The 269096-nt window shown below is 51.2% G+C and overlaps 85 protein-coding genes across 85 annotated transcripts in view; 41 read left to right on the top strand and 44 right to left on the bottom strand.

The window, feature by feature from the left end:
* Positions 1-444, bottom strand: part of POX_a01850 (Ubiquitin domain-containing protein DSK2) — a gene marked incomplete at both ends in the record, with an annotated part of 1485 nt that extends 1041 nt beyond the window's left edge. Inside the window, one exon of the mRNA XM_050110774.1 lies at positions 1-444. This exon is cut by the window's left edge and continues 30 nt beyond it. Within this exon, the coding sequence (XP_049974542.1) occupies positions 1-444 (444 nt within the window).
* A 628-nt stretch (positions 445-1072) lies between these two features.
* Positions 1073-5151, top strand: POX_a01849 (Pre-mRNA-splicing factor rse1; the record flags this gene model as incomplete). The annotated part of the gene is made up of 4 exons (XM_050110773.1): positions 1073-1316; positions 1513-3586; positions 3775-5059; positions 5125-5151. The coding sequence occupies 4 exons, from the start codon at positions 1073-1075 to the stop codon at positions 5149-5151; spliced, it is 3630 nt and encodes a 1209-aa protein (XP_049974541.1).
* A 2559-nt stretch (positions 5152-7710) lies between these two features.
* Positions 7711-9279, top strand: POX_a01848 (uncharacterized protein; the record flags this gene model as incomplete). The annotated part of the gene is made up of 1 exon (XM_050110772.1): positions 7711-9279. The coding sequence occupies one exon, from the start codon at positions 7711-7713 to the stop codon at positions 9277-9279; it is 1569 nt and encodes a 522-aa protein (XP_049974540.1).
* An 884-nt stretch (positions 9280-10163) lies between these two features.
* On the bottom strand, positions 10164-10376 carry POX_a01847 (uncharacterized protein; the record flags this gene model as incomplete). Its single annotated transcript, XM_050110771.1, has 1 exon — positions 10164-10376. One exon carries the CDS (start codon positions 10374-10376, stop codon positions 10164-10166), a length of 213 nt encoding a protein of 70 aa, XP_049974539.1.
* A 329-nt stretch (positions 10377-10705) lies between these two features.
* POX_a01846 (uncharacterized protein) lies at positions 10706-10930 on the bottom strand (the record flags this gene model as incomplete). The annotated part of the gene is made up of 1 exon (XM_050110770.1): positions 10706-10930. The coding sequence occupies one exon, from the start codon at positions 10928-10930 to the stop codon at positions 10706-10708; it is 225 nt and encodes a 74-aa protein (XP_049974538.1).
* Positions 10931-13036: 2106 nt separating this feature from the next.
* Positions 13037-14681, top strand: POX_a01845 (Endochitinase B1; the record flags this gene model as incomplete). Its single annotated transcript, XM_050110769.1, has 7 exons — positions 13037-13177; positions 13248-13622; positions 13679-13738; positions 13797-13866; positions 13956-14442; positions 14479-14491; positions 14574-14681. The coding sequence occupies 7 exons, from the start codon at positions 13037-13039 to the stop codon at positions 14679-14681; spliced, it is 1254 nt and encodes a 417-aa protein (XP_049974537.1).
* A 605-nt stretch (positions 14682-15286) lies between these two features.
* POX_a01844 (U3 small nucleolar RNA-associated protein 10) lies at positions 15287-20833 on the bottom strand (the record flags this gene model as incomplete). The annotated part of the gene is made up of 3 exons (XM_050110768.1): positions 15287-15729; positions 15799-20396; positions 20457-20833. The coding sequence occupies 3 exons, from the start codon at positions 20831-20833 to the stop codon at positions 15287-15289; spliced, it is 5418 nt and encodes a 1805-aa protein (XP_049974536.1).
* A 344-nt stretch (positions 20834-21177) lies between these two features.
* Positions 21178-24861, top strand: POX_a01843 (uncharacterized protein; the record flags this gene model as incomplete). Its single annotated transcript, XM_050110767.1, has 3 exons — positions 21178-21198; positions 21254-23779; positions 23848-24861. 3 exons carry the CDS (start codon positions 21178-21180, stop codon positions 24859-24861), a joined length of 3561 nt encoding a protein of 1186 aa, XP_049974535.1.
* Positions 24862-25261: 400 nt separating this feature from the next.
* Positions 25262-27160, bottom strand: POX_a01842 (uncharacterized protein; the record flags this gene model as incomplete). The annotated part of the gene is made up of 6 exons (XM_050110766.1): positions 25262-26151; positions 26217-26362; positions 26521-26631; positions 26704-26805; positions 26912-26959; positions 27030-27160. 6 exons carry the CDS (start codon positions 27158-27160, stop codon positions 25262-25264), a joined length of 1428 nt encoding a protein of 475 aa, XP_049974534.1.
* Positions 27161-30316: 3156 nt separating this feature from the next.
* Positions 30317-30886, top strand: POX_a01841 (uncharacterized protein; the record flags this gene model as incomplete). The annotated part of the gene is made up of 3 exons (XM_050110765.1): positions 30317-30374; positions 30444-30760; positions 30830-30886. The coding sequence occupies 3 exons, from the start codon at positions 30317-30319 to the stop codon at positions 30884-30886; spliced, it is 432 nt and encodes a 143-aa protein (XP_049974533.1).
* Positions 30887-31480: 594 nt separating this feature from the next.
* On the top strand, positions 31481-32290 carry POX_a01840 (uncharacterized protein; the record flags this gene model as incomplete). Its single annotated transcript, XM_050110764.1, has 2 exons — positions 31481-31538; positions 31599-32290. 2 exons carry the CDS (start codon positions 31481-31483, stop codon positions 32288-32290), a joined length of 750 nt encoding a protein of 249 aa, XP_049974532.1.
* Positions 32291-33702: 1412 nt separating this feature from the next.
* POX_a01839 (uncharacterized protein) lies at positions 33703-34479 on the top strand (the record flags this gene model as incomplete). Its single annotated transcript, XM_050110763.1, has 1 exon — positions 33703-34479. The coding sequence occupies one exon, from the start codon at positions 33703-33705 to the stop codon at positions 34477-34479; it is 777 nt and encodes a 258-aa protein (XP_049974531.1).
* Positions 34480-35162: 683 nt separating this feature from the next.
* POX_a01838 (uncharacterized protein) lies at positions 35163-36563 on the top strand (the record flags this gene model as incomplete). Its single annotated transcript, XM_050110762.1, has 2 exons — positions 35163-36201; positions 36250-36563. 2 exons carry the CDS (start codon positions 35163-35165, stop codon positions 36561-36563), a joined length of 1353 nt encoding a protein of 450 aa, XP_049974530.1.
* A 958-nt stretch (positions 36564-37521) lies between these two features.
* On the top strand, positions 37522-38622 carry POX_a01837 (uncharacterized protein; the record flags this gene model as incomplete). The annotated part of the gene is made up of 1 exon (XM_050110761.1): positions 37522-38622. The coding sequence occupies one exon, from the start codon at positions 37522-37524 to the stop codon at positions 38620-38622; it is 1101 nt and encodes a 366-aa protein (XP_049974529.1).
* A 660-nt stretch (positions 38623-39282) lies between these two features.
* Positions 39283-39828, bottom strand: POX_a01836 (uncharacterized protein; the record flags this gene model as incomplete). Its single annotated transcript, XM_050110760.1, has 3 exons — positions 39283-39342; positions 39423-39546; positions 39665-39828. 3 exons carry the CDS (start codon positions 39826-39828, stop codon positions 39283-39285), a joined length of 348 nt encoding a protein of 115 aa, XP_049974528.1.
* A 1300-nt stretch (positions 39829-41128) lies between these two features.
* POX_a01835 (uncharacterized protein) lies at positions 41129-43879 on the bottom strand (the record flags this gene model as incomplete). The annotated part of the gene is made up of 7 exons (XM_050110759.1): positions 41129-42075; positions 42132-42354; positions 42419-42489; positions 42544-42640; positions 42693-42893; positions 42957-43268; positions 43322-43879. 7 exons carry the CDS (start codon positions 43877-43879, stop codon positions 41129-41131), a joined length of 2409 nt encoding a protein of 802 aa, XP_049974527.1.
* An 803-nt stretch (positions 43880-44682) lies between these two features.
* Positions 44683-45660, top strand: POX_a01834 (26S proteasome non-ATPase regulatory subunit 9; the record flags this gene model as incomplete). Its single annotated transcript, XM_050110758.1, has 4 exons — positions 44683-44847; positions 44920-44992; positions 45059-45417; positions 45529-45660. The coding sequence occupies 4 exons, from the start codon at positions 44683-44685 to the stop codon at positions 45658-45660; spliced, it is 729 nt and encodes a 242-aa protein (XP_049974526.1).
* A 924-nt stretch (positions 45661-46584) lies between these two features.
* Positions 46585-47686, top strand: POX_a01833 (GTP-binding nuclear protein GSP1/Ran; the record flags this gene model as incomplete). Its single annotated transcript, XM_050110757.1, has 5 exons — positions 46585-46647; positions 46881-46973; positions 47068-47221; positions 47284-47489; positions 47555-47686. 5 exons carry the CDS (start codon positions 46585-46587, stop codon positions 47684-47686), a joined length of 648 nt encoding a protein of 215 aa, XP_049974525.1.
* An 826-nt stretch (positions 47687-48512) lies between these two features.
* Positions 48513-52145, bottom strand: POX_a01832 (uncharacterized protein; the record flags this gene model as incomplete). The annotated part of the gene is made up of 4 exons (XM_050110756.1): positions 48513-48527; positions 48640-50016; positions 50075-50834; positions 50902-52145. The coding sequence occupies 4 exons, from the start codon at positions 52143-52145 to the stop codon at positions 48513-48515; spliced, it is 3396 nt and encodes a 1131-aa protein (XP_049974524.1).
* Positions 52146-54482: 2337 nt separating this feature from the next.
* On the top strand, positions 54483-55145 carry POX_a01831 (Fatty acid-binding protein; the record flags this gene model as incomplete). Its single annotated transcript, XM_050110755.1, has 3 exons — positions 54483-54498; positions 54639-54848; positions 54982-55145. 3 exons carry the CDS (start codon positions 54483-54485, stop codon positions 55143-55145), a joined length of 390 nt encoding a protein of 129 aa, XP_049974523.1.
* A 354-nt stretch (positions 55146-55499) lies between these two features.
* On the bottom strand, positions 55500-61928 carry POX_a01830 (uncharacterized protein; the record flags this gene model as incomplete). The annotated part of the gene is made up of 4 exons (XM_050110754.1): positions 55500-59615; positions 59681-59989; positions 60818-61389; positions 61595-61928. 4 exons carry the CDS (start codon positions 61926-61928, stop codon positions 55500-55502), a joined length of 5331 nt encoding a protein of 1776 aa, XP_049974522.1.
* Positions 61929-62360: 432 nt separating this feature from the next.
* Positions 62361-65036, bottom strand: POX_a01829 (Glucan 1,3-beta-glucosidase; the record flags this gene model as incomplete). Its single annotated transcript, XM_050110753.1, has 5 exons — positions 62361-62742; positions 62816-62908; positions 62970-64155; positions 64214-64672; positions 64733-65036. The coding sequence occupies 5 exons, from the start codon at positions 65034-65036 to the stop codon at positions 62361-62363; spliced, it is 2424 nt and encodes an 807-aa protein (XP_049974521.1).
* A 236-nt stretch (positions 65037-65272) lies between these two features.
* Positions 65273-65687, bottom strand: POX_a01828 (uncharacterized protein; the record flags this gene model as incomplete). Its single annotated transcript, XM_050110752.1, has 2 exons — positions 65273-65457; positions 65528-65687. 2 exons carry the CDS (start codon positions 65685-65687, stop codon positions 65273-65275), a joined length of 345 nt encoding a protein of 114 aa, XP_049974520.1.
* A 2939-nt stretch (positions 65688-68626) lies between these two features.
* Positions 68627-72891, top strand: POX_a01827 (uncharacterized protein; the record flags this gene model as incomplete). Its single annotated transcript, XM_050110751.1, has 2 exons — positions 68627-68748; positions 68907-72891. 2 exons carry the CDS (start codon positions 68627-68629, stop codon positions 72889-72891), a joined length of 4107 nt encoding a protein of 1368 aa, XP_049974519.1.
* A 566-nt stretch (positions 72892-73457) lies between these two features.
* On the bottom strand, positions 73458-74593 carry POX_a01826 (60S ribosomal protein L31; the record flags this gene model as incomplete). The annotated part of the gene is made up of 3 exons (XM_050110750.1): positions 73458-73664; positions 73752-73826; positions 74507-74593. The coding sequence occupies 3 exons, from the start codon at positions 74591-74593 to the stop codon at positions 73458-73460; spliced, it is 369 nt and encodes a 122-aa protein (XP_049974518.1).
* A 497-nt stretch (positions 74594-75090) lies between these two features.
* POX_a01825 (Hydrolase) lies at positions 75091-76051 on the bottom strand (the record flags this gene model as incomplete). Its single annotated transcript, XM_050110749.1, has 2 exons — positions 75091-75920; positions 75997-76051. 2 exons carry the CDS (start codon positions 76049-76051, stop codon positions 75091-75093), a joined length of 885 nt encoding a protein of 294 aa, XP_049974517.1.
* Positions 76052-77795: 1744 nt separating this feature from the next.
* Positions 77796-78722, top strand: POX_a01824 (uncharacterized protein; the record flags this gene model as incomplete). The annotated part of the gene is made up of 1 exon (XM_050110748.1): positions 77796-78722. The coding sequence occupies one exon, from the start codon at positions 77796-77798 to the stop codon at positions 78720-78722; it is 927 nt and encodes a 308-aa protein (XP_049974516.1).
* A 1654-nt stretch (positions 78723-80376) lies between these two features.
* POX_a01823 (uncharacterized protein) lies at positions 80377-82378 on the bottom strand (the record flags this gene model as incomplete). Its single annotated transcript, XM_050110747.1, has 3 exons — positions 80377-81621; positions 81716-81798; positions 81934-82378. 3 exons carry the CDS (start codon positions 82376-82378, stop codon positions 80377-80379), a joined length of 1773 nt encoding a protein of 590 aa, XP_049974515.1.
* Positions 82379-82987: 609 nt separating this feature from the next.
* On the top strand, positions 82988-83300 carry POX_a01822 (uncharacterized protein; the record flags this gene model as incomplete). The annotated part of the gene is made up of 2 exons (XM_050110746.1): positions 82988-83041; positions 83154-83300. The coding sequence occupies 2 exons, from the start codon at positions 82988-82990 to the stop codon at positions 83298-83300; spliced, it is 201 nt and encodes a 66-aa protein (XP_049974514.1).
* A 3666-nt stretch (positions 83301-86966) lies between these two features.
* POX_a01821 (Autophagy-related protein 2) lies at positions 86967-93688 on the bottom strand (the record flags this gene model as incomplete). The annotated part of the gene is made up of 4 exons (XM_050110745.1): positions 86967-86984; positions 87091-88020; positions 88125-93428; positions 93527-93688. The coding sequence occupies 4 exons, from the start codon at positions 93686-93688 to the stop codon at positions 86967-86969; spliced, it is 6414 nt and encodes a 2137-aa protein (XP_049974513.1).
* A 510-nt stretch (positions 93689-94198) lies between these two features.
* POX_a01820 (uncharacterized protein) lies at positions 94199-96039 on the bottom strand (the record flags this gene model as incomplete). Its single annotated transcript, XM_050110744.1, has 2 exons — positions 94199-95799; positions 95916-96039. The coding sequence occupies 2 exons, from the start codon at positions 96037-96039 to the stop codon at positions 94199-94201; spliced, it is 1725 nt and encodes a 574-aa protein (XP_049974512.1).
* Positions 96040-96547: 508 nt separating this feature from the next.
* Positions 96548-97740, bottom strand: POX_a01819 (uncharacterized protein; the record flags this gene model as incomplete). Its single annotated transcript, XM_050110743.1, has 5 exons — positions 96548-96853; positions 96904-96942; positions 97056-97236; positions 97300-97411; positions 97641-97740. 5 exons carry the CDS (start codon positions 97738-97740, stop codon positions 96548-96550), a joined length of 738 nt encoding a protein of 245 aa, XP_049974511.1.
* A 1248-nt stretch (positions 97741-98988) lies between these two features.
* On the top strand, positions 98989-101084 carry POX_a01818 (uncharacterized protein; the record flags this gene model as incomplete). The annotated part of the gene is made up of 3 exons (XM_050110742.1): positions 98989-99347; positions 99425-100709; positions 100803-101084. 3 exons carry the CDS (start codon positions 98989-98991, stop codon positions 101082-101084), a joined length of 1926 nt encoding a protein of 641 aa, XP_049974510.1.
* Positions 101085-101976: 892 nt separating this feature from the next.
* POX_a01817 (Ubiquitin-conjugating enzyme) lies at positions 101977-102681 on the bottom strand (the record flags this gene model as incomplete). The annotated part of the gene is made up of 3 exons (XM_050110741.1): positions 101977-102079; positions 102158-102490; positions 102575-102681. 3 exons carry the CDS (start codon positions 102679-102681, stop codon positions 101977-101979), a joined length of 543 nt encoding a protein of 180 aa, XP_049974509.1.
* A 1245-nt stretch (positions 102682-103926) lies between these two features.
* Positions 103927-105626, top strand: POX_a01816 (uncharacterized protein; the record flags this gene model as incomplete). The annotated part of the gene is made up of 2 exons (XM_050110740.1): positions 103927-104012; positions 104102-105626. 2 exons carry the CDS (start codon positions 103927-103929, stop codon positions 105624-105626), a joined length of 1611 nt encoding a protein of 536 aa, XP_049974508.1.
* A 602-nt stretch (positions 105627-106228) lies between these two features.
* On the top strand, positions 106229-108368 carry POX_a01815 (uncharacterized protein; the record flags this gene model as incomplete). Its single annotated transcript, XM_050110739.1, has 2 exons — positions 106229-106271; positions 106405-108368. The coding sequence occupies 2 exons, from the start codon at positions 106229-106231 to the stop codon at positions 108366-108368; spliced, it is 2007 nt and encodes a 668-aa protein (XP_049974507.1).
* Positions 108369-110126: 1758 nt separating this feature from the next.
* Positions 110127-111693, top strand: POX_a01814 (uncharacterized protein; the record flags this gene model as incomplete). The annotated part of the gene is made up of 4 exons (XM_050110738.1): positions 110127-110227; positions 110272-111317; positions 111374-111547; positions 111620-111693. 4 exons carry the CDS (start codon positions 110127-110129, stop codon positions 111691-111693), a joined length of 1395 nt encoding a protein of 464 aa, XP_049974506.1.
* Positions 111694-113477: 1784 nt separating this feature from the next.
* On the bottom strand, positions 113478-116485 carry POX_a01813 (uncharacterized protein; the record flags this gene model as incomplete). The annotated part of the gene is made up of 2 exons (XM_050110737.1): positions 113478-113561; positions 113645-116485. 2 exons carry the CDS (start codon positions 116483-116485, stop codon positions 113478-113480), a joined length of 2925 nt encoding a protein of 974 aa, XP_049974505.1.
* A 1482-nt stretch (positions 116486-117967) lies between these two features.
* POX_a01812 (uncharacterized protein) lies at positions 117968-118928 on the top strand (the record flags this gene model as incomplete). The annotated part of the gene is made up of 3 exons (XM_050110736.1): positions 117968-118266; positions 118335-118365; positions 118425-118928. The coding sequence occupies 3 exons, from the start codon at positions 117968-117970 to the stop codon at positions 118926-118928; spliced, it is 834 nt and encodes a 277-aa protein (XP_049974504.1).
* A 1605-nt stretch (positions 118929-120533) lies between these two features.
* POX_a01811 (uncharacterized protein) lies at positions 120534-122741 on the top strand (the record flags this gene model as incomplete). The annotated part of the gene is made up of 1 exon (XM_050110735.1): positions 120534-122741. One exon carries the CDS (start codon positions 120534-120536, stop codon positions 122739-122741), a length of 2208 nt encoding a protein of 735 aa, XP_049974503.1.
* A 3610-nt stretch (positions 122742-126351) lies between these two features.
* Positions 126352-128545, top strand: POX_a01810 (3,4-dihydroxy-2-butanone 4-phosphate synthase; the record flags this gene model as incomplete). Its single annotated transcript, XM_050110734.1, has 6 exons — positions 126352-126364; positions 126436-126563; positions 126644-126918; positions 127274-127674; positions 127783-127900; positions 128035-128545. The coding sequence occupies 6 exons, from the start codon at positions 126352-126354 to the stop codon at positions 128543-128545; spliced, it is 1446 nt and encodes a 481-aa protein (XP_049974502.1).
* A 529-nt stretch (positions 128546-129074) lies between these two features.
* POX_a01809 (uncharacterized protein) lies at positions 129075-129959 on the bottom strand (the record flags this gene model as incomplete). Its single annotated transcript, XM_050110733.1, has 1 exon — positions 129075-129959. One exon carries the CDS (start codon positions 129957-129959, stop codon positions 129075-129077), a length of 885 nt encoding a protein of 294 aa, XP_049974501.1.
* A 648-nt stretch (positions 129960-130607) lies between these two features.
* Positions 130608-136724, top strand: POX_a01808 (uncharacterized protein; the record flags this gene model as incomplete). Its single annotated transcript, XM_050110732.1, has 2 exons — positions 130608-130899; positions 130957-136724. The coding sequence occupies 2 exons, from the start codon at positions 130608-130610 to the stop codon at positions 136722-136724; spliced, it is 6060 nt and encodes a 2019-aa protein (XP_049974500.1).
* A 629-nt stretch (positions 136725-137353) lies between these two features.
* POX_a01807 (uncharacterized protein) lies at positions 137354-138178 on the bottom strand (the record flags this gene model as incomplete). The annotated part of the gene is made up of 1 exon (XM_050110731.1): positions 137354-138178. One exon carries the CDS (start codon positions 138176-138178, stop codon positions 137354-137356), a length of 825 nt encoding a protein of 274 aa, XP_049974499.1.
* Positions 138179-138403: 225 nt separating this feature from the next.
* POX_a01806 (uncharacterized protein) lies at positions 138404-138925 on the bottom strand (the record flags this gene model as incomplete). Its single annotated transcript, XM_050110730.1, has 1 exon — positions 138404-138925. One exon carries the CDS (start codon positions 138923-138925, stop codon positions 138404-138406), a length of 522 nt encoding a protein of 173 aa, XP_049974498.1.
* A 297-nt stretch (positions 138926-139222) lies between these two features.
* On the bottom strand, positions 139223-139973 carry POX_a01805 (putative magnesium-dependent phosphatase; the record flags this gene model as incomplete). Its single annotated transcript, XM_050110729.1, has 2 exons — positions 139223-139673; positions 139774-139973. 2 exons carry the CDS (start codon positions 139971-139973, stop codon positions 139223-139225), a joined length of 651 nt encoding a protein of 216 aa, XP_049974497.1.
* Positions 139974-141379: 1406 nt separating this feature from the next.
* Positions 141380-146506, bottom strand: POX_a01804 (ATP-dependent DNA helicase MER3; the record flags this gene model as incomplete). The annotated part of the gene is made up of 7 exons (XM_050110728.1): positions 141380-142277; positions 142330-142924; positions 142977-143160; positions 143339-143914; positions 143967-144655; positions 144707-144888; positions 144930-146506. The coding sequence occupies 7 exons, from the start codon at positions 146504-146506 to the stop codon at positions 141380-141382; spliced, it is 4701 nt and encodes a 1566-aa protein (XP_049974496.1).
* Positions 146507-146917: 411 nt separating this feature from the next.
* POX_a01803 (uncharacterized protein) lies at positions 146918-148513 on the bottom strand (the record flags this gene model as incomplete). Its single annotated transcript, XM_050110727.1, has 4 exons — positions 146918-147226; positions 147287-148267; positions 148344-148373; positions 148445-148513. The coding sequence occupies 4 exons, from the start codon at positions 148511-148513 to the stop codon at positions 146918-146920; spliced, it is 1389 nt and encodes a 462-aa protein (XP_049974495.1).
* Positions 148514-150530: 2017 nt separating this feature from the next.
* POX_a01802 (uncharacterized protein) lies at positions 150531-152696 on the bottom strand (the record flags this gene model as incomplete). The annotated part of the gene is made up of 1 exon (XM_050110726.1): positions 150531-152696. One exon carries the CDS (start codon positions 152694-152696, stop codon positions 150531-150533), a length of 2166 nt encoding a protein of 721 aa, XP_049974494.1.
* Positions 152697-155113: 2417 nt separating this feature from the next.
* Positions 155114-155509, bottom strand: POX_a01801 (uncharacterized protein; the record flags this gene model as incomplete). Its single annotated transcript, XM_050110725.1, has 2 exons — positions 155114-155231; positions 155331-155509. The coding sequence occupies 2 exons, from the start codon at positions 155507-155509 to the stop codon at positions 155114-155116; spliced, it is 297 nt and encodes a 98-aa protein (XP_049974493.1).
* A 1249-nt stretch (positions 155510-156758) lies between these two features.
* On the bottom strand, positions 156759-158299 carry POX_a01800 (uncharacterized protein; the record flags this gene model as incomplete). Its single annotated transcript, XM_050110724.1, has 5 exons — positions 156759-156879; positions 156942-157107; positions 157170-157461; positions 157512-157716; positions 157914-158299. 5 exons carry the CDS (start codon positions 158297-158299, stop codon positions 156759-156761), a joined length of 1170 nt encoding a protein of 389 aa, XP_049974492.1.
* A 3269-nt stretch (positions 158300-161568) lies between these two features.
* POX_a01799 (uncharacterized protein) lies at positions 161569-164770 on the top strand (the record flags this gene model as incomplete). The annotated part of the gene is made up of 3 exons (XM_050110723.1): positions 161569-161865; positions 161923-164589; positions 164645-164770. 3 exons carry the CDS (start codon positions 161569-161571, stop codon positions 164768-164770), a joined length of 3090 nt encoding a protein of 1029 aa, XP_049974491.1.
* Positions 164771-165677: 907 nt separating this feature from the next.
* Positions 165678-166725, bottom strand: POX_a01798 (putative GTP-binding protein EngB; the record flags this gene model as incomplete). The annotated part of the gene is made up of 2 exons (XM_050110722.1): positions 165678-166083; positions 166172-166725. 2 exons carry the CDS (start codon positions 166723-166725, stop codon positions 165678-165680), a joined length of 960 nt encoding a protein of 319 aa, XP_049974490.1.
* A 254-nt stretch (positions 166726-166979) lies between these two features.
* Positions 166980-167608, top strand: POX_a01797 (AP-3 complex subunit sigma; the record flags this gene model as incomplete). Its single annotated transcript, XM_050110721.1, has 2 exons — positions 166980-167048; positions 167126-167608. The coding sequence occupies 2 exons, from the start codon at positions 166980-166982 to the stop codon at positions 167606-167608; spliced, it is 552 nt and encodes a 183-aa protein (XP_049974489.1).
* Positions 167609-168279: 671 nt separating this feature from the next.
* On the top strand, positions 168280-169507 carry POX_a01796 (60S ribosomal protein L8-B; the record flags this gene model as incomplete). Its single annotated transcript, XM_050110720.1, has 4 exons — positions 168280-168282; positions 168583-168660; positions 168731-169240; positions 169307-169507. The coding sequence occupies 4 exons, from the start codon at positions 168280-168282 to the stop codon at positions 169505-169507; spliced, it is 792 nt and encodes a 263-aa protein (XP_049974488.1).
* Positions 169508-171410: 1903 nt separating this feature from the next.
* On the bottom strand, positions 171411-174343 carry POX_a01795 (uncharacterized protein; the record flags this gene model as incomplete). Its single annotated transcript, XM_050110719.1, has 4 exons — positions 171411-171449; positions 171523-173932; positions 173991-174199; positions 174284-174343. The coding sequence occupies 4 exons, from the start codon at positions 174341-174343 to the stop codon at positions 171411-171413; spliced, it is 2718 nt and encodes a 905-aa protein (XP_049974487.1).
* A 709-nt stretch (positions 174344-175052) lies between these two features.
* On the top strand, positions 175053-176632 carry POX_a01794 (Nuclear distribution protein nudF 1; the record flags this gene model as incomplete). Its single annotated transcript, XM_050110718.1, has 3 exons — positions 175053-175090; positions 175158-175323; positions 175448-176632. The coding sequence occupies 3 exons, from the start codon at positions 175053-175055 to the stop codon at positions 176630-176632; spliced, it is 1389 nt and encodes a 462-aa protein (XP_049974486.1).
* A 695-nt stretch (positions 176633-177327) lies between these two features.
* POX_a01793 (uncharacterized protein) lies at positions 177328-178089 on the bottom strand (the record flags this gene model as incomplete). Its single annotated transcript, XM_050110717.1, has 1 exon — positions 177328-178089. One exon carries the CDS (start codon positions 178087-178089, stop codon positions 177328-177330), a length of 762 nt encoding a protein of 253 aa, XP_049974485.1.
* A 3925-nt stretch (positions 178090-182014) lies between these two features.
* Positions 182015-183385, bottom strand: POX_a01792 (uncharacterized protein; the record flags this gene model as incomplete). Its single annotated transcript, XM_050110716.1, has 4 exons — positions 182015-182465; positions 182540-182657; positions 182764-183142; positions 183242-183385. The coding sequence occupies 4 exons, from the start codon at positions 183383-183385 to the stop codon at positions 182015-182017; spliced, it is 1092 nt and encodes a 363-aa protein (XP_049974484.1).
* A 4844-nt stretch (positions 183386-188229) lies between these two features.
* POX_a01791 (uncharacterized protein) lies at positions 188230-188842 on the bottom strand (the record flags this gene model as incomplete). Its single annotated transcript, XM_050110715.1, has 2 exons — positions 188230-188592; positions 188645-188842. The coding sequence occupies 2 exons, from the start codon at positions 188840-188842 to the stop codon at positions 188230-188232; spliced, it is 561 nt and encodes a 186-aa protein (XP_049974483.1).
* Positions 188843-189239: 397 nt separating this feature from the next.
* On the top strand, positions 189240-191167 carry POX_a01790 (FAD-linked oxidoreductase patO; the record flags this gene model as incomplete). The annotated part of the gene is made up of 3 exons (XM_050110714.1): positions 189240-189619; positions 189668-189868; positions 189928-191167. The coding sequence occupies 3 exons, from the start codon at positions 189240-189242 to the stop codon at positions 191165-191167; spliced, it is 1821 nt and encodes a 606-aa protein (XP_049974482.1).
* A 1511-nt stretch (positions 191168-192678) lies between these two features.
* On the bottom strand, positions 192679-194556 carry POX_a01789 (Alpha,alpha-trehalose-phosphate synthase; the record flags this gene model as incomplete). Its single annotated transcript, XM_050110713.1, has 4 exons — positions 192679-192817; positions 192934-193644; positions 193769-194141; positions 194253-194556. 4 exons carry the CDS (start codon positions 194554-194556, stop codon positions 192679-192681), a joined length of 1527 nt encoding a protein of 508 aa, XP_049974481.1.
* Positions 194557-197488: 2932 nt separating this feature from the next.
* On the bottom strand, positions 197489-198858 carry POX_a01788 (Atrochrysone carboxyl ACP thioesterase; the record flags this gene model as incomplete). Its single annotated transcript, XM_050110712.1, has 3 exons — positions 197489-197913; positions 198105-198444; positions 198775-198858. The coding sequence occupies 3 exons, from the start codon at positions 198856-198858 to the stop codon at positions 197489-197491; spliced, it is 849 nt and encodes a 282-aa protein (XP_049974480.1).
* A 1111-nt stretch (positions 198859-199969) lies between these two features.
* On the bottom strand, positions 199970-202594 carry POX_a01787 (Aconitate hydratase; the record flags this gene model as incomplete). Its single annotated transcript, XM_050110711.1, has 3 exons — positions 199970-202276; positions 202411-202428; positions 202559-202594. The coding sequence occupies 3 exons, from the start codon at positions 202592-202594 to the stop codon at positions 199970-199972; spliced, it is 2361 nt and encodes a 786-aa protein (XP_049974479.1).
* Positions 202595-204063: 1469 nt separating this feature from the next.
* POX_a01786 (Zinc finger protein bud20) lies at positions 204064-204548 on the top strand (the record flags this gene model as incomplete). Its single annotated transcript, XM_050110710.1, has 3 exons — positions 204064-204104; positions 204168-204347; positions 204431-204548. The coding sequence occupies 3 exons, from the start codon at positions 204064-204066 to the stop codon at positions 204546-204548; spliced, it is 339 nt and encodes a 112-aa protein (XP_049974478.1).
* Positions 204549-205106: 558 nt separating this feature from the next.
* On the bottom strand, positions 205107-206262 carry POX_a01785 (uncharacterized protein; the record flags this gene model as incomplete). Its single annotated transcript, XM_050110709.1, has 4 exons — positions 205107-205193; positions 205262-205604; positions 205684-206023; positions 206100-206262. The coding sequence occupies 4 exons, from the start codon at positions 206260-206262 to the stop codon at positions 205107-205109; spliced, it is 933 nt and encodes a 310-aa protein (XP_049974477.1).
* Positions 206263-206577: 315 nt separating this feature from the next.
* Positions 206578-209124, top strand: POX_a01784 (DNA repair protein rhp54; the record flags this gene model as incomplete). The annotated part of the gene is made up of 3 exons (XM_050110708.1): positions 206578-207252; positions 207315-207398; positions 207454-209124. 3 exons carry the CDS (start codon positions 206578-206580, stop codon positions 209122-209124), a joined length of 2430 nt encoding a protein of 809 aa, XP_049974476.1.
* A 937-nt stretch (positions 209125-210061) lies between these two features.
* POX_a01783 (Protein VAC14) lies at positions 210062-214753 on the top strand (the record flags this gene model as incomplete). Its single annotated transcript, XM_050110707.1, has 12 exons — positions 210062-210129; positions 210197-210359; positions 210432-210602; positions 210660-211353; positions 211410-212182; positions 212233-212337; positions 212398-212516; positions 212572-212651; positions 212702-212861; positions 212943-213373; positions 213859-214547; positions 214616-214753. 12 exons carry the CDS (start codon positions 210062-210064, stop codon positions 214751-214753), a joined length of 3591 nt encoding a protein of 1196 aa, XP_049974475.1.
* Positions 214754-215289: 536 nt separating this feature from the next.
* On the bottom strand, positions 215290-216851 carry POX_a01782 (Altered inheritance of mitochondria protein 24; the record flags this gene model as incomplete). The annotated part of the gene is made up of 7 exons (XM_050110706.1): positions 215290-215586; positions 215651-215870; positions 215937-216055; positions 216114-216284; positions 216330-216416; positions 216479-216597; positions 216680-216851. 7 exons carry the CDS (start codon positions 216849-216851, stop codon positions 215290-215292), a joined length of 1185 nt encoding a protein of 394 aa, XP_049974474.1.
* A 498-nt stretch (positions 216852-217349) lies between these two features.
* Positions 217350-220002, top strand: POX_a01781 (Iron-sulfur clusters transporter atm1; the record flags this gene model as incomplete). Its single annotated transcript, XM_050110705.1, has 7 exons — positions 217350-217727; positions 217788-217847; positions 217921-218035; positions 218116-218384; positions 218463-219509; positions 219591-219807; positions 219938-220002. The coding sequence occupies 7 exons, from the start codon at positions 217350-217352 to the stop codon at positions 220000-220002; spliced, it is 2151 nt and encodes a 716-aa protein (XP_049974473.1).
* A 2690-nt stretch (positions 220003-222692) lies between these two features.
* Positions 222693-223027, top strand: POX_a01780 (uncharacterized protein; the record flags this gene model as incomplete). Its single annotated transcript, XM_050110704.1, has 2 exons — positions 222693-222720; positions 222828-223027. The coding sequence occupies 2 exons, from the start codon at positions 222693-222695 to the stop codon at positions 223025-223027; spliced, it is 228 nt and encodes a 75-aa protein (XP_049974472.1).
* A 3625-nt stretch (positions 223028-226652) lies between these two features.
* Positions 226653-228503, top strand: POX_a01779 (MFS transporter asaE; the record flags this gene model as incomplete). Its single annotated transcript, XM_050110703.1, has 4 exons — positions 226653-226986; positions 227108-227214; positions 227345-227928; positions 228074-228503. 4 exons carry the CDS (start codon positions 226653-226655, stop codon positions 228501-228503), a joined length of 1455 nt encoding a protein of 484 aa, XP_049974471.1.
* Positions 228504-230034: 1531 nt separating this feature from the next.
* Positions 230035-232484, bottom strand: POX_a01778 (uncharacterized protein; the record flags this gene model as incomplete). Its single annotated transcript, XM_050110702.1, has 3 exons — positions 230035-231615; positions 231692-232101; positions 232211-232484. 3 exons carry the CDS (start codon positions 232482-232484, stop codon positions 230035-230037), a joined length of 2265 nt encoding a protein of 754 aa, XP_049974470.1.
* A 1284-nt stretch (positions 232485-233768) lies between these two features.
* Positions 233769-236719, top strand: POX_a01777 (Protein transport protein sec24; the record flags this gene model as incomplete). The annotated part of the gene is made up of 3 exons (XM_050110701.1): positions 233769-234305; positions 234379-236025; positions 236141-236719. The coding sequence occupies 3 exons, from the start codon at positions 233769-233771 to the stop codon at positions 236717-236719; spliced, it is 2763 nt and encodes a 920-aa protein (XP_049974469.1).
* Positions 236720-241372: 4653 nt separating this feature from the next.
* POX_a01776 (Mitogen-activated protein kinase) lies at positions 241373-243126 on the top strand (the record flags this gene model as incomplete). The annotated part of the gene is made up of 4 exons (XM_050110700.1): positions 241373-241836; positions 241974-242551; positions 242623-242970; positions 243098-243126. The coding sequence occupies 4 exons, from the start codon at positions 241373-241375 to the stop codon at positions 243124-243126; spliced, it is 1419 nt and encodes a 472-aa protein (XP_049974468.1).
* A 580-nt stretch (positions 243127-243706) lies between these two features.
* POX_a01775 (uncharacterized protein) lies at positions 243707-244932 on the bottom strand (the record flags this gene model as incomplete). The annotated part of the gene is made up of 2 exons (XM_050110699.1): positions 243707-244521; positions 244614-244932. 2 exons carry the CDS (start codon positions 244930-244932, stop codon positions 243707-243709), a joined length of 1134 nt encoding a protein of 377 aa, XP_049974467.1.
* Positions 244933-245356: 424 nt separating this feature from the next.
* POX_a01774 (NADH-ubiquinone oxidoreductase 40 kDa subunit) lies at positions 245357-246993 on the bottom strand (the record flags this gene model as incomplete). The annotated part of the gene is made up of 8 exons (XM_050110698.1): positions 245357-245794; positions 245882-246040; positions 246099-246240; positions 246310-246401; positions 246469-246563; positions 246633-246695; positions 246766-246779; positions 246845-246993. 8 exons carry the CDS (start codon positions 246991-246993, stop codon positions 245357-245359), a joined length of 1152 nt encoding a protein of 383 aa, XP_049974466.1.
* Positions 246994-248163: 1170 nt separating this feature from the next.
* POX_a01773 (Monooxygenase) lies at positions 248164-250169 on the top strand (the record flags this gene model as incomplete). The annotated part of the gene is made up of 5 exons (XM_050110697.1): positions 248164-248195; positions 248262-248342; positions 248409-248881; positions 248932-249511; positions 249581-250169. 5 exons carry the CDS (start codon positions 248164-248166, stop codon positions 250167-250169), a joined length of 1755 nt encoding a protein of 584 aa, XP_049974465.1.
* A 699-nt stretch (positions 250170-250868) lies between these two features.
* Positions 250869-252269, top strand: POX_a01772 (Hit family protein 1; the record flags this gene model as incomplete). Its single annotated transcript, XM_050110696.1, has 6 exons — positions 250869-250914; positions 250998-251062; positions 251117-251206; positions 251385-251453; positions 251783-251875; positions 252162-252269. 6 exons carry the CDS (start codon positions 250869-250871, stop codon positions 252267-252269), a joined length of 471 nt encoding a protein of 156 aa, XP_049974464.1.
* Positions 252270-252808: 539 nt separating this feature from the next.
* POX_a01771 (CRAL-TRIO domain-containing protein) lies at positions 252809-254809 on the bottom strand (the record flags this gene model as incomplete). The annotated part of the gene is made up of 4 exons (XM_050110695.1): positions 252809-253302; positions 253373-253472; positions 253540-253581; positions 253643-254809. The coding sequence occupies 4 exons, from the start codon at positions 254807-254809 to the stop codon at positions 252809-252811; spliced, it is 1803 nt and encodes a 600-aa protein (XP_049974463.1).
* Positions 254810-256387: 1578 nt separating this feature from the next.
* POX_a01770 (uncharacterized protein) lies at positions 256388-257319 on the top strand (the record flags this gene model as incomplete). The annotated part of the gene is made up of 3 exons (XM_050110694.1): positions 256388-256705; positions 256810-256994; positions 257082-257319. The coding sequence occupies 3 exons, from the start codon at positions 256388-256390 to the stop codon at positions 257317-257319; spliced, it is 741 nt and encodes a 246-aa protein (XP_049974462.1).
* Positions 257320-258055: 736 nt separating this feature from the next.
* Positions 258056-258367, bottom strand: POX_a01769 (uncharacterized protein; the record flags this gene model as incomplete). The annotated part of the gene is made up of 1 exon (XM_050110693.1): positions 258056-258367. The coding sequence occupies one exon, from the start codon at positions 258365-258367 to the stop codon at positions 258056-258058; it is 312 nt and encodes a 103-aa protein (XP_049974461.1).
* A 361-nt stretch (positions 258368-258728) lies between these two features.
* On the top strand, positions 258729-260618 carry POX_a01768 (uncharacterized protein; the record flags this gene model as incomplete). The annotated part of the gene is made up of 7 exons (XM_050110692.1): positions 258729-258780; positions 258853-259086; positions 259142-259249; positions 259330-259646; positions 259712-260146; positions 260234-260443; positions 260508-260618. The coding sequence occupies 7 exons, from the start codon at positions 258729-258731 to the stop codon at positions 260616-260618; spliced, it is 1467 nt and encodes a 488-aa protein (XP_049974460.1).
* A 1025-nt stretch (positions 260619-261643) lies between these two features.
* POX_a01767 (40S ribosomal protein S29) lies at positions 261644-262385 on the bottom strand (the record flags this gene model as incomplete). The annotated part of the gene is made up of 4 exons (XM_050110691.1): positions 261644-261868; positions 261980-262022; positions 262227-262250; positions 262348-262385. The coding sequence occupies 4 exons, from the start codon at positions 262383-262385 to the stop codon at positions 261644-261646; spliced, it is 330 nt and encodes a 109-aa protein (XP_049974459.1).
* Positions 262386-267726: 5341 nt separating this feature from the next.
* POX_a01766 (uncharacterized protein) lies at positions 267727-268653 on the top strand (the record flags this gene model as incomplete). Its single annotated transcript, XM_050110690.1, has 4 exons — positions 267727-267951; positions 268337-268452; positions 268496-268556; positions 268594-268653. 4 exons carry the CDS (start codon positions 267727-267729, stop codon positions 268651-268653), a joined length of 462 nt encoding a protein of 153 aa, XP_049974458.1.
* Between the last annotated feature and the right edge of the window lie 443 nt (positions 268654-269096).

Raw genomic sequence — 269096 nt, 5'->3', positions numbered from 1 at the left:
TGGAAGCTGTGCAAAGCCTGCATAACGTGCTCCCGTGAGGCCAGCGAGAGGGTTGTTGCCGGTTCCAGCAGCGAGGTTAGTTGGAACACCGGTAGCTGTAGGCTGGGTTGTGGTCGTGGCGCCTGCCCCAGACGAGGCGGGGCTAGGCGAGGCGGCAGCGGTGGAGCGTTGCTGATTGCTCGCGGCACTTTTCACCAGGTGAATAGTATGACCATCCTTGATCTTGTATGTGCCCAACGTATCACTATCTTTCAGTACCCGGCCAGAGTAAATTAGACGCTGGCGATCAGCGGGGGTGTCGGCATATTCGGGACCTGAGAGCTTCTCCTTGAGCTCCGAGACAGGTGTGGATGCAGGGAGAGACAGCGTGAATTTGGCATCAGTTGAAGATTTGATGGTGAAAGTGATAGGGGCCTCCTCCGTGGTTGCAGCGTCGTCCGCCATGGCCAGTTAATAGGCGTGCAGCCGATGGCTCCGATGTGGGGATGACGAAGGAGATAGAGACGGCAAAGAGATCACTCTGTGGACGGGGAGCGGTATCGGACAGACTAACAGGGTGAGAAAACGAGATGTTTGGGGAAGCGAAGGAGAAATTATCAAAGGTAAGTAGTTGCGGTTGCGAGAGGAGGATGTTCACGTAAAGGAGATGAGAAAGGATGCTTCTAGTACGTCCATGCACTCTGTCGCCGATAGTCTATCTGATGACGGGGTATTTGAGGCCCGCCAATGGGGCACTATTACCTAAGGTTGAAGCAGGCGCGGAAGGCGGTCGAATCCAATAGTGCCGAGCTCCACGTGATCTGTGAGTAGCTACCCTCGCACCTTTGAAATTTCCTCTTCAGCTTCCTTCCCTGTTCGGTGAAGGTTGTGTAGACTTGCTTCTTCACCTCCCCGCCCTAAATTCTGCATGCGCCCAGGAGTCTTCTAGATCTGCGGCTCCCCTTTGCAGCTATGGGACACATGTGATCATCATAAACCCTTGACTGCAATTGCTCGTTCCATAGTTTGGTGATTTTGCTACGCGTCGGGGGTCAGCGAGGATTGCCTTCGTGCTTGTCTTCAATTGCCCATCATGGCGACCACATCGCACATGTTTATGTACTCCCTGACGATTCAGCCTCCCACTGCGATCTCACAGGCAATCTTGGGCCAGTTTGCAGGCACCAAGGAGCAGCAAATCGTCACTGCTTCGGGATCCAAGCTCACCATTCACCGACCTGACCCGACCCAGGGCAAGGTCACACCCCTTTTTTCCCAAGATGTATTTGGTATCATTCGCTCACTAGCAGCCTTTCGCCTGGCTGGGAGCAATAAAGGTATGTCTCCTGTGCTGTCCTTGGTCGCAATATGAGTTCAACTTAGTGATTCTCCAAGCTTCCCGGGTAGCGCGGTCTTGGTTTTGTCATACCTATTCTTGAAAGAGTCTACCACCTGCCCGGGTATGCGATGTTGACGCTTTGTGAAGTTGCTATCCTCGATGATGCCTTTGCTGAGTCATTTCTCATCGTTTAGACTACATCATCATCGGATCTGACTCAGGTCGTATCACGATTATTGAATATGTGCCTTCTCAAAATCGCTTTAATCGGATCCACTTGGAAACATTTGGCAAGTCCGGAGTGCGTCGAGTTGTCCCTGGACAGTACCTAGCCGTTGATCCGAAGGGACGAGCCTGTCTCATCGCCTCGCTGGAGAAGAACAAGCTGGTCTACGTTCTCAACCGCAATTCCCAGGCAGAGCTTACCATCTCTTCGCCCCTTGAGGCTCACAAACCCCAAACGCTGGTATTTGCGATGACGGCTCTTGACGTGGGTTACGAAAACCCGGTTTTCGCTGCTCTGGAAGTGGACTACTCTGAAGCCGATCAGGATCCAACCGGACAAGCGTACGAGGATATTGAAAAAGTTCTCGTTTTCTACGAACTGGATCTTGGTCTGAATCATGTTGTCCGTAAGTGGTCCGATCCTGTCGATCGCACCGCAAACATGCTTTTCCAGGTTCCTGGTGGAGCCGATGGACCGAGTGGTGTCCTCGTATGCGCTGAGGACAACATCACATATCGTCACTCGAATCAGGACGCTTTCCGTGTCCCGATTCCTCGACGTACTGGGGCGACTGAAAATCCGGAGCGTAAACGCACAATTGTGTCCGGTGTGATGCACAAAATGAGAGGTGCTTTTTTCTTCCTTCTTCAAACCGAGGATGGTGACCTGTTCAAGCTCACATTGGACATGGTTGAGGATGAGAACGGCCAGCTCACAGGCGAAGTGAGAAGATTGAAGATCAAATACTTCGACACTGTGCCAGTGGCCTCTAGTCTTCTAATCCTCAAGAGTGGATTCCTCTATGTTGCCAGCGAATCAGGAAACCACAACTTTTACCAGTTCGAGAAACTTGGCGATGATGATGAGGAAACCGAGTTCACGAGCGACAATTTCTCGGCTGATCCATCTGTTCCCTACGACCCCGTCTTCTTCCGGCCGCGATCAGCAGAGAATCTGAACTTGATGGAAAGCCTCAATGCCCTGAACCCAATGACAGACAGCAAGATTGCCAACCTCACGGGTGAAGATGCGCCGCAAATCTACACCGTGGGTGGCACTGGGGCTCGTAGTTCGTTTAGAACACTGAAGCACGGTTTGGAAGTCTCAGAAATTGTTGAGTCGGAGCTCAGGACTGTGCCGTCTGCTGTGTGGACAACCAAGCTTGCTCGTGGTGATGAATACGATGCTTATATTGTTCTTTCTTTTGCGAACGGCACGCTTGTTCTTAGCATCGGCGAGGTGGTGGAGGAAGTTTCTGACACTGGCTTCTTGTCCACTGCACCTACTCTTGCTGTGCAACAACTTGGTGAGGATTCGTTGATTCAGGTGCATCCTCGTGGGATCCGTCACTTGATGGCTGATCGTCGTGTCAATGAATGGCCTGCCCCGCAGCACCGTTCCATCGTCGCTGCTGCTACCAACCAACGCCAGGTCGCTGTGGCGCTCAGCTCAGGAGAGATTGTCTACTTCGAGATGGACGCAGACGGCTCGCTTGCAGAGTATGATGAGCGTCGTCAAATGTCCGGCACCGTGACCTGTCTGAGCTTGGGCGAGGTTCCTGAAGGACGCACTCGCAGTTCCTTCTTGGCGGTGGGCTGTGACGATTCCACAGTTCGCATTCTTAGTCTGGATCCTGACTCCACACTTGAGAACAAGTCTGTTCAAGCCTTGACATCAGCCCCTTCAGCATTGAACATCATCGCCATGGCTGATTCAAGCTCTGGTGGCACCACACTCTATTTGCACATTGGCCTCTATTCCGGAGTCTACCTTCGCACTGTCTTGGATGAAGTTACCGGTGAACTGTCGGATACACGCACGCGGTTCCTCGGCGCGAAGCCTGTCAAATTATCCCAGGTCTCTGTGAAAGGGCAGACTGCCGTGCTTGCCTTGAGTTCGCGCCCGTGGCTCGGTTATTCCGATGTTCAGACCAAGAGTTTCATGCTCACGCCGCTCGACTACCCTGGTCTCGAATGGGGTTGGAACTTTTCAAGTGAGCAGTGTGAGGAAGGTATGATTGGCATCCAGGGGAAAAATCTACGGTATGTATTCAACTCCCGCCTTTGCGCCTTGTCTGCCCTTTTACGATCAAATGATGAAAAATGGATCCGAAATACTATGTGGACAAAATTTTTATCTTATTTTTCCAATTGTTCCTACTGAGATCATCTACCTCTGCCACTACTTTTTGTCTTTGCCATTAGAGGGACATTTGACTGACAGTTCCTAGAATTTTCTCCATTGACAAACTCGACAATAACATGCTTCAGGAGTCAATTCCATTGGCCCACACTCCTCGTCGATTCGTCAAACATCCCGAGCAGCCACTCTTCTACGTCATTGAGTCTGACAACAATGTCCTCTCTTCGGCGACACAACAGAGTCTCATCGAGGATTCGAAATCTCGTAACGGTGAGGCCGAGGTGCTACCGCCGGCAGATTTTGGCTACCCTCGCGGCCAGGGACACTGGGCGTCTTGTATTCAAATCGTCGATCCCGTGTCGTCCAAGCAAGTGATATTTTCGCTGGACTTGGAAGACAATGAGGCTGCCGTGAGCATTGCGGCAGTGCCATTCGCTAGCCAGGATGACGAGACATTCCTGGTTGTCGGAACAGCCAAGGATATGACAACAGACCCACCTTCGTCCGCCGGTGGCTTCATTCACATCTATCGCTTCCAAGAGGAAGGTCGTGAACTCGAATTCATTCACAAAACCAAAGTCGATGATCCTCCTTTGGCTCTTCTTGCATTCCAAGGTCGAGTGCTTGCCGGTGTGGGCTCGCTTCTTCGACTCTATGATTTGGGTATGAAGCAGCTGCTCCGCAAGTGTCAGGCTCACGTTGTCCCTCACACTATTGTCGGACTTCAGACTCAAGGGAGTCGAATCATCGTCAGTGATGTTCGCGATAGCGTGACTTACGTCGTCTACAAGTACCAAGAGAACGTTATGATCCCATTCGTGGATGATACTGTTGCTCGGTGGACAACATCCACGGCCATGGTGGATTATGAAACTACGGCGGGTGGCGATAAGTTTGGCAACATTTGGTTGCTTCGCTGCCCCACAAAATTCTCAGAGGAAGCTGACGAGGATGGCTCTGGAGCCCATCTCCTTCATGAGAGAGGCTACCTTCAAGGCACGCCGAACCGGCTCGATCTCATGGTTCATTACTATGTGCAAGACATTCCCACTGGAATCCACAAAACGCAACTGGTTGCTGGTGGTCGAGACATTCTGGTGTGGACTGGCTTTCAAGGAACCATTGGCATGTTTGTGCCCTTTGTCAGTCGCGAGGATGTCGACTTCTTCCAAAGTCTTGAGATGCAGCTCGCCTCCCAAACCCCTCCTCTCGCTGGCCGGGATCATCTCATCTATAGAGGTTACTATGCGCCCTCGAAAGGTGTCATCGATGGTGACTTATGTGAGATGTACTTCCTTTTGCCCAATGACACGAAGATGATGATTGCGGCGGAACTTGATCGCTCCGTCCGTGAAATCGAACGCAAGATCTCGGTGAGTTCAGCCTTCTGTTTACGTGTCCTCCGTTTGCCCAGATGACATACTAATCCAACGCACAGGACATGCGAACGAGGGTCGCTTATTGATTCATGAAGCTTGGCATTCGGCGTCTTGATAACGGCGTTTTCATTGCTTGGGTTTTAGATACCTCTTTTCTTTGCTCGTCGACTAATTCACCCGTGGTGAAATCCACCCATTTTTACTTTCGCTGCCTTTGTCTTTTCTCGATAGATTGCTTGTCTGCCCAGCCAGACTTCTCCCCGTCTCTTGCCTCGCTCGGTTTGCTGCCTTTGATCAGCTTATCTTGAGCTGGATTCTGCACAGACCCTGCTTTGTCAGCGCGTCTGTCCAGTCTGAGACAAGATCAATCATGGATTTCCATGCTTCGACGTTTTTTGAGTACGATTTGGCCCGATCTGCCCTACGGGTCTTCATCGTAATTTATCTGTCGGAACAGCGTTGTAGACGCCTCTTAGGTAGTGGCTTGATGTATTGGCAACTCTTGAATTCTACTTGATTCTCATTTCCAAACCGGTCCAACCCTCTTCTTCCCACCAACTCCCATAGCCAACACACGGCAGTCGTCCAGATGTCATACGACAACCGCGATGAAGTTGTCTGCCTGGATAGGTGATTCCTGGTTTCAGTGCCATGTCCGGCAGAGGGCAGATCACCTGATGAATCTCGGGATCCGCAGCAACGCCTCAGGGCCCTGCTATCCGGAAACCGTATTCGCCGAGTCAGACAACCGGCTTTCACGGCCGGGCAATGACGCAAGACCGAATATTCCTGAAGCTGTCGTCCCGTTGGCATCCCGACCAACAGCTCCAGAGCCTCTGTGTTCCCGTACGGCAGGTGTGTGGCGGTTATGGTCGGAAAATTCTGGATCCTCCCGAGTCCGTTTGAGGGCGACAGGTCGGCTAAGACCGTCTAGTTTGTCATTTTCCTCGGAAAAGACCTTGAGCAGGCCCCATTGATGGTGTCATTGTAAAGAGACCGGGGACTCAAAAACCAGCATGAGACCATGTGCAATTGCAAGTAGGAGCCCAAGCAACACCTCTTAGGCTAATATCCGTCAGGTCTCTCGTGCTGACAAACCCATCGATTTGTGCTGCGAGGTAGTGGTAGACTTTTAGGTTTGCACATGCTTTTCCCATGCCAGATCGATGACCCAACTACGGTCATTTCAGACTCCAATGGGCGCTACTTCTGACTCAGAGTGAGCCCTGGCACCTGACGATTGGTTTTTGTGTGAAAGCCCACGGCAGTCCACGACCGAGCGTCTTGCGCCAGAGATTGATGCAAGTGGATCACTCCGTTTGTCGCAAGCCGCAAGTGGAGACGGAGGGCGAAAAGGGCGTGCGCCGTGCATACCCTGTTAAGGCGTGCTCCACTCATCACTTCAGCCTACTCGCTGGCCCAGTCGGTACATTCTTGTGCATTGCGCAGGAGTCTCTCATGTCGGGAGCAAGCAAACCACAGGCCGGGACAGTTCATGTCTTTGTTTTTCTTTTCTTTTCTTTTTTTTTTTTCAGAGGAGATTGTTGATCACGCATGCAGAGGCCACAACACTGGCAGCTTGGCATTTCTCTGGGAATCAATGAAGCGAAGCGGGTGGTCCTTTGGGGAAGGTGGAATCCTTTCAAGTTCCATCTGGACAGACACTTAGACATGCCGTTATGCTTGCGAACTGTTGGATCGGTTAGCCAGGCGGTTCAGTCTTCCTGTTTCTCACAGGAACTTCCTTTCGAGGTACGCGGAGACTGAGTATTGGAGGGCGTGAGGACGCCTTTCACAAGGGCGTGACCAGAGGCGGGCAGCCTCCAATCAGGCCCTTTCTGGCCGATGACTCGGTTGGCCCGACCAGTCCATCTGAACCTTTTCTTGCGGCTTCACCTTCTCCACGATCGCGCTGACGGATCCTCCACACACGAAGAGGGATCCCGTTCCCAACTCTGGTCCGCCCTTGTGCCATATCCGAGCGGGCTGGGCTCTTACTGGAGGTGTAAATTTGTTTGATGACTCACTTTCCAGGCTAACAGGCATCTGGTTTGATTTGTAAAGCCATCTTGACCGTAAGAGACGAACCCCTCAAAGTGACTGATCATCGGTGGGTTCCAGCCTTGCAGCACGACGTACAAAGAGGATGAAAATCCCGCCTCGACTGCACATTCCCAAAGACAAACCACTATTATTCACAAATACTCCTGTTCCTGCTTGATAGGAAAATCATTGATCTAGACAGACGGAGTGTCCCGCGAGCCCCAGTGCGCTTCTAGTCGGCAGACCCACTCTTTACTATACGGCTTTGTTCTCTCAGGCCCTCTTTTTTTTTCTCTCTCTTCTATTTGGCCGGTCAAGAAGTTGGACAAAGGATCGAAATTTCTGTCAAGAGATCTTTGAGTCTGCTCTATTTCATCTTGACATTTTATTTCAACCAGCATTCTGTCCATTCTCACAAGGAGCTCTGCGCAGGTGACGTATCCTCGGCCGCCCTTGTTCCAGGCTCCGCATACTTCGGGACTGGGGGCAAAGATCACAATAGAGCCTGCTACAAAAACAACCTGCTCTGCCGCATCCAAGACTCTTTCTTCGACTGTGGATCTATCTCAACAATTGAGAGCCATCGAAAAGATTCAAGCAAAATGGCTGCGAGATCGGTCGTCAGCCACGGCTCAGAGTCCCTGGATTTCTTCATTCGCCGGTGCCCACCAAAAATCGAGATTGAGCTGTTCGGTCAAAAGCCCGGTCTGGTCACCTCATACACCACCGGTGATCGCATTGAAGGAAATGTGAACATCCGGGTAGACACTGATATTCGCTTTGATGAAGTTGAGATTATCTTTCAAGGTATGCTATCAGTGAAGCAATCTGTCACTGTCTTTGGTATTGGAACTGCGGAGTTGACATTCCCCTCAGGCTCGTCGCATACCATTGTGGAGCGTGCAGCATGCCCAGGGCGGACGGGGTCCCAGCAGATGTTTCTCAAGCTTCGCCAGCCAATTGAGGAGTCTGACTATCCCTGCCCCCGTGTGATGGAAGCCGGCCGGACATATTCATATCCCTTCACCTTTGTGGTGCCCGATCGTTTGCTTCCGCAGGCCTGCACCCACCCGCGCTCCAGTATCCACATCCACAATGCACACACCTCACTACCACCGACCTTGGGAGATCCCATGCTGGCTGGCAATGGCAAGACCCTGCTGGATGACATGGCACCCAGCATGAGTCAGATCTCCTACATCATTCGTGCGGCAGTCCTCAAGAGATCTGCCGGTGATCAAGGCGGATTGAAGACCTTGGCGAACAGGGCCAAGAAAGTTCGAATCATCCCCACCGTGGATGAGGAGCCGCCCATCAATGTGGCCGACCACACTTTGTACACCACTCGAAAGGAAAAGAGTGTCAAGCGCGGGTTTTTGCGAGGCAAGCTCGGCCGACTGGTCGCTTCTGCTTCGCAACCTAGTCCCATTCGGTTGCTCCCTCCTGGCTGTGTCACCGATGAGACGATCAGTACCGCGGCCACGATTCATCTTCGATTTGATCCTGTGGGGAATGAACAGCCACCTCAACTGGGCTCCTTGTCAAGCAAAATTCGAGTGAACACTTTCTTCGGTGCAGGCCCCTGGGAGGATATCCCGACCCAAAGGACCTCCACACTCGCCAGTCAAGTGGGCCAGGGACTCTTTGTGGAGTCTGTCCCCATCTCCAACATGTGCGTTGCCTCTGCGCAGTGGAAAAAGCACTCGTCACAAACCGAGCCCGACCGCCGTCCTTCGATGCAGTCGATGATCTCAGACGATTCACTCGAGTCATCTCCTTCCGGTCCTCACACCACCTATTTCACAACCTCCCTGGTGATTCCCATCAGTCTCCCCACGAAGAAGGCATTTGTGCCTACATTCCACTCCTGCCTCATGTCCCGGATCTATGCGCTTGATCTGTCGTTGACTTACCACACTCCGGGCGCCAACGTCCTCACCCCAACCATTTCACTCCGTCTTCCGATCCAGGTCATCACCCGTCCCAAGAATGCTCTCTCCACCAAGACCGAATCCACCGTTATTGTCACGCCAGAGGAAGTGGATGAGTTTTTCCAGCCTCGTTCGATTGTCCCGCCTCCCGCATCGGTCATTGCTATGAACATGGCTCCGCCAGAGTACTCGGAGGCTCGGGTCATCCAGCGTGCACGAAACGCTCCTACGACATCATGACACCCATCCTCTTTAGTCAACATGATCTCCGCCGTGAGGTCTTGAGACTCGACGTTCCTTTCCCGCTCTGTTTGAAAAAAAAAGGATACCCATGGTTCAAAAGCATGTTTTGGTTTTTCCAACCTTTTGTTCTCCTTTGACATGCGAGGCGTTCCCTCTTGACGAACCGGGTCTACAATAACGACCACTTGAACGCACCTAATTTACCTTGACAAAATACCCCTTTTTCCTTTTGACTGCTCCGCAAGATTTTCAACCCATCAAAGGTATTTTTCGTCTTATGAATGTTTGCTTCTTACTACATTATTGCATGAGCCCCAGATATGCATACTCTTCCCTTTTAGATACCAGAATGAAATTCGATCATTGATAATGGTTTCTCTATCTCTCTCCCATCAATCTAAAAATCGTTTCTCACGGTTAAATTTCAAGCAAGCTTATTCCACCCTCTCACTCCCTTCCCAGACAGTGAGCTCTCTACGATGCTCTGGGGGCTGGGCGAGGTGTGTCTCTCGCCGAGGCGAATATTACCAACAGCCAACTGCAAGTACGCCCCCACATTGGATGAAATGCCCTTAGGTAGGAACAGGAACAAGAATTCAAGGGCATACAAGCGATCATCGAGTCGAGTCTTGATGTAATTGCAAGGCTCAATCGAGTCAATGGACGCCATGGGGATCCATCGGTCCACGGGTGCACTCCACGCGGCGTCGGGAACCTTCCACATCAAAAGAGTGGGTCGCATACTAAAAGGCGGACAATCCTGGAAGTGAAAGAGTGGATTGGGAGAAAGGTAAACTGCATTTCATAATCAACTTTAGTGAAAGTCTCATGCACAAAGATCTAGATTCATCCCCCAGAGCTGGACTGGACTCAGAGACTAGTTAGTTCGTATAGGGTTGTGCTTTGAAATATCTATCAAAGGGTTCAGTCGGGGCTTCATTCAAGATCCATGGTCCTCGGCAACCATATAGATCCATTGGAGTTGGCACTTCAAATGCTGACATCTTGCAGTTGAGGATTTGTTCCATGTGGTTGGTGGACGAATCTGGAGCATCACACTTGCCTGGGTGGCCTCGACAAGACAAGGTCTTCATTCTTTTCTCGCCGTTCAACGGAGATGAAAGACAGCTCTACATTAGTCCCTAGGTCGCAACCTAGATTCTTTCGAAACCAAACTCTTTTTCAATCTGCATCATAATCGCGTCTCTTTAGTATCCAGGTACGACCCGACTCGACATATGGCCTTTATTCCTGTCCTTGAACAGTCACGGTCTGGAGGTAGGATACTACTTACTCGAACCCGATAATAGAGTCGTATAACTTAACTTCACCTCCCTTTGTCATTGACATCTTGGTGCAACGTCGCGGGATCCACGTGGGGTTCTTGCATGGTTCGTGAATCGGCATGATAAGGGCAACTTGTCTAGCTGCGACCTATGTCGTCGTTGGGTTTTCGGTGCAATCTTGATCTGCGACAGGACTTGCTTGACAGGGAATGTCGGCTGAATGAAAAGTGTCCATGCCCCAACTCTTGGAAAGTCCTATACACTACATCGTCTTTTCGGTAGGATGAATCAAATGTCACCTTTCCTCCAGATCCATGGAAACGTCGAGAGAGAGAGCAAGGCGGTATTTGAGTTCGAATCATTTGTACGGATCATCTGACCGACCGTCGAGGGCAGGATATGCGCCGATGTTTGAATGAGCAAGAAAAGGTACTCAATGAAAATAATAATGATAAAAAGTGGGGTAGTTCTGTCAAAATTATTTTGAGACGTTTTAAAAAAAAATTCCCCCAATTTTGTATTTTATTTTTGACACCTGGTGGTTGATTTGGCCCCTTTACAATTAGCGTGACTTGTTCTTGATGGATGACGGGAGTTCTTGCAGATGCTCTGCACTTCTGCAGAGCGATTCTTCTCCAAATACTTGCCCGAGTCATCTGATGTTAAAAAAAGCTACTGACGGACTCTAAGCTCACTGGTCACTTTCACAGCGTTTTCGGACATTGGGAGATACGTGATTGATATTGAATCCGATCAAATGTCGAGATCATTTTGCAGGAAGAAAGAAGACAAGAAATCCAGTAGATCAAGCTCTTGTCTCTGAGCGAGATAATATGAATACATCTCAAACTTCCCTCTTCAAAGAGTAGACGAGCTTTAAACAGAGTTAATGCACGGAAATATTAAGCCTTCTGAGTAAAACAATCGCATATAGTCGTCCACGTAGGCAGAGAGAGACGCTCGGCGCGTAGAGGAAAGCACGTGAGAGCCCCGTGAGCTCCGGAGCACCCAAGAGGGGAAGAGCCTCGAGGATGAAACTTAGCACTTGGACTTAACTTGTGGCGGAGAACCAGGCGCCTGGTGGTGCAACGATCTCATGGCCTCTTCCTCCCCCCCGCCATGCCGCCCCGTTCAGGCACATGGTTTCATATCTTTCGATGATTCTTAGCAGAACATTACCCGAGACACCTCAGATCCGATCTAAGACACCGTTCGGGCACACTAAGTCCAGTCTCGGCGGATCAGACTCCACCGAATAGGCCCCAAACCCCCAACTCGACACTCCCTTCCTCTCTCCCAAGCTCGCGATCAAGGTCGCAACAATGGCTCCATCAAGCATATCATGCTGACACTCGCATCTCCAGTTGCGGCCCCCTCGAAAGTCGAGCCGTGAGGATTCGGGAGGTCAAAAGAGGACCCGACACTCCGTCTTGGGTCGCATAGCACATGCCCCGGTCGCATGGTTAATGAGTGTTACATTTGTAGACCGCGCGGGTGATGCGTTCCTGCAGCTCGCACCGACGAGGGTGGCCTCTAAACAATCTCATTCGTCAAGCTTGCAGCCGAGTGAATAATCCTGAACAATCTCGGCTGTAGCGTTATCGACCCTTTTTTTGGTGGTCAACGCCTCCACTCCCCCCACCCCCACTGTGATCAAGTTACATCGAGACAAGAGACTGGCATTCCGTGAAGATGGGCTTGTCCTCGGTGGGCGACGAAGGAAAGATCGGAGAATGCAACATCCGCGACTGAGATGCCAGGTGAACGGCAGACACATTAGAGTTCACTCAACTTTTTCAGAGTTACCCCTGACAAAGATCGAGCGTGATCTGCCACAGGCTGTCGGCCATCGGCCATGCAGAACACCAAGAGTATCTAGCATCAGCAATGAGTGGGACCGTGCGCATCCTTAACGTCCACGGTCTAGGTCGGCGTCACATTTCGCAAGTTTGGAGCGGTCCCTGGTCTTTTCTTCCTTCCAGCGCTTCGAGTGCATTCACCGGTGACCTTCATCTGTTGCATGGGTCATGACCCGATGGCCCCTTTGCAGCCACCAGAAATGTGACCGTTCCTCGTCGACAGCCTCAGCCACTGAAACGGTGGTGATCGCATTGGCCATGAGCAGACAACGAGTGCCCCCGATCTTCGTTTCGGTTACCGAAATTAGAAAGCTTACATGGGAGCGTGAGCAAGTGGAACCCAACTTGGTATCGTCAACTCGTTGAGCTCATTTCGCAAAATGACCTGGTAGAGAGAGGGTGTCTTTTCTTTGGAGGTGAAGCAGACCACGTTGCTGGCTTGGGTCCGGTGAGCACAAGGGCTGCTATAGAGGTGGTGGATAAAGCGCGAGTGCGAAACATACAAATATACTGGTATTTCCCAACCTGGCTTCCTTTCAATTTCTCCAACACCAGAGTCGCCGGATCGACCAGACATTCCCTCGAGATACTTCCAACCACTCCTTTACCATGCGATTCGTACTTCCTTTCATTCTCGGCCTTGCATGGCTGGTGACAGGTGCTGTCATTCCTTCTCATCACACCAATAGTACCGAGCTCGAAGCTCGTGATTCCGCTGGATATCGCTCTGTTGCATACTTTGTCAACTGGGTGAGTGCCATTTCGTCAGCATCTCCTTTGGTATAGAAGTAGCGAATAACTCATAAAATCTCGATTAAAGGCCATCTACGGTCGAAACTTCAACCCCCAGGATCTTCCTGCCGAGAGACTCACCCACGTTCTCTATGCATTTGCTAATGTCCGCCCTGAAACCGGAGAGGTCTACCTTTCTGACACCTGGGCGGATACTGATAAGCACTATTCGGGCGATTCGTGGAGTGACACCGGAAACAATGTCTACGGATGCGTCAAGCAGCTCTTCCTCCTGAAAAAGCGAAACCGAAAGCTCAAAGTCCTTCTTTCTATCGGCGGTTGGACTTATTCGAGCAACTTCGCCGCGCCCTTGAGCACTGCCTCCGGAAGAGCCACATTTGCCTCTTCTGCCACAAATTTGGTCAAAAACCTTGGCTTCGACGGAGTCGATATTGACTGGGAGGTGTGTACTCGGCTTACTCTTTGGGGAATGATGCAACTAGAAACTGACTGGAACAGTATCCTGCCAACAGCGCCCAAGCAGACGACATGGTCTCTACTTTGCAACAACTGCGCTCGGTAAGAGACCTTCATGCCGATAGGAGTGTATCTGTTCTTGAGCTAATTCATCTATCAGTCTCTGGACACTTACAGCGCGGCGAACGCTAACAACTACCACTTCCAAATCACTGTTGCGTGCCCTGCTGGTGAGTTTCTTCTGGGATGGAGGGAGGAGGACGAAAATCGTCTACGTTCGGCGGCACGATCATTGTACTTTTCGCTGACATCAAGTCAGGCCCATCAAACTACCAGCAGCTTCATTTAGCCCAGATGGATAAATATCTAGACTTCTGGAATCTGATGGCTTACGATTACTCTGGAAGCTGGGATACCATCGCAGGCCATGATGCGAACACCTTCGCTTCGACCAGCAGCCCAGCCAGCACACCCTTCAATACTGACCAGGCAATTAGCTATTATACTGCCAATGGCGTTCCGGCAAATAAAATTGTCATGGGAATGCCACTCTACGGCCGCTCCTTCATGAACACCGATGGGCCGGGAACCGCATACAACGGCGTGGGCAGTGGCAGCTGGGAAAATGGTGTTTGGGACTACAAGGCTCTACCCATGACTGGAGCGAGCGTCAATTTCTTGGAACAGCCCATGGCGAGCTACAGCTACGACTCTGCCAAGCGTATGATGGTCAGCTATGACACTCCTCAGGTGGCCCAGCTCAAGGCGAAGTATATCCAGTCCAAGGGTCTGGGTGGAGGCATGTGGTGAGAGAGCAGCAGCGACAAAACTGGCTCTGACAGTCTGATCACAACGGTATGGACACAACCCTCCATGAACAAGAAATCCGCGGTGGTATCACATCTCTGTTCTTGCAACTAACAAACACACTCCTCAGGTTGTCAATCAGTTCGGCGGAGTCGGAGCGCTGGACCAAAGCCCGAATGAGCTGAGCTATCCCATTTCGTCTTACGACAACTTGAAGGCTGGCTTCCCATCAAACTGAGAACGTTTGAAATTTCGTATCGAATTCGAGGAAGTCTCTCTTTGTCGCGAGCTAACTTGCAACACACCGCAAGCGGTTGATATGATGGTTGACAGTCGCTTCCTATTTTACCGTCACCACCTGCTCCACTCTCTTTGCCTGATATCGAGCTGTCACTACCTGTCTGATTGTTACGAGTCGTGTCACTGTCATTACCTGTCTTGCTGGCAATACCTGCCTCACTGTCACTACCTGTTGTTCCACCGCCATTACCTACTTGTCTCGCATCTACCTTTGACGACGCTGGGAGCTACTCTGCTCTTTAGCAGGACAGCTATATCGTCGAGTCGCTCGCTATTGAATATACCAATATTTTCAAGCAAAACAAGAACATTGAAAGTCCAGTCTTCAAATCTATCTAAAAAATGCGAGGGAGATCGCCCTCCTGGAACTCCCAAGCCCTAGAATCTTCGCACGAAACAAAACAAAGAGGGGAAAAAAGTGAAAGAAAAGTTTTATCATAGAATAGAATTTCCAAGATACCAACCAAGGTGATCTGATCTATTCTACAAACGCCAGAAAATGCCCAATTTTTATACAATGGTTCAATCTCCCAAGGAAGACCCCTATGTCAACATATCATCAAGTCGCTCTCCAAGCACACCCTCAATCTGCTTCACCCACTTGCGCACCTCGCGCTCAACACTCTCATCCTCGTCCTCCATGAGTTCACTGATATAAGGCAGCATCTCGGGGAGTAGGGCGAGCCATTCCTCGCCGAGTTGCTCCGTGAGGGCCTGCTCGGCCTTCAAAGCGGCAAGGCGAGTGAAAGCATTATCGCCACCAGACGATCGGGAGGTGGAGGCCGTAGAAGGACGAAGATACTTCATCAGGGCCATGTTGAGCTCTTTGTAGTTGTCCGTTGAGTCGGCGGCAACAGCCAACTCTGTGATAGCGGGAACAACCTCTTCGGCAACGAGAGCTGCAGTCTTGGATGTGGTGGCGTGTGTAAGTTGTGAAATAAGAGGTCCAGAAATACTGGCCAGGTGTGATGGAGATTGCCAGAATTCTGGAAGAATGTTAGAATGCCAATCATTTTCTTGTTTGCTCGAGAAATACCGGAAAAAGAAAGACTTACCATCTTGGTCATGCTCGAAAGAATTGCGCAGTGTCCGCAAAGCAGCCAGCCAAAGGGCCTTGGTGGCCTTGGCAGGCCCGGCCTTGCCCAGGACCTCGACAACGTTCTCCAAAATATAATTGGAGTAGCCAGTGACAATGGACTGTAGAGTGCCAAAGAAGACCTGGAGGAAGCCATAGAACGTAGTGAGTCGAGAGATTTGGCCCTGCTCATCCTTCTTGGACACGCCAGACGTGGCCCACTCAACGAGCTTGATAAACAGTGGACGGAATGTGCTGTCGTTGAGCTTGTAGATCATCTTGATAGTGACGTCGTTGAGGGCCGTCTCGGCCTCATCAAGATCAGAGGCATCGAAATCGGATGCATCACCAAGGCTGACCTGCTCGCGACGCAAGTCGAAAGCGTCAAAGAGGATCTTGGACAGAAGATTCACATTCTTGGCGACTGCCGACTTGGGGTTCTTTTCGATCGCAAGCGAAAGCACTTCAAGAATCTCGTTGACGGCAATGGGGCCAGTCTCAACAGCATGGTGCCAGTTGCGAGAAATTGCCCCGAGACTGGTCGACAGGTCCATCTTGCGTGATGCCAGAAGCCGCAGAGTCTCCATTCGAGTCTCATCGGAGGTGTCCTCAAGATCTGCCTCGGAAGATTTGAAAGCGAGGCGGAGAATCTGGTCGAGATGGGACGGTGAGAGCATGAACGGGATATTGACGAGCAGTGCGGAGAACAGAGAGAATACAGCGTCATGTAGACGGGAGTTCTCGTTGTTGGGAGCCAGACTCGATTCCAGAAGTTCCAGAGAACGCTTCATTGCGTCAGGAAGAGCTGGAATCATAGCCTCACCAAGTACCTCTGCCATGGAAGCAAGGCACAGAACACCCATGATGCGAATGCGCTCATCATCTTGACCGATGCAGGACGAGCTTGCAACAACCTGAGCAGCTGGGATAACCTTCGAGGGGTCTTTCCGACCATATTTCTCAGTAATACGGTCGATACAAGCAACAGCAGCGTGTTTGAGGAGCTTGTCAGGCGAGGACTGGACGATGGTAACCAGCGTGGGCAAAAAGTCAAGCACACGGATTTGAGACTCGTTGTCTCGCTCGGGATTCTGACGAAGACGGGTTTCGAGCAATCGAAGGACCTTGCGTCGAAGGTCATCGTTGGGTCCTTGAAGAAGCACCTCAATGGTGTCAAGGAAGTCCACAAGCGACAATGTACCGAACAGAGATCCCAGGACTTCACCACAGGCGTGGCTGACGGGCTTCATGCTTTGCACCAGTTCCCCGAGTCCAAGAACTTGTTCCAACACCCGAGAGAAACAAGCTCGGACCTGATCGGCCACCTCATTCTCGGTCTCAAATGCAGCTTCCAGCTTTGCCTTTAAGGTAGAATGCTTGAGCAAGTGAGCAAGATCTCGGAGTAGATCAACCGCCACCTTCTGTGGCTCACGGCCATCGTCACTTCCAATGCCGAGAAGAACCTTGGAAATCCCTGGCTTTGGCTTCAAGGAATCAATGACCAAATTGAGATACTTGCTGTAAGTAGTAAGCTCAACGACAGGTGTTGTGTCCGAGGCCACACCGGTCATCAGGGTGAGAACATCCTTATCAAGGGCGTAGCGGTTGGCCAGCATTGCCAACACAGCGAACAAGAAGTCTTGCGTGCCAAGCTTAGTAATCAGAGCATGGAAGAGCCGCAGTCGGCGGTGGGAAGGGATATGTTCGAAGGCAGCTGTGAAGCTGAGCAAAAGCTCAGAGGTACCTGAGACGATATCACGCTTCTGGTTGCGAAGAGACTGAATGAGAGCCGGAACAACCTGATCAATAGTCTGGTCAATGACGGCGACGGAGTAGTCGTCATCTTTGCGCAGAACGCTTGAGCCCATAAATGTGAATATAGGCATCACGCTGTGGAGGACGAGCTCGGGGGCGATGACTGAAAGACCCGCCACAAGCAAGAGAGCGGCGTTCTGAACCTGTGGACTGTCCGTGGTTCGGACGCAGTCAACAACAAGATCGGCACGAATGGTAGAAGTGTCGAACAAAGGCTTTGAGGATGCCTTGGAGTTGTTGACAATAGCCAAGAGACTGCCTAGCGTCAAACTCAAAAGGTAGCTCATGCCGGATTGAATCTGCGATTTGAAATGGTGCAATGCCGCCAACGTTTGAAATAGACCATCCGCCAGTTCAGGATGAGAGCCAGGATTCGAGTTGTCAATCACCTCAAGAATAAAAGTCATCTTATCCATAAGTTTGCTAAGCTCTGCTTCATCCTTAACGGTCATAGCAACCATGTTTGTTTGGCTTGTTCGTCGCCGTTTCGGCGCGGGGCCCATACTTTCGATATCAGTCAACGAGGCAGGAATCTTGCGCACAAAGTTGACCAGAATTGTCCCAGACAACTCCACGGCGCGCAGGATATCACGGCAGTAATCAGCCAGTGTAGACTCGACGGCGGCCGCTCCGAGTGCGATATCTAGGAGTTTTTGTGAGGCTGTCAATTGACTCTGCTCAGTCGTCTTTGACCAGATTTCTTTCATTCGTTCAAACACCGCACTGATGAAAGAGGCTCTGAGAGAGCTCGAACGCGGGGCCACGCAAGAGAGAAGCATGTCAAATGGATTATCATCACGAGGGCCAACAATGGCTACCACTTCTCGCTCGCAGTCAACGGTTGAAAGGCGCTCTTTCTGGCAAAGGTCATCGACCTCCGACTGACTGAAGTTTCGCCACTGTTCAAGTAACGGCGAAAGTTCCTTGGCGTGACTGGTTCCTGGAACCTTCTTGACATTATTGAGGATGCGCAAAAGGGTGAACTTGGGCGCCAGAATCGGCATGTGGGTGACATGCGAACAAAGGAAGGTAAAAAGACTAGTCCGCAGTGATTTCTTGAGTTCCTGAGCTCCGGAGTTCTCCGAAAGAGATACTCCACGAAGGGTGGCATCAATGACCTTCATAATATACATCGAGTCAAGAGTATACTCCTCGAGGAAAGGAAGGATGGCAGACTCGAGCACTTTTTGCACGTCGGATGGAGCAAGCCATTGTACGCCTGCAGATGTCTTTGGACTCCCGTAGATGGAGGACGAACCCCACGGGCGAACCGCATCAAGCTTGTGGTTTGTTTTGTAGAAAGAGCACATGCGAGCCATGACTCCGGCAGTCTCACGACGGATGCGCTCTGAGGGATCTGCCAGACCAACAACCAATGATGGCAGCAGCGCCTGGGGATCGAAATCGTTCGCAGGAGATGAAAGAACGGATGACAAGACATCAAGTGCCGCAACCTTGGTCCCGATAGGGTAAGGGCCGGAAAAGACGCGGACGAAGAAAGAAATGAATTGAGGTTCCTTGGTGGCGTGTTTCTTGCCAAGAATTGGTAAACTGGTGAATTGTTCGGTCTTCACGTCGGAATCGACCGCCAACGCAAAGACTTGAACGAGGTTGTCAAACTCAGGAATAGAGGACTTGCCAAGGAAGGACGATGGATACAATGTCTCGTTTTTCAATGAATCCAACGCGGGGGAGAACTTTTCCAACGTATGTTCCACATCTTCCATGTCCACATCCTCGATGGCAGCTGCTGGGACCGGTGTGTCGACGACTGTTTGCAAGTTGTGCTCAATCGCGTTGACATTCAAGGATGACTCTGCAAGCACCCTCTTGAATTCTGGCTGCAATGAAGTCGATTGGCTGAAATCCTGAACAATTTCTGCAAGCCGGGTTTGTATCTCAAGAGACATTCCGCGCGTGTCGTCAGAGTCGCTGGCTGCTTTCAGCACAATAGCCATGGCCGCTCTCAGATCTTCAGCTTCGAGTATGCTACTCTCGATAATTGAAGACAAGAGAGAAAGTCGTGTGACATCTTTCTGCTTATCGAGATTGCTGACGCATCCTGTGACGAGTCCCAGCAGTAGCTTGGACGTCGGGCACTGAGTAGAAGTCTCAGACAACTGCTTCAGTGGCTGTTCGAGGCGTAATACAGCTTTGAAGACTTTCCTTGGCAAAGTGGCGGACGCCTTTTGCCCTGCAAGTATTGACAGACAGATCATTGCAGAGCTCAATGTTTCCTCAGACCATGAGCTAACAACACTTTCCATCAGACCATCCAAAACAGAATCCGTCAGCGATGCTTTTTGGGCCAGAACAACTGAAATCATGTAGCAGCTGACAATCAGCTCCGAGACTTGCTTGAGCGAGAATGCGCGGCTCAGAAGAGGTAGTACGCGGATCAGAATGTCTTCATGCTTTTGCTTTTCAGCTTCTCGCCGACCTGCACGAGCACTGTCGAGCATACCAGCTACAGCCTCGGTGACGACGCTGGCCCAAAAAGAGAGCAATGCGTGGCTTTGCGCATTCTGCTGACAGGCCTTTAGGACATATTCGTTTAATGCAGCAAAGAATGCCTTGTTCGTAGTAGCACTGTGAACGATCGGATGCCGTGGCGGATTAATGAGGCCTGTCTTATATGGGTAAAGCACTTTGAATGTTGGCGTCAGATCATTCGGGAGGATGGAGAGAAGGTTCAGGAATAGAGGGGTCGTATGGTAAGGAAGGAATGTGAGTAGGATGCACGCCGTGTTGTACTCGTGAACACTAATGAGAACAGTTAGTACAGGAAAGGACCTCTGTCAAAGCAGATACACATCGACGCACCGAAAACGTCGGACAAGCCAGTCCACTGCTTTAACCGCAGGGCTTAGTTGAAGCCGCCCTCCTACCAAAGCCAGGAAAGATTCAATGACAGCATCGAGCTCTTGGTTTTGAGAGCTATTGAGCTCTGTGCGGTCCTCCGCCTTGCTTTGCTCACTGAAAATGGATCGCTCAAACTCTTCGAAACGGCTATCGAGCGAACAAAGTTCCAAGAATCCATCATGGCAAATGTCGTAGATTGTATCAAAGTCTTGTGTAGAAGCGACCTTGCGGTCAAAGATCAGCGACTGCGAATGCGAGATGCGCTGCTTCTTGAGATCGAGCTGGTGTGTCGATTTGGCCGCAATCTGCGACAACTGAGCCGCAAGAGAGGTCGCCATGATTGTGAAGGAAGCTCAGGAAAGATAGGTTTTACTGCAAATCACAATGAGCCATCTCCCTCCTATCCAGAATGGTGACCGCTGCTTTTTCAATGAAGCGCGTGAATTTTTGATCCGATGTTGTACAGTCAACTTTTTTTTCTGTCGGCGGCTGCATCCACCGCCTGCTGTTTTTGAAAAATGTCCGTTCTCCGCCGAGCCCCATACCTGACGTTTACCGCTTTCTGGATTAACCCCATCTTTCTGCCACTTTATGTCACATTCATCTCTTGGCTTTCACCGCCGGATCATCTTTACTCCGTTATCATCGCTCCAGCTCATGCGCAGGGTAGCAACCTTGAATAATGGACTGGTCCGAGTCAAAGGTAAGTATTTCTTCCTCGCCGAATGTTTTCTGAGCTGTCTCTAACCGCGCCTCAGGACAAAAAGTCTGTCCCGAAGTTTGGTAGCTTCAAGCTACCTGTAGATGCCCCTGAGGCTGCTCGAGATAGTGAAACCTCAGGTGTCAGTAGCTCGAAGCACCGCTCTCATCGCCATCGGTCCCGGTCTCCTCATGAGCAGCGAAAAAGCTGGCGTCAGCATGATTCCGTTGAAAGCCCTCGCTCCCAGTCATCCGAACGCCGCCATCGCTTTTCCCATCGGGATGGTAGAGCAACCCGTGATCTCGGTGTGAAACCGAGGCGCGTATTGCCCAGCAAACCCATATTCAATGAAGAACGGACTACATTTGACACCAGCAATCCTCGACCTTTCAGCCCCGATAATTCACCTTCATCACTAAGCGACAATATCATTTATGACTCCAAGGGTGACCGTTCAGTGCTCAAATACGGCACTGCTCATCGCTATGACATTCCCTCCTACACAAGGGTCGGCTCCGGCCAGGTCATGGGTCTGCCCGCATATTTGATTATCGAACGGGACATACAGGACAAAGACATCATTGTGCTTCGTGACAAACGCCACAGGTACGAAGATAAGAAAGCCCCAGGAACTTTTTCACAACACTTGAAGCGTGTCTCAGACATATATCGCTTTCGAGATGAACCCGTGTTCGCCTCAGATGAGAGCTTGAGTCACGATTTCCTGAGCCTTGGTCCTTGGGTAAATACAGATTATGAGAAAGGTGAAGTGTCGAAGAATGACAACAGCGAATCTCTTTCCGACGATGATCGCCAGGCGTATCGGTCTATTCTTGGCAAGGCCAAATATGAGAAGAAAGTACCGGAGGGGATGGAATACGTCAGTACTCAGGACAGCCAGCCCGGAAACCTTCATGTAGCCGTCGATGCGCGGCGTCGATCTCAGCACGCAGAATTGCGGCGCGTTGTCGATTCGCATCCGACAGACATTGCGGCATGGCTCAATCTTGTCAGGCTGCAGACAATTCTCCATGGCCCCGAAGACGAATCGCGCTCATTGACGCCCGCCGAAGAAAAAGCTGTCGCTGATGTGAAACTTGGCTTGCTTGAAGAGGCGCTAAAAAGGTCGGGTCGTGCTGTGGGAAGAGACTTGTTGTTGATGGAACGTTTGAAAGAAGGTGGCAAGCTTTGGGATCGCAAGAAACTCTTGCAAGAATGGAAAGATACTGTACGAAAGCTTCCCAACTCTACTGATCTCTTACTGGGCTACCTCAACTTTCGCCAACGTGATTCCAGCGAGTTTTCATTGGACGAACACAAGTTTTTGGTCATCAGCTTCATGAAGCAGGCGGCTTCAGAGTTAGACTCGTTCCATCAGAACCAAGTCCAATGCTATCTTCTCTTGCGCCTGTCTCTTTTACTTATTGAAGCTGGCTATTCAGAGCTTGCCTCTGGACTGTGGCAGGCAGCCCTTGAGTTCGTCTTTTTTGCACCCCCGACACTCGACAAGGCGGCACAAGGCACAGCGCTGGATGCCTTTTGTCACTTCTGGGATTCGGAAGTTGCGCGTCTGGGTGAAGGCAAAGAATCTTGTTGGGAGACGGGAAAGCAAATTCGTCTCGATCCAGTCTGCGTGGAATTTGACACAGGCACGGAAAGCTCCTCTCTTTTCGAATCTTGGGTCAAAACCGAGCGCAAAGTCGCCCACGCTTTAAATATGCCTGCTCGAAGTGTGGATGACTTCGGGGTCACAGTCGACACCACATTTTCCGTTGTCTTATCTTCTGACATACGTGAAGTTTTGCCCTTCGTATCCCGTGTTGATGATCCGACCTTGCTCATCAATGCCTTCTTGTGTTTTTGTCGCCTGCCTCACCTTACAGTCACCGGTAACTACCGTACAACCCGATCATGGTGTGGTGACAGTTTCCTATCAAATACGCTGGAAGATTTTGTTGAGGCCGACTTCCTCAACTGGGCGATGGACTTGGCCAACGGGGCGGCTCATCATCGTTCGCCGCTGTTGTTCCCAATCATCGACTTTATCCACACGCCCGACACCCTTTTCGCTCCGCCAAATTGGTTCTACTCCATGCGACCTTGGATCAACGCCAGGGATGACACATTTCGCTTGAGGCAGGGCTGGGTGCGCCAAACTTTGCGCAAGTTAGTGGAGAAGTTTGATCAAAACTGCGACTTAGCCGAATATGCGCTTGCACTTGAGTTTGTTTGCGACAAGGAAACAGCTAATAAGTATGCAAAGCGTCTGTTACGAAGTCGCCCTTCGAGTCTTCGTCTCTACAATGCGTTTGCTCTGATGCAATGGCGATCGGGCTCACAGGACCGCGCCCTTGTCACATGGTCGTCGGCTATCAAGGAACGCAAGTCTTTTGCGGATGTGGAGCAGTTCGATTGCGTGCTTCTGTGGAATGCATGGATATGGGAGCTACTTGACCAAGGCGATCTGGCAAGGCCGTCCTATTTGCTCAATGCCATGGCTCAAGATGAAATTGATATGGCAGTGTACAGCGCAACCACCGACTTCGTTGAGTACAAGGCGTTGGAAAAGCTGAAACAAGAAAGGGTAAGTTTGCCTATCACGGGCGATCTTCCGCTGTTTTCTTGCTTCTCCGTACTAAAAGAATCCGTTAGTTCTGTCATCAATTTTGTCAAGACGCCTTGGCGCAACGGCACACAAGAGCATTCGTAGCCTCTGCCGACTGTCTGGCCCTGAGTCGATACCTATCGGAGAAGTCTTTGGAGCCGGCACTTGCAGTCTACAAGTGGGCTATGTTGCAGGCTAGCAATAACGCTCGATTAGGCGAGTCAGATTTCAAGGCGTTCACTCTCGAACTGTTGCACCAGTCCCGGGCCAAACTCGTGTTCTTCCATACGAATCGGAAAGGGTGTCACATGAACGTGCATCAATTGCAATCGATATTGAAGGAGAGCGTGGTCGCCTTTCCGCATAACACCATCTTCCTGTCATTATTTGTGTGGAACGAATCTCGTCTCCCGATCACCCATCGAGTCCCCGACCCGATAGGATTTGTGAAAGCTGGCTCTGAGGAGCGCCACCTTCGCGAAGCTCTCTCCGATTCGCCACCCGCCATCCTGCAGAGGACAAATGTGACTCTTCACTTGCTATCGGTTTACTCAGCACTGTGGCGCTTCAAATCTCTGAATGGCTCCGTCCACGCTGTCCGGGCAGCGTTTGAAAAAGCTTTATGGGATCACACGAGCCCGATACACTACCGTCAAGGCCATCGAGATTTATCCGGCTTGGCTGATGAAAACGATGGACGTGCAAATATCACCTTATGGAAGCTTTACCTCTTATTCGAGCTTGAGGGTCCAAAGGACACCAAGGCCGCCAAGGACGTGCTCTACCGGGCCATTCGCGCTTGTCCCTGGTCCAAAGAACTGGTACTGCTTGGTATGGAGCGCCTCGGGAATACTTCTGTATCCAACGCGGACAGTCTGCACTTCAATGATATGCGCGAGCTGTATAACCTTTTGGTTGAAAAGCAGCTGCGCATCAGGAATGATATTTCTGCGGATTTGGCCGAATGGGATGATCAGAGTGCAAGGGCCAAGCGTGAGGCCAACGCATGGTTCGATGCGGTGGTGGAAGAGTTGGGTGGTATTGAAGCTGGGGCGAAATAGACAACCGACAAAGATGAGATTTCAAAATTTGACTCGATGCGGTTCATGGCCAATGACAGGGCCTGGTGGTAATCCAATCCGTATAACAATACAATTGAATTATCTTAATGTGTGCAAAAATTCTTCCTCAAAACAAGAGATAGTACCATGTTCATCAGTTATATTACAGACCCCATCTGATCATCCGAAATAGCCGCAGATTCGGAAAAAACACGAGAGGGAATCGAGGCCCTCCCATATTGAATCGGGCCAAGGCAGGAGAACGCAGATGGCAAAAGACAGAAATTCGTCACTCATAAAGTCATTCACGATGTGGGAGAACAACATCGTAGGAGAAAACAAAAGCGAGATGAAAAAAGAAGAAGGAGAAATCAAATCACCAACAGCAAGCGAAATGAATTCAAAAGTGCTCTTTCCAGAACTTGAACCGTACTTCCTTGCTCGATGCGTTCTTGGCCGCCTCGTTGATCTGGCGAGCTGCCGCATTCGGTCCACAGAAGTACACACCAACCTCTGTCGCTGACGCTGTCTGCAGGCCTTGAATATAGGTCTGATTGAGTAGACCAACACGCATGGCTGTGAAGAGCCGCTTGAAGTCCGGTCGGCCAAAGTTGGTTTGTGACTTCAATTCGGTGAGAGGATCGAGGGCTTGACCCACCGAATTGAGGTAAATGTTGGCCGCCGTGTCCTCGTCGAGGCGCTGGGTGAGATAAGTATGGATGCGCAAGAACTCCACGCTGCCTTCATAGGCGGCTGCGTTGGCGGATTGGGATTCCAAAGACGATAAGAGAGCCTGAAACCATTCAAAGGACGAGGTGTCCTTGCAGATCCAGATGAATTCGACACGCCGCAGGCGGCGAGGGGGGTTGGGGCTGGAGCGGAGATGCCATATATTCTTCAGGATTGAAGCCCAGGGGGTGACACCGATACCCGTACCTATCAGGACGGCGATTTCGTTTTCGAATACATCTTCTGCCGGTGCACCATAGGGTCCATCGATCCGGATTTTGGGCATCATCTGTCCGTTCTGCAGTGCCACCTCGTACATGCCCAGGGGATCGAGGCCTTCGAGATCCTTCGCCTGTGCAGGACCACATCCGAGTGCGTCTCCAAGAGCGCGAGTGAAGTCACCGACCTGACGCACGTGTACGCTGATGTACGGATCGAAGGGACAGGAGGTGATTGTGAACGGGTGCCATTGATGATTGGAGACATCCGGCACTTGAAGAAAAAGCCACTGGCCAGGCTTATACTTCATACTTGGCTTGCGGAATTGAATCTCCATAGCATCTGCAGATGACGAATTAGTTGCCAAGGTCTTCTTTGTTTCTGTGTCGGCGTCAGCGTAGACATACCATAGGGATGACGTATCACCTTGGTGATCTCGGTCTCTCGCCTCGATCGTACCTCGCGGTAAAGGCGCTCGAAAAGATACAGTGTGGCTGCCACAAGCTCCCATCGCCATCCTTCATAGCCAAAACAATGCCCCAGAATGGATTCCCTGCAAATGGTGATATCGGATGAGGCGAATTTCGGACAAAGCATCCCGTTGCACATGGGTGTAGAGAGCCAACAAAAAGGGAACGAATAGATGGTGTGTGTACCAAAAGGTTTCGAACGAAAGCTTGTTGGCGAATACGGTGATGTGTTGTCTTGTACATCAGCATCATGCATAAAAGCATGACATGGCCGGTGATACCAGCTGCCTCAGTGTAGTGAATTTGTACGCCCAAAACGGGACGGATATGCTGCTTTTCAATATTGTAAAAGCTATCGAGATCTGTTAGTCGGGACGACCTCAACCGTCGGTTTGAAAGAGAGCGTTAGAAGAATATCACATACTTCACGTAGTGAGCGCCTGTGTGCAATAGCACAAATACTAGAATGGCGTATGCTACCTGTCGATGAAACCAGGCCGACTCATCGAGCGGTAGCCAATCTGATCTGAGGGCGAAGCCATCGGAGGACATTCCGACACCATAGGAAGCACGATCAAAGTTGCATCGATTGTCAAAATGAGAGCTGCCCTCGCGAGATATAGACGGAATACTCGAGCACATTCAAGGCGGCCAGTTGAACGTTGACAACCTGCCAGTACCTGCAAGAGTCTTTTAGCATTGTATTACTGTTGCAGCAGGTGGGGGGGGGACTCGTTGCTTGTCACCTACCATCCACCAGCAAATACGGCCAGGTGGCCTCCCCAAAAGATGAAATAGAAAAGCAGCTTCCCAGCAGACAATTCCGCTCTTTCAAGCCAGGATTTTTTCACTGCCGCTGCTGCTGCTGCCGCCGCCGCCATCGCTATACCGCACACCCCTCGGCTGAGCAATGTCGGCCCGCGATAAGCCTTCCGGCGACACTGGAATAGGTAAAGTGATCAGTTGAAAGATCGCAGCCCGTGCCGTGGTCAAGCTTTTCGGTTCAGAGTTTCTGGCTGGCGAGTGAAGCGATGCTTCGCCTTTGAAAGACAGATGATTCAGATAGGTCGTTCAGTGCGCAAGAAGTCAACGAGTCGTTTATCTTTTCCCTCCATGAAAGAAGAGTTCCTCACTCAATCTCTCTCTTCGCTGGCTAGAGCGTTGATAACGGAGTGGTAGCAGTCGGTTGGCAGCGTGGTGATCCAAATCGATACTGGGACTGTATTTGCAGGAGATGACTGCGATTGTGTAGAGTTCAGAACGATCCTCTATCCACCTTTTTCGACGTCGGGACGCACAATCGGTCCTTCAGTTGTCTTTCCCTCTTCGCGCGATGACGTTGCTGATTTGCCGTCCCTTTTCGACACCTTCCCCTTGTTCAAAGCCGATGCAGCAAGTGAAAGATTGTTGTGCGAACTGCAAAGTGTCCCTCTACGATGACATGGATCGCCAAAGATAGATTGCTCAATCCAGACCTGGAGGTCCACTGCACGGAATTTTTTTTCCCTTCTGCGGCGAGGTGGCAGGACTAGGTGTTAGCTGCAGGGGTGTCAGCATGAGGGGAAGGGGCGAACGGGGATCAAGGCTTGATCTATAATTAATTCGTCCATCGCGGGCATCGAGCGACCACTCGGTGCCCGTAGCCGAGTGCCCTCCGAAGATGGGATGGGATGCGCCCACTCAAATCAAGTCTGAGCTGGGTCGGTCATTTCCAAACATCTCTCCGGCCCAGCGATGTCTGTGCTCGTTCAAAATGCCTTGAAAGAGCGCCACGAGCGCCATGACCTTGGATGAAATGTGATAGGTGCTTGGTCCCTTCAGGTCATTAGTGCATTGGGGGCACGTGAAAGGTCGCCGGCTGCTCGGAACTCTCCATCTTTTTGCACACCGTACATTCCACTGGACTTTTGGAGGTCCTTTGGGAGAAGAATACGATACAATTTTCCACTCGGTGGTCCTTCACGATGCCCAAGTCGAGCATCTGAGCTGCCGCATTGATCTTGGCAGGAACGGTCTGTTCTCCTGGATATTTCGTCTGTGGATGTCGTGGGGGATGTATCTGTACCTCGCCATCCGAACCGGGCAAAAGACTACTCGCTGTTACAATGAGATACTGCATGATTTTTTTTGCATATTGCTTGGCCCATGATCGATTGGCTGGGGAGGCAAAAAAAAATTTCATCGGCATGAGTCGATTATTTGAGTCAACATGGGCAAGTCATGGTGTCTGTCTCTTGCGTCCAGGAACGGCCCTAAAAATTCCACATGGCTCGCTAGTGATGCACAGTGGAAAGCGTCGCCTTGCCGATAGGTGCACGAACGACTCTGTCCTGGACACATTCTAGATGAGAACATGCCCCCAATGCCGAGAAGAGAGGGAAAGAGGGGGAAGGCATCGAATTGAGAATTTCTCCAGTAATCCAGAGGGGTTCGACGGTCAGCGGCAAATGAAGCCCAAGTCGACTGTCACTGGTCCGATGAGCCTATGAAATGCATTCTGCAAGCGCTCGTCCTTGTCACACAGGATGGAACCACGAATCTGATCGGGCGGACGACGATTTCGAGACTCACTGGTCAGACTACCTGTGGGCGAACTGGACTGTCAATCAGACAACTGGACCAAGTAGAGGCGTGATGTTCCATTCCGACTGGGCTATAGGGTTTCCATGATTGATCCATAGCGGCTCTTTTTTCCTATTTGAGAACCTCCTCAAGTATCATGGCTTCTTGCACCGGCGAGATCGAGCCAAGCGAGCTGGTCACCCCCGGGCGGAGAAGCGATGTGACCATCCCAAGTCTGCGGCACGACAGTCTCCAGCCACGAGTTATAAAAGAAAAACTCCCAAATGGCTGGTTTGCTTTCGGGAAGGCTTGGGTCCACAATTTGAAGCTGGACAAGGGTTGTCCTCCGGGTTCATTGGATGTTTGCCTCGTCAAGCATCAATGGGTACTTGCACGGGGATGTCTAGGGTACAGTCTTTGCCTCATCCTAATCCATCGGCAACGCAATGCAATAATAAAGGCATTGGTGCGATCTCAGAGTCCGCTGCACAGCGCATTCAGTGCCGTGCCTGACTGCCTGTCCCTCTTCGCTGATGCTCCAGTCAGATTGCCAAGCTATTCCGAATTCCATGGCTGGTGGTCAGACGGTGATGGCTGGGGAGATCTCATAATCTCTTGACAAATCGGGCCAGAACCCTCATCCCCACCCACTGACAGTAGAATTCTTCAAATTGTGTGCCATATGATAATCCTGCAATGCTTCAATGCTGCAATGAAGCGAGGGGGGTGATTCCATCGTAGCAATCCAGGATTTAGGCAGGTCCACGAAATCCGGTCCGCGCGTGCCACGAGCGGCATCACTGCATCTCGTCACGCCGAGGCAGGCCTGGAGCGCCCGCTGATTCGCTCGTCCCACGCAAAGTGATCCGCTCCGTCACATGCGTCGTCCGCCCAATCACACGGGGAACGAGCACTCTTCAGTAGCTGGAGGGGGGAGGCCATCGATGACTAGCGAGTCACATCGACTCAATCCAGGAAGCAAAAAGAGCTGCCCGCGAGCAAGAAGAGTGAGTGGTTGGGGCCCGTTCATGAATCTCTTGTCGCGAGGGATTGAGGATGCAGGTCAGCTTGCGCGAGTGGAGTGGGTCTAAGTATAGATCTCTTATACACCTCGAACCCCGCCTGCAGAAAACAATAAGCATCGGGAGGAATCTTCGACTGAGACTTACTCTGAGTATACATCCGTCATGCTCTGGCGATGAGACAGTCGCGAAGTTTAGTGTCTGTGGATTTGTAGAATTGCAATTGAATTGCTGCGGCATCACCAGGAGAGTCCCAGGAGCTCCGTTATCTCGACAGCTTCGAGGTGCCTTCATATTCGAGCACAAAAGCTCATCACCGGATTTCTGGACCGATTATCCTTACTTTGATCGCCGGAAAATTTGTTCGGGTACTTCAGGCTTCGTTTCTGGTCAAGAAGTCATTGAAGGAAGAGCGCGACAAAGGCCACCTGAAGAACCGCATCACTAGTCAGGATGGGCAGGCTCATCAAAAATCACTGGGCGCGACTCATTATCCTCACGGCGGCAGCCTGTAAGTGACATCCATCACCCTTTCTACTCAAATATTCGACCACGGCGAGTGGAGACTGATACATCATAGACCAGATCATCAGTGCCATACAAGGCTTTATCTGGCCCAAAGTCTTCTGGGACTTCATCTCCAAGAATCTCGATGCTGCCGTCGCTCCGGTCCCCGTTCTCCAAACGCTAAACTTGCTCATGGGTCTCATCGGTATCGCCTGGGAATGGCCCTTGCGACCTTTGGCAGGATCCTTGCCGCATCGTAGTATCGAAATTCGATTGATCGTGTATCCGCTCAGCGCTCTTTTCGCGGCCCTGCTTTATCAAGGGACGGACCCGGCCCTCTACTATCTGATTGGCATTGGTGTGTACTTTTGGGCTTATAGCGAAGGCGAGGTACGTTGGCTACATGAATCACGTGGAAGGCTTGGACAAAGATGCTGATGCGAAAAACTCGTCTGATAGATCGTTTGCCCTGAGCCCTGGACGTTACCGAAACGATCGAAAATCCTGAAAGCATAACGCTTCGGGAGCCCGCCCGGTGTATCATGGAGGGCGTCATGATTATGATCAATGAATAATGAGACTTGATATCACTTTAATTTCAATGATTCATTCAACTTTCAGCATCCAGCAAAGCTCACAAGCATGCGAATTTCATTCGAAAGGGGGGTTGTACTTGTAGATAAGAGCAGTTCAAAACCAAAGTGCAATGACTGATAACTCCACAGATGACTCTTTGGTTCCGGAAACGTAACTCAGAGTGCTTATAAAGTGAGAGCGCTCATGAGTACAGAGAAGATACTAAGCCTCGATCATTAGGATAAGCTTCAAATTTCAAAGTTGAGGAGTTCCAATAGACGTGCATAACCTGCTGACCCATAGAGCACTATTGCAGATAGGTACCTAGGCAGTTACCGGCCCGAGAGTGTGATGGAAGGGGATGCTGTTCCATCCATCTGCGCGTGTCGTCCAAAGCTTACATCTCCCATCGCCGACGGGTAGTAGCCACGGTCCAATATTTGTTCCAAGCAAAGTCTCTGACGTGGACGCACCCCTCTTCTTTGCTTCCACCTTGAAAATCAGCCCAAAAAGCTTTACTTACAAGAAAACAAGATGCCTGCACCTCCATCAGCAGAGATCATCGATGGTTGCAAGACATTCATTCCTCTCGGTATTTTTTGTACCTTCCGCACACGAGAGTTGCCACAAAGCTGATGGTAACGCGACACAGAAAACAACCCCGAGGTTCTCCGTCATCTGTGCCAGAACCTCGGCGTCACAAGAGAACTTCAATTCAAAGACATTATCTCCCTATCTTCCAACCATCTTCGCGAATCTTCTCTAGGACCTTGCCATGCTTTGATTGTACTAGCGGAAACGGCCATCTTCAGCTATGCCCGTCCCACCGATGGGCTAGCGATCCCCGAGTACCAGGGTTCGGGCCCCGATGAACCAATTCTGTGGATGAGACAGACGATCAATCATGCGTGTGGGTTGATGGCCCTTCTCCATGTGGTATTTAATCTCCGTGGCGGTCGATATGTTCAACCCGGCACGCCGCTCGATGGCCTTCGCCGGCAAGCTATCGGTCTGGCGCCCGCAGAGCGAGCACGGTTACTCTATGAGTCGAAATTTCTTGAAGAAGCTCATATGGATGCAGCTTCACGTGGATCTTCTCGGGCTCCCTCGCCGCGTGAGGATAACCAGCACCATTTCATGGCATTCGTACAGAAAGATGGCCAAGTCTGGGAATTGAATGGGGGGTTGGCCGGGCCTTACATGCGAGGTGCAATCAATGTGGGAGAAGATCTTTTGAGTGAGAAAGGGCTTGACCTCACCGTGAAGGATTTTGTGACTGCTGCTCAACAAACTGGACATTACGAGATGAGTATCGTTGCGGTGATGGGGGACCCTACTCAGTAGAGGCCAGTTGGGTAAGCCTTGGTTGGTCACGCTTAATCACGCAGTACAACCCTCTACATCTTATGTGCTACCGAAAGCCAGGTAACCTGGAAAACTTCTAATCTCACTTTTCTTCCTGGTCTGACAGATTTGATTTGTGCCCTTCACCTCCATGAAATGGTCAATTCCTTTGCTCAGCTTTGTAGATTCTCAAGTTTGACGCAACTTGTAATCGCCTCTGTTCCGGGTTGTAGTGAGCTTCTTTCAATTTGCCACGACAGGCAGAGTCGTCTGTTTTCGCGAATTCAAGTGGCTCATCATCGAGGTCCCAGAGAAATCCCAAGGTGTCCTTGATTCCGACAATGACAGCACTTGACCAGCTGTAAAACCGGGTATTCGACATCCACTTCTTTGTTGACGGGTACAACGTGTCCCGATATCTGCGGACACGGCGGCTTGCAAAAATGATCAATCTATAGCTGAATCTCTATCCATTCTTTCAGATCGGATATCTACCACAATGCTGGTGCAGGGGCCTGGAAGAGTTATTGGCAAGATTGAAGAATTGTCCTTGGTGAGTGCGCATGATTCGGTCCCAAAATAAGACTCTGTCACTGAGCAGAATAAGCCAACTCGAAGAGAACGCCCATTGAAAAAGTCTGGAATAAGGTCTGGGCTCCATGTTTTCGCCCCGCACTTAACCTAGTTGGTCAGGCATAGATGGTAGTTATACTATTTTACATCAAAGGGAAAGTAACGCTTGGAGAATAAACGTTTTAGATGGATCGGTATTAGCACGTATATAGTAGATATCTACCTGTCAATTGGTGGTTAGTGATGAGTCTTTGTTAGGGGCTTTGGCATACAAGTTAGGAAATTAGCGACTCTCCCCTTCGACAAGCCTCATATACTCATCTCAAAGGTCGCCCTCGGTATTTCGCTTTCGAGATAGAATATGACTTTGTTATTTTTCACGAGCTTCCCAGATCCAAACCAGTGACTCCTTAATGCATTTCAACAAGTCAGGGACGTGTTTCAGAGGTGCAACACTGGGAGAGGAGTTTTCATCTAGTATCAACAGGCCGGCAGAAGTTGAAACTTAGGGAACAGAAGTCTGAGGTGATTGCGAAGATCGCAAATCGTACGGGTCGCTGAAGGGTTTAGTTTGAAATCAGGAGAGCCAGTAAGCTGGAAAAGCATTCATAGTTAACCTCACTACTACCCACCAATGGCTTATCTTAAACGGAACTTCCTCCATAGTGTAACTGAGTAGTGACTGTGAGATGACCCAACATCTAGTTTTGGGGAACATGACGTGCAGCTTCTACCAAGAAGATTCAAGACCGCCGGAAGTCTACCGAATCTCCTAATGCTACCAAATCCACAAAGCCCATCTGTTATCATACCTTCCTATAACAAATCATCACATCAATATGGAAATTATACAAAATAATGAGGCCTTCAAAAGAATTGATGGCCAAATGAGGTTTTCTTATGTTCAGATTTTTGCCCGACGGGATGGTATCTTATATTCTGGGAAATGGCCAAATCGACATGAATCTCCGAATACGCTCGAAAAACTTCAAGAACTGAAGCGTATCCCGATTGAGGATAGGGGCCCAGAGATTAAAACAACTTGGTCTGCGGTGTTTTTGAAAACGCCAAGTCTCCCCGCATATATCGATGGGAATCTCGAAAAGCGAATCTCTCGTGAAGTTGAAACCTGTGAAATCCTCCGGAAGAACCCCCATCCGAATATTGCGGCTTATTACGGCTACAATGAAAGCCACGGTCGAGTCTCTGGCTTATGCTTCAAACGATATCAGACTACGTTGCTTGAAGCAGTCAATCCTCAACGCCTTAATAAGGCCGCCTTTCTTTCGAGTCGCCGCGAACTAGTGACAGAGAGTATGAAAATCGGCCTTCAAGGACTCCTAAATGCCATTAAACATCTTCACTCGCTTGGGCTTGTCCATAACGATATCAATCCTGCCAATATTATGCTCGATGAAGAAGGCACGTTTGTTCTCATCGACTTCGATAGCTGCCGATATATTGGGGAGTCCCTATGCAGCACGGAAACAAAAAGAACTCAACACTGGCACGACCCTACAGGGGCAATTTCCATCGAAAAGAATGATTTTGACGCTTTTAGAGATCTACAAACCTGGATGACTAGATCATCGGCTGGAGACTTCATTTTTCTATGAAATGCCTCTATGTAAAAATGCTAGCACCATGAGAGTCATCCGCTGAGCTAGAATAATTTTTTCGCCGTATTATTATTTACCTTCATTTTCTTCATCAGTCAACCACCGTCCCTACAACTCCCCACCTCCACGGACCCGCCGTATCCATTCGCTTGGCGATCACATCACCCCTGTAACTTCCGGTTGTTGCAAAGCTGCCCGGCCATGAGATGATTGGCGCATCATATTGGAGGGAGAACCTCCGTTCCTGTGATTGCTCCCGGTGTGACTCTACCAAGACGGTGCGTACATGGACTATAGACCAATGCTCCTGAGTACCTTCGAGGCAAGCTCAAGTTGGGGAAATCTTAATGTGTCAATAGCTCTGTGCCCACCACCGTTCAAACTTTCTCAAGTCTCATTGGTGAATATAGGATTAGTAATTTGTTTTTTTGAGTCCATGTCACAGCTCCGTCCCAACGGAGCTGCATTCTTGTTCTCTCATCTTGTGCCTGACTCCTCTGAGGAAATTCTCCACTTGTCTTGATTAAGCTCAAATTTGCACTATCCTGCGAATCTTTCGACACAAACATGCAACCGCGAATGTGCCCTGATGACGTGGCATGGGAGCAAGCAGAGGAAACATCTGAAAATTGGCTAGCTCAATTTCTGAAACATGACATCTTGAGACCGATCGATATTTCATGCTTGAGCAGAATGGAGGTATTGGGACCGATTTTGCTATACTCAGCAAAGGCTCCTATAATATCTCTTTACAATTGAAGGATGAAAATGAAGCCTCTGTTATCCGGTTGTCGCAACCCGGCGCAGTCTTCTTCCCTGAGGAAAAGGTTGTGAATGAGGTTGCCATAATGCGATTTCTTATAGACAAGACGTCAATACCTATTCCCTTTATCTACCAGTCGGGAACCAAGAAGGAGAGCCCCCTTGAACTGAGCCCATTCATTATAATGGACTACATCGAACATGAAACCAAAATGTACGAAGCTCTCAATACTCCAGGATGTCCGATAGACGAGCGCGGGATCCTAAATCCGGCTATCGACCAAGAGAGGCTTGAAACGCTATATAGACAGCTAGCAGGTATCTTGCTCCAGCTTTCTGTCCCCTCTTTGCCCCGGATAGGATCTTTACGCCAAATCGACGACTTCACCTGGGAAGTAGCCCGCCGGCCCTTGTCTATGAATATGAATGAACTTGTCCGGCTAGGAACCCTACCACAGTCGAAACTTCCTGGTCTACATACTACATTCACTACTTCCTCGTCTTACTTTGAAGCTCTCGCGGACCTGAACATTGAGCATCTTGTCCACCAACGAAATGATTCTGTGGAATCTGCAGACGACTGTCGGCGAAAATTCGTGGCAAGGGGGCTATTCCGTAAGCTTGCCAGGGACAAGCGACTCACCGATCCCTTACTCGAGGAAGGACCCTTCAAGATATGGTGTGATGATTTACGTCCGGCCGATGTGCTCCTTCATAGCGATTTGAAAATTGCCGGCGTGGTGGACTGGGAATTCACATACGCAGCCCCCGCTGAATTTTCTTATGCGCCACCCTGGTGGTTGCTTATCGAGAAGCCCGAGTACTGGCCCAAAGGCCTGGAGATCTGGACGAGAACATTTGATCATCGCCTCAAGACATTTATCAAGGTCCTGAAAGATTGTGAAGAGAGCATGATCCAACAGGGTCGGTTGGACGATCACCAACGGCTCTCTGGCCGTATGCAGCAGAGTTGAGAAAGTGGAGATTTCTGGATTTCTTATGCAGTATTGCATAGTTTTGCCTTTGATACAATCTACTGGGAGAAGATCGATCCACGCTTTTTCAGGCCTACTCAAAGCCCCAAGGAAGCATGGAAAGAGAGACTCGAGCTGCTGGATGATCAGGAAAGGGATGAGATGGAACAATTGGTGGCTCGAAAGCTGGAAGAGATGAAAACGAGGCCTCTTGCATGGGATCCGGATGAATGGACATTGGCTTTTCACCAAAAATTGAAAGAACGGAAAGAGAGTGCAGTTGGAGAGAAGACGCAAATGACTGAACCAGATGAAATCCATAAGGTCGATAATGGACCGGAATAATGCACTGAAAGGCCTGGCTGAGTTCATTCACAATCGAGCGTGCAGCACTAATCTGTCATCGGGGCCTCACTGGCCAAAATTTTAGGTGAATATTCAAGGTTTTATTGAAAGCAGAGAGATGCCCTGCGCGAGGGCTCGAGAAAGAAGTCTCTTGGTCTGTGTGTCGACGACCAGGGAAGAAGTTATTAAAAGACAAAAACATTAAGTACCTAGTGGATTGCGACTTATTTGAACATACCCCTTTTCTTGAGTTTGGAGTATCTCACGTAGGTTGTCAGTGCATTGTGAGAGGCCCAGCGTCCCAAGGACGTGGGAGGACATTCTGCTCTTACAGCTGAGTTTTTCAGCATCCCGTTAGAGAGGAACGAGAATAGCCCCCCAAGCTACACACATTCCTTAGATCCCAGTAAGTGCACCAAATGCAGAATTTGGTAGCCTTTTCCTTTGCTTCCTGGAGCTAGGTAAACTGTATTCTTTCTTCGTCTCAAACGACTTTTCCGGTCATTATTCAGCCGTCATAATCTAGTCATTTATCTCATTAGAATCTCTAGTCCCACAAACATCTTGAAAGAATTGTAACAGCCTATTAGAATGAGTGCGAAATACTTTATACTATATAGGACTGTTCACCATAGTACGTATGTATGTGATGATATACCTAACGGATATACAGAGGGGCTCTAATATGGAGATCATCATTTCTGACTGACCCACTCAACCCCACGTGACTGATCGACAGAGACAAGGCCCCGGGGAAAGAATCACGACGTAATGCTGGTGCAATTTGTGGATTGACAAGTGACAGCTGCCAGGGCTGCTCGGCAACCGCTACATTTCAGATGATGTGAGGCCACTTTTCCCAAGTCTGATATTCTATCAGCCCCAACATCAGCCGTCTGATCTCAAACCTACCGTCCAATCCTGGGCCTCACACACCCAACAAACAGGGCAAAAGACCATGTCCCTGCCAGACATCAAGATGAATGCGCAACCAAACCCACGAGGACAGAGCCCTGAATCTCCCATTTTGGAAGATACCTCGGTAGACCGAATCACCAGCTTCCATGGCAAGCTGAACCGATTCCTCCTTGGCGGCAATGCAGCCGGCGCAACGACAGAGCTGAGCACAAGTCCATCAAACACTGGCGCGGACGCTGTCGAGTCACAAGTCAAAAGAGAAGTCTCGCCAAGTAACATGGAAGGATTGCAAGTGAACAAGAAACGAAGCCGCACCGCGACTGCCGATCCCATTAGACTCAAAATCGAGAGATCCAGCAGCGCGGCATCGGCATCATCTTCGAACGCCATTATCAACCGGACGAGTCGCGTGACTCGCTCACGCTCATCATCCTCTGCAATTAACCCCAAATCATCATCCTCGTCCAGAGCTTCCCCGAAAAAGACTGCCCGGCCCCGAAAGGCCCTTCCCACGTACACGCCAACAGCCGCAGACTCCCTTCTTCAAGATACCATCCCGCCGAACCTGACTCTCCTCCTCGTAGGTGTGAACCCGGGCATTCTCACCGGGACCACCGGATTTGCCTATGCACACCCATCAAATCTATACTGGAAACTCCTCCACTCCTCCGGTATCACCTCGATCCGCCACCCGCCCTCCGACACATACAAACTACCCGCCTTGTACAACGTCGGCAACACCAACATCGTTGAACGACCATCGCGCGACGCCAGCATGCTCACCAAGGCTGAGATGGACGCCGGAATCCCCGTCCTCGAAGCCAAGGTGGCTGCTCAGCGACCCGAGGCGGTCTGTCTCGTCGGCAAGGGCATCTGGGAAGCTGTATGGCGCGTGCGTCGCGGACGGGCAATTCGAAAAGAAGAGTTTCGGTACGGCTGGCAGGATCCGGCGGAGAATATGGGCTGCACTGCGGACGGTGACTGGGAGGGAGCTCCTGTCTTTGTTGCCACAACCACGAGTGGACTTGCCGCGGGGATGAGTATCCCGGAGAAGGAGGCTATCTGGGCGGAGTTGGGGGCTTGGGTGGTCAAGCGGCGGGCTGAGACGGGGTTTGTGCCTATCACGCCGAAAATCGAGTGATTGGATGATGTTCAAGTGCCAGTTCTCGGTGTGTGGCACGCCCTTTTCGAGGCAATCAATTTTCTCTATACCCCCACTAGACGCTCTGAGTAATTGTCAAATAGACTAAGTCAAATTCTATGAATGGTTTTTTTTTCTTCATGTCATCCATTCAAGCTCGAACTTGCAAACGCTATGAGTTCCCATCTAGATCCGCCGACCTTATGCTCAACTAGCACAGTTGCTCTGACTCGCAGCTACTACGGGATGAAAAAAGACGAATTGTGGAACATTGTGAGACGAGTTCATTATGGATGAAATTTTCTCGTAACTTCATGATAGTCAGGTATGAGAAGCCTGTCACTGCTAACTAATGCAATCGAATCCAAATGGGAAGCCAAGGGTTCTCTCGAGAACAATGAAGCGTCTGTCTTCTTCGCCGCGGTGAGAACACGACGACCGATCCAGCCACTGCGTCCAGACAACAATGGTGGTCCCGTGCTCCGGTTCCGAAATTTCGCTTGGCCGAGTCAGATTGAAATGAGATTATCGAATCAAATCATAAAAGGTGGTAATCACGGTCGAGAGAAGGCAAACAGTCAAGATATCGACCCAGTAGAAGCAGAAAGAACCATCACCGAGGCGCGGAATCAGTCGTGGAAATGATCACACGATGAGCATTTACCGGCCATTGGCGACAGCACCCTTGGAGTCGTTCTTGGAGCCATCACGCTCGCGTGTCTAAAATATCAAATGTCAGTCTGTCTAACCGAGTACAGTGGACCATTCAGACGATATCTCCTAGAAAATCCGGGACATACCGTGGTGGTCTGGTAGGAGCCGTTCTCCAGAATCTTAACCATGCACTCTTCCTCCTTGGAGGTACCAAACTCGCTCTCGAGAGCAGCCTTGCTGGCAGTGTCGAGGACACCCTGGGCACCGTGGCTGCATGAAGAGAAAGGTTAATGTCAGCTGCTGAGCGAAAACTTGAAAAAGTCTCGACCAGGTGCGCAAGGCACCTCGAAGCTATATGACAAGACAACACGCAAAGGCAAAGACTTACCCGTGAGTGACAAAGATCTTCCAGCCGTTCAGGACATCAGTCAAGGGGACACTGCGGTCCTCCTTCCACTTCTTCAGGATCTCCAAGTCATCAACGAAGACGATGAAGTCCTCGGACTGACCCTTGAAGAAGATCTTGTGAGTGTTGTCGTTGGCGCGAGGCATCTTGATGGATGAGGATGTGAAAAGAAAGGATGATTGGGGTTATTGTGGTCAATTGAGAGATTTGGAAAGAGCTGTAATGTGAGAGTCGAATGTCAATGATGAGAAAGGCGGGGTGGGAAGCTTTAAAGTACTCGTGATGATGGATGACGTCACCTGCCTGCCTCGTCCGCCGGTTGGGAAGTGGATCACACGTCGCGACGGACGGGCATGTCACGCGAGAAAAGTCCATCGCCCGAGAGGGAAACGACCGGCAGAACTGATGCCCCTCCAAAACAATCCTCACGATCATCGACAGGGCCCATCGTGGGTCCCCTCCAGCCTCCACAGCCGCGCCTCCAGAATGATTCCACCGGCGAAACCGCACACGACGTCATTCCCACAAGCGGCAATCAGCTCCCTGGCAAACGTCGCCCTGTTCAGTGTTACTAGAGCCGTTTTTCACGGTCGAGCTTGAAGAATTTGGAAACAACCGGGCGCCAAAGGTTGTCCTACTGGAGGTCTATGTAGAGAGCACCGTTGCTTCCTTACAAACACATAGATATCTATGAGTTGCACCCACACGGAGAGAATTATACATCGACTCTTGTAGTATTCAAGGTCGGAGGCAACTGGTGGACAAGCACAGTTCTATGGAGGTACTCCAGATCTTATATTATCTTCATGACCATCTGAGCGAGAACATGGACATCCAGGTGCTATCGCAGTCTGGAGGATTCAGGTACCACTTGCGCGCGGGCCCGACCTTATGAGATGGTGGCCCCACGTATTCGGGTGGAGGCCTGGGAGCTCACAACATTGACGCAGCTATCTGAAGTCTGTACAGTGAAGAGAGCGCAGGATCGAAAGAATAGGAAAGTGAGAGAAGCCCTTCACGTCTGTCGTTGCGTCGTGGACCTCCCTCACTTTTGCCTGGGTGGGAATCGAGCTCCACATGAAAGGGGATCTCCCACTGCTGGTGGACTTGTGTATCCCCCACAATGGCGTCAGAGCCGGCTCTAATTATCGGAGGCCTGTTGACGTGTCTCCAGGCCGACGGTAGCCTAGTCGGTATCCAAGACACGAACGATGAGACGGACCACTGACTACCTACAGGTGGACTACCTACGTGGATGATGCATACACATACATTCGCTTCCGGGCCCGCGATATGGGCTAAAAATATTGACATCGCCTCTCGTACGCTAAAAGAATACCTAGGCGCACTACGTTTCGGATGGCCCCGTTGAACATGACATATTCAACACCAATCTGCTCAGCTACCCGCACGCCCTCAAGTGTTGACCAAAGTTCTGCGGGCCGTTCAATCCTCGAAATTCAAGCTGGGCCGTGATCGCATCAATCTCCGCGGGGAGAGTGAATCGAACCATTTCTTGCGAGAGGGAGACCCAGGGGTAGAGGCCTCTGGATGATTCCCATGTTCACTTGGTTCCCAGCAGATCGAATTGAACATTTCTCCGGTTGAAACCTGCGACCGAATGGCCCGTTGTTCTCCAGCAGAAGTGGGCGTTTGGGGCGATTCACAGGCGGCATCCGCCGAGCAGCGGGGGTCGTCGGCCCCGTCGACTGTTGCGGCGAGGAGGATCTTTTCTTCTCCGCTGGAATACTCGACAGGTCGTGCATCACCGAAAAGGTACTCCTCCTGACTTGAAACGTCTTTGGAAGTGCCCCGTCGCCCAAATGCAGTGGAGAGAGTGAGATGCCGCATGATGGAGCGCCGGCGAAACTGATCGCTGCGGGTGACAATCATCCCGGGAGAGGGTAGGACATCGGTAGTGCAAAACTCCGAGATCAATCTCTCAAGTCGAACACGGTCCCCTCGCTTTGCAGTCACAATGACCGCTCCTCGCGGGACCGTGGTCTTGGGCCGTTCAATTTCACCCTCCGGGGATGCCTCCACAGTATCCTCTGTCAAATTGGGAAAATGTGTCTTTTTGATGACCACAGACTGAACTCTTGCCTTGCGAGCGATAGCCACAGAGTCCATCGACGAGCGTCGCGACAGGGAGCTTACTTGGTATTGGATATAGTGCAGAGATACCAGCGGCAGATTGAGCGAAGAGTACTGTCGAAAATTCCACGCAGCCCGCAGAGGCCTCATCTCAGTAAGAGCTGCAGAGCATTTCAGAGTTTCTGTCTGCCAGACTTTCTCCTCAGCAGCTGACGACGCGCTGAGGACAAACTCGTAGTGTTCTCCGTCCATGAGAAATTGGAATTTCCACGAAAACAGACATCCGTAGCAAGCAAGGCCTGTTGAACACTTTCAGTAAATCATAATTCGTTACCCCTGAACCGTTGCAACTGACCCTGCCCATTCTGTACGGCCTCTTCCTTCAAGTCCAACAGGTATACACAGGCCAAAACTTCCAATCGCTTGCCCTCAATTTGTTTGGCAACGAGGAAATGACAGGGGAAGAGGACGCAGACCATGAAACTCCCGGTGATTTGCCCGGGTGTCTGATAAGTGACAAACAACACACCGCACAGATGCATTGGCCCTAGATCTTTGAACACGTCCTGCAAGGTTGACTTGATATCTCAAATTAGCTAGAAATCAAGGTGATTTTTTCCCTTTACAGGTTTGATCACATACCGATTCAGGACACTCGAGTTTCTCTTGGAGAAGAATTGTCTTTCGGATTCGATCCCTCGTGACGGGATTGCCTGTTTCCGAGTTAACTTGGGCCACTGAGCAACGGAATCGATTTATTATTTGACCGATTTCATAGTGAGAAAATCGGCAGTCGCCGATGGTAATCTCCTTTAAAAGGTCTTGGAGAAGCAGCGGATATCTACAAATTCGCTGAATAGGCTTCTTGATTGTCAGTGTACATACACAGTCAAAGGGAGTGCTTGAAGAGTGGTACCTTGATCATCAAGTCGCTAAAGGTCATGCTTTTTTTATCCTCTTGCTTCCGACGATTGATGGAAGCGACCGACTTGGATAGTGCTTCGATGCCATTGTCGACACTGGGCCAGTCAGGCAGTGATCGTTGCAGTATTTCCAAATCCTGAGTGAAAACGTCGTAATTCCTGCAAAAGTTTTGATACACAACGAACGAACGCGACTGTACCAAAAGGATGTACGGTAAGCGAGGCTGTCGAGCCCAAGCACTTCAAAAAAGACTCACCATATTATCAAGAGCGCGTGCGACTTCGAGAGCCTCCGATGGCTCAGCTTTCGCCGCTCGGACACGTTGCGTCACGATTGCCTTGAAGTTCATGGCTCTGAGAGAACGACTTCGCATCCTTTTCAAAGACGAGAGGTTGATACTGCTGAAGCGTTTGGCAAGCCCTCGGGACGCCAGACTGGACGAGACGTCCGGTTCAGGTGAAGACATTGGCGTGATTGCTTGCAGCTGGCGCAGAAATCTCTCATGGACGAGACAAATCTCCTCAATGCATTGAGATAATTGGGGTCTGAACTCGAAGAAAGAGACGACCTGAAGACTCTAAGCCGAAAGCTACCATAGAGAATACAGAGGGTAAAGTTCACCTGTATCAGAGCTTTCAAGCCGATCACATAGTCCACCTCCGTTGTAAGTAATTCCCGTAGAATTCGGCGTCTGTCCGTCGCTCGGGTTTCGGCCGCATTTTCGTCGACACCAGGATTCGACGTTGGTCGAGAGCTTTCAGCCGAGTTTCGAGTGCTCGACACCATGCTTAGGCCCGCATTACTCTGAGCTCTCCCTCGTGAAGCTCCACAGCTGACACTCGTAACGGCGAGTGACCATGTTCTGACTGTTCCCAGTTGAGAGGAGCGGTCCGATGCCGTTGAGTTGCGGCGTGCTTCCAGTAGCTGGTCGTTCTGGGCGAGAGAAACCAAGTCCAGCCTATCATTCTCGTACCAGCCGATCACCTCTCTTTCTCGAACGGTTTGCGGGACCCGTCGATTTGCTCGAAAGCTTTCCATCCATTTTTGAAATGGATGCTGCGCACATGATTCAGTGGAAGTTGCAATGTCTGGTTCTTCATTCGCGAGGAAATCTGTCTTGCCTTCCACTGAACTGTCATCTGACAAAATTTCAATCGCATCATTCTTCATCTCCTCCATAATGCATGAGATCGGCAGACAGTGACCGAGGAGTTTGTGCTCTGGTACGAGATCCACAAAGATCGGGGGAAGGCTCAGAGTACTCGACATCAGAGCGAACAAATCTACAGGGTACATCCAAAGGAGAATCACTCATTGTTTGGCAATCGCGACGGAGCCGGCGACTCCGAGGGAAAGTGCGCTTCCCCTAGAGAGCACTTGAGACCTGCTCTGGATTCGCGTGGCAAGAGATGCTGGCGCTGCCATGCCAATTTTTTTTGTTGCGTTCCAAGGGCAGAGTACCCATCATCTACTTGCCTCGTGATAGAAGAATGGAAGCGTCACTACGGTCGCGCCGATTCCAGGCAGCTGCGGAGGCCGCTGAGCAACCTCAAATTTGAATTTGATCTGTTGTATCGTGGAAAGTAGTACCCATGTAGTTGCAATTCTGATTCTGCCTGGAAGTCCGATGAGTGCAAGCCGCAAGGACCCCGACATGTCGATGAATGTACAAGTATGGATCGCATCCCAAACATTTGGGGATGAGATCATAATAGATATTGCAGATCCAAAGCTTCCATATTTGAAGCTTCTTTCCAAGCGAGCAATCTGAATGTCCCGGATGAAAGGCACAAGATGGTCAACAGAATTGCATTCGCACTCTTCAGAGTCGCGTGTTTGACGTGAAAAGCGCTTAGAAGGCGCTTAATGGCCAGCGCTCTTTCCTGAGAATCCCCAAACCGGTCGACTGGCAGCCCCACCGCCCGGACAGCCCGCAGCCGCGACAAAACGATAGATGCTTGGATCTTCCCCACCTTCGGTTTATGGGCATTCTCATGGACGACAATATTCATGCTCCTACGGTGGCCTCCGGACCGACGTCCGGAGCCGCGCCACGCGATTTCTCTAAGCTCACTATGCCCGAGTTGATGCAAGAGAAGGAACGGATCGAGGCGGAGCTCATGGCGCTCAGCAGTGTTCTCAGCTCGGTGAGTGGATCGCAACGCCCATCTTGATATTGGTCAAGTCCATCCGGAGAGGAAATTCTGACTGCTTTCCAGCACGGAGTGAACATGACTTCCTCTCTCACAACCTTTGATGGGTTTCCCCGCGATGATATTGACATTGCTCAAGGTGCGCAAGAATGTAGAATTCGGCCTATGATCTGCCACGCCCAGACTTATTGAGAGAGATCCTCAGTCCGAACAACGCGTGTACGAATCATTCATCTGCGAAATGACCACAAAGATGTAATGAATCACCTTGAAAAGGGTCTTCACGCCCACTTTGCTCAGCTACAGAATGCCCAGGCCGGCGGCTCAGCTCCTAATGGCACAGCGCCGTCTTCGGCCTCACAACCCTCCGCCACAGAGAGCTCTATCGCGGACGCCGGTTCTCTTGGAACTCCCTTTGCTCGAGTGAATACAGTGGAACCCGGGAGTCCAGCCGCGGAAGCAGGGTTAAAGACTGGTGACCTGATCCGCGCCTTCGGAGGGGTGCATTGGCTGAACCATGAGCGCCTGTCAAAGGTCGCCGAAGCAGTGCAGCAAAACGAAGGAGTATGTTACGCTTTCCTCTTAGTCCCGAATGACCCCGGCTCTACCAAAGAAAAAAGAAAAACACAAAAAAAACATTAAAAAGGGGGGGAAAAGTACTGACAACGTCTTCAGCGCCCACTCACTGTCAGGGTAAGCAGACGAAATAATGATTCCGCAGACACCGTCGAGGTTGGTCTGCAGTTGACTCCGCGTCGGAATTGGGGAGGTCGCGGTCTTCTTGGCTGCCACCTCGTGCCTTTGTAGACCACAGGCCTGCGATCAGTCTCGAGGCAGTTGCCGTGGCTACCCAGGGATGGCGTCAAGACTAACGGTCTTCCTATTTTTGTAAAACAACAATACAACCCGTTGATGAATTATTTGAAGTGAATCTTTTATCCTACAGCTTGACTACCTCTGATCTCAATCACGATTCTGCTTGCAATTTCTTGGGACAAAGAAGATTGATGGCCATGCCAAAACATCAGCAAGGCTTGTCGTATGTAAGTGGCTGAAGCTCGGCTTGCCCTGAGCGCCAAGGACTTTGGATGGTCATCCTCACGAGCACGGCCACGATCAAAGACTTCCCATACGCCCGCAATCTTTGAATATAAAAACTTAGGTAAAGCACATCCATTTTGCCCAAAACGACCGGACTGCTCTACCCGGTAGCTTCCATGACTATGAATGATAGAGGCGTACTGAAAAGATTCACAATTGATTGGATTGGTGATGTCGACATGGAGGATAAAGCGCCCAAACAATCTTCATCGGAAATGGAGAGAACCACAATGAAGAGCTTTTGCTGGGCGATTTGGCAGCTCACTTGAAGTACTGCATCCAGGCAGATACGTGGTGAGATACTGGAATGGAAGCATCGAGTTTATTTATAAGCAAAGTGCAGGCGAAGATCCAATTTGCAGTAAGCTTCAAATGCGGTGCCAAAGTGATGCAAACAAGGCGCCCTATGTGTGTTGACACTACGTCAGGCTGGCAGGCACACACACGTCACGTGACAAACCAGTGATCGGGGCAAAATTTCCATCGCGCATTATTCAAGCCTTCCCCTTCTTTCTCCCCATCTCCTTCCAAAACAATCCGACCCTTTCGTGATTGAATCTTCGTCCGCTGAGACATCCAGCGAACTTTATTATCTTCGACCTATTTTCGCGAAAATAAAAAAATTCCATCATGGCTGACCAAGCCCCACCCACTTTCAAGCTCGTCCTGGTCGGTGACGGTGGTACTGGCAAGGTAAGCAGATTTTTGATCTACTCCTGGGCACCAGTTTTGCTTCAGGAACAATACTTTGATGAATCCATCTATGATTGGTCTTTTTTCGTGCGCGAATTCATGACTGGGCTCTTGACATCGATCCCCCTCTCTTCTCCCTTGCCCCGCGATCCTCACCAATGATGAAATTATCGGCCCAACGTCCGCCTCACTCACGTCGATAGCGAGCTTTACTAACATGACCGATTCAATAGACCACTTTCGTCAAGCGCCACTTGACTGGAGAGTTCGAGAAGAAGTACATTGCCACTCTTGGTGTTGAGGTTCACCCTCTGACCTTCACCACCGTACGTTCTGCCCCGCCGAGCCCCGCTCCGAATCCCTTTCGCCTTGACCGGTTTTTTTCTCCCCTACGCGAGTTACTAACGCGAAAGCGAACAGAACTTGGGACCCATTCAGTTCGATGTCTGGGACACTGCTGGTCAGGAGAAGTTCGGTGGTCTCCGTGATGGTTACTACATCAACGGCCAGGCCGGTATCATCATGTTCGATGTCACTTCCCGTATCACCTACAAGAACGTTCCCAACTGGCACCGTACGTACTTCTATCATGACCTGGTTTTCATTTTTGCGCTCATTTACTCATCTCTTCCTCAGGTGATCTCGTCCGTGTCTGCGAGAACATTCCCATTGTTCTGTGCGGCAACAAGGTTGACGTGAAGGAGCGCAAGGTCAAGGCCAAGACCATCACTTTCCACCGCAAGAAGAACCTCCAGTACTACGACATCTCTGCCAAGTCCAACTACAACTTCGAGAAGCCCTTCCTGTGGCTCGCCCGGAAGCTCGTTGGCAATGCCCAGCTGGTGCGTATCCTTGTAACCAAAATTTTCATGGTCGCCAAGAGCCGCTTTGCTAACCTATTCGACAGGAATTCGTTGCTGCTCCCGCTCTCGCTCCCCCCGAGGTCACTGTCGACCACGAGCAGTTGGAGAAGTACCGCCAGGAGATGGCCGATGCTGCTGCCCAGCCCCTCCCCGACGAGGACGACGCCGATCTGTAAAGCGCTCCATCTTATTCACAGGCTTCCAAATGTTCAATCATGCCTTGAACTTGGGAAGCCCTCATAGCCGGCTCCCGCTTTGTCTCCATTCTTGAAATCGACAAAAAAAAAAGTACGAGGGGCGGCATCTCCCACGGGTTGATAATCACCAGACCCTGGATTCACGATACAATGAAAGCGGTTGGGACAGTGGCGGTTTGAAGAAAGGGAGAGCACGATCATGCATTTCTTTTTTGGTTTATCCCCCCAACCATACTTAGTAGCTTAGACTCTTTATTTACCATCTCAATGTCCCATTTTTTTCTCCATCCAGCTGAAAAATGAGCATTTTGCACGAAACAAGTTCCTTCTTCAACAAGGCTTGTGCAACTGATTGGGGGGTTGAAATTCCTCGCAGATAAAAATCATCTCAAACCAACCTTGAACGAATTCCATTTACCCGGAAAAATGAAATCAAAAGCAAACTACCTCCCGTCAGCGGATTGTTTTCCCAAGATGAAAATCACTACGTGCTTCGAGGATCCTTTTAATGATGAAATTCAACGTAATCGCACGTTCAATGGAATGGATGAAAGATCCGATCTGCTTGGAACATCATCATTGGAAGAAGCTGGAGGGGGTATAAAAATAAAATCTGCCCTTAATAAAGGTCAACCGCCTCTGCTGAGATGCGGTCACCAAGTAAAAAAGAAAAACGACCCATAACCACGGGAGTTGAAACGATCAGTCTAGATCACTTCCATGGTAAAGAACCACCCGTCCACTACTAGCTACAAGTACGGGCACACACGCGATGAAACCTTGCTGCGAAAGATCGCCTGTCTACCTAGTTACGAACGCCCTGTGTGAAATGAACATCGAATAATTAGTATGTTGGGAGTCCAGTCACAGTCAGAAGGGTGCCGAGAACGGGGTATGTCAGTGCAAAAGTCTGAAGATTCAGCGCAACTTACAAAGAGATAAGCAAGCTCCCTGACATCCAACCGTGAGACATTCATCGAGCCTCCTTCATCGAGAGCTCCACTGATGAGCTCCCGCTTCTTTTCCTGGAGATCGATGATCCGATCCTCGACTGTGTTTTCAATCAAAAGGCGATGGACAAAGACTTCTTTGACCTGACCAATGCGGTGAGCGCGATCAATAGCTTGATCTTCGACGTAGGGGTTCCAGAACGGGTCGAACAAGATCACGTGGGAAGCGGCGACGAGGTTCAACCCGGCGTTACCAGCCTTGAGAGACACCAGCATAATTCGTGTGTCGGGATCGTCGGTGAATGTTGCCACGGATTCGTTTCGCTCAGTAATGTTCATGCTGCCGTCGAAGCGGCAATATTTCCAGCCCTTTCGGTTGATGGGGACTTCCAGGAGGTCGAGGAGGGACGTGAATTGGCTGAAGATAATCGTCTTCTCGCCCTTGCCACGAGTTTCATTCTGCTCCAAAATTTCGAGAGCCTTGGTGATTTTGGCACTTGGCTCCCAAGACTTTTCGAGGCGACGGAGATAACGGCGCTTGGCGCGCTTATTTTTCTGCCCTTCTTTGCGTAGCTCGGCGAGAGACTTCTTCTTGGGTTTCCCTGAGGAGGCGTCGCTGGCAGTGTCCGAATCCGATTCATCGGACTCGAGCTCGTCGGATTGATCTTCATTCTCTTCAATGGCTTCCGTCTCGGCCGCTTCTGTAGGAGCATACACCTTTTTGAACGACTGTCCATCGGTGATCTTCAGTGGATCAAAAGGCCCGCGACAATTCTGGCACTTGATCATGCCCGTATCATCATTGCGAGCCAGCATCTGTGGGTCAGAGATACGAGCAAAGCATTCGTTGCACACAGAGTGACCACAGGGAATGTAGATCACTGCATTCTCAACGATATCCATACAGATCGGACAAGTGCCGTCGTCCTCTCCGCCTTCATTGCTTTTGATGCGTTCGACAACCGTAGGACTCAACATCTTGGCGTTGGCAATCATGTCTCTGCCTTCTGCGGCCGGAACCTCGGTGGCGTGCTCCTGCAATAATTGCATGTGGCAGCAAGCTTGCCGCAGGCGCAGCAGGAGCACGAGAACGGTACTGTACTTCTTACCCAAAATACCGGCGCTCAACAGGCGCTCTACGTGTCTTTGCGTTTTCGAATTTAAAGCATCGTAGAATTCCCGCTCCTTTTCGTCAAACAGCACGTGAACCTTTTCGATGACCTTGGAAGGTAATTGTAGGATGGGTTGGCCGTCAATCTTTGAGGTCTTCGTTCGGCGGAAGCAAACAGACTTGACTAGAATGCGCAGCTGCTGCATTACATGCTCTGGGACAAAGCCGCTCTTGACGACCCGGAAATCCTGTGGTTCACGTCAGCCAGAGGTATTCCCTTGACTTTCTCGGTTCAATGTCACTAACGCGTTTGAATTTTTCCTTGTTGTTGTACGGCCGGATTCGGAGGAAGGACAAAAGAGATTGAAAATCTTCGAGTCTGTTCATCATCGGCGTTCCGGTAAGGCACCATCTATATGTGGCATTCAGTCGACAGCAGGCCTTGGCCGATTTCGCGGCCGGGTTCTTGATGTTTTGTGCCTCATCCACGATCACCCGATGGAACTTCGTAAGAGGCGTGAAGAATGTTGACGCATTGCGAACATCTCTGATAATGCTACTATCTTTGCCTTCCTCTTCCAGCTTCTCCGCCTTGAGAAGCGACTTGTAACTGGCGGTCAGAGTGCCAAAGGTAGTGATTACCACATCAAAGGACTTGAGTTTTCTCCATTCAGCGCGATTGGTGCCATGATAGATAAACACAGACAGTTGATGCTTTCCTGGTAGAACGTGCCTCTGAATTTCTCGGCGCCATTGATCCATCAAAGCCTTGGGAGCAACAATCAAACACGGTTGATGCTCTGAATCTGGCGGAGGCCTTGCGACCATCAAAGCAATGGCCTGAATGGTCTTCCCAAGGCCCATGTCGTCAGCAAGAATTCCCCCCTTGTGGTTACTTTCCTCCTTGGCCTTCATCCAAGCCACGCCGATTTTTTGATGCTTCATCAAGGTCACTTTGAGGCCCGCTGGAGTCTCATCCTTCTCCGCTTTGGTGGCCTCACGGATGTCCTTGATTCCCGTGATTAGGTTTTTAATGTCTTCCGGAAAGTTCTGCTCCTCGTATTGCCTGTCAACTCATCAGTTAGTTCGTCAATGTCACTTTGGAAAGTAGGCGCGGGGAGGTGATGTCTGACTCTAAATCATCCTCATCTTCCAGCCCCAGAGGGTTATCTTGCAAGAGATCTACTGCCTCCATCACAGGTGTCTGTGCTGGAAGTTCCGGCTGCATCCAAGGTAAAACTCGGCCACCTAATGGGTTAAACATGGAATTGTACTGCGGGGGGCCAAAATTTGGCACTGTTGAGGCAGAGCTGAATCCATTCGGATACCTGCCTGGTGGCCTCATTCCAGATGAGCCAGCCCCTGGCGGATTGAAGCGGGAAGAGCCAAAGCCTGGAGAATTGTAGCCCAGTGAGCCCGGATGGCGGGAGTCGAAGTATTCCCTCGGTATTTCCTGCAGATCATCATCTCCATAGGGATATGTGCCTGGGGGCTCGGGATTGTAATCAAATTGCGTTGGCACGGGGTAGGGGCCGGTGTGCCGCGAGGAAAAAAGAGACGGACTTTCTGGACGAGCCCTTTGTGGATGGTTCAGCGTGCGATCAGGGAGATTGAATTGCGAGGACATTGGACTGGAGCGACGCTCCTCCTCGCTCTCACTGGCCACTTCCTCTGCATGAATGATCCGTGCGACTTGCTCATCCATCGCCGTACGGTACTGAGCGCGAATGGCCTCCTCTTCCTCCTCCCGCTCCTTTTCAATCTTCTCCAAAACCTGATCGACTGAGATTCCTTCCACCATTGCTCGTGTTTGAACAGCATCGGCCTCCTTTGCCTCATCGTGTTCCTCACGTGTCCGCTTCAGTTCACGCTCCATATCCGCCTCCAGCTCCTCGTATCGGGACTTGTGACGGTCGATGGCAACCCTCTTGGACGACTGCCGCAGAACTGGCGAGCCGGAAGAATTTTGGCGCTGTCGCTTGCGAGACTCGTCGGGTCTTGTGTGGAGTAGTGATGTTGACAAAGAAGCCGTGCGGCTTGCGAAAGGCGAAGGGGCGGTAGACGGGTGGTATGGCGCAGAGGTAGGATCGACGTACGAAGGTAACATCGGGCTCCTCTGGGTGGAAAAAGGTGGCCCATCAGACGATTGCGAGGGGGCGCCTTGTTGAAAGTTGTTTGAGGGGATAGGGGAGGACTCATTTGAAACTGTGCCGAGAAGCCCTGCGATTTCGGCTTCGATTCTTTTTACCGTAGCCTCTAGTTCAGCAATGCCTGAAGTGTCTTGCGGGTTGGTCTCGCGAAGATCGTCCAGCAGAAATTGGAACGTCTCCTGGTCCTCCACCAGGGAGTTGACGCGATCGTCTTTCGATGGGGGCATGGTTGCAATAGAAATAGATGGGGAGTCCGGCCCATCCGTGATCTCGAAGATTAGCAAAACCAACCACCGCGGTGTGATCCACGAGGATTCTATCAAGATAGATGTCCCACGCTGCAGGTTGCAAATGAAAGTGAAAGCAGTGTCGCTAGTCAGGTCAGGTGATAGACAAGTGAGGAATGAAGCACGTCACAATCAGATTGGTGCCGTGGGTTGGTCGGGAGGTCATCAACACGACGTCCCAGGCCAGGATCTGAAGCCGTCGAGAATATATTGTCCCCGCCAAAGTCGGCAATCTGTGGTAATCAACGTTGATCGGTGATTGATGAGGGGTAATTTCGTTGATTGACGAGAGGCTGAACAATGAGAGGACCGTAGGACGAGGACGAGCAAACTTGTGGGATTATCTTCTCAGAGGCGCCGGCGCAGTCGGAGAAAGAAATTTGAAGAAAAGGAATCTGCCACGTTAAGTTTAGTCTCTTGGAGTTTGGAGATATTGGGGTGCAAACGGAGCAGAAGCACCGGCGCGAAACAGACAAGGCAATCGGGGCAAAAAGCAAGCACACACCACGAGGTGCATCGTTCTCTTTAGGCCCCCGCCGATACGCACGGGATCCAGAAAATCAAGTGCTCCAAATTCAGTCTATGGATCGGAGAAGGCACGTACCTCAGAGGAGAAACCGAAACGGCTCAGACGAGGGATGAGGAAGGTCCGTCGCTTTTACCGCGGAGTCGCGCAGTCGTGGGGGAGTGGAGATCGCGCGGACGACGATGATGAACTAGTAGCAGCAAAAAGATTTCGAAGCAGTCGCAACGTCAAACATCTTCAAGCGACCATGCAAAGTGCGCCCATTGAATTGACTCATCAGGTGACTGTGATCATCATTATTGTGTCCGAGGCCTGCGGGAAACCTACACTGACTGAGCTCATCAATGGAGAAGCTTGGGGGTTGACGATGTCATCTTGATCACTCTTCGTCCGCCAAGCATTGATGCCGTCGTACCTGAGAAGTCGGGCATCACGTAACCACGTGGGTGTCGACAATTCCTCCAAGTGTCGCGACTACAGAAGTCATTTATTGAGCTCTAAATTGAGTCGCCAGGATGCGGCCAAGTCGTCCCTTAATCTTCACTCTTATTCTGTTTACCTTTTACACGCGCCCGCTCTCGTATTCTCATCCATCGCGTCTCAATTCACAGTGTCTATCATCACGTGCTGATAACCCACGTTGACGCGTGTTGGGTGTAGCCCTGGAGGCTTCAAATGGAAGCAATCAACCATCCAATCCTGCGCTGTCTCCTTGGTGAGTGGTTTACAAGGCTTGTCAGACCTGGCCTGATTTCTGAGTATTCTGGGTATGGCATTGAAATCTCGCGAGGCACTTGGTGTCTAATGGTTGATCTGGCTTCAATGGCGCATCGATTCCATCAGTAAATAGTGAGTTCCGAGGGGAACGAAGCGTCTGATCCAGGTAGGGGGGATATTAGTAGTCGTTCAGTAGGCACGTGCAGCTCGCCCGATAATGCGTTCCAGGCAAGCCTGATACGGAATATCCTAGGGACATTCGCTTCAGGTCGGACTTTTATCAATCGCTGCTAGGTGAATGCCTCGTAGCGCCGAATTGAGTGGCGGTTCTAGCGGGTGAAAGATTTGTACACAACCTTAGTCTCGACATTGAAGCAGGGACCTATGCATGCTCAATGCAAGATAACAATCTTCTCAGGCAGACCTTGACCCGTCATATTGCCCAGATGATTTGACATGATTTAAGGCATGACGGTCGCGATGATTGTCTGGAGATACTCCTAGGTAATAGCCTACAAATATAGAGACCATGTGGGGAAGTGTCCATCGTTGGCAGCTTCAATTGCTGTGGAGCAGAGGGCTGCAGGAATCGAAGACTCTGGAAACCCTGGAGTGGGAGAGGATCATTAGGACTCAGGTACCTGGTAGTTCACTAGAGTGACCACTACTCTCAGCACTAGGTGGTTAGTACGCACCTCAACAGGAGTAAGAGCAGTCAGGAAAGTAGCACTCGAAGGGCTACTTTTTACTTCGCGTTTCCCTGCGTGACCTTATTGGTGCACGAGGCTCGAGGGGGCCTCGGTCCGGCACGGGCTGACTCCATTTCAGTTGTGGAGGGTTCACGTTCACATGTTTGGCAGCGGCACAGCGAGTGACGATCGCCGGGGTTCCTGAGAGCTTTCGTCATATAAATCACACCCCCAGATCCTGGGGTTCCAGTCCGCCATTCATACCGAAACTCTTCTCTCTTTCCCACTGTCTCTCATCTCGATCTCTTCCTCCCCCAAATTCCATCATTCCTTCATCCGCCCATCATGTCTCTGAAGAAAGGTGCGTGACCATCATCAACTGCCAACCTGCCCCCACCTCCCTTTCCCCTGGGCCAGCCATCTTCCCCCCGTCCACGGTCGCAAAAGCATTCATGACTAGGAAGCTTCACGGAAACTAACGAGCATGTGGCCTCAATCTAGACTCCTTCCCAGCCTCCGCTGCCTTTGACGTGATCAACCAGGCCCTGCAGTCCGATGATGCCGAGCGCAAGGACGCCATCAACAAGGCCAAGGCGATCGTCAGCTTCAACCTGAAGAATGAAAAGGGCGAAGAGGCCAGTTGGTATCTCGACCTGAAGAACAAGGGCGAGGTGGGCCAGGGCGCCGCCCCCGCTGGCGGCAAGGCTGACGGTAAGCGGGCTGATGTTTCTTGATTGTTACCCTACGCGTGCGGTCATAGGACTTGTTCAAGAAAGAGAAGAAAAAAACAAGAGTATTTGTTGGTGGGTTACTGACTGACTTTTTTTTTCTTCTGTTCATTTAGTCACTCTTACTTTGTCGGACGCGGACTTCGAGTCCCTGGTGAATGGCAAGGCCAATGCTCAGCGCCTGTTCATGGGCGGCAAGCTCAAGATCAAGGGTAACATTATGAAGGCCACCAAGATGGAGCCCATTCTGAAGAAGGCCCAGGGCAAGGCCAAGTTGTAAATATCTAGATACTCTGCTTTTATGTTCAAAGACACCATTTATATATAGATTGAATTCATGTACCACGACAACCGTCCATGCGACATCTCCATGGATCTCGACTCTCCGGTTCAGTGGCACGTGCTCTATCCGTCGTATTACCTTGAGGCGTCTCCAAGTGACATGTGTAAGACCATCAGGCGACAGGTGTTCTCTCAAGCAGTTCAAGAGTCCAGTGTGATCTCACACTCATCAGCGATCATGCCTGGTACGCATGATATTTATCAATCTACTGTAGCTCCACAGCCTGCAGTCGGGCTGCAAAAAACAGTCCCGCGGATCCTCATCGGTTCGGTCATGCTCCGCTCCCGTCTATCACATGTCAGCCACACTGCCGTGTCTCGAGACTGTCCCTCGATCGAGCTCCACGAAATGATCTGCATTCTTCACAGCTTCGACACGGTGCGCAATTGTGATCACCGTCGATAACTGCAGCTCCTCTCGAACGATTTGCTGAATGTCCATCGACGTCTCCTGGTCAATAGAGGCGGTGGCCTCGTCGAAGATGACAAGTGGACTGCGTCGCAGGACAGCGCGAGTGAGGGCGATCAATTGACGTTGGCCCTGGCTCAGATTTTTCCCACCAGCTTCAATATGTGTGTCGAGTGTCCATCCATGTCGACCGCAGAGTCGTCCAAGGACTTCGGCACATTCTTGATCGGAAAATTCCTCGGTAGGGTCCAGGTTGAGTCGGACGCTTCCCGGGAACAGAACAGGATCCTGCGCGACAAAGGTCACGCGCGTCCGAAGGGCTTGCGTATTCACATGAGCGATGTCCAGACCATCTATTATGATGCGACCAGATTCCGGTCGAACCACGCTGAGTAGAGAAATAGCGAGTGTGGATTTACCGCTCCCTGTTCGGCCGATGACAGCAGTGGTTGATCCACCGGAAATTCGCAGAGAGACGTCCTTGAGCGCGGGATCCAAGTGTGGGGCATATCGCAAGGTCACATCTTCAAATAGGACGTCGCTGCCGTACCTTGGCCACGCTGCCGGGGGGTCAATAGTGCCCCTGGGCTCTTCTTCGATATGGAGGAGCTCATCAATGCGTTCAACCGAGACAAAGTCCATTTGCAGCTGACCATACTGCTTGCAGAGTCCATGCGTCGAATCCACAAAGTTATTGGCAGCAATGAGCACGAAGGCTACCAATCCAGGTGTGGTATTTGTGTAAAGCGCCAGGACGGTCAGACAAAACGTCGAAAGGGCGGAGAGACTCTCGAAGCGGTACATCAGCCAAGCCTGAAGAGACCAATAGAAATGATCCATTCCCTGAAACTTGTCGACCACGGAGATGACTCGATTTTGAAAGCGCTCCTCGGCTCGGAACGCGCGCACAGTTGTGAGACCGTGCAGCAACTCCCCAAAGTTAGACAGTAGGGGCGTCAATGAGACCATCTCCAGTCGACGGAGACTTTGTGAGGTGGGAAGAAATCGCATGAAGATGACGACAAAGGCCACAGCAAGAACCAGGGAGAACAGAAGAAATGCGGGGGTCGCTATAACAATGACCATTATCGAGAAAATCCATGTAATTGCATAGAAAGCAATGGTCTGGAACTGCACGCTGATGTTGCCATCCACTGCACTGATGTCCGATGTGAGCCGGTTCATCAAACGGCCAACAGGGGTCACATCGAAGAATCGGAAGGAAGCATGACTGACGCGGTCCATGACCTGGTGGAATAGTGATTTACCTGCACAGTAGACGATAATAAGCATTAGTAGCTGAGAGGCTAAAAGTGCGAAAGTTTGGAGGCACACGATGCCAAGAAAGGCCCATAACCATGGGTGGACGTCCTCAGTAGGGGACGGAAGCTGGTCGATAGGGTTTGAAGGTGCAAGATGGGTGCCTTCCATGGAAGCCAACCGAAATGATTGATCCACAAGAGCAACCTGCCAAGTATGAGGATTGAAGGCCCCGTGCGACGTTGGCATATCTCTATACGCTTCACCCCATTCCTTCAAAAACCATGATTGTCCCACAGCCATGGGCCTGTGAATTGCGAGGACCAACACGAGGAGAGCCCACCAGCGGTACTTGCCAGCCCTGACATAATTCCAGTAGACGCGGGCTTTGACGCCCCATTCAGCACGATGCTCTTCTTCAAAGTATTTCTCTGGAATCGCTGCAGCCTCTTCTTCGGAGTTGGCTTCTTGGGGCTCAGGGCTCTCATCGTCACGCTTGGTCACCCGGCTCATTTGACCATCAGTAACTCCCGACTCTCTCAGTGCGGTTTTGTCGTAGACTTTGGCGCAACACTCGTTGATATCAATAATTTGGTCAGCAATATCGTAGACCAGTCCAGTACGATGTGTCACCAAAACGATGGCGCGATTTTGCATCAGCGGCCCCAGCAAACATTTGCGCACGATAAACTCGGCAGTGTGATGATCCAGTGCGGACAAGGGGTCATCAAGCAGGAGCACTCGAGAAGTACTATACACAGCTCGCGCAAGGGCCACTCTCGCTTTTTGCCCTCCCGAAAGACCGACGCCATTTTCACCGATAAAGGTTAAATCGCCATGCTTGAACTGCGATATGTCTGGCAGTAGTGCGCATGCTTCAATTGTCCTCTTGTAGCGCTGCTCTTCATATGGTGCAGAGAAGAGGATGTTGTCGCGAATGCTCATGCTCTGCAACCACGGTGTCTGTGCACAGTAGCCTACTGTCTCATTGGGCAGATGACAGACGCCGTCAAGGAGATCAAGCTCCCCCAGTAAGGCTTGTAGGAATGCCGTTTTTCCCGCGCCAACTTTCCCACTAATGACCGTAAGACCCTTTGAGATCGTTACATTGACCTGTTTGAGAACAGGCAATGTCTTTCCAGGCCATGAGAATGAGCACGAGTCAAGTGAGATGACAATTTCATCTGGGAGGCGGTCTGAAGAAGCCTCTGCTTTGTCCGGCTCTGCCATGAAGTCTTCTATCCGCCCAAGAGCGATCGAGGCGTTCAGTAATGACGTGATGAGACTTGGGATTTCCCGCAACCGCGTCTCCAGCATTGTAAACAGTTGCAAAGCAGGGAAAATGATATCAATCCGAAGCTCATGACCGGCTAATTTTGTGTAGGCGTATAAAGCGACAACAGGGAAAATACCACTGGCGAAAGCATTGATAACGTTGATTGATGTTGAGCAAAGTCTGGTGACGATGCGCCTGTTCAGTTCGCGCTGACGAGCGTCCATCACTTTGCGAAGCCAATGGTTCTGCCAGCCATACCATCGAAGATGTCGAATAGCTTCCACAAACTGCGACGTGATTTGCAATCTGGCATCAGTCGAAGCTCGAGTCAGACGTTCTCTCCGGAGAAGGAACTTGGTAATGACGGCGTTCACAGATTGAGCGATCAAAACAGTCAGGACACCCAGGAAACAGGACGGTCCGAATAATTTCCACACCAGAACAACGGCAATGATCAGCCCCAGCGGTTTGTCGATGAGCACATCAATCTCCCAAAATCGCTGAGCCACATCGTAGACATCTCCTCGAAGCAAATTGAAGATCTTTCCAAGAGTTGCAGCCTCCTTAGGTTTCTTTGGCTGCACTTTGCGACGAATAGAGAAAAGATTTGTCCACGAGCCTTTTTGCCCTGTAGACAAATCTTCTTGTTCGCTTGTTTCAGGGTCGCCATTGGTCAAGGATGTACCGCCGGAGTTCGACTTCTCCTTCTCCTCATGCGTGCCAAGAATGTTCTTTCTCGATAGGGCCTTCTCATAAACCATCATGACCATTTCACCTCTCGAGCGCTCATAGCATCGCCTGCCATACCACAAGTTGAGTACCTGCGACTGAGCAGCTACCAGACGAATAGCAAGGGCGAGGGCCGCATAGGTCAGAGGCACTCGCCTGGGTGCAGTCGAGTCCTGCATCCCCTGCAAAATTTGCTGGAGAAGAATCGGAGTGGAGAAAGTGCATAACATTTGCAGTATCGCAATGCAGGAGAGGATGAGAACATCAAGCCCATTGGCCCGTAGAACCCGGGACAGGACAGAACCGCGCAGTCGACGGAACTTCTCATGAAGCCGACTGTGTTGAAATTCAAACCCAAGAGACCAGACGTCTGGCTCGTTGAGCTGTCTCTTGCGTCCAAGCGAGATCAATGGCATCATCCAAGAGACGGTGAGAAATTGCCACAGACGCAAGTTATCTTCTGGACTGCGAAAATCACTGCTCGGGGTCTGACCAACACCACTGATTTCAATTGCTGACAGTGAGGACCTCCGAAATGGCATCCACAGGATGGTGAAACAGGCCATCAAGGCAGCAAGACCAGCAACTACATGAGCGATCGCCGATATTTTGCCTTGAGTACGAGAATCAGTGCCGAGGATGGTCTCCACAAGAAGACAAAGAACGAAGAAGATCAGCATCGGGATTGAGCATGATCGCGGTCTCTTTAGTGTGAGGACCAGTCCGGCCAAGGCCTAGAATCAGAGGTCAGTTAAGTGGATATTTCCTTTGGGTGCGGCGTGAGGGCCTTCACACTCACCCATGATACAATGAGAATTGAAGCAGATATGCTCCAATGAGGTGGGTATAGATGTACAAGCTCAGCGACAAGCCCGATAGCGGTGAAGACTAGGAGCGCAATTGTCCACCCCAACGGGCGTTTCACATGCTCTAAGCCGATATCAGTCTCTTCCTCTTGCTCGGATAAAAATGGGCGAGTCCATTTTGGCTGCCATCGTCTCCATATGGGCTCAAGAAAGTACCCAAGCATAATGAGGCATATAGTACTTGCAGGCGCCATCACCAGGTACGGCAGTACACATGGTGAAAGCGAGGCGTTCTTATGGTCCTGGTCGGGCCTGTCAGTGCGGGAACAACTTCAAACTATTGTAGAGCGGAGAACGGCTTCACATACCCAAAATTGACAACTGGGCCTGCCTGCAAGCTCAATGCTCGGCATAAAGGGGGTTTGATTCGTCATTCTTTCCTCGTGTCAGAGCCCATTTGAGTCCTGCGGGCTCACACAACAAGAAAGTCCCATTGACATTGGTAGCATGCTTATGAGCTCGTTGGAGAACCTGGTGGACAATGAGCGTGGACGCTACTTGGCGGACTATCATTCCCCCGAGGACAATACTCGGCGCTCTTCCCAGGCTGGAGATTTTTCCTCGTTCGTGATGTTTGCCTCGCCGTTTGATAGGCGATTCAAGTAGAGCGTGCCATTTATCGGAGCCTTTGACTCGCTTTTTCAAAGGCCGAAGATATGTAATTCGACTGTATCAAGAATGAAGTGGTTCCGCAATTGCCGCTTCCGATGTTGGAGACGCAGTCGTTCCGCTCGCGTCGTATCTGGTTATGTACTATCGACAACCGCTAAATGAGCTCCTAAGACTCACCTCGATCGCTACTGCTTATCTGTACACGAATCCAATTAAGAAGTCCAAGGAATCAAACTCTTTTTACATGACAGACAGAACTTCAGTGAGGACTAAAAAGGACAAATCCTAGAAAATGGCAAACGCATTTGGTGGGCTAGCCACCCCCCCAACAACCTGTTGCACGAAATCAAATGTAGCCATGTTAGTACGCGTCTAGATTCATGGTTGGAGATCTCCAATTCTCACCAGCCGTCATGGAACACAATCCGAGCCGTGCCTTAGAATGGGAGACGACTTACCTTTAACGGCATACTCGACAAGAAAAAGCTATACCTGCCCGTCTCCTTACAATGCTGCGACAACTGCTCCAGATCAAACATCTCCCCGATCGGCGTCCCCCAACCCGCCAACAGCCACTCGTGCAAATTGAACTCTGGATCTGCATGATTGCCCCGAATCGGAGCACGCTCAAAGCTGGGGGCATCACCTGCCACAGCCGCGAATTGAAAATCCCAGAGCCATCGCACCATACCCTCTGTTGCCTCTACCCCGATGAAATCCGGCGTCGGTCTTTGAGAGAGCTCGCGTTGCTGTTCATCGTTGAGCCGGTTGTATGCTGCCGTAAACCCGCTTCGGATGAAGAGGATGTCCCCCTTTCGAAAGCTGAGTTTGTAATCGTGAATCACTCCTTTAATGTGATCCAGAGTGATCGGCTGGGATTCAAGGGCGGAGATGGACATGGAGCGCGACTCAGCCCAGTCGGCGAAGTCGAGCAGGACGCCTCGACCGGTTATGCCGCCATGCTCAGCAACGACTGTGTATGGCTTGAGGGTCAGCGTCGAGTGTGTCTTCCTGGCTTCCAGCGGTATCGCTGTTCAGCAACTCACCGTGAAGTCCAATGACATCTGATCTCTCAATGTCTTCGACAGTATGTCCATTGTAGAATTGTCGCGTTTTTTGACTAGCTACGGAAAAAAAAGATCAAATATCTCGAATCAGCCTACTTTCTAACAACGCCCTCCTGCGCGGCCGGGTTCAAATCAGTGGGAGAGGAGGAATTAAAGCAAAATCCTCACCATAATGTCTGAATCCATCCCATTGTGTCGAGCCCTGAGTGTTAAAGGTGAGAATGTCGTCGTAGATGCACCGAGGCGTTCGCAGGACCAGCTCCTGGCGGAATGGGAGCCGGTCAAAGCTGGGATAACGCGGCATACTCAGTGGCCAGTCCAGTGAGATGCGAATACCAGTTTGTATTTCCTTGGCCGCTTCAACAATCACCTCTGGAGTGAGCAGGTTCAATGTACCGAGCTCGTCATTTGAGCCAAATCGCCCCCATGCATTGCCTCGGGGGCCTCGGGGGTCGAGTGGAAGGGCTTCAAAGGGAATCAGGTCGCTGGGATGTGAAGGCATAGTATCAAGTGCACAAAGGTCCAGCGACTTGTCAGAAAATAGTAACTGCACATCTAGGGATTCACGAAACGTCTCAAGCTCAAGAACTATGCTGAACAGAAATGCATTTATAAAATCGAGATTCGTAGAATCACGATGTGTGGAACCTTCGGGGTATCTTTGCCCCATTCCACGAGTCCACCTCAGCTACTGAAGTAGTCCCGACCCCTCACCGGGCCCTCCGCATCCCCGGATGAAAATCACCGTTTGGCCTGCTACAGGACTATTGCCAGTAAAGAACTCTTGAAAAATTGACAAAGAAGGAGAACATTAATCCACGCGTAATATGTTCACGTCTCACGCGGGTTAAAGCCCCAGAGAATAAAAAGTGGGGGAAGAACAGACTCCGCAAAACGTATTTCCAATTAGTAAGTGGAAAAGAAACCAGCTCCCCTAGAAAGTAAAGTACGCAATGGTAGCGGCGAAAGTGGCCAGGTTATCCGAGACCACAGCGAGAACATTGTTGTCTCGGACAATCATATTGGTCGTGCCAACAGTGTTGAGAGAATAAACGACCAGGTTCTTGGTCGTTCCCTCAATGCTGAAGATCTCGCTCTGGCAATTCTCCGGGACAGGGAAGGTGGAGCAGGCAGTACTGTAGTGATTGAAGAAACTGTACAGTCCGGCGCCGTAGATGTTCACAGACTGGCTGTTGAGCACGCGCAGCCCCAGGGCATTGCAGTTTCCACCAAGACAGTTGGTGAAGGTGGGATCATGCAAGGCAGAGTTGGTGGGATAGGGGCTGTGGGCTGCGTCTGGAATAGGTTGATAGTAACTGCAAGGGTGACCATGAGTTTTAATGTGTGGGAAGGGAGAAATATCATTGGAGGGGGTTGCCATTGACTTACGGGGTTTCGGTCTGGATGAATCCTGCCATGATTGAGTTGGCACCCGAGAACTGATACTGGTACAAGGAATGATGCTCTACGCCAGTTCCGATGCTAGAGTCGGTGTGAGTAAGAAAGAATTGTGGCTGATGGGGGTGTAAGTAAAACAACTTACAGCCAAATGTTCTTGCCCTCGACCAAAAGACCGCGACCAGTGTACACGGAGATCTGCGTGTTGGCGCCATCATCGAGATCATGGTCGGCGGTCCACAGCCACACATTCTCCAGGTATGCGCCACTGGCACCGCTGGTGATATGCATGGACATGTACGCAACCTCACAGCTCGCGCTCACTGCCGCGGAGGTGGGGCACTGAACAGCCTGCTGCTGGGAGCCAGTGAAGCCTCCAACTCTGGTGTGGACGTCCCACATACCAGACCCAGTTGCCGCAGCCAGGTTCCACTGAATGAGGACAGCACCCGGTGCTGAGCCTTGGGTACTGACAATCATATCAGACCATTCGATTGATCCTGACTCACCAGGCTTTCCGATTTGCATGACCGGCACGGGCGTGGTAATGCTCGAGAACTTGCCTCCAGTGGCCATGATCACCGGGTAAGCCTCACCAACCATGCGCGAGCCGGCCGGCACGTAGATAGTTCCTGTAACTTTGTAGGTGCCTTGATCAAAGTACAGCACTTTACCAGAGGAAGCTGCCTGGCGGATGGCGGACTGGATGGCAGCAGTATCATCAGTGGCACCGTTGCCCGTTGCCCCGAAACTGCGGACGCTCAAAAAAGAAGATACTGGCAGACTCTCGTATTGAGGCTTGCTCTTGGTATAGTAACGAGATGAGCCACTGGCGAGAAGCGCACTAGGACGGGCCGCGGGAGTAATGGCACCCTGGAAGTTCACAGGGCCATTGGGGGTATACTTGTGGCCCTGACCCCAGGCACCAATGGTCGTCGCGCCATTTGATCCTGCCAGAACCGTGCCGCTAACACCCTTCACGGCGACGGGGACATTTCTCAGTGCGATGTTCTCGAGGATGAGGCTACCGGTTGAGTAAGTCGAGCTTTGCCAAGCAGTGTCAACAAAGGTCCGACAGTCCTCGATCGTGCTGTCAATGACATTGACGGAGCCAACCAGTTGGTTTCCTGCGCCGCCATTGCTCATAGAAAGGGCGGTAGTACAATTGGTGACGGTCAGACCCTGATAGGTCCAGCCCCAGTCCCAGATTTGAGAGATTGCAGTCACCGCGTCAGAAATGACCATGTTGCGCATGGTGAATTGCTGATTACCCACGTTGGCGCCGTATAAGCCACCAGTAATCGTGATGTCATTCATGAATCCTCCGGAACCTGCACATTGATGTCAGTGAACTTGAGCGCTTTATACCTGTTCGAGGGGGAAGCATACCGTTTTCAATAAAGATTCCTTGGTGTTGGGTGCCGGCCGCAGAGCTCATCGCAATCACGACATTCTGGATACTGGTCGCCTGTGCAGTAGGCCAATGAATACCAGTGGCGGCGGAGCTTGCAGGGATGGAGGTCAGGTCCAGCTTCAGATTGCGGATCTGTCGGAAGAACACGTTGGTCGACCCCCAGCCCTGTGCCCCATCGCTCTGGTACTGGTCCCCATCGATCAGACCGAGGCCCACAAATCCAGGGGTGGCCTTGAGAACTGGAAGGGAGTTCGGGTTGCCGATCAGCTGGGTGAAGTAGTAGTCAATGATTGAGGTTGAGATGAGATACGTTCCAGCGGGGAAGTAGACCACAGCCGGGGTGGTCGTGCTCGTGACGCGACTCCCGGGACCGAAGCGACCACCATCACTGATAGCCCGATTGATGGCTGCCGTATCATCGGTCACGCCGTCACCTGTCGAGATAGTCGCATGTCAGTGGTATCTCCTGAGGAAGAGAACAGAACCAGACTTACCGACAGCACCGTAGTCCTTCACGTTGCGAAAGACCTTGTAGCCCGAAGGATTTGAGTTGAAGGCGGCTCGGCCTTGGTGAGCGATGTTGGCTAACCAGTATGACGCATCTGCTGACTGCTTCATAGCCTGAAGACTCCCATGCTGATGGGCCTTGGACTCGTTCTTAGGACCATGATAATGTTTATAGTGCGCGAAAGGCTTCAGCGCCTCCTCGACCAAGGCATCCACTTGTGGAAGGTCCAAGATCTGGGCCTGGACTCCAATCGCCACCGAGAGGCACGACAGCAACTGTGCGAAGCGCATGTTGACCTCGGAACGTGCAAGAATTGGAGGTGTGATATCGCTCTCTCGTCCGCAGGACATGCGACCTGTCTTATACCGACGTGATCCCCCAGGGGAGTCACGACGATGGGTCTGCCGACATGCCCGAGGGACACATTTGGCTTCTTCATGGCATGTGCATAGCATCCCACTAGCAACCTTCAGGTGGGGGAGAGAGCCAACCGCACGGCCTTCCTTTCTGTTTTTGGGGCCAAGTCTCACGGAAATTGATGCCTCGCAATGTTGGAAAAAGCTTCCTCACGCGCGCAGGTGCATCCCTTAGGCCGCGCCCGCATTTCCTCCACGCGGGAAATGACCTTCAGAATCCGGGGTTGCATCCCCAAAGTGGCAGCTGGGGTCGAGGTCTCCGGCCCAGCATCCCAGATTCCCAGTAGTGTTCGGCCTGTGAGGTTGTCACACTGGCTGTTTTGCCCTCATGATCGGGTGGACTGCAGAGATCAGAAATCAGGAACGGGCAATGTGCATGCCGATCGGGCCCCACAGGAGAACACTTTGGAAGGGGGGCTCCGAGTCCGACGATGAGACGACCACTCCATCAAATCCTCGAGGTTCCCCCTGGATGAAACGTCCTTGCAGAACAGCCCTCGAGGCAACCTCATTGGCTTGGCTCATCTTCAACGGGGGGACGATGGCTGACAGACCTGTCGATGACTGGTTCCGCAGAGGGCTGCAGAAGCCATAGAAACACGGACCTACCTTAGGGCCTTTGGAATGTGAGTGTCCTGCAATGCACAATACCTCCTGACTACAGGACACTAGCACCGTCCAGTGCACATGGCCGTCGATCGTGAAACTATAGAGCAGTATGAAGGTACACCTACTGTATTGATACATGGAGTCTAGTCGGTAAGTACACGCGAAGAGGAGGAGGGCGGGCTGAACTCGGAGATGTGCAAGGTTTCTGCTATCTTTTGCCCAAATGGTTCTCCGGAGAATATTGAGTTTAATTCTTTTGGAAAACTCTACAACGGGAGTCAGTCTTTCGATTTCCACTTATGAGACTGATGGGGAAACGCTACCTGTAATGAGTGCTTGCCTAACTTTGTGGAGTCGTGATAGATGCGAGGACTAGAAGGTAGTAGGGCGCGTTGTCCGGATGACTCCGTGCATGGCATGAGCTCATCAAGTTGCGGGAAATATGTCGTCTGCCATCGTTGATTGCCTCAGCTTATTTTCATCAAGTGAAATGGATGTGATATGCATGTCAGATCATCATACAGTGCCAACCAAAGGTACGGTCAAATACAGTAGTACACGCACTCCACGTCTCCCGAGTCCATGTGGGTACGTGACTGCATGCAAGAGGCCTGTACTTTCCACTTTCCATCCAGGTACGCCTCTCGTCGGCACGCATCTGGTCAAATTTCCTCACTCTAAATGTGCTCAAGTTTTTCCCGGTCGAGTGTAAAGTAAACTCTACTGGACGGACATCGGCATCAACGTCTCGGCTCCGAATCTGAAATCGATCACGATAGTCCCCCGCAAGTCGGCACGGAAACTCCATCGCGAGGGCGTGGGTCACAACCTTGGAACCCAACTGATGGTCCGCGGAGTGAGTCCGTGCAGCCTGTGAGCCACTCGCGCACGGCCGTGCAGAGCGCACCGGGTCTGGTTTATCGACCCCTGAAGAACCTCTGAACACGCGCGGTTCTTCATCAAAGATGGTCTGCCAAGTCTTGGACTCTCCAACACTCTTCCCGATTTGTTAGCCTTTTGTGGCCATTGGCTCATGTTCTTATTCGTTGCACCTGGTATCTCGGCTCGGCGACTTCGACAGGATGTCTTAGGAACGGTCGGCATCTTCAACTTTCTTCATCCAGACACAGTGAACTGGTCGAGTCATGTTGTCTCCGTTGAGGCGTATTTGAACAGCCCAAGGGATTTGTCATTGTGCCATTTTGAACTCCCAGATTTGCTCACACCCCCCTCGTCAAGGATTCAGGCCAGACTGCTGTGGTGAGCCGCGGCGGGTCTGTGACACCTGACCTCGGCCTTCAATTGCACCTCGCATGCCGAGTATTGACTCGTGATGCATGGTCGATCGATCACGCTCCCAACGATTCCTTTTTCCCCTCACTTCCCTTTTGCTTCTAGAATGATCAGTCGGGCACGGTTGAGGGGGGGGGGGGGGGGTTGTAATTCTGATCTCCCGGATGACCGTCTGGCAATGTCTCGTTTCTCCTTTCTCCTCGTCAAGACGCCTGTCCCGGAAATGAAGACCAACCTTCCCAGTCCCAAGTTCCAAAACTTGAAGAATGCAAGACTAAAACCTATCTCCAACTAACCTAGGTTTATTCATTTTTGTTGTCGTCTAGCCCTCCTCGGCTGTGTTTCCTCTATGTCAACGCTAGTGTTGAGTATTGGACCTCTCATATGGTAAATCAATAGAATCCCTGTACCTTACTTGAGACAAATATTCTTTCCGGTGGGCACATAATCGTTTCCACTGGATAACCATCTCACGCGTGTATGGCCACGAGAACAGTAGTGAAGCCGATCGAAGGGAGGAAATGGCGACCCGATGCATAATGTGGTGGCATCACAGGTACCATAGACCACTGTGTCATTATGCGGCTACGGTATGTTGTTGATATGCTGCCGTGCGGCTTTAACACGGACTTTGCTTCCTTGACTGCGACGTCATTTTGCGACTGACAAGCCGCCTCGCAGACTTCACGATTGGAAGTCGAGTCCCGACAAGGTCAAATCTTGTAAGGAATAGTCCGCACAGGAATCAATCGTACCACATCCACCACATGTGTCTTAGATCAGACCGGAATTTTACCGGCAATCACGCATGGATTCCGACAATATTGAAATTCCATACCGACCCTCGTGGACCCCAGTCGGCGAGGGTAAGGGATTTTGCCGCATCCACGCGTGTAGCAACGCCAAGGTATCACGTGACTTTTATTTTTCTGCGCTGATGGCCCTCTCTCCGCCGCGGCCTCCGCGAACGAGCAGGTGAAACGAAGCTGTCGCCATCCATATCGCTCACTCTTCCATCAAATTCGAGCGTGACGGAATCTTCTCCGGTGAAAGGAACGTTCTCCATACTAATCTCATATCCGTCTTCCATCGGTCGTGCTCTCAACTTCGACCCGGTCGCGCAATACCGGCACCTTGAAAAAAAACGAGAGGCCTTATTCCGAAACGAAGCTCCCACGTTGACCTTCTAGCTCACGGACGATATACATCACTCAGCCTTGCTACAGTGAGGAAGATTTGAAGGAAACTTCCGTGCATTACGTCGAAATTCCACCTTTCTAGACGTGGTTTCGAGAGTGCCGCCACGGATTAGAATCCTCTTCTCACACGCGCCTTGAGAACCGGCTGCACCGGTCGATCAACCGCGAACTCTCCACTTGGCGATATATTCCTTTCTTCTGCTCACCCTTGTCGATCTTCTTGAACCGGCCCTGCATATGAGAGTGCGCCTGGCGTGAAGGTCACAGTCCATCTGAGGGATAGGTGCTCTGGCAGACTCAGCGCCTGCGGACGTCTGCGCCTCAAGCCAAGCGCAAGCACAGATCGTGTCGAGTTTCCGTAGCATGTCTAAACGCACAGCGCAAGGTCCTCAAGGGTCCAAGGAAACAGAACTTGACTTCGGAATGCAAGGCACGCCAGATGACAAGCCCCAGCGGGCCACCGCCGCCCAGCTTGCCAGTCGAAAGTAAGTTGATTTCTCTTTTTATCGGCATTATCTTCACAGGAGGAAAGATTTGGTCGTATGGGGCAGACGGACTTGTTGAGGCGGTCATAGAACGCGTTCAAAATTCAGGTGTTGGAAAAGGCAGCGCAAACTTTGCCGGTTCAATTTGGTCTGACGAGCAAACAACCGTTCCTGGACGCTTTCCGTGCTGTTCAGTCGCGCCTGCCTATTCTGAAGCTGCCTATTCGGAGTTCTCGATGTGTTTCCACATCAGCTCTTCCGCATCGTGACCTTCGCGTATTGAGATCCTCTGCTGTTCCCCTTTCGCCTCACATCTTGGCTGTTTTGTCCAATGCGCGGCTTCTGGCTCTCTTCGGTCTCCCATCGCACAAAACTACGCTCTATCTCATCCCCTGCAGAATCTCTCTGTTCGACATGGCCCAACGCAATGCGGAAAGCATGCTGACTTCTGAACCCTCTGGTGTTGACAGGATAAAAGAAATTCGAAAGCGCCCTCGTGGGACGACTCCTACTGGTGGTGCTGGCGAAGCACCTGCTGCTTTCGGACAGCTACCATCTGCTCCGGCTTTCCAGCCTCCTTCCTCTTTTTCAGCCCCACCAAGCCAGCCAAGTGGCTTCAGCTTCGGCCAGAGCCAAAGCCAAAGCTTCCCAGGAGCCACTGCGGCTCCCGCCCAGCCGAGTCAGGACTCGCCATTTTCTTTTGGGGCAAGCAACTCGACACCGTTCAACTTCTCCGGAGGGTTTGGAGCGGCGCCCAGTAACCCATTTGCCGGCTCCGCCTTTGGGGCCGGCAATGCTGCTCCCGCTCAACCAAGCACCAGTGCCACTTCGGTGAGCTTCGGCGGGTTTGGAAACCAATCCACTACGCAGCCGGCCTTCTCATTCGGTGCCACCCAGACTGCAAGCTCAACCGCCAGCGGCTCAGGGAATGGCGGCTTGTTTGGTCAGACGTCTGGCACAAACGCGTCCAGCAACGCTGCAGGAGATTCGATGCAGATGTCTCCAGAGGCAAAACCGAAAAGCATCTTCGCTGCATCATCAGATCCTCAGGGCAAGGATATCTTTGGAGGCTCTGGATCCTTTGGCAAGCCGGCCGTGTCTGCAAACAATTCCGACTTTAACCTTGACGGCGCTCATGTTGCGTACAACGTGAATAAGCAACCCGCTGTGGAGGGTAATCCTTTTGCGCCCAAATCAACAGCTTCCAGCCAGCCGAATGCGTCTTCCCAGAGCAAACCGTTTGGCAGTCTCTTCGGGGCAACACCTGTATCTTCTAATCCGCCCGAATCTAAAGCAACAGCCGATAGCAATGTGTTTGCTCAAAAGCCAGCTGCACCCAGCAATCCCTTCTCGTTCCAATCTGCGTCTTCGGACACTGCCAAAGCCCCATCTACACAAGCTCAATCCGGTGGTCTCTTCTCAACAAAACCGGCTTCTACACAGTCTGCTCCAAGTGGCCTCTTTGCCCAAGCAGCCCCGTCCCCGAATCTCTTCGCACCCAAAGCTCCGTCGAGTGATACAGCTTCGGCTGCACCTTCGACACAGACGACAAACAATATCTTCGGTACTTCAACCACGACCCAACCGAGTATCTTCGGGGATAAATCGTCATCAAAGAGTTTGTTTGCTCCCCAATCTAATCAAGTGGAAGCACCGGAAAAACCGGCACAGTCGAACCCGTTTGGGAGCTTGTTTGGAGCGTCATCGAATGCCCCTGAAACTCCACCATCCAGCAAGCCTGCTGAGACAAAGCCTTTTGCTGGTCTATTTGGAGGGCTTCCTGCCACCACAAAACCAGCCGAGGCTTCGTCCACTTTGAAGCTGTTTGGAGCCCCAGTGCCCGCAGCAGCACCGCCAGTTGAGGCTAAGCCTTCCGAATCAGGGTCGCAATCTACATCTCTCTTCGGGGCTGCTGCGCCCACATTCAACGCTCCGCCGACGACTGGCGCCACTCAAAGCCTCTTCGCCGCCAAACCAACCACTGAGCAACCCTCGACGAGCCCCGCGAAGCCGTTCGCCAACCTTCCTAGCAGCGAAACTGGGGCTGCCTCTTCCAAGCCTGCGTCAACGACCGACCTTGACAACAGTAAGCAAAAGGAGATTCCCGCGACCTACCAAAGGCTCAAGATTCCGCCCGGGACAAGCAAGGAAGTCGCCGAGGGTGCAGAGCTATTGTGGAAGATCCGAGCGCTAGATACTCAGTTCCAGAAGCAAGTTCTCAAGTATCAGCCTGGTATTGATTGCTTTGATGATTTGATTCTTTTCTACATGAGGATCCGGAATGCGATGGGGGCTCCGGTCAAGGCTTCCACTGAAACTAAGCAGAAGTCCGCGCACGTTGATGTTGTGAACGGCTCTGCCACGTCTAGCGTTTTTGCCAAGTCCTTCTCTGCGCCTAATTCGGGCAAAGAAGCTCCTGCCTCCTCTGTGTCTGCCCAAGGTACTGCCAAGAGCCTCTTCGCCAATGCTAGTGCTAACGGGAGTGTGACATCTCCAGCACCCGCTGCCCCTGCCGCTTCTCCGGTAAAACCGGCAAGCAATATGTTTGCACAGGCGGCATCTCCGGCGCCAAGCGCTTCCGCTTCTCCAGCAAAGCCAACCGGAAACATGTTCGCGCAAGCGGCGTCTCCAGCGCCAAACTCTTCGGCTTCCTCTAAGCTCTCTGGTAATATGTTTGCTCAGCCAGTCTCGCAAGCGTCTCAAAATGGTACAGCCACGCCGACTCCACCCAAATTTGGGGCCAGTGTTGGCACCGTTGATTTCATGGCACAGTTCAAGCAAAAGGCTGAAAAGACCATGAAGGAAGAAAAAGCCAAGCGCAAGGCCGAAGACTTTGATTCAGAGGAGGATGACGAAGAGGAATGGGAACGTCGGGACGCTGAAAAGCAGCGTGAAAAGCGTGCCAAGCTCGAAGCTGAAGGTGTGAAGAAGAAGAAATCCGTCTTCAGGAACGGAAAATTCGAGTGGGTGGATGTTGATGAGCCAACTTCAGCTGACTCAAGTGGCACTACGTCTCTGTCTACCGACGGGCCTGCGGACAAGGCCGTCGAGAAACCATCCGAGAAGCCTGCTGCCAGCAATCTCTTCGCGCCGTCTGATAGCGCCTCTATCACTGCCCCGTCTGCGGGCTCTTCCACTGGGTCTATTTTCGAGTCTTCAGGTCGACCCCTCCCTGCATCTGAGAATATCTTCGGAAGTCTCACCCCAAGCCAGAACGACTCTGGCAAAGACAGTGACGAATCGGACGTCGAAGAAAAGGTCGAATCCAAGCAGGCAAAACCCGCAGAGCCGGCGGGTGCGGCCAAATCCAGTATCAATGCACCACTTCCAGCACCGACTGCGGAAGCTGGTCGTAGTCTGTTTGACCGAGTCTCGTCACCAACACCAACCCCTCAAAAAGATGCTGCTTCTTCCACGTCGAGTCTCTTCTCTGCCAGTTTTGGTCAAAACAACTCCTTTGGCAAGTCAACGTCTTTTGGTCAAAACAGCACTACATCCAGCGGAGATAAGAACAGCTCATTTGGTCCATCTATGTCTTTCGGTCAGAACAGCACAACGCCCGCGGCCGGCAAGACCAATAATCCTTTTGGTCAGTCCATCTCATTTGGCCAGAGCACTACCGCACCAGCAGCCGATAAAACCTGGAAGCCCAGCTCTCCCATCAAGTTTTCTACCGAGTCCGCTGCGGCTGCCACCTCAGCGCCTGCTTCAACTCTCCCATCGACCCAAGCTTCAAGCGAGGCCAATTCTGGGGCCGCCACCCCTGAGGATGAAATTAGCTCTGGTGAGGTCTTTGATATGTCCAAGGCAAATGCAGGCGAGGAGGAAGAATCGGTTGTTTTTGAGTGCAAGGCTCGCGCCTTCAAGCTGGCTACCGGCTGGCAACTACAGGGTACCGGTGTTTTGCGTCTGCTCCAGCATCCCGGCACGAACCGAGCCCGGATTGTGCTCCGCACCGACCCCGGCGGTAATGTCATTTTGAACACGTTCCTGAAGAAGGATTTGGATTATTCCCGACAGGGGAACAGTGTTCAGTTCATGGTCCCTCAAGCAGACAAGGCCCAGCCGGAACACTGGACTGTTCGTGTGAACGCGCAGTCTATCGAAAAGCTCCACCCAAAGATGCAGGAGATCAAGAACTGAGGATTCCGCGTTCAGGCCAAAGAATTGTGATGGTCCCGTTCTCTCAGGAATGGGAGCTGCCGTCATGGTTTCCGGTCATGGTTATTGTTTTTGTTTATTTTACACTTTAAAATTTTTCTTCTCATATGTTGGATGTAAGATATCAACCGGAGTCTTTTCCTGCCGATTTTTTGCTTTTTCTGCTACAAACATGTATCGAGGCACCGTTTCGCCTTGAAGGCAACTTGCATCTACAGCGACCTCTTATTGTTGAATGAAGAAAGCGTCAATTCCATTCTGGACGTCTGACAACCTTGTTCCATCTTCCGTATGTCATTATCGGTTCCGTCGTGTCTGTCGATCTACTCTCTTCCAGAGGGATGGATGGGCTCCGGTGCCACATCAATAAAGAACAAGGTGGCCGCCGGCCCTATATCGACTTAGGACTACGACTACACCAATTGAGAGAAGAGAAGAAATTTTGTGGCAAGAAGGTATTTTAATTTTGAAAGGCCCCGACCAAACCCCAATGGCGACATGGAATCATAGAAGCGACAGCATCAATTGCATTCAAAAAGGAACTCCATTTACGCGTCATCGACGGTAGCGGTGTGGAGACCCTTGGCGCTCTTGACGTTGACGGCCTGAACGTGGGAGTAGAGACGCTCCTTGGCACCCTCCTCGTCGTTACGCTTGCGGGAGATGCGGATACGGAGACGGAAGGGAACACCCTTGATACCAGCCTCCCAGACCTTCTTGTTCAGGGCGGGGTCAACACGGACATCCTTGGTGCCCTATTCCGCGAGAAAGAGATAACCAGTCAGCTGACAGGAGTCGCGAGGGTGTACACCGGAGTTTTGGAGAGAGTGGTTCGAACTTACCATGGCCTGCTCGGCGAAAGCACGGATCTCCTTGATAGCACGGGGAGCACGCTTCTTGAAGCTGACACCGTGGCACTATAACCGACGAAGAAGGTTGCAATTAGTCTTCCGTCCGAATGCCATCTGGGAGAGATCGAGAGGATCTCTGCGAGAATTTTTTTTTGGTTTCGTTCTGTTTCGGCCATAGAGGTGGACTTCATAAAACTAATTTCTTCTTCTTCTCCTTTGCGACCATGCCACGACCGGACGGATAGCCCTATTCCTGACTTGATTCACTCTCTCGATATTTGCTTGAACATGGCATTCGAAATGGAATATCCATTTTGTGAACAAAGTCCATCGAGAGGGAGAATCGCGCAGGACAAGAAAAGACTTTCCCGTCCGATCGTTACAGAGGGTCGGCAAAAAAGGGGTTTCTGTCTTCGCGTCTGGATTTTCGCGAGATGAGGGAGATTGCGGTGGTGTGGTTTTTAAGGGTGGTTGAAGAAAGGAAGGGACAACAATCAAGTTGTTTTTGATTTCCCTTTTTTTTCCCGCACCCAAGTGCGCACACACACTGTTTTTCCTCGAAGAAGAAACTCCATATTTCAGGAGAGTGTGTTCTCTGTCCAATTTTTTTGCCTCCACGGTTGTTTCCGATTTGTTCACAGAATCGATTCTCGTTCACAGAGAGGGGGAAGTTGTGGGAGGGAGGATCAAGTTGAAAAGAATTCATAGAAAACTTTTCGACTGTTTCCTTCTTGGATTCAACATACCCGCTTGTGGAGGTTGATGGTGTACTCGCGCGACACCACGTCGGAGATAGCCGAGCGGGTCTTCTTGCCGGTGTTTGCGGAGGACATTTCTGGTGGTGGATGTTAAAACCTGAAGGCTCTGGAGATGCGCAACGAGTCAGAAATATGAGGGTGGGAGACTGACTGAATGTTAGGGGGTGGTCGGCGACTGTGGGCGGAAGTTGTCGATGAGGAAATTCAATTTTCAGCGTCGGGCGGGTGTAGTTCGTGTGGGCCGCTGCGTGCGTTTGCAGAGTGGGCTCGCTTATGCGAATCTGCGTGTGCTCATTGGTGGTCACTGCGGCACATCATGTGACCATCCAGACCCAGTGATTTGTGCCTCAGGCCTTCAACTCATCTTGTGGTCCCTCCCGCCAAGGGGGTCTGGTGCGCCACCCGCGTGCTGGTCAGCCTACGGGACTACGCAGACTATGGAGGTCATTTCGTAGTCTTACGAGCTCCGATTGAATCTAAAATGACATCAACCGCATAATTAAAGTCTAAGCAGAATGATAGATGCTAGTCTTTATGCATATCGCCTCCTCCAATCACACTCCCCAATGCATCTATTTTGTGCTTTCGCCGCTCACATCGGGGTATACATCAAATCGTCGCTGGGTGTAAATGGGAATGCTCTTTCGGGTGTTCACAATGGTATCGTTGTCCAAATCGGCATAGATGATCGTCTCCTTCTCGTCGGCTTCAGCCAAGACGCCTGCACTAGGGTCGGCAATCAAACTGTGTCCATACGCATGGTAGCTTGCGTCGAGATCCCGGGAAGGGCTGCACAGGGCCACATATGTCTGGTTATCCACGGCCCGAGCTCGGCCCAACAGAGACCAATGTAGCGGTCCCGTGGTGGTGTTGAAGGCGCCAGGATAAACCAGCAGAAAAGCGCCTTTGCGCGCGGCGATCATGGCAGACTCCGGGAACCGAATATCGTAACAGATGGCCAACCCGATCTTGCCGTACTCGGGCAAGTCGATGATTGTCAATGAGTTCCCAGGCGACAGGACCTCACTCTCTTTGAACCTGATCTTTCCCGGGATATCGATGTCGAAGAGATGCGTCTTGCGATGAGTGCCGATAAGAGATCCCGACGGGGAGAAGACCAAAGACGTGTTGTAGTACTTCTTGGACTCTGGCTCCAATTCGGGGATACTACCACCGATCACATAGGCATTTGCCTCGGCGGCGATAGCTGACAAGGCATGGAAGGAGGGAGATTGCTCTTTGGATGGTGGGGAGGGATGGAGAGTCTCTGCGTATTTGGGAAAGTATTGCGTGCCGTAGGGTGAGTTGAAGCATTCGGGGAGAACGATCAAACGTGCGCCCGCTTGAGCGGCCTCGAGAACCTTGCTTCGTGCATGGGACAAATTGATGGACTTGTCCGCACCTAAATCGAATGTCTTGTGGTGAGCACTAGGGATAGGCAAGAGTGGGCATGAATAGCTAAGCGCCGGGTCAATTACCTGATGCCAGCTGGACCAGCGCTAACTTGAGAGGCTTTTTGAGGAAAGTTGCCATGATGAATATGTGTATATCTGCTCTCAAGATTTGCTAGAGAAGAGTTGCAAAGGGCGTCAATCGAGACAGTTCTTCCTATGACGATCGACTGAGAGGGGGGGGGGGGGGGTGCAAACCAGTTGGAGGCGCTTTAATACGAAACTGGAGGTGCGGGGGAGTTTTGGATATCAGTGAACCATCGCATCGATTGCGGCATCGGGGTCACTTCCCGGGCGGTCTCCGACGTCAACCGTTCGGGGGAAGTGGCAGGAGTTGGAGTTCCTGACTTACTCCAAGGGTTACCCCAACTGAATATACATACAGTAGCATCGTCTAGACTGGAGATTCCAACAACAATTTCTTTTCTTTTCCTTTTTTTCTCGGAATCAGGGCTCAGTGGCCATTAATTCTGGCCGCTGGATTGAGTCTTTGAACAGCAAACTTATTTTGTAATTGATCAGTCATCTCGATTTGTGAAAGAATCAATATGTCATAATTGACACATGAGTGGCTTTCATGTGGTGCATGTATTGTATTTCATGCGGGCGCCCGCTGCCCGTCAGTTAGTATGGATAGAGCCTGTTGCCCGGTCCAAAATGTTGTCCTCATTTAAATGGTATATTTCCTCATGATGCACGGCATCTAGTAAATATACTGAGGGGATCTCAATCCGGAACCTGTCCAGTGTTGCTTTTCTTCTTCTCGCTGCTCTGGAACATTTACGTATCTGTACTCGTTTGCGCATGGTCGGGCCGATCGGTATACATATTAAATGACCCAGTGCCTGGTGCTGACCTGGGCAAATATAAACAATCACCCTCCAGGGAACCGTGCTGTACGACAGTGTCTGCTCTGCATGGATATCTTCGGGCAAAGGTACCTATCATCATCTACGAGGGGGCGGATGCTGGAAAAAATCTCATCAACATAGGTAGATCATGTTCAATTCAACATTGACAGAACGTGGGCTGAGAAATCCTGCCATTACACAAACGATTGATGATCCAGAACGGCCAGCCTCTCGAGGAGAGAGACCTACGATCCGGATTTCAAGGCCTGGACTCGGTGTAAAGTGCCTGATATGGACAGCCCTGTGGAACCTTGTCCGAGGCACGGGTGATCTTCACGCGGTAGTCGCACACTTCCAGTCTTGCCACCCGCATTCGTCCAGGCTGGAAAGTGGAAGTGTGAAAGAGTGCGGAAATGAGACGAGACTCGGCGGAACTTTACCATTTTCCTTTTTTTTCCTATTTTTTTGGGGGGTGGCCTTTTTGACTCCCGTTCTCGGTGACATCACGTGGTCTGCCCCCCCCTCCTCTTCCAGCCCTCGCTGTCCACTGGCTCAACCGTTCGATCGTCCATGCAAGAAATTTTAGGGTTCCAGGCTAGGAACACCAGAGGGAGGCGAATTCTTCCCAGCACGTTGACACGTCGGATGGCTCCCCTCCGTGGACATACATGATCTCTTGTCTGCTTGATATCCTCTGCATGTCCTCAGTGCTTGCGCCAGAGAGCCTCCCACGTTCTGTCTGACTGCGGAGTTGGGGCGTCCTGCAATTTGACCAGCGCCCATCTGTCGCGCAATAGACCTGCACGGAGCCGCATACGAACCGCCTTCTTTCCATCCGCCTATCCTTCTCTCTCTCTCTCTTTTCTCCCCTTTCCCTGTGACAAGGGTTGGCCCATTGTGCCTGATTCTTGCAGTCGGAATCAAGATCCATTGCATTCTTCTATCTGTACCCTTTCCACCACGCGGCATCCCGTCATGTTCGAGGATTTCTCCTTCTCCACACCCTCGTCACGGCCGGGCCGTTTGACGGTAGATGTCGATGACCGGCTGATGGTCGACTGCGACAGTAGTCTGGTCTCGCCATTGTCGTCACGATGTCCTTCGCCCCAGTCGCACCGATTCCGCAATCTTTCGCGGTCTCGATCATCCTACTATCGATCGCAGCAGCAACAACAACACCAACCGCCTCCGACCTCCGTGCCGTTTGCCTATGAATCCAAACGGCTCTCCATATCCACCTTGACGCGAAAGCTGCATGAACATACCCTTCAAACACCCGGCGACGAGTACGCAGAACAGGGCCGGCTAGCCCTCGACGGGCCGAGACTGCCGGGCCGATATGCCGGCTACGTTCTGACGCCGCCGGACACGGATCACGACAGCGATGGACGCGCAGAATCTTCTCCGTCCCTGTGTTCCAACCCCAGTCCCACCTCGATTCCCCCCGAATTTCTCGCCCTCGACCGGGCAGACACCCCAAATCCTATCCCAGATATCCCTGATCACCTGGACGTTCGCATTCAGCGGCAACAAATCTCTCAGTTACAATGCAACGAGGGCGACATTGATGCCGTTCGTCGCACCGTTGTCGCAGAATCCACCTTCCATCCTGACCTGCCCTCAGACGACTGTCACCCGAGTTCACTCCCGCCCCGATCCTCGCCGCGCCGCAGGGCCCTGACATTACAGCGCAGCCGGTTTGGACCCGCGGATGCTCCCACGACCGAGGGCCGAGGCGGACGACTAAGGAGTAACTCGTGCGCAATGCAGTCTCATCGAATCGAGAAGAGTCATCATACGAGTCACTCGTGGCGAGACATGTCTAAACGAGGCGATCACCATGGTCTCCGCAGGAAGAGCATGGTAAGCGCCGCTTTGGCTTCCGTGGTCGAGCGGTCGTGATCAGCTGCACCCGGATCCTCTTGACTCTAAACATCATTTTGCTCCTTGTGACTCTCTTCCCCCTTTTCTCTCATCTTTACCCTTTTTCAATTTTCATGTAAATAGTTGAAACTGATACCCGATATTTCTCTTTTTTTTTTTTTTCTTTTTTTCTTCATTTTTCCTTCATTTTTAGCCTTTCTTCTTTCCTTTCAATATGAGTCTTTTCATGACGAAGTGGTTCTCGACGTCTTTGCGAACTTGTGTTTTCACATCTTATCTTGGATCATTGAATCCACAATGAGCGCCTGGATACGGCTGCAAAACACTACCCCTTCCTCGATCTAGGTCAGATGTGAGATGAATTACAGCCTCCTCAACCTGGACCCGCAGTTCTCATCAGCCGTGCCATTCACAATCTTCCAACTCCACCAGTCCTCATCCATGCAAGTGTTCGAACCAGACATGCCCAACTTGGAGCCCCGGCCTGTGTCCCTTGAACTCCATCGGGGATTGTCCAGTACTACCTAAATGGAAAGCAAAAAAAAGAAAAGAAAACAAAAGAAAACAAAAATGTCTTTCTTACCTTCTTTCCTTGTCTGTCTCTTTTCTACACCCTGCCAAGTTATTATATACCCATCCATCTAGATTCCCATCTTAACTTCCATTGCAAACCTTGGAAAGTATCTTGATGCCCAAGTCCTTCCTTTCCACCTATTTCTGCAAGATCCCTCCTTCTCAATCACCTGTGATGGGAGGTAAACACCAGACTACTTTCGAGAATCCTCTTCCGGACTCTACCTTTTCTTTCTGGATATGCATAGGTAACGTCCATTTTGAACCCACGCTGTTGCCCTGTACCTACTACCCGGACAAGAGGACAGGTGGGCTCTCGATGCCAAGATGGTTCCAAGGTTGATCCTGATCCCAGGACTGCCAGTTAATACCTAGGTATGTGAAGAGGTGCATGGACGAAAGAGATAGGTACCTGTTCATGGAAATGAGCTGGTAATTTACAAGTCGCGGCCACCTACTAACTATTTCTGAAAGAAAAAGCCAAGCTTCTCTCTTGAGCGGCTACGGCAAGTGAAAAACCAAGATGAAAGAGGGAGAGCGAAAGGTGGCTCGAAAAGGGGAATGGTATATGATATGCATGATCCATTAACCTAAAGTGAGTATCTCTTTGTACATTCCAGTGATGATGATATAGGCACCGAGTCTCAGACTGGGGCAAGTGGAGTCGGAAATAAAAAAAAGTGTAAGGATGAAAAATAAATTGTGATGTGGTAAGGGTTAAGATGAATAAGAATAAGATGAAAAAGGGTAAGAGGAAAAAGGGTAAGAGGAAAAAGGGTAAGAGGAAAAAGGGTAAGAGGAAAAAGGGTAAGAGGAAAAAGGGTAAGAGGAAAAAGGGTAAGAGGAGGGCCAAAAGTCAAAGGGAAGGGAAGAAAGAGGAGAAGAATGGAATGGCAGACACCCCCATCCGAGGTAGAGGCCAAGAAATCATATCCATAGAGAAGAGGAATGAGGAATTCCCAGTAGAAGAAGGCACGACAGAAATGGGACACACCCGTGGAGCTCAACTCTGCAATGTCAATTCCATCGTGGAGTCGTTTCCTCGGCAAAACATAAAATATCAATGATACTGCACGCGTGGGAGAGTTCTTCTTATTGCTCAATTTCCAGACCGCCAGCTGAAAAGTTTCTTCAACTTCTTGCGCTGTGAAAAGGAGCCTTTGCGATGCTCCTTGTGCGAGTATCCATCTCCAGACGCGGACTCAGGACCTCCAAGAGAGACAGAACTACCGAATCTGCGCTGCAGATCGTCCAGAGCTCGTGCCGAATTCCCTCGTAGCCCCATGTTTTCCGCATTGGCAGCCGCCAAGACAGACTGAACGTGGGGATCAAAAAAGATCGGGTCGTACGGGTCGTAGTGAGGGCCCGAGGTGGGCGTGGAGGGGAGAAAAGAGGGAGACATGGTATTGGCATAATAAATGTCGTATGGTGAGGGAGGCTCCGAATATCCACCACCACGGCCAGCACGGCCAGCGCCACCATTAAAGGCCGGAGGTGGTGGTAGATCCATCAAGACTCCGCGATCACGTTCATCAACCTGGGACCACTCCCCATTGGCATAAACGGGCGAGCCCGGCTCGCCGATATCGCTCTCGCCACAATGGAATCCAGACGGCGATGCAGGGGATGCCGAGAATGAGGGATCTGAGAGTTGAAGATCCGGCGCTTCCTCGCGTCCAGGCGTGGAAAACTGCTGTATCTGGGTGAGGGAGGTGTCGATCAGACCGAATTCAAGCGCTCTCTTTGGAGACGCGGGGGCCGACTCAAACCCGTGTGGATGCTCAAAGGACGACCAATGATTGGATTTGTGGATAGAGTACTCGGACAGCGAATGAAGGTGATCATGCACGCCAGGTGACGATGAGGGCACATCCATCATGGATTGTTTTGGGGTCGCGCATCCCATGGACGGAGAAGTCGTGTACAGGGACGGCGAGGAATACTGAGATGGGAACGAGGCGTCGGTGAACTGGGAGAGAGAGACATTGTCGTAGCCCTTGGCCGCTGTCGTATATGGTTCGGAGAATGGGGTGGACTCGGTGTGAGAGTCAAAAGAAAGGACGGAACAGCCGTCGACGTCCTCAATAAAGGAAACGATCCGCGTCACATCAAGCGACTTGCGGGGATTCAAAATCTCAAACAGCGCTCCCCCGTGCGAGACAGTAGCAACGGCCTGCGACGACGCCAACATTGGAGATTTTGATTCGGTTTCGGTGCAGGATTCCCACGGCTGTAAGAAAGAGTGACCTTGGGTCGGAGTCTGGGAACGTGTCTGCCGTTGAGTTTGGGGCTCAGATCGGACTGGGATCTGACCGTTCCTCTGAAGCTTCTCACGAAATGTATTCTAAAAAAAAAACGAATCAGAAGATGAAATGGAACCACAAGTTCTATCAATGGGGGAATCGGATGGCTTATTTAGGGTTTCAGGGTCGACTCACCAATCGTTTTCGATTTGGCCGTGGGCGTGTCAACCTCGCCTCGACGAAATTGACCCGTGCGCTCTGCGAGGGTGGGATGAAAACTGTCAAGGGGGAGGGGGAGATGAGGGTCAATTGTCTGTCTCGCTTTCATTTCCCCTGAATGTGTGCTTCGTTGTCATCGAAACAAGAAAAAGCACACCACATGGAAGGAGGGGAGAGAAGGGGGATGCACGTACTGGCAGAAGCTTCGGAAAGTTCACAATCGAACTCACTTTGATAGGAGAGGATGCTGTGCGAATAAGACGGCGATAACGGAGGAGGACTGGATGCCCGCGAAGAAGTCGAGACCGCACCCAGGGACAATGAGCGACGATGGTAAGATGGATGAAAATGCAGATTGGACTTTGCAACCTTGCGCTTGAGGGTCTTGTCCGAAGGATGATCAACGGAATCGTTCACGCACTCGGCGGATCGCGACAAGGACTTGCGGTAGTCGTGGAGCGATAGGACGCCCGAGATGCCCGATTTGATCGACCGAGGGGGAAATGACACGGCATCTGCAGGAGTCGCTTCGAGAGGCGTGCAGAGTGCATGAACACCATGAAACTCCCGACATTTGGAACAGAACAAGCTGTCCAGCAGCTCGGCGCTGTACCAATTGGCGAACGGGTCGTGAACCATATTTGGCGATCAAGATTGGATCGGTTACTTTAGATGGCCGTTTTGCGGTACGTCTTTTCTGCGTTCGCTTTTGCCCTTTTTTTCTCTTTCTCTTCAACGTCCGTTATTGTTGTCTGCCTTTCCTATGTTCTCTTCTCACTTCAATCGTCGTCGTCTTTTTTTTCTTTTCTTTCTTGTTCAAATCAACCGATCTCAACACCAATTGCTCTTAGAATGTTGACATGTCACTTTGCATCAAGTGGATCGAGTCGATCAGTCCAAAGCGGGCGCTAGCGCTAGTCCTGTCTATTACAGTTTAGAAGGACTGTTCCGGTGCACAACTGCACACTGCAGGCTCTCTCAGCAGAAGGAAGGGAACAGTGCTGCAAGGGAGAATGGGAACTGTGCAGACTTACCCAGTGTGTTAATTTCCAATGTAAGGCACACCCACTCACGAACAATCCCAATCACGTCCACAACAAAGAGGACAAAGGAGGGGGGAAACAAATGGAATCTGACAAAAAGACTACAGACGGTGGAAGTAGTGTTTCAAGATATAGGTCCTGCACAGACAATCAAACAGGCACAAGAGGCGGCTCCACACACTTTAGTCCCTTAGGATGTCGAAAGATGGAAAGCGGACCCAAGTTGGAAGAGTGGGAGAACAACCAACGACCAACGACGGTGCCTGGCCTGGACCTTTCTTTTTTCTTTTCTCTGTCTTTGAGTCTGGTTGACTTTCGGGGTTTCCAGCTCTTGACTGCTGTGCCTCTCACTTGACTTACTCTCCTTCTAGTTTGGTTTCCTGGGTGCGCACATCATTGTCCACATGGAGCAGGATGACCTTGGTCTGGGTCCCGATCAGAAGCCAGAAAGGCTGGATCGTGATGGCGGCAACCCGGTCGTTCGGCCAGTCGTGCTGACGACCAAACCTCGAGACTGACTGGGTCGCATGCCTGATATAAACGGCGGGTTTCCTGGAGAATCGACGACGTCACTCTTCCGCCTATCTTGACCGAGGAAGGGCTCATGTTGGGTAGAAACCTGGGAATCGATCTGACTGGGTCATCGTTGATTGTGCGAGATGTGCAAACTCTGTTCCTCTTTTTTTTTTTTTTTCTCTCTCCCTCTTTTTCCGCTCTCTACATTTTCATTGGCTTTCTCCCCTGATGGATGACTCTCCTACAAAGTTGATCTTTGGAGTGCCGAAGAATACGTGTGCAGGTGGACAGGAACCGGGGAAGGGAAGGTGTGGGTATGGATTGCGTGCATCGAGGCAGATCTCCAATCAGCGGAGTCACCCGTCCTCGTCGGCTGAGCGCCTGAAATGTCATCCGTGGTAAAGTGGGTTGCATTGCAACTGCAGACTGCAGAAAAATGACCTGCAGATGGCAAGCATGGCTGTGATGGCTCCAGATCACCCGTCCACCCACTGCGATGGTTGGAATAGAGTGGAATGGATGATACCAGGATGAGGAGAAAGATGTCCTTCACCAGCCTCGTTGCGACGGTCCAATCACGTGGCCAAGATGCCCTCTCGAGTTGTTCGGCGTGGATGGCGACTCCACCGACGTTGACCAGTCGGCGTGCAGAAGACGACTTTTACAGCCAAAAAAAAGGTGGCTGACCCTGGGGCTGAATGGATCAGATCCTCATTTCTCTATGCCCAACTGCGATCGGATGGTCCAGAGGGGTTCACCACAACATGGTGGGTGTCGAATGGAGAAAAGTCCAGAAACCCTACCTCTGTTGGGCCGAAAAGAAGGGGAACCGCCCAGGCCCCCAGAATCGCCCGGGCTGCCATCCACCTTCCATCGACCATTCTCCGATCAGACATCAGACACCAGACCGTCGGCCGACGGTCGGTTGGTTCTGGTGTGATCCGGGCAAGGCCGACACGGTGGCAACATCCACCGCTTCTTCTTCGGACCCAAAGATGCGAATTTTCGGGAGGGACATCGATGTGGAACGATTTCGAACTAGAGAGGTGGTAGGCTACAGGTAGTAGGAAGTGAGGAACAGGCAATCTTAAGAGGGAATGGGAAAGCCGATGGTTGCCCGCGTCAAGAGGCCTGTAGATACCACCAATATCATTCTCTGATATATTTATCGTGGTATTTTTTGTGAGACAAACATGGGAGCTCGTATGTCACACTGTACACCTAGGCATTGTGGGCGGCCAGCCGAACAGCACATAACTACATGATTTTTTCTGAATTCGAATACCAAACATCAAAGTCATCAAACAAGCCACTGGAGCCTTCGTAGATGACTGTCAAGAGTGGAAGAGTGACCTAAGAACCGCTGAAGCTGAAGAAATTTTTTCCATTAGGAGGAAGTTCATATCACAGAGGGTCGAACACATTATCACAACAGGAGACAGTTCGAGTCCGTTGCGTCACCAGCAATGGTCATCAATCAGCATCCAGTAGATAGATCGTGAGCCCCAGCCAGAACCTGAGCCCAAGATGAGCGATGATAAATCGAACGATGGTGAAAAAGCCCGCCCCGCCCCCCTACTATCCAGTGGCCGCCTTCGTCTCTCGTCGCTATCTTCATTCAGGAATAAGGTCCGATCGACAGATATTCGGCCACAAGTTTATCTCTTTACAGTGATTCTCAAGTTCACGGGTGGAACTCATTTTGTACTCGATTCTTGGAGAATGGATTTGAGTGATGGTTTGTATATATACCAGTAGGGCTACCATTCGTTATAGGGACCGCAGGCTGTCCAGGATATGCAATGAATACACTGGCATAAATGCCGTCTACTTGTTTAATCGCACGAGCTGGGACTTACCAAGAAACCGAGAGAAAGAAACTAGCCTATTGACCATGCTATTGAGAAGATACTAAATTACTCGTATCAAGGAGGACCTTTCAACCGGGTTACACACGCAGCTACTCGCTTCACTTGCATCTGGAGCCATGGACTTGTAGAAATTCAGTCTCACGATACATTCATGCACTGCGGATATTGTTGAAAATGCTCACATTGACAGGCAAATGAGACAATACCAAGGGAACATCACAAAGTCCACCGAGTTTCCACACGGGTCAGCCTGCGCTCCTCAACGACTACATACTACGTACGCTTGTCTTGCACGACTTGACCCGATTTGCAAAGGCAACTTTCGCGAGTCGCAAAGATCTACTCCAGGAAATACGGAGCATTTCCAACATTTCCGATATTTTGGGGGAAAAAAAAGAGAAAAAAAAATCTTCAAACTCTTTTTCTTCTCTATTCCAACACTTTGCCCCCCTCCACGCCTCGAATGTTCTTGAGTTCGAGCGATCCACGGTTCCGATCGGTCATCCCGAATAAGTGATGATTGTACCTGGGCCAGATGCTGGGGCCTAGTTACCCTTCTTTGCTAGATCGAGCAAGAATAAGGAGATCGTAGATCCTGAATATGACGAGATTCAGCGAGAAAGAATCATTTCCTACTTTTGTCACGTTTGACATGTACTATGTTTTCTCGGTACCGGCCGAATGGATGTGGAGGAACGGCTAGATCGATCTGAGTTGGCTACCTACGCATCATTGGGACTCGTGCACACACAGCAATGATGTATGTACGCACTTTGTCTCTGGGCTGTAGTCTATACTGACAGATCCGTCTTCTTTGGAAGGTAGGGGGAGAGAGAGATACTTTCATTTCTCTTCAACTGCGATACCCCGGAGAAGACGATTGAAGGAATGGATTATCAATACTGAATCTGCATCCGCGGGCATCAAATCGGCTATTCGATCTACCGCCACATGCCTGCCCAGATAGGAAAAAGTGTTGCTTTTGCCATTACCACCTAAGTTCGGTGATCATACCGCATCAGTGACCTGCGTAAGGTAGGTAATCGAATTGCTCGCTGGCTCCAGCATCTCGTTTAGTATTTCATTCATCATCGAGTCAAACATTCAATTGAACGTCTATCTTGGCATCTAGTATAGCGATTAGCGACCGGATGGTCTCGTAGACCACTGTACAGGACCTCCTATTGACCGGTTAGGTAGAGCCCTCAACAACAGGGCCTGGAAGCGAATCACGCCTCGGCTTGGGCTAACCAAGTAGGTTCAAGTCTACCATTGAAGACTGGTAAAGATATATACGCGTACTGGTACATCCTGGTGGAAATCCTTCCATTACTATTACTGTCAGGCGAAATCCATGCGAAACCTATCGTAAGCATGAAAGAGTGGACGTGGCAGAGAAAGCCAGCTGTCTGTCTGTCCGGTAGGTCGAGAGTAGATAACAGCTATCAAATCAAGAAGACGGCGGCAGCATAGATATCCTTGCACCTGCATGCGTCATCCGTCGTGGTATCATTGGCAAGTAGCTCGAGGAGCCACAGAAAGGAAAAACATCGAGACGCACCAAGACAAGAACAGTAGTCAGTCTAGTATAGAGCAACCTTTTCGGAAACTGACAAGAACCCAAACAATGCAAGACAAAACAAATCAAAAACGCGAAAGAAAATTAAAAGCCAAATACGAGAATCACAATCTCAATTCCCCCGGCAATACATGTAGGTGAAATGAGCCATGCAAGGGTCCCCCCCCCTCCCCCCTTCGAGGCAACAGCCCCTCTCCAAAGCCAAGGCAGGACCTTTGCTAATGACGTTTATATTTCTGCAGCTTGATTAGTATAAATCCCAAGACAAGGTGGGAAGCGATGGGGACAAAAAGAATACAAGCAAGAAAAAGAAAGGGGGGAAAGGAGACGATAGAGACTTACATCTTCCATCTTACGCCTATTACTGGGATCCAGACTATTTCCAGCACCCAGCAGGGTTTGACCAACCGCCTTGGAGACTCCAATGGCGGGTCGGAGAATGAGTGTAGGTGCCCGTCTGAGAACGGCCTTTGCTGCGTCTTTGGCGTTACCACTTTCCACCACTTCGCCAGGTACCGCGACCACAGCGTCCCGCGCCAGAAGAAGATCGCGTTCCAGCCCCCGGAAAGCACCTCGTAGCCCTTGAACCACCCCAAGTGGCTGTTCGGCGTAGGGAGAGATCTTGTTGCTTTCTCCGTCATCATCATGATCCTCTTCCAACATGGCAGCCGCGTCCTGGGGAGAGGCGAGCAAATCTTCCGCACCCTGCAGGACAGTTTGTGTGCCAATGGCCAGTTTGGCTCCCAGTTTTACCAATTCACTCGACGTGGTCTTGGCAAACGCCACTGCCCCCTTTTGAATACTGCGCACGATTCGGCCATCTTTCTGGTATTCACGCATCGGCACGACAAACAGCTGGCGAACGCCGCCACCGACATTGACCAGAGACCGGATAGGCGCAAGACCGGCAAGAACACCCGGCAGCTGATTGGCCTTCACATCCGGAGTCCAAATGTCGTTGAGAGTAATTCCAAGGCGATCGAATCCAGAGACTCCGTAGATAATGACATGTCGTAGCACCAAGTCAGATCCATCTAGCACAAAGAAATTCATAAACTCAGTCGTGCGACCTGATCGGAGCCCGGCATAGTCAACGCGCTTGGGCTTAAAATCAAGCTTGACCTGTATCGCATTGACCTCAACGCGCTGCAAAAATGGTGCATCTGCAGGAGTGGGCGAGGCTTCCACTGATGCATCCCGGAATTCGAAGAATCGACTCATGAAATCAAGAGCATCTTGATCGACATGCAACCGGAGTGGTAGTACGGTGGCCTGAACGGTGTCAATAGAAGCCAGAGAGATTGATGCGTGATTTGGAAATAAGAGGGGGGGAAAATAAGGAAGAAAGATATCGTCCCTGGAGGAGGTGATCTTACCTTTAAGACGATCTCCGATGCTGCGAGCTCCGGAATCGGCTTCACTGTCAAGATTTCCAGATGAATCATACTTGTCCCACTCTCGCGCTCACCAGCCTCATGAAGGTAGGTGGCGAACTTCTTCCATGTCGAAGTAGGAACATGGTCAAAGACTTCCAAGTCCTTGATGCGTACATCCAGGGAGCTTTGAGTCTCTTCTGAACCAGGCGGGAAGACGACGAGATCCGCACATATACCCGACAACTCGAATGTCATTTTATGATGCTTGCTACGATGCAAGCGAAGCTTCTTCTTCTCTCTCACATGCGTAGAACGGCCTTGTCGAGGCGTAACACCAGTGACGGTCGTGGACGTAGCATAGCTTCCAGTTTCGCTGGAGAGGTCGTTGATGTCGCGATTTATTTCTCGATGCAACTCCCGGGGATCTTTGTTGGCGGGTATGCCAATGTAAATCGAATTGAAGAGGAAATCGCCAATGACAGATTCTTCTTCCTCTTCAGCTGCTGGGAACATGCGGGATGTTCGAGCCCGTCGCTCCGTAGCCTTCATCTCAACTTCCTCGACGGCTTTAGATATGGTATCTCTTGTTCGTTGCCAGTCAAAGCCATCGAAGAGATTCCAAATCACATGCACATCTCGCACTCTGACGCGCAGAGGACTCTTGTGAAGCTTTTGATCATTGGAGAGACCGTACGTGTTCTCCGCGGTATCCCAGCGATGTGCAGTTCCTCCAACAGCAGAACTTTTGGCGAAATGGTCCTCTTGAAAGTCAAGCTCGGTGAGACTCGATGAGACGTGGAAATTGGACTGAAAGCTATCAGCCAGTTCACCACTGGCGCTGACCTCGGGCGGCTCCGAGGCAGTGGCATCCGGAGGCTCGTAGCCTTTAGGGTAGAATTCGCTGACGTACTCGAGTTCATCACTATTAACCTCAGATACTTCTGCGGTACCTTCAGGCGAGCGCGCTGGTTGGACTTCTGCATCAAAGTCGTTGCCCGAGAAAGAGGCGAGCATATCCTGGAGTGGCGTGACCTCGGTACGATATTTGACCGCAACACTGGGAGGGGTAGGCGGTTGAAGACCATTCAAGATGTTGATGAGAGTCTGGGTTGAGTCCGCACAAGTTTCCAGAATCAAGAGACGGTTTTTCAGCTCGACGTCGAGAGACTTGGACCCGTCTTCAGCAAGTCGCATAATCTTGACTGCCGCAGTCGCGGTGGACAAAGATGAGACGGGAACATAGCCAAGTGAGATATATTCTTGCACCTGATCGCTCTGAGTGACTGCTGAGGTGCGCTGTCGCAGATTGTCAACGCTTCCCTCATTTTTGGTGTCGTCAATTATGAGGATCGACGCTTTTCTGATGTCAAGATTGGCTTCCGACGATTCATCCCCGTGCACCGCACCACCGAACTTGGAATTCGTTAGAACCACAAGAGCCTTTGCAGGCGAATTACGCGGGTTGAGACCAAGTACACAATCCTGAAAGACCACCGCAATCTTGATGGGCTTCTCAGACGAAGAAGGCGCCCTGATCTCAGATGTAGGGGAACCAGACGACCCAACGAATTGACCAGAGCGGTCAGCGAGATTGGTGATTGAGTTTGCCATCTCACTTGCCAGTTCTCCCCCAGTTACACTTTCACTGAGCCCCATGAATGCCAAAACCGAGGAGATTGTGTATTCGACGCGCAGGTTTTGCAGTTTAATCTTGAACGTGGGATCCATCTCATCTGGAATGAACCGAGCCATGAAGATAGGCGGATGCGACATAGCAGGACCCTGCTCTTTGATCGACATTAAAGCTTCACCAATCAGTTCCTCTCCACGATTTCGAGTGATGGCTATGGTCTCAATCTGGGTTGCAACCAAGGAAGGCATGCTAATCCACGCGACCTCGGCGTTGGTGAGACGACAATTAATGTCCCCAACTTCCGTTCCCAAATGAACTTGTGTCTCAAGATCCCTGACCAATGTCAAGGTTAAAATGCCTGGGCGATCATCCTCAGGTAAATATTTCGTTACGGTAGATAGCCGAGCTAACTCCGAGCCAAGCACTTTGAGTGGCGCCAGGGAAGACACGTTCGAAATCACCGTCTTCATGCCTGAAATCGTTACCCGGAGAACTGACCCCTGTCTTCGTTGCCGAAGCAGGGTGTCAACCATAATGTCATCGTCATCATCATATCTGTCTTTAGATGGCGTAATGATGGTTAAGAGACGATCCAGGTCGATCTCTTTCGGCGAAAATAAGAATTCGACGCGGATGTTGGACAAAGTCAACTTCGCAGGTGGGTCAGATGAGTTGTCGACCAAGTGCGGTCCGGTCAGTCTGGCTTTGTCAATCTGGACGCCAACACCTTCGAATCGACTGACGACCTTTATGGCGGTAGTGCTGAGATTGATGTAATGTGATTCACCAATGACATCAACCACGACACCTCCCAATCGCGCATTCACTTTCCAAGGAACAGAGACTCGTTTCTCCTCAAGAGAAGCAAAAGCTGGTGTCTCAAAGTGAACAGCACGTGGACGCTTTTTACTCACTTCGGGTGCACCCTTCATGGTTGACGTGGACGAAATCGAGCTCCCAAGTTCAAGGATGGAGCTGAGACCACCCATCCATCCGAGAACCTCCTCTAAATGATGTATATTGAGATTGATGTGTAAAGGAAGAGTCGAAACGTCGACCTTGACAGCGTCTGCGGATTTCGTCAGAGAGATGTGAATATCATTTTGGGACGAAACCGCAAAGTCCCGCGTCGAGGTACGCATCTTCAAGCCTTCATTGAAGGAGATGATTTGTTCTGAGGATGTTCCAAAGGTGAGAGTGGAGATATCAAGTCTCTGGACTGTGCGCCTCTCGCTCGTGGACATATGAAATGCCAATAATGAGGCCTTGACTTGCAAGATCAGGCCTTCTTGATCTGGAGAGAAAGGTGGTGTCACAAACGTATGTGGGAACACGTATGATTCTTCGACCACGTGCTCAACGAAGTTGACTGATATGCTGTGCGTATCAACCCTCAGGCTTGCTTGCAAAGTAGGTTGTTCCGACGAGCCGGACTGCTTCCGCTGACCATCATCACGGCCGCCAAACGCCGAGCTGAGATACTGACCTGCCTTGATCAAAAGCCAGCCAATAGCGATGTCGAATTGAATAGAAATTGTAAAAATCTCTACTGCGATTGATTTGTTGCCTGAAATGCCATCGTTACTATCTCCAAGTGACAGGTAGGGCTCGTTCAAGTTGTTCGGCGACCCAATAGCTGCATAAGCCCTCGAAGCCAACATGCTATCCTCGTATGTAGGCTCACGCGATGATACATTTCTGGGATCACTGTCTGTCTGTTCCGCAGGCATTTTCGGAGCGGCCATGTCTGAATCTACCTCGCTGAGATTTGACGGTAACCATATGAGGACTTTATCAACGCTCAAGATAGGTTTCCTCTGTTCACCCGATGTGCTGCTGACCGGCAATGAGGGCGTTGGTGTAGGGCTCCTATCTGTAGGTACAGATCGAGACGAGAAATGGTTCTGATCAACACGTTCCTCAAAGTAAGAACGCGTTGATTCTTCATTTACCCTTGGCGTTGATACATTGGATGGATCCTGTCCGGCCGTGGGAACACCTTCGTCCTCGGTAGTCTGCGCACAGCTTCCTGTGCTTGACTGGGGATGGGTTGACTCCCATGCACCCGGCATTCTCGGCGCAAAGGAACCACCTTGACTCAAAGCGCTCATATACAAACTTTGAGCCTCGTCATGGGAGAAGTACTGGGATTCCATGAGATCTGTACCAGATGTGTCTTGCTCAGAAGACACACTTCCGCCATCGGACTGAGAGCCTTGTTTCAAGTGAATCGACGAAACCAAGCCCGTTTGAGATAGAGACCCATCTACGTCCCCGCAAGACATCATCTCATCATGAGAACCGGGTAAGCCGACGGGCTCGGAATGGATTTGATATTGATCGCGTGAACCCGATTCCCCGAAAATTGACTTCTCTGCAACTTCTTCAAGATCGAACGATTCAGGAGCTCCCGCTTCGTCTCGATGATTTTGATGACACTGATTTTCAGGAAGCAGATTTTCGGGATTGGATAAGCTTTCTGTAATTTGCCGCCTTCGAGGCCGAAGCGGAGCGGGCGGTTCTTCATCGAAGTCATCGAATTGGGTATCGATCACAGATTCCAAGTAATCAGGATTGTCCAAGAATGGAATTTCGCTTAAAGATTCCCGAGAATCGTCAAGGGAGGTGTGGTGCGTGAATTCATCTTCAGAAGCCGCGTCTGAGAAACGGCCATCATGGGAAGGCGTCCCGTTTGAGGAGATAGGTGAAGTCGGCTGTCCAATTGCATGTTCTCTAGCGGCGCTCCAATCAACAGCGATGTGACCATGTGAGGTATTGTCGCTATTATCTTGTTCACTATCTTCGCCGTCATTGGGACCGTAAGAAGGTTCAAAGATTGTCGACCTTGTCATAGCCAAGTCCAAATCTGAGTCTGAAGATTGAAATGGTGGAGGAGAAAAAGTCCTTTCAGGACTTTGACTGTCTTTTGATCGCATTGTTGTGGCTGGAGACGCTGGCACAGTAAATCGGGCATAATTCCTAAAAACACCCGAGTCGGAAATGAGACCGAAATCAATTCCTGAACACGCAACCAGCCGTTTGCCGGCACGTACTGGCAGCGGCTCGTCTCGACCAGCAGTAAACTCTGATGTGCCGTGTACGTCGACTTCGCCGACGGTCAGCAAGCCTGAGACAAGATCCGGCTTATTCTCAGGATATCTCTTCGAGGGGCCATCCTGCTTCAGTTCCATGTCCAGCCTCACGGCCACATTTTTGATCTTCAACTGAAAACGGTCCGCCACGCCTCTCAGAAATCCTGCAACGAAGCTCGGAAGTGATAATGTTTCGTTCCCCAGCCCAAGCTCCTCATCCTCATCATCTGTGGAAGAGTTACTCCTGTGCAGTATATGTGACTGGGATGACAAGGCGGCCTGCAGCTCTTTCTTTTCCTCCGTTGGCTCGGTCTCCAGAAATGAGTGAGCCAAATTTGTCGCGTCGGGCAGAATTCGCTCATCTTCAGGAGGATTCGAAGAAGATGACTGCGGACTTGAGGTAGCATTCTTCTCTGCAGCTGCTTCATCTGGGAGAACTCGAATATGTACGTTTATGCCGCAGGCTTCGCAGGCTATACCGCTGCTGTAGATGTCGGCCGGAACGGTGATCCGAAGCAGATGGACGCGGGCACTAAGTAGTTCGAAGTTGGGAGGGATGTTGAGAAGAGTTGTTAATTTCTAGATGGCATCACTCAGTAACCTTCTCCCAAGTCCCAAGACTTCTTATTGAATATGATCGATCGCCTTGATGTTGCGGAGAACCTGCTCATACTGACCTCTAGCTTCAAACCGATATCCCTCAGTTCCACCGTACTACGCTGTCCCCAGCGTATCCCAAGGTTATCGGGATCCAATGCATCGGTATCGACAATACCCAGGCGCGATAGGGCATATTTCAGCAAGCGCTTCTGGATGAACGAAGGTAGGAAGTACGACATGTTTACAATGCCGCTGCAGGACCTTGAACAGCAGACTCAAGGATTCATCGAAGTTTGGCCATCTTTAAGCCTTGAGTAGCCAGTTCACTTCGTATCCGGTCGAGGGGCGAAAGGCAACGAGGCTGTACGACAAATGGCGAGTGATGGAGGGGGTTGACAATGACGTGCGGAGTAGGTATCTTGATGGGCACCTGATAAAGCCGATAAGTGATCTTAGGCAGTCAGGTGGACCCTCTTCCCCTTGGGACCAGATCCGAAAGCGAAAGATTCCCCACTCCCGGGGTAGCACCACGCCAACTGGGTGATGGGCCTGGTCAACCAACCTGCTCTGATCATGTAGTTTCAGCAGCGCTCAAGAATACGAGGCCTTGGATGATATATAGTAGTTTCATTGCATAACTTTAATGATGTACCTCGCAGCTATGTTTTTTTTTTTGAATATGTTCAGGGGTGTTCAGATCTGTGGTTCAGCGCTGTCCGTGCCCCATATCCTTGGCACGCCGATCGCATCTACTCCTCGTCGTCAAACTCCGCAAATTCCAACACGATCCACTCGCAAAACTTCTCGAAATCAGCATGCCACTCCTGCAGACGTGCGGCTTTCAATCCGCTCCCCAAGATGCCTTCATCGACGTCTTGTTTCCATCCAGCGGTGCCTTGGTCCTCATAACAGCTCCACCGGATCGAATTCTGAACCATCATGGCCAAACCGGCCAAATCAACATTCTGCAGACCCTGAAGTGCTTGCCAGAAGTCATGAGTCAACCCGTTCCGTCCATGACCGAGAATTGCGGGATCATCGTTGCACAAGGAGACGGCGACGCCACGAGATAGCAGTGCCGGCAGCGGATGAGCCTTGATAGAGCTGGCCAGGCGGAGAATTTCATTCGAAATCGGACAGCACTCAATCATGATCTTCTTCTCCTTGACAAGATCAATCAGTAGTGGATGTTTGAAGAGGGAGAAGCCGTGACCAATTCGACGAGTGCCCAAAAGGATCGCATCGAACAGGTTGTTGTCTGTTTCGTCACCGTCGCCAAGGCACTCGCCGGCATGGAAAAAGAAAGGAATATCGAGGCCTTCCTCTGCGCAGCGCTTGCGGAACCAGAAAAGGACAGGTACCAAATCCTTGAGGGTTCTGCCCAGGTCTTCTTGCCCGACCAAGTCAAACCCAGAGATGAGCTCGGGGAATGCGTGCTTGATCTCGATACACTGTTTCATGGAGTCGACGATTTCCTTATTGCCAAAGCGACGAAGCGTGGTCCAGATGATTCGTGCGCCGTAGAATGACTTCCCTTGCTCAGTCTGCTTGAAGGCTTCGATCTCCTCTTCGACGACTTGGCACCAATCTTCATAACCATCCTCGGTTTGGTCTTTGCCCTGCTTTCTCCACTGAAAGACAAATGCAATGCGGAACTCCACGTATCGAATCCCATCAGCGGCCAACTGGCTGAGCATGCGACGGAAACATGCTCGGAAAATCGGCTCGTACATCAGAATTGAGTTGATGACGGGGAAGGTCGTGGTGAAGATCGCCCAAATGGCATCGACGCCATGATGGTGGAAGAACGAATGCTCGGGCATGATCATACAGCGACTGCGAAGCCAGTCCCGAAATCCCGTCTCTCCGCCGTCGGGATATGAAGCCGCTGCTGTTTGAATTGGAATCAAGGATGATGGCTCATAGTCACTCGTCCACAGACTCGTTTTCTGTTCACCGTCGGAGGCCGTTTGAGACGAATATTGGAGAAAGACAGGCCCGTGCTCCCTATCCTTCTCCGACACCAAGGCCTGGGGAGACATGATGTGCATTCCCGGTGTAGAAAAGGCTTTGTCAATGAGGAAGTCAATGTCGAACATGGCATCCATATGTGCGTGGAGAAGGGATCCCTTGGGCATTTTTTCAACAATCTTCCAGAGATTGGTCTTTTCCATGCGGCCCTTGGCATAGTGGAACATGACGCCCGGGTACAAAATCTCGTCAGATTGATGTGCCGTTGTCTCGTCTAGGCCGTTGGTCCACACCTCATTATGCTCGCGAGCCCGAATCTGCGAGACGATTTTGCAGGCTCGAGCAGCGATTGGGGACATGGATTTGCGAAAGATTGCATCTGACCGAAAGGTTAGAATGCAAATATGAGAGCGACGACATCATCACTTGAAGACAGTAAATTCACTAGACATGGCTCCGTGCAGTAGGCTTTTAACTCCATCGACATCTCCTTACCGTGACGTCTTTTGTGCTCCTCCGCGATCAGCGCGTCGCGACCTTTCAGATATTGCTGGATAAAGGGATCCTCGAATTGAGGGATGCCTTCTTCATGCTCCCAGGCACTGTTTTCGTTTTCCATCTTCCACTTTGTGAAATGCCTGTCACAATGGTTGACTCGTGGGCGAGCCGTAAACTTCGAGCGACTTTATTCCAAGGAACCTGCCAGCATCGACCCTCGGAGTGGGAAACCCCCGCATGGCATGCTGTAGCCTGAAGCTTCAGGCCCAAATATACCGTCTATGGTGATCGAAGTCAGATTTCAGCGGGAGACCACAGTTGACCCGCGCGCAATCCTTGACTGGTCAGCGGGAGGCTAGCGCTTAGATGTATAGTCGATAATTTCATTCATCGAATCTTTGATTAATTTTGAGATTCATTTCGCCAGGGATCAAATGCTCTCTACATGCCCATGGTAGAGAAGATTTCTGATGTAATGTACCTTATACTAGCGATCTATCGGGGTCCCTGCATAGTGACATGGCTCCAAGTCTCCCGTCATCTAGGACTGAAGCCCACCAGGGATATCAGCCTGAGACCTATTTCGTAGTAACATTTTCAGGTTCCAAGCGCGGAATGGTAGGACGCGATTAGGTCAGAAGCCCTGGGTGAATCAACGCGACGTCGTCGCTCCACCCTCCACACTCTTCACGTGCCGAAGGAACCTGAAAGGGAATGATGAGAAGCTCCACCCCGTGTGCCTGATAAGCTTCGTGTCTCGTGACCTTGAACTCGGGAAGAGGTCTGACCGCCACAGGATGGCCCCAATGAAAGGCCGCAGACTGGCGGACAGCCGTAGAGCCAATGGCATGTTTTGTCTGCCTTTCACGTAACGCCAAGATCTGCCGGGCCGGGGTGGCGGCGATTGTCCAATTCGGTTGGTGGACACTCACTCCCTATCGGGCCAGGGTAGCAGTCAGTCCCGAGGCCAAGACCCGAGTCTCACGACAAGGATCGAGCGAAGAATCTTGGCTCGGACGCCTATCTGCGGTAATAAAGCAACGCGAGGTACCCGAGATAATCCTCACTCAAAATGAGTCTGGGTGTGTGATGATGATAGCCTTTCCTTGCATGTGACGCGTGATTCAAAGGGCAGACCTCGAGATGGAGTGGTCTAGCGTTGCCCGTTTGTGATTGCTGCAGGGAAGCTTGACCATACCACGGGTGGAGTCGGTTACCGACGCGCATGACAACCGAGAGGGTGGGACGAGAACCATCACGATTCCACAAGGGGCGAACGGTGACCGAAGTCTTGTCGAGTTCAACGAGGCCTTTTCTCCTGGTCCTCCGTTTTGGATTCAAGCTCGTACGTAGACTGAAGTGGGCGAGGAAGGGATCGTACCTAAGTGGCTGGATCCAGAGGATGGACTGCGTATGAACTTTGTATCTCGACAGCCAGCTCCTGCGGGGGAGACCTTGTCGAGCGTTGGAAGTCGAATCGGCTGCCTCCAGAACTATGGAGCAGCGTGGTATCGTAGGAGAGCATCCTGCATGTCCCACTAGACTTTATTTCCCCAGACTTCCGTCGGCGCAATTTGCTCAATCAAGAGCTTGCCCCATTGGTTTGTTCGACGAAGAAGCCGAAGCCATTGCATATTCTATCATATCTCATCAAGCGTCGTGGCCCCTTGCCCTTCAAATATCACATTGTGAAAAACAACGCCCGTCTCTCGGCTCTGTTACGCGCTTCCAGAGTCGGGAACAGCAGCACGCGACCTTGGAACTCCGCCTCTGCCGACCCATGATGAACCACATGGATAATGCTCTGCACAACGGCCTCCATTTTTCTGTCTCCACCCTTGGACAAGGTTCAGTTTTTTCTTGGCTGCCAGTCAACGCTGAGCATGAGGAGTACAGCACATCCAACAATACATCCTGGCCCTCGCGTCGTCAGCCAATAGCAGAACCCCGCACAGTGGCGAGATAGGAGTTCCAGCGGCTTACAGAAGGACTCGGCCGCCTCGATCGCCGCTGAGATTCGTTGGGCTATTATGATAGTAGTAATGAGAAATGCAAGGCGTCGGTACTGAAAAACCTTGCCCCCTTGGCTTACTTCCAGTGTCAGGGATGTATCAGCAACTAAAACTGGGCTAAAACGTGCGAGCCACCGCGTAGCCCGGAACCTTAGTACCCGCGTTCAACGGGTCGTCCGACGGCGAGTCCGTTTCGACTTACGATAGGACATGACCATACAGGCACAGACAGCTTCTTTGTGCCGCCGCAGATGGAAAAACAAAAGACAAAGCAAAAAAGAAAAGGTGCCAGCACAAGCGATTGACGCTTAGGTAGGGGCTACGCCTAAAGGATAGGGACCCGTAATTCGCCTTTCTTGGATAATGGCCCGAAGCAGCTCCAGGTCGATTGGCCTATGCCGTCTCCAGAATTTTCCTTCGATATCCACCGTCCCAGCACCCGCTCCTTCACTTATCGCGCCTCTGAGGGTATTGCGCGACTCACGGTAAGATGGTTGTTTCCCCGCACAAAGTAAAAAAAGGCAAAAAGAAAAAAGAAAAAGAAAAAAATTTGCGTATCGTCTCAGCCACTGATAAACCAAGGCCTCGCCTCCCGGTCCCTATCTCACATGGTCACCATGAAAAAGAACTAGACCATCCCCTTCGAGCCTTTCCCCCCGGCCCTCTGATAACACAAAGGAATCTGTCCGGAGAACCCTGTGCACGTGTGCCTCAAAAGGTCGAAGTAACGTTTCAGCTATTGGCTGGCACGGATCTCAGGCACTTTGCTTTAATACCTCCGCAGCTCCCCTAGTCTATTTTCTGGGGTGTTTCAATTTTTTCAACAGCTTTGGGGGATTTTTTTCTTACTCGTTTCCCTTTTGCCTCTCTGCTCGTGCGTCCTGGAACGTCGCTGCTTGGACCCTACCCACCTCGCGATACACACCACAAGGAGGATAGACCGTTTCGTCTCACGTGCTTGGTGCAGGTCCTCCTGAAGGCGAACTTTGACCCGAGTCCACGGTTGTCACGAGACATCGCGCTGAGGCACAGATTGTCTGTCCTTGAGCCTGGACACTATGACTGATAAGATGACCGAGGCCAACCAAGTCGCGGTCAATGCGACGGAACAACACGATATTGTTCACCTTGACCCGGCGCTGCAGCCAGAGCACCAACATCGCCATGCGCATCACCACCACACTGCGTTCGCCGAGGCGGGTCGGGATGATGATATCGTCTACTCCAAGGATGCCAACTTCGAAAAGTCCATCGTGCCCGAGCCATCCCCTCTCGACCATGGCAGTCGCAGCCATAGTTCGGCGGAGAAGGATGCCGAGGCTGGCGAGACCAGCCCGGCCCCTCGTCCGTTCTACAAACGGGTGTTGAAGCAGTGGAGACATGCGATGCATGCTGCAATCTGGATCCTCTTCACCGGGTGAGTGAGCATAATGAAACCTTTGCGCCTGATCGACTTTCCGAGTGGACAAGTCACAGCGCATTCTTCTCTCTCAGAACTGATGCTCTCCGTCTCAGCTGGTGGATTACTGGTCTGGTCAAGCATCGTGACCTGGGTTGGCTGATCCCATTCCTGTTGTACCTGGCCATTACCCTGCGTCTGATCTTCTTCTATGTTCCCGTCAGCTTGTTGACGCGGCCCGTATATTGGCTCTGGAACAAGTCGGCGACCCCGGTTGTGAATGCCATCCCGGAGAAGTTCCGTTCCTTCGCCGGAGCCATTGTGACTTTGGCCGTCATGCTGGTCGGTTCCTTTGCCTCGCCCGAATCCGAGGGCAACACGCGCGCCAACCGTGCCGTCAGCTTGTTCGGTCTGCTGGTGTTCCTGTTCGTCTTGTTCTTGACCTCGCGCAACCGCAAGAAGATCAACTGGCACACCGTTATTGTGGGTATGTTGGTGCAGTTCATTATTGCGCTCTTCGTGCTCCGCACCCAGGCTGGTTACGACATCTTCAACTTCATCTCTTTGCTCGCCCGTGAGCTCCTTGGTTTCGCTGAGGATGGTGTCAAGTTCCTCACTGCGGATAATTTCTACAACTTGGAACAGCCCATCAAGCCGTCTGTGTGGTTCCTGATCAGTGTCATCCCGGCAATCATCTTCTTCGTGTCAATCGTCCAACTGCTGTACTACTCAAATGTCCTGCAGTGGTTCGTTTCCAAGTTTGCCGTCTTCTTCTTCTGGTGCATGCGCGTCTCCGGTGCCGAGGCGGTTGTCGCCGCAGCCTCGCCCTTCATTGGACAGGGCGAGTCGGCCATGCTTATTCGACCATTCATTGCCCATCTCACCATGGCCGAGCTGCACCAGGTCATGTGCTCCGGTTTTGCAACCATCGCCGGTAGTGTGCTGATCGCGTATATCACCATGGGTGTCAACCCCCAGGCTCTTGTTTCCTCGTGTGTGATGAGTATCCCCGCATCGCTTGCATGCTCCAAGCTCCGTTGGCCCGAGGAGGAGGAGAGTCTTACCGCTGGTCGTGTGGTCGTGCCTGACAATGACGAGCACCGGGCCAGTAATGCTCTGCACGCCTTCGCCAACGGTGCCTGGCTCGGTCTGAAGATCGCCGCCATGATCGGCTCGACCCTGCTTTGCATTATTTCCTTCATCGCTCTGATCAACGGTCTGCTCACTTGGTGGGGTCACTTCCTTGGAATCAATGATCCCGAGTTGACCCTCGAGCTCATTCTGGGCTACCTCTGCTACCCTGTCGCGTTCTTGCTGGGTGTTTCCCGTGACGGTGACCTCCTCAAGGTTGGCCAATTGATCGGTCTCAAGCTGGTTTCGGTATGTCGTTCTTGCTACTTTCCCCGTCTCTGCACAACGACACGCATCCCGCCACTCATATCCTCGTATCATGCTAACTCTGTTCGTCCTTAGAACGAATTCGTCGCCTACAACGCTCTGCAAACCAAGCCCGAGTATGCCGATCTCTCGGATCGTTCCCGTTTGATTGTCACCTATGCCCTTTGCGGTTTCGCCAACATCGGCTCTCTGGGTAACCAGATTGGTGTCTTGTCCCAAATCTCTCCGGGCCGCAGTGGTGATGTCTCTCGCGTCGCTGTCAGTGCCATGCTCACTGGTGCCATCAGTACTTTCACGAGTGCCACCATTGCGGGTCTGCTTATCACGGACGAGAAGCAGTACTTCACCACCGCGTAAAATGAGCCCGAGTATCCTCCTCTTGCTCGCTCCATGAGATATATTGTATAGTTAAAACCCTTGATGTGCTCGAGATCGCCTGAATTTTAATTTATTCCATTTCACTCCGCTCGGTCGGATAAGAATCAATGAGTTGTTTCTCTTCTGCTTAGGATGTAAGTAATGGTAGCGATTCCATAGACCACTCTCTTCCAGCAGAGATCCATTCTGTGCATCCTGGGCAAAAGCCATGATGAGGGCTGCCTACCATGACCTAGCTTCCTCCGCCTGTCAGACGGGAGCTGTCGGGTTGATGAGGTACAGGGCTACTAGTAGGCCATTCATGGGCTCAGTTGTGCCATCAATATCTCCAGTCGTCCTGAAGAGATAGTGATCTGAGAAGTCCACGCAAAAAAGGCTTGTGCTAATAGGCTTTTTGCCGCTTCATGGAAGAGATCGCAATTTACTATTTTCAATGCGAACATGGCAACCGCAAGCTGTATCAGAAACTTCTTTGGTTCTATTCAGCTGCACGTTACGAGCCCGATCAGACTGATCTATGTGCCTGAGGCATATGACAATGGATACCATAACCTGTCCGGAGCATCATCAACTCCCAGCACCTACGAGTACCCGCGCATTATAAGAATAGAAAACTGGCCGTGATATTGAAACATGGTCTACTTGTGAACGAAGACCAAACCAAAGAAAAACACCGAGCCTGCTCAAAGAACAAAGGCTATTATGCACGTGCAACACCGGCCCCGTGCCTAAAATCCATACCCATGAAAAGAAGAAAAGCAAACCAGGTCGATACCAGGCCGCCCAGCCGGGGAACCTCCTGACCCTATTTCCTCGACCGCCATTAATGCAGCAAGAACGTGGGGAACAACAAAAGCGACTACCCGTGCCTTTACTCGTCATCCAGGTCACGGTGGCGATTCAAGACTTGCTTCTTGAACTCGGCTTGGTCAGAATCCCAAAGCTCTGCGGCTTGTGCGTTGAGTGGGCTCGCACTAGCATTCCATGTCAGTTGTGGACTCCTTTGCGAACCGGCGGGGACTCTGAACGACGATCCAGGACTGAAGACTTACTTGTTGGGTTCGCCCAAGAGGCTTTGCAAGCTTAGAAGCACAGTCTGCACGTTATACACAGCACTCCATTTATCCTTGAGGATGTCCAGACAGATGCGACCGGAAAAGTCGACGTTGGGGTGATAGATTGGTGTCTTGAAGAGGACGGTTGGTGGAGAATAGGGGTAGTTATTGGGGAAGTCGAAGGTGAGCTTGAGAGTCAAGCCCTCGTAGGGAGTCTCGGTTGGACCGGTGATAGTGGCTGTCCAGGAGAGCAGGTTGCCGTCGGCGTTGGGGAATGCAGAGATACCAGGCGAGGGCGACATCATCAGCTGCATGAGCTCAGCTTGTAAGCTTCACATGGAGAAGATGCATGATTAGTCTATGATACCGTTTTTCGACGCTGGAATCCAATCAAGGATGTAGGAAGCTACTTACCGCTTGGTCACGCTCTGTGTCTCGTTGCGCTGTCCGGCACCGTTCAGCTTGGTAGCCTCGAGGGTCTCGGGCACAGCATTTTGGGTGTCCTCCATCGTGTAGTCCATGATGTCGAAAGGAAGGGTTCGGAAAAACTTGAGCTACTCTGGCAGAAGCTACCGATGTGGAGATCGAGATTGAGAATGTCCAACTGGGGCCCTGGATGGAAGAGGACAAGGGCTGGTGCGTCCTGGAATGGAAATGGATCTGAACACTCTGAGACCCCACTATAGGTCAAAGCTGATGGTTGAGGAGAGAGCTGTTCCGAAGAGATCACAGGAAGGAGATTGAGAAAGGATTGAAAATAGAGTCTGAGAGGCTCAACCATCCGAGGTGAGGGGATGAGCGAAGGGAGAAGCCAAAAAAATGAACAGAGCAGGAGAGAGACAAGAGCTAAATGCTGAGGCCGTTTCTTTTTTTGGGGCAAAGTGGGCGCCGGATCAGTTTGGTTGGGTTTGTTTATTCCACTGTCCCCGGCAACGAGAGGTCCCCGCTTGTGTATTAAATTGACTAAGAGACTGTCCCTGCTGGTACTACCTATCGTGCTGAAGTCGATGGACTATAGTTTTAATTCTGAAAAGATTCAAGAGAGAAAAGACACCTGATGACTGGTCTACTCACTTTTCAGAAGACACCAAGCTGATAGTGGAGCTTATCCCTGCCTCACTGTTCCTCATAGATTACCCGACTCATCAACGACGTTAGAGCTACGAGTATATTATCAATAAAAGGCAGAAAAAAATACTATACAGCTCAGCACATATACTCTTATGACAATTGAGCACTAGGGTACAAATCGTAAAACAATGCAGGCTGCGGGGATAAATGACCACAGCTTTATACAATCGGTGTACGCCCAGCCTGGTTGGTGAGGGGATTTGTACCCTCCCCACTGATCAGTCTGCTCAAAAATTGGAATCTACAATGAATGATGCTCATATGTAAAGCTTATATAATGCAAAATTTGGCTCAATTACTCTGAGCTGGTTTCAGATCTCGTGGTGCAGCTGCCTCGATCACCGAGCTACAGGCCACAGAGAACTCTGTCCGATCAACAGATTGCCCAAAACGGATAAAGTGGCTCCGCGTCTGGTTCCGCGTCCGGGCGCACGACAAGTCGCGTGTGGCCCGCCCAGCCCTTGCGCCGACGATGCATCGTTCACCCTCCCACCTCACATCACACATTCCATGTCGTTGCTATTGCCCATCGCTCATTTGGCATCACATAATGGAAGATATTCATTCATTAAGCCTCTCAAGATAATCTGAATCTGTGTGATTTTCATTCCTTACAAAATCTCACCCTCCCAGAAATGCAGCACTCCCAGTTGGCCCCGCTGCCCATTAATGTGCCTTTTCGCATCGTCTCTGAAACAATCGGCCAAGGCGCATATGCTTGGTGGGTCTTCCATGTCCAAAAAAAATTGGACCAAACGTAACCAGAGAGTCTGTCTCCTGACCCGGTCTCTAAATCTCTGCTTGTCCCAGTATCAAGAAGGCCGCTCCCCTCGACGCCGACAATCCCGTCTTTGCCGTCAAATACATCCACAAAGACTACGCCGCCCGTCATGGCAAGATCAGTGCCCGGCAACTAGCCCTCGAAGTCACCGTTCATCGGCACGTCACGGGGCACAACAATATTATTAGTTTTTATCAGACCGGTGAGGATGATACATGGCGATGGATTGCAATGGAATTGGCCGAAGGCGGCGACCTGTTTGACAAGATCGAGGCAGACGAAGGCGTTGGGGAAGACATTGCCCATGTGTACTTCTCGCAGCTCATCAGTGCAGTCAGCTTCATGCACTCCAAAGGCGTCGGCCACCGAGATATCAAGCCAGAGAACATACTCCTGACCAGCGAGGGGAATCTTAAGATTGCAGACTTTGGCTTGGCCACGCTGTTTGAATACAAAGGGACCAAGAAGCTGTCAACAACATTCTGTGGTAGTCCTCCCTATATTGCGCCCGAGGTCATTGCGTGCAGTACTCGGGGTCAGATGAAAGGGTCGGGATATCATCCGGACCTGGTCGACATCTGGTCATGTGGCATTGTCCTCTTTGTCCTTTTGGCGGGTAATACGCCCTGGGACAGCCCCACGGACGACAGTTACGAATTCCACGAGTACATCACAACGAATGCACGCCCATCTGATGAGCTGTGGGAGAAACTGCCGGCCGCCACATTATCCCTCCTGCGAGGCATGTTGACGGTCGACCCGAGGTGCCGCTTCTCACTGGAAGACGTGAGACGGCATCCCTGGTACACTAGATCCAACAGATACCTGTCACCGGATGGCACGAAGCTGAAGGATCCCGTCAATCTGGCCACGTCTATGTTTGAATCACTGCACATCGACTTCAGCCAGGATCCCTTCTCTCAGAAAAGACCCGGTGCCAGTCGAAGTGACCCCATGGATCTGGAATTGAATGCACATGCTCCTGGCTCTTTTGGCGCCATGTCATCGACGCAGCCAGAAATGGCTGGAAACGCCATGGTGATGGATTGGCATCTACCCCATCTGGCGGGTGGGCATGGTTCTACTCAGCCAGTCCTCAAGCCCTTCTCATCTCAAGATATGGAACTGTCGGCTCATCTGGAAGACGAGCCTTCAATGTCTCAATTCTCTCAAAAGCCGACCGTACCCTTGAGTCGCACCCAAAACGCGAAGAGGTTCCAAGATATCATTCCACCTCGCTCGCTCACTCGCTTCTATTCCGCGTGGGAATTGAAGTTACTGGTTCCGTTGATCTGTGAGGCATTCCATCGACTCGGAGTTCCCGTTCCCTCGGTGCCCGCGGTCAGGTCTGTTGACCTTTCCGCAACCATTCGCGTTGTCACCAAGGATGGTCGAGGATGTCCTCTTCACGGCAAGGTTGTCATCGAGTGCGTTTCCGAGGGGCTCTTCGAACTTGAATTTTTGAAGATCAAGGGGGATCCCTTGGAGTGGCGTCGCTTTTTTAAAAAGGTGACCATTCTCTGCAAGGACGCGGTCTTTAAACCGGATGAATGATATGGCCGCTCCAGCTTTGGAGACATTGTCTGCCGATAATAAAACTCTATTTTTGTGAACTCCAGCCTACTGTGAATGGGCGAGGTGGATGATGTCAATCATCAATAGTTTACGTGCTTTGGCCGCAGTATATGCATGTCTTTCTGCTATAATGAATCGGGCAAGTGTGCGCTGGGTGATGTCGACCAAGGCACTAGCGTGCAGCGGACAAATGTCCGAGTTGCTGTAGACGAGTCGATCTCAAAAGAAAGGGTAAATTTCACCATGTGCAACTGTCAAATGATATTTGCCAGATCGATAGATCCTTTCGTATTAGCTCCCTGGTCAGTCCTGCACATTCATCATTCGATAGAGAGCCTCGCATGCTCGCTAGAAGAGGGCGAGAACGACGGCATTTGCTTGTAGGATAACATCTCACTTTGGGTCAAGCCATCGACGGCCTCTTTGCTCGCGACCACGTGACGATAGCAGGCGCAGGTCGCAAGCTCAGCGAAGCCTCTGAAAATTCAACGAAGCTACAATGGAGCTGCTCCATACACAAGTCACCTTCGAAAGATAGTTAATGACCAGCCCTCAATGCAGTGGCCCCCTGAATTCTCCTCATGGACTCGTTGCCGGTAGAGATCTTGACCAAAATCGTCGACCGTAAGAGCCCGCCGCAATCTTTCCCTCTCGCGTGTTCCCCGCACCCTCGAAGCATCTTCCTCTTTTTCTCTCTGCGATTGTGTCACAGGCTTGCCCTCCCTGAAAATAAGCACCAGCTGACCATGGAGGATAGTTTTGACAATACACGAGAAGGTGAAGTTGCAACTTGTTTGTAAGAAGCTGTTCCGATTGGCCCGGGACAACAATTCATGGAGACTGCATTGCTATGAGCAGTCGTGGGCTGCACGGCAGGCTGCCCGTTCTCCCCATGACCGAAACCCGGAGAGTCTTTTACTCAACCCCACTGCGACTTTAAGTACACTCGGTCACAGCTCATTGCGAGATTTAATACAGCCTCCTGGACCATCGCCCGAAAATGCAGTATCAAATGAGGCCCGGAGAACGTCACCGGGTGACTTGGCCAGGGCTGCTGCCGACTGGGATTCTTCTCTGGGTGGGGAACAGGTGGATTGGTACTCCGAGTACATTGCCCGCCACGGGCCCATGTCATTCTCATGGATCCAACAGCCTACAAAGCCTGGCAGACAAAGCCGGGGGAAGGATGTGCACGAGATCAAGGGAATGGGGCTATTCAAGGACTGGAGCGCTGCGAAGGACGACAAGATAGTAGCGCCTCTGGATGATGGTACTGTCTGTATCTGGAATCTCAGTCGCTCTCGCCAATCGGACTCCCAGTCCGTACGAGGTGGGATTCTGGGCAAAAGTGAGCCGGGCATCCTCACAACGAGCCTTCGTCCCGGCAGAGAATTTTCGGCTGGTCAGCCAGGACTGCATTTCCTCGATCTGGGAGAAGGCGTCTCAATAGATTCCTTCCAACGCAGGGCGTACCTGGCTGTGGGGAACGTTCTGAACGAGGTCGATCTGGAGACCTTGAAGGTCGTATCGCAACAACGATACCCTTGGTCGATCTTTGCGCTCTCCCAGGAGACAGACTATTCTGTTCCACTCACTCTCGCAACAACGCTCAGCTTGCAGATTTACGACGCCCGGTTGTCCGCCCACGAGGAAGCCGAGGCAATCAGTCTACGCTGTGAGAAGCGCTCCTCGATTTGCGTGACGGAACCGAATCTATTTGCTCGGCCAGGGTCGCGCTTACTTCAGCTCCAAGTCAACGGACAATCACTGCCTGCCCGCATTCGCAGCCCCGATTCAACCACCGGAGAGGATTACGCGCCTCTATTTCAACCTGGGCCCCTCTCGGTTCTTCACCCTCCGGCGCCTCATGTCAACTCAATTATTCTGGCGGGCAGATTTCCCAGCATTCTCTGCTACGATCGTCGCTTCTTTCCTCGCTTGCAGGGCACTGTCCACTCTGGAGGCCGCTTATGCAGCTTGGCTTCGGTTCCAGGACCCAGAACCTCCGACCTGCCTGACAAAACATATCCCGGATCTCACAATGTGGTCGCATGCGGTGAGTATAATGGCCGAGGCTCACTAGAAACATACACATTGAAGGCTATGTCACAGGAGATCGGCACCGATGTCGAGTCAAAACTCAGCCTACAGCACAAAAATCGACAAAGTGCGGGCCGCTCCAAACTGCTCTCGGTTGCGTCGCATGGGAATCGTCTTGTCTATTCGGACTCTGAAGGCAATATCAAATGGGTAGAGCGCAATGGTCGCTCAGAAGTCCGGTCGTGGAACATCAGCACTTCGCACCCTCAAATTCCATTTTCAAAATCTGACATCTGCACCGCCCTCCGATCATCGGAACAGGACGAACAGGAAGATGAAGGCGGACTCTGGCGGCACTCGTCGCAAGATCACAGCGGCGAAGTGGCCCGTAAAATCCTTCCCACCGGCGAGGCCTTGAGCGGAGATGAGCTGCTTGTGTGGACGGGTGAACGCATTGGTCGTTTGAAATTCTCGATACCGGTCAGGACTGATTGTGTTCAAGAGGAAGATGAGAATGATAGCGTCATAGAACTTGAATTGGACGAGGACGCTCGAGCCGCTGCACGACAAAAGCTCCACGATGAGATGGAGAAGGAACAGCACTATGAGGATATGATGCGGCGGGCATTGGCACGGCAAGCCGATGAAGTTCGGTGGATGGGAACGGATGCTTTCGGCTGATATCCCCACGACATCGTACTGCAGCTTTGGAGCGTTTGATCTCGAAGGGCATTAATTTGATCTTATCATCTTATCGAATTCTCATTGGATCTCAAACATCCCTCTTCATGTGGTCAAACATAATGCGATACGATTCAATCTTCAAGGACTCGCAGCGTCATTCAATCTGGTTGATTGGGCAGACAACATCGATTTTGTGACTTACCCATGCCATCTTCGTGGCTGATGCAGCTGCGCAGCTGTGCAGATGCACATCGCGCATACTGCATGTAAAACCCTCTCGTTCTTTTGTTTACACGCGACAGGAAATTAGCAAGTGGCCGGTACAATGCATGTTTTGTACGCCCACTCCGCAAGAAACTGTTTTGGGAGTGACAACCTAAATGAGACAAAAAAGTTGCTTCTTGTGTTGAAGGGTTCATGATGTTACGTCCTCGTAAGCGTGCGGAAGGACAAACATCGAGAGCGACCTGGAAAACCACACTAGAGTGATGCTCTAATGATCTACTGCTGACGACTGTTTCCCAGGACAGAAAGTGATTTGCTCATCAAAAGAGAGACGCATGCACGGTGAGGTCAGTTGAGTTTGGGCTTACAGATCAAAAGATCAACATCAAGATCCGATTTGAGGATCCAGTCATGTGGTTGGTGCACAAGTGGAAGAGAGAAAATCGGGTTCATGCACGCGTTGAAATCAACTGCAACATGAACAATGGATTTCCAGCAACGGCATACGCCATCACATCCCTCTCTCGAGGCCGATGCTTTCTATGAACGTGCTGAATGATCGGAGTTATTGCTACGTTGAACAAACTAATACGATCACGACTGACCAAGAAACCTTGGCGGATGGTAGTTGTACGACACTGGACCTATCGCTATGAGCCCACCCACGTTGATTAACGGTGTGTACCGCTCGACGGGCTTCGCTGTTCTGAAATGGGCCATTACAGAAGGGTAGGTTAGGGCCAACAGGAATATGAGGCAAATCGATCCCTCCTGCCTGTCCGACAGTCTGACGCCTGATTGTTGTGCCCGGTCGATAGCACTCTTGCATGGGTACGGGGCTGGCCCAATTTGAAATGAAATCTGCGCCACATTCCTTCCTACGAACCATGATCTGCGTAATCAACTCCGAGACCAATCCCATGGCTTAATATTTACATACTGATGGGTATGGCTAATCTGGCCATACGCTTGACAAAGATCTCCCCGCAGGTTTGTGAGGGGCTGGGATCCAACCAGGGAACAACCGGCCCTCTGAAAGACGAAGTTGATCTTCAAAGTCTGTTTTCTGAACACATTCAGCTGGATACTCGATCTTTTCGTGCTTTATTGGTTCTGGACATCAGACAGCTCACTTCCTTGCCTCCACCAGGCTGAGTGCAGCCTTGCATCAGGCCAATCAAGCCGAGATTTGAGCTGCCGATGTTCCCACGCCGATGTCATCGTATTTTTACTTTTTCCATTCCACTCCCTGGATTACCCAAGTCGGCGATCTCGCACTCGATGGTAGGGTTCGGAGGGCCCACTCGGCACCACCTAACCGATTGTCCTTGCATTAGGGCCTCATTTGCCAGGTCTTTTTATGTTTTATTATCTTCGTCAGGGGGGAGGGGAACATCACAGCCAGTCTGATAGGCGTCGATGTGCAAAGCACTGTTGCTTATCAAGATCTATTTATTGTCTTTGTATGTTCTGGTCTGAGGTCTGTCGCGCAACCTTTCTCGGCTTAGAGAGAGAGAGCCACCGACCGGCATGGGGAAGTTCGTATCCAACATTCGAGGCTTTGGCCTCAGCTGGCGCTCGTCGAAATGGTTCATTCTTGTGACCATCGGACTGGCTTTGTTCGCAGGCTCGTACCCTTCCTCGCGCAGCTGACCGACTTGATGGCTGACTGAAGTATAGAGACCTTCCTGTACGGCTTTCTCGTCCCGATGCTGCCGTACATGCTAGGATCGCGACTCAGCGTACCCCACGAGAAGCTGCAAAAACTCATGTCCAATGTCCTTGCTGTCCACGGAATAGTCTCGGTGATCGCGGGCCCCGTCATCGGCCACTTTGCGGATAAAATCTCGAGTCGCAAAATTCCCCTTCAGCTTTCGCTGCTCGCGTGTATCGTGGGCACCGGCATGGTGGCTGCTGCCACTTCGATCCCTGTGTTGTTTGCCGGTCGTGTAATGCAGGGTCTCGCTGGAGCATCGGTCTGGATTGTTGGCTGTGCGACCGTGGCGGACAATACGGATCGGAGCCACATGGGAAAGATTCAAGGCATCATGATGTCTTTCATCTCGGCTGGTCTGATCGGGGGGCCACTGGTTTCGGGTCTAGTTCTGGAATACTTTGGCTACTGGACTGCATGGGCTTTACCTGTTGCGCTTCTCGGACTGGACCTCCTGGCACGTTTCATTATGGTCGAGAATGGTCCTCAAATAGGCAAGCGCGACAAAGAACACATGCCGAGGTCAGAAATGTGCGACGATGTCACGGCGCCTCTCTTGGGCTCGACTGAGGATACCAAATCCGGCCCCGTAGCTCAAAACTTTTGGCGGGTGATTTTGACCGACGAGCGCGCTCTCGCTGCGCTGTTTATCGGCATCGCGACCAAAACGATAGCCACCAGTTTCCATGCTACGCTACCACTGTTTATTGAAGAAGAGTTCGGCTGGGGATCTCGGGAGAGTGGTGGCTTATTTGCCTGTCTGATCCTGCCAACCCTTGTGTTCAGTCCCATCGCGGGATGGTTACGAGACCGACATGGGGTTAAAACACCTGCAGCCGTGTCTTCTTTTTTCCAAGTCATCGTCTTTGGACTATTGGGCCTTGTCGGAACTAAAGCCTTCTCATGGACGAGTCCGACAAGCGGGGGTGACATTTTGTACACCGGCTGCGTGCTTGCGATTGGTGTTGCCCAGCCGTTCATGAATGTGGGCAGTGTTGAATTGTCTAGTAGGTGGCTGGACTAGTATTTACTCGCGTGGTTTTGAGACTAACCTGTGATATAGTCGTTGTCAAATTATATCAAGAAGAGTCGCCTGGGATTTTTGGGTCGGATGGAGGCATGTCTCGTGTTGTCTCTCTGATCGAGGTCGCTGCCTCGCTTGGGACCGTTCTCGGTCCTGTTATCGGAGGTTTCATCAAAGAAACCTTTGGATACAATTCCATGTGTTGGAGTTGGAGTGAGTCGATACCCTTCTTTTTCTTTTTTTTCTTCCTAAGTCGACCCGAGACGTCTGGCTAACATCTCACAGGTGTTCTCAACGGAGTACTTGCCATTGTCTCGATCTGTTTCTTGTCGAGGAAACGAGATCGACAGCAGACATGAAGCCTATCTGGCTCTGAATGGTCACACCATTGACCAACCATCCCGGCACTCGCCCGCAAAAAGTACATAGCAGTCAAAATAATGAAGATAATAATACATAATGCAATATTGAATCCATCACATATCCAGCTTGGGCGAGTCACAGTGGCTGCATCTGAAGTTCAGCTGAGAACGGGAAGCTCCGATCTGCTGGGACGCGATCCATTCTGTAAAAGTGACGAGTCCACTCTGGAGCGATCATTGCCACTCATGACAGGGTATGTAGGTTCACTAGTCTGACACTAAAGTCTCCACACAGGCTCGAGGCTAAAAGATCACTAGCCATTAGTGTTCTCCAGTCGCTTGCAAGACCTACATTCAAAAATGGATGTCGAGGATTCTTCTGACCATTGGTTTCGGCCTTCTGATCACTTCGGTTTATTATGGATCGGGCCTGTATCGCTTATGCAGAATCGGAGATTTCCGCCAAGATCGCTAGCCGCAAGCTACTGTAGGGACGGGAATCTCCGAGAAACAAAAGGTTGATGATGCTTTATGGAGAGCTGAAAGGAATTTCATTAGGCTGGGAGTCTGGAATGGCAAGCTCCAGTAGGTAGGGGCTGCATCAAATAATATCCACATCCATGAATCTAACATACTGGAGTTGTGTCGACTCGGCAGACTTTTGGTGGAGGGTACGAGGGCAAAGAATAGTAGCTAGCGATGGAAGCAAAAGCAAGCTTTACAAGGATGAACGGGCTGTTAGCCAGTTGGATTCCACTATATCAATATGAATACTACGTACATGGTAGAGTGGGTGATGGTGTACTCTGTTGACAGGCAGAGGAAAGTCCTCGGGCGGAGTGCTCAGATGTATATAAGCCTCCATATGCGATGCCCGCTCAATTTAAGCCAGTGCAGCTATTGAGTGACCATATCCAATGGAATCTAATTGCCGTTCTTCCAAAGGGTATTGCGGGAGCAATGAAAGCACCATGTCATTCAAGTTGACAAACTGCGATTGAGACTGTAGAGCTGCCGTCCCGTTCAGTCCAGAATGAGGTTTCGCAGACTGATGTCCTGTGATGGGTAAAAAAAAGAGAGCAAACTGCGTGAACTAATTGGAACGGAACCAGATCTTGTGGCGCATGCTTGAACTTTTCACAAATGTTCAACTTGTAGTTGAACCAGCCCTTCAGCTCGGACACGTTGTTGAACTGGATGGGTACTTAACTGGTGTAGAAGGGTTAACCGAGGCGCTTGGGCGGCCTAAAATGAGATAATATTTGACTGCACTCGTGACTAACTCAAGTGCAATTCTTTCGCCGCGCGGCTCCTGGCTTGAAGGTCAAACACACCTACGAGTTGCAGGTTCGGCGTGAACGCCACAATCACGAAGTCGGCAGATTTCAGATGACGGAAAAGATAGGTGGGTCTGCTAGACCACCATCGACTTATTGTGAACGTAGGATAAGGTCAATTGCTCAGTTCCGAGCGTCTCCACGAGGCCTAAATATTGACTATAACATTGGAATAAAGCCTCATTTTCTAAGTGAGTCTATAAAAATTCTATAGCGGACGTAGGTGAGACAAGATACTCAGGTGACTTGAATGGATATTGTGTTCCTTTTAAAATTTGGATATAGTACCGGTTGCGAGTATCTTGATTGAGCGTTGACGATATCACATTCAGAGACAAGAGGCTCCACGGAAATTTAGGGTACACAAGACCTGACAGACCACCAGAGGGCTGCACATACTGGTGGCTTGATTGCATCGGCCATTGCCCACGAAGACTCGTCGTTTTATCCACAATGAATGCATTTGGGCTTTGCTTCCTGTACCCATCTCTGAATCGCCTTCTCCATGAGATCCTTTGTAAACACAACCTGCGTAATGATCGGTAAGTCAAAATGAAACCCACGGAACGAAGGTCAAATTTCATATGGGGATGATGCTCTCTGGGACTTACAAGCTCCTCGGACTCAATCAGAGTGTCATGGTCTGCATCTTCAACCACCCCCCATTCAACATTTTCAGGACCCACCATCTCGTCCCAGCCTCCAGCATCAAATGACTCTCGTGGATCAGAGAGCCAGTCGGTGCTAATTGCCAGCTGCTTTCCCGGTCCTTCTTTTTCCAGGAGCTCGGTTGCTTCTCGAACCGAGGCTGCCATCCGATCATGGTCACCGTGTCCGGCCCATATGACGAATATCCGCGGTCGGCCTTCTTTGCTCAAAGTATCAAAAGCACGAGGTTTGTATTTCATCTTCGCATAGTACGCCGCTACACGATGCTTTTTGCGAAACATCGGAATCTCCACGTCGGGTTTACCAGCGCGACGAATAGGAGGAAACACTCCCATCATTTGAAACAGCTCCACAGATGCCTCGGGAATCGTTTCAAGTGGTCGAGGTAGGGCAAGATCTAGCATAATGATCCCCAGCACCCTTTTGCCTCGTTCATGGAGTTGGTATGCAGTCTCATAGGCTGTGGCCGTTCCCATTGACCAGCCGCACAGAATGTAAGGGCCCTCCGGATCGAGGCCTTCGATAGTGTTGGCATAAATTGTCGCAGTTTCTTCTATGGTCCAAGACGACTCCAACTTTGTCATCAGGAATGGGGATCCGAAGCTGTAGACGGCACGGTCATCGGCGAATTTGGGAATTGTCCGATACACGTAGGCATTGCCCGAACCGGGGGGCGTGAGAAAGAGAGAGGGGACACCTGCTTTGGGAGTGCCCTGTAATAGCACAGAGAAACAACGATCACTGGGAGCATCCTCCATGATCGGCGTGAAGTTTGCAAAGTCGGCGAGATCGGTCGAACTGATCTGCTGGCAGATCGCACCAAGCGTCGCTTGTGTGAAAAACACTGAGGACGGCAAGGATACCCCGGTGGAGTTCTGGACCCGTTTCAGAATTGCAATCGATCGAATGGAGTCGACACCCATCTCAATCATTCGACTTGATAAGTCGACTTGAATACCTTTCTCCTTCTCAATGGCCATGCAGAGCGCTTGGGAGACCTGTGGCCCCGAAACGCTACCGTTCACCCTCAGATCCTCTTGCGCATTTTGCTTCTCACAGTACTCTTTGATCAAGACTTCAATCTTCGATTTCTGCACTTTTCCAGCTGCTGTTTTTGGATACTCGTCGTGACCAAGTTGTTGTATGGAAATCACATCCGCTGGAACGTAGAGATCGCCCATCGATGTCAAAATCGCTTCTTTCACGCTCTCGACGGTCTCCGCGTTGACTTGCTGATTCACCACAACAACGGGGATCTCGCCAGCGATGCGGTCTGGTGCGCGAACCACCTGTGGTTGAAGATGTTTGATATCAGGTAGTGCGCCGAGTACGGCTTCAATCGCAGAGGGTTCAATGTTTTCACCCCCACGAATAATCGTGTCCTTGTATCTCCCAATGAGATACAGACGATTGTCATTGCCGAGAAAGACTTTGTCGCCACTGCGAAACCAAGGTCGGCCATCTTCATCTTTGTAGAAGTCACTGTTGAGATTCTTGGATGAGCTTCCACTTTCCTCTCCACCGACGTATCCATCGATTAGACTGGGGCCCGAGAAATGCAGCTCCCCGGCCTCTCCAATCTGGACGGGTGCAGTGGAGTCTTTGGCGAAGAGACGGACCACCATCCCAGGGAGCGGCGTGCCAACAGCAACGTCTCGACCGTGAATCAGCTCTTCGGCAGACTGCACCACGTCAGAAGACACTAGAAGGCCCTCGGTCATGCCGTAGAGGTTTTCAACTCCGGTGGCGCCAAGGGTTTCCAGGCAGATCTTGATGACTTCCTCAGTGGGAGTTGACCCACCCATTACGATGCGCTTCAAGCAGCTCAGCTTCCGAGACTCGAGTGGCACATTACTGAGGGCATACAGCATGGTTGGGACTAAACCAGCATGGCTGACTTGCTCTTCCCAAATGGTCTTAACCACAGTTTCTGGAACGAATTTGGGTCCTGGAAGTACCACCGTGGCAGCATTGAGGAATGCCGACATGATACAGACCCAGCCAAATCCGTGATTATTGGGAAGAGTGAATAGTACTCGGTCCCCCGGCAACATGGAAGCATGACTTTGACGCCACCGTAGAGCGGCCGAAAAGCCGTACGCCGAGGGCATCACACATCCCTTAGGGAGAGAGGTAGTTCCACTGGTGAAAAAAAGTGTTTTATCCGAGACTTGTTCGTGATGTTCTCTGCAGAGGCTCTTCACGCCATTGGCAGATCTCATGACGAGGTTTTTGAATGGGATCCATCCATCCCTTTCCCCTTCGACCAGTATCCTCTTGCATTCGAGATCAGAAGTAAACTCTTCGATTCGCGCACACAAGTCAGATGATCCGGCAATCACGCCAATATTATCAGAAGGGCACTCCTTTCTCACGAGGTGAAGGATGTGTCTAATTTCTCCAGCGTTCGACAAGGTTCTAGGATTGATGGGTACGTAGGCGCAACCGATTCGATACGCGGCCCATGTGGCTATCACGTACTCGGCGGTATTGGGCATGAAGCAGATCAAGGGATCTCCTCTATCAAGCCCTTGGTCTCGCAGACCGGCCACGAAACGATTAATGGCGACATCAAGGTCTTGATATGTCCATCGCAAACAGCCAGATTCCGAAGCTGCATCAGTGGCGGGCGAATCGGAAATTCCGTACAGCGAGGAAGGCTGCTGGGTGCTCACAAGAGCTAGAACGTCTGGATGTGTCCTGATATTGTGAGCCAGGACATCATTGAGGGACGCCTCTGGATTGGGAAGCGGAATTCCTCGGAGTTCACTGAAAGACGACATGGGACCGACGGTAGACACAACCAAAGAGAGCCAGAATCAAGACACCGCGTTTGGGACGACAGAATAGATATTTGGCAGAAAGCAGAAAAAAGTGAGCTGCGCAAAGGTTGATAGTGTTCTCCCAATGAAGAAACCTGCCCACATGCACGCTTACAGACCTCTAACTCCACTGGGGATCAACCGAATGACCGGGACCCTGTTGTGCGGGCAAAGGGCATCGTGGCATCGCAAATCGCAAATCCCAGCGATTGAGCAACGTAGCCGATTCAGAGCCACTGAAGTGTCGCAATTCAGAATCGGCAATTGGGCGGTCCTCACGTCCGATCTCGATATGCTGCCGAGAGAGCTGAACCTTTTCCGAACTGACAATCAGCACCGCTTGATTGAGGTTATCGCCACCACTTGGGCTACCCAATCTCGAGGCCAGATGTATTCCTCCGAGAGGACCAGACAGAGTTTCTGACACATTCCATTCCGCAGGGGAATCAGCACTCGTTTGAGATCTGCTGCAGACGATCCTTCGGAGGTCGTGCATATTTCTGCGGAGTTGTCGAAATCAGCAGTGGGTGGAGCCAGACCAGTCACAGAAGTCTAGACGTGAGGTACCTTTTGCTGGGTGGGGCGGTATTACGATGCGTCAGAACCCCCGAGATCACGGGGAAGAAGCCGCTGGTGGGTCGGGCCATGCGATCATCCGGAGAACCCGCGTTTACCCGCCCACCGAGAAGAAAGTCACTTTCGAGGTCGCCCAACACGTGTCAAGACTAAAGGGGATCGACTGGCCTCACCGCCAGGGCATGGTCATCCACATCTCCGGGCTGAGATGCAGGTTACATTCATCCTGCAGAGTGCAGGCAATAGTCCCAATCTCCGGTGCATATGTAAGAAATAAACCAGCCTTCGGCTTCTCTGCTGTACGCAGGCCAGCCTGCCGTGGCAATCGATGACCAAATCCTATTCGGTAACAGCAAAGAAAAGGTCAGTGCAGCGGAAGGGCCAGGAGAGGTGTATGTACTTTGTGTGCAGCCACGCAGGGATTGATCAAGGCGCATGTCTGTGGTCAGACATCGACCTCTGTCGCCAACTTCTTTGCTTCGGATCTGCAGTGATCTCCGAAATCGGCAAGAATCCAGGTCTTGACATGGGCCTACTCGGCCGAACACTGCTACATCGTGGAAAAGTGTAGGATTGAAATGCGAATTTTTGGTCAACATCACGATCTCTTGACCTGAATAGGCAATTTCCATGTACATACCTACGGGCGGATGGATCATCCATCAGGGTGTCTCGTCCCGGCTTTGTCATCGAGGAAGTGAATGGTCCGACCTATCACATAGGAACCCATTCGTATCAAATTCCACGAGGAAACGCTGAGCCTTGGTACGCTCAGTGAACCTATTTAACACAGCACGCACGAGATTAAACAACAAAGTCAATCTTCCCTTAGACCGATCATTCGCGTGCGAGAATACTCAACCCAGCATGTCTCAAACCGTTACCTCTGTGGCCTCGAACCCAACGATGATGGTTGGGGACCAATCCCTGAATTTGGCCGATCTCGATGTGATCCGATATGGGGAACTCGTGAAAAATGATCCCTCCGAAATGGCGAAACTCTTGAAAGCTGCAGAGACGAAGGGATTTTTCTATCTCGATTTTCCGGACGAGATTTCTCCAACTCTTACCGGCTATCTCCAAACTGCGTATCGGAATTGCCATGAGTTCTTTAATAAATCCAAAGACGAGAAGATGCTCGCTTTTAGGGAGGGCATAGACAGGGGGTAAGAGCAATCGGCCATGGTCCCGTTTCAGAGCTCCGCTCAGCTAATCCGATATGGTATTGCTCTAGATACAAGTCGGGTGGTGTGGAATCTTTCGAGGTATGTGAAAACTCCTCCCTCAGTCTACATACCTCCTTCATTTTCTTACTTTTCTCTAGATTGCGCGAGATGAGCAAAGCGACATCGTTCTCCCAATGCCATTCGCAAATCATCGTGAGGCGACGTTAGAACTTGCCAATTTGTGCAACGAGATTGTTCGGACATGTCTCCGCAATCTCGTCAATGGTCTCGGCTCGTCAGAATTCTCGATCTTGGAGGACGATCATCACCCAGACATACAAAGCGACTCGGGGATCAAGTTTGTGTCTGCTCCAACAAAGCCACTTGCGGCCGATATGCCAGACACCACCCATACCGACACCGGCTCGATCACCCTACTGTGGTGTGAGAAGTGGGCAAGTCAAATGCAGTCCAGAGAAAGCAAAGAATGGCTGTGGATCGAACCCAAAGCTGACTGCGTTCTGGTCAACATTGCGGACCATGTTCAAACCCGAACTAATGGCCGTCTGCACTCGCCGGTGCACCGTATCAGCCAGCCAGGCGATGGTGAAGAGGAGCGCTTGTTTGTGTCGTATTATTTGAGACCTAGTAAGGTGAACTGAAGCAGACAATCCATAAATACCTGATGGCAAGGAACGTCTATGCCCAATGAACGTCGTGAAGTATTTTGCATGCTCAAGTGGCTCGAATTGTCGATTCGCATACGACAGTATACCGCTGAATATTAATGATTAAAAATGGTTCTCAACAAGCCTTGTATTTTGGGGAAGTTTCTTGGCCATCTCAAATTCTCTTTCCACCACCATGCTGGAGGGGTGAGATTCTCAGGCAACAGCAATTGTTTTACTTCCACGGTCACCGTGGCAAATTCCTTTGTCCGATGGCTCCATATTGCTCAGTCATCTCTGACTGAACTTTTTTCTTTTACAAGGGGTGTGCAGAATTTCGATGACTTTGACACGGAGCAATGCGATGAACAATCTATAATTGGCGAGCACCTTTCTTCCAAGCAAAGATTGGTTGAAATCGCTGATTGCATCATTCACAATATTTAGGCAGTAGCCAATCACTTGCAACTGACCTCGCATGCTGCGAGAATTCTGCAATGACTAGGTAGACAGCTGCTAAGGTCCGTGTAAAAAAGTCCGTTGAGTAGCCGGTAGGGCGTAGAAGCTTGCATTCTCGATGTCCTCTAAATGCGCTGACGGGTGATCTATTTTGGTGGCCAATCAAGGCTGCTCGATTCCTGAGATCCCTGGACATGAAACAAGGATCAAGGCTTACTGCGTTGGATGAGCTCTCCAACGTTGAGGATCCCAGACTGTACGTCCGCCCTTACTCAGCTGTGTAGGAATCCCATGGTCTCTGGCATGAAGCCCGCTGCGTATTCGGTCTAAGGTTACGCTAAAGCGTGACTCCAATCGGACAAACTTGACAGAACGTATGCGACCTCGGATCCAATAATATGTCATGGCCCAATAGTGACCCATTATCATTTATGATTAATCTAGCCATGAGCCCGATACCCACTCGCGCCTCACTTCCGACGGATTTACAAGCTCTATTGCGCGATCATCGCATGTTGCTTGAAAGCACGCGTTGCCATCGGACCATGCATTTATGTCCTGTCAGCCAGCCACCGCTCTTGGCAGATAGGTCTCTTGCATAAACTTTTCGTATAAGTCAATATACCGCGTCAGGGAACCATGTTTGACCGAGTTAGCCAATACTCGTCATTGCTTTGGGGCTAGAGGTGGATCTTGGCCGAACACTTTCCTGATTTGTCCGAGGTGACATTGTTCCATCTTAGTTTTCCTTGTAATACTATTAAGCTTTCCCGTGTTTATATTTTTTTTTCTTTTATATTTCAAATACGAATTCTGTCCATTTCGATTTTACCATTTATGTTAGGAGTCAATCCTCAGATACTGCAGGGGACTTACGGTTTGAATCGTGCAGCCACACGCGTAGGTTGACCGAGATCACCCGTCTGTACCGTAGGAATGAGAATAGAACTAGAGAGCTCTCCAACCCCATCCCTTGGGAGATTCAGTCGCCACTACGCATAACGAGGCCTCGACTCTTGTTGGATTTCTCCGCCGATCCGAAATCTACTTTCGCTTCCCCTATAAGGCTTCAAAGGTCAACCGAGAGCATAATTTGACGCGATTAACCCGATTGGACCTCGATGCAAGTTTGACTCAGCGATGATTCACGGAACCTTTCAGATTCCTTTGGGTCACCGGATTGTTCTCTATGGACTTTTCCCATTTCTCTACTTCTGGTTCGCGGCATTTCAATATTCGAAGAGCCCGAAATGCGATGAGTCGATCCCGCCGCATTCCAATGATAAATCCCGCGCTGAGATCAAAGCCTTGAAACCAAATGGCGCAGACACTGAGAGTCAAACCGCCAAAGAAAATGAGCTGGAATTCTACAAGGAATTTTACTTCAAGCTCCAGAATTTGGAGGATTTCCCCGAAACAAAGAGACGCGCTCAAGAGCTGTTCACTGCCCTTTTATCGCAAGCATTGAGAGACTTTGCCAGCGCCGAGGACAAGAGCATATTGTCATTGGGCCACTTTGACAAAGACGATCTTGCCAAATTCATGCAATGTCATCAAGAAAGAATCTCCACTCGATATGAAGAATACATTCGGCGCCGGCAGACCGGAGGCCCGCGCGAGCTCTTCCAGAACCGACAAGATGCCGGAGAATGGTTGAGAGAGATTGCACCCTTGAAGCTCGTTGATGGTGCATGGCTCGGTCACTTGAACACCATCACTATGCCATTTGCACTGCGATCCATCATCAAGCAGACATGGCAAGTTTTTATTGAGGAGCTGGGCAATGGCAGCGCGGATCAGCACCACGTCAAGATCTTTGAGGATCTGTTGCGCAATTTCGAACCTGACCTTCCCTCACCGACGTCGAGGGCTGTGCTGCATCCACGCTTCCAGTTGGGAAGTGTGAAATACTGGAGAGCAGCTGTAGCACAGCTGTTGGTGTCGTTGTCTCCTCACGAGTACTTCCCGGAGATTCTCGGGTTCAATATGCACTTTGAGTGTCTACAGCTCGATACGTTGCAAGCCGCGAAGGAGTTGCCAGAAGTTGGCCTGAGCGCCGACTATTTTCTACTTCATGTCTCAATTGATAACAATCACTCCGGACATGCCGCTATGGCGATGGAAAGCGTCATAGATTACATTGAGCACGTGGCACAGACAGAGGGCCGCATTGCTGCCGATGTGGCTTGGAAAAGAGTCCAGGCTGGATATGTTCTGAGTGAATGGCAATCCAGAGAAGCATCCCTTGACCTCAGAAAAATAAAGAGCTTTGGAGCTGGCTCTTTGACAAGGCTCGAGTCCAATGTGCTGGCCATCTTCGACTCCAAGATTCATGCGGCTCATCGACTGCACTGTGCAAGTGCGGCCCGAATTGGCGGGCGCACACTCTCCGAATGGCTCGATCCTGATGCCTTTTCCAGGGAGGAATGGCAGCATGAATTCATTCGATCTCTTAGAAAGAGCAAGCCGTGGGTGTATCCCGGTGATAGCCAAAAAAGCAGACTCGCGAAAGAGCTCCGATGGGGTGGCAAGATGTATGGGGCTTTCACGAAGGCCGAACTCGACACCCTGGATCTATGGATCGAAATCTTAGGCCAGAAAGAGCCTTTCTACATTACATTTATCAAGCCCACGGATCTTTCTCTGTGTCAAAACTCCGTGAACGCAGTCTTGAGTGAGAAACCTCCCTCTGCGACATCCCATGAAAGCAGTGTTCTCCGGACGACATATCAATCAAATGAGGTGCATGGATCAAACTCCCTGGTCGGAGTTAATCTCTCCCTTTTGCTTCCTCTCTGGTTCACCCAGTGCTGTCTTTTGGAATCATATCTATACGCACCCGGACGATCAACGGACGTCATCGGCTGCGCCATCGTAAGATTTTTGCGGGCGCAATTTGGATATGAAGCCGAGGACGCAATTGTGACGGGGACCCACGAGCCTCGCTCAGCCGAAAACGGTGGACTCGTAGAGATTGGCTTTGAAATTATTCAACGCGCGTCTCTGTCTCTTCCCAAAGATCTTGGGGATGTTCTCGCTTGCTGGCCTTGCAGCTTTGCCACTGAAATGCTTGAGCTGGCCTCCAAGCCCGTTCAGAACTTGGGTCTTTTGCTGGGAATGTCTGCTGCCTTCGTGGAAATGCAGGAAAGAGTCTCTGAATTTCCTAATTCAACTCTTCTTGGTCCACAACAAGCTGTGCGCCTTGCTTGGTTAGCACGGCGACAGTACCAATGCTTGCGACTTTGTTTCGATGAGATTACCACGAACCATTCACACCTCAGGGATTACCAGCGAGGCTACAACAGGGCAAGGGGTGAACTACAAAAATGCTTCGAAGCAGAATCGTGAGCATCAGAGACAAGCGGACTCGCTTGCATTCTCAGGCCTGCGGATAGGTTTACTCCATTGAAAAGATTTTGTACGAAGTATGAGTAGGGGCTGCTACTGAACGATTTCGTTGTGCTTTTTTTTCTCAAATCTAGTCAGCCTCAATGTTCTGTATCTACCTCGACAATTTCTTATCAAGTATAGAAAAGTATCGCACTACATAGAAACGTGGTTTCAAATCTTGAGAATGTTGTATTTGAAATATACTATTCAGAAACATGTCGCATACGCATGAATATACCAAATCACTACTACCGATGGCACTGGCTAGCAGGAAGGCTTTGATAAGCAAGACTGCTGGAAAGTTCAAACCTTTCATGACAACCCTTTCTACTTTCTTCAACAACATCGTACACCTGAGCCCAGATTCGGCCGTCGAGCTCAACTGTACTTCTGTAAAAGGGATCAGCTAGTGATCTCTCCCTAAATCATTCTTACCTTGGCCGTCGCGTCAATTTCGACCAACTATGCGCACTGCGCAGTGCATATCGCGATCTATCAGCAATTTCAGGTATCTTGCGATCTGCCTTGGACCGTCTAGTAACGTCATCTCGCCTGCATTCCCAGAACTAATGCTTCGTATATGCTCTACGTGTCTGTCTAAAACGACTCCGCTCCGTCATGGCTTTCGCAAGATCTTGCTTCGAGCCAAGAAATCCCAGAAATCCCGCCAGGCTCGCTGCATGTTCCATTGCCATGCCCGCTCCCTGTGCAGCATGCGGGAGCAAAGCATGAGCTGCATCTCCAATGAGCACCAGTCGACTGGACGGGCTTGCATAGGAAGCCATAGAACCAACCTCGCCCAGGGACCTGGTAGTGTACTCCCCATCTTGAACGGGGGCGGTCAAAGTGTGCACCTCTTCACACTAATCCGAAAAATAGTCTCGTGTTCTCTCAACGCTAGTAGGGTGGTTCCAGGATCCGACAGGGGATATCAATGACCAGATTGTACAGTTCCTTGGAAGCGATCGGGTACGCTAGCACGAAGACAATGGGCCCCACACATCTTGGACTTCGAGGATTCCATCAAAGGCGCCGTAAAAGGATCTGCAAGCATTCGCGATCTTGGGTTCACAGCACGATAGTGATGCGTCACGTCCGCTTCAATGTGTTCGCCACCCTCGGTCAAGACCGTCCCTATCTGGTGATCGACAGATGTGACAGGTACGCCAAATTGAACCGAGACATTGGGAAGGTCGTTCACGCATTGGAAGAGGATCTGCTGTAGATCTGGCCGGTGGATCTGCAACTGTGGCCAGCCAAAGAGCCGATGCCAGTCCCTGCCCATGCAAGAGTCTGCTACTGTTGGGAAAAAGCTGCAAACACGGGCCAAACTTACTGAGAGATGTATTTGATTCAAGCACTGCAATTTGATGATCTACATATATTCCTCTCTGGGAACGTGATTGCAGCAGAAAGACCCACCATGCCAGCACCGATGATGGTCGCTTTGAGTGGGACTCTGGGTTCAGTTGAGGTCATCTTTTGTATGTGATTAAGTGGAATAAATGTAGGAATCTTGGTTTGTACAAGCTTTTGCTCACACCCTTGAAAATCCACCTATTGTAAGCCAACAAGGAAAAGCTTGGATCAAGACTGAATTTTTCATGGAGATATGGCTTCATGACGCTGGGCGTCATCTAGCCAGACTAATATGGGCTCAATTTCTGCTTTCTAAATCAACCAGCCATATTCGTGGAATGAACTGAACAAAAATCTATGCAAACCACAATACATTGGAAAGCTATATCCTTTGCAGTTGATTGTCTAGTTTTTCAAAATATAGATCAGAGATTCATGACCTGATAATAATGAGCCATCTGGTGCCGTCAACTTTATGTCCTAATTCGTCTCTTCTAAAGAGCCGGGATTGAGCTAGCGTCAATGAACCAACATATCATAGCTGGCGAATTTTCTATGAGGCTTCATTGATTGGGTCATCGAGACCTTTTTTTGTCTTGTTTTCTGCATACTTAGCAGGCCACATATATCACAATATCACGGCAGAGTGAAATCTGTCATGCAGCTGTGAGGTCTTCTCGCTGTCACCCCGATCACGATTACATTTAAGATCATATCCAAGCCGCCTTTGTTCCAGCCGATCAACGATTGCTTATCATCTATGGATCGATGGTTTGGATGTTTATGGCCATGTCTACTGTTCAAGGCTTCATAGCGGGAATTCCCGTTCTCGCCGGGGAATGTACTTTTCTATCATTTCCAGAATGATCATAGATCAGCAATGATATTTCCCCCTGGCCGGAGAATCATACTTTGTCCGGTTTATGTTATCGCGCCACCTGGATAGCCTTGTCCATGATCTTTCGGAGTTGTGCATACGGACGAGAGGCATTAACTACAAAGCCGAAAGCTCGCGTAATGAACTTTGTGCTTGAAACTTTTATTGATTTTCAGGTGGTACAAGGATGGGGACCTCCTGCACGATGGTGGGGACAAAGGCAAAGGATTCCATGACGGGAAAATGCGGGAAAAATTAATTTTACTAATTTATCTGCTCTGTGTCATGAATCAGATCGGCCCCCTGTATCTGAGGCCTACTGACAGATGACTGCATCAATGTGCTTGGTAATCTAAGTGGTCCTCGAACTCCACCCTCTCGCAGGAAAAGATTTGCAGGTTTCACCGACCTTCATTCGTCCTTCGGACCTGCACCACCATGACTTCAATCCCGCAGAAAGGCTGAGAAGCTGAGCATTGATCTAGCAGAACACACATCCAATAAGTATGATCAGCCAAGGTCGGCCACGAGTCATTTTCAGAAGCTGAAGCTCGCATCGCCTGTGTGCCGGGCTCGGACGAAAGTGGGCAACATGCATCATCATGCAAGAACCCAAAGAGTCGTTCTTTTGCATCAGCGCTACTCTTCACGTCTAGGCTGTTTCGAATCGAACTCACTATTGCCCCCACCTGAATTCTTTACCCTGTCATTTTGGAGACAAGATCCAGAGAGAAAAAACCCTGTCTTGTGTGCCCACTTATTTGATACGTTCTGATTGTTGCTGCATAAACTCGAAACTCTTTCAACAAACTTGATCTTGCCAGGAAGAAAGCCTCAATACCAAATACAATACATCATTATCTACGAGTGGTAGTCATCTGCACCCCTGGTAGAAAATTGAACCTCGCATATTCTCCCTGTTGGGCTTTGTCTAGTACAAGCTGTACCGGACTCAAAACCTCTGTCCAAGAACGTGAGGTCAAGGTTTAAAAAGTCCTCAATGGCCGTGCAAAGGTACATGGACTAAAATTTTGAATTTGCACAGATGCACCGAAGATCTACGAGCCAGTCAGTGGAAGAAGAACGACAGACCATGGATGTCTTTGAGCGCTAGAAGAGCATCTACTAAGCACCGCATGCGTGGCACTACTCTGACACCTTATGATGGCCCGCCTCCAAACGATTGATAATTGGAGGATGCGGGGTCTGTGAATGTGGTATCGATCTATAAATATGGACCGTGTCAAATACGAGAGCTTACTTAGCGCTCAGGGAAATTTTCCTTTCAAATTGCCAACTACCCAGCTATATTCACTATTAGTCTGAATTATCATGCTCTCCAGCGGTATGTCCCTCGGAATTCATGCCTTTAGTAGGAGCATCATCCTTTTCGATCGTCACATTAACAAGTGAAAGCCCTTTTGGTACAAATCGACAAGGGTGAGCATGGCTCATACAGGATCAATCAGGTGGAGAATACGCAAATCTGTGACCCAAAGAACAAGAACTGGCTCGCTTTCGATTTAACCGTGGGGATATTTACTGTAAGTAATATTTCATCAATGGAGCAGCCGACGACTCGGTTGACCCTTGATTTTCTTGCGGCGGACTGATGAGATGACAGGTCTCGGGCTATGTACACACCGTCAGTCTTGAAGCAGAAGTCACTCTGGAAGTGTACAATATGACCATGGGCACTTTCCGTGGAAATCCTCATCATGGATTCAAAATCAACCTGGACCTGAGTATGGTGAAGGGAAGTGTGGAGCTACAACTGAACGATTTCGACGAGCTATGGCTTGATGTCGACTCCAAAGTATTCCAGGTCTCGGAGAATGGGCCTGGCCAATTTGTACCCTACAGAAAAACAAACTTCATCCGGGAGTTGCCAGGTTTCCGGTGCGAATCCTGGGTTTCAAACGAGGCTAATCATGGCTGAACTCATGAAGCGACTATATTGCCACTGGCTGTCTGATCGGGCAAGAGACGCATACTTACAACATTGAATTGTCACAACTTTGAGGTCTCAGCCAGTGGGGACTTCCAAGTATCCGGTACAAGTCAGGCGGGCCTAGTACCTGAGCGATCGTGAAAGTGCCGAAAAAAAGTTTGCGACGCAAATGCATTCATGAAAATTAAGTACACTGCATTCCATGTGTATATGTACGTCCATTGAATGTCAAAGTAGACATGAGCTTGTACTTGTCCTTCCTCAGGCAACCGTACTCAACCCCATTCTCGACAGATGAAGCAGATCGAAAAGAGAGTATCGGATCGGAGGGTTGGCGGCTCTGTCCTGTGCCGATTCACCGCCCGGCTCCCCCGCGCCGCCCGGCATCACGGGCATTTCTAATGCCCTGTCAGCAATTACGGAACAGGAGCACAAACGAGGATTTTCTAGACAACAGAGCTCATATTCGGCATTTCAGATTTCGCGATCCAGCATTTACCAGTTGGAGCTAACTTATTTGAAGTCCATTGCCCTTGAAATCCTCTACTATAGCTCAGCATTGCCGCCATCCTTCACCGAGGGGCAACCGAATTCACCCACCACTTCCTCCCGACATCCCCTCCACAACGCTTGCATCATGCCTTCCACCACAACAGAGATTGCGCAGCAATTTGATTCGATCGAGGATACGATCGCCGCATTCAGTAAGTTACCAAGATTCAATGCGCAAGTGTCAGCCCTGGCACCACCCTTATCTGGGCTGCAAATATCGCGACCTTCTTCAAGTACTAATCTGCAATGACTCACGACAGAGAATGGCGAATTCATTATTGTCCTTGATTCACAAGACCGAGAGAATGAAGGCGACCTGATCATTGCGGCCGAGTCTATCAGCGCCGCGCAAATGGCCTTCCTCGTGCGCCACACAAGGTGAGCACTTCAGCCCCTCGATGGATGTTCATGCGAGCGGCTGGTGTCTACTGGAGACCGCTGAGCAAAGCCGACTTGTCCCCAAAATGGTACCCTCGATTAGCTTCACTCGCTCACACAGTCCCTTCAAATAGTGGTCTGATATGCGCGCCCATTCCTCCGAGCCTCGCCGACCGTCTCGCCCTGCCGCAAATGGTTGCCGAAAACGCCGACCCTAAGGGTACCGCGTACACTGTCACTATCGATGCGAGCGACGACTCTGTGACGACGGGTATCTCTGCCGAGGATCGCGCGCTGACCTGCCGCACTCTCGCATCCCCTGATGCTCAGATTGACTCCTTCCGCCGGCCCGGTCACATCATCCCATTGCAAGCACGTGCAGGCGGCGTGCGCGAGCGCAAAGGTCATACCGAGGCTGCTGTTGAATTCTGCCGACTGGCGGGCAAGGCGCCCGTGGGTGTGATTGCAGAGCTTGTCGAGACTGGCGAGGTGGTCGAAGGTGTTCCTGAAATTTGCGGGAACAATGGTATGATGAGGCGCGATGCGTGTCTCCAGTTCGGCAAGAAATGGGGAATCAAGACGTGCACCATCGAGGACCTGGTCGAATACTTGGATCGGACCGAGGGCGTGAAAAACGGTCTCTAGTCGCGGTGCAGTAGCCATGTGAGCTTTTGATTGACTGGACAGGACGGTTGTCATGATTCGACGTGTTCTTGATTTCTGTGTTATTATTCTCCCATCATTTCTTCTGTGCCACTGTACATTACCGCGGCGGCGATTGGATAGCTCTAGATCAATGGATAAGATACCCTAAACTTCAACACGCATATCACGATTAAAGACCCGCAGCAAGATTCATGTTTCGTCAAAGCTTTGGCAACAGGATGAACCTTCTTCCGGTTATGCATACTTGGTAGTGAGGGCTTCAGCCTTTTTACAGTGAGGTTGTTTATGCTAAGAGGTATTATTACCGTTGGGTATCTAATTTTTTTGTAAAGTACAGTCATGAGATTCAATCAACTCTGACGATCTTGAGTTGGTTATCTCAGGGGAACAACTGCGAAAATGGCCCGGAAGAATGGGCAAATCACCAGAGACGCCAGCGCGATGCAATGAAACGAGGATCAACTTTTAAGCAGTAAGGGGACCCAGAAGCGCGATGCGAACGAAGTCCTTAACGTTTGAGATGAGAGTAGTCCCTTAGGATACCCTGCATGTGAGTGTTGGTGGTCTTGCCACTGCGTCGAGGTTTCTTGGTCTTTTTCTGTTCCACCTTCATGCGAGGCTTCATCACCTTGTTTTTATTTGTTGGTAGAATGCCCGCTTTATCCAGAGCCTCCTTCACAGCTTGAGGGTCAGGAATCTTGATCTTCTCCCAGATCTGTTTGAACTCGGGATCAAAGTGCTCGATTAAGGATGGATCGTTGGCCCAGACCATTTTCGCGTGATCGTCCTTTTTATTTCGAGTGACAAGCAATTTCCCCTCTCGCTCCAGTTGATTGATAGTTTCTTCAACATTGAGCCAGCCTTCCCGAAGCTCACGAACGCTCATACCGGCAGCTGTCTTCTGAGACTGGAGCTTTTGCAGCAATTGTTCGGCATTGCGGACATTATGCGGAGGTCGGAAGCTAAATGTACCCTCACCACCAGCGCCGGCAGGATCAAAGTCGACCTTCTCGTGGCGCTGGAGAATACTGCGGAGCGCTTGCACATATGCCGGATCATTCGCACGATGCTGCAGTGACAGGTACGACACAATGTCGGCGAATTTCAAGGGAACGGCCTTCGTCTTCATGTGCTCGATCGCAAAGAGAACTTGGGTCATGATATCCTTTCCTGTGCCTGTATTGGCTGGTTGCGAATACACGATGTCGGCATCGTGGCGTTTCTTCTTTAAATCGCCAACTGGAGAAGGAGTCGGTGCAGATGACGGCCCTAGAGAACTGCTAGCGGAAGCTGACGGGTTATTACCCGCCATTCGCCGCTGCGGTGGCAGGCGGTTTGCCGATTCCACCACGCTGGCATTGAAGCTCTTGAGCTGCTGTTGAAGGTATGACATGGCTTCGCTTGGGCCAGAGTCCCGATATGTGTGAGGTAGATTGATGCGCTTGACGGAGATGAGGTCTGCTCAGAAACTATGACCGGGTCGTGCGCTGAAGAGCAACTGAGCGCAAGTCAGCTCGGGTCTTCGCGCGCCAGAACCATATGAGCACCGGAGGTCCGCGGGAATCAAGAGGATTGACTGGAGTGGCAGAGCGATAAGTGAGTTGAAGAGAACGGCTATCCCGCTTGAAGGCCCGCTGAGTAGTCAATAAGAATAAGTTTCGAGATGGGCGATCCTGGAGGATGGGATCACGTGAAACTCCACCATAAGCCGCCTTTGACGCTAGCAACCCGGAGCGCGCGACAGCTCCGTCCAGCGTCCTCCAGCCAGCCTCGCTTCCCTTTTCGATCTCCATTACCCTTCTCTGCCATTCATTACCAGCCGTGTCCAAGTGTCGCCGCCTCCAACGTCTACATCGTTTTTGGAAGCGCGATGCCATAGGTTCGTCTCAGGAGCGTCGCGTGTACCTGAGCCTGAGCTGTGCATGCTGCGCAGTGGGACATCAATTGGCTTCAACCAAGCTTCTACATCGCGTCATAAGTTTTACATCGGACCAAGAACAGCGCCACGCTTGACACCGTCATCGGTGGAGTTCAATTAACCATGGCGGATGCAGCGGTCGCGCTACCGTATCTGTCAACGCAATATGGGATTCCAGAAGCAACGCTATCTACGTTGACCCAAGCACCAACTGTGGATCTAGTCAACCAGCTCCTCCAGTCTATCACGAAGAAAGCTCATGACTTTGACGAACTCAAATCTGATAAACTTCGCTTGGAGGTCGAGCTCGAAAATGCTATCCGCAGCAATGACTCGAGAGTGAAGGTTTTGAAGTCGACCGTCGAAAAGAGCCATGCAGATGTTGAGGAATTGAGAAAGAAATTACATGAATCAGGTAATTGTGGTTGGCCGATATGTATTTCCTCAAGAGCGCCAATCTAACATGTCCCAGAAACTCAGTGCTCGGCCCTGGAGTCCGAGATATCCTCTCTGAAATCGTCAACCACATCGAACGAGACGGAATTCGCATCCCTCAAGTCGCGCATCTCTACACTTGAGTCTGAAAAACGGGAGAGTCTGGTATTGCTCGAGTCGAAGTCGACAGCCCATGATAAGCTTGCCGAAGAGCTTTCAAATCAACACAAGAAAGTCATCGAACTTCGACGGGAACTCTCCGCAAGCGAGCAAAATCTACAAAATGCCAATTCAGCTGTGGCCAGTTCACGATTCCGCGAGCAAAACCTCCAGCAAGAACTTGAACTAGTCAAGAAGAACAGCGAATGGTTCGAGACGGAGCTCAAGACAAAGGCATCTGAGCACTCTAAATTCCGCAAAGAAAAGAGTGCCCGTATCGCTGAGCTCCAGCGCGTGAATGAAGAAGCAGCTAACACGATCGACGCCCTGCGACGGAGCGAGAATTCTCTCAAAGCCCGACTCGATGAGACCGAGCAGCGATATGAGGAAAGTCTTGCAACTATCGGACAGCTAAAGGAAACAGCAATTCAAGCCGAGGAAACCTTCCGGATCGAGTTAGAGACTGCGACGCGTCTCGCCAAACTTCAGGAGTCCTCGGCCAGCTCCGCGAAACAACGCGCCCAGGAGTGTCAGATCGCTCTCGAAAATGCCAAGAATGAAGCTGCCGAAGAAATTGCACGCCTGCGTGTTGAAATGGAGACTGAACACGCCGACAAGGAAGCGGCGGAAACGAGGGTCTCAGAGCTTGAGGCAACGGTTGCGCAGCTCGAGGCGCAAGGTTCAATCAACCGGTCCGCGAGCCCTGCCCGCTCCCTTAACGGAGCAATGCCATCCACTCCTGGACGTCCAGGAACCCCTGGGAGCACCTTCTCGCCCAGAATGTCTCGGTCCAAGGGCAACCTGACCTTCACTCAGATGTATACCGAATACGACAAGATGCGCACACAACTTTCAATGGAGCAGAGAACGAACCAAGAGCTCAGATCTACACTCGACGAAATGTTACAAGAGCTCGAATCAACTAAGCCAGAGATCGACGACCTCCGAAGTGATCATAAGCGTCTTGAAGATGCTGTGATGGATTTGTCGGGGCTTCTGGAGACTTCCGCCAAGGAGAGAGACGACGCTATTAAGGAGGCCAGGAAGTGGCAGGGCAAGGTTGAGGGTCTCACGCGCGAAGGCGATATTCTCCGTCAACAGCTTCGTGATCTTAGTGCTGAGGTCAAGGTTCTGGTGATGGAAGTGGCCATTGTGAAGCATGGCGAGGACTATGACCGAGAAGAACTCGAAAAGATTGCTCGCAATGAGATTGAAGAATCTGCGGCCGAGCTGAACCCGACTGGGCTTTTCATTAGCCGCAATCTGGTGACGTTCAAAGATCTCCATGAGCTTCAGGAGCAAAATTTGACCTTGCGACGAATGTTACGTGAACTTGGCGACAAAATGGAAGGCGAAGAAGCCCGCGCCAGGGATGCCATCCACCAACAGGAAGTGGAAGAATTAAAAGAACTGCGCATCCGAGTGCAGACTTACCGCGACGAAATCGCCAACCTTGTCGCGCAATCAAAGAGCTATGTCAAGGAGCGAGATACATTCCGAAGCTTACTTACGCATCGCCGTCAAACAGTGGGTGGCGAGGGCGTTTTCTCACAATCAGTCCCCCCTGGTGCCGCGCCTCTGGTTGCCCTTGACAGCCAGATAAAGGATGGCACTGACTATGGCGAGCTTTTGCGTAAACTGCAAGCCCATTACGATACGTTCCGTGAGGAGACTCTTGCGGATCACTCCTCATTACGACAGCAGGTTAATGAGCTTTCGCGCAAGAATAGTGAGCTGATGAGCGAGATCAGTAGATCCAACAGCCAGCTTGCCGCAGCCTCACAGCGCGCTGAGCTTCTTCAAAATAACTTTGACATGCTCAAGAGTGAGAACAGCGGGCTTCAAGGTCGCTACTCAACCCTCCTCGAAAATTCCAGCAAGCATGAACTCAGAGTACAACAAGCCGCTGAGGATCTTGTTGAGGCGAAGGGCTTGGTGGAAAGTCTCCAACGTGAAAATTCGAACCTGAAGGCCGAGAAAGATCTTTGGAAGAATATTGAGAAACGTCTGATCGATGATATTGAAAGCCTTCGCAATGAGCGTGGCCGTTTGGACTCCTTGAATGCGAACCTTCAAACCATTCTGAACGAACGGGAGCACACCGAGTCTGAGACCCGTCGCAGACTTCAAACCAGCTTGGAAAATCTAGAATCGGAGTTGCAGTCCACAAAACGAAAACTCAACGACGAAACCGAGAGCGCTAAACAAGCTGCTCTTCGCCGGGATTATGAACAGGAGCAAAGTCAGAAGAGAATCAATGATCTGGTCAGCAGTCTCAGCAGTGTTCGAGAGGAGCTGGTGGCGACGAAGACCACTCGAGATCACCTGCAAGCTCGCGTCGATGAGCTTTCTGTTGAGCTCAAGAGTGCTGAGGAACGCCTTCAGGTTGTTCAATCCCGACCGAGTGTTTCAACCGCACCAGCTGACGAGGCACCTGTGAATGAGGACGAAAATGGCACAGGCCTCACCCGTGAACAAGAGCTGCTCATGCAGATCTCCGAGCTCAAACGGGACCTTGATCTGGCTAAGGGCGAGCTGGCACATGCCAAGGAGCAAGTCGAAGAGTACCGGGCTATCAGCCAGTCGACCGAGGAACGGATGGAGGCTGAGGCCGACACACATGCTCAGTATCGGGAGGAAACTGACGTGTTGATTCAAGAGAAGGACAAGAAGATTCGGGATCTAGAGACGAGAATAGAAGAGATCTCTGCCGAACTGTCTTCCACAAGCACGGATCTTTCTAAGCTCCGTGATGAGCAAGGCGAGACGACACGCCATTTGGAGGAGCAAAAGTCTCAATTGGAATCTCAGATCATCCGGCTCAAAGAGGACAATGATAGGTATATCGCTGCTGCGCAATGTCATCAGGATGATCTTAAAGCCCAGGCCGAGATTTCACAAAACATGCAGAAGAGCTACGAAACTGAGCTTATCAAGCATGCCGAGGCCGCCAAGACTGTTCAGGCTGTGCGAGCTGAAGCAAATCAACTGAAGCTTGACATGGCCAAGTTACGGATCCAGGCTGAGACCCACAAGAAGGATCTTGTCCAGAAAGAGGAGAGCTGGGCAGAGCAAAAGGCCAGATACGAAGGTGAACTTGCTGAGCTGCAGAAACGCCGGGAGGAGGTCAATCATCAAAATTCCGTTCTTCATAGCCAGCTCGAGAGCATCTCTGGACAAATTGCGGCCCTTCAGCGAGACCGCGCAGGCGGATCTGGGAGCGAGGAGCAGGAAGGTGATCAGGCGGCTCCTGATTTGGAGGGTCTTCAAGAGGTCATCAAATACCTTCGACGCGAGAAAGAGATTGTCGAGGTGCAGTACCACCTGTCTACGCAGGAGGGCAAACGCCTGCGCCAACAACTCGATTACACGCAAAGTCAACTTGATGAAACTCGTCTCAAGCTCGAACAGCAACGTCGCGCTGCTGCTGACAGTGATCACAACGCTCTGAATCACAACAAGCTTATGGAAACTCTTAACGAATTGAACTTGTTCCGCGAAAGCAGTGTCACGCTGCGTAACCAGGTCAAGGAAACCGAAGCAGCACTGGCTGAAAAGTCGGCGCGCGTTGATGAGTTGACACAACAAATTCAGCCCCTGGAAATCAAGATCCGCGAGCTGGAGGGTAACATCGAGGCCAAGGACGGCGAATTGCAGTTACTACAAGCTGACCGGGACCACTATCAAAAGCGGGTACAAAATATTCTGCAGAAGTATGATCGTGTGGATCCTCAGGAAATGGAAGCTTTGAATGAGAAGTTGGCCACATTGGAGAAAGAGCGCGACGAAGCCATCACGTCGCGCGATGCACTCAAGGCCGAGATGGAAGAAAAGCTCCAGGCCGCGGCGCAAGCAGCAGAAACTCGCACAACTGAACTTCGTACTAAGCTCACTGACCAGTTCAAAGCCCGCTCTCGAGATTTGTCCAACAAAATTTTGGGTCACAAGCAAGAGAAGGAGACATTGCAGGCTGAACTCGCAGCGACGAAAGCAGAGCTAGAGGTGGTCAAGGCCAAGGTCTCTGCACTCGAAGCAAATGCCGTGCCTGCCGGCGAACCAGCCCAGTCAGCGCCAGAGGAAGGGGTCCCTGTCAACTCGACTCCGGCATCCCAATTCCCCACGGCGACCGCAACTGTTGTGTCCGCAGGAGACGAGCAAAAGATTAAGGAACTCGAGACCAAGATCCAGAGCTTGGAGGCAGCACTTGCTGAGAAGGATGCACTCATCGCCACTAAGGATGCAGAGCTTGAATCGAAGATTAAGGAGCGCGCCGACAAGCTCAAAGAGTCTTTCAACAGCAAGCTGGTCGAAATTAAGGCCAACCACCGCCAGGAAATTGAGAAACTCTCATCGATGGAGGCTGCCGTCCCTACCACTCCTTCGGTGGATGCAACGCAGGCGCCGGCGACGCCGGCGAAGAGTCTTTCTGATCTTGTTGAACTTACCGATCAACAAGTTCGCGAGTTACTGCAAAAGAATGAAACTCTTCGGACCATTGTCATGAACAACATTCGCACCAAGGTGGCTCAGGCAGAGAGCAGACTGAAGGAGGAGGCTGAAAAGGCCACTAAACTTCATGAAGAGGCCGTTGCTGCGTTGAAAAAGGCGCAGGAAGAAGAAACCGCTGAGAAGGTCAAGGCTGCTGTTCAGCTTTCCGACAAGAAAACGGCCGCCCGGATCAGCATGCTCGAAACTCGCATGAAGACATCCTTGGCCAAGGTCGAGGTCGTTTCCAAAGCTGCAGAGCAAACTCCCCAAAAGCCTGTTGTCGAAGTCTGGGAGGTAGCAAAGACAGCTCGGCCGCTGGCCCCTGCCCCTAAGCCTCCAGCAAGCGCGCCTGCACCTGCACCTGCTGCTGCTACTACTACTGGAACTTCTACTGCGGCCGCTCCTGCTACCGCTGGTGCCGATGCGAACCCTACAGTGTCTAAACCCACTGCGTCTGGCCCGACTGCATCCAATCAACAACAGCCAGCTGCCCCGGTTACTGAGGCTGTTACAACTCAAGCCCCGACCCCCGTGCCAACAGCACAGCAGGCTCAGACTCAGGCCCATGGCGGTGCCCAAGCTTCGGCCACCCCGAACCCCTTCGGCCAGGCGCAGCCTGGTTCACAACAACCCCAGCAGCCACAACCATCTTCCCTGCCATCTAAACCTCCTTCTGGTACCGCTCCAGGCATGCTGCGAGCCTTGCAGTCGGGTCTCCCCGTTGCGCGGGGAGGTCGTGGAGGCCGTGGCGGTGGTCAACAGAATCCATTTGGTCATGCACAAGCGCAGCAGGGTGAGCAGCAGCAGCAACAACAACAACAACAACAGCCCCAGCAGCAGCAGCAATCATCCCAGCCACAGGCCCAGGGTCAACGCGGGTCAGGTGTCATACGTGGCCGCGGTGGACGTGGAGGTCAAGGCCGTGGGGGAGCCCACAATGCCGGTGGTGCACCAAACAGCCAGGGAGCAAACCAGGGACCCTCAAGTCCCGCTGGCAATCGTGGCAATCTGAATGTGCAGGCGCGTCAATTTATCCCGCAGGGTAACAAGAGGACTCGCGAGGATGGAACGGACGCTACCCAGGAGGGTGCCAACGCAGGGAAGCGCATGAGAGGAGGAGGTGGTGGAGGACAAGCCCGTGGTGGTGGATCATCATAAGGTGTATTTGTTTCTTGTTTTCGATCCATGTATTTCTTCTACTTTGCGTAGACGCATACCAGGCGCTACGCACGTTTCGCTTTTCCTCGATTCTATGTATTCTCATAACTATACTTGTTATGGTCACGCCTCCAGTTCCACCTCAAGAATTTAGTTGTATCTTGTCTGTCTTCTTCATTTATTTGTATTTAAAGACAAATCTGTGGAGGGGCGTTACGGGCATACATATATGCCCATCTCCTTCGGCTGGCAACACAACCTTTTATTTACGCTTTTCTGGAGCCGACAACCTATGGAACCACCTGCAGTCACTGCCACGGATAAACTTGGGAAACGCTGAGACGATAGACCAACATCGGCTCAATGAAGCTCAGGCGCGAAAATCCGCTGGTCTCTACCTAAGTGGACGAGAGAACTGACACCAGAGCCCTACTCCAGCTAGGTTTATTTTTATCAGAGAAGAAAAACTTAGAAAAGGAAAGAATTCATAGAAGATCATAGCGTATTGAAAATAATAGAATGAACAGGTCAAAGGGGTATCATGTGTACAAATGCATCAACGCTATAGATCAAGGCGAAAAATTCGCTATCATCATGGAAGAGAATCTTCCACAGTACCTCGCCTCTCTTCACTTCCTCTTCGAAGCCCCAACAGGCACAATCAATCTCCCCAATACCTCTCTCTCCTTCTGAAGCACCATCAATCTTGCATCTTCAATGATCTTCCCTTCCGGCGCCGGTGCCGGCACGGGAGTTTGCGCAACTTGGGCCGCGACGACTACTGCGGGCACCGGATCCCTCGCCGTACGCGCGCGTTTCCGCCGCTGTCCCACACCGGTTCCCCAAACGACCGTCCATTCGGGGATGGATCCATGCATGGGGACCTGGCAGCCGGAGCAGATTTTGGAATGGGCGCCAATGTCGGCATGACGGTTGATTGTCACGAGGGACTCGATGGTCGCTGCGGAGTGGATGTTTGCGCCAGGCAGGACGTTGGAGTGCGGACCGATGGTGACAAAGTATGAGATTCGGGTCCAGGAGGTATTGGCATCGTGGGGTTTTGCTTGTGGGGGTTGTAATTGTGATGGCGAGATTGGAGAAGGGGATGTGAGGTCCAGGGACGAGGAAGAAGGGGACGGTCTTGTTGACGAGAGCGGCGAAGGTTTAGAAGAGGAGGGTGATGATAGAGAACCCGGCGCAGCGCCGATGACTGCTTTTTCACTGATGATGCATCCGTCGCCGATGGAGATGGGACCTTCGAAGGAGTAGAATTTGGCACGAGGGTGCACGATGGTGCCTGCGCCGATTGTGACAGGGTGTGTTCCCTGAAAGACTGCGGTGTCTGCGATCGTGGCCGAAGGATCAACTTTGAGGGGAGCTTTGGGAGGACTGGTCGAGGCGTGTGAGGATGAAGAGGACCGGTGTTGGGCCGACGGAGGTTTGAGAGTCGCCATACTGAGATATGGTCGGTTCTGGGGGAAGAATTGTGTGGAATGTATAGGAGGCGTATGTCAAAGACAAGAATGGAAGGAAGGTCGTTAGCTGAGACCCACGTGTCTGAAGACACACGACGTGGATTGTGTCTAGGCGTTGGTGGGTCGACGATGCTGGAACGAAGGAGTAAAGAAAAGGAGCTAAAAAAAAGCTTCGACCGAGCCGAGGCAGTTGTGTTTGGACGGTCACTGAGGGCGGTATGAGGGACGCCACCACATCAAAGGGTAAATGACAGCCATCGTGCTCCCAGTTGTGCTCCCAGATTTATTTTGAAGGGTGTTTTCATTGTTTACGAGGGTTCGAGCGTCTCTCAAACGGCCGTAGGGCAAGGCAAGCCCACAAGGTTCAAAAAACACCAGGCACTTGGTGAAGCTACATCTGCCGATATTCAAGGAATGCAGCACGGAAGGTGATTCGAATTTGAATCCATTTTCGATTGCGGTGGACAGCTTGTAAGCCAACGTGATCGAGAAGGCAGTTAATCTAGTGGCCAGGTTCCATGGAGCGTCTGTCCGAAGTGGCGAACGTGAGCCATCCATGGTCAACAGACTCAGCGATCGCAATACCGGGCTCGCTAGAAGCGAGCAGAATTCTACATCCATGAAATTGGAGGCAGCAATCCTCGTGGGGGTGACCTCTGATGATTCGAACGGAGACTGATCAACAATTGCAGAATTGTACGTGTTCTCAGTCAATGCCAAGTGCATAAGGTTGGGTCGAGGCCAGGCCGATCCTGCGCACGCTTCAGTTCATCGGGCCCTGGGAACCTTGTTGCAAAGTGTGGTCTCGCCATCAAGGGCAGGAAAAGCGTAATTCCAGGTTCCAAATTGCAATTGACATGGCCTTCTTCTTGTTCTCATCCACACCCTCAATGATTTAGACCCCCATGCGCCCCAACTTTCGTCATATTCCATCCTTCGTCGTTGGTGCAAGACACAATGCGGAAGCCTTTTATACCGGAGACCACAATCGGTGAAGCCCAACAGCATCCACTTGAGAGCTGTTCAGGCATCATCCCCGGTCTTTTGCTTTTTACCATTGCGCTTTCTCCAGGCCAAGACTCCCTTGTCAATCTCATCCCGCGTCATCCCATCGCGCACCAAAAAGAAGGTCGCCCCCAATTCCGTCTCGACATTGCGATTCCGCGCCTCGTCGTCGAAGAAGAGCATATCCTCGTACGCAATCCCGCTTGCATGGTGGATTTTGGCAAAGTGTTGCGTCTTGTTGGCCGGGAAGATTTGAATGTAGTCAAAATACTCGAGCGCACGAACAGATTTGGCGCTGTTGGCCGCTGGATCGTCGGAAAAGGTGGGAATGATGTGGAGTGCTTTGAGCATGTCGCGGGCCAGATCAGGGGTATGGGTTCGTGAGGCCAAGGCCAAAGGGATGGAGCGATTCTTGCAGGCGTGGATGATGGATGAAACGGCAGGATAGAAGGCAAATGACTCACCCCATCTGTCAAAGTGAACCGGATTGTTGTCAGCATCAATATCGATCTCGACCGTGACGATTCGCGCCTCCCTCTCCCTTCTCTAAAGGTCCTGTCTGAACGTACCGGTCAACCACACGGGAGTTGTTGTCGCGCGCCTTGACGGGCGCACTGACGTGAGTATCCACCCAAAAGGGCCAGAGAGTGTAATCCAAGTCAAAGACGATCAGCTTGGGCAGTGGAAGCCCGTCGGAAAATGTCGCAGGAGCTACCTGTACCGAGGCCATCTCCGTGGGCTGAACAGTTTGACGCTTGGAGCGGACCATGATGCGCAGACAGTGCAATTGGTCACTGATAGGGATGATTTGCTGATCAAAGTCTCGAGAGATGATAATATTTGCACGCCAGTTTTTCGTGCTGTAAGCAGATTTTGAAATATGGATTTGGAGTCAATCTTCACAAGCATTTAGTGGTTCTGATGGCGGACTGAACGAATCAATAATCCAAAAACCCCAGCGACGTCATTTTGTTCCCACGGGAGCGGGCCCGGGCACGTGGATCGATGAACGATTCGATTGTGGATTGATTGGTTCCTGCCGTAGAAAGAGTTCAAGATCCATCGCAATCCCAATGCCTTTCAGTCACAACACGATCATGTTGTTTCTACTTGGAACAGAGAACCCTCTGATGTAAGTCAAATTGAAGTGCCAGATTGCGTCAATAAGATGCAGTAAGTTAAATAAAAAGAAAGATCTGTTTACTGACGACAGGTACGTATAGGTAGTATCTGGACCCAGCCAGTGGTGAATGGCTTCAGAATGGAATTTTGATCTTAGGAGTGCAGAATATATATTCGTTGAAATCAGGACGGGAGCGAAAGGGCGCGAAGTACCTATTGTTCAAGAAAGAGGCGGGAAGTCCACCATCTATATACCAGGTGCCTTCAGGTTGCTGCGCAGCTTGAATAGCCTGTTCTGAATAGTAGCCAGCTCATCGCCGGGTATGATGGATTTTGAGTATACGGCCGAGAAAGCACGGGCTTGCATTCATGTACACCACCTAATAGTTGGAAAGCCAAAATGTTTTTGTCATCAGGGACGAGGTACTTAGTAGCCAGCAGACCAGGACGTTTTGCATGTACTAATTGTAGGCCACTAGGTGAATACTTGGATAATGAATGCTATACAATAGTTTGAATAATATCCATGGGCATCTTCCGTAGTCTGAAAAGCCCTCTATTTACCCACATGCTGTCCGTGTATGTAACTCGACCGCTGACACGTTTAAGAACGTGGGTTCACGCGGATAGGCACTTTTGTCATCACTGGGAAACGTCTGATGCATGACCAACTTTCAAATTGGAAACTCCATCCACCATTCTGCTTAGGGCTCCTATTTGGATAGTTGCATGTCCAATAAAGGTTCTGAGAATAGTTAGTGGATTCTATTGGTTTTATCTCAGATAACATAAACCTAAGTGATTCATAGTTGACATGGTATCAAACCTGACAAGCTCAAAATTCCAAACAAGCCGCTTCCAAGCAAGACAATCAACCCAGAAAAGTGACTCTGAACAGTTCAAGAGGTGGGTAACGATAGAAGATGAGAATAAAAGTGATAATGAGATGATGGCTTGGATCAATGGCAAAAGGCGGACCTGTTCTCCCTCGGCGCGACAGCGTAAGAATATGAATTGTTTGTCGTTCCGAGCAAGGGCCTTCACCACACCCCTTCACTGGCGAGGAGTGTCCCTCTTCAACTCCTCCAACAGTAATCGAGCCATATCAACCCATTCAGGAGAGCTGTTGGCAAGGGATTGTCTAGTTGGTGAAGGCACTGGAGGCTCGAGGGTGCCCAACGGGTGAAGGTATGTGAGACTTGGCTCTCTTCCCAGGGGTGGCAGCAAGTATTGTGAGTTCGTGCCCTCTTGCCATGCCCCAGCATTGTCTGCCGCGCTGACCTCGTATGTGCTACTCATCTCACTGTTCTCGAGATGGGTGTTGTCGCCTGAGGCCGACATGGCTGTCTCAGTCGGCGGGCTCCTCACAGCAGGAGGTAGGGAGACAAAGCTATTCTCCGCCTCAGGAGTGAACTCGTTCAACAGCAAAGACATTTCTCGCCGAGATGAGAAGAGGGGAGACCGCTCCAGGTCGTCTGACTTTGCTACCGAATGACTTGCTGGGTAAGGCTTCCAGTTGTTTTGACAATCTTCGACCATGTCGTTCGACACGGTAGCTTGACCGTGAGGTCCAGAGGTCATCATTACATCTGTCAGAGATGGCAAGTCATCCAGGTCATCATCATCAAACTCGCTGTTCTGCGTCCGGCGTCGTTTTTCATTCTCGACGGCCTCTCTTTTCGAACAGAGCCCGCTTTGCTTGGCACTTTGATTACCCTGGCCAGGCTTTGGTCCACGTTTTTTCAGAATGCCTTTTGCCTTTGCAGACGAGCTAGGCTGCACCTTCACTCTTGTCTCCTTGTCCTTGCCAGTGACCACGGAGATTGTCTCATTAACAAACGAAATCCTCAGCCTGGACTGACTGGGTTTGCCGGCTTGATGGTTGGGCTTGTCTCGCTTTCTTGGCTTTTGCGGCTTGGTAAGCCCTACCTGGCAACACGGATGCTTGCAACTACGGGCTAGATTAGCGAAGACCTTGGCCTGGATATTGCGAGCTTTCTCACTTTGATTTATCCCTGCAATTGTGATTGCAGGCCCAGTTTCCATTTGCGAGGCGGACTGGCACCGGTCCAGCTTCTTCGCCATCACTGTTTTCAACACCTGCGCCGTTGTTATTTGAAAATTTCCGCGCAGTTGGGGAAGTTGGCGAGGTTGCAGTTTTCTCCGTGTGTTTCCGTCCTGACATGAATGCCATCTGCTCCGTGATGAGCGGCGGCGTAGTTGCAAAGTCCTGTGGAGCTGCTGATTGCCGCAGGATATCTGTCTGCTGGGCGTCCGGTGTTCTTTCTCGTGGGCTTGAATGTTGATCAATCGGAACCCATTTGACATTGTCAAGCGCATCAAAGGTGGCCTTTGAAGTACGTCTGGCAATCTCAACTATGGGTGGGTAATCAACCTCTCGCTCACCATCATCATCAGTCACAGTCCAGGTGGATTCACACATGGAAGGGACTCGAGCCATCGCATGACTATGACCAGGTGCATCATCATCATGCGAATCCCGAACCTCTGAGACATCAGAGGGATGGTGAGCCTGGGACTGCGAAACAAAATTTGATGGGAGATCAACTTTGATCTCAGCTTGCCGGGAGGTTCCAGCTATTCGGTGTCAGTGTGCCAAACAGCAAGAGTGCAAAGGGACTCAACTGACCGATATCGTCGCACATGATGTTGCAAAAGATGCTCTGATCTGAAGATGTGATTTCTGCCATGAGGTTGACGCTGATACCGTCTTGGAGCTTACTAGCACTGAAAGTCTGCTGTGAGCGCGATATTTGCGAAAGGTTGTCGAAGGCACACTGACCTGACGCGTCGAAAATCGACCAAGCGACCATCTGAAGTCCCTGTCAGGCAGCAAACAAACACTGGCTTTTGCTGATAGTATAAAGCTATCTTATCATTCATAAAAGCAACGTCAATCTCGAACCTCACTTGCATAACGCCTTTTTTCATGTTCTGCAGAACTTTTTGATTAGCACAATGATATGCAGCAGTGGTTCCAAGTTCCCTCACCTTTGATAAGACTCTCATTGTGACTCTTAGCTTTGGAAATTCTTTCAACCTCGACAAGAGTTTGAACCCGAAAGGAGGATTCTTGCTGAGAATCATGTCAATTCGAGACGCCTCGGTGGCCTCAAGTTCCTCAATGTCCTTGATCCCAGCGGCCGCCAGTTTTCGAACTGCTACAATGCCAATCTGTTCGATCTGCTTCATTTGAAGCGGAGAATGGTCCCAGACCTTTGCACCGAAGCTTCTACCCAGCTCAAGAGCATTACGTACGGCTATGGAGTCATTTTTAGCGATTAGGCAGTCGATGACACAACGAATAAGCCGGTTGACGTGGCCGAATACGAGGTTTTTTTCTTGTTGAAAAGTGAACTTTTTTTTTTGCAGGTAATCACTCGTTGGAAACTCGATTGCACCGAGCTCTGATTGCAAGAGGAGTTTGATTTTGTGCCATGCCAATGTGACGTCGGCTTTGATTGGAAATCTTATGCCGGGATCCTTGTTTATTTCCCGGTAGAGTGCCTTCTCAGTGACTTTGAGTCGGCATTCATGGAATTCTTCAGCTTGGCAAATGATATCCATCTGCTGATGTTAGCTTACATGCACAAAAGCATGCAGCTCGATCAATACTCACTATTTCAGAAACCCCCACTTTCGGCCCCAAAGATAACATCTTCTTCATCGTCTGGAACCGAATGTAGTACCGAGCCATCGCGTCCCCGAAGGGCGTTGTTTGCACCCTATCAATCTCGATGAGTTCACACTCTCGCAGGAGCCGAAAGTCTTTTTCACAAATTTGTCTGAGAAGGCTATCTTCGTCATCTTGGCTAGCTCCCTCTTGAAGCTTATAGTGACCGGGGTTCCTCCGGAGCCGTACGAAAAGGAAGGTGCTTGCGAGCCATTTGATTGCAGATGGGACATCCGACACACATCCCAGGCCAATCTCTGCATTCAAATGCTCGATAAGGTTGAGATGAAGACAGCTCTCAAGACTTTCAGTGCCGGAGATCAAGCGCTCATAGTGGACAACTCGATCTTTACGCGTGAGAATGACGGCAGTCGCCGTATCGTCAAATTGTGGTCGTCCCGCACGGCCAAGCATTTGCATCATCTCAAGATCGGAATACTCTTTGCATCCGCCATCTTGCCAACCTACTGTATTCTTGATAATCACCAATTGGCAAGGTAGGTTGACTCCTACGGCGAGAGTTGAGGTGCAGCAAATGACATTGATCTGTCCTTCGAGGAAGCCCTTCTCAACCGCACGTCTGTCAGCAGCGCCTAAGCCGGCATGGTGAAACGCCACTCCTGCAGAAATGGTGGCTGGCTTTTGTTAGTTACCACCACTAGCACACGATTGCAGACCGCACTTACTTTTGAGATCGTCATTAATGACTTCGATGTGCTTGCCGGGGCCTTTCCACAGGCGGGCTGGGGGGTTGGTCGAGGTCCATAGCTTCGCGAGCTCTTTGGCTGTCCCTGCAGATGAGTTTCTTGTGCAACAGAAAATCATGATGGGCTTTTGGCATGAATGTTTTCCGATCACCTCAGGGAGTCTGCTCAAATAAGATCAGTCATGATCCTCAAAACATCATACATCACAGTGCGAACAAACTTGGTCCCGCAGATTTTGTCAAGCACAAAGTCGTTGCCTGTTGAATGATATCCGTAAACGAATTTTTGCAACTTCACTGGTCGAAAGTCCTCTCCAAAATGCTCTCTGTGCGCAGGCACATGTTGGTTGGTTGCGTCTTTGCCTAGCCAAGTCGCAATGTCTTCCGAATTGGGGACAGTTGCGCTCAACGCCACAAATCGTACGTTCGAACCGATGTTTTTCATGCGGGAGACAACAGCTTCAAGCGTAGCTCCTCGGGTCTCCTTGAGAATGTGAACCTCATCAATAAGGAACAATTTGACGAGCTGCATCAACCGCATATGATCTTTCCACTTGCGAGTCATACTATCCCATTTCTCGGGTGTTGTGATTATGATCTGACTGCTTTGCACGCTGCGCAATTGTGAGTGATCAGTATCACCGGTCAATTCAGCACATTTCAGGTTCAGCCTTGCAAACTTGTTTTGCCAGTCTCGGAACCTCTCGGAGCACAGGGATTTGGTCGGTGCTTGATAAACGACCTTGAACCTCTCATCTTTGAGAACACCCAAGAGCCTACAGATTGCAAGCTCCATGACTACCGTCTTGCCGCTCCCTGTAGGAGCAGCAAGTACAATATTGTCATTGGTGTTGTATACCTGATGAAAGCACTTTGATTGAATAGCGTTGAAGAGTGGAAAAGAGAATAATGTGCGATATCTCTCGGGTAGGTCGGCCACCGGCACGAGAACAATCCCTCGAACAGACAAGGGAATGTGTGCAAAAGGTGCATTCTCGGATCTCGCATAACCTGGGGCATGCGTGACAGGGTTTGAGCGGCCCACTAGCTGGGGATTTGACAAGTCCACGGCAGAACAACTGTTGTCGGCCACATTGTGCGACCCAAAATGTCTCTTGCTTTGCCAAGGGTAGATGTTCTCTTGCGGACGGTTAGCCGTCAACGGGCTCGGGGAGCCTGGCACAGAGAACAAAGCTGCATGCTCGCTTTGATGATTTTTCAAAGCAATTGTGCGAGAGAAATTCACACTGGCCTCGTCTCGATAGCGGACTGAACTCTGAGGAATTTCCTCTGCCATTAGCACTCTACTCTGGCATGGAGGATCGAAAAAGCATGATCTTTGAGCAGGCAGATCCTGTCGTGTCGAGAGAACGGGTGTTGCGCTATCTCTAGATGCATCAGGGTAATTTGTTGAGCTTGGAAATCGATATAATCTGCTATCCTTGTGCTGTGCTAATAACTCGAGGTCTCCGGGCAAGTCAGCGAGTTGGCGGGGACCATGAGTGGTTGAAAACGTACCGAATGAATCTAGCACCGTGTCAGTCTGCTCATAGTCACTGACATCCACGCGGGCCTGTGCGAGGATTGGAATAGATGAGGCAAGTGGTCTCGTGTTGTTCGAGGTCACTCGTCCGGGCAAATGTGAGCCCTCGATCAGTTTCTCGTCGATGAAGCCTGGCCTGATTCCAGGCTGCTTGGGGGCAGCACATGGATCATGGACTCGACGTCGTTTAGGTGAAGAGCGAAAGTCATCGAAACGGCCTAGATGATGGCGCTTCATCACGACAGAGGAAATTAGACGTCGGGGATCTTTCAGTAAATTGAGACGGGATACTGAGCGATCAGATGAGGTGGAATATGATGATAGGGTTCTAGGGTGGCACGTGGATGACAACTCCCGCATCAGTAACGTGACAATTTCGTGAGATGCCATTGCATGTGTCCTGAGATTTCATTGCTTCGTTCCTATTTATACAAGATCGAGAGTCTCGATAACTTTCCCTTCGCTATAGAAAACACACCCTCATAAATCAAGATCCCATAAAGCCCCGGGAGCAATCAGTCGGGCAACAAACGTAGGAGACAGTCTCGCATCTATCAAGTCATTTGAAATCATGTCTCCATAAGCGCTCCACAGAGGATACCATTTCGCACATCATCCCACAATATGTGAAGAGGAATGTAATCAGCCCTACTTCTTGTCAAAGTAGCTGGCGCCACTTGTGTTGCGACTAGCGCCCACTCGTACGTGGCCCGGCCCAGGCGATGTCGGGCGAGATGACGTGAACCCATCGGACAAGAAAGGGCTGGTTGGCAACTTGATGGAAATTTCGTCCGGAGGCCCATCAACAGAGTCATTCGCATTGCCAGCGTCCTTTTCGTAGCTGTCAACTCGAATAGGCGGTGGACGCATTCCACCGACCTTCGTCGAGGCCGAGTTGTAAATCGGGTTGCCGTAATAATGTGTGGCCACCAAGACGGCTGCTGCGCCCACGAAGAACTAGAAAATCACAAAATCAGCACCTTGAAAAATCCTAGTCAAAGCTCAAAGTGGACATACGCTGGCTGTTAGCTCAAACTCGAAAAGCCAGACGCTTCCGACGATGCTGAGCACGATGCTCGTAGTCGTAGTCAAGCTTCGAGGGTCACGATAAATCTGCCCAACAACGAAGGTGGAGAGAACCCCTCCCAGTGCCTGGACCACGATTGTGGCCCACACTGTCCAGTTGTATCCCTGGAAGAAGCCATCGTTGGCAATCCGCTCCCCATCTTGGAAGATCACGCCAATGAAGAGCGCGGGGAAGACGGAATAAAGAGATAACTGAACATTGCGCACCCAGAGCGAGATGTGTGCAGAACTGTCTTTGAGAACCTTCTCGAAATAGATGTCTGCCACACCAGATGTGAGGGCGGCACCGATCACAGCAAGCATGCCTAACTCGTGGCTCATTCGAGGATTGGCTGTAAGAATATCTTCCTCAATACCCTCGTAGGTGGCCGAGCGCTTGTGAACCTTGGCGGCATTATTCACGCCTCTGACTGCCTTCCATTCTTCTAGAGACCGAGGGAAATGGAGGCCCGAATGTTCGTCCCCCATCGAAAGCGGCTCAACACCGGTGTTGGGGAAATGCACCAATGCCACACCAAGCAAGAGTAGCAGCAACAGACCCCATTTGCGAGGAGCAATACTTCTGCCAAATGTCACCAGGCCAAGAATTGCCACCGTGACGAACTGCAGCTGGAAACTAACGAGGAAGGTCGCCGCACTCATGTTTGACAGCGCAACATATTGAAGAGAATTCGACAGGACGCTGAGGCTGGCGGGAATGGCCAATTTCCAGCTATCGCCGGAGAGAACGGCGCTCGACAAGGAGAAAAAGAGAGAGGTTGCAGGCATCGAGGGCGGGGCGTTCTTTGAGACGTCATAGAGGGCCATCGTCAGGGCGATCGCAAGCTTGACCACTTCGCTCATAAAAACCGCGGTCGAGGTGAGGTATCGCTTTCCACCCGCGGGTGGCATCATCTGCGAGTAATGGGAGAGCTGTACTCAAGAAAGACCGGTCATGTTAACGTCCACAGTTGGCCGCACTGATCTGATAGAGCTAGGGATAACTTACCAAAACGAACGCCACGGATTGCGCCGCGAGCTGCAGGAACGGAAAGAAAGTGGTCAGCAAGCCGGTCTCTGCGAAGTAGTCTGGTCTGCCATCGATCATACCAAAATCCAGGGCACATTCTTAGCTGAATCTCTCAGCCACGAGGACTGACGCTGTGTGCGGTCCCCCATCATGCGAATTGAGTCGGGAAAGTCGTCGCCTTCTGGCGCGGATCAGCAGACGTGTTGTACGCAGAACGCGATCGTAATCTCGTCGAGCGAGAATATAGGATTCCGTGTATGCAGTGATGCAAAGGTGATTGCGGGCTAATCTTTGTCTGGAAGGGGGCGTCGATGGGTGGTCGAGGCTGCGGAAGAAGCGTCGAGGCTGGGCCCGGAGGAATTGGGGATCCCCCAACTAGGTCCAGCGCCGCCCGGGACTGGGATGACGATCACAGCGGAGCTCCGTGCGATGATGGCTGGGATTGGCCACCTGATGAAGAGGACAGATTGGAATTCGTCTGACGTTCGTGCACTGACAGCACGACAACCAGTTGCTGGCAAGAGGGTTGACCAGAAGACTGAACCAGACGGCAGAGGATAAAAAGCAGCACGGTCAGTCGAGGGAGGGAAATTTAGATGAGGAGATCGGGGATCTGGGGTAGTAAGTCAGTCGGGAGACGATCGAGACTTCCACAGGGAGTTGCGCCGAATCGGCGGTGTGGATCACGAGTTAGAATGCAAGATGCCCAATTTTTCGAGTTGTATGAAGGAGACCGTGGCGCAAACTACAATCCAAATATGTGCGTTGGAATAACGTAGGCTGTTGGGGGGATCAAAGCGGACTACGGGTACCTAGTGCGTGTCTGCGGCCGATTGTCCACAGTACTTGTCTCGACCTCGGCCACGACAGGCAGCTTTTCTGGGCATCTATCGATGAAACAAGCCCGATCGGATGTGTGGCTGAATGACGGCTACGGTCGGACTTTAGGAATAATCAACGAAAGACACATTTGTATGACTACATGGGTGCTTGGCCATCTCGGCACATAACTGCTAACAGGAGGAGGTGATCGTTGGGAGGCATGAGTGAGTGAGTGGACGGGGCACCAATTTGGGCGCTCCAACCCCTGGACCGAAACGCGTCGGATGACGTCAAGCGCGAAGAAACCTTGACCCCGACATCTGGGCCCCATTCTGATCTCACCACTTGCCAACATTGCCATGGCCTTCCCAGTCAGTCGGAGGCTCCATGGTCCGCAGAGCAAAGGCTAGACCCATTTCTCACTCAAAAGAAAATAGCCTGGAAAGCTAGGTCAGAGCTTTGCCTGAACCATGGAACACTGCCTCAATAGAGAAGCTTAGGCGTTCGCTCACAAACACACCTTACAGTGGATCCATCTGAAGTAAGCGCGTAGGTTTGAAGAATGCGTGGATTTTGTGTAACCAGGCAGGCACCGGGGCTGAGAAGGCACGATCCAGGCAGGGCAACTAACCGTTCATCCATCGGTGTTCAGAGTGTCTACAGACGAGACAGTGCGATGCCTCTCAACGCTATGAACTTGTGCCAAATGATTGAGCGCCATCTATTTCAATCTGCGTGAATGATATGTGTGACAAGCAAACACAGTATGATTGTCGGTGAGATGGCGAGATCGACAGGTATATAGTGACAGATAAACTGCAACAGGGCGCCTGAGATTATGAAAAAGGGCGCATACTCTCACGAGATGGAGCTTCAGAGGGAGACCATTGACATATAATGACCATACATCTGTCGCCCGCGAGGGGGAACAAAAGAGACTGGTAGTGGAAAAATGGGAACAGAAGAAGACATAACATAGACATTGAATTCAAGGAGAACAACATCGCGGGTATATAAGGAATGCTATGAAACGATGGGAAAGGAAGCAAGGCCATGCACATCAACGAAAGTCTATCTAAAAAAACATGGAGAAGAAGAGGACGGGGTTCAAGGTACTGAAAATCCGCAGGCAACATGTGGTATCAGACAAGAAAAAGAAAGGGAAAAGAGAGAGAGGCATTCAACATTGAACGATTTTCGATAAGTGTCCGCGGCAATGAGATAGAAATTGATGCTTTGGGAAACGGGCTGGAGGGAGAAAGAGGGATAATGCCGCGTGAAAAGAGTCAGCGGAACATGCGCTGCACCGGGACGCATGATCTATTGGGCGAGCCCAGTCTTCACCTAGACCTCCCCCCAATCAAATTCATAGGCCCAGGTTGGAAGACCATGCTTGCGCTGTGGCCCATCTCGATCATCAATCATGATGGCTTCACTGCTGTCAGTGCGCCGACGGGCGTGCACCTTCTGGCTTTCCGGGATGGCCGGAGGAAGGCCCCGGGGTGGAGGTTTGGCGGAGGGCAAGGAGGAAAATCGATTGTTTGGAAGCGTGGGTGTCAGAGGGGAGGCGACGCTCGCAGCGGGCGAAGGCAGGCTTTCGGTATAGCCGGCACTCAGCCGTGACAAGGCCAAAGGGTTGTCATTTGTCTGTTCAGTATCAGAACCCGAGCTTTGCGAGGGAGGACTGTCACTGTCCGTGTGAATTGCACCTTGGTCTCTCTGTGACTGTACTGACGGAAATGCAGCGCTTAAACGCAAAAAGGACGTGTGGACGTCGCAAGACGAGGCTTGAGATGGACCCGATGCTAGAGAGTTGCCATCTGATTCTGCGGTGTTGCCGTTGAACTGAAGGATGCTTGGTGTGATCTTGCCCTTTCGCTGGCGCATAGCCTCCAGAAGATCTTGCTCTTGACGGGTCACAGCTATGAGGCGGCTGCGTCGATTCAATTCCTTCAGTTCTTGAGGGGTGCGTGAAGGTTGTTGTGGGAATTGACTCAAAATGTCGGGCTCGGCGATGATGGGAATATTGCTTGAGCGCGCCGAAGTTGGCATCCGTCCAGCCGTCGTCGACATGTCACCCGTCGAATCAAGTGAGATGTGCTTCTGATTGGACTGCTGGCGAGTATTGGAGTAAGAGCCATGGCTGCTATTTGACGATACTCGGTCGATCTTTTTTATTGCTGCAGCAGGGACGGCTCGCGCTGTAGAAGCAATCCCCTCATTCTCAGGGGTTGACGCCATGCGGTCTCGATGGATGGTTTTGGGAAGCCGAGTTGACTCCCGCTTGACTTCCTCTTTCACATTCTCCTCTTCATCCTCGGATGACGAAAGGCAAAGCACACTTGAATTCTGCAAGTCCTTGTTTCTCAAAGTGCTTTTGCTGCTCTGGCGGCTCATTGAACTCTTTCCGCCGCGTGACTTGCTAGACTCGGTAGTCGATGCGCGATAACGGGGGGTGCTCTTTGGCTGCCTGGCCGCGACCAAGTATATATCATCCGGTCGAGATGTTGCTGGTGCTTGCTCCCTTCGAAGTATATATTCGCCTTCCGTGGTGTGCGGGGGTTCCTGTCTCAGCTGGTCTCGGCTGTTGGTGTAGACACTGGAGCGGCTGAACAGTGAGCGTCGGCCCGCGTACCTATCCAAAGCTATGTCGATCTCGCTCGTCCCCACAGTCCGCTCCAGAGACTGATTATACCAATCGCTGTCTTTAGATTCAGGAATCGACTGCAGGTCGGAATGCTCTTTGTGCGATTTGCTTCCATCACAGTAACTACCAGGCGACCGCGGTGGTAGAGATTCGCCGAACTTCTTCGGGGATAGAAATGTTGATTCGCGGTCGAGTCGCGCCGACGGATAGTCTGAAACCACACTGGATGCCGGGGATGGTGATTTCGTCATACGATGAGGAGACAGTAGTGGCGGGGCAGCATTGCGGGGTTTCGGGAAAAGTATCGACAGATCCAGGCGCGAAGGGCGCAGCTTGCGTTTGGCCTCTTTTTCTGCATCCTGGTCCCTTGTCTTACCGCGCGATTGTTGTTTGTAGGTCACCCTCGGGTCGAATCCGAGTTCATGGCGGATATGAGGCTGCAAGCTTGCTGGTTGAGGACTAGGAGGAGACGCCACCGAAGGAGACTTGTTCGATTCCTTTGAGCTGAAATAGGAGAAGAGGGTTGATGAGGATCCGGATTGATGGACTTTCTTGGACGGTTTCGGCGCTGACGGTGCTGATTCTTGTGATCGGTAGTCGTGGCCAAGTAAAGGGGACGAAGCTCGTACTCGAAGGTTGGGAGGAGGAGCAATGGTATCTCGCGGAGACGGAAACGCCGCAAAGGCTGAATTTTGGTTTCGTTGTTTCGAGCTACGGCCCGAAGTTTGTACACTCTCTCGACGGCTTTTTTGTGGCTTCTCCCATTCCCTCTGCGACGCCAGAAGAGGCAGATTGGTCCCTAATATCCGCTGAGCTTTGGAAGCTCTACGATCATCGTAGACCTTGTTTTCGCGGTTTTCCATGGTCTGGTTTCGGCTAGAAATTCGAAGTGGAATATGTACTGGAGAAGAATTCCAGAGTGTCATAAGGAAAGTGGCGGGTCGTCAAGGATGGGATCATGCGCGGAGCGTCACAAGCAAGATCGATGTCTAATCTGGGCGCACGTTTGGCGAGCTTTTCCTGTCAGATCTCAGATCATTGAGGCCTTCCTGTGCGGGAGACTCACCTTGACAATTCGTTTGATGCTTCTAGATCTTGGCACAGGCCCCGCAAATTGGAACGAGAAATCCACGAGAAAATCGCTCGATTGACTAGCATCCGCAGGCTGAGTAGATGATGAAGCAGGTACGTCTCATTCCTTTGCACCTCATCAATGGCGAAAGAGAGAAGAAACGGGCACGCTGAGGGCGAATAGGGTTGAGAAATGTAAGATCATAAGTGGGCACAGGTCCCCCAAGATGTATGGACTGGACCGTATTTCCTCCGGAGTATTGGAAGCGGAGGTTATCAGTCTCCCGCTCTCGCCCTCCGCCCCTCCGCCTTTTCTCACTCCTCGCGCTGCCGAGCCGCTCCATCTCCGTCGCAAACTGTTACGCAGGCCAATCGCTTCGCGTTCTATTCCCTCAGCGCCTCGAAGATCCTCCATAGCGACGCTCAATCATATTTCCCATCGACTGTGCTACAACTGCACTAGTCAAAGCCGACACAGGCGATCGTCAAAGGGCACAGTACTGTACATCCGATGCCTAATAGGGGCGACCCACCATGAGCCGCCGCGGGCTCTCCTGCAGACTGCATGGGCCGGCTCAAAAGATCCAGTCCTCCCCTGAAACCCGAAATCTGATTGGAACACATGCCCCTTCTCGGGCTCTTCCTGGAAGCCCGGAACAGCCTCCAGGATGCGGGCAATTCTGCGGTCGAGCAATGCAATGTGGAGCGCAAGTTTTCGTGGCGGTCTTTGCTGAGACGGTCTCAAGGTCTACTAGTGCCAACTCAACCACATTATTGGGTCTCTCTGATTCCGCAACGTGCAAGTGAGAGACGCTGTGCGCCCCCTCGAAGCTGGGAATCTATGTCGCTTTGATGGATTGCACTGTAGATCCTCGTGGCATCGACCCGCGACGGGCCTTGAACGGGGCAGATGCGTAGGACGATCGGCAGACGCCTGCCACTGGCGTTGCCCCAAAGAGGCAGGTATCGGCAGGCACCCTCTCTCACATCACCAAAGATCGCGCCAACGCCTCTGGTCTCTTGATGGGATGAGTGGTTCGTGCTCTGTTTCTAATTTGATACCTGGCTATGGCGGACCCACAGACTGTGAAATAAAGCCAGCCTCCTCTCATGGCCTCGAAATTTGCAACAAGAACAGCACGGTCGGGTATAGGGGAAATGGGCGCACAGGGGGTCCTCTCTTGGTGTGCTTGAATGGGCAATCCAAATTTCCGTAGAGCCTTGGACGAGGATCCACCGAGAGAAGGTTTAGACTCCGCTCCAGGGGAAATGGGCGTCTGACCACGCAAATGTCAGAAAATTATATTCGAACGGAGAGAAAGAGTGACATTACCAAAGTGAAATTCATACACTCTGATCGGATGAAAAGAGTTGGACATCTAGGTGAACGGCCAGTCCCCGGTCCGTCTTTTCCTCCACTTTGTCACGCAGGTAACTCGAGAATCGGCGTCCATCTTACCATCCTCAACTATAAGATCCTCCACCCAACGAGGGCGGGACATCCTATGGCCGATGCGCTAGATTTGCAGAGACCGTCAGCGACAAGAGACATCGTCCACTTCCCACAGAGTGGAATGGACAACACATCTTTCCTCGGTAAGATTGAAGGTGGTCACCCTTCTCGTTGACAATTCTGAAAATGACCTGCCCAACACCCGGTACAGGTATAGCGGGACTTCCAAATGACCAGGAGGTTCTATCCTGTTACTAGGTGCATATACGCGTGAATCACCAGACAGTAACGCCGAGGGCATCGTCATGTCTTTCAACTCTACCGTAAATACCGAGGTGCACGACCTGCCCAAGTCCCCTTGCAGAATCAGCTCCAAGATCGATCTCGGTCATGAGGTCACATGCTGAATGTAGATTGTGGACGTGTGTATATGGTACTGTCATAACTCCGAATCTCACGCACGTGGTGCTATTTCTGCACGACTTGGATCACCGCCAGCTGCCCGTTCATGTCCACCGCCAAGATACCCGTGCTCAGAGTTGCAAATCTCACGACAGCCAAATCAGTGGACCCCTTGTGAAGTCTCTGACTACGCTCACATGCCCGGGATTGTAGAGGTGGGGTTTTTTCCAAAGGGGGTCGATCCTATCGAAGAATCCTCTTGGGGAAAGGGGGTCAATTCTAGTAATGGATCCGCGGCAGAGTCACCACAGCAACGTCGCCTTGGCCAAGGCCGATAGTTTTTCCTTGGGCTCTCTATCTAGTCACGGGTGGGGAGATGACTTGGATTTCATCATCGCCGTCATCATCACCATCATCATTACCCGCAGCTGCTGTAGACGTGTGCGAATTCACTTTGGACTTCTGCAGTGAGCTCTTCTATTAGGTCCATGACATTCTAATTTTCTCGTTTGGATCATTCACGATCAAAGAATCAATAACAACCGATTAGGACTCGGATCATCCCACTTACCACTCCATCAACAGACTAGCGTAGCGGATTCCTGTCTTCTCGTCTAATGGCCATGGCTTCGAGGAACCTGGTTCCATCACATCTGCGTAGATCAATGCCACCAGTGGCCTTTGATCATCTGGCTTGGGTGGCCGTATATTTACAAAGGCCACTGGTACCCCCAGCTCTTTGAGATCCATTTTTTACAGTATTGAGCCAGAGGGCAAGCTTAGTTCAATCTCACGTCATTTCTGGCATGCGCGGCAGACATTCATGGAAGGAACCTCCCTCTTTGTGGGTCCGAAGTTCAATTTATATCCCGCCTGGAATCCCAAGGCTGTGTGGTCCGGAGTTCATGCGAATGGTATGGCCTATGAATACCTCACACTGCAGAATCCACGATCCATAATCTTGGTACCAATATTGATCCGCATGGCTTTGTTTAGGCCCTCCCCACTTAAATTTTCAGTGGATTCGTGACAAATATCCACGCGCTCCCCCCCTGCTCTGTCGCGCATTGCTTGCATAGCACGAGCATCGTGGCGAGGATCACAAGCTCCGTGCTCAGCCGTCGGGCTTTATTAGAGCTTGGCAAAATATCATCATTTCGGCCGTAATTGTTTTTTTTTTTCTATTAGGGACTGGAAATGGTGCTAATTTGCTCTCCTTGAAAGTGGTTTCTAGACATGTGAATGAGGTAACAAGTGGGAGGAGCCCGTAAGTCTACCTACATTGGGCATCCTTCGTGTATACTTGTATTCCATTGAATAGGGGTCCTCTGTTCAGCAAGCTGCTAGTAGACAGTGTCTACTAGAAACTTCTCTCTGAGCCCTCGACTCCAAAAAAGATTCCCATTCTCACCGTGACTCATATCACAAGCGCGTAGGGAGGTTTCCAAAATAACACTTTTGGATCTCATAGAGCCGGGCCTCCCTCAGATTTTCACATTCCGAATTGAAGCATCTTAATTGTGAATATCTTATTCAAATAAAGCCCGTACCTACTCCTCCGACATGCGGCAAATCGTTTGCAACCTACTTCCAAGGTAAAGAGATGGCTAGTCTGCCCGAATACCATGAGAAGAAAAGGATACATTGAGTGCACCCAGTTATCCAAATCTTTCCAGCGGGTTCTCCTCGATTGCAATGGATCATTATCATAGAATTCGCTCAGGTCAGCACTGCGATTGAAACAATATGAGATCATAGCAAGAGGCTCATCTAGCTTAGCTCCAATTATGAAGATAACTGTTAACATCTAGTGTAGCTGCGAATGATGAATAGTAAGAGGAACAGAACAAAACAACCCCATTCCTTAAAGTAGGGATCTTGCACTGGCCTACCTAACCTTTCTTAGGCCATATACGCTGAGCTGAAGGCATATTCTGTATGCAGATCCATCCACTTTTTTCCCCACAGATATCGTTCGGCTTGTGTGCAAATTGCGGGCTCAAATCACCCCATCCTGACAAGCTGTCTCTTTGTCTCGAGTTTTCAGTAAGGAAGAAAGTACATCACCGGTAGAAGAATTGGATCTTGGTGGCACGAAGCGGGTGAAGTTGAGTCCAGCCCTAATCACTAAGATTAGCCAATACTCATTGTATAGTCAGGGAGAAGAACATTTTGAGCGTACGTGTAAAATCCTGTATCAGCGAAGCCGCAGTCCAGAGTTTCCCGTCTCCAATCATGAGATTTCCAATTGCAGATGGGTTGGTCTGACCAGCTGTGGAGGCCATACTCAATGCAGCGCCGAGGGACCGATTTCTCGAGGAAACAGTGGAGAACAAGTTTGCGATTCTCTTTGCCAGAGTATCAACGAAGCAAGATCCCTCAATTTTTTCATTTACTTTGGGTCACATACCTGATGGGCTGCCCAGTCGAGAGGTCATCACTGTCAACCTACGGACCATGCCACTGATATCTTCTCCGACCATGGTCAGCATATCTTTTAAATTTTTGGGAACTAATGGCTCCATGGTTTCGGAGCGGCCATCCAAAGGAGGGCACTGCAAACGTGACGAGGCATTCCTGCTTGAGCCAACTGAGATGCAATATGTCTCATGGATCGTCAGTCGATTTTCCAGACTCTCACACACCCAGAGTTGAAGACCGATGAGCTGGCGCTTGGTCAAGTGACTCATAATATCGCCCTCCTTTTATGAACGTTAGCTTATTCAATAAATAAACAGATTGCAGCTCTCACCAGACAATCCAGAAGGTCGTCAGTCTGCTGGTCCACGTTTCGCTTCAGAACCATGGCCCGGCCGTCGCGTAGCTGAAAAGGGAAAACCTTTTTCACGTTGATCTGTTGGCTTCTACGCATAAAATGCTCTTCGTAGCAGAATCCGTTTCCGTCCGAGCATGTCGGCAAATCTCGAGACTCAAATGATGTCAACGGCAAGATCTCCCTGCGCATTCGCAGTCAGTTCAAGCGGAATATTTGGCAGGCCATGATGCTCGAGTCAAAACGGCACAGAACCTGAGATAAAATATAGTCGCAATCTGTATAAATCTTCTCATTACCACCAATACCCTCAGGCATTCGATAAAGCAGGGGTTTTGATAGATACCATTGAATGAATCACAACCTTCATCAGCTCGATACTGTTCCTCTGCATTATAGGCTTCAATTCTTGCTTGTAGCTTCGCGAGATCGGAAGAAGATCGGCTCACCACTTCGGGATAATTGAAAACGTTCACGGGGATCGGTTTGTTATTGTGGGTAGACAGCGGCGCGTCATTCTGGAAAGAGTCAAGGGCCTGCTCCTGGTATCGCTTCAAGAGACTTTTGCGTCTGCTTGCGGACTCTTTTTTGCTGATTCTCGAGGAGATTTGTCCACTGTTGATCGATGCGTCTTTCTTGACAGCCACCTGCAAGCAAGTTCTCTTGGGTGGAACTTTCAACGTGACTTTGAGCACTTTGGAAGGCTTGCGTTCTTCGGATTCCGCCGATGGCGGAGGAGGGCATTTGAGAATCAAGCGAGGTACCATCGTTGCAGTAAGCTACGATTTCGTCCTTGCCCCCTATGGCAATACTGATAGTGAATTTGTGTCAGAAGAGCAAAAGGCCCGTCTAATCACGCGAGACAAAGCCAATTTCAGATGGAACGGTCTATCGAGTCCAGGTTCCGGGCACCTGACGAGACACCACGTGCCGGTTTGAAGACAAGCATGTCCAAATTTATCTTGATTTGCACCCACATCAAGGCCGCCTGAGTAATCTCAGCGCTGCTTGGCACAGAGAGCTTCTCTTTCCTAGTCTTTTGCCTATTCAATTGCTGTAATCTCAAGTTCAAAGTCAGGTCTAGGTAGTTAGTTGCACCTGCGGGTGTCCAGATGGAGGACTTTCAATTCTATTTGTGAATGTCAGATGATTTGGACGCCGCCGAGACACGAAGGGCTGGCCTCCAGCACATTTATCAATATTTTCTGGCCGCAGACCGCCCATGCTCATCAATACAAGGAGATTATGCAGCGTGGCTTCGATGAAGGGACTATGTGCGACCCTCGCCAGGTCGCTATCTCGGGTTCCAGTGCAGCAAAGCCCATTACCCGGCTAGATGATCGACGTTTCATCCATCCAGACATTTGAAGTCCCGTCGTATCGAGATTCCGGGCATATCGCGTAAAAGTCCCTGCCAGGTACTTGATGATTGGAAGTAGGTGCCAAGCAGTCATGTAAGAGCTTTTCTCATTATTCGCTGTGGACAATCCGTGGGACAGATTTCAGATCTTTGTGGAATTGAGGAGACTATTGAATATAGACATTTAATAGAGACTTTCGGCCTTTTCCACAAGCGACATTCTTCCAGCGTCTGTCCAGCCTGTCCTGCAGACACTCATATGACCATCCTCGGCCTTAAGGGGGCTCGGGCCCAGGCAGGTCATTGAAGTCTTGAATTGAAAGTGAAATTTCCTTGAATGTGATAGGTACGTTTCAACTTCCACATATCCGAGGCCATGTTTTCTCAAGTAGTCACGTATTCGGTTTACAGAGTGAGTGACATGCGTGGATAGGATGTCTTCTGGAGGGAAATCGTGTGGTCAATAAACAGGGTACCTGCAGGTGACGTGGAAGTAGAATGTTCCATCTCTGAGGCGACTTCAGTAAGTGGGGAGAGACTGCCCGGAATTGGAAGCCCAGGGTGGGGTCTTGACTGTAAGCCCAGTAGTAGTGACAGGAAATCTGAGCCCTGATGTTCGCCTGTTAAGGGAGATTCCAGACGAACTTGGTTGGACTAGTATTATTACTATGCTGGTTGACTCCGCATGTACCAGCCCCCCTTCCTTCAGGAAATTGATGTATTACATGGGTCTGTCGTATGGGGACCTACATCATGGCACCCTGCTTCCAGCCGGTAAAACCTTGTAGTTATCTGTCACCTTGCTGATAGGAAATTTTGTTGACCAATATGTGTCTCTGACGCGGGGGAACGTGATGTGTTTTCTTTTTTGTTGAGCTTCAGAAATAATGTACGTAGCATGTCAGCGGGAGTTCCGACGCTTGAAATCGGTTTGGAGAAGATTGTCAACGTGGTCTGACTTCTCATCCACAGCCCAGGCATTCACCAATTCTGGCATGGTGGCCAGAGCATGAGAATGCAGGGACTTTGTGCATTATAGCTAGGAGTAGGATGTGGCCGCCCTGAGAAGAGCGTTGAGATCTGCGACTAAGCTTGGTTCTTGAGACTGCACCTGACAGTACCACAAATTGTTTAGTAGTGGAGAACCAGGTCACAGCCCCCTGGATAGAATTGTGAAAAAGGCAAACAAGTTACAAGGCAAGTGTGTGTTTACCCTCTCAGGAAGGGGCGAACTACCGCACAGGTAGCCCTCTGTGTCTCGAAGTGAGGAGCAGACTGAAGATCGATGAGTCCACCAAGAGCAAGCCAGTAGACAACTGATGGGCCCCACATACACGTGATCTGGCGGTGGCGAGCGTCTGGACCGTAGCCGTTGCGGCTGGAGTGCTCTCCACTTCGCCCAAACAGCTTGTTCAGTAAACAGGTTTAGAGTCTTGAACTGGATGTGTGACAAGTGGTTACTCTCTACGGTGGGAATCCACTCTCCTGCCTGAATCAACATATCAGTGACAGTGACATCTGGAGGGGGCGGTTGCTGCCACTACTAATCATAAGAGGACTCTGTGACCTCTTTGTACTAAGTTCTAAAATATCACTTATCGAAGCAGTCTTTCATCGAGGGGGTCCGAACAAATGCGACAGGAAAGAGGCGTTAAAGTGTACTAGGACAAACGGCTCTGTCGGAAACTTTGAGCCCATGCGTGCATGGCCTTCAGTGACAGGAGCGAGGTATTAGTGGCCCTGGGATGCGATAGTCAAACCATAAGGGTGACTGAAGTCTTTCTTCCTGGATGGTGACTGAACGAGACTCACGTATCAGATCGAAAGTATCAGATATTAAAATCAATTTTGGCTTCACAGTGGCGGCAGTTAAGAAAATCTGGATGTGGAACAAGTAATCACAAACGATAGAAGCCGATGATCATGGAAATCAAACATGCCGAACATCAAACTTGATGTCCACCGTCATTAGGACGCGCCTCAATAATGATGAACCATCTCAAAGAACAGAAGACACGCTAGATGACGTCCAGGCTCGAGAGACCTTTGGATGGCAACGCCAAGCAACCAACCCGTCCTAACCACAATTGGGAGTTGTAGGTCGTGGGTCATGACTGGCAACTGCGTAAGGCGAGAGACTCCCGTCGGAGGGCACTAACTGAGTAAGGTAACTAAGTGGACGAAGGTGGGAATTGTTGTTCTCCGCCTTCCCCCCTCTCAAACTCAGCCTGGCCCTCGTCAGCCGCCACTCTCTCTTCCCCTTCGAATTTCTTCCTTGCTTCTCTTCTCCACCCCCATCACCTCCCATCATCTGGTTTCGGTCATGGCTTAACTGTCTTTCTCTTATCACGAATGCTGGAACTAGTCTTTGGGTTTTCTCTCACGGGCTGATGCGCTGTCGTCTCTAAACTGCCCGCTCCCAAATTCCATCCCCCCGAGGTGGCACTAGGCCACTCGGCCACTCGAACTCCCAAACTCCCAAACGGGGAATCTCCAACGACTCCTCGACCACAACCTCATCCTCCCCAAGAAGTCGCCTCGTGGCACACTCTCCCTGCCTTTTCTCTCGTTCAGAACCAATAAACCCACCATCGCCTCCGTGAACCCTCGTCAAAGGAGACGCCTATGTTAGGCTCAACCGTGAACCCTGCCTAGTCCACTTCCAACCCCTTCGAGATGGATGAACAAAGCCACGAGAATGCTGGGCAAGAACCCTGTGCAGACGGTTCCCTGGGGCAATTTTCCTTCGCACCGGCAACTCGGACTACGGTAGTCACCACGACTACAACCACAACCACCTCCTTCCCACCACTTGTTATAAAACCTCCACGCGCAACAAAGGACTTGGACCCCCGGCTTTATCCTCTGGCCTTGTTGCCCACTCCACGCAATCTGAAAAATGCTCGGTTCAAGATTGGAGACCAGTCCATCGTTTTCAAGGAACCGACTGATGCCAAAGCGGCTCTTATTGAAGTATGTCTGTCTGCGTGCAATCCTCAGCCCATACAGCAGCACTCACACTTTTTCCAGTTGAATGAACAAAACGATGCACTCAAATCCTCCAACGGCTTAATCCGTTCTGTCAATTCCTTTGCTTCCGAGGACGACAACGTGACCCGACGTCTAGCAGCTCCACTACCGGCACGTCGAATCAATCAACCAACCCCTCATCATCCTCAGCCGCAGCGGCCCGTCTCTCCGGTCTCGATATCTGAGCCTCGCCCGGTCATCCTGCCCCGGACCCGCCGAGTACCATCCGAGCCGGTCGCACGACGGACCCGTCCTCAGCCATCGTCTTTGACTCATCTATCTGCTGCTGGATTGGTCACGCCTGGAATTGAACACAATATTAGTAGCTTGGGGGAAGGCCAGGGCGTGAAGCAGCGGGCACTCAGTGCAAATCACTCTCGCAGGGAAACACTGTTGCGGTCGCCTCTCTCCGCGGAGATTGCACATGCTGACCCGGACAATCAAAAGCTTGACGGGGAGATTCCCCAGTCCTTCGCGTCGCAGAGCGGCAGGCTAGATCCCAGCGCGGGGGTCACGTCTAATCCAAGCTCCTTCGACCAGAACGCCTCCTTTGGATCCAGCGAAAACTCATGTCAGCGGGGACCGGAGCTAACCACCCAGCTGTCCGCCATTGAGAATGCCATGGCGCAAGACATGTGCTTACCCAGTCCTAGCTTGTCCCCGGTCGCCGCCATGAATGCTCTGCACGGCGAGTCTTCCTACGACTGCGAAGGGAACGACATTGACACGGATTCCAGTGTAGATCAAGGCGTTTCACGCTACTCAAAGGCTCTTCGTCTGCTCGATTCCGACGCTTCTCGAATCCAAAGTCTTGCTGCACCCCGGATGACAACCCCAGGACCTTCTCTGATGGATATGCCCAAAGTCCTCGAGTTCTTTGATTCTGTCCCGGACGAGCTCAAAAGCTACATGATGTACCAATTCCTGCGACGATGCCCCAAGCCGACCCTGCACTTTGTCGCTGATGTTGTGAACCCGACCCTGAAGTGTGACTTCTTGACCATGCTTCCACTCGAGCTCAGTTTGAACATCGTCAAATACTTTGATGTGCAAACAATGTGTCGCGCCGCCCAAGTGTCCAAGAAATGGCGCCACATAGTGAGCTCGGATGAGAAGACATGGAAGGAACTCTTCGATCGCGAAGGGTATGTCTTGTCGACGGGTGAGCTGGAGCGAGCCATCCGAGAAGGTTGGGGTTGGCAATGCAGCAACACGGATAACTTTGAGCGGGATCTCAGCAAGTCGGTTGTTCCCTGGCCGGAAAGAGAAGGGTCCCCCGTCGCTTCTTCCTCGCAGTCGCTCGAGCGAATGACCGGACCCTCATCCACTCCGATGAGACGACCGAAGCGCAAGGCTAACACTCGTACGCCGAGTCGAAAATTCGCGAAGCGGAAAATTTCTTCCAGCGGAACTGATCAATTCGAGCCGAACTGGAAGAGAGGCATTGCTGCATCGGAAGCACCCTACGCCGCTGCCAGTGCTGCCGCTGCCGCCGTGTCCTATCCCGATGTGGGCCTTCCTTCGCTTCGAGGGTTGTACCTATACAAGGCCCTCTACCGTCGGCATCACGCCATTCTTCAAGGGTGGATGAAGCCTGATGTGAAACCTCAACATATTGCTTTCCGTGCCCATGACCGTCACGTCGTCACTTGCTTGCAATTTGATACAGACAAGATTTTAACCGGAAGTGACGACACGAACATAAATGTGTACGACACCAAGACTGGAGCTTTGAAGGCGACCTTGGAAGGTCATGAAGGAGGGGTCTGGGCACTTGAATACCATGGCAACACGCTGGTTTCCGGGTCGACAGATCGATCTGTCCGCGTATGGGACATTGAGCGTGCCAGGTGCACTCAGGTCTTTAATGGACATACATCGACCGTGCGCTGCCTGCAGATTATCCTTCCAACCGAGGTTGGGACAGACGCACAAGGCCGCGCCGAGATCATGCCCAAAGTTCCCCTAATTATCACCGGATCGCGCGACTCGAATCTCCGTGTGTGGAAGCTCCCCATGCCCGGCGATCGGGAATACTTCCCGAGTGGTCCCATGGCGGACGACACTGATTGCCCCTACTTTGTCCGCACGCTCTCTGGCCACGCTCACTCCGTCCGTGCGATTGCCGCACATGGCGACACCCTCGTGAGTGGCAGTTACGACTGTACAGTCAGAGTGTGGAAAATCTCTACAGGCCAGGTCCTTCACACCCTTCAAGGCCATTCTTTGAAGGTCTACAGCGTCGTTCTCGACCACAAGCGCAATCGATGCATCAGTGGCGCGATGGATCACATGGTCAAGGTCTGGTCACTGGATGACGGATCACTATTGTACAATCTGGAAGGTCACAACTCCTTGGTGGGTTTGCTTTCACTACAGAACGACTTCCTGGTGTCCGCTGCTGCGGATTCTACACTCCGGATTTGGGATCCTGAGCATGGTCACTGCAGGAGCAAGCTGAGCGCACACACCGGTGCAATCACTTGCTTCCAGCATGATGGCTACAAGGTCATTTCCGGATCAGACCGAACTTTGAAGATGTGGGATGTGAGTACCGGTGCTTGTGTCCGAGATCTTCTTACCGACTTGAGCGGCGTCTGGCAAGTGAAGTTCAACGATCGGCGCTGTGTTGCTGCCGTGCAGCGTGACAACTTGACTTACATTGAGGTAAGCCATTCCTTTGAATCCATTTACTCGAACCCCCAGCTCATTCAAATATCAGGTGCTTGACTTTGGTGCGGCTCGGGATGGTGTACCCGAGGCCAAGCTCGGCAAGCGAATTGTAGTCAATCGTCGGGGACGAGAGATCGCCACCGGTAATGTTGGATCGGATTCGGACTCGGACTAAATGTCCCAAGAAAGAGTCTTTTCTTCTGCCGTCTGGACGGCTGACCAGGTCGCATGCTTTTCCCTTGTCTTTTCCCCAACCCCCCGCTCCCTTTTCTTCCCTCTGTCTTTTTGCGCTTTTGCTCTATTCTAGTTTCTCGGCGTGTCCCATGATATTCACTACCTTCACCCTTATGCACGATACCCTATCCCTCCGTTTCTTGACTTCTCCTATTTTCAAATGTTGTCTCTGCATAGCGTGATTGGCGTCTGCGGCTTCTCAGCATTATGATGGCAAATGGGCGTTTGGTTCTTCCCAGCTTGATTTTCCATCGTCATCACCCAGCACTCGCTCACTTTGCGTGATCGGCCACTTCCCGTGCTGGATTGGTCAACTGTCTTTCACATTCAAGCGTCTTGTTCACCAAATTTGTGCCTGTTCGTCCTATCTTTGCTCACTGTGTCTCTTGTTTTCCGTCTGGTTTTTGAATCGAACTATCATGCTTAAACTCCATTTCAACCCTTTCTCCCTTGACTTGATTTCGGGAAATGGGCACAACATATCTACTACCGATCTTTGCATCTCTTATCCCTAGCTTCAGGCCTCAAGTAGGTAATGATAGATTCAATTCGACAATTATTTATCAGTATTCGCCTGTTGTGAGGAAGCGCCGAGACACCATGACATTAATGCTGATGAACTAGATCCCGCTGTGATTCATTAAAAACTTCCACGAACCCTAGGAAGAGCACGATACTAGATGCCTTATTTATTCCGTTGGCGCAGGACGAGGTCGTCTGGGCCAATACTCTCAGGAAGTTTGCGCGCGCGAAAGAGTGAATGGAGATGTCTCTCGGCCCCGGCCAACCTCTGGCACGCTCACGATTGCGTATTCACTGATTCTCCCGCAGGACGTCGCTCGGAAACTTCATGTGTGCTTGTCGGACGTGGGCACAGCGCCCTCCAAGCTTCCATCAATGCCTGCTGCTGAGAGAATGGCCCAGCGGACTGCGTCAACCCCGAGGACCCGACCAGGTCCAACCGGCGTGTCTGCGCTACACGTCAAGATCTCTCCCAGTGCACCCGGTCCATCCGATGCACTCGGATCTGGCTGCACGAGGGGTCTTAAGGTACGAAGGACATCCTGCAGTCGCTGGATTCCTATTGCAGAGGCACCCGTCTTCATTTGCTTCTTCCCTTTAGCGAGGATCTTATCCACCTTCGAAAGCACCACTTGGTGTGGAATTGCATATCGCCTGAAGAGGCCCAATATGTCCGCATCATTTTGTTTGATGCCGTGTTCGCTGTCAATGAGGATAAAGGCTCGACGGAGTCTGGGTCATGCACCGATCAGTCAGATTGATACGTTCTTTTTTTTCAAGAATGCCAGCAGGCCCAGTGCGGCGTAGAATTTAGACTCACTGTTTTCGCCCCTGAAGATATTTCATGATTTCCATCCCCCACTCCGCACGACTGGCCTTGCCATAGCCAGGCATGTCCAGTAAGACAACTTTATGCTCACCACCTTTGGTACCTCCGATCCCAAAAGCGTTCATCTCACGCGTACGACCGGGTTTGGAAGATGTCCAGCATATTTCTTGACCCATGATCGCATTGAGAAGGGAGCTTTTACCGACGTTGGAGCGGCCGAGGAATGCGACTTCGGGCTCGACGGAAGAGAGCGGCGTGGTACGGAACTTGCTGGCCGACCATAGTTTTGTCGGTGAGTGGCGTGAAGGTATGAATATCTTGTTCGCGAATGCGAGTTGGGAAGCTGTCGGGGGTTGGGTATCCCAGTAGTAACACAGATCGGATGGGGTGAGTTCTTCGAGGGCGCGCTTGTTGGGGTTCGAGAGGCTTGGTGATGGGGGTGGTGTTTGTGGTGCTAACTGCGTAGCTGCCGTGGGTGTTTCGATTGTCACAGGTCGACCCACAGACCTGATCACTTTCAAAGGATGAGCAGCTCGTATCCTCATATTCCTGTTTTTGGGGCTGCGTGGTGAATCATGGATCATTTAGTCAAGAGCACTCGATCGCCATCTCTGGAAAATTGTCCGCACGGGCCCCCGGAGATGAGACCGAGGCTGTTCTTATCGGCGTGATCGATAAGAAACATCGCCGGGTCTGCTTAAGCTTCGGCGCGGAGTCAACCTCGCAATCTACCATATCTGCGCATTCCCGAACGTGATTACCTTCTGGCTCCGGAAAGGCCAGCATAAGTGGCTTCACCATGATCAACGCAGTTCTTGTCTTCAACAATAATGGCCAGCCCCGTCTGACCAAGTTCTACACCACCCTGGTATGTGTGCGCTACAGTCTGCCTCCGCGGTGATGACCTCGTCGTTCCCTACCGACTTAATTAACGCTTTCTCTCAGGATACACAAACACAGCAATCTCTCATCGCGCAAATATACCACCTGGTCGCTCAGCCCCCATCAAGTGCCTGCAACTTCCTCCCTCTCCCCCCGCTTCTGTCGCAAGGCGCAGCCAGCACAACCGGGCCCTCCGATGCGCCAACCCAAATCACATACCGAACCTACGCCACACTTTCCTTTATCATGATTTCGACCTCCACTGAATCTCCACTCGCCTTGATTGATTTGATACAAGTCTTTGTTGAAGCGTTAGATCGTATGTTCGAGAACGTTTGCGAGCTCGATCTCATCTTTGGGTATGAGACAATGCATGCGGTGCTGAGTGAAATGATCGTGGGTGGGTGGTTGTGGAGACAAATATATGAACGGATCGTTGCCGGCGTACGGAGTCAGGAAGGCACCGCTGGAAAGAAGAAGGCCATCCAAGCTGCGAGTTCCAGTCTGGGGCGTGGAGGTTTGCCAGGGTTGGGAGCCTGGCGATGATGTAGAAATCTTGGTTTTGCATGAACGGCGTTTTTCTAACATCCCATCGCGGACCAGTCTCCGGTGCTGGGTTTATTCAGTATGATCTTTGATGGTTCTAAATACATCTTCGTGGTGATTTCTAGGATGGCAGAATATCCCTGTATCTATTGCTTGTATTCTGAGCATTAATCGGTGAGCAGTACTCTTCCGTACATCTCCCGGGGGTGGAAGGTCCCAGTCATACTTCTGTTGGAAGCCTTGGCCACCAAGCTGTAAGTCGGAATTCGCCCAATCCACTGAAATGCTTACGGTGGCCTCCAGTAGACTTGGACTCAGAAACAGGATATGCGACACGAAGTTGCTCTCTATCATTAGACAAACGATCAATATTGTAATTGCCTAATTGGTAGAAAATTGCCAAAAGGCGGATATAAGGCGCAATTAAGATATTGAGGGTGTGGATCATGGGTACGCCATTGCAGCATTAGGCTCGCGGTCTCGATCCGGATGCATATCACGTGATTGTCACAGCGTCTGCCCATGCTCCATTCCCGTACCCTAAGCCCTAGTCACATGCCCGCGCTAGTGCGCCCCACGAGAAATTCAAAAGATTGTCTTTTGTCCAGCAAAGATTTGCTCTTCTCTCTATCGTCAACCGTCACCCAGCGCACCGATCTTCAGTCGACAAAATGGTAAGCACTTGAACATTTTGTTGTTCAGGCTTCGCCCATCGCAGCGATGCCGTAGAACAACTGTGTCGTTTTTTTCGCCATGCTTCCAATTCTTGATTGAATTGAAGCACAAATTCCATCGATTGCCCATAGCCTCGAAAGAGATATGGAACAATCTTGATGATGATCTGGCTGGAGTTGTTCCGTGCAGTGTGAGCGCCCTTGAAAAAGGCTGTCTCACCTGCGCGACGCTCCTTAGAGTTCAAAGAAGATGCAGCCCGTAAAGGACTAGATCGCTGATCTTCTTTTTCTCAATGATAGCCTCCCAAGTCCGGAAAGAAGACCGCCGCCATGCCCTACCCCCAGGGCAAGGCTGGCTCGTCCAAGAAGGCCGCTAAGGTTAGTACTTCTTTCCATCGGGAGCACATCACTTGGGGAGAGGTGGATGATACTAATTTGTTCGACACAGAACCCTCTCATCGAGAAGCGTTCCCGCAACTTCGGCATTGGCCAGGATGTTCAGCCCAAGCGCAACCTGTCCCGCTTCGTCAAGTGGCCCGAATATGTCCGCCTCCAGCGCCAGAAGAAGATTCTGAACATGCGTCTGAAGGTTCCCCCTTCAATCGCTCAGTTCCAGAACACCCTGGACCGCAACACCGCTGCCCAGACCTTCAAGCTCCTCGCCAAGTACCGCCCTGAGACCAAGGCCGAGAAGAAGGAGCGTCTCGTCCAGGAGGCTACCGCTGTCTCCGAGGGCAAGAAGAAGGAGGATGTCTCCAAGAAGCCCTACCACGTCAAGTACGGTCTCAACCACGTTGTTGGTCTCGTTGAGAACAAGAAGGCTTCCCTTGTCCTCATTGCCCACGACGTTGACCCCATTGAGTTGGTTGTCTTCCTCCCCGCCCTCTGCCGCAAGATGGGTGTCCCCTACGCCATCGTCAAGGGCAAGGCCCGTCTCGGTACCGTTGTCCACAAGAAGGTATGTATCTCATCAATCTTGATCAGCATGTTTCTTTTTTTCCAGAAACTAACTCATTTTCCTCAGACCTCTGCTGTTCTTGCTCTGACCGAGGTCCGCGCTGAGGACAAGGCTGAGTTCTCCAAGCTCCTCTCTGCCATCAAGGAGGGTTACACCGACAAGTACGAGGATGCCCGCCGTCACTGGGGTGGTGGTATCATGGGTGCCAAGGCCAACGCCCGCCAGGAGAAGAAGCGCAAGGCTGTTGAGTCCGCCATCAAGGTCTAAGTTCACCCTTTCCGGGATGACTTGGTTTTGTCTTGACGTGATCGGTTTTGCCAAAGTGCTCTTTGAAAAAGTCTTGGATGGGAAAACGGAAAGGCGTTTCCGGCTCCGGACGACCTCGACGGCCAAAAGTGTTTTCTTTTCTTTTAGCTAGAGATGGGTGGTGAAAGGAGCTCTTCGGCCCCTTTTTCGTGACAAAATTCCCATTCTGACCCACCCAAAAAGAAAACAACGAATTATTCTTACGACTTCCCTTTGGCATCAGGCTGTTGATATACTACCCTGTTATTGCCACTTTATTACCCCTTTCCTGCAGATACCCATGAATGCATTTCTCAACCTGTTCAAATCATGCCCTCCGTCGTGGGTTAGCCACGTCCATGGCTGATTGTAATCCCTGTTTAGAATGGCATTCATGTACTCTGCTTCTAGATTTCTAGGTTTCTCTCCTCGTCCCTGTATACTTTGAAGCACGCGTAACTTTTCGGAATACCTTACGTAATGCCATCTCATCCTGTCTTCCCCAGGTCGGACCTGGTCCTTTTGAGGTTCATCCTCTCGAAATTGAATCGTCACTTTTCATCGTCGTTTGTCCTTGACTGGTGCGACACCATGGAAGTGCACCTTATATTTTACCGGTCATGCTCAGGAAGTTTCATGTGGTAAATCGTGTCGCTCCATTCATTATAGAGCTAGCTTGGAAGGTCAGGCTACCAGAATCTTATGAGCCCGCCTACTCAGATCCATCCGGGCGTGTATATAAATTCAAGATTATCCATAGTAACCTTATCCCCTTACCCACCTACCTTGTAACCTCAAGTGCAGAGATAACCACGTTCTATCCAGACATAGTAGACAAACCGCATACGCAGAACTTATCCGGGCACTTGATCGCTATGTATTTCTGGAACCTCCTTTGTTGAAGCCCGTCCTTGGTTTTGAAATGAAAAAGTGGCTTTTTCAGCGGAGAAGAGCAGAACCAAGCCCTTGCTTACATAGGTATACCACATGGATATCTATCAGTTGCTACCTACTGGTTCCAATGGGAACAGAGCGAGCAGTCGACAAGTTTAAAATTAAGTAGGTACCGTATACCTAAGAAAGGTGTCGCTGCACGACATCAATATCCACTATCCAGTATATTGGTGGAATGGGTACGACAAATTAATTATCGATGTCTGGAGTACCTACATGTACCTATTTGACCATCTATGATGGAATCCTACCCGACCACCTACTGGATCTTGCTGGTTTAATAAAAACTTCAAATTTCTTACTATGTGCTCCGAGTCTAGCCAAATAATGGATAGGTGCAGTGCCTGGGCAATTTGACGAGAAATTGATGATAGACCCTTTACTATCCAGGACACATGCAGCTACCTATCTCCGTGCGACAAGATGTTCACCCTAGCAATTCAAAAGTCAGATTCCACACTGCCTAACACATAGATTTCCCTCCTAAAATTCGATAAAAGGAGCACACCGAGGCCGGTGAGATCTATAATACAGAAACACAGAATGAAACAATCGGGGAATAGAAGAGAAGTGGGCCTAAAAAAAACAAGATATGCCTGATGTGAGGCTGAAATGGAGACATGGAAAGACTCCCGTAACAGCTCGGCAGGAGAATCAAGTGAACCAATGAGAAAAGCAAAGCAATAGATGTGGGCTCAACAAAAAAAAACAACGGCCCAGCCTATCACGCCTCGTAGAATGGATATGTTCCCAAGGAAGCTCATGGGCCGTAAATGCATCAAAAAACCGAGCCTCCATGAGGCCTCGTGTGGCACAGAAGAAGATGGAAGAAGAAAGGAAAAAGGCCTGGCAAAGTAAAGAGCAGCAAGGTGAAATTCAGTGGAAAAGAAATGTCGAGGCATGGTCATGATGCGGTCGTCCAAGATGGTCATTAGCGTTGTGCGGGGGGTCGAGATAGCCCTTGTCGAGCCTGTGATATAAATTGTCAGTAACACGTCGGAGAGGAGAGCTGAAGTGAAAATTATCCACCAAAAGTCACGCACCTTCATTTGCTCGATTCTCGCCTTCAGTTGACTGGTCACTTCCGCAGCACGCTTCCAATTCTCCGCAGGTTCTACAGACCGGTGTGCAGATTCGTCGTCAGTAGCATGCGCTGAGCTTCGAGATGACCGCGTCGGGCTACCAAGGCCAGACAATCCGTACGTAGGGCTGAGCTTCCGGCGCCCAAGACCAAATCCACTACCCTCTCGGGGTCCAAGACCACCTGGAGACTCCAGACCGGTGTTTTCCTTCTCCTCGCTGGGAGTGGCAGACACGTAGCTTCGGGGACGACTGTTGTCGAAGCGAGATTGAAGATGCAGGCCCGAGCGGGCGGCATGTCCGTTGCTGACAGATTCTTGATAAATTGACGCAGAGTCGGATAGACCGAGACTGCCAGCCTCGGAGCCGGCATTGGGAGGACTAATGGCCGATGCACGGAGAGCGCGCGCCAGCTCACGCTTCAGCCGCTCGATCTCGCGTTGTTGTTTTTGCACATTCTGCTCAGCGGCCTCGGCATCACTGCGTGCGCGAACCAGTTGTGTTTCTTTGGCCTTGATGCTCAAGACATCTCTGGTGTGGTCTTCAATCAACTGCGCGTTCTGATTCTGGAGCTCGGTGATCTGGGAATTATATTTCGACCGCTCATTCTTCAGATCATCAATCGTACGCAAGAAACTCTCCTTCTCCGCTCGCAGCTCCTCCAGTTCGGCACGGTCCGCTGCCGACATAGCGTTCACTGCTGGGGCAGCAGGAACTGGAGCGGGCTCGACTGGCGCGGCCGGCTTGGCGATGGGACGACCAGCGAGGCCACGACCGAGGCCAAACTTGGGAGCCGCGGGTGGAGCTGGCGCTGCGTCTTCTGTCGGAGGAGTCGCAACTCGTCTCTGCGGCGAAGCCAGGCCGCCGGGACCGCCTAGCTTGCGCTGTAGCTTCATGCCCGCGCTGCTAGGGGGAGCCAGACCTGGTTTTCCAAGCTTGGAGGCAACTCCCCGAGGCGCTACCTTGGCTGGCGGCTCTTCCGCTGCCGGAGGAGCTGCAGCCGCTGGAGCCGGTCTCTTTGTCCCCAACGCAGGCTTCTTACCTGGAGCGACTTTTCGACCGGCAGGGGCAGCGGGCTTTGGAGGTGCAACGATCGGCTTTGGTCGGTCTTTGGCCTTGACCTCTGCCGTTTCAAAGTACTCTTTGATCTTCGTCTTCCGAATATCATCCAGACCTTCGAGATAGGGATTCATGGCCCTTTCGCCCATGATCTTCATCAGGGTACCGAGGATCTCCGCACCGCCGGATCGAAGGCCTTCTGTGGACTCGGTCATTGCTTTGGTCCCCGCATCAGCAATGGCCTTGATATCGGGCTTAGAAGGCACAACGCGAGTCGTGCGAAGGCATCGAATCAAGAACTTGAGGGTCTCCTGCTTAACCTGCGGGTTCTTGTGTTTGAGGAACTCGAGGATCTCCTCCAAGCATTCGGAAAGATCTGTCGACATGAATACCGCATCCAAAGCTTGGCCTAATGCGTCAGCCACGGACTGCTTCTTTTCCTTCAGGCGCTCTAGCATAGGCGCCATAATGATCGATCGGTACTTGAGGAATCCGTTGCGAAGACCCTTGGCCAAGAGATCAACGCAATTCGCGGCGACAGTGACGACTGCGATGTTGGCGTCTTTCATGCATTTGGCAAGGGCCCTCACAATCTCGTCAAAGGGTCCATCTCTGATTCGTGGGACATTCACCGCGGTGTACAAAGCGTCCAAGGCTTCTTTGCGGTCTTTCCACTTGGAGGAAGCAAGCTGGTCGTGAAGATCTTTGGGAATTTTGGGCATCACATCCACAGGTTCGGCCAGATCAAAGACGTCCACCTCCTCTGCTTCCTCCTCCGCAAATTCTTCCCCACCCTGGTCATCTCCACCATCGCTGGCTGCCGGATTTGCGCTTGCAGCAGCCATGGCATCCTGTTGGGCTCGAGTAAATCGTTCCTGCTTGGGCGAGGGCTCCTGTTTGACATTCTCAAACAGTTTCTCCAAGTCTTGCTGCTGCACTGGCTTCAGGTCAGACCAGAAGAGAGGCTTGATTGCTTCGCGTAGCCATCGGTACAACTCGACTGTCAACCCTTGTGCCTCGGCTCGGACGTTCTTGTCGGCGTGACCGAACACCTTAGGAAGTGCTTTGAGTGTGGGCTTGGGATCTACAATCTTGCAGCCAAAGTTGTGGTATAGTATCGTCAAAGCGGCGAGAGCGCCGGCAATCGTCTTGGGTACTTTGTGGGATATAACGGGGAGAAGATCTTCAAGGACAGCATCGGCACTGTCCAGCTCAACACAAAGCAAAAGGGCTTCCTGGGCGCTAGCTTTGCCTGCTGGTCTGGCGCAGGGAAGGCCCTTTTCTGCGATTGGGCCGACGGTGTATGGACGACTCCTACAAGTCTGTGAGCGACAAGAACACGACAGTCAGTCAGAGGGTAGTCCGGCGGTACCTCGTGCAGGCCTGCACTCCACCGAATTTCAAGAAGGCGCAATAGGCACCCAATCCTTCCACCTGGGCCGCGACATTGGAGTCTGCCACGGCGCCTTTCCATATTCCGGGGTCCTGTAGAAATGGCGTGAATACGGGTGCAGACTCGTCGGGTGTCTTTTCGAATTGTGCCTTCGCATCTTCGTAACCTTCTTTTCGCACTTTCCAGTTCTTTCGATGGAAATTTAGTCAGTGACATCATCAAGCAGGCCAAAAACCGCGCTGCCACACGCAGAAATATGGGAGAGATCGCACCTTGTGAGCGAAGCGTTCTGGCAATGGTAGAGAGGAGAAATCCTCCTCGCCCTCAGCCATGATGTGCGATTAGTCGATTGGGAGGAAGAACGGAAGTTTGAACACTGTCTTCCAATGTCTTCCGATCAGTAAAGCTTCGCAGGCCCAACAAAGCGCCAGGGGGGTTTTCAAGAACATAAGGGAGGCTCCACGTGGGGAGGTAAGTCCATCCAAGGGCAGAGCGACGTGATCGTACCTGACGCTGGCTCGGTGCCCAAATCAACGGGGGGGGGGGGGTGCCGGATGAGGCCAGTCTGCGACCAGAGAAATTGATCGCCAACAAGCAAGAGTACAATGTGACATTCACAGCAGCCGAGATCACATGAAACGTAGGCTGCTGATGTAGAGCGAGAGAAGAGACGACTCTATGTCGTGGCGGAGTGATCTGCGCTGCCTTCGAACGCCTTCTGGAGAGGGATGGAATAAATAGCGGCGGACTGGCAATCAGAAAGTAAACAAGCGGGCTTGGCGGTGTCGAGTGTTGTTTTTGTTGTGACCCCGCGATCACCGTTGAACGTTTGCGATCCCGACCTGACAACCTTTCAAACGCAAAGTGCTTAGGCCCGACCAAGTCTCCAATCCAAGTGGACATTTTGGACCGAGGCGCTGGACAATTCTCTACATTTCATAGTCACGGGCGACCAGGAGACCCGCCAGCACAACCCCCTCTAGTATATGCGGAGACGCAGTGAAGATATCTGACCGAGAAGCACACAATCCCGCCGGCACCATGAGCCAGCTCCTCACGGCGCGACAGGCGGAGGAGCTGTAAGTTTTGAGAAGAAGGATCTTGACTTTCAGACGACCACAGCTAATTCAATCTCGTGGACCACAGGCACAAGGCAATGATTGCCTATCTGAGCGCCGCGAACCTGCCGCAGACGTGCGCCGCCCTACGAGAGGAACTTGGCGATTCGGTCTCCGTGGAAGATGCTACATTGAAAAAATATGAGGGTCTGCTGGAAAAGAAATGGACCAGCGTCGTGAGGCTACAGAAAAAGGTGAGGGGCAGCCTTCTTCGGCCTAGCGCTTGCTGCATTGCGCAAGGGCGGAAAGAGAGAGGGAAAGAGGGAGAGAGAGAGACCCAAAAAATAGAAGGAGACGGCTGACGTGGAAATCTGGTAGATTATGGACCTTGAGACGCGAATTGCCAGCCTGCAGACTGAATTGGACACCGCCACACCTACATCTCTCTCTCGAAGAAACCAAGATCCGGCATCGTGGTTACCTCGAGCTCCGGCGCGCCACAACCTCGAGTCGCATCGGTCGGGTGTGAACTGCGTGGCGTTCCACCCTATTTTCTCCTCACTCGCATCGGGTTCCGAAGACAGTACGATCAAGATTTGGGACTGGGAGCTGGGTGAATTGGAGCGGACAATCAAGGGTCACACGAGAGCGGTGCTCGATGTAGACTATGGCGGGCCTCGCGGGGGAACCCTTCTGGCCTCATGCTCATCTGACTTGACGATCAAGTTGTTTGATCCAGCGGATGAATACAAGAACATTCGCACTCTGCCTGGTCATGACCATAGTGTCTCGGCAGTGCGATTCATTCCATCCGGAGCCGCAGGGTCTCCCATGTCGGGCAACTTGTTGGTTTCTGCGTCCCGTGATATGACACTACGCATATGGGACGTGACCACTGGGTACTGTGTGAAGACTTTACAGGGCCACTCCGCATGGGTACGAGATGTAGCGCCCTCGCCAGACGGGCGCTTCTTGTTCTCTGCCGGAGAGGACCAGGTTCCTCGACTATGGGATATATCGTCTGGGGAATCCAAGGCCACGTTCCTGGGCCACGAACATGTGATTGAATGTGTTGCCTTTGCTCCTACGACGAGCTATCCATATCTTGCACCTTTGGCGGGACTCAAGAAACCGCCTCCATCTTCATCATCTGCGGAATTTGTGGCGACTGGCTCTCGAGACAAGACCATTCGATTGTGGGATGCACGGGGAAATTTGATCAAAACATTGGTGGGCCATGATAACTGGGTGCGAGCATTGGTCTTCCATCCTGGAGGCAAGTATCTCCTCTCGGTAGCAGACGACAAGACTCTTCGGTGCTGGGATCTCACTCAGGAGTGCAAATGTATTCGCACGATCATGGCCCATGATCACTTTGTGAGCTCGATTCGATGGGCACCACCGTTGATCAAAGAGACCAACACCAACGGCGCCACCGGGGCGAATGGGGACCCTACGTCCAGTACGGCCAAGGACGATCCCAATGCGGCCAGCAAGATGTCCATTCGATGTGTTCTTGCTACGGGGAGCGTTGACATGAAAGTGCGGGTCTTCGCCTTATGACCGCCCTGCAAGGCTATCAGGATTGGCGCTCAAAGCAGGCTCTTGACGACATCCGATCCAGCAAGGGGAGCGGGAGGAAGGCTTTCGTCGTACAACATCTCCGTCTTTGAAGTACCCCGGCCCCTGAGGGGTTGCGCCTTCAGAGGCTTCACGCAGGTTTTGGGGATTTAGAAGGATCGCCTGTTTGTCATTTTGGGGTAAAGGAGTTCATTTCTCTTCCGTGATACCAGTGGCTTTCTTTTATCCGTTTGCAATCCTCGTTGAACATGGGACGCAGGTCAGTAATGAGGGGGGCCTATGAAAAGTAGCCGGCAGGGTAAAAGGGGGATCAGTTTGGCTTGGTCTTGGATGCAGGTCACTTCTGCCTCTCATGGGAACGAAGTCCCTGCCTCGTACATACTTCATCCACACAGTCTAATACCGCTTTATGATATTCACATCTTTTTCCAAACCTTTCAGGGAAGTCGTCTATTACCACGAGCCTATACCGGACAACAATGGACATGGAGCACAGCTTTCCTGCGAAGGAACAAAACATGGTAGTGCTGTCAAAAGAGATATAGTACAAATAGTCCAGTATGCATTCCTCGCCCAAAATCGAGGTCATATCGAAAAGAAAATGCAGCGGAGAAACTGCGAGGCTTCAACGCAAAAACCCACCAAAAGAAGCAGAGAGCCCACACTCCGAAGCCCTTTCAAGCTCGCACCTCATCGAGTCGCTGTTGCACCAGCTTCTTCACCTTGCCGACGCGCTCCTCACCCTGGAAGATACGATGAATCAACTCGGCGGTCGACAGCGATTCCCCCTCCTGCACACATCCTTGTTCCAGAGCAACAGCCTCCAAGTTGATATCCTCTCCCAACCGCCTCGACTCGCGGCGAACGTACTTGGCAGCCCAGCGCTTCTCACGCTCCTGCTCCCGCTCTTCTCTGGTCATAACAGCCGGTCGATCCTCAATTGGCACGGCAAAAGGTGTGATAATCCGCTCCACCACATGATGCACACGGCGGCTCTTGGGTGCACCGGAAGAAAACTCAATCACGTCGCCCTTGCGGAGGGAGTTTTGGGGATCGGCAACGAGAATCTTGACATCCTTGCGGTAGTATTTCCGAACATGCTTGTCCCACTCGCTGGAGCGATAGACCACCGTCACAGTGCGATCCATGCGACCGACAGAGACAACAGTGCCACTCTTGGTTTTGGAGGCATAGTCGCGAAGCAGAGTAGGCGGCTTGAGGTCTGTTGGGTGGAGCGGTGATGTCGATGTCGAAGGGGCAGAAGAGGTTGGGGACGCGGTCACAGGTTCTTGTGTAGCTTCAGTAGGTGTATAGGAGTTGTAGCGAACACTTTGTCGCAGAGGAAGAGTTGAAAAAATGACGCTGGAGCGTGCCAGGCTCCGGGGCGTTGCAATGGAGTGCATCGGCCTCATGGCCCGAACAAGGTGGCTCGTCGCCATTGTGGGGGTTGACAAGGGTCTATGGCAGGCTGAGGTCGTAGTGAAAGTGTAGAGCCTTATACTCGTGGGCACATGAGTATAATTCTGGGTCCCTGACGCAGAGTTCAATGAGTTGATCTATTCAACCCCCGAAATGTGATGGCCGCGGAGTCGCGGCTGCGGAGTTTCCTTGAGAATTTCTCGGAGGGAGTTTGCAGTGTTTGATTCACGAGCACTATTGCAGGGACCCGCAGTTGAGATAAGTTGGACGACGCGATGAAGTATAGCGACTACAATGACGATAAAAAGTCTATCAGCCACATGCAAGAGATCAAGATATTGAAAAGAACAAGGAAAGACTTACTAGGAGATTTGTTACTCTTGAAGCATTTAGCTTCTCAATTCCTGAGATTCCTCCTCACATTCTGCATCATTCACAGCTCATGAACGGCATGACATCTTCACTTCGGGTTTCTTCGTGCTCATCTTGTTCAAATTGGAGAGACTTGTTCAAACTTATTTGAAAGAATAAGGTCCTACTGGCTGGGGAATAATATATTGAAATTTCTCAATTAACATTTTGGCGAATGCTGCTTAAAAATGACGGAAGCTTTACACAACAGCTCTATATGATAGTTAGTCTTAGCCTCTTGTGTCATTCAAATTTCATCATAAGGAATGAAGTTAGGATCGAACCTTTGATCACTTCATAACAAGGACGTCTTCAAGCCCAGACGCCTCCAGTGGGCTTTCACACCGACCAGTTCGGTTCAACATCGTGCTGCCCGAGCGTTGGCCTGTGGCTGGTCTCGGTGTGGTGCTCTTGGTGGAACAGTTTCCCGCTCCTTCTCTGCCTGTGCCTTTGACTTGGCAGCTTCTTTGCACTTGATGCATTCGGTGCGGGAGCTATGAAAGAGTCCATGCTCCTCGCATTTGACCACGTGCCCCTTCTTCAGGCACCGGACGCTTGGTGGGTGCACACCACAGTGCTTGGCGGGACTTGATGAAAGAAAGACAAATGAGCATTTATTGTTTCAGGTAACCTCAAGGCTGAGTTCCATCCAAACTAACCAGTGGTGACCTTTCTTGGCAAGAAATAGAAAGCTCAGTTCACTGCCAAGTGGAGTGACTGGCTCACCCGCTGAGCTGGTTTGCCGCTCACAGGGTTTATTTTCCTGCAGGCGAAGCTTTCGTCTTGCCATATCGTGGGTCTGAGGTCTTGAGGAAGTAAGGTTTGAGATGAGGTTTGTTGATGGTAACTTGTTCTGTGAAAGAAGGCCAGACGCGTTCGTTCGTGGTGATGTGAATGGGGAAGGTGAGAGAATCCTAAACAAGATCTCAGAGCTTAGCTTCAATGTTTGCGTAGACTTAATGACCGCAAGAAGGGACGATAGCGGCACAAACATGTGAGGTGATTTTTGTGCTCAGTAGATGAAGATCGAAGCGGAAGTTAGTGTGAAGTCGAGCTTTCAGACGCTACCAGATGCCTTGAAGAGGAAGGTTTCAGAGACAGGGATGGAAACAGATACTGTCCTTGGTAGATGGAGGTTGATGAGGATGGGAGATCTCATGAATGTGAGTCTGTGGAAATTGCCGATTTGCCCGTGATGAGCTATCTGGACTCGCGTGGTCTTCCAGTGTGGATTTGCCCGCCTTTGATCTTCTTTTTGACACAGACGAGAGGGCATGTAACAGTCGTTGAGAAGGCCTCGACTTAGTCTTGGAAGTGAGCCCGGCCGCTTTTGTCTTTTATGTAGAATCTCTCATCAAGGTGAATTGAAAATATCAGGCATAAATAAGAGAATAATCATAGCTAAGAGACAGGATTTTGCTACTAGATGGACCAGTCTGTTCCTTGCTGGAAAAAACATGTCTAAAAGGCTCTCAATAACCATAATAAACCTGAAAAAGTAGAAATATAAATCTGAGTTATCATTTTAAAAAACTTATCGCAATCATTGCAACTTGATTCTCTATATTGACACTTCTCCATCCGGGAGCACCTATGGAACTGGGCTTTGTATGGGGTTGGAAATGTATAGGGAACCAAAACCACTATCCTGCATCCCTCAATCCCTGTCATATAGCATTGATTCAGGATGGCCAAAACATAAGATCGGGGTCGAAAGAATTGATGACTGCGAGTGAGCCAATTGATCGATGTCAAAGTGTGACTTGACCATCAAGCATCACTGTGCGTGGCACGTGATGAAGTGCGTTCAGTGTCTCCAGCATGAAGTTCAGTCTTTCTTTCATGTATTTTGAGTGAGACACAGGAATCAAGCATCGACAATAATGAGCAGTTTAAAAGGGATGCAAGTAGGCAATCTCACTTTTCGATCTCTTCAGAGCAGACTTTGATGTGTAGAATTGATATAACCAATGGATCACGGGAGGATTATCATATGCTACATAATCTGCACCATCAAGTGTGACGGCATTTGGCGATATGCGGCCAGAAGGTTTCAAGACAGCCTTAGGCTTTGCAGGTAAAACAGAATAATTACTAGCCATTTAAAAAATTTATAGAGCTATTCAATTCATACAGAGCTGCAGACCCAAGGATTCTCCTACAGACCTGAAGTTAAGTTCTCTAAAAGAGTTGGTAAAGTGTCCACTTCTTGATCTGATGTTTTGTAGGGGGTCGTATTGCTTAGGTCCGGGGGTTCGGGATTAATACGGATACTGCTAAATAGAATCTCTCATCTTCAATTGATGTATTTATATATCTTTTGTTCTTATCTAAGCTCAAGGATATGATGACAGAGACACTGTAATGAAAGCTTGGCAAATCTCAAGACCAATCCTCCATATCCATCCTCGTACATAACTATCAACAATAAAAAAAAATTGAAATTCACCATCTCTCCTCAGCCCAGCGCATCCATTCGATCCCTATAGATAAAAATTGATGAAAAAATTTTTTGAACTCCGCCCTGACTACCTTTTCAGATATCCCTGAACCCTTAGTCTATGCCGATCTCGTCGGCACTGCATGCAGATCAGCCCTTAGATCCCTCCTCTTACCCACCAATTAATTTAGGTCCCGAGGTATCGGCAGCGCAGCTCGTTACCAGCACACCGGCACACCATCTCCTTTTCGGTTTTGGTTTTGAAAAAAAAAGTCTTTGATTTGGGCTGGTCGCGGCCTTTTTATTATCTGCTCGGGCCCTGTGTCTTTGTAGATCTTTATGCTCGGGGTATTTTTTGGTTTCTGGTTTTGGTCTAGGAGTGTGCATATGTATAACTGCACAGCTGTAAAATTCTCGGCAAGTCTCCGGATCTTCGGTCCAAGTGTGATGGAGTGGAGATTGTGGCTTCGGGATGTGGGTGAAGTGCTAAGTCGGCTAGAATATAGAGATGGATGATCTGTTTAGCTTGACGATTGGATTGTAGTGCCTGGGTATGTACAGTAACTCGTCGAGTAATACCCCGTGGTACCTGCTCCGATCCGGTCCATATGTCGAGACTGTGAAAGACTACCTACATACATTGGTAATGCGTTCTGCAAATTTGGAGTAAAGAATCATATCAGGACACGGTACAACAGATCAAGAGCAGAGAAGTTTGGATGGGGGACACTGCCTGATGATTGGTGGGACCATCAAACATATGAGCATGATGCAGTACAAGCAAGACTAAGGATATTTGGCAAGTACTAATATCAAGTCAAAAGGTGACATTATTCTGATTGTGTAACATTCAGTAAATCCATCAATTCCCTCCGACCTAAACCCGTCCTGTATGTACCATGTATGCAATCATGACCGCGTATACTTAATGGAGATAAAAAAAAAAAAGAAATAGCAAAGAGATAATAATATAGGGGAATTGAGAAAGAGAAAAGCAAAAGAGAGTCCACAAAGGAAAACGGCAAGAAGGAAAAGAGAAATGAAATAAAATGAGTGGAAGGCGTGTGATGGAAAATATCCAGCCCGGAATTAGGTTAACCTCGACCTTGATGCTCGTCCGAGATCACTGTGATCTCGACTTGTTTGGTGATACCGGGGTATCCATCAGGAGATTCTGATCGGCCACCAACGGTGGTACTGGTGTGGGTGTGAGAGGGGTTCAAGATACGCTCGACGCTGTTGTTGTTGTCTAAATTGTGGGATTTGGTGAATCGTCGAGCCATCTTGGAATGGTGAGTGTCGTTCTGTCCCGTGCGGTGGCCGCTGAAGGGACCGCTGAGTTCGTAGGATCGTGTGACGCTGGAGAATTTGCGCACAGAGGAGATTATCAAGGGACGGATGCAAGGAATGGATGAAGTGATGATAATGATACTGTTCTCGACGTAGCCCCAGCGGATCAATTCGGTGGCCCCGTCGACGCCAATTTGGGTGACACTCGGCAGGGTGTCTAGTTTCGTGGTCTTGATAATGGAAGCAATCATCGCACTATGATTATCATTAGCCCTGCACGGCAGTCAATCCGGCCCGCTGAGGCCGGGGTCGCGAGGGAGCAAACGTACACAAAACCGATGCTCAGCAAGAAGATCAGACCGATCTTAATGCGCATCTTGAGGTTCAGGTTCCAGAATACCACGGCCGGGAAGACGGCCAGGAAGAAATCCGTGGCTGAGTTGAATGCTGCAGGATTGTCGAGTGTCAGTCTCGGTAAATCCTTACACACCCCAGAAGGTGCGCATGTCCGAATATTTCAGAGGGAGGTACAGGGGAGGTATAGAGAACTCACTGTTGGAATAGTAGGCAAATTTGATGACCGCCTCTACGTCACCACACGTTGTGTGCATGGCCGCCTCCAAACTCCACAACGCCCTGGCATCTTTGCAGATACTCAATGGCAAGACGGCCGAGACAATGTTACCCGCCGCCTGAATCACGCAAAGGACCCAAAGTACAACGCGATAGCCCTTGTTTGTGCCAAGGACTGCGAGAAGGTAGATGATGAAGGCTGTTCGGGCCGTGGTGGTACTGATGGTCACGAGGGGGATTTGAATCGCAATATATTTCAGCACCGCTTCTCGATCCGCGTCGGTCAAATGCGTGAGGTTGATACCGAATCCGTGTCTGACGGAGAGACTCAGAAATGCCGTGGAGATGATGATGAGAATCTGCGAGGTTGATTAGTATGAATGCTTTTTCATTTCATTGCCAATTCTCTCTTTCCACTCGTGAAGACGAGATATGCATCCCACCAAGGATCAACATACCTGCGCAAAGATCATCAAGATATCATCGGCGGCGAATCGCTTGATCTTGACCTTTGCAAAGATCCTCAAGACGACGATCACCGCCGAAATGACCACCGCCGCCCAGATGCCTTTCTCCAGAGACTCCCCTTTGCCGTTCTGCATAGTGACCGTGCAGGATTGTGGTGGAGACGAGAGAACGAGAAAGGACCAGATGGGGTAAAAATAGAAATCAAAAAAACATCAAAGGACACAACACTAGACAAAATCCTCCCCTCGACTCCTAGACCTGCACCATGGCCCTTTTTTACGGAATATCTTGTCTCGTCGCGGGCGGTCCAGCGAAAAAAAAGGGCAGATCGTGGACTTGATAAAGAGGAAATGGGCAGGCGGACTTGGCACGACTGAAGAACAACGCGCTGACTCGCGAAATAGGGTCAGCGAAGCAACTCTGGGCAAAGACCGGCGAAGTCTTTGGAGGCGATGGAGTCAATATTGGATTATGCTTTTTATTGGACTCGCACAGTTGACAGAATTGAGACTTTCCACCGTCTATAGTTCCGTGACTAACTAGCTGGCTGGCTACAGCTGACCAGGTTGGACTTGGAGCTTGGGATCAGGCGAAAAAAAAAAGAAAAGAAAAAAGAGGAATTGCTATGTAAGCCTCTTGTCCCATGGGCGTGCGTTTCTCCGACTTGTGGTTCCGCCATAAGGTTTCCTCTGGTCGGAACCTTTTTTTCTCTTCTGTTCGCCCCTGCACTCCCCCCATTCTTTTCCCATCTATCCTGTCACGCAGGAGAAACGACAAAGATGGTGTCCTGAATTTCAGGTCCTGCGTGGCCAATAATGTCTTCTGCGTAATTGGGTCATTCTGGGGGGGCTGCTGTGATAGACACCAGGCTGGATAATTTGGCCTGATCGTTATGAACGGATAGCCCGGCTGGTGGGTTGCGATGCACACATATCGGAAATGCAACAGGACCCGGAGCAACGGATTTCTCACCGTAAATCGATCCATGGTCCGGGCCATGAGTGGCTGGTAGCTATTGGTGACCTCATTTGCTATGGATGTATGAATTCATTTCTCTGCTGTCCCCTCCCCCCTTTCGCCTCTCGAATCGTCGCCTCCGTATTTATGGAATTGAATCGTATTCCATTGTATATCTGCAACGTGGAACAATGGCACTAAAAGTCCTAGTATCTTCTCGTAGAGATGAGCAACCCGAAGGAGGCGTTCTTGTTGTCTCGAGTGGGTTTAGCGAGGCTGTATGGTGAAACTCTAAAATATAATAATAAATGCGAATGGGCCGATTTCCTCTGTGTAATGGCAGTCAAACCTAGTCCAGTGGATCTTCCCCATCTGGTCAATGTCCAGGCGGGCAGTGGACAGTCTGGCACCTGCCATCCGAGAAGTTGCATCTGGGTCTGTTCACCGTTGGTTCCGCTTCATTCGTGGGTTCGGACCAGAAGAACTGGGCCAACGTTGCGTTGTTGCGATGTTCTAAATTTTTGGTTCTCTCCAGTCAAGCAGATGAAGGTACCTACCTCCATCAATTTCATACATTTACTGGTATGTATTATGGAGTACAGTAGTATGGGCATGGGAACATGATATCCACCCTGGAATTGGCAACCGCTGGCTCGCAAGCGGATCCATGCGAATCATTTCCCAATATGGCAATCCGCAACCGGGATTCCGCCGGTGCTGAGCATGACGAGGGCACCATTGGCTACAACGTTTCTTGTTCCCGATGAGACATTTGATCACTGGCCCGACATGGAGTGTGCGCTCGTTTCGTTTAATAGCCGCGGAGCCACTCTCGTTAGCTTATCTCATCCCCATTCTTGGCACGGTCGGCAAAGACTGAAAATTGCGACCAGAAACCAAACTTTGCCCCGTCGATCAGTGCATCATCAATGATTGGTTCGCAATGTCGAGGACATCTGGTCGCATGGCCAAGGCAACGAAAGAGTCTTGTGTCAAGAGGATCCCCTTGTCCACATTCCCGATGGCTTACCCGCGAATCCACCCCATCACGATGAATACCAGTGGCGGGTAACTTTACCCGTGATCCAAGCTTCTCGCTTTCCCCTCGATTTCGATCAATGCCGCCCCGTTTCTCCGCCAATGATGGCGCACTTTGGCAGGTGGCGTATGTAACTTACACTTGGTATACACTTGGTATACACTAGTATGAGAAAGGGGGAGATTGGTCCTCACTAGGCCACGGTGCCAGCTTGTGAACACTGCGCACCACGCACTGCGTCGTGCGTAATTACGTACTCTTGCGTCCCAGACAACACAGAGTTCAGAGACATCGTACTCGTTCTATAGTGCCCTACCTGTCCGATGTGGAATAGAGTTCAGGAGCACCCTCGCCTTTGGTGGTGACTGGTCGAGAGATGTCAGGGACCATCCGATGGGAGAGTGGTCGGGCCCTCTGACCCCTAGTTTCTGGAAGGTCGTTAGGCGATTCGAGTGGCTTCGTCGAAGATGAGGGTATGCCGCATCAGCGACGATGATAGGCCCGCTCATTTTGCATCTGGGAAGGAGATGCATGCAGCCATGCATTCCTCGACCAGGCTAGTGTGCCCTCGTGCAAAGTCTGCACTACTGCATGAGGGACTGCACTAGTGCATAGTTTGCAGTAGCCATTCACAGTTAGATTCTCCGGCATGAGGCCAGGTCTGGACGCTGTAAGTTTCGAGAATCGATTAGCGCGTCGAGGGCCCAAAATTGGAAAGGAAAAAAAAAGCAAAGCAGATGCAGTCATCAGTACTCTTGGACAGAATGCCCGACTAAGTGGCCAGCAAGGATGCACTCCTCTGGACAGATGACGGTCGATTGAACCGACAGCGCAGCACGCACAGTGCAGAGAATGACCGTTAAACGATTATGCCGTTCCATCATTTTACACACAAGCTGGTCAAGCCCGCACGACAGGTGGAGGACCCGAGCGATCATTGAGCTTTGAGCGGATGGTGGAATCATGTTCCCATAGGTAACCTTGCCGTGACGGGTACCTGGTGAGTCCACCTTCCAAGGCACCAGACCGCAGAGTTCTTCGTCGACGAAGGATGGTGGCAAAGCTCGACTCCACACGTGAAAAAGTCAATTTCCGTTGCAGACAGCCAAACCCATGGACTCGGACTTTCGTAGTTTCCGTGACACTCTATTGTTTAGCACCCATGCTGGTCGGCCGGCACTTTGCGTAGGAGTCTCTGTCGTGGTCACCTACCTCTTCCAGGCATCGCTGGACACGCGTCAAAAAGGAAACACCAACTCACGCCCAAACGGATAAATTCATGACGACGCAATGGAAATCGAATGACTATTCAATAGTGCCCTTTTTACGCGACCTATCCCTCAATATTCCAAACATGATCAATGGGACTAAGTAATCTGTGGAAGAACGGAGTACGTAACAGATCCATCATCACCGAGCTTTCTACCAGAATCGGACCCGAGTTCAGGGATAGCCAGGCATTCATTTGATTGACAATCCATGAAAAAAAAAGGAAAGAAAAGGAAAAGAATCAAAACCGAGACTATAGAGCGCAGTGCTCCGCTTCGGGCTCAGCCTGGGACTCTCGAGCAGAACGGACCCCGACCCTGACGGACGATGCAGTCCAGGGCGGCCTGGCTACAGATCACCCGATGAGTCCATAAGCTTGACGGGGTCTTTACCTAGACCAGGAATAAGCTATAGGGTTGAAAGATTGTCCGTAAGAGCCAGATATTGCAAATGAGACGATCAACACTATCCAAGTCCTATACATATATTAGCCTCTCCCCGCCCTGGATATTACAGTACCATGCAGTGCATGATGCAGGGATGTAATCTGGGTTCCTGAGCGCGACCGTCTGCTCCAGATAAAGCGGAGTATCAAGCTAGACTGCACATGGCAAAGCAGTCGGTGCAGGGCTAGTTCGATTGAGCCGGGAGATGTTCCCGAATCGGCAAGCCCAGGGAGTTCGAGACACTACTCTCGGACCTCCATCGGGGGAGACAGTGCAGAAAGGCGTGAATGCATGAATAATTCCAAGTTGCTCGGGGGTGATGTACTTTTATGTCCTAGCCTTGAGTTCTTTTTTCTTGGCCCCCCTGCATCATTCTGATACTATAATGAAGTTAAACATCTTGGTGTTCGAGTCTCGAAGGCGTAAGGTTCAGGATGGCCCCTTTCAGCTGTGTAGAACATCTCAAGAGCGATGTCCTATGACCAGGACCGTGTACAGTTTGGTGTTGTGAATCGATCCGATAGATCATCGTTGATTCGGTTGGCTCCGAGCGAAAGGCCAGCTCGCAGCGCTGGACCATGGCCAGCGAGCTAATGGTCTCGGAGATCAGCCAAAGACAACTAAGACACCTGCCCACATGCTCCCCTCCCAGTTGTCTGCTCCACATGGGCCTCTTCGGTCCGTGGTGACTGATCGGAATCGCCGCCATCCCAAAGATCAGCTATATCCTGGTTCGGGCTGGAGTTCCCCATGGCACGGCGGGGCTTTGGTGTGAACACTACCAGATTCGAAAGTACTGTGCATGCACTCTCCAACTGCAATTGTATCAATGTCTATTGTGTTGACCAAAAAAAAAAAGAAAAATCCAAAAAAGACATCCAGAGAATCATTCCCACATGCACCCAAATGCATTCATTTCCCGGCTGGGTGAGATGGATGAACCTATACTTGGACGGCGAGTATGTCGAGTACTGATATTGTAGCCCAGAGTACTGAGTCCTACTTTGTACCGTAGTTCTGTGGAATTCATGGTAGACTACTGGACTGACATGTACAACCACTACTCGTACCACTACTCGTAGTACATGCCCTTTCCGTCCCACACTCACATCCGAGCCGAAGTGCCGACTCGGTTTGAGTCGATCCTCCCAGTCCACTTTGTCTTCCACTATCGGCCGCCATTTCCTTCCGAGCCGACAATTGCAAAATTCAGACCTCCACGCTTGTCTCGGCCCCTGACTCGTTCGCGAGGTTTCTCGGCGACAAACTAGCGAAGGTGAGAGGCATCCTTTGGGAGCGTAGTCACCCACATGGCACTGCCACATGGCCAGAGAAGTTGAGTTTGAACCGTCACCCTCTCATACTGACTTTGAGCCTTATGCAGGTCCGACCCGCTACGCACCGTCATCGTGGACAAGGTGTGAGACTGCAGACTCATGATCCGTACTTTCTTGCTAACTCTGGCCGTAGACGGGTACTCCATGCAGACGGTAGATACAAAGAGGGCTTCGTAGTAAGTACCTTTCACTGTAAGAACCGCAGTGCCAAGATTAGTAATGGTCCCATGGCCCATGGCCCCACCAGCGGCTGCGGTAGTAGAAGTGGATACTTGTGCAGTACTGCTCTCCATCTGGTGTTCCACATACTCTATCAAAGTACTCTCATAGTACCATCCATCTCACTCGCATCTTCTCATCGCGATCCTTGATTTCCTCCGCCCAAATCGACCACGGCTTCTCCCGTCGCCTTCGATCCACTTTGTTGGCCCTTGCCACGTTCTCTTTTTTGCGTTCCTCTCGATGGGTGCCAATGGGTGGACTCCAATGCTTGTGCCATCGAGCCCCATGCCCGCTTGGAGTAGGAGGGGGCACACACTTCATTGATCCCTCGTCTCCATTCTTGCGCCCTCGAGCCCATCAGGATGCGCGCTGGGTTATCAAATCGTCCATCGAGTCCGGACTATCGTCCAAGCTATAGACGCTTGGGGGAATACGTCCGACTGTCCGAACCATCTCAAATTCTCGAACCCGCATTCTTTGCGGTTGTCGGCCGAGGCTTTCGAGGAACCGTTCGACTTGACGTGCCATAAAACCCCTCGACCTTCGCGCTTCCAATCCAGTTGGATGTGATCGACATCTTCTCTTGCCTTTCCCACTCCATAGGAAGTTGATCGTGAAAGATCTCTTTTTCTCGATCCCCATCTTTCAGTCTTATTGCCTGGTCCTCTTTTCCCCCTCCCCCTCCTCCTCGCCCCCATCTCCACCTCACCCTCCCATCATGAAGGCTTCGGTGATTGCCTTTGCGGCCCTGATCACGGCGGCCGTGGCAGCGCCTCCTCCACCTCACCATCCGCCTCCCCGAGACACACCCAGCTGCCGCTGTCTTCCTGGCGACCTCTGCTGGCCGGCAGCCCCGGCCTGGTCCAACCTCAACACCAAGCTCGGTGGACGTCTCATCAAGACCGTCCCCATCGGCAGCCCGTGCCACGATCCCACCTACGATGCCGCTGCTTGCCAGGCTCTGCAGGACAACTGGACTCACCCCCAGCCTCAGTATGTGATGATCACCCTTCCCCTCCCCCTCCCGCCGCCTCTCTCTGAACTTCTGGATTCCAATGGATCGCCCGTGGTGTCTGAGAGGGGAATCCGGCATCCTTCGTAATTTGTTGTGAAACAAAACCAAGACCGCTAACCCTAGCCATTCAGCCTGAGCTCCCCCACTTCAGTGATGCAGATCTTCTTCACGAACCAGACTTGCTCTCCATTCTCTGCCGAGGCCTCATCATGCACTCTTGGGAACTTCCCCAGCTACGCGGTCAACGCGTCTTCCGCCAGTGATATTCAGACTGCAGTCAACTTTGCTCGTGACAACAACATTCGTTTCGTCATCAAGAACACCGGCCATGAGTAAGTTCTCGTCACAAGGGAAATGCAAGGCACAAATCAACTAACCTCCACTCTTTCAGTTACCTGGGTCGGTCCACCGGTGCTGGTGCTCTCTCTGTCTGGACGCACAACCTCAACCAAGTCGAGTATGTGGATTACCGCAGTGCCGCCTACAACGGTCCTGCCTTCAAGGTCGGTGCCGGTACCATGGGCTTCCAGATCATGGAGGCTGCTCACGCTCGGGGTCTGCTCGTCGTCGGTGGTGAATGCCCTACTGTCGGTATTGCCGGCGGCTACACGCAGGGTGGCGGTCACTCCGCTATGAGTACCGCGTTCGGTCTGGGTGCCGACAACACTCTGGAGTTCGAGGTTGTCACTGCCGACGGCAAGCTGGTCACTGCATCCGCCTCCCAGAATAGCGAACTGTACTGGGCGCTGAGCGGTGGTGGTGCCGGTAACTACGGTGTCGTGGTCTCCATGACCATCAAGGCTCACCAGGACGCGATGGTCGCCGGTGCCAGCCTGCAGTTCACACGTGCCAACATCTCTGCCGACACCTTCTACGAGGCCGTGGCCGAGTTCCACCACCTCCTTCCCGCCATGATCGATACCGGTGCTACCGTCATCTACGACATGACCAACACTTTCTTCCTCATCAACCCCGTCACGGGCTACAACATGACCTCTGCCCAGGTCAAGGATCTCCTGACCCCCTTCACCGAGGCACTCACCAACCTCGGTATCCAGTACAAGTTGGGCCTGACTCAATATGAGAACTACTACGAGCACTACCAGCACTACATGGGTCCCCTTCCCTGGGGTAACCTTGACGTCGCCACCTACCAGTACGGTGGTCGTCTGATCCCCCGTGACACTCTGGAGAACAACTACAACGGCATGGCCGCCGCTCTCCGCAACATCACCGAGTCCGGCGTCATCGCCGTCGGGGTGGGCATGAACGTCACCGCCAAGGGTGGTAACAACGCCGTCTTCCCGGCTCTCCGCAACGCCGCCGTCACCATGCAGATCGGTACTCACTGGTCCGACACCGCATCCCGCGACCAGATGATTGCGGAGCAGATGAAGCTGACCAACCAGTACGTTCCTCAGCTTGAAGCCATCACCCCCGGCAGTGGCTGCTACCAGAACGAGGCCAACTTCCGTCAACCCGACTGGAAGGAGACCTTCTTCGGAGCCAACTACGAGCCCCTGTTGAAGGTGAAGAACGCCTATGATCCCACCTCATTCTTCTACGCCCTCAAGGCCGTCGGCAGTGATGCCTGGACTGTGTCCGACTCTGGTCGTATGTGCCGTGCTTAAAAAAACAACAACACAAGAAAAGCATCTTGTCTCGTCTCGTGGGGACTCTACACGAGACTGATACCCTTTTTTTGTTCTTTTCATGATGCGTGATTTCTTCCCTTTTTGATTTCGAGTTGCATCGAAAAGTATCTCATGACTCTACTTTTGCATAGCGATGCTCTTCTCGAAAGTATGATCTAGATTTTTTTCCCCGTCTTTTTCCCCTTTTTCATCTTCCTCTTCCTCCCCCTTTTTTAACATTCCCCCCCCACTTCTCTTGTCTCTTTTTGCACAGATGGTTTTGTGTCATAGATCTTCTCATCAAGATGATACGATGGGCTGTTGTCCATGTAATATAATATACCAATTTCTACACTGACTTTTGGACATACTTTTTTCCTTTTTCACAAGAGAGATAGAGAAACAAAGTTAACCACTCTATTATCCGTAATCAACTTTTCTTTTCCCTCTCCCCCATCTTCATGCATAGTGCAGACCACAATTCGATATGTTGATTATCACCTACTACCCCTTCCCCCCCTTCTTCTCTCCCTCAACTTATCCAATATCATAGTGAATTGCCCATCACCCCTAGAAACCTATCAGAGACCTAACCTAACCTACCCCGGTACAAAGTCAACCCTCCTCTCCCCGAGAAAAAGATATTCTAAATTCCAAGTGCAGCGCCGACGAAGCTCCCAATGTCCAAGGTGAGGGTTACCCCGTTCCTACCCTGGAGTTTTCCCGGGATTGAATAGGTATGTATTCTGGAGGTATTTATGTATATGTAATTATGTATATGTCTATGTGTGCGCCCCCTCGACCTGGTATCCCCCTGACCTGGGTGCGTATGAAATGCTCGGGTTTATGAAGTTCGTGACAAGGCTGTATGAGCCTTCCATCGGACTGAAAGACAGGGCAGGTGTTGAAATTATCAGACTCCTGCCAGCACGGAATGATATCTACGAGACGTTTGAAAGGGTAAAAAGTTCATCTATGAGGGCTTTGATTTTCTGTTTCATCGTTGGAAAAAGAAGAAAAAAGTGTCCACTTCAAAGGAACATTCTCGGTATTGGTCTAGAATCTCAATGTCATTAAACACAAGGGATGAAGGCTCTCATGAGACGGTGGAAAGGAGATAAAAGAGGTCCACTAGATAGCCAGAAACGAGACTGGAGGAGAGGAAATGGCCAAAAAACGAAAAATGACAAAAAAAATAGTAACCCACAGCTGGTGCACTCCAATGTCATCCCGAAAGCAAAGACAGACAAATCAAATAAAAAAAAGAAGAGCTCCCCCAAATACAAGATCAAAAGACAGGAAATCTCAACCAAATTCAAAATGAAAAAGGTAAAATGGAGAAAAGAAAAAGAGAAAGCAACAACATTTCGCCGCGTCCATGTCATGTCATGAGAGCATCTAAGGTAAGAAAGGAAGTCTCGTCGAAAAGCGAGGAAAGAAAAAAGCAACCAAAAGGCCTTGTCTGTTACACCCGAGGCTCGGGCGACCCCACGCCAAAAAGTTCAAGTCTAAGAAGTCTGCTCGGGGGTCACGCTTCCATTGGTGGAATTGGATGCGTCCACGGCGAGCTGCTTGGCTTGGAATTTGTCGGCAGACTGAGTGGAAATTCGAGTCAATTCGGTGACAAACGATTGTCCCCAAAAGGCACTATCCAAGAGTTAGCAAGGAGGTCACCAAAAAAAAGAAAAAAGAAAAAGAGACGTGGACCGTCAAGGGTGGAAACCCAGGGTTCAGAATCTCCAAGGATCCCAATCAATGCATACCTGGTGTATTTGGATACATATTTGTCGAGCTTGGCAAAATTGAGAGCGCGCTGCTCATCACTCATCGTGACGGCTTCCTGATAGGCACCTGCCAACTCTTCCGTGTTCCATGGGTTCACGATAATGCTGCCATTCAAGCTTTGCGCGGCACCTGCGAATTCCGACAGCACAAGCACACCATGTCGCTTTTGCTGGGTGGCAATGTATTCGTATGCGACCAGATTCATGCCGTCGCGGGTCGAGGAAACAATGCAGGCGTCGGACACGGCGTACAGGGCGATCAGCTCGTCAAAGTTGACCGACTTGTGGAGGAAGTGAATGGGCATGAACTCGACGGTGCCGAATTTCCCGTTGATGCGACCGACCAGCTCATTCACCACAGCCCGCAGATTCTGGTACTCCTCCACGTCCTGGCGACTGGGCACGGCGACTTGCACCAGGACGACTTTGCCCACCCACTCGGGGTGGTCGCTGAGGAAGACCTCCAGCGCGTGCAGCTTCTGCGGCACACCCTTGATGTAGTCCAGTCGATCGACGCCGACCATGAGCTTGACACCCTTGAACTTTTCCTCCAGCATGGCAATGCGCTTTTGCACCTTTTCCTTCTTGAGACCTTCGGCGAATTTCTCGGGATCAATGCCAATGGGGAATGCGCCGCAGGTGATAATCTTGCCCTGGAACTCGATTCCATTCGGGGTCGTTGCCAGTCCACTAGTTGGTCAGATCCACAGCGTCAGCGTTTCCACTCTAGTTGTCATCTCTGTCCGACGTGGCCATGGTGAGGGGGACGGGAGGCGGGCCGCATAGAGAGATGATGCGGGATATCTAAACTTACAGGAGTCGCGAGCAACTGCTCAAGAAGTGGCGGGTGTAGTCGTAGGTGTGGAAGCCGATCAGGTCGCAGTGCAAGACGCCCAGCAGCAACTCGTTGCGCACGGGCAGAATGCGGTAGATCTCGCTACTGGGGAAGGGGGTGTGCAGGAAGAAACCGATCTTGACGTTCTGCTTGGAATCGCCAATCTCCTCGCGGAGCATCTCTGGCAGGAGCATCAGGTGGTAATCGTGCACCCAGATCAAGTCCCCATCCTGGACTTCTTTGGCGATCGCCTTGGCGAACAGTCGATTGGCTTCTTTGTAGGCTTCCCAGGCAGATTCGTCAAAGGTGATTTCACCGGGGTGGTAATGGAAGAGGGGCCAGAGAATGGAATCTAGCGCCATGGAAAAGTGCCATCACCGGCGCACGGGTCAGTCTTGATCGCTTCTGGGGGAGGGGGATGGGGAGCTTGTGGCCATTGAGAGATCACATCGAGGGCACTCACTGGAAAATCCATTGTAGTGGCGATCCGCCAGCTCATCGTCAATAAACACGGGGACGGCGCCATACTCATCCTTGAGACGTTTGGTGACCACGGGAATCTCAGCCTCGGGCACCTCTAGCCCAGGCCAGCCGTACCACTGAAAGGTGGTGGATTTGGAAAGACCACTCAACCCACTGACCAAGCCGCCGGAGGACATGGAGAAATCATATTTGCCATCTTCCGACCGCTTGATGGTGATCGGAAGACGGTTCGAGACCAGCAGGAGGCGTGCCTCATTGGGCTTGGAGTCTTCTGCAGAGGGCATGATGACGGAGAATGCGCGCGGCGGCGGAGGGGGAGAGGGGGAGGAGAGGAGGGGGGAATTTCTAGTGTATCTCGAGCGGAGTCCACAGCCGATCGGGAGGGATAGCGGGGGGAGAGACGAGACGAGGGAATTGTAGGTCAACCGTGGAGGTGTTTCGGCGAGACAGGCGACTCGAGGGAGAGATTGGAGGGTGGGATGCGTGGAACTGGAGAGATTGTTGGAGTGGAAGAGACTAGAAACGGTGAAGGTGTGCAGCTGGAGAACTTGTCCCGCGCGGATCTCAAATTAGCAACGAAGTTAAGTTCTGGTGCCCGCCACCGGCAAACATCATCATCATCCAGACCAGCAGGCCCACTCACTAGACACAATGGCCACTTGAAAGCAGACGGTCGTCGATCGCCAGCTTCCTTGACCTCAAGTCAAAGCTTTGCTGTTGACAGACACTTTTTTGAATTTTACTCCCCTCTAAATAAGTGTGATTTCCCTGGCGAAGAAAGAGAGAGAGAGAGAGACTGGAGGAAGAAGAAGAGGTGCGTGGGGAGAAGTAAGGTCCGGGTTGGTTGGAAAGGGAAAAAAAAAAGGTGACCAGATGGCTTGATAGTTGGTGAAGATTATTATATGATGATGAATGAATGGGATTCTCATTACGATGACTGGATGCAGTCCCCCAGTCCGCCGGTCTGGTCTGACCTGGTTTTCCATTTCCAGGACTGCAGGTCGAAGAACTTGGCCAGCAACGGCCACCAGTGGAGCTGATTTCCTTTTCCATCCATTGATTTGGGTCGCCGTGACAGGGCCTGTCACCATGGTTGGGTCTGGCAGAAATGAAAATACACCCCAAAAAAAGTTGAAAAACAAATACATTTCATTGAGAAAATCACCGGGTTCTGCGGGAAAACAGCAAAGTTGGTGGACAAAGCAGACTGTAAGAGAGAGAGATGGCAAGAATGAAATTCAAACCTCATTCACATCCGCAACTGGTCGACTGTCTCCTCTTTTTTTCTCGTCCTTGGGGGACGGTGTGTACCTGACCGGCGGATTGGGCACGATGCGGTCGGTGAACAACTACGGAGACGGAGGGGACAGAGTACAAAAAGATCACCATTCACGGACTGTTGGAGTGCTCGACATGGGAGTGTCAACGCCCGTGTCGAATGTTTGATTTTTTGGGGCAGGGGACAAGAAAAATCAAAAATAAACAAATCAAATAGCCCTGCGTGGAATCGCCTTCGGACATGTTCCCGATGTTCCACGAAGCATCTAGATTCGCGAGTCATCTGGCTTCGGGAGCTGCACAGTCGATCCAGGAGCGGCAGCGGACAGCAGGGTCTATCGTGATGGATGAAGATGTGTTCAAGTCTACAACGAGCCGACAAGGAGTCCAACACAAGGGATCGGGACCGAAGGACGGTCATTGTGATCTCATAATGAACCAGCACGGATGATTCCATCCAGTCGTCCGGTCATGGACTATCCGTTATATTTTGAAACTAGTAGTACCAAGTAAAGTACTCGGAAGTAAACCGTAGTTTCTCCAACATGTACTGTATACAGACAACCCGACTCTGCCTCAAATCACTAGAATGACAATCTACAATAATCCCTTCAACTCTACCACAGAGAGACAAACATATCGACATCGAGCATTCCAGATTCGTACCATCGCCTTCCATGTGATTCTGATGTGTCCAGACTTTGATCCCCGAACCGCCCGTTGCGGTCCACACGAGAGTCCGGATGAGCTCGTGCGATGGGCCCTGATTCGCTGGCCTGCCAAGCCGTTTTTGACATGCCCTTCACCAGAGGAGGCTACGATTGGAAAACCACGCAATCTGGATACTCTCTACTCTACAGTATACAGTGTAGAATGTCCAAGTATCGACTTGCACCGTGGTAATCGGCAATCAGTATACCGTCTCCTCCACAGACTCTGCAGTTCATATAGCATAGCGGAAATCCTCCAACAAAAAGACACTCCAAAGTACAAAAGTTACCCACTAGCGACTAGGTACCTACTAATCAGCAGCCTACTGTCACCCTGGTCCAGTATCAACCCGACTAGACATTGCTGAATCATCTGTCGCAGTGGAAGCTCCTACCTGGTACGACCTCTATTACCAGTACCCCCTAGTCCCCCCCACCCATCTTCACTTCACCTACACGCCCGTCACAAAAGATGACTCTCAGCCTGTCCACGTCCCCCCCCCCCCCTTTGACCCCTGGATGGTGAACAGATCAGACCGGCCCCAGAAACGATTCAAGAGAGACACGAACTGGTGAACTGGTCGGGATGAGGGTCTTGGCGTGTTGGCGGGTTCACCCGCGGGTCGGGAAGATCTTTTTTTTGGTTTTTTTGGTTTTCTTTTGAGGGCTCTATAGGTAAGAAGCATAGCGAACAGAAGAACAGAAGGGTGGGGGGATGAAAAATGACAGTGTCCTGACGTCGATTTGATTTCATTCTTTGTCGGGGTGCCTTGGTCTCCGTGGGACGGAGGACAGTACAAACACCATGGACATACAGGAGTAGTGAGAGTGTTGTGTGGAGACGGTGAGAATGTGAAAAGTACATGGATTTAGAAGAGGAGGAGGAGCAGGGTGGAGAGTTGCCCATGTGAGTAAACGAGACCACCATCGACGGATTCTCTGGTAGAATGGAATCGATGGTATGCTCAGGTAAGCCTGTACCCTAGTAGTAACGTCCGAATATGGTGCATCAAAAGCAGAAGTAGTGCAGAATATACTCAGTACCTACTATATAGACACGATCCAAGTCCAAAACAATCGACAAGGCCGGGGGTTGAGAGACTCCGCCACAGCCATATGTCTTCCATCCAAGTCGGACTGGGACAAATAGATGCCGTGAACAGAGAGGATCGAATGCGTTCCTCAATCCCCCAAATTTACAACAACTCACAAAGCAAACACGCAGGCTTCACAGCGTGCTCTTCCCTCCAACGAGTCTCCACGCCCCCGAGGCCTCCTGCACCGTCTTCCCTTCCTCCCTTAACTTCTCCAACACCAACGAGACTCCATGCGACGCCGGTAGATGTAAACTCTCCGGAACTCCCACATAAATCTGTTTCACCACCTGCAGCGGCGTCAACGCTGGACGGGCCTCAATCTCGGAATCCACCACCCCCACGGGAGCTTCCAGTTGACCGTAGCGCAGTACACGAATCACTTCTTCCTCACGCTGCTGTCGATGTTTGATGTACTCCTGGATGCGCACCGCGGCACTTTCGAGGACGGCTCCGTGACCGGGGTATCCACGACCCCCGACGCGTTCGCGCATCCGATGGAGACTGGCCAGGTAGACCTTGAGATTCTCAAAGACGGCGGTTCCGTGGCCGAGGACATCTACATGAACAGAGGGGAGACGTGCTTAGCCAATCGGTCATGCATATGCAGGCGAGGCAATCGGAGGGACCTTTTCTAACCCACGACATGAAGAGAAAACAAGGAAGAAACAAAAAGAAAAATGGGGGGGAAAGAAACAAAGAAGGGAAAGTTGGGCAAAAAGAGAGGGGAAGGAGAAGGGTTGAACGAACTGTCACCTGTAAAGATCGCGTCTTCCTCCTCCAACACAAAAGCCATGTGGTCCTCTGTATGACCCGGCGTAAACAAGGCTTTTAACGTGGCTCCCTCCACCCGAAAGACCTGTCCATCCTCGATCCGCGCATACTCCTCCGACTCCCCATCCAGCTCCAGGGCACACTTGAAGACCTGCACCTGCGGACAGAGCCGCTTGAGATCAGCCACCCCGCCGACATGATCGCCATGCCAGTGAGTCAGCAGGGCCTGGTGCACCGTGGCTTTCTCATCAGTCAGCACCGTCTGGAGATTCTTAGCCCATGCCTCTTCGCCTTGGCCGCTGTCGATGAGGATACGCTGATGGCCCCGCCCAACGAGGTATGTGTTTGTGCCTGTGCAATCAAGAGATCAGAAAGAGTGATTCCGTAAAAAGAAGAAAATATCCCAAAGCAATCCACAACAAAACACTCAAGTGTTTGGGACGACAATCTAGGTGGGTGTTCTACCTTGTAGAGTAAACTGAAAGAATCAAATCTCATTTGGGGAGGGAAGGACGGAGATCTACAGGCGCAAAGACACCCTCCCCCCATTCACCTCCCCTCCTCGGATTCTGGAATCAGTGTCACCATTTCCTTTTGCAGTCCCGGACAGACTTCATTCCCACTCTGGTCACACATCACAACATACCTTGCCCGGATTAGCGCCGAGAATTCGAATCACCGAAGCACTGAGACGCTCCACCTCCGGAAGAGCCACAAGTTGCGTTGCCATGCTGGCACCGATACCCTGTCCAGTAGAATTGGAATTGGCTGGAGTTCACCTGCCGCAGACAAGCCAGTCGTGAATAGGTCACTAATAAACAAGTGAGGAGGATCCGAGCAAGTCCGAGATGTCCGGGAGGAGAGAGAATATAGTTAAGCCACACGCAGCTCGAATGAACCGGCTGGGTAGAAGAATCGTAGTATTGAGTATCCCACCCACAAAAAAAAAGAAAAGAAAGTGATTTGGAAAGACACCCAATACAAGATCTCGGAGGAGGGGGTGGTCAGGGTTTATACCTCGAAAAGGGCGTAATTCGTTGGCTGATTGATCAAAGACTGATCTTTCCCCAACCGATTGTCAAAGTCTCAGATATACAGGCGTGGTCCGGCGAACGGCCTGGGTCAAGGGAAGTCTATCCCGCGGGGTAGAGTGGAACGGGCCTCGGCAGATTAGCTCAGCTTCCAGGCTTCACACATCCTCAATGGAGATCTACGTGCCGCTCCGATCTTACCGGAAGGGGATCCAATCTCTACTAGGCAAACCGGTGAAAGTGCTACATGAATAATCTGCCCCCCTCACAACCTAATCACCACCGGCTCTCGACGAGAATGGTATGTTCGGGACTGGTTCTTACAAAAGACGTTGTTGGAACAGGAAAAGAATCAAGTGTATGCATGCTATCCTGAAAGAAACATACGGAGACATGGTGGTGAGAAAAATCAGATAGATATATCCATTGAGCCCACCCAAACAGGAATCGGGAATCCAACGCAAGGCCTGTGGCCGGGAAAAGACAAAAGGTCATGATAAGTTTTTTCCAAAGAGCACAACTCCTTCATACCAAGGCTCGAAAAGAGAGAGAAAAAAAAGGGAAGTGGGAGACTAGCATGCACACACACAGAGACATAGCACGATGGGGGGACGAATGGCCGACTTTTGGTGAGCCCAGCAGCCAGTCACATCGCTCTCTTGTTCGAGGGAGACGCTAAGCACATCAAGAGAGTGTAGTGTACATTCCATGTCACTCCGAGAAGGCAGGAACAGAGTTCAGTCTCACGGAATGAGGGGGAGGGAGGAAGAGAGAAGGAGATCAGGGGAGGAAAGCCGAGAGGGCACCCATTTAGTTGCCAGCCTTGCGAGCCATGGTGTTCAGGGCGGAACCGTCGTGGAACCACTCAATCTGGGACTCGTTGAAGGTGTGGCTGAGGGAGACGTCGAAGGTCTTGCTGCCATCGGCGGGGTGGACACGGAGAGTCATGGGCTTGCCAACGGCGAGCTCAGTGCACATCAGGTCAACCTTGTCCTCGGGACGGATCTTGTCGTAGTCGGCGGGGTCGGTGAAGGTGAGAGGCAGCATACCCTGCTTCTTCAGGTTGGTCTCGTGGATACGAGCGAAGGAGCGGGTGATGATGGCCAGACCACCGAGGTGGCGGGGCTCCAGAGCGGCGTGCTCACGGGAAGAACCCTCACCGTAGTTCCAGTCACCAATGACAACCCACTTGACACCGCGGGCCTTGTAGTCACGGGCAGTGGCGGGGACAGCGTCGTACTTGCCAGTGAAGGCGTTCTTGACCTTGTTGGCCTCACCGTTCTCCTCGTTGATGGCACCGATCAGCATGTTGTTGGAGATGTTGTCCAAGTGACCACGGTACTTCAACCAGGGGCCAGCCATGGAGATGTGGTCGGTGGTAGTCTTGCCCTGGCACTTGATCAGGATGGGGATCTTCTCGGCGTTCTTGCCGTCCCACTTGGAGAAGCCAGCAAGGACCTGGAGACGGTCACTGGTGGGGGAGACGGCAACGTTGACGGAGCTGCGGTCGGCGGGAGGAGCCTGGTAGGTGTTCTGGCCGGGGTCGTAGCCACGCTCGGGCAGACCGTCACCGGTGGGGGCCTTGAGCATGAACTCGTTGCCGTTGGCATCCTTCAGCTTGTCGGTGAGGGGGTTGAAGTTGAGGGTACCGGCCACGGTCATGGCGACGACAATGTCGGGGGAGGCGACGAAGGCGTGGGTGGCAGGGTTGGCGTCGTTAGGGCCAGTGAAGTTACGGTTGTAAGAAGAGATGATGGAGTTGGCCTCACCCTTCTTGACGTCCTTGCGGTCCCACTGACCAATGCAGGGGCCACAGGCGTTGGCAAGGATGACACCGCCGTACTCCTCCATGGTGGCCATCTGGCCGTCACGCTCGATGGTGGCACGAATCTGCTCGGAACCGGGGGTGATGGTGAACAGAGACTTGGACTTCAGACCGTGGTCGAGAGCGTCGCGGGCGATGGAAGCGGCACGGGACATGTCCTCGTAGGAGGAGTTGGTGCAAGAACCGATCAGACCGACCTTGAGCTCCTCGGGCCACTTGTTGGCCTTGACGGCCTCCTTGAACTGAGAGATGGGAGTGGCAAGATCGGGAGTGAAGGGACCGTTGATGTGGGGCTCGAGCTCAGACAGGTTGATCTCAATGAGCTGGTCGTACTCGGCACCCTCGTCCTCGCGGAGCTGAGCAGCATAATCGCGGGAGAAGTCACCAATGTTCTGACGCTTGGTGGCCTTCAGGTAGTCGTACATGCGGTCGTTGAAGGGGAAGATGGAGGTGGTGGCACCGATCTCGGCACCCATGTTACAGATGGTACCCATACCAGTGCAGGACAGGGAGTTGACACCGGGACCGTGGTACTCAATGATGGCACCGGTACCACCCTTGACGGTGAGGAGACCAGCAACCTTGAGAATGATATCCTTGGGGGTGGTCCAGCCAGACATCTCGCCAGTCAGGCGGACACCAATGACCTTGGGGGCCTTCAGCTCCCAGGGGAGACCAGCCATGACATCGACGGCGTCAGCACCACCGACACCGATGGCGGCCATGCCGAGACCACCGGCGTTGGGGGTGTGAGAGTCAGTACCGATCATCAGACCACCGGGGAAAGCGTAGTTCTCCAGGACGATCTGGTGAATGATACCGGAACCGGGCTTCCAGAAACCGATGTTGTACTTGGCAGTGGCCGAGGCAAGGAAGTCATAGACCTCCTTGTTGATCTCGTTGGCACGGGCCAAATCCTTCTCACCACCAACCTGGGCCTCAATCAAGTGGTCGCAGTGGACGGTGGTGGGGGTCTGCACGGAGGGCATGCCAGCGGACATGAACTGCAGAATGGCCATCTGGGCAGTAGCATCCTGGCAAGCAACGCGGTCGGGGCGCAGCTTCAGGTAAGAGGTACCGCGCTCAATCTCCTGACCGTGGGGGTCGTCAAGGTGAGAGTACAGAACCTTCTCGGCGTATGTGAGAGGGCGCTGCAGGCGACCACGGACAATATCGAGGTTCTCGGACATCTTCTTGTAGTTGATGTAGTTGCCCTTCTCGTGGATGGTCATCTCGACCTTCTTGTCCAGGACATCATTGTTCACGGTAGCGAAGGCCCGGGTTCCGCTGAGCTGTAGATTTGGGAGATTCCGAGGTTAGTCTATGTCATTCCTGCATCTTGTCGTCATCCCACGTTGTGCTCCCCCGGCAACTATGGTGGGGAGACTCCGCGGTCAATGACAGTGAATGGAGAACTTCTGCTTACAAGGCGGAACTTGGGAGCCTATGGATCAATCAGTCAGCGATCTTGTGAACTCGAGTATTAGGGGGGTTTCAGGCCCATGCAACTGAGCGACGTCCGTGGTGAACATCGTCCATCGCAAGCCAACAACGGGGGAGGACTGCCAACTTACCAGCGCACCGGCACGCGCAAGCCGAGTGGAGATCATGATGGATAGCTTTCTCTAAAATGAGACAGCACAACACATCCAAATGTAAGCAACCACCTTCACCTGTGGAAGCAAGAATGAGAGGAGAATGGGGGAGGAAGAGAAGGAGGAGAAAAAAGGGAAGCTCGGTGGTTTTGAGTGGGCGACAGAATTCGACTGGGACCGAAGAGCCGTAACCGCTGTTACCCTGGCGATACGGCATTACGGTAACAATACCAGATGTTCCGCTGTTGCCAGCGACAGCAGGGAAACAAGAGGCTGGGGGATGTGGAGCAGTGGAAAGCTCTCTTTCAGGTCAGCCGCCCGGTTGATCTGAAGGAGGCATTGTCCTGGTTGCACAATGTGCATGTGCACTTGAGAAGGCCATTTTATGCATCCTGTGGCTGCAACACTACCGAAGACGAGATCTCGTCTCTGCATTGAGATCATTACATCTGATAGTCATTTACACTGCTTTCACTGCCACTTCCACCTTTCGCTGAAGCAGCCCCCTCAACAAGCCAGACTCCAGAGTCCTGTCAGAGATGGAACGTGTCTGTTATGGCAATACACGGACATGTGACGGGGCCGTTGTCTGGCCCTCCATGACCACCAATCATCGAATTGATAATTACGCGCATGGGACTTCACTTGGCCCAGAAAGGCAAGATCCGGTTCCAGGACAAAAAGAAACCGAAGGTAAAGCACAGCCTGTCAGCCAGTGCGGACTGAAGGACTAAAGGACTGATTCGTGACCCCGTGGACCGAGAGGAACTCAGTGCAACAGATTGTATTGTATCGCACTCGGCCTGATTTCCGTTGATCCTCGTCTCCAAAGTCAAACACGGGGGTGGTCGGTCCACCATGGGCAACAAAACGTGTTGATGTCCACCATGGCCTCAGTCGCAGCCATTGATTCTCGAAAGTCTCTGAGACAACTGCAGTAACTGCACGCAGACAATTTTGGTAACTATCAGTAGCATTACCAGCACATGCCTGTAATTGCGAAGCCTATTGCCCATTCAATCCGGCCTGGTCCTTCTTGTTGACAAGTGTCCATGTGGATGGCCGCAACAAGACTTGCGGAGCAGCATGCCGCGATGCAAACGTCATTAATTACTCATTCCACGGGACAGTAACTGAGATGTATCGTTCGCAATACGGTTTCCTGTAAGCCGGTGACCAGAATCCTCAACTTGAGCCGAGGCGTGCCGACTGCCAGTTCCGCTGCGGCCCAGCGGTCGACCGCCAATCAAACCCGAGGTGTTTCGAAGGACCCCCCCGTGCCTTGGCCCACAAACCGAAGCGGAAATAAATCAAAATTCAATCTCAAACCTCGCCCGTCGTTTGGACTGTGCGGCCCCTGTGCTCCACTTTGTGTAAAAGTTACATCCGCAATCGGCACTAAGGCGTTTTTTTCTCCCTCTCACCACTTCACGGCTTTGATACTAGCAGCGCAGCGCAGCTAGAACGGGGCCGAAAATTCCAAAATGGGTGCCCTTCGCAGAATCAAGACCAAGCGTCGCACAAGGTATGTGGTCAACTCGAGGTTCCTTGCAAGGAATCTAGTCAAGGTCGCTAATCATCTGCACAGAGACTACGACCAGGTCCTAGCCGACATCGATTCCCCGCGCCACTTGTCGCAATACAAGGAGACCAAGGATGTCGAGGATCTACCGGGACTGGGACAACACTACTGCATGGAATGCTCCAAGTGGTTCGAGAGTGAATACAACCTGAAGGCGCACACAAAGGGCAAGAACCACAAGCGCAGGTGAGTGGCGCCGCGCCAAAGCGCATCAAAGTCTACCATTGCCTTCGTCCTGGTCGCTAATCAGTCCGCGATATCGACGACAGACTGCGTATCCTCAAGGAAGAACCTCACAGCCAACGGATCGCGGAAGCCGCTGTTGGCCTCGGAGCTCCTGACAATGGCAAGCGTCGGGAGGAAGACAACGTGGAGATGAAAGATTGAGCTGGACTCCGAAATCTTCTGATGTCACCACAAGTTCAACGTCTTATTTTATTGGAGAGAAGAGGAAACCAGCCTTCAAACACGAAGCTCTTTCATCGGCAGCAACTGCAGCCTCTTCTTCGATGGTCTGTTGAACCTACAAAACCATGCGCTACGAGCCCGCATCTCTCACCTTTGCATTTTGCTTCATGCCATTTTTTTTTCGGCGACTATAGATCACGTGAGGTCTGTTTGCAACTGCCGAAAATCGGCGCTTTTCCCATGTGTCCGGCCGAGGGATCCATGGATGGAAAAGTGCCGGCCTCGGAACATTGCACAAGTGCGAAATTTATTTTCCTTTACGAAGCAGGGTCCGCAGTGATACCGAGTAAATAATGTCCACTTATTCAGAGATTCCAGACGGTGCCCAATTCAAGTCTAACCTCAAGTGGATTTCGGTCTACAGTCTGAGGTCTGTAGGGTTGTCATGGTAGCCATTCTTGTCTCCTTTGCATTGTATCCATGCTATCTATATTTCTGTACATTGTACATCATGCTTGGAGCGTACTCTACCCATGTTTAAGCCTCCCTAAGTACGCGATCACTGCTTGATACTGGCGCACTGGCACCGTTGAATGCCTTCATTAACCATTCGTAGGCAGCCCACTGTAAGAATTGATTAGCCTTAAGCTCCGTGTCATCTCGATGGTGAGGGGTCATGGAAAGGGCCCTACCTGAACAGCGTTGACGATAAAGGCGCGAATGCTGCAGATCCCGAGGCCCCGATAAAACGCACCCACGCCCTCGGCCCGATAAACTTCACGGGCAAGCTGGACGGAATTCAAGTGTGTGCGAGAGGGCCGCAAAAGACTCTGATTCTCCGCAGTTGTGGAGAGCGGCGATCGTTCCTGCATCGTCTGAGCCTGCAAACGAGTTTTGATCATATCCAGCGGAAAAACCGAGCCCCAAGTGACAATGCCAGCAATGCCACCACAGAGGAGAATCTTCATCGCGGTCTGATGAGGCGTTTCGTTCTCAAACGTCATCCAGCGTTTGCATAGTTCATAAGACCAGAAACTAAGAGTCAAAAAACATGTCAGTGAATTTCGCGACAGGGAAGTGATGCGTGGGGCAGGAATAAATTGAATCCTCGTACTAGAAGCCATAACCGATGGAATCGCGGGCACTGGTAATTGCACCCCCATAGTAGAGACCACGCAGGCCTCGGGTGCGATAGATGTCCTTGGCAACAGTCCAGGAGGAGACTTCCGGACGAGGGTCCAGCTGCGCTCTACATTTGATGAATTCCGTGGGGGAGGAGATGGACCAACTGGCAAGACCGCCTGCGGCGCCAGCAATCCAAATCTTGTATAGAGGTACACCATCAGGGTTCGTAGGATCTACAAGGCTGCTCTCCATTGCCATCAATGAACGATTGTACGCAACGAACAGCAACGCATTGAGAGCTCCATAGCCCAAAATTGGAGCCGCGGCGCCTAGTGTCAGAGAATTGTCAGTTGAGAGGCTCTCGTCGCAGTTTGGACATCTTGAGATGTCAAAAGTCACACCAACCTCGCACCAGTGACCGGGCTCTCTCAACACGGCTTCGCTGTGATTGGCCAGACGCATCTCCAGGCTGGCCTGCTTGTAGTCGGACCTTGACCACATCCAGAGGATTGCCAATGATGATTCCCACGGCACCACTGATATAACCAGCCCAGAAATCCGAAGACATTGCACTTCGATAAATAAATGATAAGGATGCCAACCCCGCGAACAGCCAAAGGGCCCCCCCCATGCTTCCGCCATAGCGGGGGTGACGACCAGGTCACGTGGATCCGCGGCACTTTGGTGTTGTAGGCAGACGCGAGGCATGAGCGCGTCGGTGGCGATTACTCCAACAACCGACATTTTTACCTCGACGTCTATTCTTTCTGGAGCGGGGGGCGACCTGTACAGGCTTTCTTTTGCATTCATTTTCTTCTAGCCATTCATTATCACTCATGTATGGGCATTTCCCGCCTCGTGTGTCCAAGGAAGACTGACTCACATGCAAAACAGGTATCGCCCTCGGCCGGTCGCCACTGCGGACGGCAACGTCAAGACTCCCCTACAGCCAAAATCTGTAAATGTGCTGGATCGACTCATCAAACCATTCAAATGCCCCGGATCAGCGACACATACACGCGCATCGGACAAGCCAGCACGGAAGAGAAGAAAGGTCAACTACGCAGATGCAGACGGCAGCGTTGAGGATGGCGCAGAAAAGGCATACACAAACGATGACCGTCTGGCGTTAGCAACTCGTGAAGTGAACAAATTTCCCGTCTTCAAGCCGAAAGACTCGGATACGGCATTCAGACAGAGGTTTCGGGTCCCCCTCGTGAATAAGAATACTGGTGAATACAATGCTGGACGACCAGCTCCTACCCTCGGCATGCGCCAAGGCGCCACATTTGTTGCGAAGCCACTCCATGACCCAAGTGGAGAGTTCGCAATTGTTCTGTATGATCCAACGATTGACGACGTTCCCGAGGAGGCTGAATCAAAGCCAGAAGAGCCCAAGGAGCCAGCGGGGCCCAAATTGGACGAGCCCTTGGTACATAAGAGCCTGGCGGATATTTTGGGCATTAAGAAGAAGGTTGAAGGAAGACCAAAGGTGCCCGTTGTGATCGATCCGAGGCTGTCAAAGATCTTGCGACCGCATCAGGTAGAAGGGGTAAAAGTAAGGATTCATGTCGCCTACATTTTCTTCTGGTTGCCAGCTAACCTCCCGTGTCTGGACAGTTCTTGTATCGTTGTACGACTGGTCTGATTGATAAGAATGCGAACGGTTGCATTATGGCAGACGGAATGGGTCTCGGAAAGACAGTAAGCAGGCTCAGACGCTCCTTTGACAATTTAGACCATGAACTGACTTTCCCAGTTGCAATGTATCTCTTTAATGTGGACACTACTGAAGCAAGACCCAGAGGCTGGAAAGACGACAATACAGAAATGCGTAATCGCATGTCCGTCCAGTCTGGTGGGTAATTGGGCAAATGAATTGACGAAGTGGCTCGGCAAAGACGCAACAACCCCCTTTGCCATTGACGGCAAGGCCACCAAAGCCGAGCTCACCTCGCAGATCAAGCAGTGGGCCATTGCCTCAGGTCGCAGTGTTGTGAGACCTGTGCTCATTGTGTCATACGAGACACTTCGTATGTATGTCGACGCTCTCAAGGATACCCCGATCGGTCTCCTTCTATGCGACGAAGGACATCGGCTCAAAAACAAAGAAAGCTTGACATGGATGGCTTTGAACAGTCTCAATGTCAGCCGTCGTGTCATCCTGTCCGGCACACCCATCCAGAATGACTTGTCTGAATACTTTTCCTTACTTCATTTCGCCAACCCTAATCTTCTGGGCTCACAGAATGAGTTCAGAAAGAGATTCGAAATCCCCATTCTTCGTGGTCGGGATGCCGCCGGCACCGAAGAGGACAGAAAGCTAGGTGATGAACGTCTGCGAGAGCTGTCGGCTATCGTCAACAAGTTCATCATCCGCCGCACGAACGACATCTTGTCCAAGTACCTGCCTGTGAAGTACGAGCATGTGGTTTTCTGTAATATGGCCCCCTTCCAGCTGGATCTCTACAACCACTTTATCCAAAGCCCCGAGATTCGCAGTCTGCTTCGAGGGAAAGGCAGTCAGCCGTTGAAGGCGATCGGCATTTTAAAGAAGCTTTGCAACCACCCAGATCTTCTGAACCTGTCCGAGGATCTTCCTGGTTGTGAACACACTTTCCCGGAGGATTATGCCCCTCCAGAAGCCCGTGGACGTGACCGGGACGTTAAGACGTGGTATTCGGGCAAAATGATGGTGCTGGACCGCATGCTTGCCCGGATCCGGCAAGACACAAATGACAAGATTGTGCTCATCAGCAACTACACACAAACTCTCGATCTGTTCGAGAAGTTATGCCGGTCGCGTGGGTATGGCAGCCTGCGACTGGATGGCACCATGAATATCAAAAAGCGAACCAAGCTTGTGGATAAGTTCAACAACCCGGATGGCGAAGAGTTCATTTTCCTTCTCAGTAGTAAGGCTGGAGGATGTGGTCTCAACCTCATCGGTGCCAACCGGCTGGTTCTATTTGACCCCGACTGGAACCCGGCCGCTGACCAGCAAGCCCTGGCCCGCGTCTGGCGTGACGGCCAGAAGAAAGACTGTTTTGTCTATCGATTTATCGCTACGGGATCAATCGAGGAGAAAATTTTCCAACGTCAATCTCACAAGCAGTCTCTTTCCTCCTGTGTGGTTGACTCCGCAGAGGATGTTGAGCGCCATTTCTCTCTTGAGTCTCTACGAGAACTGTTTCAGTTCAAGCCCGAGACTCGCAGTGACACACACGATACGTTCAAGTGCAAGCGTTGTCGTGAGGATGGTACCCAATTTGTCAAGGCGCCTGCGATGCTTTATGGCGACACCAGTTCATGGAATCACTTTGTCAATAATGGGGAGAATGGTCCGCTGGCTAAGATTCAGGACTTGCTCATCCGGCAGGAGACTGGCGAGAGAGATGTGTCCTCGGTCTTCCAGTATATCAGTCATTAAGTAATTAGACCCTTGCTGATTCCATTTTGGTAGAAAACACCAAGCATTATGCACTCTCGGCAAAGATTCATACCTAATTTCACTTCCATCAGTAGTGCTATTAAATACGTGGGCGTAACTCTGCCTTTGGCAGCCACTCGAGTAAGGTTTTGTTGAGGCTCAAGTGGAAGACCTCCATTGGGACACCATCCCCGGCATCCCTGTAGCCGCTGAGTGTACTACCTAGCAATCGCGGAGAATTTATTTCCATAGAAGCCTCATCGTTGTCGCCTTTTCAACAATGAGTCCAATCAGATCCTCCAGCCATAGCTCATAATTCATCTTCGCAATATCTACACAGCACAAGACAAGCGAGGGGTTAGTGGCTGCATGCGTGCCTGACGCCGCAACGCACGGCAATAAGGTTGGACCGCAATCTGGGCGTACAGCAACTGTCTACCGTAGCCGATACGGTTTGCACACGAGCGCTAGTGAGCTCTAGCTCAAGTGGATTCCACTGCTGATAAAAGTGTTGACAATCATGTTCATCTTCATATGACCCATCTCCGACCATACTTTTTTCTTTGTTTTTAAAAAAAAACCTCCTGCAGTCTCTTCTCTTCTCGTTGTTGCGGAAGGTAGGTAGCTGCGAGCTATCTCAGCCCTGAAAGACCAGACCTCCGTTGCTGACTTACGTCACTCGACGCTTGGACACCTCCATCTCCGCGTTGACAACACACCTCCTCCCCCCCCCTCGAGGCTGTTGATTTGATCGACACGCGATACGGCCGTAGCACATAGCGGCTCAAACCAGAAACCTTCCTTGTCTATTCATCAGTGGCCGTCACGTCTACAGGTCGAGACAAGAGGAGCTTTGGGCAAAGTGGAAACCACCTCACCACCATGACCAGTGCCTAGTCGGTGCTTCCAACAGCTATCTTCTCCCGACGTTGGAGCGATGGATCACTCCATACAGCGATTACTCAACGACAAGCTCTATGACAAGAGAAAGCAAGGAGCTTTAGAGTACGGGATTGCACTTTGAGCAGAGCTACTACCATGCCGAGACTGACCAAACATTATTTTGCCTCAGGTTAGAAAAAATCGTCCGAGATGCCGTTTTCAAAGGAGATGCAGAGAGAATTGGAAAAATCGTCGAGCAGCTATGCCATGACTATGCCTACGCTGTACACCAGCCGCACGCTCGGAATGGTGGTCTGATTGGACTGGCGGCTGCTTCAATCGCGCTGGGATCAGTGAGTCATTGCACGGGATCTGGAAAAAAAATAATACAATGGGAATGAGGTGTTGATGCTCGGTTTGAATAGGAAGGAGTTGCTCAGTATCTGAGAGAGATCGTTCCACCGGTTCTAGCATGCTTCACCGATCAAGATGCGCGAGTCCGCTACTATGCGTGCGAGAGCATGTACAACATTGCCAAGGTCGCCAAAGGGGAAGTCCTTCTTTACTTCAATGAGATTTTTGATGCTCTATCCAAGGTATGAAACCCCCTGCTGTCTCTTGAACGCCATGGATGCTGATTGATGTGTTTCTAGCTTGCCTCGGATTCAGAGCTCTCTGTGAAGAATGGCGCCGAGCTTTTAGATCGGCTGGTGAAGGACATCGTGGCCGAATCGGCCGCCTCATACGTTTCCGTGCTTCAATTGTCAGAGAAAGCAGCAGCGGGCTCAGAGGAAGCAAGCGAAGGCGACTTGCCAACCGCCTTTTCGCTCGCGAAATTCATTCCACTACTGAAGGAGCGAATTCATGTCATCGGTCCCTACACTCGCAATTTCTTGGTATCCTGGTTGACATTACTCGACACCATTCCTGATCTGGAGTTGGTGACCTTCTTGCCTGAGTTTTTAGAGGGTCTGATCAAGTTTCTCGGGGGACCGCACAAGGACGTCAACGTTGCCACACAAGGTTTGTTGGAAAGATTTCTCGGTGAGATCAAAAGAATCACCCGAGTGAAGAAAGGAATCGAAAAGAGCCAAAAGATCCAGAGGATTCGCAGACGCTCTACCAATAGCGACACCGTGAGCGCCAAGACGCAGCAGTCGGTTGACAGCGCCGGGGCCGACGACGGAGAGAAAAATGATGTTGCCGTAGATGATTCTACAGCATCTGATTCACTATACGAAGAGGAAACAATGCAAGCTGATGGAGACTGGATACCTGGACAAGATGTGGAAATCGACTACCCGAAGATTCTGGACATTCTCGTCAGCTTTGTTGACACCTCTTTTGGTAAGTGAGCTCCGCATTTTACCTGTCCTGTACATCGTTTGACTAACAAGCCAAAGAGGAGGAAATGCAGCTGACAGCGCTTCGCTGGATTGATGCGTTCTTTGAGATTAGCCCTGAAGACATTCTCCCATTCGTCCCAAGATTGTTGACACAAGTTCTTCCGGCAATGTCAAGTGGTTCGGATTCCGTGCGGCAAGCCGCTAATCGCGTCAACAAGTCTTTACTGGAATACATCTATTCTTTATCGGACGACGCCACTGAGGAGCCCCCTCCAACTTCATCAAAAGTGCCTTCGGCTGCTGCCAGTCGGGAAAGCATTGACAGAAAAATGACAGAGATGTCTTTTTCTGACTCCAGAAAAGCAACCCAAGAGTCCTCCAGGGCCCCGACACCTCGTGACAGTATCATTTCAGCACCATCTCAGCCTGTCGATCTCGATTACGCCTCCGCAGTCAACTCCCTTACACTGCAGTTTTTGAACGAGAACGAAGCAACTCGCGTGGCTGCGCTCTCTTGGCTGATTATGCTCCACCGCAAGGCTCCACGCAAAGTTGTCGCATTCAATGATGGGACATTCCCCGCGTTGTTGAAGACGCTCTCTGATCCAGCAGAGGCCGTGGTGACAAAGGATCTGCAGTTACTTTCCCAAATATCGAGAAATAGCGAGGACAGCTATTTCACATCTTTCATGGTCAACTTGTTACAATTGTTCTCAACCGACAGACATTTGCTGGAAGTTCGCGGCAACCTGATCATTCGTCAATTGTGCCTGAACCTCAGTCCAGAGCGCATCTACAGGACTCTGGCTGATTGTCTTGAGAAGGAAGAGGTAAGTCGTGAACGCCGCCTCTCGACATATCCCAGGCTAACACCATCCAGGATCTCGAATTCGCCAGCATTATGGTCCAAAACCTGAACAATAACCTTATCACTGCGCCTGAATTATCAGATATGCGAAAGCGACTGAGAAATCTTGATACAAGGGTAGGGCGTTCACTTGACTTTTTCCGCGAAGAGCCTCAGAGGACTGACGCTCACTGATAGGATGGCCAAATGTTCTTCGTGGCCTTGTTTCGGTCCTGGTGCCACAATGCGGTCTCAACATTTTCTCTGTGTCTTCTTGCGCAGGCGTATGAGCAAGCTTACAACCTTTTGCAAATCTTGTTGGTCTCATTCACCTATGATCTGCATGATTTTCTGCATTTCTGACAATCCCAGTGCCGAACTCGAAATGACCGTCAACATGCTGATCCAGATCGACAAGCTGGTGCAGCTTCTTGAGTCGCCTGTATTCACATGTACGATCACATCTTGTGGTGCCTCTTGAGCCAAAAGCTAATTTGAATAGATCTCCGTCTTCAATTACTCGAGCCCGAGAAATATCCCTACCTATACAAATGCCTCTATGGTGTCCTTATGCTTCTCCCCCAGAGCTCCGCTTTCGCCGCCCTTAAGAACCGATTGAACAGCGTCAGCAACATTGGTTTCCTCCATGGTGGTCCCCGCAGGTACGCAAGTGGCAATCCTGGTGCCATCCCAGGAAAAAGCCCTCCACATCCCAGGTCACACATACTTATTAATTCCCATAGCGCATCTCAAACCACACCGTCGTTTGACCGCTCCTCCGGAACCCGCCTTAAGAGTCGGGATGATATTCGATGGACTGAGCTTCTCGACAAGTTCAAGGCTGTCCAGGAACGAGCACGCCGCGCGCAGGCTGCACAACGGCAGTCGCTTGATCCGACCGACACCTTGCAGAATCCTTCATTGAGCGCTGCCCTGTCTGCAGCAACCGTTGACCGAGCGGGAGATCGACCCAATTTGAATGACTCGTCCCGTGCAGGCTTGCTCGGCTCTATTGGCACGGGCATGGGCTCTATGACTGGGACCTCTGGTACTGTTGGGAGTGTCGCTCGTGGAGCAGGTGAATCGAAGCCTTCAAGCTCTGCGTCGCTTCTTGGCTCTGCTCACAAGCACAAGTCCAGCTTGCCTAATTTGGGACGCCTAGGTATCGGTGGACGTAAGTCGAAGAGATGATATCAAACGACTAAAGATATTCTCCGTTTATGTACTTAGGAGACAGCCTGACAAATACCGATTCTCCCACAAGGCTCCGCTTTTATTCGCAGTAGATATGTTTGTGCCAGCCTAGGTGCTCGTGGCAACATCGTTACTTTGATCAAACCCAGGTCTCGGTTTGGCAATCGAAGCAAACACGCCGAGTTATGGTGCGATGTGAAGTCTGGCTATCTATACACAAACAGCGCGCATTCTCTCTCTCTCTCTCTCTCTCTCTCTCCTGACACGTAACGAACGCATCTCTGATTCAGCTCACTCCAATCATTTCCCATCACCTACCCTCACCTCGGCCTGCCTTCACCACAACTTATCTCACTACGAACCACTCTGACCATAAGGTGCCGTTGACCATCGACTACTCTGTGGCTACGCTTGCTTTTCTCCGCCGTTTCCAAATGGCCTACTTCTCGTTCTCAAACGCCTTAGCCTCACTCTTCGCGCCGAGAAATCCCTCTCAGCAACTCAGTTCTCGAAGTCTCGCCATGGAAGGCCGAGGCTCACAAAGAACCTGGGCCCTCAAAATCAACAGGACGGCGGCTCAACAAGTTCTCGCCATGGAAGGCCGAGGCTCACAAAGAACCTGGGCCCTAAACAACAACAGGACGGCAGCTCAACAAGTTCTCGCCATACCAGAGCTCGTCGAAAATATCCTGTCCTGGGATGCAGCCGGCTACAAAGACGAGCCTCGCGAATATGACTGGGCATTTCCTCGAAGCCGCTTCGTACGGTATGCCCTCGTGAATAAACTCTGGTTCACAGAAGCCATGCGATTCATATGGTGGACTGCACTTTCGGCCAGCAGATTATCTGCCATACAAACTCTCCCTCGCCACCGTCTGCGAGTCTATCTGGAGTACGCCGTGCAAATGACACTCCATAACGACCCAAGACCACAGGGTAGTAGTGCGCAGAATAAGATCCTGAGGGGACTGGAATTCCCCAGTCTCAGGATCGTCACTGTGGAACTTCGCGTGGGACAGCGACTCCTCTCACTACCTGAGATTCGGGGTCCTAATGTGCAGGAACTGACACTGGTCATTGTGCCGGTGCCGAATAAGGGTGGCCTTGCTCTTGTGGATGTGAGGACGCAACAGAGACTCGCACGGCGACTGAGGGTGAGTAAAGATACACCCAATCTAGACCGGAACAGTGAGGGGTCCAAGGTACTAACCTAACGTCATAGAAAATGTTCCGTCGATTGCGAAAGGTCACTATCAAATATCCGTTTCGAGCATCATATGTTCGACGAGAGGACGTCTTCAACTTTTTTCAGTTCCTTGAAGGCGCGGCAGACGTTGAAGTGATACCAATCGACCAGTGAGCATGTCGAGATAGGGGCCTGTTTTGATTTGGATGGGAGAGAGGCATATGAAGCTAAGGGTGGTGTTCGTATTTGACAGGCAGAAAGCCAGTTGCGAGCTTAGTCCGTCAATGACATGAGATGGTGTTTCTATCCAAGCTTATGAATTGTTCGATCATTTCATGAAATCGGCCATTGATGGCTGCTAATCTGGGCAAATTCCATTCGAAGATTATATCCAACGCGGCAGGTTCCGTAATCTTCCAGACTGGACCCTTGCATTCACAGTAGAATAGGAAGTAATTCGAAAGTCTTGGTACTTGTAAGTTTCCCCTTCTGATAAGCCTAATGACTGATCAGTTCCCATTTCTCATGATACTTTGTGCGAGCCACCCGAGGAAGGAAGCCGAGGCTATGGTATGACCTGGTCACGTACGATGGAGTTGATTTGAGTGTCCGATGTCATTGCTTTTCAACGCCTTAGATTTACACAAGATACAGCAGGAGCCCATTCCAAAAACAAATTCCTCTAGTAGAAATAATAATCCCAGCCGTACTTACAAAACCTTCGCACCCGTGCGCCCAGTCTCCTTGATTTGCACGGATCCGTCCTTTCGAATCTCCGCAACGCTTTGCCGAATACCCACCAGCTCCCGGTTCAGACTGTCGACCGAGCGAGATATTTCAGCCTCTGTGGGTGTTGATTTGGCCTTCTCATGATGGTCTGGACTAGAAGTGATTCCTCGAGGGGCATCGGCGATCTCAGTGATTTGGCGTTCAGAAAGAATATCGTTCACGCGAGGTCCACGAGACTGCATCAGGATAGTGGCAGGTCCATCGAATTGAAGGAATAGCTGTGAGAGGAATGTTAGCTTCTGTGTTCCCAACCCCGATGACAACACAGTTGAGTTATCTCACTCTGTCTCCCCAGAAGGTCATTCGAGACCATGTCCTGATCCTGTGCAGGACGCTCATGGTGTTCTTCCAGCCCTTGGAGGCTGTGAATTCCCGAATGAAGTTGTTTTTCTGCAGCAGGCGTGGCAGGCTTTTCAGTCCAGGGACCTGGAAGCTCAGTGTTGTGGATTTGAAGCGGTAGGGGCGAGGAGGGTTGGAAGACATGGTGTAAGCGACAACGTTGCTGTGTAAGAAATCAGGTTAGGCTCAGAGGATCCGCTTCTGAATGAAGACAGAAGATAAAGCTCACCTAGGATGAACAATGTACTGTTCGCCCTGCTTCAGCTCTACGGAGTAAACCTGTCCCTGGCCGACCAATGCGATCAATCCTCGGCCAGTGATTGCCGAGCTTCCCCAGTGTGCCATGCTCTGCATCGAGCTATCAGTGATCCGACCCAAGTCCAGAGTGTACCAACAGTATACGTACGAGACTAGCATCGATTGTGGGCTTGACGGACAAGGACCGGCCTGTCCACGCCAACAGTGCGCGTCGTTGGGATACCATCCAATCAACCGAGCCATTGAGGTTCACCACAGCGAAGGACGTTGTTGGGGATCGAGTAGAAATGAGGGCTGTAACGGGACTGGCGGAGGAGACCTGAAGTTTCGTAAGCCATGGTCTAGCAATCCTCCCCGAACGCACCCATGTAAGGTCTACCTTTTGGTACAAGAAAGGAACTCCCAGAGGAGCCCTGCGGAAAGGTTCAAGAACACTCAACGTTGAAACAACCTGGTGCGACCGTACATTATTAGCCAATTCATCCTGAAGTTTCTCTGGACAGGGCTCCATACATTGTCTGCCTTGCCGCTCAATCCAACCAACGTACCGCGGCGCGTGTACAGGTTCTGCGAAGCCGACAATGAAACCGAGAGCAATGAGTACGGCGCGCCAACGACATCGAACCGCGCATCTTTTTAGATAATCCGTTAGCCTCAGTCCTAAGTTTCGGTTCAATTCCACTCTAGGTTGGTCAATTGATCGAAATCTCATACCTCGCGATTCGGCAAAACTGGGCGTGCCAGCAAGAGGCAGGTGGTCGCCGTTGACGGTGGGCTCCGCCGAGGGTGTCGCGCGAATCTGAATAAATCTGACCTGCCTGTGAACTCGAGGCACAACTCGCGTCCAGGACAGAATCCGGGCGCCTCGCTGAAGGGCTGGACTCATGGTGCCTGAATGGAAAGCCGTGGAGCGCAAAGCGTTGACGGACTTTACGTCAGTTCCTGGAAGCTCGCAAGGGAAACCAGGCCGGGAAATTGTGGCGCCGGCGGCTCGTGGCTGCGGCGAGCGGCGAAGCGGAGATGCGACACCACGCCCGCATTAATATTCGATTGCGACATTCCCATATTGCCTCATCGAGTCCTTTTCGCACGCGAACGGTTTCAGTCGGATTAGAGCGGGTCTCCTAATTGATCTCATTACCTTTGTATCCTATTTCTGCTCAGAATTCTTTCTTTCTCTCGTCGGTCGATCGATCTCCGATCCTCCGCACAGCTCGACGTTTTCCTCCGAAGCCGGCAGCTCCCACGATCGGTCCCTCCATACGATTTGTCGCAAGAGCACGTACGCCCGTAGCCCTGCTCTCTCGTCCTTCAATATGCGCCTGTGACCTTGAATTCTGCATCGCATATCCCTGAGTGATCACACCTCCTTGAATTCGCAGCCATGCTGCTCCGAGCGGCCCGCTACTCATGCCAGCGTACTGCGCCGCCTATACATCCGAGCTTCGCCAGCGGGCCACAGTGGATAAGTCCACACAGCGCTCTACACCGAAGAGTTCAGCTACAATGGTTTCATTCAAGCCGTTTTTGCCAGAATCAGTCAACCGATGGCAGAGATCCTACTTCCGCTCAGAGCAAGGCTCCCACAGCCGTCACCGGCTCCGACGCAGCCGGCGCTGCTCTCAATGGGAAACCCGGTGCAAGTGTGGTCAAGCCAGCTCCAAAGAAAGATTTGCTGAGTGAGTCGGCCATTGCGAAGAAAGAACAACGGCGAGCAGACTGGGCGATTATGCGCGAAATGGCAAAATATCTATGGCCCAAGGTACACCATTCGCCCGTTCGGATGGTCAAAAGTTCTGTAGAGGCTAACCGAATATGATAGGATGACTGGGGCACTAAGCTTCGAGTCGGAACGGCCCTGTCTTTACTTGTCGGTTCAAAGGTATGGTTTTTGTGACATAGTTTATGCGGAAGCCAAGTCAATATTCGACCACGGAAGCTGACGAAGTACATAGATCCTTAATGTCGAGGTTCCTTTCTACTTCAAGAGCATCGTGGATTCGATGAACGTCGACTTTGCGACGCTCGGCGGAACAGCATACACAGTGGCAGGCTCCATGATCATTGCGTGTAAGTGATTGAGCCCAGATAAGATGCTTGACGGTCCGTTTTTAAGGAATTTCTAATTTTTTTTTTTTTTAAAAAAAAAGACGGTGCAACCCGTATAGGAGCCACGGTTTTCCAAGAACTGCGCAATGCCGTCTTCGCCAGCGTTGCGCAAAAGGCGATTCGAAAAGTTGCACGGAATGTGTTTAACCATCTCTTACAACTGGATCTCAACTTCCACCTGTCGCGGCAGACTGGTGGTCTCACTCGGGCTATCGATCGAGGTACGAAAGGTATTAGCTTCTTACTCACCTCGATGGTTTTCCACGTTGTGCCCACTGCTCTTGAAATCTCGCTCGTGTGCGGTATTTTGGTATGTGCTTCTGCCGTCATTTCCTCCGGGGGTGATTCGACCCCCTTGAGATAATGAGCGCCTGCTCATGGCTCCCAGACCTACCAGTACGGTTTACAATTCGCCGCCATCACAGCCACTACCATGGTGGCTTATACAGCTTTCACCATCACTACCACCGCCTGGCGCACCAAGTTTCGGCGACAGGCTAATGCAGCCGATAATCGTGGCGCCACCGTCGCTGTTGACTCGCTGATCAACTATGAAGCGGTGAAGTATTTCAACAATGAGAAATTCGAGGTCGCTCGGTATGACAAGGCTCTGAAGCACTACGAAGATGCATCGATCAAGGTCACCACCTCCCTGGCTTTGCTGAACTCTGGTCAAAACATGATCTTCTCCACCGCGCTCGCCGCCATGATGTATCTGGCTGCGGACGGGGTGGCAACGGGCACGCTGACGGTAGGCGATTTGGTGATGGTCAACCAGCTCGTCTTCCAACTCTCAGTCCCGCTCAACTTCCTCGGCTCTGTGTATCGTGAATTACGCCAGTCTCTGCTGGACATGGAGACTCTGTTCAACCTGCAGAAGGTCAATGTGAACATCAAGGAGAAGCCCAACGCCCCGCCTCTTGCACTCCGCAAGGGTGGCGAAATCCGATTTGAGAATGTCACTTTCGGCTATCACCCGGACCGTCCGATCTTGAAGAATGCGACTTTCACCATTCCCGCCGGCTCTAAATTTGCCATTGTCGGCCCCAGTGGGTGCGGCAAGTCGACTATTCTTCGCCTGCTCTTCCGCTTTTACGACACTCAGTCCGGTCGGATCCTGATCGACGGTCAGGATGTGCGTGACGTGAGCCTCGACAGCCTTCGGCAAGCCATCGGGGTGGTTCCTCAGGATACGCCCCTCTTCAATGATACGATTGCGCATAACATTCGCTATGGTCGGATTGATGCCACTGATGAGGAGGTCCGGCATGCTGCTGAGCGAGCCCGCATCAGTGAGCTGATCGAGCGTCTGCCGGACGGCTATGAGACGGCGGTCGGCGAGCGCGGAATGATGATCTCGGGCGGCGAAAAGCAACGACTGGCCATTTCGCGACTACTGCTCAAGGACCCGCAGCTGTTGTTCTTTGATGAGGCGGTCAGTATTCCCTTTGTGCTCGGGTTACTTGAACCTCCCTTTGTGACTGACATATATGCCCTTCTTTCTCGATTGATTTAGACCTCGGCCTTGGACACCTATACCGAGCAGGCATTACTGCAAAACATTAACAGTATCCTCAAGGACAAGCGGCGCACGAGTGTGTTTGTGGCGCATCGACTCCGGACGATCTATGACAGCGACCAGATTCTCGTGCTCAAGGACGGGCAGGTAGTAGAGATGGGGTCGCATCGGGAGCTGCTGGATCTGGAGGGTGTGTATGCGGAGCTCTGGAATGGTACGTTCCTTTTATTGTTTTTGCCCCCCTTTTGATGAATTTCTCTTGTTGAAAGCTGTCCCCCGGGTTCTCTCTCGAGGTTTCATCTTTGACGGCTGGAGTAGTTCTGTGTTGCTGACCTGCCCAATAGCTCAGGAAACCTCCGTCGGTGACGAGGAGAAGGAGTTGCGAGACATTGAGAAGAGGGTTGAATAGAGTGATAGACGGTCATCCTTTTCAACCCTAGTCTGTAGACTGTGATGTGATATCCCCCCAAATTTGTTTTGATTGATGTGGTGTTGGTTCTAAATTCAAAGTATCGCGCTTTCGAGTATGCGTCGCACATGGTTGTACTGCTAGTAGGGCTTGTTTGGCGTACAGTAGGATATGACCTGGTCAAGTAGTCACCACGTGACTGCATGCATCGTTGTTGGTCCACTTTCAGTCCCGTTGCTTCGAGGATTGATTCATTATGTGTTCTGATCATCTCAAATTGCTACGAGCTTCATCACATGGACTTATGTCCCGCGAGTCCCATAGACTGTGATTTGTCACTTCAGTGCCATCCGATGCTTTTGACACTCGCGTGCATTCATGTACTGTCCTGCGCATGAGTGACCTCTTGTAGTCGTCGAGCCAACGGGCTGGAACCCCCCCCCCCACGAAATCTATGTGAAACATTGACGGACGCACGGTCTCCAATGGCTACACACATCCGAGCTTACTGGCCTAGTCCACTTCGGGAGCAATTCGTGATGGCCGGCGTCTTGGCACCTTCGTTCTGGTGCAGGCTCCGCGTGGCTTTTAAAGTTTCCACCGGCTCAGTTCTTTCCACAGGACCCGACCGATTTCTGCTAGTGGCTACACTGGAAAATCAGACTTGTTCGGCTGCTGTCAGGAGCAAAATTTGGGATTGTCATCACTAGTGCTTCATTAGCGTCGTGATGTTTTGGCATTGTTTTTGGTTCCCCCTCTCTCTACTAGTCTCTTCGTGGTAGGTGGTCAGAGGAATCGTCTCCTCGTCGCATGTTCATGTGAGGCGATACTGTCATGTAAGGGGGGTTGTTTCTTACCCTTTTGTTCAATTCGTTGCTGTCGGATTTCGGATCTACTTTGTGATCGAAGTCGTCTTTTGAACCATGATCCCGACAGCAGGGTTTCTGATTATTGTTTAGAGTAGAGACCCGGGTACGTTATGCACTGCATGCCACATGGTGCATTGACGGTGGAATATTCTAATCGTGATGAACCGAAGACAGCTCGACAGACGTGAGTAGCAGGCTTGGTACAGATGAATCGTGACCCCTGGCTAGTCACCCGTCCAAGTGGGTCGAGAACTTGCCCTCTTTGGGTCTGCCACGCGGGCGAATATTCCGTCAGGCGTCCATTCGGTACATGCGTGACGCTGTCTTGACCCTGGTGGTTCGCACTTCGGACTCATTCTTTTCTTGGGTCGAGTCCGTGCTTGGAAACCTTGACCTCAGGTACCGTCCCTTTCGATCCGGATGTTCTTGATTTTGAGATGCGGAGGAGAAGGCGACCAACATACTACGGTACTCTGTAGTCGGGGCTTGTTGAAGTTCCACAATCCTCCCCCACGATGTGCTCTTTCTCCATCATCCTCTATTCTTCACAGTTGCTTGGATAAAAGATTCTACATGGCCCTCGTTTTGTACCTGTCTCCTGCACCTCTTTCGTTAGACTAACCGAATCACGACTAGTTCTCGACTCTTACCGACCATCGTAGAAACTGGTACCTGACTACTACGTACTCCGTACCCAGTTCTCCTGTGGGTGGTACCCACCACGACCCGTCAAAGTGACCAGGTGAGAGACTTTTGGTCTCGACTCTGAGTGTCTCGCCGTGTACCACCACTCACCCACTGGGGGCAACGGCCTTGTGTCTCTTTACCATCTTGGATTCGGGTATTCTTCGTGTTGACAGATCGCAAGCCACTCGCTCTTTCTGTCCACCCAAGAATCCCATCGTTGCCGTTGGATCACTTGACCGAGATTATCGTATCCCCCGTTCTTTCCCTCGGGCCAGAACCACCCTCCTTTTCCACCAGTCCCACCGTCCGCTCTCTTCTCCCTTCTTGCTCCTTCACACACAGAGACCCCCCTTTCCCTTCATTTTCCTCGCTCTTTTTGTCTCTCTTTCTGTCGCTTCGAAAGTCCCTTCCGATTGTTCCGCCTTCTTTCCTTCTAACTCTTCCCCACGGTTCCGGAAAATTAACCTTTTCAGACACATTCCTTCCACCCTTGCGGCTACCGGGTGCGGTGCGACTCTCCCACGTTCTCTGCAAGCGCCCCCTTTTACTGTCCGCGCCAGTCCAGTGGCTCTTCCTTTTGTGGGCACGGGCTCGTTCCAATTTCCAGTCCCACTTTGCCTCGTGCGCATCTACTTCCCCCCCAGACGCTATCGCCAGTCCACGCGCGCGCCTGGTTCTCTCCCCTGCTCACTCCGCGATCGCAAATCACCCACAACCCCCGCCTCTTCTTCTCTTTCTCTTCCCTTGACCAGCTTGTTCGTCATACTCTCCACCATTGGAACACGGAGAATATTCGATTGCTCCAGCTGCTCCAGCTGCTCCAGGTAATCAGTGTGCTGCACGAGACGTACAGGTGAGTTCGAATTCGGCTGTTTGACATCCGTTGGGGGAAAATCCGGTATTGGCACCATTCGATCCAGGAATTAATCGTGAATGATCAGATCTGTTTTTGAAAACATCCGGGATCCCTCTTCCGGCAATCAATCACTGTCAATCGGTCCCGCTGCATCGAGAGGAAAGCTTGATCGCCACGATCAGGGATATCCAACATCCCCACTGGGCCAAGAACAAATACAAAAAGAGCATCACCACCTTCTTTACCAGCATTGATCCCACACCACACTCACTGTCACCATGGGTCTGATTGATAAACTGCAAGCTAGTATGTTGCATGTCCCAATCCAATATCCAATGACTTCGCCGCACACCCCCCCCCCCCCCCCCTCTCACCCGTGAAATTGCAGTCTAACCTGGTCTCTTTCCTGGCAGAGCTCGAGCTTTACCGCTTGGAGCAGCGATATGCTCGTCGCAAGCATCGTACCACTTTCTCCACAGGCGCCCAGTACGTCGATGGCGAGTACGTGTATCAGGCTGGTGCCCGCTCCCCCAACAGCACCGGCTCCAAGCAATCCAGCGGCAGCTGGCGACCATCGGTCCTGCGCGGGACGCAGGAATCCCGCTGGCGCTGAAATGCAGCGACCTGCGATGCGTGATTGCTATTGCCGACAACTTTTCCTGCAAATATTTTTTTTCGTGATCGGTCGACATATGACCCCCATTGAGCGCCTTCTTACCGCCCACCTTTCTTTTTCTTTTTGGGACAATTCCCCGTACCGACGGTTTCCTCCACCTCCTCTCTCCAAAGACCCACCCCTGGAGTTCCGTTGCTCGGATATGCCAGTTCTTTGCGCGTGACGTACCTACGAAGATCACCAATGCTTTGACTCCTCCTTGACGACCTCACAACCCCCTTACCCTCTCCTCCTGCTGCTACGCCCGCTCCACGAAAATGGTCTCGTCTTCACTCTCGCCCTGTTTCCACCTCTTCCTTGTTTGTCTTCCTCCACACTGGATGCATGTGGCCGTTCCGTCCTGGCTGACTCTGCTATGGCCAGAGCCCAGGATGGGGTTGTTGGATTGATTTTACCCTTGAACACTGATGCCTGTTCTTGTCCGAGCCGGCATGTCAATCAGACGGGGGTATCGAGAGAGCCGTGTTGATCCTCCGCTTTTCTCCTCCTGCGGAACGGCTCTTTCTCTCTTCCCTCGCCCCCCTGTCTTCTTTCTGATTCTTTTCTCTTTCAATCTGCATTGTGCCGTGAGCATAGCGCCTCTCTTCCACTTTTCTTCTTGTGACTAAGCTTTTTTTTTTGACCTATTTTGCGTTGGATATTCCGGTTTCTTATTTTTTCAACTCTTTTGGCAGAGATGTTTATATTCTCAATATCATTGAATATGTGCCCTTGTGGGTTCGCCAATTGACTTGTCTCGTGCGCGTCTCGAGAGAGATGAATCACTGGAGGTATTCGTAGTCGTCTTTGCTTGCAGCATGGATCCGTCACTTGGAGTGTCACGTTTCCATGGGACCTTCCGGTACCTAGTCCCTCATCTCTCTGCGGCGGATAGAGGATAGTTTGAAAGATCGAGTAAGCCCTGAAGACTCGTTGGGTTCAGGGCTGGTTGACAATATGGCTTGTGCGGGTTCCGGTCCTGGAAACTCTGATCTCATTCCCTAAAGTTTCCTAGGCCTGCTCACCTTAGTCCCGTCCAGTATGTACGTGGTCCGTCCCCCCCCCCCCCCCCCCCCCCTTCAACCCCATCATGTTCGAATTGGAAATATCAGTGGCCTTCGTATTCGTCTCGAAAGTATGGATCCTCATCATCGATCGAGGTCCTCACCTTGAAACTTGTCCCGTTCTTTATTTCAATATGGGTTGTCCGTGAGATTTGTCGAGAACACCCCCTGTAATTTCTTTGTTGTACGGTCGAGGAGTAGAAAATACCTATATCTATTGTATCCGATCAATCGGATTGAACACCAAAAGACTAGATAATTAGATTGAACTGAATGCATGGATCCATTCCAGCAGCGGATATACGCATATATGCTCAAAAGTCCCTCGTACGAACCATGATGTAAACAAAGAAATTCGTATATTTATGAAAAAAAAACAAGGACAGAAAAACAAAAGACAAGAAAAGAGATAAACGGCGGGATTCTCCTCCCGGGCAGTCCGGTTCTATACCCATGCTCCAGTGATCAGCCCTATTCTAGGTTAGTAGGTCGTTAGGGCATGTACCTAAGGTTGAAAAGGTACTGGGAGGATTTTGATTTTGACGGAGATCAGGCATCTGGAGAACAAACGGCTTTGCGGACGGGGATAGGCAAGGGAGGTTAGGTACGGCCCGCTGCGTCTGGATGTTGGGTCGGGTAAGGTCGCATCGCGTCAGTGATGTGTTTCGTGTACTGATGTACTGGGGTACTGGGGGGGGGGGGGGGGGTTCAGGTAGGTAGGTACTAGGTCCTGTTGGATTGAAGGGTGGACAATTATGGAGGGAATGTAGAATGAACATTGACCAATTTCTCGGTGAGATGAGGTGGTGTTTTTTTTCATTTCAAATTACTGGGTCAACTGTCGGGTGATCTGGCTTGGAGGACACATGAGTCGTGTATGTATATGATAGCTTCGAACCCGTCGAGTCGAGATTCACCCGAAACACTACATCTTTGACAATGAGAACGTGAAAAAAAGATAAAAAAGGGGTGAGAACAAGAGAAGAAGAAAACACCACAAAACAAGAGGGTCAATGACCAGACAATCAGACAAGAAACAATACAATCATGAAGCCCTCTCTGCAACGAGCCGAGATCCCAGGATCCTCGACTACTCAATTCCTGTTTGGTCCGTCTACCCAAATCGAGTGCCCGACCACGAGCGCCTTGCGGATTGATCAACAGGAGTTCCGGAGGTAAGCGTTTTTCGGCGTCCCAAAGGAGAAAAGCGTCCCAGGGGGAGATTTCCCGGCGGAAACCACTTTGGGACTATACTGTGGCATTTGGTTGCATAGGATTCTACGGGATGGGTCCTTCTGCACAGATTCACTTTGACCAGGGCGGTTCTTGATCCTAATTCAGAAGATTCTACGCATGAGTCGAGTCGGGGAGCAGAGTGGGATGGCGATTTCCTCCCACTCGTACTGCAATCGAACTGCAATCGAACTGTCCAGGCAAAGGCATTTGAAGCACGGTCCAGGTGGATCCAATCCACAAGGCATATCTCCCCGGTGCCGATGGATGGCAGATGGGCGAAGGATACAAGGTCCATCCTTGGGAGATTCGATAAAGTACCTAGGCTGGCGAGATTACGGTGAGGAATGACCTTCTTGTTCAAGACAACACGAGTCACCTGAATGCAGAGAACGAAAAGTCACCCCCGGTGTCGGACAAGTACTTGTCCGAGAGACGAGACTGGCTTGATGGACCGAGTACCCGACGACGAAAGTGGTAACTGGCGAAGGTTGGGTGCATGACGGGGACCCTCACTGACCAGCGGTCACGGACGTGGGCTTGCAGTGATCGTCCACTCGGACTTTAGCTCCCCTCTGGAGGGCGCGATGCCGAAGTCGTGTATTAAACTCCGACCCGAGCGTTTGATTCGGATTGTGATTTTTTTTTCTCGTCATGAATCTCTGAATCATCCTGGTAGAAAAAAAAATTTTATTACCCCCCCCCCTTGTTCCATCGTTTGCTAGCTTCTTTTTCGTTATTTTTTCTTGACCTTTATTTCCTTTTTCCAATTTCCTGTGCTCTGCTTCTGTCTACAAATACTACGAGAAGGTGCTTTTATAAGAGCATCGTATCCTTTTTTTCCTTCTTCGTTTCCAACACAAAGCGCATTCTCGGATTAGACCATCGACACTTTAAGTGGTGACTGTTTCAAGAGTACAGCATTCAAAACGATATCATATCAGGACTGTTCTCCCGAAAGATCCAGCTTGGCGAATATTTGTGTGAAAAAGTGAGTGTCATGGAAAGAATGTGGCGTGTTCCATGAGCACAATTGCAAGAGGCAATGACCTCTGGCGCCGGCGGCATTGGAGAGAAACGGCCTCGGCAAAAGGCGTCGGATTGTGCATGGCACGAAACAAACTATGATTCACTTCTAACGCATTCCTTCTTCTCCAGCTCAGGCGGAACAACTCCAAATATTCACCAAGACAGTCACGACGAAGCTCGAAGGATCATATATCTGATCATCTTCGCAAAAGATTCCTCGGTGGTCGACAGTTCCTAGAGGGATCGTCTCATTCAAAATGAGCGAAGACAATACTCATCCACGTGGTGGCCCGTCCAGTGACGGTTCGACCACGACACGTGCACCCTCGGAACGTTCCACGCCGTCCATGATCAATCAAGAGGCGAACGACAATGATATGGAAAAGGGGAGGTCGACTGCCGACCCAATCGACTCCAAGGCCACCCAGGTACAAGATGAATCTCTCCCAGAAAAGACCCAGATCGGCACAGGGCCTCCAGCTCTCACAGCAACTCCGAGTCCTGGACCTCCTCCCGATGGAGGCGCCGAGGCGTGGATGTCCGTGCTGGGCGCCTTTTGCGGATTATTTGTCAGTTTTGGATGGATCAATTGTATGAACCCCCGAAACCTTCCCTTGTTCGCGTTGTGGGCATGCCATCCTTCGCAAGGTCCAGGTGTATGGTTGGAAGGTGGAATCTTTGGTTGACATTGTCGTCTCGTGTCGTTCTCTAGGTATTGGAATCTTTCAGACGTACTATGAGACTCATCAACTGCGCAATCTGTCGACGAGTACCGTGACCTGGATCACATCGTTGGAGACATTTGTCATGTTCTTTGTGGTAGGTCCACCATCCATCCGAGACCTGATCTTGCCAGGTTGCTATTTTCCATCGATCCCTATCGATACAAAAAAGAAGAGAAAACAGTATGAAAATCGCAAGAGGTTTCTCACTGACCACTATCTCGTAGGGCCCCATCTTCGGTACTCTCTTCGACAACTACGGTCCCCGTGCCATTCTCCTCGGGGGCACCTTTTTCCACGTCTTCGGCCTGATGATGGCTTCCCTCTCCACCGAGTACTACCAATTCATCCTGGCTCAGGGAATCTGCAGCCCCCTCGGCGCAAGTGCCATCTTCAACGCCAGCGTCAACTCCGTCAGCACCTGGTTCGCCAAACGACGAGCCTTTGCCCTGGGCATCACCGCCTCGGGGTCCAGTCTCGGCGGAGTCATTTTTCCCATCATGGTCTCGAATCTCATCCCCAAGGTGGGATTTCCCTGGGCGATGCGGATCTGCGCCTTTGTGATCCTTGCAATGTTGGCCATCGCCAATGCGACTCTCAAATCGCGCATCACACACACCAAAAAGCCATTTGATATCATGAATTTCGTCCGGCCCTTGAAGGATGTCAAATTTGTGGTCACGGTGGCGGCGTGCTTTTGTTTCTTTTGGGGCATGTTCTTGCCCTTTACGTTTGTGATCACCCAGGCTCAACGATATGGCATGTCCGAGCATCTGTCGCTGTACTTGATTCCAATCCTCAACGCGGCCAGGTAAGAAAACATTCCGCTCCCTCGGGGGTTCCTTTCTCAACCGCATCCCCTTTTTGAAACCGTCCATTCGAAAAGGGAAAAGAAAAGAGGATAGCCAATATAGAGAACCCAAAAGTTGCTAATTCTTTTCCCGCACATCAAACAGCATCTTCGGCCGAACTCTTCCCGGCTACCTCGCCGACCGAATCGGTCGATACAACATCATGATCTTCTTCAGCTATCTCTCCGCCATCCTAGTTCTCGCCCTCTGGCTACCCTCCCGCAGCAACGTCCCCGCCATCATCTTCAGTGCCCTCTACGGCTTCAGCTCCGGCGCCTTTGTCTCCATTGTTCCGGCCTTGATCGCCCAGATTTCCGACCTGCGCGAGGTCGGCGTCCGAAACGGAACGTGTTTCTCCATCATCTCGTTTGCCGCACTGACCGGCACACCTATCGGGGGCGCCTTGGTCCCGGATGTGCTGACGGGGTCGTATACCAAGTTGCAGGTGTTCTGTGGCGTGGTGATGATGGCCGGGTCGACCTTGTTTGTGGTGGCACGGATCGTAGTGGGAGGTTGGAAATTGGGCAAGGTGTAATCTCTCCAGGATGGTCAGGGGAGAGAGAAAAGATTGGATAATAGTGGAAAGCTTGGATCATGCATGAATCCTAATGTGCATATAGATAATATTTTCATTTCTGTACCATCTCTCGAAGATGATGGGCCGCAGTTCTTTTTCCATCAATTTCTTTTGTGGCATGGAATTGAGGTATAAATACACTGCCAGGTAAAAAGTTCACTTATAGGTTCCTTGACGTGGAATTTACACGAAGAAGCCTCGGTCACAGAGGTAGCGCTTGAAGACCTTTAAGCCCGGATGAGGACTCTCGTTCGATATCTCAACGAATATCGGGGAGGGGGGGGGGGGGGGGGCGTTCAACTGATTTCTGAGTATGAGTTCTTGCACTAGAATTGCAAGACGAGTCCCGCTGCGTTGACTCCTTCCCACGCTTCAGCCGACCAGTCTCGGTCTTGACCAGACACAGAAATATTTCTGTGTTGCGTAGCCCATTGAAGATGACACCGTCCGATGCTTCAAAAAAAATCCTCTTTGATTTCAGATGCTCCTGGCCGATTTCCCATGACTGTGCAGCATTTGCTTCCATTACGAAACAAGCTCTCCTATTGTACACCATCATTGAATTTCATTCTGCAACTCCAGTTGAACGATCCGCAGGAATCTACGACAATCTTTTATGGCCGATTATCTCGAAATGTCGAAACCCAGGTCTCAATTCGCGGGCCCTTGACGCTGTTGTAAACTGTCCGGCGCCCAGGAAAGGGACTGGGCGTAGTGAGAAGCTTGGGCACGCTCGTCCCAGTCCATCAATATGGCATGAATCGACCGGAAGAGCAACTATCTTGGATCAACTTGTACTCTGCACCAATTGGGAGTAGGCCAGTAGACCAGTTGACAAAGAGGATGTGAATGAATGGAAGCAATATGGAAGACCAGAGCTTGCATTTATTTTCGGGTGGTTTTGGGTATTGAGAGGCTAAGCATGAGTATAGCCCATGACGTTCGGGTTAGGAAAGGAATCATCGGAGAGATTTGAAGGGTAATTGAACCGAAATCCATGACTCTGTGATCCTCCTCTGGTACCTAGATCATTCTCTGGGAAATACTCATTTACTTCACAGGTTTGCTCATTGCTCGATTTCTCGGCTAGAGCAATGGTCCCTAATCCAAAACTATTTGAAGGGCATTTCGATAGATGATTCGACGGTAGATACCAGAATCTTTGGTGATTCAGGGATACCATAGTGAAAATGTAGGCCTCTCTCCTCTTGGCCAGGAGAGGACTGAGATAGGAGGAACTGAAATTGGTTCCGACACCAAGGGGGGAGGAAAATTACAAAAGAAGTGAAAGCACAAAGACTCATCGCCGTCATCATCTAATAAACCGCCAACAAGATCAATCAAGCTCTTGAGAACTCCTCGAGCCGAGCAAAAAGAAGAAAACAAGCAAAAAAAAAAACGCCCAGGCACCGGCGCTAAAGCAAGATGCATGGAAGACACAAGCCAGCATGGTCTTTCTCTTGAAATATTTCGCTTCGAAACGCAAGTATCAAACTAGCACTCCGTTGCGCATATTTTCCACCGTCCGCACCCCCACCCCCTTCAATGTACTCAGCTCAGCCAGACTGCTCACTTGAAACTGCTGATCCAACGTGGATTCATCCTCTGGGTCTGGCAGTGTCTGGTCCATTTCACACAGGCAGTCAACGATGGCCTCTGCTTTCTTGGCCCCAACACCCTTCAATAATCTGATCTGGCTCACGTCGCGGGAATTGATGATCGAGAGAAGATGAACGGTCCGCGGAGAGATTGCGGGATCCTGGTGGTCGTCCAGTGCACTCAAGTCCTCGTCATGGTCATGGGATTGGAGAGCTTTGGACGTCGCACGTTTTTTCGCTTGGGGAAACATGGTGTCTTCCTCACTCATCAACTCATCACCATTGGCTTCGTTGATCATGTCCAGCTCCAGCTCATCCGCTTGTCGCTTTCCGAGTGTTACAGTTGGCTCCTTTTTCAGACTGAGCATACTCCCAAATTTCCCCTTCGGAGGTGAAACGTGAGCCATGGATTGTCGAATGTTCGCCTTTCCTTGCAGGCGCTCTTTCAGAGTCGCAATCTTGGAAGCGAGTTTCTCATTGTGCGGGAAATGAGGCAGCGCTAGCGAGTACATCCTTAGTGCCGAGGTGAGTTCCCCGCGAGCCTGGTGCTGTTTGGCCATGAGCAAGTATGACAACCCCTCGGCGCGAGCATCCTCTGTGCCCTCGATTCGTTGCTCGAGTTGTTCCAATCGACGTTGAAGTTTCTCATTCAACTCGTGCACCTGGGTATGGCGTGATTGCTCGTTGATAGCCCGTACCGCAAGAATCTCCTCCACCTTCTTCTCGACCATTTCCTCAATTCGGGCGGCGGAGATGTCGCCGTAGTTGAGCTGAGAGGGTGCGTAGCTGGGGCGAGGAGGCTTGAGTGTACGGATTGGATGCCCCTCTCCGGAGAGTGATGTCTTCTTGGGGGCGTCTGGTTTCCGGATTTGTGCAACGGTCTTTGATTGCGTTCGATCAGAGTAGATATTGAATGCCTTGAGGGGTTTTTCGTTATCTTTCTTGGATGGGTCTTTGGTGACGGCCATGGGCATGTTCACGTGAAGCGAAGCAGTGAGCGGTTGGAGAGGCTTTCGTGTAGCAGCCAGCGATGGCCGCATTGCAGGCCGCGCTGGTCCCTTGAAGATGGGATCATTCTCAACTTCCCGCACTTCAATTTTTCTCGTTCGGTTGGCGACGTTGAGGGAACTTATCGTGTCCAAATGGTAAGACCGCACGGGGGCCAGATTCAGGATCATGATCGTGAGACCGTTGTTCTGTCCCAAAGACAAAATTCGCGTCATCTTCGACTCGCGATAAGGAATGCGGCTCTGTTTCTTGGTGATCGCTTCGACGCATTGGGCGAGAACAAAGAGACTCTTGTTGATGCTGGCTGACTCCACCATCCGCTCTTTGTCATTCTCCGTTCGCCGATTATCTTCTGAGCCAGCAAGATCAATCGCTGAGGCGGTGCTGACGCGAGTCTTTTCCGGAGTCGTCACGGTGATTTTGACACCAAGAATTGCATGCGATCGTGACGAGTGCGCATTGAGCTAGGTGATTTGGAAAAAAAACGGTGTCAGCATCACGGGCTTGTGGGCAAGAATCGTCGAGCTCAGGAACCCTCACCTTTGTCGCGGATGTCGAGCGATTAGTGTTGGCCTGGTCATATAGGCTCTCAAACTCCTTCAGACTTGTACACGGTTTCTCCGTCAGTCCACAAACGACGGTCTTCCCCCCATTATCTCGCAACGGCAACCCCGCCAATGTGCGCTTCTCAGGCGGCTCGAACAAATCAAAGACCTTGTCGTTGTATATTTCGTAGTAACTCAGTGAGACCTGCACGGTTGTCTCTCCATTACTCTCCTTTTCCAGTTTCCGGCTGCGTCTATAAATGCCACTCAGGAGTCGGGGAATGACACCTCGGTCCGCGAGGCTTTTACCGCCGCGCATCGTGTGTGTCTTGCCGGTTCCGGTGACACCGTATGCGAATAGGGTGACATCGAATCCACTGAAAAGATGCTTAATCGTGGGAGCAACTATTGGGGCGCATCACAAGTAAGCAATGGTATTTTGTTATGCTGAAAGGGGGGGATGGGAAACGCCCGATCATTCTGCTGCCGTCGTGTTTGTGTTGGTCCCACTCACCCTCTGCGTCGAAAAGCTCCTGTTGCGTGACATCGGCGTCGTAAACCGCATTGAATTGGAAGGAATATTCCTCGCCTTCATTCTTTGGATTGGGGATGCGAACGATATTATCCCGGTCTCTCAACGCGGCCAATTTGCGATCATCGGTCAGGGTCAGGGACTCGCGTGACTTGACATCTGTGGCGCTTGTCGAGGCACCTGTGCGAAGAATAACATCGAGGTCGCGTTCGGACTTGAGAAGTGGTCGTACACGTGCAACGACCCGAACGCTCATGTTGACAAACAAATCATCCAACGTGGTTGACCAATCGCGCTGTAACTTGAATACCACCTGACCTCAATGACTGCTCGAGTCCCTTGCTGACACTTGCGAAAAGATGTGAATTTTCAGAACTGGAAAAAAGACCAAATTTAAAGCACTGCAAAAAGAAGTCAGATTGATTAAACTCCTCCAAGTGCAGAAATTCGCGAATTGGCCCCGTTCGGTGAATGACGATGCAGGATTGACATTGGGACGTGTGGATCGTTCGTGCGATGCGGAAGTCGAGTGTGGTGGGTTAGTGTTGACCGGGCAACCACTCTTCTACATTCCGACTCGTCCTCTGCTATATCATCTTTTTACTTGAAGTCTGGATTGGTCTCTTCCAAGCACCCATATAAAGACTCGGATGTATGTCAAGTTGAGTTTCGGAGTTGTTTCTCGAAAAGCTTGGGCCATGTTTGAGATCTCTCTCTAAATCGTTCATTGTGAGAGCACACCTCAAAGTGTACTATAACCAAGTCAGCGCCTTTCTTTCCAACTTAGAAGACCTCTCCATTCCCCCAAGCCATGGTGACCTTGACAAATCGGTAGATTATTTGGAGAGAAACACATCCCTGTGGTGATTTCATTATCCAGAGAATTGAATATATATATAGAACGGCTATTTGAAGTCATAATGGAAACAGGAGATGGTGGGTTGAATCTCTACTCGATTCCCTTGGAAAGCACTATCCCCACTCTTTATATATGTCCAGCAACTCTGAATCTTGCGCCCATTATTGAGTTTCTTCATTAGTGCCTATGGACCTTAGATGGAATACCTCTTAAGAGCTCCATTCATGCATCTTCAACGAGGTCAAAGTTATACTTCCCAGTTGTCCGCGACTGGGTTACTGTGTGGTCTCCCCACTCGTGATTGGCCCGTCACCCCCAGTCGAAAGGCCACCTTCGCCATCACCGCCTCCTTTGCTCTCCTTCCCCCCCGCCGTAGACCCAAGGTCGTTCGTCTGGTATTAGTAAGTTCTAAGTCTGGTCTGCAGGGGAATCAATCATTGATTCCAAGTTCCATTTTATTGCCTCGTTTTCGCCTATTGTCTGCCTCTCGATCGAGAATTATCTCGTGCCCAAGCTGATTGTGGGGTTCTAGCGAAGCTCAACTGTGCCACCCGCAACCCCATCTCAATTCGCAACCACTCTCCCTCACCTTCACATCTGTCGCCGGACTCGACTCTCCTTCCCTCGCGGAGAAATCTGATTGTGGAAATATCCAAAGCTCAACCCAGCTAGCAGATCTTCATGGCCGCTCCACAAGGGGGTTACCCTCCCCAGGGAGGGTATGACCTGCCAGGCTATGGCTCTCCAGATCCCGCCCTCCAGCAGCAGTCTGCCACGCCGCCGCAGCCAGCACCGGCTACCGGCGCTGGTGGCAAGAAGAAGCGAGCGTATGCTGGTGAGGCATTTGGGTTTGGTTCTGGGGCCAATGCTGCCCTAGGAGGTCAGCCTCCCGCCGGGGGAGCTTACGGTGCCTATCCCCCACAGCCTCCAGTTGCGGGATACCAACAACCGGCCTTCGGCGCCGACCCAGCTCCAATGCAACCGGTGGCACAAGGCTATGGCGCTCCAGTAGATCCGACTGTCACCCAGATGACACAGCAGTTTGGTGGAATGGGCGTGAGCGAGCCGCACCACATGCCCCCAGCACCAATGCAGCCCGCCGCGCAGCCCCAACGTCACGTCCAGCTCAACCAGCTCTACCCAACGGACCTTATCTCCCAGCCCTTCAATGTCGCCGAGCTGGAATATCCTCCTCCTCCCATTGTCTTGCCTCCACAGGTATGTGCATAGGTATTCGACTCGCCAGGTGAGAAAAAAAATGGCCACAATGGCTGACTAGTCTGCCTTACAGAGCAGTGTTTTCGAGTCTACTACCGCCAATTGCCCGCCCAAGTATATGCGTTCAACCCTGAACGCTGTCCCCACGAATAACTCACTCCTCAAGAAGTCGAAACTGCCTTTCGCTCTAGTTATTCAGCCCTACGGTGCGCTACACGACGCCGAAGATCCCATCCCCGTCATTCCGGATCAGGTCATCTCGCGATGCAGACGCTGCCGCTCTTACATCAACCCCTTCGTTACGTTCCTCGACCATGGACACCGCTGGCGTTGCAACATGTGTAATTTGACGAATGACGTTCCCCAAGCCTTTGACTGGGATGCGACACAACAAAAGCCTGCAGACCGGTCGCTCCGCGCCGACCTGAACTACAGCATGGTTGAGTTTGTTGCGCCACAGGAGTACATGGTCCGCCCACCGCAGCCGTTGGTGTACCTTTTCTTGATCGATGTCAGCTACGCTTCGGTGACCAGTGGCCTTCTGGCCACCAGTGCCCGTTGTATTCTGGAGAGCCTTGACCGCATTCCCAACGCAGACCGCCGAACACGCCTAGGATTCATTGCCGTCGACTCGAGTCTGCACTACTTTAGCATTCCGCGCGACGGATCGCCCAGCTCGGACCCTCGTATGCTTGTGATTAGCGACCTCGAGGAACCTTTCCTGCCTATTCCGGGTGATCTACTTGTGACGTTGAGTGAGTGTCGGGAGAATATCGAGACATTCCTCAATAAGCTCCAGGAGATGTTCCAGAACACCCAAAACAACAGCTGCGCCATGGGCTCGGCTTTGCGCGCCGGTTACAAATTGATTTCTCCCGTGGGAGGCAAGATGACCGTTTTGAGCGCCTCGTTGCCCAACGTTGGCCACGGAGCGCTTACGATGCGTGAGGACAAGAAGGTGCTGGGTACGAGCAAAGAGTCGGCCCTCTTGCAGACCGCCAACGCTTTCTACAAGAGCTTCGCCGTAGAGTGCTCCAAGGCGCAGGTCTCGGTCGACATGTTCCTTTTCTCTTCTCAGTACCAGGACGTTGCGTCTTTGAGCTGCTTGCCTCGTTACACTGGTGGTCAGACCTACTTCTACCCCGGTTGGAACGCGGCTCGGCCGGAAGATGCCATTAAGTTTGCTCGTGAGTTCTCCGAGTATCTTTCATCCGAGATTGGTCTCGAGGCGGTGCTCCGTGTCCGGGCCACCACCGGCCTTCGCATGAGTACCTTCTATGGAAACTTCTTCAACCGTAGTTCCGATCTCTGCGCGTTTCCCGCCTTCCCTCGCGACCAGGCCTACGTTGTCGAAGTTGCCATCGACGAAACCGTTGCCAAGCCCGTCGTGTGCCTGCAGGCCGCCGTTCTCCACACTACCTGCAATGGCGAGCGCCGCATCCGAGTCATCACCGTCGCCCTGCCGACCACGACCAACTTGGCCGACATCTATGCCTCTGCGGACCAACAGGCTATCGCCACTTTCTTCAGCCACAAGGCCGTTGAGCGTGCGCTGAGCAGCGGTCTGGAGCCGGCTCGCGAAGCTCTGCAGACGAAGATCATCGAGTTGCTTTCCACCTACCGTAAGGAACTCGCCGGCGGCAGCGTCAGTGGCAGTGGTCTGCAATTCCCGGCCAACCTGCGTGGGCTACCTGTTCTTTTCCTTGCCTTGATCAAGAACGTAAGTCTTTTGTCTCTTGTGCTCTTCCCGCATCTCGTCCTGGATGGATGTTGTCCATCCTTTGCTTTTCTCCCCGCACAAAGGACGCTCTGCTAACATGATCCCGTCTCTGTAGCTGGGTCTTCGCAAGTCTGCACAGATTCCAACAGACATGCGATCCGCTGCTCTCTGCTTGCTCTCTACCCTACCTCTGCCTCTGCTCATTCAATACATTTACCCCCGGATGTACTCCCTTCACGATATGCCCGACAATGCCGGTGTGCCTGATGAGCAGAGCGGCGAGATTGCCCTGCCACCTACCGTGAATCTGTCCTCGGGCCGTATCGCCTCGTACGGTCTCTACTTGATTGACGACGGCCAGACTCAATTCCTGTGGGTTGGCCGGGACGCCGTCCCTCAGCTGATTGACGACGTGTTTGGCGTTCCCGACCGGAACCAGCTTCGCGTGGGCAAGACGACTCTGCCCGTGGTCGAAAATGAGTTCAACCAGCGTGTGCGTGCGGTGATTGAGAAGAGTCGGGACCACCGCTCCAAGGGAGTGGGCAGCATGATTGTGCCTCACCTCTACGTCGTTCGCGAGGATGGCGAGCCTGGTCTGCGTCTGTGGGCTCAGACGATGTTGGTGGAGGACCGGGCCGACCAGAGTGTGAGCTTAGACCAATGGATGACCACACTGCGGGAGAAGGTATGCTGATACCATATTTCTTTTCGTTCTTCTCTCTTGGGGGCTCCCTGATCTGTGTATACTTTGGCTCTCGTTCCCCCCTCCGGTCTATCTACGTGCATGACGACTGACTGCTTTTTGCTCGTCCAGGTTGTGCAATAAAATGCTCTTCCTCTTGATGTTCTGCTTTTGTGTTTTCCTCTCTCTCCTCGTCCGTGGTCGATGCCCCGAGACCGTCGTGTCCATCTATACTCCCTCTTCTCCCTCCTCCGTTATGAATGTCTATGTGCCTCCTCTTGCTTTCAACGACTACCTGTACCATTACGGATGAAGGGGTCGGATATCTGACAACCTTTTTTTTTTCGGACTCTGTCCATCTTTCCTTCTTCGTCTCCATCCTCTGCGCGAACACAGTAGATCTCTGCTTTGCCTCTGATTGCGTTGATGATGCATTTTCGGCTCGTCGGTGGATTTTCGTTCCTCCTCTCCCGCCCGTAGTTATAATAATTGGAAACCACCAAACCCCAACGGCTGTCGTTTTGGGCCCGTCCTACTCTATGAGTTTGCATCTCCGCCTCGTATTAGATCATATTCATGACCCACCCACGGAAAGAAAGCGGATCAGACTGACCGCGCTCTTATTTTTTTTTGAATCTTCTTGTTCCCTTTCAAATTCATGCCCGCCCTCCCTTCCCGAATGGTCCGTTTCAACTCGTCCAGACCAAGGGGGAGCCCGGTGTTTGAAGAGTCCAAGTCGCCAGCGGCTCCACCAAGATCCTAAAATCGAGTACATACCGCAAAGACGGTCGGGCTTCCTGGGCAGTGATGATCGTTGTACCGAGTACACTTGTCCGACACCTTGTTTACCTTTACAGCAGAGGTGCAAAATGCAAAGATGGCTGTGTGGTTTTTTGGGGGGGGGGGGGGGGGGTAACAATTGTAATCCATTATTGGCAATTCTCTTGACACTTGAGAGGTGCAGTGGAAATTCAAGGGTACGAGTGACGCATTTTTCGATTCGAGACTTGGGCTCGATAAGGATCCGCGCTGCTACTTTTGGAGTACAGTAGGGGTAGGGGCTGGGGGTACAGTGTGGTTTTGGAAAGGGAGGGGGGGGCCCTTTCTTTCGTGGGCCGGGCAGCTTTTGTCTCAATTGTTAGAGAATAGTATCTAGGTAGATATAAGTAGATTTTCAAGATATTGATTCTCTTCTACTTCTATTTCAAGATCAAAGCTAAGTAAAGTGGAGTGTAGCTTTCAATGTCGGCAGGCGGGTTACGAGAGGCTCTCGTCCGATCCAACCTTGCCAAGGTATGTACTAGTAGGTGCCACCTAATACATAGATGGTAGTCATGAGTTTGAATTGGCAGTGCCGGGCGGACAACTAGAACTAGCCATGTAGATAAATACTCTACTACAATGGTACAATATCAAGAATGGTAGGAGTATACGCTCCCTCCCCCTACAATTGTATGGGACCACGGTCAATTAGAAGCTAGTGATTCTCTTTTTGGAGGGGGGATTAATTCAGTTTCTAGCTTGAATTTCAGGGAGAGGGGGCGAAGGTGAAGAACAAGAAGAGGGAGAGATTGGTTTTTTTTTCTGAATTTCAAGACTTATTCTTTTATGTTAATTGGAGAGGGAGAGAGAGAGAAGGGGGGGGGGGAGGACAGAATTTCATGGATGAAACGTGCCAGGGGGTTGATGGTGTGTATGAGACAAAAAAAGATGGAGCTTCCATTCATGTGGCTGTGGGTGTGGTTTGAGATGGATGATGAGAGGGGGGGGGGGGGGGATTGAGAGCCTACTATATTTGATGAACAGTATTCTACTCTAGTTCCTTGGCTACTCTATAAGTCTGAACCATGTGTGTAGGAGGGGGTGATTTTCAAATCAGAAATAGGACCAACAGTTGGATACAGTTATTATTTCCAAAAGTAAAAGAGAAAGGGGAATCAGGATAATGATTGTTCCTATGGACTATCATCCTGATTATTCTCAGACAGCTCGGGGGGCCCTGCATGGCCTGAGGGGAAAAAAGCGTCCCCGGAAGTGATAGTGACCAATTCCACCCCCTCCGACAGTAGCGCGGGTTAGCACTTGCGAATGTCAACGTGCGACAGGCCGGCGAGAGGACGCCGTTTGGCGCTGGTGGCGGAAACTTTGTTTTTTTTGGTTGTTTTTTTATTTTATTTTGGTGGGGTGGGTTGGTTGGCACTGCAAATCGGAAACGGATGGACATCTGGACTCGGTAGTGGTACTATTCATTCATATGTTAAAGATGGACAGTTGGTGATGGGTTGGGAGATTTTGAATACACGGCTCCCAGGACATCCTCAAGGATGAGATGGATCTGACCTGTCTCCTGGGACTTTTTGTGTGTCTGGCCGAGACCAAAGTACCCTTTTTCCCCCCCTAGGGAATGACGGGATGACAGATGAGAGAGGCAGGGGTGCAACTTGAGTGTGCATTGTAGGGCTGGTGCTGCATGGAGAACATGACGTCTGGTTTGATTCAAGTTTGCATCTGGCCAAGTGCATGTTGATGGATTGAGATCCTGAGGGGAGGAAGATATAGCAAAGTCAAGACATGTATGGACCAGCCTGTTTAGAGGTTGGATGGTGCAAATACTACTGTGACTCCGTCTCCGACTCTGCTCATCCTGGTATGAGAGGAGTCTGTGGAGTGTCCAGGAACAACTTTGGATCTTCTGAAGGGTTTTCTGGTTCAGAGCGGGAATCCTCGATACAATGTGATTGGTCTCACACATCACGGATCTGTAAGACCTCCCACAGTAATGTACGGTACATGCCCCGAGCCACTCTTCTGCCCGACTCGGGAGGCTTAGTTCCACTGTCCATCGTCCATCACAGTAAGCCTCTCCGGTCATCACTGACGACTCAGGTCCAGGCAATCACCATGGTCTGGATCTCGGGTCTACACTGGAGAATCCAGCGGATAAACTTTTTCCAAGAGGTCTCTGGTCACCTGCATCTGAAGCGTTGATCGTAGTCACATCCCGATAGGGCCCGATCGACACCTCTTGCTTCACAGCACACACTGCCACCTACACTACATTGATGGCTTCCGAAGGACCAGGTAGTATTAAACACCAGTCGCAGAGTGGAAGGAGAATGGATGAATGAGTGGATAGGGAGAAGAATTTCTGTCGGATCCACCAGGGAAAGGAGATCTTGTGATTCATCAGTGAGTGAATAAGACGGGGAATTATAGCATGATACAGGAGACCCTTTTCTTGAATTCAATGGATGCTCAGTTGAGACCTCTGGGGGGGGGTGCAACCAGTGCTTGATAGGATCAGACCCGTTCATCTCGCGAGTGGAGAGGCGTTTCAACCGGTGCACTCGTGCACCTCACCACCAGAGAGGTGTCGGTGCGGGATCTCGTGAGTTTCCAAGAGACAGTCGACTCTGGAGAGACCACCCTCATTGAAGTAGGTAGACATTCTCCGGTTCCGTTGGAGCATCGTCGTGAATCATGATTCCTATCCATGGACTTCTCCGAATGACCGGGGGAACATGACAGGCTCCCTTTTCTCGGCTCATCTAGTATAGGTAGAGTATGCTTACCATCCTCCCCGTCTATCGGATCACCGTGGTCAAATTGATGTGATAGAAGAGCATCGCATCAAGGCAGACTTTGGGCTATAAATCCTCCCATCACTTCGTCTCCCTTGTGTGAATCTCTTATCATCTGGCGAGTGGACTTCAACCATCACCACCTCGCCTGGTCTCCAGCGCCCTTTTTCTCTCCAAGCTCTTCTCTCCAACTGCGACTACTCATCTGGCCCCACTCCGACACACGGCCCGTGGCTGAGTTCCGTGGAATTTGATTGCTCTCCTTCTTTTTCTCCTGCAGCTTTGGGGGGGACTTTGGGCTCTTTGTACGACTGTTCCTCTCCCCCCACCTCCCACGTTGCTCTCTCTCTCTCCCTCTCTCTCTTCCTCCTCCCCTTTCTGATCATACCTGGAACGGTGTTGGTGCCAGCTGCTTCTCTGCAGAATCAAGTGAGTCCTGTGTTTCTTTCCTCTCTGTGGACAGGGTCTCCAGAACCACATTCTCAGGTCTCCATCACCCGATCGTGGATTGTTTATCTGGTGATCATCCCGCCCGAGAAGTTTCCCCCGCCTCGGCTTCTACTTCCTGTGCCTCTTTCCCCCCCACTGCAAGCTTCATCTTCTTCAAACAGTGCCGGATCTGAAAGCTAGGCGATCGTTTTTGATTTTTCTTTTTTGCCTTTTTTTTCTTTTCCATCTCCCATCTTCTTGTTTCCCCAATTCTTCCAAGATTCACCTGTAAATCACACTCTGCAGATCCAAAGGACTGCGGTTCCGTACCTCTCATCCTCTTGGAATCCAATCCGCTCCTCATTCCCCACTACTCTCTCTCCTCCTTTCCCCTGACCATCGTGAATCCTGAAAGCTAGTTCAATCCACCCACGTCGACTCTCTTCCTTTCCACCACACCTTTCTGCGTCACAACTGTGCCGAGACGGGATCACTCTGGTCCTGAATAAAGACACTGACGTTCAGAAGAGCATTCACCACCGGCACTCGGCGCAACAAAGAAAAAACAAAAAACACAAAAGGTGAGCTAATCCGCTTCCCCTCCTCTCGTTACGCGGTCTGGGTTTGTCCCATCTTCTGGTCGATTGCCTTCGTCATGATGCGGCGATGGACAACTTGGGATTCGATGGCACCGATCAGTCGGACTGGTCTGGCGTCTTCCGGCTCTCGACTGAGGGACTGGAAACTCGTGGATGCCATCGCCTTCATAAAACAGCGTGCCTGGGAGGTCAACCATGTCTCTTTCTCTGCCTCTCTCTCTCCTCCTCTCTCGCTCGCTCACGGCATCTGGTTCAAATCGAATGATCACATCGACATCAAGATGGAAGCTCTCGCCCTCCCTGATGCATGGCATCTGATCCTCTACCCACTCTTTCGCTTGGTCCGTCGAGTGAAGAACAAGCTTCATCGAGCTAACCACCCTTCCCAGTTTTGCGCTTCCAGCACCGACACCATGGTTCAACAGCCCCCCTCGGGAGGCTCCCGAAAGATCTCCTTCAACGTGTCGGAGCAATATGAGATTCAGGATGTCATTGGAGAGGGTGCATACGGTGTGGTCTGGTAAGCAATGCAAATCCCCCCCTCCCTCACCCTATCACCCCAGACGAGGATATCGGAACATCCTTGATGGGGGTGGGGATCCATCTGTATATATATGCCATGGAACCTCTCCTTCTCACCATGCATACCCTCCACAGCTCCGCCATTCACAAGCCCTCGGGCCAAAAGGTCGCCATCAAGAAGATCACCCCCTTTGACCACTCCATGTTCTGCCTGCGAACCCTGCGGGAGATGAAGCTGCTGCGCTACTTCAACCACGAGAATATCATCTCCATCCTGGACATCCAACGACCCCGCAACTACGAGGGGTTCAATGAGGTGTACCTGATCCAGGAACTCATGGAAACCGATATGCACCGTGTCATTCGCACCCAGGATCTATCCGACGACCACTGCCAATACTTCATCTACCAGACCCTGCGTGCCTTGAAGGCCATGCACTCGGCCAATGTGTTGCACCGAGATCTGAAGCCATCCAACCTGCTGCTGAATGCCAACTGTGATCTCAAAGTGTGTGATTTTGGTCTCGCTCGGTCGGCCGCCTCCACGGATGACAACTCGGGCTTCATGACGGAATATGTGGCCACCCGCTGGTACCGTGCGCCGGAGATCATGTTGACCTTTAAGGAATACACCAAGGCGATCGACGTGTGGAGTGTGGGCTGTATTCTGGCCGAGATGCTGAGCGGCAAACCCCTCTTCCCCGGCAAGGACTGTACGTGTGATGTTCTGTCCCGTCCCTCCGTTGCACTCACGCTGACCCCTCTCTTTCTCTCCGCGTGCTAGATCATCATCAGTTGACCCTCATCTTGGATGTCCTCGGCACGCCCACCATGGAGGATTACTACGGCATCAAGTCCCGACGCGCCCGCGAGTACATTCGCTCGCTCCCGTTCAAGAAGAAGATTCCGTTCCGTGCGCTGTTCCCCAAGAGCAACGACCTGGCTCTGGATCTGCTGGAGAAGCTGCTGGCCTTTAATCCCGCCAAGCGCATCTCCGTCGAGGATGCCCTGCGTCACCCCTACCTCGAGCCCTACCATGATCCCGAAGATGAACCGACCGCGCCTCCCATTCCCGAGGGATTCTTTGATTTTGACAAGAACAAGGATACCTTGAGCAAAGAACAATTGAAGTGTGAGTTTGAGTCTCTTTTTCTTCTTCTCTTTCTTTTTTTCTTTTGCAGTTCCTGTACCCCAGTCTACCCCGGGAAAGAAACCCCCGACGTTGAGTACTCTTGACTGACACGTCTCTTTGCTATCAGTGTTGATCTACGAGGAGATCATGCGGTGAAAGCCTTGCCGAGAAGGAAAACATCACCAAGCCGCATCTCTCTCTTTTTTTTATTATTATTATTTCTGACTGTTATTTTCTTATTCCCCTCCCTCCACCTTTTTTTTTTCCTTTCTTTTCCTTCTTCTCCTTACCAAATTTTTGATTTGAGCATGCAATGAACGATCTGGGAAACAGCGCATGGGTCTGGCGGTTGGGTTCGATGTGGTGGTGGATCATACGGACAAACCAGGGAACATGGGATGGAATCATTTTGGAGAGGAATCAACCCCATTCTCCTATCTACTCCAATGGTTGAAAAAAAAAGAATAAAAACACATACAAGATGATTCTTATGAGTCTTGACGTGAGTGGCAATCCGCCGAGTAGGATGAAAGAAGTAGTTGACCCAATTGCCCAATTGCCCGAGTGTTGAGTGTGAAAGGCTTTACTCTGATCACAATGGACAGAGAAAACGTCAGGGTCTTTTACCAAACCCACCTCGCATATCCTTTCTCACGGACCCAAGTCCGACCCGGAGCAGACATATATGTACAATAACTTCATCTTCTCCCAAAGAGATCAAATCCCAATCCCAACCTCAACACCTCATCCACCCACTCACCCCCTCTCCGCCAAAAAAGCTCCGAATCCCCTCCTCCACTCCCTCCGGACTCGGCCTCTCCGCACAAACATGCGCCTCGAACCCAAACCGCTCCTTTAAAAAGTCCCTCGTCGTCGGCCCAATCGTCGCCACCAACACGTCCGATGGACCCGTCGCGTTCCCATCCCCCCCATCCTCATGCTCTTCTGCAAAAGGTCCCATTTTTAAAACTCTCAACATGGCCTCGCAGCCTGTTGGTGAAAAGACGACGACCCAGAATGGTGGGCGGGAGTCGACGGTCAAAGGGGAATTGTCATTCGCAGAAGACGAATAAGACGAGATCATCTTCCCATCGCGGCACCGACGAACCGCCTCGGTAAAATCCGTCTCGAAGGATTGCATTTCCCCCGTTTCATAAACGACGAGTTCTTCGACGTCGATGCGTTCGGGTACGGGACGGTCTGCGTCCATGAGGGTTTTGGGAATGATATCGCGGCGTTGTTCACCGACGAGGAAGAGGAGGGAGGGTTTGGGATGGGGATGGAGAGGTGAGTTGGTCGCGTTGTTCGTATCATTCTCACTCTGAGTATGATTGTTGATATTGTTAGTGGTGTGATGGGTGTCTGGGTCTGCGGCGGGATAGATGGCATTGTAATGGTTCAGAATGAAATGGGCCAGATTCTGTCCGTTACCGGCATCTTCGCCGTGGATGGTCGCGCCAGGGAGATGCTTGTCGCGGAGGGTGGTGAGAGCCCGGGCTGTGGCTGGTCCGACGGTGTATAGTGGGAGGGATGGAGTGGTGAAGGGTGGGACTGGTAAACTGGTTAGAGGCGTTTCAATGCTTTATCTTTCTTTTTTTTTGGTAAGGACAGAGGGAGGGAGGGAGAGGGAGAAAAAGACATACGGCCATGATCCTCAATCATCTGCGCAAAAGCCTCCACGGCACGTTGACTCGTAAAGATCATTCCTCCATATCTTTTGGCAAAGAGATTGCTTGGCGCAGTCGAGGGTGATATTGTCGATGACGAGGACGAGGTATCCGCAACGTTAAAAGCCCCAGATGCAAAAAGCTGGCGTACAATTGCTAAATTCTCTGCGAGAAAGCGATGTTCGAGTACCGGTACAAAGCAAGGATCAAACCCGTTGGTTGCAAAGTGATCTTGATAGCCATCGTGGGGAGAGGATTTGGTTTTGAGAAGGAGGATCGGAGTAGAACGGGACATGCTTTCTTTTTCTTTTTTTTCCCCTTGGATGAGAGAGTGGACTGATTGAGGGCGCAATTGAGAGGAAGAGAGATAGAGAGAGCCTAAGAATCGGGGAAGAATCGCAAAGGGGAGGTGACGAGGGGAGAGAGCGTTGGCCGACTTTCGATTGCGATGCCGATGCCGACGCCGATTGCGATTGCGGGGCGGAGCTTGGCCCGCGGTCCCCGGAAGTCTTGGTCTTGGTACACTTCGACGGCAGCACGAGTCTGGGCCATCGATCAAAAGTTCAAGTACTCGGTAAACAAATGAAATTTCCTCGTTTTGATGGTCAGATCCTAGACTACACGAGAGACCAAGATTCGCGTCTAAGGAACAGAGAAAGAGAGAGAAAGAAAAAAAAAACCAATAACTTTATGTACACATTTCAAGGGAGGCTCTCCATTTACTGGTCGTCCAGCACGTGGAGGTACTTCTTCTCCTCCCGACGCTCGCGCTCAGTCGCCGGAGGAAGATCGTAGTAGGATGAGCTACGGTATCCCTGCAGGTAGTGGAAGGTCAAGTCGGCCAGGTCGGCAGTCTCGTTCATGCCGAGATCCTTAAAGGTCTTCGCCTCGGGGTCGATCTCCTGGTCGTGGAACTCGCGCTCAACCTCGTCCGCGGACATGGTGTGCCACCACAGGTACTTGTTAAGGTAGTAGGCAAACGGCTTGAGGAGAGCCTTGGGCACGTTGATGTGGGTGCGCTTCTTGATAATCTCACGGTCCACAAGCTCGGCGATCTCGGCAGTCGAGTAGTTCTTGGGTCCGTAGAGCTCGTACGTCTGACCAACGGTACTGTCGTCGTGCAGCATCTTCTCGAGGGCAGCACCCACGTCAATGGCCTACGGGAGAGAAAACCAGACATGTTAGATGGGGGTCCGCTTCCCGTGTACGTATCCAAGTCGGGGCATTCCACCGTTTCAACTTACGTGGACGGGCCAGAAGCGCTCCTGCATGTGGTTCGCAGTGAACAGGTTGGAGTTGCCAGCAAGCTTGTGCAGCAAGTTATCCTCAAATCCGAACATCGGGGCAGGGCGCACAATGGTGGTCTCGGGGTAGATTGAGCGAACAACCTCCTCACCCCAGGCCTAGATGACATCAGTATCCCATCCGCGATCACAGGAGGCCCGGCGCAGTTCTACCCACCTTGGTGGCAAAGAATTCCGAGGGCGAGTCGCGGCGCGCATTGTAGGAAGAGACGTGGATGAAACGGTCCACGTCGTACTTGGCAACAGCTTCGGCGATGCGCTCAGCACCGTCCACGTGCACATCAACGTAGGAGAAGTTCCTGGTTTCCATCCGTCAGTTTTCATGCGAATCGGGGACCACATTCAGCCCAATGCTTTGCACAACTCACTTGGTAGGGTATTGGCGACCAACGAGGTTGTACACAACATCAGAGTGACGGACGCTCTCCTCGATGGACTGCGTGTTGCGGAGATCGTATTCCTGTAGCTCGAGTCAGACCCGCGCTCTTGACTTCCATGTACGTCGTGTCAAAGATTATCCACCATACCATGAAGGTAACACGGCCCAGGTCACCAGTGACCTTGAGATGACGCTTGGTCATCTCCTCCCGGTAGGGAACCACCACATTGCATCCCTGGGTAGCTGCGACATGTCAGTCGACCAATTGCTCTTCGCCCGCATGATTCTGCGGGTTCATCATATTCAACGTACCGAGCCTGTTGACAATGTAGCGACCCAAGAAACCAGTGGCACCAAAGACAGTCGCAGTGTGGCCTAGAAAGCAAATGGTGAGTACAATCCGCACTGCCGCTCCAGATCGAATGGGGCGAGGGCCGAGTGATACCTCCGAGAGACGAGCTGAGAGGACGCAAGCACGTTAGTGAAGCACAATTGACCACGCAAAGACACCATTGACCACTCACCGACCACCTTGAACCTTCAGAACGGGCCGTCCAGTGCGAGTAATGGCGACATCCTGGAGGTTGCGACGCTGGAACTGGACCTGGACGCGCGGGGCGGGAGCGAAGGCTCGGGACCCCAGAGCAGGGTTAATTGACCGGCACTTCTGCATGGTCTCAACGGATCGCTCGCGAGACCTTGTGGAGAGGAGTTGGTTGCCGATCTGGCGTTGATGAGAAGCAGTTGGAACGGGTCTTTCGCAGTGATCCCATCCCGCCTGCAATTCGGGAACACGGGACTCTGGCGCTAGTCCTAATTCGGTGACCACTCGCTGCACCAGCACTGTCCTCCTCCTGCGTCGATTGCGACGAATCCAAACATGGGTAGAGAGGACTATTTTAAAAAAAAACTATGATTGTAGTCACTCCTGATACTTTGACTCATAACCGATACCAGGCATTCTTCATCACTGCTCAAGGCAGGTCATCTTATACAAGACCTGACAATTTCAGCTATTATGATTGGACAGGCTCTTTCCTCTACGGTACGGCGACAATACTAAGCGCCTCGCATGCTGTAGTAAGGTCAATACCGAACACTTGAAGATCTCAAAGGTTTGTTAAAACTGCATGCCTTATGTCACCACAAAACTCTCTTTACCAACTGGTGAACCTGCCAGGGAGAGATTACCCCATTTCGATAGAAAATTTCCCCTTCTAGAGACATACTGCCAGAATCATCACTTTACCATGTAAGCCAAATGAACAATTTCCCTTTTCTTACACAGTCGCATTGAATAGAATTGCAACACCCAAAGCCTCATTTGATTACTGGAGTATGAGCTCATTTATTTTCCACCATGCAGCCTCTGATTGCCCATCGATGGAATACGCTGTGCTGTGGAAGGAAGCTTTCAACGAGAGAGGCACAGTACTCGGGAGCTAACCAGACTGAGGGTGCATGAACAAGTCACTTCCACATCCAGCTAAATTATGGAGAATGGCCGAGTGTCAATCGGATCATCGAAATCTCTTGGCAATATCAGATCAAGCATGTCCCCGTAATCTTGATCATGACTCTTCAGGAATCTCTAATTCTCATATCTCTCTAGTCGATACCCATATTAAAGAGCTCCATTGCAGCGAAAAGTAAAAAAAAGAAAAAGAAAAGACATGTGGCGATCGACCCTTCTTCCAACCTTCCCGATCTGTCCTGGCGCCCATGCGGGAAACCGGTCACAGAAGCAGAGCTCCAAACCTTACAGGCCTCGACTGCACACCGCGACTCAGATCCTCCCACATCTGCTGAATGAGATAGTAAATCTCTTCCAAACGAGTCGACTATGATAATGCGAGTAGCAGTCATCGGTGGCGGGTGAGCTATAATCTTAAGCAAGCATCGATGAGATGTCACCGAGTTCTAACCTTACTTCATGTATAGTCCGGGAGGATTGGCAACCCTCAAGACCCTGCTTGAAGCTTCAACATCGGAACATCAGATTGAAGCTTGTCTTTTCGAGGCGTGAGTATACATTAGATTCTGCCCAGTCACTTCACCATGAGCTTTTATACTCATGTACTTCTACAGCGAGGCGGATATTGGAGGCACTTTCAATTATCGAGCCTATGAGAATGCAGAACTGGTCAGCAGCAAACAGTTGACCACCTTCTCGGATCACCGGCTGCCACTCAACAGCCCGGACCATGTATCACTTCCAGGATACGTGGATTATCTTCGCTCTTATGTTACAAGATTTAACCTGGGTGCACACATGAAGCTCAACTGCCCCGTCATTTCTGTGGAGCGATTACCACATGACTCCGAGTGGAAACATCGGGTCAAGTATCTCGATAGGACCGATGCAGACAACACGACGGAAGGATACTATGAATGTACCCACATCGCAGTCTGCACCGGGCTTCATGTCGAGCCCAATATCCCCAACATCCCAGGTATCGAGCATATCAAAGGAGACGTGTTTCACTCATCGCAGTACAAAGGCCGCTCTCAGGTAGCAGGCCGTAATGTGTTGGTCCTCGGGTGTGGCGAAACGGCAATGGGTCGGTCCATCTGGCTTGACTCTTGAACTCCTCTTGCTGACAACGCGCAGATATTGCCTACGAGTCTATCAAGGCCGACGCGCAATCAGTGATGATGTGCTTTCGCACAGGCTTTCTGTCGTTCCCGAAGCAACTAAGCCGATTCCAAGTCTTTGGTAAGACGTTCAGTGGAGGTCTTCCCATCGACGGTCTCATCACCAATCTATTCGAAACTGCATATGTGCACCGAGCGATCGCTCAGAGTCGACTGCGCTGGTTCGTCTCTGACTTTGTCATCAAGCGCGTCCTCTGGTTCCTGACTGGAACTCAGGCTGGGATGAACCAGCATGTTGGTGGTCTCCCGAAAGAGCGGTTGGGTCGAGCATACGTCTTTCTCAACAAGAGCAACAAGGCAATGCCGTACCTCAACCGGCCATACAAGACACACAACCCATTCCTCGCTTGCATTGGAAATCGCTACATTGATCCACCAGAGGACGCCAACTCGGACCGCGTCGTGGACACTTGTACCTGGCCAGAGTACATTGACGAAACCGGCCAGGTTCATTTCCACGAGAATCCTCAGCGAAAAGATTGGCAGCGAATGAAGAATCGGGTGGTCAAGCCGGATTGTGTTGTGTATTGTAGCGGGTGAGCTATCCTTTGGCGTCTGAAACGCGCAATCCTGGCCGCATCAACCCCAAACTGACCTCGCGCAAGATACAAGCAAACGTTCCCGTACCTTGACGGCACCTATCCCACAGCAGCAGATGCCCAGATCCGCAATATTGTCAACCCGTCCCATCCAGACGTTGCCTTTATTGGATTCGTTCGACCAGGTGTCGGAGCAATCCCTCCCATTGCGGAGCAGCAAGCCATGTGGTGGACTGCCCTCATTACGGGTAAAATGGATCTGCCGACAGATTCTCCGCACTATCACCTCCTTGCGGCCAAAGGGTCCCGTATTCAGTATGGTGTAGATCACAGCGCCTACATGAGTACACTTGCCCGTGATTTTGGTGGTGCGCCGGGGCTCTGGGAGTTATACCGTGAACATGGACTGCGGATCCTCCTCGTCTATTGTTTTGGTGCTTCCTTTGTCACATTCTATCGGTTGCTTGGTCCATTCAAGTCGCCGGTTGCACCGCAAATTGCCCGTACAGAATTGGAAGAGACCATTCGTCGACGCGGAATTATCGGAAACATCTTTTTTGGGCTTATCCCCATGTTGTTCTACGGATTGTTGAACGCCGTTGCCTTTGCGCTGGACCGAGTTGGGTTGCTATCTTCAAAGGAAATGGTGATGTAAATCGCTCAAGAATTAAGGTGGCTGGCAATTTGGCGAGCAGGTGGTTTCCTTTCATAACTGCTTTACCACATCCCAAGAGAACTGTGTCGAGCATCGTGGCACACGTCCGTGGCTTTGTGGTTCTTCCTTTTTGGGGGGGGGGGGGGGCCGTATGCACACCGCGAATTGGAACACTAAATACACGCACCTTTTTTCAGAAACCTACCAATACGAGCTCACAAACAAGGCAAAATTAAACAGAAAAAGCTGGAACACACTCGGAGCAGCATTTGCTATCCTAGGAGGCCAAAAAAACCAAAAACATACGACGACTGTGTCGTAACAGTGTAAGTCCAAAGATTGAGTAGAGGAGTATTGTGGGCAAACCACGGCCATCTCTGGTAAAAGGCAAGAAATGGGTTCTATGTTAGCCTGTCCCACTCCTCGGGGGAGAGCCCCTTAATTAACATATAACCATGTTAAGAAGTGTCCGCCAGGCCAGGGTTCGACTCCCGTCACCAGCGATTAATTTCCACCATGTGCTTTTTCTCCACTCGACAGAACGAACCTGAGCCATTGGAAAGCCCTCGATTTAAGCTAAGCAAGCTGACCCCGCATATGGTAGAACTGACATCTACTGAAATACTTCCAAACTTTCTCGATCAATTCCACCCACGAATCCGGTTTGACACATCCCACCTCCATCGCCAAAACAGCATCATGTCTTCCTCTTCCGCCGCCTGCATCTTCTGCAAGATCATCAAGGGTAAATCCTCCTCTCCCCAACTGCCAAGTCCGGGGCTCCCGCCATGAGCGGCAACCGAGCTTTGCTGGGACTGTGACGTGAAGCTCTTCCAGATGGCTTAATTCCCCGCATAATTCGTCTCCTCGACCCGGCCCGACGCGCCGCGGACGTATGGAATTGAGCTTGGAGAGCTTGGAGCTTGCGATCAACAATTAACCACTAGAGTCCAGGTGATATCCCTTCATTTAAGCTCTTCGAGAGCGACAAGGTCTTTGCTTTCCTTGATATCCAGCCTCTGAGCCGGGGCCATGCGGTATGTTCTTGCGGCATTCTCTTCTCAGGTTGAATGTGCACACGGGCTGGCATCTTGTGAGAGCCGACTGGTCCGGTAGCGAGCGAGCGAGCGAGCTCTCTGTGTGGGCACTGTGGCGGCCAAATCTGCACTCGGAATTGGGTTCGAACAAAATCATTTGACTGATTTGGTGGTGTAGCTCGTCATTCCCAAGTACCACGGTGCTAAGTTGACCGACATCCCCGACGATGATCTTCTGGAAGTCCTGGTAAGTTGATTGAATCCCGACGATTGCATTTGCAACTTCTTTTTGCGCAGAAAGTCGCACAAGCAAGACTGTGAGAAGGTCGACAAGCTGGACGGGACGGGACGGGACGAGAGATGGATGGACTATCAAGTCATCTTCATCCTTGAGCTTAGTACCTCCCAAGGTCCTTGCACTATAGCACCATGATATCGATCATGCTCCCTTCCAATCATTCGATTCGAAATGGATCTAAACCGAAAAAAAAACACCGACCTCTTCTTTAATTATCATTATCATTTTTTTTTTCGAAAGACCTTCCCTTTGGACGCTAATTCCATCACATCACGCAGCCCGTCGCCAAAAAGATCGCTCTCGCCAGCGGCGCCACCGATTTCAACATTCTCCAAAATAACGGGCGCATTGCGCACCAGGTTGTCGACCACGTTCGTATCCACCCTCCCCAATTTGGAAAATCTGTATCTTGCATCATTGTATCTTGGCAGAGTCCACAGTCCACTGACTTTGAGAACCCTCCCCCGTGATTCCAGGTTCACTTCCACATGGTACGTATCTACCCTCTACCCCAACCCACCTATTTCGCACCCTACTTGCCTTCGCCTGATTGCGGACGAAAAAAAAATATCATCTGTCGTTCCGACTTGAAACACTACTCGGACAATAAGTAGTCAATGTTCTTCTTACTAACCGTTTTCTACCTCGAATACATAGATCCCCAAACCGAACGAGAAAGAAGGTCTCGGGATCCAGTGGCCCACCAAGGAGACGGAGATGGATAAGCTCAAGGCTTTGCACGAGGAGATTCTGTCGAAGATGTAAAGAGGTCATGTATTGACTTGAGTCAAGCGGGTGTTCCACCGGTCGTGGTGCCCTTTGTCCTGTCTCCAGGGGTGGGGCCTGCTGCAAGGTTTCTTCTACCTTAGGTCGTGACAGATCAGAGTACGGTGTTGGTTTATTCGCTTCAAATGCTGTGCTTTTATGGTAGACTTGCTCGTGGTTGGTCGTCTTGGAAGTATGGAAGTAGATAAGGAATGAGGAACTGAAAAGTGTACCGGGCCAGAGTGTGCAATATCTTTCTTTCGTTTTTTTCTTGTTTCACATGGAGGGCTTCCAGTGCACCCACGGTGTCAAGATAACTTGCCAAGTCTCGAATGTTCTATGCATTAAATTATTGACGCGTAGAAACCACATGTCGATCCTTCCGATATAATGTAAAGAGGTATACTATACACTGATGGACGCAGCACACAGATGCTCTTGCTCTGTCCCTTATTCGCCCTCTATTGCAAACGCTCCAGGTCCAGGAATCGACACCGTAACGCATTGACTCGACATCGGGGGGCATTCGACACATTTAGTTAAGCAGTCGTTGGTTCTGAACCCGCATTGGCACTGCCATTCTGAGCACGATCAGGGTAGAACTCAATCTTGCCACCACCCTGGACAATGTTCAGTCGGTCGTACAACGAGCGGGCGCGAATGTACGGGTCCAGAACCCAGTACTGCTCCCGGAGCTGCGCGATGAGACCATCGCGCTTTTGCTTGGAGGCTGCGACGGCGTCGGGATTCTTCTGATAGCTTGCGCGCAACCACTCGATCGTGACGTCCTGGATGTCTTTGGCCAGAGCATGACGCTCAGAGATCAGCTTGTCGCGCGTCTCGGTGTCTTGCATCTTGGCGTTTTCACCCTCCTTGATCTCGACGTAGTTGTACTCCCAGTTTTCGTCGCCGTCGAGCTCCTTCATGATCTGGCTCGGGGCGATGAATTCCTCCAGATCTTGGCGGTTTTTCGTAAAGTGAATCTTGGAGGCGACAACGGGGTCCAGCCAGCCCTTGATGACGCTCCAGATACCTAAAATGTGGGGGGTCAGATGTCAAACGTGGTCGAGATGGGGAGGCGGGAAAGATGAGGTGACTCGTACTGGAGAAAATCCAGGGCGCCTTGTGAATCAAGACTGAACCCAAGGATTCGGGATAATTGGCTTCGAAACACTTGATCATGAACTTGACCGGAGTGTAATCCTACGAGAGAACGAATGAGCAATGAGCCTCGCTCGTCATACCGATCGTCGCCCCACAACCAACTCACCATGTTTGCCAGAGTGAAACCAGTCATGTCGAAAATGATAGTCTAAACACCGTTAGCCATGGAGATCGGAGACCAGCTGCTTCATTGATACTTCTGGACGTACCGCCGTCTCAACGGGAGGTGCAAGCAACAGTCGCGCGGTCTCGATCGTGTAGACCGTGAACCGCTCCAACGTGTCCACCTCCTGGTCCGACGCCTTGTGAAGCCGCGCTCGTACGACGCAGATCGGCCGGCCACGCTTGTCACAACCATGCAGGTAACTCTTGCCCATACGCAGCTGCTTCAAAAAGTCCTCGCCCTTCTTTTTCTTTGCGGGATCCGCACTCGATGCGAGCTGCAGAGCCTCCGCCTCTCCGTTCGCCATGATGTCGTCGTCAACATGCACCTCCTGCAGACGCCAGCGCATGGTCGAGATCATCATGATCAAGGCCTTCTTGACATCCCACTTGCGTGCGCGCAAGAACCGCAGCAGCAGTGCATCCGGGTGGTCCTGCTTCACCATGTTCCAAAATGCGGTGCGGATCTCTTCGGGCTGCATCTCGACCAGGGCTTGTTGGAACTCCTTGGACTGTCCGTGCTTATCATCGCCGTCATCGATGCTGATCGAGGCCAGACTGGAGGTGAGATCGGCGGACGAGGAGTTGCTTTTGCTGTCATCCTCTTCGTCATTCCCCTTGTTCCAGAGCGACCATCCGCGGCGCTTACTCGAGGACGCCTTCTTCTTGTCTTGGCTCTGATTCGCAGACGATGCGTCGGTCTCGCCCTTGGGAGTGGCATTGGCTGACTTGCCATCGAGGCCCTCCACGGGAACACCAAACACCTTGAGGGTCAAGACCCAGAACTCCTGCAGTTTGACCTCCTGCTCGGGAGTCAGCGTCCCGACGGTACCCGGAGCCGGTTCGATAGGCATGGTGGTGAGAGTGTCGATGACGCCGAGGAAGGAGGGGACGTGCGATTGAGCGGGTCGAGGGGTCTCCGGCGGAACTGACGGGGAGTGGAAATAACTATTATAGAGCCAGGCACCTCCGCCAACCGCGATGATGCTGACGGTGATCGACCACAGAGCAGACGCCTCCGTTGGGTGATGGGGAAATTGTTGCGATCGCGTGAAGTGAGTGCGCACGCGAGGAGCGGATCGGGACTGGATCTGCCGGGCGTATGAGAAAGCGATCCGAGCGCTTCTTTGCGAGGTTGCAAAGGAACAAGCGCGAGGAATCGAACAGGCTCTGGCCGAGGGTGAAATGCGGCGCAGAACGGAGCAGGCCCGCATGTGGCGGGGGAATGGACGATGCTCTAAATGCGAAGGAGCCGGTCTAATAACTCGTGGAGTTCCGGTTCATCCGATGCACAGGTGCTTTCAGGCTGGACCGAGTGGACAGAAACGCGGGATACTTATCTGATGAGCTTTCACACGCGCAAACGAGCGAGCACGGAACGAGGAGAATGGACACAAAGGAGGAGTCGAGGATGGAGAGTGCATTCCTCAGCCACCAAGTCACGGCCACGGAAGTGGATTTGGTCTGACATCAAGGCCGATGACGATCAACCACCTCGTTTGGTGTGCGGGGGAAAAAGAAGAGGGAACCGATCGATCGCACGTCGTAGAGAAGTGCACCACGCCTCGAGACAACGCGTCCGAGTTAGTATGTTTCTCTCACGAAGATTACAGTCCATCATGTCTGTCATGGCTGCCGCCCAATGTATGTGGCTTTCATCGTCACCGAGGCTTGTTAGCCTCGTGTACAAAACGGGGAGTCCGAGTGCAGTGTGAAGGTCAGCAATGGGCTGCAACCAGTAAGACGAGCTCCCGCTCAAGATGAGGCTTTCCAACAGGAGAAAGCTCTTTGGCCTCGGCTCTCTGCAATTAGGTCTGTGAAAAGGTGATTCCGCCCAGGCTGACGGGGCTGCCACAATAGATGTCTGTGTGTAACTGTGTCCGAAGCAGAGCGACGCTCTACAAACGCCAAACTTTTACCCTTTTGTCTATATTCTTTTCTCCCTGTTACCTGGAGTGAGCCAGATGACATGAGGGCCTGCCATAAGCTGCGCCCATCGTACTTTGTAACATTATGTGAGTATGGAAACGAGGGATCATCCTTCTCGCACTTGATCGCGAGTCCATGGAGGCGGCCCAGTCTTCATAGGGTCAGGTAAAGATCAAACTGCTCGAATAAAACGCATACATAGGTATCAACCCCTGTATCCATTCTATGGACATATGAGGGTACAATTCAAACACGTACATCTTTCCTTTTTTTTATGCTATCTTATAATATTATAATGCAATTGTCCACCAGGAGAACTGATGCGTGGAATGTGCCCGGCACTTGGATTATGAAGCGAGCCCACCAGAGCATGACTGACAAGAACTCGATCTCTATGGAGATGCTGTAGCGTATCATTACAAAGATCGATGCTCCTCGATTGTCACTTCAATGCAGACTACGAATACCATCTCTTGCAATCTCATATAGCTTGAACAGTACCTCATGAAATGCATTGAGGCTCCGCACGGGGCTCAAAAAGTTCGGGCGGGCCGTCAGAAAAAGAAGCGCCGCTTTCCAAAGGGTGGGTCACGTCCACACGTTCTTGAATCGACTCGAGGCTCCGGCTGGTCGCCCAACGCGCATGTTGGCGCATTTTCTGTCTCAAACCCGAGTATCCCCTTGACTGATCATTCAGGCAATGATCTTGAAGCACTGGTAATACACCTACCTCCACGTAGCTCTCCGAACACTCCCCGCGGCTCTCCCGCTGTGCCCCTCGTCGCCCCGAAAACAAACAACCCCGACAACCCCGACCACCACGATCAAAACAGCAGCACCATACACTTCTTCTCACTCGCCAGATGGATTCGCAAGCTCATCGATCAGCGGGCCGTCCGCGAGCACCATCACGACCCACAACCCCCTTACGACCGAGCTCGCGCTCCTCTTTCCGCGAAACATATAGCTACGGTCACACTATCGGCAGCGCGGGATACAACCAGCCCGCCATCAATGCCTTGGAGCCACAGTTTGCCGAGCTGCCCGATTCCATGGCGGATCTGGAGGCCAATTTCATGCATCTGCAATTGATGCATGAGAGTCTGACGCGCTTCAGCGAAAGCTTCGCCAGTTTTCTCTACGGCATGAACATGAACGCCTTCTGTGTGGATTTCCCAGAGGTGTGTGCTACTCTCGCACTGAGTGTGAACACATAGTCTCGGTCTCGGCGATGGAGTCGATTTCAAGTCCTCCGCCATCCATCCGATACTGATCAGAAGAACAGGCACCCATCCCGGACTCATTCCAGAGAGCGAAGCAGACGGAGGCCCAGGCAGGTAGGTTACAGATGGGGCTCTACAGGCGTCATTCAGGTTTTCAGCTCGATTCGGGGACTGTGTTGACCCTGTTCTCTACAGAGACCGAAGACGAGCCCGTCATGCGACCAGACGATGGTGAAATGACTTTCTTGTAAGTGGCAAGGCCTTCATCACCATTGCCTCTGTCTTTCTTGCGTCACCGATGAAGGACTCCATCGCTAACAACTCCCCTTCTCAGAACGACGGACACCTCCTTCGTCGAACACCCGCCCAGCACGGTCTCCTCGAAACCGTCCAGGGCTCCAGCTTTCGGTCGTGGAGCTTCTCGCGGCGCTTCTCGCGGCACTGCTACCCGCGGTACCACGCGAGGAACGACCAGGGGTATCACACGAGGACCGACGACAGGACGGTATGCCACAAGAGGGTCCGACCGGGGTCGACCAAGCGCGCTACCGCGAGGTCGAGGGCTACGGTGAAGGCGACGCGAAAGGACGCTCTTCCCGCCCTACATGTTCCCCTCGGATACCTGCATCGCGGACAGACAGCTCGAGGTATGATAACACCCGGTCAAGGAATCCCCTAGTGGAGCACACTTGAGTGAACTCTCCATCCTTTTCTGCTCTGCAAACACGACTCCCCAAGGCCATGGGAAGGGGCTTCATGATTCAAGGAAAGGAGGCTCTAGCTCTGTACTTTATTCCCCGAGGGAGCTTGGCGCTACAGTGTAGAGTTTTCCTGAAGCATGAGCAGTTGTGAGCAGCATCTGCGCTGGTGCCAGCTATGGCCATGGCGACCTAGACGATTGCAAGTCTTGCATGCGCTCGCGGAGACTGCGGGTACCTGGACGGGAGATAGATTCTAATTTTCATACTCCAATCGGACAATTTCAATATCACTATTGTACCTCACGGGCTTGTTTTTCCCCCCAATGAATCACATTGTAACAAAAGCATCCATCATCGTCCCGACGACCCTGAGCTGAGTTCTTGGATCCTTGGTACTCGGTACCTTTGTGCAGATGCGGCACGTCCGATCGCTAATCCGGCGGTAACTCGGAGGTCGCCCCCTGCAAAAACTGAAGACCCTACCCGATGGACAATCTGCAAGATCTACTACCGCCCCGGACAATCTCGATCGTTGGACCGCGGGGGTGGAATTAGTTTCAATAGAAGGTTGTGTGCTGGCTCTCCTACGGAGGCCGAGTCGTCACTGTCAATCGCCCGAGACTTCACCCGCTGAGGCGGTCTCAAAATCCGGAGTCGGGCTACTGGCTGACGGGTCACCGTGAGCTGCCGCGGCAACCCTTTCGACATCGAGAGCCCTATAGCTCCCTTTCTTCTTCTGTCCCTCTTTCGGTGCGTGCGAGTAACGTCGCCAGATATTGTCCGTGACATTATTACATCGGTATGAGCTGTCTGCCTTGCTCCAACGGGTCGCATGCCAGATACTGACCATCTTGTTCCAGTGCAATGCCCAGTCAGCGTCGGAGAAGTCCCGTCCTTTGACGCTCGACGGGGATATCATCTTGATCCAAGTGGACAGACCAAATTGGGAAGGAGCCACCGACGAGATCCAATGACCACCTGAGAGTTCACCTCTTGCCCCAAGCAATTTGTTTGTGTCCTCATCCTGACACGGTCAACGACGACTCAGGCGCCGGACCTTCGTCCCTGACGCCTTTCCCCTTCTCTCTTCTCTCATCTCCCTCTTCATCTTCCCCTCTTACTCTTTTCCTTCGACTCATCACTCTTCTCTTCATTCTTCCATCTCTGTTCCTTCACTCCCATCTTTCACCATTCACACTTCTCATCTCGCCTCTTTTCCATCTCACCTTCACCTTCCTCTTTCTCCCCCCCCTCTCTTCTTATCCCTTTCACCTTTCGACATGGCGAGTCTGGATTCCGTCACCGTTCTCTCCGAGGCAGCCTTCGGCTGTGGTAAGTCATCACTGTTCAAAAGTTTCATTCCAGTGGACACTCGACACAGAGAAGAAGCTGACTTTCCATCAGAGCATCTGGCCGCCATCCTGCAGGACCAGTCCACTGCTGGCCTGTTCAAGAGTGGCTATCGCAAGCAGTACGAGGCTCTGGCACCTTACACCAAGCCGGAGACAGCTGCGGTGCCAACAAGCGGCTTGCGGACAGTGGCTACTCTCAAGCCCAAGTATCACTGTCTGAGCTGCTCCGAGGGCTGCCTCAATTCAGAACGCCAGGCACATACCAAGAAGACCGGCCATGCGTTCTGTAAGTTGTCACCGAGGTCGGGCTTGACGAACTCTGCTAACATTCAAAACCACAGTCATGGAATCCCGGAACCGCTTTGTGTTCTGTGAGACTTGTGGCGACTTTGTCTATGACCACGGTCTCGAAAGACTGTGCGGTCCTGCCGGCAAATGCGAACACCGGGGTGCGTGAGGCAGTTTTGATGCCTTTCTCTCTCTCGGGAACTTGTGCAACAGAAGCTAATCACAACCTATTTGAGAATAGACCGATGGACCGAAGACTCTGCGTCCGAGGCGTATGTCAAAACCAACGCCTACAAGAATCCCTGCTCCCGCCGTGGCGCCCGTGGGGTTTGGAACATGGGCCAAACATGTTACCAGGCTGTCATTCTCCAGGCACTACTCCATGACCCGACCCTCAACGCCTACTTTTTGTCAGGGGGCCATGACATGCACAACTGCCAGCGAAACCTGTGCATGGCCTGCGCGACCACGGAGGTGTTCATGGAATTCAACAGTGGCGAGAGGACAGACGCAGTCTCGGCGGCTACCCTGCTCTACCACGGCTGGGATACGTCGCGCGTAAGTCGACCCATTCTCATCGCTTTTTGCTTCCCAGCACGCTAATGAAGTTCCCTCCTCTGCAGGAAATGGCCGGGTATCGACAACAGGATGCCCATGAGTACTTCCAATTCCTGGTCAATGCCCTGCACGCTGCCACCCCCGGGCACTCGGAAAGCTACGACACCAAGTGCGAGTGCTTCTTTCATCGCACCTTCTACGGGGAGCTTCGCAGTAGTGTAATGTGCCACAAGTGCGGCAAAACCACCCACACCTACGATCCGATGGTAGACCTAAGCCTCGACGTGCAGTTGCAGAACAAAAAGCGCAAGCTCGGTCGATCAAGTGCATCAGGCAGTGCCAATTTGATCAGCTGCTTGGAGAGCTTCACTGCCGTCGAAGATCTTCAGCACCACACTGAGGCGGCTTACCACTGCGAGAAGTGCGGAAATACCCCTCAGCGTGCATCGAAACGACTGCAGATCAACAAGCTCCCGAGTATCCTTTGCATGCAACTAAAGGTATGTTGTTCGCACTCCTTGAACCGCAAAAGTCGCTAGAGAAGCCAGTCGATCCTAACCATTCATTTCGTCGCGTCCACTGTGTAGCGATATGAACATAATTCGTCATCCTCCGAGAAGATGGATGGCCATATCAACTTCCCCGTCACTTTGAACATGTTGCCATACACTGTCAAAAAGGACAAGGAGCGTGTCGACACGTCCAAATACCTGTACGATCTGTCCACTGTGGTTGTGCACCAAGGGTCGATGGATTCGGGTCACTATTACTCGTACACACGACTCGGCGGTGATAAGGTAAGTACTTGCCCAAATCGCAACTCGTCGATTCAGCCTCAGATACTGATCACATTGAACACAGTGGGTGTTGATGGATGACAACAAAGTCACTGTTGCCAGCATTGCCGACGTTCTCAAGCAGGACGCGTACTTGCTTTTCTACAGCATCCGTGCGATTCATCCTGATAAATGATGGACATGGATGTTGAGGCTGAAGGGTAGCGAGCAGTAGGTTACTGCGTAGTACGTACTGAATGACATGGGAATACGTGGCGTACTGGGAATATTATTAGCATGGGAAATCGTCATGGCCGTGAGTGACTGTTACTACGAATGTGATTGTTTTTGAATCTTCCTGCTCTTCTACTCCTTCGAGTATTTGAAACCCCGCAGGATATGGTAATTCGCAAGCTGGCTGCACGATGCGTTGGGAGGGTGCGGCGCCTGGGCAGTAATCGACCTCATCTGGAGATCACTCCAGGTAAGACAGGAGACGTCATGGATGAATGGCACTTTAGCATCATCACACTACTCCCGAGTCTCGGGCTACTCCGCCCTAAGAATGCTTGGCAGGCAGTCTCAAGCGGCAGGTCGTAGTTGCGTACAACCCCCGCATTGATGGGGATGAAGCGAGAGATCGAGGGTGGCAGGCTCTACTTCGCGACTGGAGCATTCTACCCCAAGGTTGCAAGATGCAGTCAAGGAAATCCGTCATTGATATTGAGTAAAAGAAAACAAAGAAAATCGGATGAGCGTTACGACATAACATCCTCTTTTTCTGTTTTTTTTTCCTTCTCCATCCGCGCACTCTTCACACAGTAAACCCCCGGTCCCAATCGATCCATTCAAGACGCCCCGCAGGAGACGAGCCCACCGGGTGTCATCTCCATCTAGTCAATAAGTAGCAACCAAAACAAAGAATTTTGGAGTCGTCATGCGATTGGGGAAAAATTGAGAGAGAGAGAAAAAAAAAACATAGATGAAGTGGAAACGAAGTGTGGGCGTAAAAATTGTTTGTATTTTTTGGGCTCTCCCAGTCACTTCCGACCCATTTTTTCCCTGATCCCGGGACACTAATCGAGAGGAATTCGCGCAGCGCCTGGGTACGTACACGAGAGGACGAATCGCAGACGAGAATGGAATCGAAGAAAGCCGTCAAATGGTGGACATGGTTTTGAATTGCTTAGCGGTACTGTAAGGTGCAGAGTAGGGAATGAGTTAGCCTTTGGTGCTTGTTGTTGGATGCGACTGTGAGATCGAGCCTCGACTATTCAGACGAAGAAGTATGGCGTGTTTCACTGAGAGATCGGAATATTGTCGTAGTCGAGGCTTGGTTCTCATGTGGGCGGGATTTGAATGGCGCAAAAAAGTGTCACGGTCACGAACCTTGTTGAAACCAATGTCGGTGGACTTCTCACGGAAGCACTGACGGCAGATGTTCATCTGTACAAGAATCCATGTTAGCCAAAAAACTCCGAGAGAGATCAAAGATCACGGCGCTTCAAGCGTCACTCGCTCACTCCGCCTCAAGAACTGGGGGAGGATTTCACGTACGCCGTACTTGCGGATCAGACCGGCGCGGTGGGCGCAGACACGGCTATAGTCAATCGAATCCGAAATTAGCACTCCAATCCTTTTCCCATTGAAGTATGCCCAACATTCGTGGCTGGTCCATATTCGATAATCCAATATTTCCACCCCTCTCTTTTCCGGCGCGCCCGGACTATTGTGCCCATCCATCTTCTGTTGAGGGGAGGGGGGGGGATCCTGTGCAGATTTTCAAAGCGGGAGTTGAACACACCATTCGCGAGAGCCCTTGCCGTACCTAGCGAGGAAGAAGAAATCATGTTAGCCACCGGTCTTTCACTCCGCAAGACGGATTTTCATTTTTGGACAGCGGTTAGGCGCATCTTTCGACTTACTTGCGGGGCCGGGAGTACCAAACAGACTCGTGAGTCATCTTGAAGGTGTCGAAACGGGGGGGATTTGACGGGTTTGGTGGGTGACGGGGGACGAGGGTCGTTGGCGCTGTTGAAGAAGAACGAAGGTCGACTCGTACCGTTAGGGTTGGAATTTCGTTGTGTGCCGTCCCAATCGGGAACCGGAGGGCACGGGCCAGCTCGCTTGCCCCGGCACTAGTCGGTTTTGGGGGCTCCCGCGGCATTCCTGATTAGATAATGTTATGAAGCCTTGGATATCAGGCCAAAAGGGGAGTGTCGGGCCCTGGCCGATCGGAGTCTTTTGAGTTTGGGTCCGGTCCAGGTTTGGCACAGGACAGACCTCGCCAACTGGCCAACTGGCCATCTGGTGGCTGGTTTAGTGGCTTGCACCTAGATATGCGCCAATCTAGAGAACTACTATAGACACGAGAAGCCATGGCATTTGATGCGAACCAGAACAACAAGTTCAAATAGGGTTGAAGCCTGTCAGATTGTGCAATTTCCTTGCGCCATATCACATCACAGACTCTGTCTCATACTACCGATCTCAATAACGGAAACCATGAGCTCAGACTCTATTCCTGCGATACGCTACGTAAATGGTTTTCAAAATACCGTCCGGGAGAATGTGTCTTGATGACCTTTGCCTATTGCAGGTGCATAGGCAATGATTATGAGAAACTCTGTATTCAGACTTGATACTCTCTCGCTCGCTCGCTCACGCGATATGGCATATTTAAATGCCGTGCCTCTACTAGCTTTAGCCATGCCATACGTCGAGATGAGCGAAACCCCAGCCAGTGGGAGTCGCCGTAATCGATACAATGGACCAATTCTTCATCGGGGCAAGTGACTGTCTCCCCGCAGATGATCCATTAAAGCTCGGGGGACTGAGACACTGTACCTGAATCTGATAATTGAGTGTGCCGAGACCATCATATCTTCTGAAGTTACAAACCAGTAGCAATCAAGTCTCTGTTTTTTTTCTGCTAAAGAAGCTTTGCATGTTGTCAACAGCGCGACCTACGAGTAATCTGCAACCGCAAGGAGCGCAACGCTCCACCATCGGAGAGAGATGAAGCTCCTCGCTCCAGGAGCCACTTTATCACGAACAACGTGTTCGCGAGCAGAAAGTAACAGGAGGTCTTACCTTTGACAGCCTCAAGCCATGAGCAGACGGTTGCACTTGGGCCTGACGGGGGCACCGAAGTGAGGGCCGAGGGACTGCGACGAGAGCTCGCTCCAGCGAAATGAGGAAACCATTTAATCAAGGTACTCAGCGCGACCACTGTGACTAACTTGCCTATCTCTGCATTAGTTGCCTCAAGGTTCATTTCGTCACGACACTCAAAGCCCAGACTTATTCCGTCTTCTATTGAATGTTATTCACATACATCCACTATCTTGTCATTAGTGACTAAACGATCCCGCCCAAGCTAAAGTATCCGACATCGTAGCTCAGGGTACGACGGGAAGAAGATGTACTAAGCCAAGAAAACGATCCGGCGCTAATTATTCCTCCTTCTAACCAGAATCTTCAAAGACCACATCAAGTCCCCCCGGCTCGCGGGTTTTACGGAAGCCGAGCATCCGAAGGGAACCTAATCCAGCCAAGGGCCGGTCAAAGCTACCCGTCGATCCCCATAGAGCGCGTGATCAAACGACATGTGAGAGAGCACGTTGGCAACGCGGGATGTTGTGAGACTAAAGCCAGGTTTTTCGGTGGATGGGTCCTGGTAGAAAAAGTTTAAAAAAGGAGGCCCTTTTGTTTATACAGGGGGTTGGGGTTTGCTGCTGAATCCCGAGGGGAGAAAAGTAAGTGGCTGGAGGAGGGACTGGAGTTTATTTGGGCACACCTGGTGTGTGCATCGAATTGCTTGGTCTGCGTCGACGGTATTTCCAGTCACTGTTACTTACATTACTTAGCCCACGCTGGATATGGGCTGTTGACCTGGGCGCGCTTGGAGGGTACATGGTATCCGGACATAGTAGTAGAATGTATGCTGATGATGGTATCAACTTAAGGCTATTGTACAGTATGATCTTTGATCTGATGGTAGTATATTGAGCATCAGGTGGGTAGCGAAGCAGTGAGTCCCCACCGAAAGGTCACCAGAATCGAGTCGAGTCGAGTCAGCAACCTCAGAATCAGGATGGATGGGAAGATGCAGGCTCGATAGACTCATGTCACACCGTGAGTTCTCATGTTCCATACTTTGAAGAGCGACCGATGTGAAGGGCCAAACAAAACCCGGGGTATATACCTAGGGAAACAAACAAGCGCGCAAATAAAAATGTACCAGGTAGACATAGCATGTGCATACCTGTCTACCTACACATGTATATTCAGCGGACTTACCCCTCAAAGCAACCACGTACGGGATTTTGAGAGATGCCGGGGGGGGGGGCGAGTCAACCCACTACTGCCTTCGTTGATGCATACCGGTGCATACCAGTCTCATTCGCAGTCCAGCAGATGCAGGCGCGAAAAGCCAAAAAGGGAAATAGAAAGAACACAAAACGGCCGCAAGGGCTCATCGTTTTGGGCAGGACCTTGCAAGTCTCCCGCTGTACAAGTCACTACCATAGTACTATCACGATAGCCCATCCCGGTGAACAGCTCTTCCTGCGCCTGCAGACTAAGTGGCCGCATGACAAAGATACCAATTTTCCACAAAAACAAAAAGTAAAGAAAGGAGGTAAAACATCCCCCTTCCAAGTCCAGTAAGAACTGGAGATCGGGAACCATCAAAATGATTACTCAGCCCCAAGTCATCCACCTCCTAGATGATGCGACGGAACCCTCTTTCATAGGGCCGATACATACTCCTGTAGAGTGCAGTCAAGTCCACGGGTGGGAAGGGCAGACATCTCATGAACCATACTGTGGTGGACTCCATGACGGCTCGTCGATGAATCACCGGCGGAAGTGCCCGGACAATCATAAGCATGGCATCACATCATATCCAGCCATGGACGACGACGAACTACAGTCCATCCATCAGCCCACCCACTCGGTAACAGCTTTAACTGGAAGGGGGTTCTCTGCGGAATTACGGATCAAAATGCGGCTGCGATTCTTTTCCAAGGGAGCAAGACAAAAAGACAAGTTCTAGTGCGTGGTTACTAAGGTTAACTGTGCGTGTGGTTTGAAAGTCGGAGCGGAGAAAAGAGAGAGAAAGAGTTAGAGTCGAGGCTCAACAGTCCCACCCTTCAGGCGGAGACTCGGATAGGGAACCCTTTCAACTTTTTCTCTTCCCTTGTGAGGTCCACTCTTTCAGTCCGATCACATCACCCGCAGACACCACCCGTGCGTGTGAGGAGGTGGACGGGGATAGGATTACATACTCCAGCCCTCACATGGATGCGCGATGGGGATGGGGATGGGGGCGGCCGGAAGATCGCGGATAACGCTCGAGCACGTTTTCATTCGTGGCTTTGAACAGTTCATACGCATCGGTATTATTATTATTGCCGGATCTCAAGGTTAATACTTATTGGGCGAGGCATGGCCCTTGGTCTACTTATCTCTGCAGGTGTCAAATGTCTGGATGATGACCGACTCGATGAACATCTGACGTGGTGGAGTGCACTCTTGAGTTCCGCTCCCATAGAAGTAGAGGTACAAACTGTGCGAGTGCAAAAATACCTATGCAGGGCAGGTACCAAGGCACTGCAGTAGCACACTGCTGAATCATAATGGAACCGGAACACCAAGCACACTATAGGTCGAAGCTCGAAAAGTCCACAGGGCGCGTCGTGACGGGTCATTGGGGGAGTGCGGCCGCTCCGAGGTCAAAGCGCCTTTCACGTTCTCTTCGTATGTAGCTCCCATTACAGAGGGACTGGCCGGGTAGCGGGTCTTAATTGCCAGAGTATGGGTTCCCACGGCGTGTGGCGTACTTTCAGTATGAAGTAGGATGATTAATCAATGTCAATTAGTACACTGGCAGAGCCCTTCCCGCAAGTGCATGACAACGGCCTCAGTTGCTCCATTCCGGCTGAGAATTCAGACCGAGCAGATCTAGATTCGAGATTTGGGCCTACTGCTTGGTACCAAGCTATATGAATACCTGTTTCTGCTCCGAACATATGACTCGCTTGACTTGAAGCCTGGTCCAATGCAATCTTCAACCAGGCGTTTGAGGGAAGAGACCAACAGGCGACTAGACAGTGAGATAAAGGTCAGGGCGACCCTAAGTTCCGGCAGCTCAGGTAGACGGCCGAACCGCCAAGGCCAGCGACTCATACAGACATACCACAGTGACCACTCGCGTCAGCAAGGGAGACTGGTGGAGAGTTCAAGCCGGTTTTTGTGGAAGCGAGGGTACAGAGCCAAGGCAAGAAGTCTCAAGAACGTGGGTGGCCTGACCAGCTGTCGAAGATGATGCCGACGCTCTGGTCTCTCGGTAACTCGGCGTCGAGGTTGAATCGTTGACAGTCACGCACAATCTCATGTCCTTCTAGTGCTGATCGGACACGTCTAATCTTGGGAGATCCTGGACCAGAGAGGTCTTGTTCGGCAAATTCGTGCCGTGGGACCATTTCTACAGTACTGTGGTCGCGGTGGAACTATTGCGGCTTTGCATGTCCCTGGCGCTTGATTCCGTCGGTCTTGAGACTGGACTGGAGAAAGAACGCGAAAGGACCCTCTCCCTCCACGGCAATGAGGCATGGTGACAAACTTAGGCTCGGAAGGGAAGTGCGTGCGAGGCCGAGCCCGCGACAGGGATTCTATTAAGACACAAAAGGCGAAGTGGGGGGGGGGGGGGGGAGAACCCTTAGCTGCGCTCCAGGCAGTTTCCGGCCCTCAGATGGCTTGTGGCGGGTGATCAAGGTATTATCGAGATCTAAAGCCACCGTCTGGACCGTAGACGCCGTGCCCAAGAATGGTCTGATCCGGACTCAAAGGAAGTCTAGACTTCTTTGGTTGTAGTTAAGCTGACCCAGTCTCTTCCATGGCTACTAATCAAGACACGCAAAAGACTGAAATGATGCTGAGGTTGTCAGAAGAAAGGATGACGATCAGGAGCGATTGATTGGCCGAAAGTGGAGTACAGTGTGTACATGGACTGCTGTCTGTTTGCGATGCGACTGGCCCAGGGGGGAAAGCGAGGTGACGATGCAAAAGTTAGTACGGATTGATGAGAAAAGTCATGCGACACTGAATTCTTTCAGTAATCACTTGATATACTTTCGGATCACTATCAGGCCCTGCTCATGGTCGCTGAATCATTGCAGATTCTGAGAAAACTCCGTGCGATCGACCGCTACCTGCCAAGAGCGGGCTAGAGACTGTCAGAAAGCTGCACTAGCAATAGTGGCCTCCCGAGTCAGCCCTGGCCGATCTTGGGCATCGAAATGTGGGCACTACCGAATTTGCATGGTACATGTCATTCCCAACCTTGTTCCCACTCACAGGCTGCTACTTGTGGCGGTGAAGATGGAAAGCTCGTCTGGTCCTCAGAGGCTCAAAGCGGGAGTGAAGAAGGGTGGTTGAGATACGTCATGAGCGCCTGGACAGGCGCAATGGGATCTGTGGCGGGTATGACTACTACGACTCAGCGAGTGGCTCTCACTGTGTATGTCTATTTTGTCCAGTCTAGGTAGAGAAAGCTGTCCCTGGAGTCGATCGGATCCGGAGGAAGAAAAGGAGTTACCAGACCAGGCGCGATGTTCCGATCCATCTTGGAAAGCGCCCATCGATCAGGTGTCACGCTTCTGGAGATCACTGCCGAAATGTGCTGACTCCCAGCCGGCCATCCGATCCAGGGAAGTGAGGTCATACAGACCCAGTGCGTCGGGATCGATGGGGCTATCTTCGATGGAACCTGTCCAGATCCCGGCCCCTCCGAAGCCGAGAGTCGAGTTGCTCAGAGGATTTGCTTTCTTGTTAGTCTTGTGCGAGATGGCCCTTTTTCCCGACTCAATTCAGATTAGTAAGAAAAACAAAATGATGGAAGAAGTGTAGACTTGCGGCAAGTTCTCGACACTGGGTTTGCCAAGACTTGATTCAGTCAACGTGGACGGTCACACAGTCTCGCAGATGAGTTGTGTCCAAAGCTCAGAATTGCAGATCCCATGCCGGTGCGTTCCAGTACTAATGACCACCGGCCGCTTTTTTGTGCAGGAGTGGGGGAGCTGCACAATTCTATGATGGATGGGATAAAATCTTGGCCCGACCTGGGAAGGTTAGTATGTTCGCACAAGCTACTACTGTACTTGCAGCTCTCTTCGTCAGACAAACCCTCTACATTGAGTATCGATGAACTACCCGCGAGCATGTGAAGAACTGGCGTTGCTAGTGGCCTGCGCGAAAGCCTAATCTCCAATAAACACACGAGGAGGCGAAGGAGCTCGCTCGTCAACTAGGTACGGTTGAAGTCAACATGTACAGCACAGTCGGGTCCAAATGAAAGCCAAGAGACAGGCGGAAGTCGCGACACAAACTCCGTACACCTCTTCATCTTCCTCTTCCTCTTGCCGTCCGTACCCACTTTCATCGCAGTCTCTGAATCGGCGACGGGAGCTCGCCGGAGCAGGTAAGTACTGCCACGCACTCTCGGCAACGGAGACTTTTATATCCGCCATCTCCGAGAGGTCGCGGCGCCAAAGGTCATTCGCCGAGTCATACCTACCAAAGCAAAGAAATTGGAAAATACTAGAAATGCCAGAAAAGAAAAAGAAAAATGGCAGAAGGTTGTCTACTTTGGGTCATTCGCGCGCTGCAA

Source organism: Penicillium oxalicum, chromosome I (assembly GCF_001723175.1).
Source record: "Penicillium oxalicum strain HP7-1 chromosome I, whole genome shotgun sequence".
Classification (NCBI taxonomy): Eukaryota; Fungi; Ascomycota; class Eurotiomycetes; order Eurotiales; family Aspergillaceae; genus Penicillium; species Penicillium oxalicum.
This window is presented reverse-complemented; position numbering and strand designations above follow the sequence as displayed.